The sequence below is a fragment of the Hyla sarda genome, chromosome 10 (assembly GCF_029499605.1).
Source record: "Hyla sarda isolate aHylSar1 chromosome 10, aHylSar1.hap1, whole genome shotgun sequence".
Lineage (NCBI taxonomy): Eukaryota > Metazoa > Chordata > Amphibia > Anura > Hylidae > Hyla > Hyla sarda.
Genome location: NC_079198.1, coordinates 89,003,190 through 89,274,676, shown reverse-complemented (window position 1 = coordinate 89,274,676; position 271,487 = coordinate 89,003,190). Strand labels below are relative to the sequence as shown.

The window sequence follows — 271,487 nt, the reverse complement described above, 5'->3', positions numbered from 1 at the left end:
TCAAGATAACAGAAGCCCATCCAAATTAGCAAAACTTCAAAAATGTTATTATTTTTTTTTGTTTTGGAGCATATTTTATGGAAAAATGCTTATTTAAGGGCAAGGAGCTTAAAACGAAGATTGGCAAGGTCCTTTTTTCATTCACATGTTTGGAATGTTTGACAAAGGACACGCTGGATGGCCGAAATGTTACAACTGTAAAAAAAAAAAAAATTTCTGATTGAGTCTACAGATTTCTACAGAATCTAGTGGACAAACATATTAGACTCCTCCCCAACTCTTTACAAACTTTCCACTCATAGTACTGCAAATGGTGATAATGCCTTCTTTTGTGATCCACACAGTATTAGTGCTTCTAATATGCCTCATACAGTAATTACCCTCTTGACCAGTGGTTATTCCCACAAATAGTCTTCCACATTGTAGTTGTCCCCACAATAACCCTTTTATCTTGCCCCCTCACACATCAGTTGCCCCCCTTTAATATTGCACCCTCACAGTTATCAATACCTAATAGGGCCCCTGCAGAATAGGTAGCTTTCACAAAGTAGTTAATTCTCCCTAATAGTTCCCTCACAGTAGTTAACCCCCATTAGCGCACCAACACAGTAGCTAGCCCCTGCATAGTACATAACCCTCAAACTGTGTTCCTCACACATAACAGAGCCCCCTTTATGCCTCGTGAAAAAAATAAAAAAACATTTGCAAATGTTGCGTGCAGAAATTCACCGTGCAGTAACAAAGATATGGAAGATAGCTTTCCTCAAGAAATCAAACTATGTCTTTAGTGCCACCTACTCCTTCAAAAGAGCAATGGACCAACCTGAGCTAAGAGACAATTTCCATGACTGCTTGCAGGTTATGACCAAAAAAGCTCCGACCCGTTTCGGAAACCCACTGTTTTCTTCATCTGGGAGACTCCCAGACGAAGGAAACAGTGGGTTTCTGAAATGCGTCAGAGCTTTTTTGGTCCAAACCTGCACCCATAGTGATGTCACTAACTACATGAACATCTGATTGCCCTACCTATACCGGATGGCGGGAACGAGTTCTGGTAGAGACGCCACCGACCGGAACCCCGGAGAGGACTCACAAGGACGTCGATATAAAGGAAAAGGTACACCTTATTAAATACAGAGAACTGAAATGAACCACAAGTACAGGTAATAGCAAGCGGGACAGCGATCATAATAAAGGAATATCAGTGTAGCTGCAGACCATTGCACCGGCACTGTAATTCCGTTTGCAAGCAGGAATCACTTACCACTATCTTTGTATCTGGCCAAACTCTTCAGGATATCAGTAAGTCACACGTGTCTGTAATAACTAACAGAGCGGCACGCTCATTGCAGAGACCCGCATGCGTCCATAGCAACCAGCGGAGCAGCGGGTTCTCTAAAGAAGTAAAATTTACTGTGACAGATTATCGCACTTGCCAGCACTGACCTCTATCCTGTGAACAGGAACAGTAAACCCCATTTTATCCTTTCTTTGCACCCTCTAAGATATAGAAAGAATTAGGATGATTACTATACACTATACAGTAATTCAACTAACATACATTTATGAGATGATCATTGAACCATTTACCAATACTGGACATACTGGATAACTATGACACTTCACTACATGTATTGCTGGTGATAAAAAGCTTTTATACTTTCTACAGATAAATATCACTACTATTTACCAGCATCTGAGGAACACCGAGCCTCTTTGTTGTCCCATCTACCCTAGACAAAAAACAGGTACACAGTTAAATTTGAAACTGTGATGAGTGGATTATATATATTATGAGTTTTGCATGACCAAATCCCCCATTTATTCTCACTCAGGTTTGCACTTTTTTCGCTTTCAGTTTGCATGCAGTCACCTGACTTGGGACAGTAGCAGAATTTCAAGTTCATCACCAAATCAGTATGTAACACGCACCTCCATTATCGGCATATAGACATATTTACAATTCTTTCAAATATTCATAAATATTCCTTTTATAGCTACTTTGTTTGTAATACTTGAAGCATCATTGACTACTGAACATCTTGCTTGCTACTAATCAAGAGAAAACATTTTTTAATATTCTTTTTATTCACTAATAAATCATACATATTTATTATCTATATCGTGCTGGTGTTTATTCAATTTTTTGTAGTTTTCTATTTATTTATTGCATTCTCTCCTTATCAGATGATTCCATTTTACAGCTTATAGGCTGTTGCTAAGCAACCTTTTTCGTATCGATTCATGGTTACTTATCTCCATTTACCTCCTAAATCATATTCCATGTCATGTTCCTATAGGGTCCTGCACTGTAGAAGATATAATACATGGATACATTAATATTCTGTGCACTGTGTTCAATTGGCATTCCAGGCTGATCAATGAATAAGAAACATGTTTTGTTTATATGGGTATAAGCAACCCTAAGCTAGTGCACTCTGATTTTACATGGAGCAACCTGCATTGTGATTATAGTCATACTATTCAAACACTTACAAAATGATCAAATTGTAAAAGTATTCCATTGCATCCAGAATAAATAATAGTCTCCGAATGTCTAAGACTAATCTTTCTGCTCAATGTCATAAAGGAATGTATCCCTTTTTTTTTTACCACTTTAAAAATAACAGTAAAACCTTTTTAAGGTGACTATTTATATTTCCATTGAAACATGGTCTTCTAGGGGGTGATCTTCTCAAAGAATATATAATAAATCATGAAAACCTGTCACAGAAAATCTGGTTGGGTTAGAAAAATTCTTCCCCAAGAGAGGCGGCCTTTTTTTGGAGAGGTTGCTCTGTATATTGCTACTATATATCTCTATCTGACTCTATATGCTTATGGAGGTAGCCATCTTGCCTGCCCTTAGCTGTGAACAGCAGTTCAGAGATTTGCTTAAGGGCTCTGACACACGCTATTATTTTTAGCAGTTTTAAATGCCATGAATTTTAAACTTTTTTCACATCAAACAAAAACCTCTCGTATGCAGCATTTTTTAAGAAAAAAAAAAAAGACATTGCATTACTTACATTGCACATTCCACTGTTCAGGGTTGTAGAATTTACTGTATATCTACAGATGAATTTCCATTCACAGCTACAATATCCCAACATTCCTTTCATGCTTATTACTAGAAGTCTGCAGGCTCACTGACGTTACTCACTTCATTTTTTATATAGACTACGAGGGGAATTTATCAAACAATTTACAAGTCTTTTTTCATCTAAATGTGTTGCAGGAAAAGTTGGTTGCTGGTCCCATACGACTTTTTCTGTGGCATTTCATTTAGACTGTTATTTTTTATGACCTTGAAGTGATCTGCTTTATATCCTTTGTACAGTGGTCACAAATTTATCATGTGTGACTTGTATCACTCCATGTGACACTTGTATTAAAGGGATTATTCAGGAAAAACCTTTTTTTTTTTATATACCAACTGGCTTCAGAAAGTTAAACCGATTAGTAAATTACTTCTATTAAAAAATATTAATCCTTTCATTACTTATGAGGTGCTGAAGCTGTGTTGTTCTTTTCTGTCTAAGTGCTCTCTGATGACACCTGTCTCGGAAAATGTCCAGAGTAGAAGCAAATCCCCATAGCAAACCTCTTCAACTGTGTGCAGTTCCCGAGACAAGCAGAGATGTCAGCAGAGAGCACTGTTGCCAGACAGAAAAGAACTACTCAACTTCAGCAGCTGATAATTATTGGAAGGATTAAGATTCTTTATCAGAAGTAATTTACAAATCTGTTTAACTTTCTGGAACCAGTTGATATATAAAAAAAAGTTTTTTCCTGGAATACCCCTTTAAGCTCCGTGTGACTTTTACTACAATTGTCGCATGGCCTGCACCTGCTTTGTGACATTTAACCAGAAATGTTCAGCGGGCATTCATCAAAGTCTGTGCACCAATTGATACATTTGGCGCATGACCACCAATTTCCCCGCAACTTTTTTAATCTAAACTAAACTGAAAGCAAGTTCAGTTTTCATAAATACCCCTCTATCTATCTATCTATCTAAGTATCTATCTATCTATCTATCTATCTATCTATTTATCTATTATCTTGCCAGAAAGTTGAACAGATTTGTAAATTACTTCTATTTAAAAATCTTAATCCTTACAGGCTGCAGTCAGGGGGTACAGCCAGTACTCCAGTCAGTGGCCAGGGTTCCTAGGGGAGCCCAGGTCCCGCTGCAACCCCCTGCAGCAGCCTGAGCACAGAAGCAGAAGACCGCTGTTTAAACAGCAGTCTCCTGCTTCTGTACACACAGTTAGGGTCTGGACATAAAGTAAGATAAGGGGAGGGCCTGGCCTGTCTGCTGGGCTAATTATTTTTTTTAACTACTCACCGCATTGTGCACAGGGGCCGGAGGGAAGTTATTCCTCCTTTGAGAGTACAGCAGTGGCTGCCTGGGAGAACAGAAGGACTGCATTACAGAAGGCCGGGCAGCACAACAAAGAAGCAGGGAAGGCAACAAATGCTGCACCTCCCCCCTCCTCTGTTGTGAGGAGCAATAATCTGCAGCTTCTCCCCCCTAATGACACCGTCCCTCAGCCTACACACTAACAGCGAGCTCCGCGAGTTCTGCCCGCCTAACTGTCAGACTCCTCCCCGGCTGTAACATAATAAGAAACTAATCTGTAATGGTCTCTGAGTCAGACAGAAGTGTGGGGGACATTTTATCATGATCCTCTTCCAGGTATCACACCCAAAGAAATATAGCCTTTGACTGTCAGGGCATGTTGGGAGTTGTAGTTTAGCAAAGCTGGAGTCTCCCTGTCTGGTGCTGGTCATATATGTGAAACAATGCTGGTCATACATGTGAGATCATTTCTCTGATAATGTAGCTATATCTCTCAATTCTCCTCTGGTTGTGCAGATGGCAGTGCATACTGTTGTGTTGTTTTCAAGGGGTTATCCAGTAATCCAAAAGCAGAACAAATTATTTAAAAAAGAAAACAGGACCACCCCTGTCCTCAGGCTGTGTGTGGTATTGCAACTTGGCACCAGTCACTTCAACAGAGCTGAGATAAAATTCCAGACACAAGCTGGGAACAGGTTTTCGAAAAAATCTGATCTGTTTTTTTCTAGTCTTGCTAAGCCCTTAAGGCAAAGTACACACTGCCGAAAATGTGCGAAATGTCCAACTGGAGAACGGGGGAGACATTCCAAATATTTGCACGATCTTGTGGACGCTAGGACCGCTCAAAACTGCATCATCTCATGGATGGCAATGCATTTTCAAGCTACTCTTTCCATGGAAGATACATTTGCTCACTAGGAATTTCATTATCCAGGGGCATAATTGAAACTCCTGGACCCCAGGGTAAAATATGAAACAGCCCACCCTACTATAAATAAAAAACTTCTTAACGATTAAAAAACCAAAATAAAAACCAAAAAAATAAACTCTTTATGTATCTCTAGTCTTAATCTGCCTTTGAAGTAGAAAAGAAGGATCCCAGCACTCGTATATTTCTGGATAAACTTGGCTTTTATTTTCGCTTCATAGCAGTTACACTTGAGCAGTACGCGTTACAGCTATACCAGCCTTTCTCAACCGCATAACGAAGACGGGTTAACAAGTATGATATATACAATATCTGTCTCACACAAACTACATCACCAGTAACAACCATAAACAAAATAAATAAACATTCAAAAAGAAGAAAAACAGGTACTTGTATCCTCAGTTCCGTGGCATCCAGCTGTCATGGATCTCAAGTTGCTCTCTGTAAGGTAAAAGTACATCACATTAATACTTATGAAATAGCTGTATACAGTGAAAATAACTGAAATAGCTGTAATTGCGATTTAACCCACGCGGTGCCAGAGTGTCCAAATGATGCATCCAGAAAGCTTCTTTCTTAATGAGCAATTTCTTCATATCACCCCCACGTCTAGGTGGAAGTACCTCATCTATCACCTGATATTTCAATTGTGCAATAGAATGACCCTTTTCTTTAACCACTTTGGGACCCAGGGCATACAGGTACGCCCCGACACCCTGGTACTTAAGGACCCAGGGCGTACCGGTACCCCCGTGGGAATTTTGGTCCCGGCCGCACGCCAGGCTGGGACCGGACTGGGATGACTGCTGGTATCTATCAGCAGGCACCCCGTGCAATCCCCTTGGGGGTCCTGAGGGCCCCCCCATTTCAGCGATCGCTGCAAATTGCCGGTCAATTCAGTCTGGCAATCTGCGGCGATTCTGGGTCATACGGGTCTCTGGTGACCCAGAAAATAAGGGGGATCGGGGCTGTCCAAGACACCCATGATCCCCCTGGAGGGATAGGAGTGAGGTGGCAGGGGTGCCACCCCTCCTATCCCTGTTATTGTTCGGTCAGAAGCGACCAACCAATAGTAGATTGGGGGAGTTTTTTTTTTTAAAGTTTGGTTCCCCCGTTCTGCCCACCCACAGTAGTCCAGGCAGAATGGAGGAACTGTCCTGTGATTGGCGCCGGAGGGCACTTACCATCGGCGGCGGCACCGGGTGGTGATGACGTGCCGCTGACTCCCTGGTGCAGACTAAGAAAGCCGGTGAGTTGCCTAGCAACATCTGCAGGGCTACATTTTGGAGACCACTATACAGTTGTTTCTTAACTGTAGCCCTTCAGATGTTGCAAAACTACAACTTCCAGCATGCCCAGACAGCTGTTTGGGCATGCTGGGATTTGTAGTTTTGCAACATCTGGAGGGCCACAGTTTGGAGATCACTGTGCAGTGGATTCTAAACTGTGGCCCTCTAAATCTTGCAAAACAACAACTCCCAGCATGCAGGAACAGCAAACGGTGGTCTCGCCATGCTGGGAGTTGTAGTTGCGTACTTCCAGCTGTTGTATAACTACATCTCCCAAAATGCCCTTTGGCGATCAGTACATGCTGGGAGTTTTAGTTTTGCAACAGCTGGAGGCACACTGGTTGGAAAATACAGTGTCAGATAACAGAACCTAACTGAAGGTTTTCCAACCAGCGTGCCTCCAGCTGTTGCAAAACTACAACTCCCAGCATGCACGGTCTGTCTCCATACTGGGAGTTGTAGTTTTGAAACAGCTGGGGGTTAGCCCCCCATGTGAATGTACAGGGTACATTCACATGAGCGGGTTTACAGTGAGTTTCCTGCTTCAAGTTCGAGCTGCGACAAATTTTCAGCAGCAGAACAAATTCTTAGCAGGAAACTCACCGTAAAACCCCTCCTATGCAAATGTACCCTAAAAACACTACATTTACACACCCGAACACTGTCGCCCCCAATTTAAATGAAAAACATATCGTACGGCAGTGTTTCAAAACCGAGCCTCCAGCTGTTGCAAAAACAAGCATTTCCGGACAGCCACTGACTGTCTAGGCATGCTGGAAGTTTAGCAACAGCTGGAGGCACCCTGTTTGGGAATCACTGGCGTAGAATATCCCTATGTCCATCCCTATGTATTCCCTAATTTAGTCCTCAAATGCGCATGGCGCTCTCTCACCTCAGAGCCCTGTCATATTTCAACGAAACAGTTTAGGGCCACATATGGGGTATTTCCTTACTTGGGAGCAATTGCGTTACAAATTTTTGGTGGCTTTTTCTCCTTTTACCCTTTATGAAAAGGAAAAGTTGGGGTCTACATCAGCCTGTTAGTGTAAAAAAATAAAAAAAATTCTACACTAACATGCTGGTGTTGCCCAATACTTTTTATTTTCACAAGAGGTAAAAGGAAAAAAAGAACCCCAAAATTTGTAACACAATTTCCCCTGAGTACGGAACTACCCCATATGTGGACGTAAAATGCTCTGCGGATGCACAAAAAGGCTCAGGAGTGAGAGCGCACTATGTACATTTGAGGTCTAAATTGGTGATTTGCACAGGAGTTCTGACATAAATGCAAAAAATTGATACCTACATGTGACCCCATTTTTGGAAACTACACCCCTCATGGAACATAACAAAGGGTATAGTGAGCCTTAACACCCCACAGGTGTTTGACGAATTTTCGTTAAATTTGAATGGGAAAATGAAAAAAAAAATTTTTTACTAAAATGCTGGTATTACCCTGAATTTTTTATTTTCACAAGGGAAAATAGGAAAAAAAGCCCCCCAAAATTTGTAACCCCATTTCTTATGAGTAAGAACATACCCCATATGTGGATTTAAAATGCTCTGCGGTCGAACTACAATGCTCAGAAGAGAGGGAGTGCCATTGGGCTTTTGGAAAATGTGTCCGGAATCGAAGACCATGTGTGCTTACAAAGCCCTCATAGTGCCAGAACAATGGACAATGGAGAGAAATTTCACCCCTCACAGAATGTAACAAAGGGGTATAGTGAGCATTTGCCTCCCCCCACAGGTGTCTTACAGATTTTTGGAACAGTAGTCCATGAAAATGAAAAATAACATTTTTCATTTGCTCAGCCCACTGTTCCAAAGATCTGTCAAACGCCAGGGGGGTATAAATGCTCACTGCACCCCTTATTAAATTCTGTGAGGGGTGTAGTTTCCAAAATGGTCACATGTGGGGTAGTCCACTTTTCTGGCACCACGGGGGGGGGGGTGAAAACACACAAGGCCCCCCGAATTCTCTCCAATAGCTCAATGGTGTTCCTTCTCTTCTGAGCACTGTAGTGCAACAGCAGAGAACTTGAAGTCCACACATGGGGTATTTCCATTCTCAGAAGAAATTGGGTTACATATTTTGGGGTGCATTTTCTCATTTCCGCATCCGATTTTAACGAAAAGTCATCAAACATCTGTTTGGTGTTAAGGCTCACTGTACCCCTTGTTACGTTCCTTGACGGGTGTAATTTCCAAAATAGTATGCCATGTGTTTTTTTTTTTTATTCTGTTCTGGCACCATAGGGGCTTCCTAAATGTAACATGCCCCCCAAAAAACATTTCAGCAAAATTTGCTTTCCAAAATCCCATTGTCGCTCCTTCCCTTCTGTGCCCTCTAGTGCACCCACAGAGCACTTGACATTCACTCCTCCTCTTCTGATTGTAGATTTTTTCTGTTCTTTTTTTTTTTTTTTTTTGCTTTTCTGGCACCATAGGGGCTTCTTAAATGTGACATGCCCCCAAAAACCATTTCAGAAAAACTCACTCTCCAAAATCCCATTGTCGCTCCTTCCCTTCTGTGCCCTCTAGTGCACCCACATAGCACTTGACATTCACATATGAGATATTTCCTTATTCGAAAGAAATTGGGTTACAAACTTTAGGGTGATTTCTCTCCTTTTATTCCTTGTAAAAATTCAAAAACTGGGTCTGGGGAACATGCACGTGTAAAAACTGAAGTTTTTGAATTTTCTCCTTTACTTTGCTGCTATTCCTTTGAAACACGTAAAGTTTTAACACACTTATGGAATGTAATTTTGAATACTTTGAGGGGTGCAGTTTTTATTGTGGGGTCATTTATGGGGTATTTCTAATATGAAGGCCCCTCAAATACATTTCAAAACGGAACTGGTCCCTGAAAAATTCAGATTTTGAAAATTTTTTGAAAAATTGGAAAATTGCTACTGAACTTTGAAGCCCTCTGATGTCTTCCAGAAGTTAAAAATATGTCAACTTTATGATGCAATCATAAAGTAGACATATTGTATATGTGAATCAATATATAATTTATTTGTGATGTCCATTTTCCTTATAAGCAGAGAGTTTCAAAAGTAAAGAAAAAATTCAAAATTTTTTCATCAAATTTGGGAATTTTTCCTCTGTTGGTCTGGTGGCGGGGGGTGGAGAGGACACTTTTGGGGTAACCTCTCTCGGAACTTATCATCCAACTCTCTCAATCTCACCTTTTTTTTTTGGTATCTGTTACAATTCGTTGGATCCTCTGTCTCTGTGAGTTGGAAATAACCTGTTTAGTAGATGGAGTGTGGGCACTGTTGTAGTGTAAGAGACTATTTTTCATCCCATTCATGAGGACATATCATCTCCTCACTACAAAAATTGACCAGATACTTAGATAGTTAGGGGAAACTAGAAAATTCTATCCAGCCATTGAAGACTTTAAAAATCCACCACATATCTGCAATAAACGAAAACAATGACAGAATTTGAAAGATTGTCTCACAAGGGCAGATATAGGTACAAAACAGAAGGATCACCAAACATTTTTGAGTACTAAAAAATCCGGGACATTTCCCTGCTTGAGATGTGCTCAATGAAGCAATGTTGTCAAAGGTGATTTTTTTTTTTTACACATCCGCACACTGGAAAGAAATTTCCAATTATGGGATTTTTGACATGTCAGTCTTGTAATGTCATCTATCTGATTAAGTGTCCATGCGGTCTCCTATATGTTGGAGAGACAACCCAACGTGTAGGAAACAGCATCAATAGCATCAATTAGGTGAAATAACTTGCTAATACAAATCCCACAACACTTTAAAGAAAAGGGTCATTCTATTGCACAATTGAAATATCAGGTTGATCAATGAGGTACTCCCACCTAGACGGGGGGCGATATAAAAAATTTGCTGCCAGCAGAAATGTCTAAAAAATATGGGGATGTTCTTCTATCTAAATTATTAGACACATTTAACCCCTTAAGGACGCAGGGTTTTTATGTTTTTGCATTTTCTTTTTTCCTCATCACCTTCTAAAAATGATAACGCTGTAAATTTTGCACCTAAAATTCCATATTATGGCTTATTTTTTGTGCCACCAATTCTACTTTGCTGTAACATTTGTCATTTTACCAAAATATACACGGCAAAGCGAGAAAAATATCCATTGTGCAACAAAATTGAATTAAAAAATGCCATTTTATAAATTTTTGGGGGCTCTCTTTATTCAGGAAAATGTATAAGCTGAAAATTGTCATCTTCTGACCCCTATAACTTTATTTTTCCACGTACGGGACAGTATTTTTTTACGCATTTTTTTAATCAGAAGTTTTTATCGGTACCATTTTTTATATTGATCGGACTTTTTGATCGCTTTTTATTCATTTTTTCATGGTATAAAAAGTGACCAAAAATACGCTATTTTGGAATTTGGATTTTTTTGGCGCATATGCCATTGACGGTTTATGTTTATTTTTATTGACACAGGTTTTTCTTTATGGGGAAAAGGGGGTGATTCAAACTTTTATTAGGGAAGAATGATCTTTCTTAACATTTTTTTAACACTTTTTTTGCAGTGCTATAGCCCCCCCCCCTAGTGGCTATTCCTGCACATACCGATCTCATACACAGATCATTGCCGTGCATTGACACAGCAAAGATCAGTGTTACTGGCGGTCGATTGCTCAAGCCTGGATTTCGGGCTTGGAGCAATCAATTGCCGATCAGACATGAAGGAGGCAGGTAAGGGGACCTCCATTCGCGTTCTAAATGATTGGGACATCACAATTTCACCGCGATGGTCCAGATCAGCCTGACTGAGCTGCCGGGAAGCTTTTACTTTCATTTTGGACGTGGCGATCAACTTTGAACGCCGCGTCTAAAGGGTTAATAGTGCACGGCACAATGATCGGTGCCGAACGCTATCAGCCCAGGGTCCCGGCTTTCATTATCCGCTGGGACCGACCCGGTATAACGCGGGGTTCACCGCGTGACCCTGTGTTATATACCCAGACCAGGCACAGGGCGTACAGGTATGCCCTGCATCCTTAAGAGGTTAATTATGCATTAAGGGAGGCGATTATTGTGGTCATACCGAAGAAATGAAAGAACCCCCAATTACCCACATCAAATAGACCTTCCTCATTGCTCTGCAGCGATGTTAAATTACTGGCTAAAATATTGGCGATAAGCCTGAATAAAGTCATAGCAACATTGATACACCCTGATCAAACAGGGTTTATCCCAATTAGATTGGCTTAGTCCAATATTCAATGTCTGGGAGTCCCCCAAAGACAGGGCCCTATTTTTCCTAGATGCACAAAAAGCATTTGATTCGGTTGAATGGCCCTGTCTTTGGGCGACTCTGAAGGAAATGGGTTTTGGCCCTAGATTTATATAGTGGATTAAGCTGCTATATAAAGACCAGGTATCATGCGTAAAAGCAAATGGCCAATTCTCTGATAGATGCCCATTGTCTCGAGGCACAAGATCATTATGGAACCCCTGGCAGAATATATTCGCTCTGCTTCAGACATGGAGGGATTTCAATATGGATCACATGTAAATAAGATTGCCCTATACGGGGATGACGCATTATTATTTTTAAATGATATGGGTCCATCGCTTAGGGCTGCAATAGATAAGATCTCTCGGGATGGGAGGCTGTCGGGGATTACATAAATTGGGAAAAATCATTTTTAAAGGGGTATTCCAGTGGAAAACTTTTTTTTTAATCAACTGGTGCAAGAAATTTAAACATATTTGTAAATTACTTCTATAAAAAAATCTTAATCCTTCCAGTACTTATTAGCTACTGAATACTACTGAGGAAATTATTTTCTTTTTGGAACACAGAGCTCTCTGCTGACATCATGACCACAGTGCTCTTTGCTGACATCTCTGTCCATTTTAGGGACTGTCCAGAGCAGCATATGTTTTCTATGGGGATTTTCTCCTACTCTGGACAGTTCTTAACATGGAAAGAGGTGTCAGCAGAGAGCACTGTGGTCATGATGTCAGCAGAGTGCTCTGTGTTCCTAAGAGAAAATAATTTCCACTGTAGTATTCAGCAGTTAAAAAGTAATGGAAGGATTACGATTTTTTAATAGAAGTAATTTATAAATCTGTTTAACTTTCTGGCACCAGTTGATTAAAAAAAAAAAAAAAAAGTTTTCCACCGGAGTACCCCTTTAATGCTGCTGGACCGCCCTCTGACCCATATTCAAATAAGTGAAAGCTTAACAATAACATGTGTTACACAAATTAAATACTTAGGAATAGAATTCACACCCGTAGTTCAAGACTATCAAAAGATAAATATGACACCCCTGTTAAATAGTTTTGAAAGTAAACGTGCAACTTGGTGTAAATTAAGTCTCATAAAAATTATTCTAATGCCACAGCTTCTATATCTTCTGCACAATTCACCGATTTGGTTACCAGTTAATCTTTTGCAGAGAATAGATATACAATTCCGTGAATTGATATGTAATGGAAGGAAACCCAAATTAAAATTAGTATATTTACAACAACCTAAACTAGAGGGGGGGTTTGGTTTGTCTAAACCATGGTGGTACTTTTTTGCCGCACAATGTCAACACCTTAGAGGATGGGACAGGCTAGATACTGGGAATAGTATAGGTGCTATTTTAAGTAGTACTCTCTCAAGTAATAACTTAGTAGCGTCGCTCGAGAAAGAAGAGTTTGAAAAAAAAAAAAAAAAAAAAGCGCCCCTCTCAGCCAACCTTTGAGTTAATACATAGAGTGAGTTTGGAATAGTATAAAAAAATCAGGGGAATTGGTCAGCTCAATGAATATACGCCAATTTGGAGAAATTGTATACTCCCGGAGCTAGAAAAACTCCAAGGGTTTCAAAATTGGAAAAGGGCAGGGATACTCTGTATTAAAGATTTATATACAATGGGAATGGTTGGTGATATTAACTTCCTGTTTGTGGCACATTATTATATGTGAGGGGGGAAACTTTTCAACATGGGTGGTGACCATGGTGGCCATTTTGAAGTTGGCCATTTTGAATCCAACTTTTGTTTTTTTCAATAGGAAGAGGGTCATGTGACACATCAAACTTATTGGGAATTTCACAAGAAAAACAATGATTTGCTTTGTTTTAACGTCACTTTATTCTTTCATGAGTTATATACAAGTTTCTGACCACTGATAAAATGTGTTCAATGTGCTGCCCATTGTGTTGGATTGTCAATGCAACCCTCTTCTCCCACTTTTCACACACTGATAGCAACAACGTGGGAGAAATTGGAACAGGACCCTCAGTTTACGCAGAAGATTTTGTTCAGTGATGAGACAAACATTTATGTGAATGGTGAAGTTAACAAACAAAACCACCGCTATTGGTCTGACACTAACCCACATTGGATAGATCCCTCCAAGACTGTTGGAACACAAAAATTGATGGTATGGTGTGGTACATGGGGTACAAAGATAGTGGGGCCATTCTTCATCAATGGAAACCTCAAGGCCACTGGATATGCGAAATTGCTACATGATTATGTGTTTCCCTCAATATGCACTGAAGCTGGCACATTCCCTGAGTTTTTCCAGGAAGATGGTGCACCACCACATTATGGGTGTCAGGTCCGAGCATTCCTAGATGAACAGTTTCCTGGAAAGTGGATTGGTCATCGTGGGGCAGTTGAATGGCATCCAAGGTCTCCCGATCTGACCCCCTTAGACTTTAATCTTTGGGGTCATCTGAAGGCAATTGTCTATGCTATGAAGATACGAGATGTGCAGAACATGAAACTACGGATACTGGAAACCTGTGCTAGCATTTCTCCTGCGGTGTTGCTATCAGTGTGTGAAGAGTGGGAGAAGAGGGTTGCATTGACAATCCAACACAATGGGCAGCACATTGAACACATTTTATAAGTGGTCAGAAACTTGTAAATAACTCATTAATGAATAAAGTTACATTAAAACCAAGCACATCATTGTTTTTCTTGTGAAATTTACAATAGGTTTGATGTGTCACATGACCCTCTTCCTACTGAAAAAACAAAAGTTGGATTCAAAATGGCCAAATTCAAAATGGCCGCCATGGTCACCACCCATCTTGAAAAGTTTCCCCCCTCACATATTCTAATGTGCCACAAACAGGAAGTTAATATCACCGACCATTCCCATTTTATTAAGGTGTATCCATATAAATGGCCCACACAGTATAATAAAAGAGGAAATCATGACAAATTTAATCGGATATGGGGAAGATGGGTAAATTGAAAATGAACTTGTACTGAAAAGGTAAATAATGTTAGTACAAGGGGAAAAGAGAACCCTCCACCCTTTTTTCCCCTTTATATTAGGACCAAGACTAAATGTTTACTCATGGTATATTTAATGTTATTGAATATGATTTACTTGAAATAAGTGTGTATGTATTGATGCTTTGTTCCCACTTGGGAAAAAGAAAATTTTATATAAAAATAAAAATATTAAAAATATAAAAATATATTGCTCCATAAGAAAGAAGCATTCTGGATACATCATTTGGGCACTCTGGCACAGCATGGGTTAAATCATGATTATGAGTTATCTCAGTTGTTTTAACTGTATATCTATTTGATAAGGGGATAAGTGTTTGATTGCGGGGGGTCCGGACTCTGGGACCCCCGCGATCTCCTGTACGGGGCCACAGCTCTGCCGCGGCTTTCCCATGCAGTAGGTGTGCCGACACACCTCCTTTATGTAACTCTATGGGAGAGGCAGCGTTCTTGCCTTCCCGCCTCTCCCACATAACTGTATGGGGCGGGGGCGTTACCGTCGACCTCTCAGGTCGACGCTACGCACATTAGTGCTCACGCTGAGCACTAATGCTGGGGCCCCATTTAGGAGATCGCTGGGGGATCCCAGCGGTCATACCCCCCCCCCCTGCAGCGATGATATATCCTGTGGATGGGGGAAAAGTGTTTTCAACTGTAGTTGTCCTTTAATGTGATGTACTTTTACCTTGCAGAGAGTAACTTGAGATCTATGACGGCTGGATGCTACGGGACTGAGGATACAATTACCTGTTTTTCTTCTTTTTGAACGTTTTTTCTTTTGTTTATGGTTGCTAAGCTACCGATGTGACATAGTTTGTGTGAGACGGATATTGTATATATCATACGTGTTAACCTGTCTTCATTATGCGGTTGAGAAAGGCTGGTATAGCTGTAACACGTACCGCTCAAGTGTACCTGCTATGAAGCTAAAATAAAAGCCAAGTTTATTCAGCAATATACGAGTGCCGGGATCCCTCTTTTGTACTTGGATACTACCTTGATCCACGAGCACCACCAGTGGGCAGTGCCGTCCTGCTTTGGCATTTTTGGATTCATCTGGATTTGCCTCAAGGAAAATCTAAAATTCAGCAGGAGGGTAGGAGGACATAAAGATGGCAGCCAATATTGATTGAATTTCTGTTGTCCTCACATGCGTTCTATCTGCAATGAAATAAACTTCTGAACACAATCTCAATGCATTTATGGTAACAGACGCTGCACTAAAGATACAAGAAATGTAGCAGCTCATGTGACAACAGGAAACGTACAGGATTAGAGCGTTACTTATTGGAACCAGGCAATGGAAACATTTTAATCGCTGATTTCTGTTTCAGGAAAACCAATGACACATTCCAGCCAGTAGATGGCACAAGTACGATGCATTGTTTGTTCAGCGCCGGTTATAGATTGTGTTATATGGTTATTTTGTTATTTAGGGCTGTGCATTAGCATTTTCATGCTTTATGCTATTAGACATACCACACGTTGCAGCATTAACTCTCTTATCTCTGGTAAATACAGCATATTATAAGTGACATACATCCTTCGCTTTTGATGCACAACCCCTAAGACATACTTAACTTATTTCTGTCCCTAACACAGATATAGTATCAGAGTGACACACATTTCTCTCCTTCTTGTGTACGTCACTGACACATCCTTCTTAACACCTCAAAATTCACACACATCAGAGCAAATAACCCTCAACATTTTTAACACTTGGTTTTCCAAAGACCCATAGATATGAGATACAGTGGATGATATAGATATATATGAGAGATAGATATGAGATATAAAGACAAAGAGTTATGAAACAGATATGAAAAAAGATTGATAGATCTAAAATAGATGGATTAATCGGTAGATAGAAAGATATCAACAACAAAGAAATAAAGTAGCACTCTGATATATATGTAAAAAAAAACTTGCAATTTATTCACTCATATCATAACAATGTTTCGGCTGTCCTCCTGCAAGTGACACGGAGGAGTAAACTACATTAAGTTTTTCACATATATCGGAGTGCTGCTGGATTTCTTTGTTGTGGATTTCTTCTGGGACCTGTGACATAGGTCCCAGATAGGTAGATAGATGATAGATATGAAAAAAGTTTGATAGATATGAAATAGATAGAACATAGATATTTACTAAAGATTAATGTTACATTTTATTGTTACAAAAATGTCACTTTTAAATAGATACTATGTACATGACATTAATGTTGTCAGATACCGCATGAGGTGATATAAAACCAGTATGACAGAACTTGTTCCACCCGCACTAGCCAGTGGTACTGGCTGTCACCGCCGCCCGCCGCAGCGCCGCCCAGCTCATCAATATTCCTCCCCTCCCTCCGCCTTTCCCTCTTCTCCCCACTCTGTAATGGGCGGATCCGGGCACAGTAAGCCTCAAACTGATCAGCGTCCCCGCACTACAGCTGGTTAGTGCGGGGGGAGCAAGCTGACAGTTTTCCTTTAAGTTACTGTTAAAGGGGTACTCTGGCAGAAAACTTTTTTTTTTAAATGAACTGGTGCCAGAAAATTTAACAGATTTGTAAATTACGGAAGAAGAAACAGACATGGTTGCACATCTACAATCTTCTATAATGATCTAATTGTTTCTCAGCATAATATCAAAAACTAACAGGTTTTTAGTATACATTTTTGATCAAAAAGTACAAGCCCAATCGCCACGTCAAGGCCACCTATTTAGAGTGGGTCACTAACGTCCATAGCATAAAATGGCATAGCACTGGGCGGCGACCACCACCGCTGCGACACCAGTGCCCACGGGGGGGAACGACCCACTGGCAGAGCGGCCCCAATGCCACAAAAACCAGTCTATGGGCCGCACCCCCCCACAGACACGGTGCCATGGCAGCAACAGACGCCGCACAGCACCACACTAGTGTGAACAAGGTGTAACAGCACACTTACCATGCTCTCCCAGTCAAACTGGGAGACAGCTAGGAAAGAAATGGCCCTTGTGTAGCTAACTACTACTTATATAGGGTTGGGCTGAGGGGGTGGGGAAGAGTGCAGACACATGTTCAAACAAAAAAAAAGGAGGGGATAGAAAACACAATGTGAATTCAGGTAGAAGAAACAGACATGGTCGTGCATCTACAATCTTGTATAATGATCTAATTGCTTCTCAGCATAATATCAAAAACTAACAGGTTGTTAGTGTACATTTTTGATCAAAAAGTACAAGCCCACTCGCCACGTCAAGGCCACCTATTTAGAGTGGGTCCCTAATGTCCCTAGCATAAAATGGCGTAGCACTGGGCGGCGACCACCACCGCCGCGACACCAGTGCCCACGGGGGGGAACGACCCACTGGCAGAGCGGCCCCAATGCCACTCAAATCAGTCTATGGGCCACATCCCCCCACAGACACGGCGCCACGGCAGCAACGGACGCCGCGCAGCACCAACGGACGCCGCGCAGCACCACACCAGTGTGAACAAGGTGTAACAGCACACTTACCATGCTCTCCCAGTCAAACTTGGTTGGGCTGAGGGGGTAGGGAAGAGTGCAGACACATGTTCAAACATGTACTTTTTGATCAAAAATGTATACTAACAACCTGTTAGTTTTTGATATTATGCTGAGAAGCAATTAGATCATTATACAAGATTGTAGATGTGCGACCATGTATGTTTCTTCTACCTGAATTCAGATTTGTAATCCTTTTAGTACTTTTTAGCAGCTGTATGCTACAGAGGAAATTCTTTACTTTTTTAATTTATTTTTTGTGTTGTCCACAGTGCTCTCTGCTGACACCTCTGTTCGTGTCAGGAACTATCCAGAGCAGCATAGGTTTGCTATGGGGATTTTCTCCTGCTCTGGAAAGTTCCTGATACAGGCATCAGGTGTCAGCAGAGAGCACTGTGGACAAGACAAAAAAGAAAAAAAAAAAGATTTTCCTCTGTAGCAAACAGCTGTTAAAAAGTACTGAAAGGATTAAGATTTTTTAATAGAAGTAATTTACAAATCTGTTTAACTTTCTGGCAACAGTTCATTTAAAAAAAATGTTTTTTTCCACCGGAGTACCCCTTTAAGAGAAATCAGCACTGGCAGACTAAAGTTTTTGAGTTCAGGGAAATGCTGCTGTAAAACTCTATACTCCCATTTAGGAGAAACCTCCAACTTTAATAAAATTTATTGTTAAAAGTCCATCTATACAACATCCATCTAGAAAAACACAAATATTCCTTCAATGTTGGGAGAAAGATGAACTGGGATTGTTGAATTTTATTTTCAGGAACTTTTGTTCTTACCTTCCCCATTGAAAGAAAACACATGCACATTTGGTAAAAGTTTTTTTTTTTTATTTATGAACAGTAATGCTTTAACTCTTTTTAATTCATTAACAGCCAAAACTTTATTACATTTAATAAAATCAGGTGAGATTTGGTTGAGAATAGAGTCAGGTTCACTGCAAAAATGAGAAGGAACCATCCAAAATAATATCAATATTTTTTTAATGTTGGACTAATTCTTCTTCCCTAGTTTGGTAAAAATGGAGAAGTGAACCTAGCAGCAAAATACCTGTCAGGATCCGGGTACTGGGAGGATACTGGTGGTGGATCCTCTGTGTCAGTGGGGTGATGACGTGGGCCGTACCAGGGGAACGAAGTCTAAGGGGTTACTGGTATTCAACAGAGTCCGCCGCAAAGCGGGATGGACTTGCTGAGGCAGGTAACCCCCAGGTCGTTCCACCGGATAGCGACTCAACCTCGACTGACTGCTAAGATAGGCACGGTACAAGGGATTAGGCAAGAGCAAGGTCGGACATAGCAGAAGGTCAGGGCAGGCAGCAAGGATCGTAGTCAGGGGCAACGGCAGGAGGTCTGGAACACTGGCTTGGGACATACAAGGAACATACAAGTCCCGCATCGAGGATCGCATCCCTGCTAGAGACACTATCGCAGCGCTCCCGGTCAGCGGGTCTGACCGGGGCGCTGCGAGCAGGTAAACGCTGCGAGCGCTGCGGGGAAGAGCGGGGACCCGGAGCGCTCGGCGTAACAGTACCCCCCCTTGGGTCTCCCCCTCTTTTTGGAACCCGAAAATTTGTGAATGAGGTCTTTGTTGAGGATATTATCCTCGGGCTCTCACGACCTCTCCTAAGGACCGCAATTCTCCCAATCTACGAGAATTTTTTTTTTTTACCTCTGACCGTCTTAGACGCAAGAATTTCTTTAACAGAGAAGACATCGGAGGAACCGGAGACAGGAGCTGGAGCGACAACCTTGGGAGAGAAGCGGTTAAGGACAAGTGGTTTAAGGAGAGAAACATGAAAAGCGTTAGGAATACGGAGAGAAGGGGGAAGAAGGAGTTTGTAGGAGACAGGGTTGATTTGGCATTTAATTTTAAAGGGTCAAAGATAACGTGGTCCCAGTTTATAACTGGGGACACGGAAGCAGATATACTTGGCGGAGAGCCACACTTTGTCTCCAGGAGCAAAGACAGGAGGAGTTCTTCTCTTTTTGTCAGCATGCTTCTTCATCCGGGATGAGGCCTGTAGAAGGGATTTTTGAGTTTCCTTCCAGATGGTGGAGAAGTCCCGGGTAACTTCGTCAACAGCAGGCAAACCAGAAGGGGTGGGAGTGGGGAGGGGGGGATGAGGGTGACAGCCGTACACCACAAAGAAAGGGGATTTGGCGGAGGATTCAGAGTCCTTGAAATTGTACGAGAATTCAGCCCAGGGTAAAAGATCGGCCCAATCTTCCTGGCAGGAGGAAACAAAATGTCGCAAATAGTCACCAAGGATCTGATTAACTCTCTCTAATTGCCCATTGGATTGGGGATGATAGGAAGACGAGAAATTTAATTTGATTTTTAGTTGATTACAGAGAGCTCTCCAAAATTTTTATACAAATTGAACGCCTCTATCCGAGATGATATGCGTGGGAAGCCCGTGAAGGCGAAAAATGTGCACAACTGTGGCGTAGAAGGAAGGCCTGGAAGTGGAATAAAATGTGCCATCTTGGAGAAACGATCAACGACCACCCAAATGACTGTGTTGCCATGGGATAAAGGCAGATCCGTTATAAAATCCATGGCAATCTGAGACCATGGTAGTTCAGGAACAGGCAGAGGATGAAGAAGACCGGCAGGCTTCTGGCGAGTAATCTTGTCCCGGGCACAAACTGTACAGGCCCAAACGAAATCAGCGACATTTGCCTCCAGAGTAGGCCACCAATATAAACGAGAGATGAGTTGGATGGACTTCTTGACGCCAGCATGGCCGGCGAGGTGCGAGGAATGTCCCCACCTGAGGATCTTGAGGCGCTGGCGTGGAGGAACGAAAGTCTTTCCAGGAGGTGTTTGTCTGATAGAAGCTGGAGAAGAGAGGAGATCAGACACTCTGGAGGAACAATGTGTTGCAGGGGGGCTTCCGATTCGGAAGCATCAGAGGAACGAGAGAGGGCGTCAGCCCTGATGTTTTTGTCAGCAGGGCGAAAATGAATCTCGAAGTTAAAACGGGCAAAAAACAACGACCACCTAGCCTGGCGTGGGTTCAGCCGTTGGGCAGACTGAAGATACGAGAGATTCTTGTGATCCGTGTAGATGACAATTGGGTATTTGGAACCCTCCAGCAGGTGCCTCCATTCTTCGTGGGCTAGTTTAATGGCCAGAAGTTCACGATCACCAATGGAGTAATTTTTCTCGGCTGGAGAGAAGGTATTAGAGAAGAAACCACAAGTAATGTTATGTCCAGTAGAGTTTTTTTGTAGGAGTACAGCTCCGGCTCCCACCGAGGAGGCGTCCACTCTCAGCGAGAAGGGTTTTGATGGATCAGGTCTGGAGAGTACGGGAGCAGAAGAAAAGGCAGTTTTGAGGCGATTGAATGCCACATCCGTTTGGGGAGGCCAGGACTTAGGGTTGGCGTTCTTCTTGGTTAGGGCCACAATCGGAGCCACAATGGTGGAAAAATGCGGAATAAACTGTCGGTAGTAAATGGCAAACCCCAAGAAGCGTTGGATAGCTCGGAGTCCGGAGGGGCGTGGCCAATCTAAAATGGCTGACAGTTTGTCTGGGTCGAAGTCTAAGGGGTTACTGGTATTCACCAGAGTCCGCCGCAAAGCGGGATGGACTTGCTGAGGCAGGTAACCCCAAGGTCGTTCCACCCGATAGCGACTCAACCCTGACTGACTGCTAAGATAGGCACGGTACAAGGGATTAGGCAAGAGCAAGGTCGGACATAGCAGAAGGTCAGGGCAGGCAGCAAGGATCGTAGTCAGGGGCAACGGCAGGAGGTCTGGAACACTGGCTTGGGACATACAAGGAACGCTTTCACTGGCACAATGGCAACAAGATCTGGCAATACAGGGAAGGGGAAGTGAGGTAATATAGACCAGTGCACAGGTGAAATTACTAATTTGGGCCAGTAGCCAATCAGCGGCGCACTGGCCCTTTAAATCGCAGAAAGCCGACGCGCGCGCACCCTAGGGAGCGGGGCCGCGCGCGCTGGGAGTGGACAGATGGAGGACAGGTCTGGTAAGCAGGCTGGGATGCGAACTGCGAGCGGGCGCGTCCCGCATCGCGGATCGCATCCCTGCTAGAGACACTATCGCAGCGCTCCCGGTCAGCGGGTCGGACCGGGGAGCTGCGAGCAGGTAAACGCTGAGAGCGCTCCGGGTCTCCGCTCCTCCCCGGAGCGCTCGCAGCGTTTACCTGCTCGCAGCACCCCGGTCAGACCCGCTGACCGGGAGCGCTGCGATAGTGTCTCTAGCAGGGATGCGATCCGCGATGCGGGACGCGCCTGCTCGCGGTTCACATCCCAGTCTGCTTACCAGACCTGTCGGCGTAACAATACCGTATTTTCGCCGTATAAGACGCACTTTTTCTTCCCCAAAACTGGGGGGGAAAAGTTGGTGCGTCTTATACGGCGAATACACACCTATCGCGGCAATCCCTGCGGCCATCAACGGCCAGGACCCGCGTCTAATAGAGGACATCAAAGCTGACCGCCGCGTCTGAAGGTAAAGTGACACTAACACGGCTGCTCAGTCGGGCTATTCGGGACCGCCGTGGTGAAATCGCGGCGTCCCGAACAGCTTACAGGACACCGTGAGGAACCTTACCTGCCTCCTCGGTGTCTGCTCCGTGCCGGGATCCCCTGCATGGCCGGCGCTCTCCTTCGACGTCGTCCCACACCCCATCCCGTTATCCAATAGGAATGGCATGTGTAGCGACTTGATGATGGCGACGTGATGACAGCGACAGAGAGCGTGGATCCCGGGGAAGAAGACGTCCGGAGCGTCGGGGACACCACGGGGACGCGGCGACAGAGATGGAGCGACATCCAGGGCAGCGGGGACATGTGAGTCTTACCTCCTATCCAGTGGTCTTCAACCTGCGGACCTCCAGATGTTGCAAAACTACAACTCCCAGCATGCCCAGACAGCCATTTCGCTGTCCGGGCATGCTGGGAGTTGTAGTTTTGCAACATCTAGAGGTCCGCAGGTTGAAGATCACTGTTGGGTTCAGAATCTTTTTTTTTCTAGATTTTGCACCTTTAAAATTGGGTTCGTCTTATATGTCGGTGCATCCTATAGGGCAAAAAATACGGTAGATGGTCGAGCCAAGGAGGGGACCCATAGAAACTTCTTACACTGGGTTTATTACATATACAGTTTTGGAGAGCAGAGTGCCCTCGATATTATTTTCAAGCATACTATTTACTGCTGCCAAAGTCTTACTGAGAAGAGATGTGAACGGCACTTCAGGAGGAGATCTATAATAAGCAATGTTGCTTTCATTTATTTATTGCATACTAAAGAGGTTTTCCCACAATTGATGTTTATCAAGACATTTATTTCCTTTTCTCATTCATCATCATGAGTATTGATCTCCACCAATTAACCACAGATATCTTGGATATTTCAGTGAGATATTACAGTTTAATATGATTTTCCTTTTTGCGTTATTGTTTTTTCCTCCATGTCTTCTATAAGCCATAACTCTAAAGGCCTATTCACGCAGCACAATTTCCAAGAGGAATGCAGCAAAAAAAAAAAAAAGAAAAACCTAGTATTAAAATAAAATGTATTTAAATAATTAGAACTGTATTGTGAGGTCTTTAGCAGGGCCCTTGCTTCAGACAGATCTCAAAATATAGTAAAACGTGCTAAAATTTTATGGATATACCTTATATACTCGAGTATAAGACGAGTTTTTCAGCACAATTTTTCGTGCTGAAAACACCCCCCTCGGCTTATACTTGAGTGAACTCTCTGCCTGTCAATCCCTTCATCAGTGGTCTTTAACCTGCGGACCTCAAGATGTTGCAAAACTACAACTCCCAGCATGCCCGGAGGTCGGCAGGTTTAATACCACTGCGGCCTTCGTCATCATCCAGCCCCCCCCCCCCACCTTTTGTTTTGTACTCACCTCCCCTCGGCAAGAAGTTAGGGTGAGCTAGTTCGGGCCATAAATGCTGCAAGGACCGTCCAGTGGGGAGGATTAGTCATTGCGGGCTGTCCATTTTCACCGTGGGGGCCTCTTCTCTGCATTTCGGGCCCTGCCCCAGACTAGTGACCTTGCCTTGACAACGACGCACAGGGACGTTCATGCGCAACATCCCGAAGCGCGGAGAAGAGGCCCCCCCGTGAAAATGGACAGTCCAAAACGACTAACCCTCCCCACCGGATGGTCCTTGCAGTATATATATGGCCCGGACCAGCTCACCCTAACTTCCCACCGAGGGTAGGTGAGTACAAAACAAAAGGGGGGGGGGGGGGCTGGATGATGACGAAGGCCGCAGTGGTCTTCAACCTGCGGGCCTCCAGAGGTTTCAAAACTACAACACCCAGCCAGCCGATTGCAGTCCAGGCATGCTGCCAGTTGTAGTTTTGCAACATCTTGAGGTACGCAGGTTGAAGACCACTGATGAAGGGATTGACAGGCGGTGATGATGAAGGGGAGGGATCATGTATTTCCCACCCTTGGCTTATAGTCGAGTCAATAACTTTTCCTGGGTTTCTGGGGTAAAATTAGGGGCCTCGGCTTATATTCGGGTCGGCTTGTACTCGAGTATACACAGTAGTATAAAATAAATGCATATAAAATAGGTGACACTTGCAATTCCCCTGTGAAAGAGTAGGTTGGGACACAGAGTGTTATAGTCTCTGCGCTGTGATTAGTGCGGCGTACTGGTAAGTACTAAATAGATACTTCCCTGCAATGGATAATAGGTGATATTGTAAATATCCTAGCAATGTATATTGCTGGCATGGACGGTGCCGTGCCAATGTAGAGGATTAAATGCAGAGCTGTGATAAGTTCAGTAGCAGCACTCGGCAGCGCTGGAAGCCTCCTATTTGATGCCCACTCTACCCTGTTGGCACAGGGCTGCTGTATGAGAGGTTATAAGCGGTGTGGGGGTTATAGCAAAATGACATTCATTTGCGCATTGCATGGCTGGAGTCCTCTGCTTTGGGATCCTCTTTAACCCTGACAGCGCAGGAACAAAATTACAAGTTCCAAGTGGAATGAAGGTTTGGCACAATGTGCCTCTTACTGGCTATGGGGAGATTGCTGGACTGTGCTCACTGCGGCTGGCCAGTGGTGCGATCGTGCTCAGTGGAGCGTGCTTTCAGTTCTCAAATGAGACGGCAATGGGTCCTGAATTGCTGGTACTCCAATGTGTCCACGATTGGGGAATTGGTGGATGCAGTCTTAGGCTAGATGCGTTTCGGGAAGCCACGTCCCCTTTTTCAATAGCGATGAGGGTGGTTGACTGAATGGAAATGCCCGGGAATTGTGGCATTTTATAACAAGTGCAAACAAAAGATCATGTTGGTGATAGGTAAACTCCGGACCGGGATTTCTACAGAGTATACCTCACCTGATACTAGGATTTAAATTAAAACAGATGGCCTTACTGGACAGGGAAAGGAAAACATGGAAAGCAGTGGTGGAAAAGGTAAGAAGAGAATGTAGTTAGTGATATAGATGATGTAAAAAAAAAATCAATATAAATGAAAGATGCTGGAAACTTTGGGCTGTATACTGTATGTGAAAATTTTTTCTAGATCGGCACAAGTATATATTTGAACCTGTTGGATAATATGTGATTAATTAAATGTGGAGTTTTTTACGGATATATACATAAATATAAAATCTAGTCTGTCGGTTTCATGGATAGTCTAGAAATTGTTGCAGATATATGTAAATGGCTAATCTAATCAATTACATGTTAGGTAATGTATATTGATATATAAATACATACATATATATAAATACTAACATATATAAATACTAACTGTGCTAAATGTTACGAGTGGATATATGTATACTGATTGTGTTGAGTGTTACAAAACTTGATAAATTAGTGTCAATAGGAACAAATTGTCCGTACCACAGTGAACTCACAGTAAAAAAGTTATGTTCAATTTCGCGATATGGTAAATGTTATGTAATAGACTAAGGGTGACTGAAAGCTAGTACGTGGTGAGCTGAATGAAAATAAAATACTAGAGTGGGTATATTTATATATTTCTGGGTCTCGCTAAAGGATTCGTATAGGATTGGTGTTATTTGTGTACTTGTTTCTGTTCACCTATAGATTATTGTAATCATTTTGTGCGGATATAACACAAACAGTGGTGTTATTAATATGGTTACTCTATAGTGTAGCTATCTCTGTATATATAAAAAACGTGCCTACAAATATATAAATATGCATGAATATACATATGAGAGGTAAGTTGTGTGTCACTTGACTATGTGTGGAAAAAATTTAAACATGCTAATAAATAAATATGCAGAGATAAATATATATGACTATATGTGGAAGAAATATAAAAATACTACAAATGTCCTGGTGGAGGAGAACAGTGGCTCAAGTTATTGCCTGTGATAATTATATATATTCAAGATGATTTAGATGTTTCTGAAACACTCCCAAAAATATTTTTTGTTATTAAAAATAAAATCATTAAAAACATTTAGAAATATTGATAAAAGTGATAAGTCTAGCTGGAAATATTAATTAAAAAAAAAAAAAACGAACCGTTCCAATTTGGCATTTAGTCCTCTAGGTTCGAGGCTTCCAAACTCAGAAATTTTTCTAGCCTCTGCTCTGGACGTTTGTAATAAATAATTTCTCCAATATCTCTTAATCGACTGGATTGCTGCAAAGGAAAGTCTGGACTGATCTGAATTGTGATGTGTGTGGAAATGGGCTGATAGGGGGTGTTTGTCGTTACTTTTTCTTATATTATACATGTGTTCTGCAATTCTGGTTTTTAACGGGCGTTTGGTCCTTCCGATATATTGTTTATGACATGTGCATGTTATTATATATTTTATACCCTTGGAGTTACATGCTAATAGCTGTTTTATTTCCCACTGGAAGGTATTGGAGGTAGATGCAATTTTTTAAGTCTTTTTAGAGAATTTTGTGGCTTTGCAGCAGGAGCAGAGGCAACACTGGTGGAACCCTTTAGTGGATAACCACGTGTCTGCTCTTTCTTCTCATCTAGTGCGGACCGTTGGGGCAACTTGGATGCCTAGATTCGGTGCTTTAGTGAACACAGTATGTGGTGTAATGGGTAATAGTGTGCCTAAATGTCTGTCCTGTTGTAATAGATGCCAGTTTTTAGAACAGATTTGTCTCAGCTTTTTATGGTCTTAATTGAAGGGAACAATTATACGTACTGAAATATCATTGGTTTGTGGTTGAGATTAGTTTTGGAAAAATTCCATTCTATCTAATTTTTCAATCTTTTCTTTAGAGGTTACTAGGGTCTTGTGCCTCAATTTGATATTGTTCATCATTTGTGCAGTTTCTCCTTAATTTCCTATATTGGCTGTTAGGAATGTTAAGGAGCCAACATGGCAGGTGGCAGCTTGAAAACAGTATGAAGCTGATTCTTGCTGTGGGTTTATTGAAAGTGCTGCATACTAACTACGTGGGGGTGGAAGTGATTTGGAGGTCAAGAAATTCCATGCTTGTCCTACGGACATGTGGAGAGTACGCTCTCTACTGCGTGTTTGAAGGCGGTGATGGATGGTCCGGCTTCCTGTCTACAGTAACAATTAGGCGTGAGTTTGGTGTGGATGTAGGGGTCTGTATTAGGTGACTTGGGTATGGTGGGGTGTTTCATGACAAGACACAGTTGTCTAACAAATTTTTCAATACCAATATATGCACTGAATTTATCTAATGGATGTGTTGGAGCAATCTTAAGACCTTTATTCAGAATGGAAGTTTGTGCTGGTGTAAGATTTGTGCTGCTCAGGTTGATGATGGTGCTTATTTCTACACTGTTTTTCCCATTTTGGATGGTGGTTGGGACTGTGTGGTAACTTCTATTTTTTTGTCTAACCCTCTTTTTCGGGGGGGGGGGGGTGGGAAATTGGGGACTGTGGCGTTGGACGATATGAACGATTGGGTCTGCTGGTTCTCCAGGGTGAGTGTTGGGGATTCGGGCGTTTGTCTAAAAAAGGGGAGTTGGGCTCTGTGAGGGGGTGTATCTATTTTGTGTTGGGATGTTACATGTCTATTTGTTGTGTCCGTATGTGGTTTTGGATCATTTGTTAACCATAGCAGTTTCTTAGATTTACGCTGTATGATGTCTGTTTCTAATTTATCTAATTTATTGCAGATATTATTTTAGTATCTCAAATATATATCATTTTTCTCAAATTTTGAGAGTTTAATTTTCATATTCCAACAATAGTTGTTGTCTCCTTTCTATAATTAACTGCATAAGGATACGTGACTGTTCCTTCAATGAATCGCTCCATTTTTTTTTGTCAAATTCAGGAATCGAGAGGTCAGATGCTGGTGTTTTAAGTAAGGCTAGGCCTTTTTGGATGATGTCCAAAGTGAGGAGATGCTGTAAACTTTTAATTTCTCATTGATGTTTTAACCTCTTCAGGGAGGTATTTTCTAATTTTCTAAAAATGGTTAACATATTAATGTCCAATTTTGGGTTGTTTGTCTCTGTTTGTTTGGGGACAGAAACATCGGCCTTAAATTGCAAGTCTTCTATTGTACGTTTCTTGGATTCTAAATGATTCCAAATATCCAGGATGGATAGTTGGAACAGACAAAGGGGGGGGGGATAGTAATATTAAACACATCAGACTACAATACAGAATGTCTAACACAATTAACGGATGACAAGACATATCAGAAACTCAATAGTGACCCACTCCCAATATTTTCTAGTGAACTCAAAAAATATGCGACCGTGCTGTGGAACAAAATATTTTAACAGACAAAGAAGCCAAATTCATTTTAGGCACACAAGAAAAATTGCCAGTTTTTTTATTGCATACCAAAAATCCACAAAAGCCCAACACACCTCCCTGGCTCCCCCATAATTTCGGGAATAGGATCCTTAAACTTCAATGTCTCCCAATATATAGATAAATTTCTGCAACCACACGTTCAAACCACTCCATATTATCTTAGGGACACAACTCAAATAAAACAATTAATTGAGGAATTCCCATTGAACCCTACCCATATATTAGCTACTCTGGTTGGTCCTGGGCCTGGGCCTCTGGCATTGTTATATGGACAACATTGTTTTAATTTGGATAGATCTGAAAGCAAACTCAATTCCTTTATCAGTAATCTTAATAACAACACTTGGGACTTGACCTTTACTACACATGTTAGTAGGACAAGTGTGGAATTTATTAACCTCTAAGTCACTTCCACCCCCACCAAGTTAGTTTGCAGCACTTTCAATAAACCCACAGTGAGAAACAGCTTCATACTGTTTTTAAGCTGCGACCTGCCCCGATGGCGCCTTAACATTCCTACCAGCCAATATAGGAGATTAAAGAGAAACTGCACAAATGATGAGCAATACCAAATTGAGGCACAAGAACTGACAGAAAAGTTTCTAAAAAAAAGACTACCAAACAAAACCCTAGTAACCTCTAAAGAAAAAATAGAAAAATTAGATAGATTAGAATTTTACCAAAACCAATCTCAACCACAAACCAATGATAATTCAGTACGTATAATTTTTCCCTTCAATCAAGACTATAAAAAGCTGAGACAAATCTGTTCTAAAAACTGGCATTTATTACAACAGGACATTTAGGCACACTATTACCCAATACACCACATATTGTGTTCACTAAAGCACCGAATCTAGGCATCCAAGTTGCCTCAACTATCCGCACTAGACGAGAAGAAAGATCAGACACGTGGTTATCCACTAAAGGTTTCCACCAGTGTGGCCTCTGCTCCTGGTGCAAAGCCACAAACTTCTCTAAAAAGACTGAAAAATTGCATCTACCTCCAATACCTTCCCGGGTGAAATGAAACAGCTATTAACATCTAACTCCAAGGGTATAATATATATAATAACATGCACATGTCATAAACAATATATCGGAAGGACCAAACGGCCGTTAAAAACCAGAATTGCAGAACAAATGTATAATATAAGAAAAAGTTACGACAAACACCCCCTATCAGCCCATTTCCACACACATCACAATTCAGATCAGTCCAGACTTTCCTTTGCAGCAATCCAGTCGATTAAGAGATATTGGAGAGGCAGAAATTATTTATTACAAATGTCCAGAGCAGAGGCTAGAAAAATTTCTGAGTTTAGAAGCCTCGAACCTAGAGGACTAAATGCCAAATTGGAACTGTTCGTTTTTTTTTTTTTTTATAAAATTTAAATTTCCAGTCACTTTTATCAATATTTCTAAATATTTTTTATGATTTTATTTTTAATAACAAAAAACTGTCCTCATAAATATTTTTTGGAGTGTTTCAGAATCTAAATCATCTGGAATATATATAATTATCACAGGCAATAACTTGAGCCACTGTTCTCCTCCACCAGGACATTTGTAGTATTTTTATATTTCTTCCACACATAGTCATATATATTTATCTATGCATGTTTATTTATTTATATACACATTAGCATGTTTACATTTTTTCCACACATAGTCAAGTGACACACAACCTACCTTTTATACGTATATTTTTGCATATTTATCTATTTGTAGGCACATTTTATATATACAGAGATAGCTACACTATAATGTAACCATATTAATAACACCACTGTTTATATCACTGTGTTATATCCACACAAAATTATTGAAATAATCTATAGGTGCACAGAAACAAGTACACAAATAACAACAATCCTATACGAATCCTTTAGCGAGACCCAGAAATATAAAAATATACCCACTCTAGTATTTTATTTGCATTCAGCTCACCACGTCCTAGCTTTCACTTACACTTAGTCTATTAAATAACAGTCTCCATATTGCGACATTGAACATACCTTTTTCACTGTGAGTTCACTGTGGTACTGGCAGGATGTGTCAAGATGGCAGTAGGTCAGGGCAGGTAACACAGGTGCAGAGTAGGAAGGTAGCAAGGAACAGGTACACAGTAAAAGAGACATAGAACTTTCACTATGGCAATAGACAACCAAAGATCCAGCAGGGAAACATGGGAGGAGCTGATATTTAAGGACAGGAAACAGGTGTGGACAAATGAGCACTGGCCCTTTAAGAGTGAGAGCTCCGGCAAGTGCGCTCCCTAGGGGGCTGCGAGGACGGGGAGGTGAGTGACGGGCTGGGATTCCCATGCGGGCGGGTCCTGTGATGCGAATCCCAGCCCCACCGGCAGTGGGGACATGACAGCGTGTCTGGCCGGAGCGCGGATGTTACAGTACCCCCCCCCCCCCCTTTGGTCTCCCCCTCTTCTTTGGATCTCAAAAAGTTCCCCACTACAGGAGACCAAGGGGTTTCTAGAATGGGCAAAGGCTGTAAGGGGCTACAGCGTGTCTGGCCGGAGTGCGGATGTTACAATGTATTCATTTTTGTAACACCCAACACAGTCAGTATACATATATCCACTCGTAACATTTAGCACAGTTAGTATTTATATATGTTAATATATATATATATATATATATATATATATATATATACGGTATATCAGTATTTATATATATAAATATACTTTACCTAACAATCAATGGATTCGATTATCCCTTTGCATATATCCGAAACAATTTCTAGACTATCCATGAAACCAATAGACTAGATTATATATTAATGTATATATCCTTAACAACTCCACATTTAATAGATCACATGTTACCCATCAGGTTCAAATATATACTTGTGCCTATCTAGAAAACATTTTCACATACAGTATACAGCCCAAAGTTTCCAACATCTTTCATTTAAATAGATTTTTTCTATGTCATCTATATCACTAACTACATCCTCTTCTTACCTTTTCAAGCCACAGCGAGCACAGTCCAGCAATCTCACCATCGGCATAGCTGGTAAGAGGCAAATTGTGCCAAACTTTCATTCCGCTAGGCAACTTGTCATTTTGTCCCTGCGCTGTCAGGGTTAAAGAGGGTCCCAAAGCAGAGGACTCCTGCTCTGCAATGCGCACATGAATTACATTTTGCCATAACCCCCGCACCACTTATAACCACTCATACAGCAGCCCTGTGCCGACAGGGTAGAGTGGGCATCAAATAGGGGCCTTCCAGCGCTGCCGAGTGCTGCTACTGAACTTATCACAGCTCTGCATTTAATCCTACATCGGCACGGCGCCGTCCATGCCAGCAATATACATTGCTAGGATATTAACAATATTGCCTATTATCCATTGCAGGGAAGTATCTATATAGTACTTACCAGTACACCGCGCTAACCACAGCGCAGAGACTATAACACTCCGTGTCCCAACCTACTCTTTCACAGGGGAATTAGAAGTGTCACCTATTTTATACTATATCCATTCAATTTTAGCATGCTTTATTACATTTTGTGATCCGTCTGAAGCAAGGGCCCTGCTAAAGACCTCACATTACAGTTCCAATTATTTAAATAAATGCTATTTTAATACTGGACATTTCTCTTGCATCGTCTTTTCCTCTATCTCTGCTATTTACTCCCCCTTAGCCTAGCAGGACTGCTACCATTTTTTGTCACCTTATTTCACTATTGGGACATTGGGTTATGTGCAACGCTGTATCCTTGGCTTAGATTTTCTGTTTTATGTAAAGCTCCCACGCTTTTTATTCTTAAAAATTTAAAAAAAAAAAAAAAAAAAACCTGCTTGGAATATTTGTTGCAGCAGCCTCTCATTGTTTTCAAGGGTTTCCTGTTGCATCTGCCATGGAAACTCAAATTCGCAACTCCGCACGAAGAATGAACATGTTCATTCTTTCAGCGGAATATGCTCCGAAATACATTGCAGTCCATAGAGATGACACATTTCTGATCTGTCCTAGCTTGTTCTGCTAGTACCTGCAGCATACGGATTGTCTGCTTGTAATTTTTCCGGACAGACTTCCGCCGTGTGAATGGGCCCTAACAGAGGCATATTACTGAAAAAAATAGGTTCAATTTAAAAAACCAACAAGAAACAAACAATACAAGTTTTTATTGGGATCATCATAAGGTAGATGGGACTTTTTGATTACTTTTAATCCAATTTTTTTTTTCTCAGAAGTAAAGTATAGTAAAAGATTTTCTTGCTCTAGTTTAGGTTTAGATTAAGATTGAATTTAACAATGGAAAAAGGGGGTGATTTAAATGTAAACATTCTTTACTTTAGTTTCCCCAGAGGACTTGGCCAAGGGGTAGTTTGTATTGCAGTGAACTGTGATACCTGTAATCTACTGGCAGCCATTAAGGTCTTCAGAAGGCCCCTGACTGCTGTGACAAGTGGCATCACACAATTGCATTGCGGGAGACCTAATTGGCACTCCAACAGGACTAACACATGCTAAATAACATTCTATAGTGCTTTTAATCATGGCATATCAGTGACAGTGAGTGTCAGCTGCAGATATGACATTTGTCATGTATGGAGTTCTAGAGGTGTCTGCTGTATATGTACAGTAGGCATCACCAAGGCGATAAAGTTTTAGTTTCAGGGGGTTCGCGGCTTGCTGAACTTTAAACACTGGCAGATTTAGCTCACACAAACTTGGCAATGTAGGTTCTGCGCTATGTCCACAGCTAGACAGCTCCCTGGCTGGCAGAGAGATTGCTGCATTTCTCCACATAGACATCTATACAGAAGAATGACAGATCTCTCTGCTGGCCTGGGAGCTGAGGGCAATGCCGCCCACTTTTGCAACCTGTAATTAACACGCGTGCGGGTCTTAGGAGTGAGACCCAATATGATCAACAACTTTTGACATGTGTGACTGAAATGGCAAAAAGTTTTTTTCTATTCACAGCTTACCCAACGATCTGTCTAGATCTCTGGTTTACTGTGGAATCTTAGCGCTATTTACCTGATCATCAAGGAAATAGTTAATTATCACTGCTGATCGCTAATTAACTCCTTGGAGGGGGGGTCTACTTGTATACAATATACAGCCTTTGCTGTATACTGTGTATTGAAGAATATCAGACTTACCAACCTTCTTCTTCGTCACTTGCTCTTCTTCTGTAGCCCTGGCTCGAATGATGATGTCATTGGAGCTGGAGCTACATAAGAAGCCCTGGACCAAGAAGAAGGTGGGTAGGTATGGGTCTGTTCACATCTGTGTATTTTTAGCATGCCTTTTTGTTTATAAAAAGGCATATCAAAAATGTATAATGTGTGCCAAAACAGAGAACCTCAGGCTGTGGTTAAACTACAACCCCCATCATTTCCAGACATCCTATTGCTGTCTGTGAATGATGAGCCATGTGATTTAGCACAAGCTGTAGGTTCTCTATTTGGAAACACATTGGTTTATGGGTGTTCTTGCCTGCAGAGAGAGCCCTAAATGTACTAACCCATTTTTTCCTGTTTTCTTTTCTTCTTGTTTCAGAAACATGTATGTAGAGGACTTTGTTGGATTCAAGAACTACCTTAATGACTAGTGTTTTTTTTTTATTTAAATAAAATAGTTGACAAGAGCTTGTGGGGAAGTGTTATTTTTTATTTATTTATTTATTTTTTCTTTCCCCCTTTTTCTTAAAAAAAATAAAAAAATAAAAAAAATATTAAAAATGATTTTTATAAATTTAGTAAAGTTTTCCTTTCCTTTCACCAACCCCTCCTTATGAAGTCCCTCTCCCTCCTCCCCTCCACACCTCCTCTCCCTCCCCCCATTGCATCTCCCTCTGAAAAGCTCTCCACCACTCCTGCCTACTAATTCGACTGGCGGAGATCCAATTCCTTACAATAGTCATCCTTGCATAAAACAATCCCAACATAATTACTCTGGATATTCGCTTGTCCACCTGGATGTCAAGATCTTCACCTAAAATCGCCATCTGTGCTGTAAGAGCCAAGGTCACCCTCCATTCTTCATCCAATTTCTCCTTAACCTCCAACCAAAAATCCCTAATCTTCTCGCATGTCCAAAGCATGTGCAACATGTCCGCCTTCTCCTCTCCACACTTTGGGCATGTGATAAACCTATGCCAACCAATTTTCCTCATAAAATGTGGTGTGTAATATAATCTATACACTATATTAAACTGTATCATTCTCTGATTACTATTTAAAGGGATACTACCAATCCTTTTATATATACGTGCCCATTGCACATCTGTGATACTACCTAAATCTTTCTGCCATTTCTCCTTACTAATGTGACTTAAATCATTACTTGTGTAGTGACCCATTTACTTATATACCCTAGATAGCAATCCTTTCGACAAATCCCCTTTTATCATTCTTTTAATAAAGGGTCCAGTGGGTTCAATTACTAACCCTTCATTTACTGCGTGCATAAAAATACTCCTAATTCTCAAATATTCGAACCAGGCTCCCCTATCCCTTCCTATTCCCTCCCTCATTACTTCCCAAGTTATCAGTTTCCCATCTTTCCATATATCTTTCACCGTGTTAATACCTAATTGTCTTATTATAGTGAACTCCTTATCCTTCAGTTTCTCACTGATATTCTTATTCTCCCAAATTGGTGCTATATCTAACATACCTCTTATTTTTAATTTTTTCTTAAATGCTACCCAGGACTTCCTTATATTCTTAACAAGTATTGTGTGTTCCAAGTGTCCCACCCTATTCCCTGATTCCAGAAACTGGTAGATATCTTTCACCTCCCCTTCATTTGTTTGTATAATCAACTGAAAAAAATCTAATTTATCCCAAATATTTATAAAATATATCTGTGAGGCAAGAAAGTAATTCCTTATGTCTGGGAAGGCGAACCCCCCCCCTATCTTTTGGTTGGCAAAAAAACTCTAATTTGATCCGGGTTCTCCGACGACCCCATATCAAGCCATTAAAGGCAGCTATTATTTTTCTAAAGGATGCTTCATCACACCATATGGGGGATGAGGTGAACACATACAACAGCTTTGGCAAGAGGACAGTTTTTATTAATGTTATTCTCTCTACTCTTGAGATTTTAAACCCACTCCATGCCCGTGTCTTTTTTTCAATGTTTTTCACTACTGGTGTCAAATTCAGAGCATGGTGGTCCTCTAGGCTTCCCGAGATCTTAATTCCTAGGTATTTAAAATGTTCTCCTCTTCCAAACACTTTTAAGTCTGTACATGACCAGTTTCCCTCCACCCCCAAAGGAAGGAGGACTGATTTCCCCCAATTTATCTCCAGTCCTGCGTACACCCCAAAACTCTTAATTATACTCATCACACCACTTAAATCCCTCTCCCTTCTCAAGAAAACCAAGATATCATCGGCGTATAGTGACAGTTTGTCCTCTCTCCCCCTCGCTGCGAACCCCTCTATACCCTCCTCCGCTCTTATTTTAATTGCTAATGGCTCTATGCTTAAGGCGAAGAGCAAGGGAGAGAGAGGACAACCCTGCCTTGTTCCCCTTGACAGACCAAATTGCTCCGACAAAATTCCTCCCACCGAGATCCTGGCTACCGGCTCCGAGTACAACAGGCGAATCATCTCCACCAGCCTAACCCCAAAACCAAAGCGCCCCAGAGTCTGTCACAAGAACTCCCACTCCACCCTGTCAAACGCCCTAGATGCGTCCAAAGACAGGATGGAGTGCGAGCCCTCCCCCCCAAGGCCCCCCAATTCTATATTGGCCATTACTCTAAAGATGTTATGACAGGCCATTCTATTCGGCATAAAGCCGCACTGGTCTTTGCGCACTAAGTCCCCTATCACACTCTGTAATCTCAGTGCCAGCACCTTAGCATAAATCTTAACATCAGTATTTAGCAAAGAGATGGGCCTATAAGAGCCCATCTCTTCACCATCCTTACCCTCCTTAGGGAGGAGAATTATCGTTGATTCTCTCATGGTATCCGGTAACTGCATTCTCTCCCAACTAGTAGAGAGAACCCTTGCCAGCGAGGGCAACAAGCATCTTCCATACCTCCTATACACCTCAAAAGGAAGGCCATCGCCTCCGGATGTAGTATAACCCCTTATTTTATTCAGGGCCAAACTTAATTCCCCTGATGTCACTGGCCTCTCCATCTCTTCTCTATTGGGGCCCTTCACTTGTGGGAACTCAAACCCGTCCAGATACTTCCCCATTTCCTCCCTCCCTCCCCTCCACTCAGACTCATATAATCTATTATAATACTCCCGAAATTCCCCTACTACCTCCTTTGCCCCCTCGTATACCCTCCCATCCATTCCCCTAATCCTTGTTATTCTCGGGGGTCCTTTCTGATTCCTGACCAGGGACATCAGGAACCTACTGGGTTGCCCTGCTTCCAGGAGTCTCTGTTGGCCGAGGAATAAGCATCTATTCTTACTTTTTTCCAACAAATATGCATCCAAAGCTTCCTGGCCTTTTTCCCACTCCAGCCTATGTTCTTCTGAGGGGTCTACCATTTGTTTATTTTCTGCCCCAGAGCATGCTGATCTTAATTCCTCTTCCCTGCTTCTAAACTCTCGTTTCTTCCCTCTAATAGCTCTTATTATTTCGCCTCTAAGAAAAGCCTTCCCTGCTTCCCAAACAATATGGTCATCCGCTGTGCCCCAATTATTTACAAAATATTCCTCCAAGTTATTCAGTATTCTTTCATTTTCAATGAGGCAAAGCCAATGAACATTAGTTTTGGGCATCCCCTCCCTTCTCACCCCCCCAGTATCTACCATTACCTCAATCGCTGCATGATCAGACAAACAATGGGTGAGAGAGCGCACACTTTTTACCCTATCACAACCGAGAGCATTTCCTATACTAACATCTATTCTGGACAGAACTCGTCCGGAACGACTCCAGCAGGAGTACCTCCGCACCCCCGGATTCTGCATCCTCCATATGTCCATCCAGCCGATTTTAGCCAAAGGGGAGACCCCATCACCCCCCACCAACCACCCAGTGAATGAAATCTATCCAGCTCCTCTGAGAACACCCCATTCATGTCGACTTGTATGAAGAGTGGACAGTCCTCCCTGTTAGCGCAAAACTCGAAGAGTTTAATCAGAACTTCGGGTGAAAAGGGGGGTGGGATGTAGATGAAGGCCAAAATGCAGACCAGTCCCTCCAACCTACCATACAAAAAAACAAATCTCCCATACTGGTCTACATTTTGTCCCAGTGCCTCCCACTTTATACTTCTATGGAAAAAAACTGATACCCCCCGTGAGCAAGATGTGAAAAATGAGTGGAAGCTACTTCCCCACCAACTTCTTTTTAACATCTGAACCGTATCCCTTGTCAGGTGTGTTTCTAGCAGGCCAATAATGCATGGGAGATAGTTTTTAATCACACTCATTACTGCCATCCTTTTAACATTTTCCCCAAGCCCCCGAACATTCCAGGCTATCAATTTTATATTACTCATCCTCTATCCTCCTCTATCCCTCAGTCCACTATGAGGATGGAACGACAGCAGAGGAACAAGGAGGGGCAGAGAGAGAAAAGAGGAAAGGGAAGAAGAGAAAAAAAACAAAAAACTTTTCAACGCCCGGTCTCCTCCGGAGAGCGATCAGGGCCCTGCTCCCCCACATTGGATTTATTTTGATTTCTTTTTACAGCTATCCCAGGAGATGACATGTATTTGTCCAGTTTGCCTGTGCTTTTCTGGTCCTTTCCAGGACTATTGGTTTTATTTAATTTTGGTGCCATTTTCCAAGAGGACCTTTTTATCCTACGCTGCCTCCTACTTAGGATAAGAGTTAAGGGTATCAGAGCACAGTTCCACTTCGTGATTCACACTATACACTATATACTGTGTATCCTATAATACAATCTAGAGTCACTTTCAGTGTCAGGGGTTTAGAGGTGATGCACAGGGGGGAAGTTCTATTCTTCTATTCTAATACACAGGCACTCTCACTGCCAATTAATTTGATTCTACTTAAACATTTTATTTACTGGGAGCTTTGGGAGAATCCAGCAAAGGGCCACTCCCTCGGTTTGGTTGAATAACACAGTCAATAGAGGAAAGAAACATATGGGAACGTTCTCACCCCGTTTTCTGCTGTAGGCCCTTGACGACCACCTGTTCCTTTACTTGAACTTGTGCCTGGAGGCAGGCTCTCACTCTGCCTCCTATGCCGTCTTGAGGCTCCAGCTCCTCCGCGGGTTCCCCGCTGTCAATCTGCTGCCTACTCCGCCGTGCGCCTCCAATGGCCGATGGCGCGCAGTGGCGTCTCACGTGGTGCGGCGTCTCTCCGGCTCTCACCCGGAACTCCGCTGTCCAAGCCTCGCTTTCGCCTCTGCACACTGCGTGGTGTGGCGTCCTCCCGGCTCTCACCCGGAACTCCACCGACCAAGTCTCACTCTCGCCTCTACACACGTGGAGCGCCGACCTCCCCGCTCGAGCCTCCGCCAGAAAACAAAGCCTGCTCAGCCACCGACTGCGGGTATGTACCAGCTGGGGTCATTCGGGGGTTTTCCCGCAAGGCATGGATGAATCTCCAGGGCTAGACATCCATCCTCAGCCGTGGGTTCCCTAGGAGGGGGGGGGGGGGGGCGAGGCGTTCACCCTCCTCCCAGCATGCTCCGGAAGTGTTATTTTTAAGAAAGATTTTTGAGACATGTGATGTTTTTTTTACATTTGAATTTACAGGCTTAATAGTGGAAGACACCTATCCAGTAGGTAACTTTTTTGGGGGAAAAGAGGGGAGGGGACAAACTGCTGTTTGGTGGTCAGTGGAAGATAAATAGGCAATTTCTCAAAGTTTCCTGACCAGGGTGCCTCCAGCTGTTGCAAAACTATAACTCCCAGCAAGCCTCTCCTTTGGCTGTCTGGTTCAGCCTTTAGGCAAAATAGGCAGCTTCCAAGAGTGCCCATTTGATGGGGGTGCTGCTCTGCTCGCTGCAAGAACGTTAGTAGCCAGCCAGCATGCAAAGCAGCCAGCATCACCATTGTGTGCCCCCCGATTCCATAATAATCTGCATTCTTCAGCCTACTGGAGGAGCACAGGTCAACCTCCGAGGCAGACAGGCAGGTCAAACGCACCTCCATACATCCGGCCACCCCCCTCCCTCTGCTCCTGAGCAATCACATCTGTCTGCCTTGGAGGAGTACTGCTTTCAATGGCGGCGTGCTCCTCAGAGGCAGACCGGCATGATCACTGATCTCCTCAGCCTCATGACATCACAACTCAGACGCCGCCCCTCTGCCACCGCACAGGCAATATAGTACAATAATGGCAATACTGACATCTGATGGGGGCTTGTGTGTGGGTTCTCACAGCATTCGTAAGTGCACCATTATGTATGTTTGTAACAACGTGTCACCCCAGTAGTATGATAATTACATGAGGATGGGGTTTGTTACAGTGTGTCACCCCAGTAGTATGATAATTACATGAGGGGATGGGGTTTGTTACAGTGTGTCACCCCAGTAGTATGATAATTACATGAGGAGGGGGTTTGTTACAGTGTGTCACCCCAGTAGTATGATAATTACATGAGGATTGGGTTTGTTACTGTGTGTCACCCCAGTAGTATGATAATTACATGAGGATGGGGTTTGTAACAGCGTGTCACCCCAGTAGTATGATAATTACATGAGGATTGGGTTTGTTACAGTGTGTCACCCCATGAGTATGATAATTACATGAGGATGGGGTTTGTTACAGTGTGTCACCCCAGTAGTATGGTAATTACATGAGGGGGTTTGTTACATTGTGTCATCCCATAAGTAAGAAGATCCTAAGGTATGGAAGAGAAAATCTCCCAGAAATGTTGTGCAGTCAGCAGCGCTCTCCTCTTAGTGTGAACGGGCTAATAGAAATAACTGTCAGGGAACAGTCTTGTAAAAATAACAAACCATTTATTTTACATGAGCATGCGAATGGAACAACAGGTTTTGAGGGGGCGGGACCCCCTCGAGAACCTGACAAAGAGCCCTTGAAACGTGTTGTTCCATTCGCATGCTCATGTAAAATAAATGGTTTGTACATTTTTACAAGTCCGTTCCCTGCCGGTTATTTCTATTAGCCCGTTCACACTAAGAGGTGAGCGCCGCTGACTGCACTACATTTTTAGGAGATTTTTCCTTCCACACCTTGGATTCTACCAGACCGTTCTTCACCAGCTGGATACGGGACCAGTGCAGGCTGCACTCCTCAACATACCACTTTTTGTGGAAGCAATCTATCTGTGGTGTTGTGCTCATAGTACAACACCCAAAGGTGAGCAAACCTCTACTTATTTTTTCATTGCATTTCTTTTTAAAAGGATAATTGCGCCTAGATGCACATTGGTCTTTCTGTTTTTTGTATTTCAAATTGATAAGTAAGAAGATAACATGAGGAGGAGGTTTGTTACAGTGTGTCACCCCAGTAGTAAGGAGATTACACGAGGTCACCCTCGATACAGTGTGTCAACCAAGTAATTAGGTGATTACATAAGGTGGAGGTTTGTTACAGTGTGTCACCCCAGTAGTATGGTGGGACAGAGCCAATGGGTGGCAAAATTAGCTTTGCAACAGCTGGAGGCACACTGGTTGGAAAACACTGATCTATTGATCTATCTATCAATTTATCTATCTATCTATCTGTCTGTCTGTCTGTCTGTCAATCTCAAATCTATCTTACATGTATCTTATATCTCAGTGTTTCACAACCCCGCCGCCTTCAGCTGTTGCAAAACTATAACTCCCAGAATGCCTTTGCCTGTTCGGGCATGCTGAGAGCTATTGTTTTGCAACAGCTGGAGGCACCCTGGCTGGATAACACTGATCTATCTATCTATAGTAGAGAAGTAGAGCAGCATACTGTTAATTGGTGAACAGGTGCAAGCTGAGGTCGGGTCCTGGTTCAGAAGTCCCCACTAGATACAGTTGATAGATACACAGCAGCACTCCAATCCGGGATTAAATGATAACTTTATTCAATCACAAGTGCAGCGACCTTGACAAAGGTAACGAGAGGTGACCGATACGTCGCTGGACTTGTGATTGAATAAAACCACCATTTAATCATCGGTAGTAGTACAGCAAAAGAAACCTTACGTTGGCGCTGCTGGTTCCAATGATGGAGATAACAAACCGTAGCCAGAGAGGTAAGTAGTACAAAACACTGGAAGGTTTATTCAATAGTACATAAAAAAACAATAAAACAGGAGGATTACGCGTTTCAGGGGAGCCTCCTCCTTCATCAGATCAGTATGCCAGAGATTACAAACATGCAGGTATATCCACAGAAAAAAATGGGCACCCAAATTGTACTGGGAGAGGCTTAGCACAGGTATGGCACATGTTATATTGTTAGCCCTCCAGTCTCCTTGTTTTTTCCTCACTTACAGATACCATTTAATCAGGGATTGGAGTGCTGCTATGGATCTATCATCTGTATCTATCTATCTATCGATCAATCAATCTGGGTACAAAAAGTGCAGCACTCCTCTGTATTCACAGCAAAACGTTATTTATTTCACCTCATGTTCATACTGCACTGTTTCAGTTCATCTTTAGAACCTTTTCAAGCCAATGTGATACACACCACTAGGGGGCTTTTATACCCATACACGTGACAAACAAATTAAGTGCACCCCTGTCAATTCCATATCGTAATTACAGTGTTTATACATACAAAGAATTCTTCAAATACAAAAGTGCAATAAATCCAAATATATAGGTTATAGTGTAAATAAAAAAGTGACTTGTGCATAAATAGATCACCATATACTATAATGATGCTTATAAGATCCATAACGAACATAATACAATTATTCATCATGTGTATACATAATCAATACAACATAATTGCTTTGCCTTTTCTACCTATTTAAGTGGATCTGGGTCTGGATCTGGGATGCTGGCTCCCTTACCTACATTTAAAAAGCTATGTAGGGCTGCATATTTGCTGTTGAATATCGATTTATCTATCTCATATCAATCTATCAATCAATCTATCTATCTCATATCTATCTCATGTACAGTGGGGCAAAAAGGTATTTAGCCACCAATTGTGCAGGTTCTCCCACTTAAAAAGATAAGAAAGGCCTGTAGTTTTCATCATAGGTATACCTCAATTATGAGAGACATAATGAGAAAAAAAAAATCGATAAAATCACGTTGTCTGATTTTTTAAAGGGGTACTCCGACTCTAATACATTTTATCCCCTGATCGCAATCTGTCATTAAGCACCCACCTTTGCGAGCTCTCCGCAGTGCTGGAGGCTCCGAGTGTGTAGCGTGAATGCCACGGGGCCGGAGTATCGTGACATCATGACTCTGACCCTGTGTGACATCACACCCTGCCCTCCTCAATGCAAATATATGGGAGGGGGCGTGATGGCCGCTGGGGACCCCTGCAATCTGTCATTCAGCACCCACCTTTGCGAGCTCTCCGCAGCGCTGGAAGCTCCGAGTGTGTAGCGTGACAGCCACGGGGCCAAAGTATCATGATGTCATGACTCCACCCATGTGTGACATCACGCCCTGCCCCACTCAATGCAAGTCTATGGGAGGGCCGCTGGGGACGGCAGCTGGGGACTCCTGCGATCAGACATCTTATCCCCTATCCTTTGGATAGGGGATAAGATGTATTAGGGCCAGAGTACCCCTTTAAATAATTTATTTGCAAATTATGGTGGAAAATAAGTATTTGGTCAATGACATAAGTTAATCTCAATACTTTGTTATCAATGACAGAGGTCAAACATTTTCTGTAAATCTTCGCAAGGTTTTCACACACTGTTGCTGGTATTTTGGCCCATTCCTCCATGCAGATCTCCTCTAGAGCAGTGTTGTTTCGGGGCTGTCACTAGGCAACACAGACTTTCAACTCCCTCCAAAGGTTTCTATGGGGTTTAGATCTGAAGACTGGCTAGGCCCCTTCAGGACCTTGAAAGGCTTCTTACGAAGCCACTCCTTCATTGCCCAGGCGGTGTGTTTGGGATCATTGTTATGCTGAACACCCAGCCATGTTTCATCTTCAATGCCCTAGCTGATGGAAGGAGGTGTTCACTCTAAATCTCACGATACATGGCCCCATTCATTCTTTCCTTTACATGGATCAGTCATCCTCGTCCCTTTGCTAAAAAACAGCCCCAAAGCATGATATTTCCACTCCCATGCTTCACAGTAGGTATGGTGTGCTTTGGATGCAACACAGCATTCTTTCTCCTCCAAACACGACGAGTTAAGTTTTTACCAAAAAGTTTTACTTTGGTTTCATCTGACCATATGACATTCTGCCAATCCTCTTCTGGATCATCCAAATGGTCTCCAACAAACTTCAGACGGGTCCGGACATGTACTAGCTTAAGCAGGGGGACATATCTGGCACTGCATGATTTGAGTCAGTCCCTGGCGGCATAGTATGTTACTGATGGTAGCCTTTATTACTTTGGTCCCAGCTCTCTGCAGGTCATTCAGTAGGTCCCCCCCCCCCCCCGTGTGGTTCTGGGATTTTTGCTCACCATTCTTGGGATCATTTTGCCACCACGGGGTGAGATCTTGCATGGAGCCCCAGATCGAGGGAGATTATCAGTGGTCTTGTATGTCTTCCATTTTCTAACAATTGCTCCCACAGTTGATCTTCCCTGCCTAGTGCAGGTCTACAATTTTGTTTCTGGTGTCCTTCAACAGCTCTTTGTTCTTGGCCATAGTGGAGTTTGGAGTGTGACTGTTTGAGGTTGTGGACAGGTGTCTTTTATACTGATTACAGGTGTCAGCAATAAAGGTAACGAGTGGAGGACAGAGGAGACTCTTAACTTCTTGGGGACGCAGGGCATATGCATCCTTATCCCCGATCCTTAAGGATCCAGGGCATACCTGCACGCCCGTGGGAATTTCGGTCAGCAGGCATCCCGTTCTGTTCCTAAGACCCCCCATGTCGCTGATCGCTGGTCAATTCAGACTGGCAATCTGCGGCAATTCCGGATCATACGGGTCGCTGGTGACCTGGTGACCCAGAAAATAAGGGGGATTGGGGCTGTCTAAGACATTCTCGATCCCTCTGAAGGGATAGGAGTGAGGTGGCAGGGGAGCCACCTCTCTTATCCCTGCTATTGGTCGGTCAGATAGCAGATCGGGGGTGGGGGCTTTAAAGTTCGTTTCCCCCACACTCTGCCCACAAACGGTAGTCCTGGCAGATTTGGGGTACTGTGCTGTGAGCGGCAGCGGAGGTCACTTACCGAAGGCCATGCGCATTGTAGTTTTGCAAGATTTGGAGGGCCACAGTTTAGAGACCACTGTGCAGTGGTCTCTAAACTGTGACCCTCTAGATCTTGCAAAACTAAAACTCCCAGCATGCCCACACAATAGTTTGCAGTCTGGGCATGCTGGGATTTGTAGTTTTGCAACATCTGGAGGACTACAGTTTGTAGATCACTGTGCAGTGGTCTCTAAACTGTGGCCCCCCAAATCTTGCAAAACTACAACTCCCAGCATGCATGAACTGCAAACAGCTGTCTCGGCATGCTGGGAGTTGTAGTTGCGTGCCTCCAGCTGTTGCATAACTACAACTCCCAGCATGCCTTTCGGCAATCAGTACATGCTGGGAGTTGTAGTTTTGGATCAGCTGGGGGCACACTGGTCGGAAAATACTGAGTTAGGTAACAACCTACCTGAAGGTTTTCCAACCAGTGTGCCTCCAGCTGTTGCAAAAGTACAACTGTCAGTGCATGCTGGGAGTTGTAGTTTTTCAACAGCTAGAGGTTGCCCCCCCCCATGTGAATGTACAGGGTCACAATCACAAAGTTAGGTTTACAGTGAGTTTCCTATCAATAATATCCACCTTCATTGTCTGTGATTGATTCACCTGAGGACCCAGCCTCAGTGTTTGCCTCTGAGCCTCTATGAGGAAGGGTTGTGCTGATACCGAGACATTGTGATTGTATGGTAAGATGATTCAATTTCTTTACTATACTGCTTACTTGTAAAAGACCACTGATCTACAAGATCAGCCAATGAAATGGAGTCCTTATAAGGAATCTATGCTCCATAATATTGGCATAATGTGTCTCTGAATTGGCCTTGACTTAAAGAACTAAAAGGTGGAGAATATCTAAAGAAGAAGAAAGCACACGTGCAGGGGGGCCTCCAGCTGCTCCAAAAAGTCCAATTAGAAAATTAAAACTGCACCTTTAATGTAGCATGTTTAAAAACAATGGATATCCATGATAGAAAATAAAAAGAAAAGAAAGGTAAACCTTTCTTTCTTTTCTTTTTATTTTCTATCATGGATAGCCTTCGTTTTTAAACATGCTACATTAAAGGTGAAGTTTTAATTTTCTAATTGGACTTTTTGGAGCAGCTGGAGGCCCCCCTGCACGTGTGCTTTCTTCTTCCATTGTTCTCCGGGACACGGCCCGCGCCTTGCCTGCCTTGCTCTTCTGCAACTACGGAGCTCCTGTATCCAATACCGCACGGTGGTGAGCTGAATCCCCCTTTTTCTTAGTTTTTTTGAGAATATCTAAAGCGTTTCCTTTTCGCTACTTGAAACTATTTTCAGAAGAAATCAATTTTTTTCTCAGGGAGATGCCACATCATAATTTACTGAAGCTACTAATCTTAGTCTGGAACAGTTGATTTGTAAATTACTGGATACTGTGCCACCTGCCCTGACATACTAGTACCCTTTCTCCAGGGTGCCTCACAACCCTCCATCTGAAGAGGAAATCATATGGTTGGTTATTAACCTCTACTGTTTGCATGGAAATTGGGAATTTCAAGGTTACACTGTTGCATTAGTTTAAATAAATAAATAAAAAAAGTGTGAACAAAAATTCTTTGATTGTTCTTAAAGGGGTATTCCGGGCAAAAACATCTTATCCCCTATCCAAAGGATAGGGAATAAGATGTCTGATTGCGGTGGTGGGGCCCACTGCTGGGACCCCCGCGATCTCCCTGCAGCACCCACATTCTAAGCTGGGCTGCATCTCCAGTTTCAGAAACCTCCGGGACTGGGGACGGGACTTCACGTCACACCCCCTCCATTCATGTCTATGGGAGGGGGCGTGTTGGCCATCCCTGGTCTCTTAGTATGATTCGTCCTAACAACAGCAAATATGGATGGATTTTCTGATGCGGGGGTTGTGGGGTTAGCTCCCTGCTCTGCTCACTCCCTGCCTTACTGAAGCTGTGGCAGCCTAATCATGTGATTGGGGTGAAGGTGTCAAACAGCTGCAGTATTTACAGGGAAAATGTTAATGCCAAAATTGTGAGCAGAAAATATGGTGCATTTCTCAGTGCATTTACTTTCCTGGTAGGCCATGCCACTTTGTTATTGCATATTATATTGACCTTTTTGAGGCACTATAAAAAGTAATTAGGGGCATTTATTAAGCATTTTACACATTTTTGGTATAAATTTGTCACAGATTTGTTGCACTTGCCCAAAAAAGTGTGCAACTTTTTGCTAAAGTGATTTTGACAAAAATGACATTATCTACACACTCTGGCTTTTTTTTTACTTTGCAATGGTAAGAGACTTATGGAGTGCCTCTATGCATAGGAAGGTGTTCGGCACCACCTGGGATTTTAAATGCTACTTACACAGCCTTGAATCCACCCCCCACAATGCACAGTGCTTTGTATCTTTGCAAAAAAAAGTACAGATTGTCAACACGGCAGCTTGTACAAACAAACATCTTTTATTTCTCTAGCTGGCACAGACAGAAGGCTTACAGTACAATCCTTTGTATACAGTTGTATGTCTTCTGTCTGTGCCAGCTAGAGAAATAAAAGACATTTGTTTGCATGATCTGCCATGGTGAGACCCTCTATATTTGATTTATGAAAAAAGTCTCAAAAAGTTGCTGAGAAGGAATAATACTAAATAGTGCTCTTAAAGGGGTACTCCGCTGCCCTGCTTCCAGAGCTCTGCTCCCCAGTGTCCGGAAGTTTATTGTTCCGAACGCTGTGTGCGGGCTTCAGTGTTTCGGGCCGTCCCCTTCTCATAGACTTTTGTTGAGGGGGCGGGCGTGACATCACGAGGGGGGAGGTGTGACATCATGAGGGGCGGCCCTGAACACGGAAGCCCGCACACAGCGTTCGGAACAATTAACCTCCGGACGCTGGTGAGCGGAGCTCCAGAAGCAGGATAGCAGAGTACCCCTTTAAGAGCAGTTTTACAAAAAGGTGAACTAGAACCATATTTATCACATGCCCTGCACCATTGATTAAATTTGATTTCATGTGCAATCCAACTTCACCATCAAAACCTGGTGAACCTACACTTACAAGGCTGTACACTTCTGCACTAAAGGAGCCGTACAGGCCGTGCAATTCCTTCAACCCCTTAAGGACCCAGCCCATTTTCACCTTAAAGGAGATCTGTAGTGCTCGGAACTTTATCCCCTATTCGAAGAATAGGAAATAAGTTTTAGATCGCGGGTCGTCTGAGCGCTGAGGCCCCATTCAATCTCCTGTACGGGGCTGTGGCAATGTCCAGGAATGGGAGCGTTCCATCCCCGCATGATGCGGCAGCCGGCACGCCCCCTCCATGAATCTCATAGAAATTCATGGAGGGGCGTGCCGGCTGCCGCGTCATGCGGGGATGGAACGCCCCCTTTCCTGTACATTGCCACTGCCCCGTATAGGAGATCTCGGGGGCCCCCAGCGCTCGGACACCCTGCAATCTAAAACTTAAGAGCACTACAGATCTCCTTTAAGGACTGAGCCCTTTTTCACCTAAAGGACTGAGTCCTTTTTCGCTTTTACTTATGAATTTGATTCTGATATAATTCTTTAGTGACATGTTCTACTTTAACATAGTGGTAAATTTTCGTCGAAACAGTACTTGCATCATTTCTTGGTGAAAAATTCCCAAATTTCATGAAAAATTTAGCATTTTTCTAACTTTGAAGCTCTCTGCCTGTAAGGAAAATAGACATTCCAAATAAATTATATATTGATTCACATATACAATATGTCTACTCTATGTTGGCATTATAAAGTAGACATGTTTTTACTTTTGGAAGATATCAGAGGGCTTCAAAGTTCAGCAGCAATTTTCCAATATTTCACAAAATTTTCAAAATCTGAATTTTTCAGGGACCAGTTCAGTTTTGAAGTGGATTTGAAGGGCCTTCATGTTAGAAATATCCCATAAATTAGCCCATTATAAAAACTGCACATTTCAAAGTATTCAAAATGACTTTTTGGTAAAGTCAAATGTGCAAATTAAATTCTTTTTGCCATTTTCACAAGAGGTAATAGGAGAAAATGCCCCCCCCCCCTTGTTTGTAAACCCATTTCTTCTGAGTATGAAAAAACCTCATATGTGGATGTCAAGTGGTCTGCGGGCGCACTACAATGTTCAGAAGAGAAGGAGTCACATTTGGCTTTTGGAGAAAGAATTTTGCTGAAATGTTTTTTTGGGGGGCATGTCGCATTTAGGAAGCCCTTAAGGTGCCATAACAGCAAAAAACACCCAACACAGCATACTATTTTGGAAACTGCACCCCTCAAGCAACGTAACAAGGGGTACAGTGAGCCTTTACACCCCACAGGTGTTTGATTACTTTTCGTTAAAGCTGGATGTGTAAATGAAAAGAAAAAATATTTTTGTTTACTAAAGTTCAGTTTTCCCCCCAAATTTTACAATTTAACAGGGGGTAATAGGGGAAAATGCCCCCAAAATTTGTAACCCCATTTCTTCTGAGTATGGAAATACCCCATGTGCGGACATCAAGTGCTCTACTGCTGCACTACAATGCTCAGGAGAGAAGGAGTGCCATTGAGCTTTTCGAGAAAGAATTTGTTTGGAATTGAAGTTGTGGGCCTTGTGGGTTTACAAAGCCCCCCGTGGTGCCAGAACAGTGGACCCCCCACATGTGGCCCCATTTTGGAAACTACACCCCTCACAGAATTTAATAAGGGGTGCCATGAGCATTTACACCCCACTGGCATTTGACAGATCTTATGAACAGTGGGCTGTACAAATGAAAAATACAATTTTTCATTTTCATAGACCACTGTTCCAAAAATTTGTCAGACACTTGTGGAGTGTAAATGCTCACTGCAATACATAAAATTCTTATTAAAATTCCGTGAGGGGTGTAGTTTCCAAAATGGGGTCACATGTGGGGGGGGGTCCACTGTTCTGAAGCTATGGGGGCTTTGTAAACACACTTGGCCTTCAATTCCAGACAAATGTTCTCTCCAAAAGCCCAATGGTGCTCCTTCTCTTCTGAGCATTGTAGTTCGCCCGCAGAGCACTTGACATCGACATATGGGGTATGTTCTTACTCAGAAGAAATGGGGTTACAAATTTTGGGGGGCTTTTTTTTGCTATTTTCCCTTGTGAAAAGGAAAAATATAGGGTAACACCAGCATTTTAGTTAAAAAAAAAAATTCATTTTCCCATCCAACTTTAACAAATATTCATCAAACACCTGTGTTAAGGCTTACTATACCCCTTGTTACATTCCGTGAGGGGTGTAGTTTTCCAAATGGGGTCACATTTGGGTATTTATTTTTTTGCGTTTATTTCAGAACCACTGTAAAATCTGCAAAATCACCAATTTAGGCCTCAAATGTGCATAGTGCGCTCTCACTCCTGAGCTTTGTTGTGTGTTCATAGAGCATTTTACACCCACATATGGGGTATTTCCGTACTCAGGAAAAATTGCATTACAAATTTTGGTGGTCTTTTTTTCCTTTTACCTCTTGAGAAAATAAAAAGTATGGGGTAACACCAGCATGTCAGTGTAAAAATTCCTATTTTTTTACACTAACAGGCTGGTGTAGACCCCAACTTTTCCTTTTCATAAGGTGTAAAGGGAGAAAAAGCCCCCCCCAAAATTTGTAACACAATTGCTCCCGAGTATGGAGATGCCCCATATGTGGCACTAAACTTTTACCTGAAATAAGACAGGGCTCCGAAGTGAGAGAGCGCCATGCGCATTTGAGGACTAACTTAGGGATTGCATAGGGGTGGACATCTGGGTATTGTACGCCAGTGATTCCCAAACAGGGTGCCTCCAGCTGTTGTTAAACTCCCAGCCATGCCTGGACAGTCAGTGGCTTTACCGAAATGGTGGGAGATGTTTTTTTGCAACAGCTGGAGGCTCAGTTTTGTAAACACTACCGTAAGATGTTTTTCATTTTTATTGGGGGGGAGGCAGTGTAAGGGGGTGTATATGCAGTGTTTTACCCTTTATTATGTGTTAGTGTAGTGTTTTTTAGGGTACATTCACATGGGCGGGTTTACGGTGAGTTTCCCGCTAAGAGTCTGCGCTGGAGCGGAAAATTTGCCACAGCTCAAATTTGATGCAGGAAACTCACTGTAAACCCGCCCTTGTGAATGCACCCTGTACATTCACATGGGGGGGGGGGGGGCAAACCTCCAGCTGTTGCAAAACTGCAACTCCCAGCATGCACTGACAGACCGTGCATGATGGGAGTTGTACTTTTGCAATAGCTGAAGGCACACTGGTTTGAAAACCTTCAGTTAGGTTCTGTTACTTAACTCAGCATTTTTTAACCAGTGTTCCTCCAGCTGTTGCAAAACTGCAACTCCAAGCATGTACTAATGCTGAAGGGCATGCTGGGAATTGTAGTTATGCAACAGCTGGAGGTACGCAACTACAACTCCCAGCATGGCGAGACAGACGTTTGCTGTTCATGCATGCTGGGAGTTGTAGTTTTGCAGGATTTAGAGGGCCATGGTTATAAAACCACCGCACAGTGATCTCCAAACTGTGGCCCTCCAGATGTTGCAAAACTACAGATGTGCAGGAGGAGTGCCGGCCACAGCATGAAGCCACGGCCGACACACCTCCTTCATGTAGTTCTATGAGAGAGGTGGGGAGGCAGCATTCGTGCCTCCCCACCTCTCCCATACAGCTGTATGTGGAGGGGGTGTACCATTGATGCTCACGGAGGTCAATCAACACTTATCTCCTATCTTGTAAATAGGGGATAAGTTGTTATGGCTGCAGTTGTCCTTTAATAAACATAAATGAGTATATAAATACAATGATAATGTAATCGTCAATCAGATATCATCATATCTAAAATATTGATAAAGCATTAAAAACTTATGTAAGTAACTACATACAACCCAGGAAGAAGACGGGTCTGTGCTGAAACAAGTGTAAGGGTGAACACACACAGGGGTGTCTGTGTACCTTAAAGCATACCTGTCAGATCTCATAAAAAAAGAATAAGTAAGTTACTCATTACCTAATCCTGGCGTCTTATTTGTATGCTGCTATCACCTATACGTATTATAAAAATACCTCTTTTCATTAGCTCACAGTGTTAGAAATCCTCTCGGTGAAGGGGGCGTGTCCCTCCCTTGTGGTGGTGGGATGTGATTGGTCTGTCTGCTCAGGCAGCCTTGTCCATGAATCATCTCTTGTACATGACTCATGGACAAGCCTGATGCTGCAGCAGGACTGGTTAGTGTCCCAGGAGGTATGGGGACCCTTAATAGTGGGATTTTCAGGGGCCAAGTGTGATTCATGCTTGGACCTACTTGTTTATTTTTGTGTAATATAATGGATGATGCTAAAAAGTCAGGTCCTTGATTATATACCTAATTACTATACACACAGTTACACCCTTAGCTCTCATGCATGACATATGTCAGAATGAAATAGGGACATGAGTCTCCATTTTGACATCTGATCAGCCTTACAACTAGTTAAGAAATTAAAGCTTAGAACAGCAATAGTTTAGTTCTCAAATTATTAAAATGCATCCAAAACAGTCTTATCGCTATGTTTTGGTTTATTTATGTGGAAAGCTTACTATGGAAGACAGTCTCTCATAACAACAGGTGCTGTAACCCTGTCATAGAGGCTTTATCTTGTTTTTGTTATTTATTTATATTGACAAGTGTTTTACTTTATTTAATGCTGACAAAGGATTAACCCATTATAGTGCCCTGGGCGATCAACAGTACAAGTTTGCCTTCTTGTAATGTAGGTGGAGTAGGGTATTGTTGCGGGAGTGCCCCTATGACCCTCAGACATCTTATCCCCTATCCTTTGGGGGGATAAGATACGTTTGGCTGGAATACCCCTTTATTATATGATTATTGCAAAGTCAAACTATCTAGATCTAAATCCATATCTATATTAATGAATGAATAATGTCACTCACCAATGTCAAAGATAGTTGCATATGAGAATTTTGGCAAAAACATCTTAACGCTATGAATGTTGTTGATGATGCTGTATATAAAAACATATAAAAAGATAGCATCAATGGAGGTCTCTAAAGGTCCCCATACACTTTAGTGAACATTCTGGCCAACTCTTCACAACTATAATTACATAGTTTACATGTCCATCCAGTTTGGCTTGTTACCCCATGGTGTTGATTTAGGTGAAGGAAAAAAAAAAAAACATGAGGTACAAGCAGATTTTCTTCATTTTGGGGACAAATAATCCTTCCTGACTCCAAATCGAGGAATCAGAAAATAAAAAAATCCCTTGAACAACCACCCTTTTCAAACTCTTTTAAGGAGTTTACCATGACCACTTCCTCTGGAGTTCCATAGTCCCACTGCTTTTACAGTAAAGAAAGTCTGTGTTGGTGTAGAAACCTTCTTACCTCTTGAAGTAGAGGATGCCCCCTTGTTATAGATACAGTCCTGGGTATAAATAGACCATGGGAGAGAGCTCTGTACGGCCCCATGATATATTTATACATAGTTATTAGGTCACCCCCTTTTTCTAAACTAAATCATCTTCCTGCGTATTGTAGGCCTTATATTCTTTATATGCTATGCAGGGCTGCCATCAGAAATTTTGGGGCACCTTACACAGCTTGTAGTCTGGGCCCCCCTACCCTCACTGTGGCACACGTTGGATTTTATCTTAGTATCGGGCTTAGAAACATAAAATAATGTCGCCACTCCATATTAATTCTGCAGTGACTAAATAATACCACCATACTGTAAGGAAATAAAAGCCACTATACGCAGATCAAAGAAGCAGTAGATCCAGCACTATTCTTTGCAGCTTTATTGTAACACAGCACTCGGATAAAATCAGCCAATACATCAAACGCGTTTCAAGCGCATGCGCTCTTTTTCGGTGATGTCACAGGTAAATCCAGGTGAGGTTAAATACCTTTCCATCTTAGGGAGGGGGAAAGAACTGACTCCTAGCCCCACCTCTCACTGGAAACCTGTGACACAGTTCACATTAGTAAAAACAAACATTGATTTAAGATATATAAAATCTATAAAGAACATGCATGCAATTAATATTGCCATATTGTTCATACAATTGTGGGATCAAAGAAATGGGAACAAGAGGTTTATAAGAATACTATGATTATAATTGGTAATGTTTTACCTAGCAATTTCTGCTATATATAATGTTAAATATTAAATATTAATAGTGGAACAACAGTTCATGGCGGACATTAAGTCCCATCGGGGAACAAGTCCCCAATGTGAACTGCCAATAAGCCTCACGATCTGCAAGTTTTTTTATAATACAACCACCTCTTGTTCCCATTTTCACATGCTCAATGGCAAAGATTTTGAAAGAATTTAATTTACCAGCGTGTATAGAACGGAAATGCACAGATGCCGCAGATCGTTGTCTCACCGCATCATTTAGATGTTCGAGTGCTCTGGTTTTCAGTTTTCGTGTGGTATATCCTACATATTTTAAATTACACTCTGTACATTCTATCATATAAATCACATTACTGTAATTACAGTTAGTGTAATTATGGATAGAATATTTTTTAGTACCATCAAAGTTTTCAAACTGGGTGGTCTGTTTTACATACTGACATGTGCGGCATACTTTATGTCCACATTTGAAAAAACCTTTTCTCTCTATCCAGTTTTGATTATTTCTTTTTTGTGAAACAACCACACTGGGGGATAACTTATCACCAAGTGTGGGTGCCCGCTTGGAAACTATTTGACATCCTACACCTAATATTTCAGCCAGAGTTTCATCCTGTCTTAGATATTGCATGTGTCTCTGCACTATGTTTTTAATCTGGCCAAAATATGGTGAGTAGGTAATGGCTAGTACGGGTGTTTTATTTTGGGTTACCGCCTGACGTGTTGGATTTAATAAGTTACTTCTTTCTTTTCTAGACACTTTCTGTTCTGCTTTCTTGATAGTATGCGAGGAATATCCTCTCTGTTTTAATCTTTGTTTTAACTCACCAGCTTGGGTATTGTACACTAAGGGATCTGTGCAGTTCCGTTTTAACCTAGTTAGTTCTCCTACTGGAATCGCTTGTACAGTATGTCTGGGATGATTGCTATTGGCTCTTAGAACTGTATTACCCGATATGGGTTTTCTGTATGTTGAAGTCTCAATTATTCGGTCCCTGGAGCCACTCAACTCTAAGTCTAGAAATGTAATGTTAGTGGAATCCACATGGTAGGTAAATTTTAGATTAAACATATTATTGTTCAGGTAATCTACGAACAGTGGCATGGCCATGACGCTCCCCCTCCAAATTAGGAGGAGGTCGTCGATAAATCGACCGTACCACTGTATGTTATCCCTAAAAGGATTCTCAGTATTGTAAATGAATTGTGACTCCCAGAACGACATGGTTAAATTAGCTAGGGAAGGTGAGTGCCTTGCCCCCATGGAAACACCACTGACCTGTACAAAAAAGGTCTTATCAAAAATGAAGTAATTCCTGGACATGAGAAACCAAATAACCATTTTGATGTATTCACATAAATCCAAAGAATAGTCACTATATGTAATCAAGTGGTAATCCAAGGCACGCATGGCAACGGTCCATGGGATGCAGGTGTATAAAGACACCACATCACAGGAAAGCCACGCAAATCCCGAATCCCACCTGATATTCTCGAATACATTTAAAACATCTCTGGAATCCTTTAAGTAACCTGGGACTCTTTGAACTAAGGGTTGCAATAATCGATCCACCCATGTGGACAATCGCTCCATTAATGAACCATTGCCCGACACGATCGGTCTCATGGGTGGAGGAATAACACCCTTTTGGGTTTTAGGGAGAGTATATAATACTGGGATGATTGGCTGATCTACATATAAATACTCTCTATCCCTCTCTGAAATAACACCCAGTGCTACACCTTCATCCAATAATTTACTTAATTCTTGTTGAAATTTTCTGGTTGGATCCTGACCAATTTTTTTGTACGTTTTTTCATCTGTTAGTAATACATTGATTTGGGAAATATACATCTCTTTATCCATTACTGTAACTAGGCCCCCCTTATCGTACATCCTGATGATAATATCATCATATGATGTAAGTTCTTTTAATGCTAAACGCTCTTTTTTAGTTAGGTTGTCCGATTTGGGATGTCCAGTTTTAATATTGTTGCCAAGGGCAACAAGATCTTTTTCGACCTCATTTTGGAATTTATCCATTCCCTCCGTGCGGGATGACAATGGATAAAAACCAGGGTTTTTATTGGTATGCCATATATTGGTTGAAATACCCGATTTACAAGAATTGTGACATTCCAACCCCTGTAATTCATTTAGAACAATTTGGTCAGAAAAATCCAGTTTATGGAATTCATTGTGTACTTTGTGATCATTTACATTAGAATTAACCTCAATTATATCATTTGATGCACTCTCCATCCGATTCCACTTCTGATGAACTAAATGTAACCTTGTGAGTGGGTATGCGTTTTTTCTGAAATTTGGTTTTCTTCAGAATAGATCTAGGTGTATGTTCATATGGTTCCCATCTCCCCCATTCATATTGCTGTTTAAGTTCAAAGTCTCTAGTGTCCCTTTGTAGTTTAATTTTCTTTGTTTCCATAATTTGTTCTTCTAATTTAGCAATGCATTCATTAGTAATATTTAGCAATTCAGTGTAAGTATTCATACCTTTGTATGGGTCCAATTCAGATTGTAGTTTGCTGATATCTTCGGTCAATGTTTCCAATTTTTTGGATTCATATTTTATAATAATGTTCATGAAACGGTTGGAGCAAATTGTAATGGCCTCATTCCATTCTGCTAACATTTCTTCGCAGAAGATTGTGGTTGGAATCTTTTTAATTCGGAGGCCCCTTGGTATAATTTCTTTCGACACATAATTGGTTAAAGTGGTGCAATCCCACCAGATTCGTGTCTCCTGTAACTGCAACTTTTCCAAACTATGCATGAGTACCTTTAAATCCACCGTGGACGTGTCAGCCGTTCCCGATCCCCGGGTATTCTTATAAAACTCTTGTTCCCATTTCTTTGATCCCACAATTGTATGAACAATATGGCTTTTTTTTTGGAGTTTGGTGTGACATTATGTCCAATTAGCTTTTTTTCCTCCCTTTTTTGGTTTAGTTCCAATACACACAGAGGGAATAAACATGTGTATAGCAAAACATGTGTTACTGTAATCCTTTTCTGTAAGAAATACTTAATTTTCTAGAAATATTTCAGGGGTGCCAACATTTACGGCCTTGACTGTGTACATATCTACTGCTCAGCAAGAACTTACAGTGAGCCTACAATGTGTATACAGTATACACATTGCTGGCTCACTTAACCCCCTGCTGAGCTGTGCGCTATGCCAGCCCAGCAAGGAAAGAGTTAACTTACACTGCTGGACAGTGTAGGTTAACCCTTTGGTCAGTATACAATATATACAGCTATCTACAGATAGCTGTTTATAGTGTACACTGTACAGAAGATGAAGAAGTCCCCTTACCTCCCTTCAGTCCTGGCTGGGTCCGTGTAGCTTCGCCCCTAGTGATGATGTCATTAGGGATGGAGCTACAGACGGGAGCCAGGCTGGTAAGTCTGAGGCTCGGTTCACATTGTCCGTTTTGTATAATGTGAACAGACGCTTCTGCCAGTGTCTTCCCAGACACGGAGACTCCAGCTGTTGATAAACTACAACTCCCAGCATGCCCAGGCAGCCAAAGGCTGTCTGGGCATGCTGGGAGTTGTAGTTTTGCACCAACTGGAGGCTGCCTGTTTGTGAAGACATTGCATTGTGGGCGCTCTTCCCAATGGACAGCGCCAAAAATGTAACAGCTTTTTGTGTTTTCTATCTTTTTTTTCTCTTTTCAGATCTGTGTATGCAAAGGATTACAGCGAATTCGATGGATTATGGCGGATTAACTAGATTTTTTTAAATTAAATGTTCAGGCTTAGTAGTGTAGGCTATCTTATTGACGGAATCCATTACTAAGCTGGCGCTTAGCGTTAGCCCCAAAAACAGCTAGTGCTAACCCCCAATTATTACCCCGGTACCCACCGCCACAGGGGTGCCGGGAACAGCCACCACCACAGGGGTGTCGGGAATAGCAAAAATTGTGCTCCTGGGCCTAGTATTAGACTGGTAACAGTCTGGCGTTATTTAGGCTGGGGAGGGCCAGTAACAATTGTCCTCGCCCACCCTGGTAACGTCAGGCTGTTGCGACTTGGCTGGTATCTGGCTGTGAATAAAAATACGGGGAACCCTATGCATTTTTTTTGCATAAATAAATAAATAAAATGCATCGGGTTCCCCGTATTTTAATTCACAGCCATATACCAACCAAGCAGCAACAGCCTGACATTACCAGGGTGGGTGAGGACCACTGTTACTGGCCCTCCCCAGCCTAAATAACGCCAGACTGTTACCGCCTAGGCCCGAGAGCGCCATTTTTGAAGCTCCGGGCCTGTTGGTACCGGCTCTTCCTGACACCCCTGGGGCGGTGAGTACCGGGGTAATAATTGGGGGTTAGCGCTAGCTGTTTTTGGGGCTAACGCTAAGCCCTGGCTTAGTAATGGATTCTGTCTATTAGATAGCCTCCACTAATAAGCCTGAAAATTCAATAAAAAAAATACAACACATTTGAAAAATTATTTTCTTTTAAAAAACACTCCCCCACAGCCCTCGTTAACCATTTTATTATAATAAAAAAATCCAATTCATCTGCCGTAATCCATCAAATGCGCTGTAGTCCTCTGCATACACGGATCTGAAACGAGAAGAAAAAAAAAACACACAAAAATGGGTTAGGACATTTTTGGCACTCTCCACAGGGGAGAGCTCTCATAATGCAATGTCTTCCCCAACAGGGAGCCTCCAATTGGTACTCCACTGGAAAACTTTTTTTTTCAAAATCAAGTGACAGAAAGTTAAAAAGATTTGCAAATTACTTCTATTAAAAATGTTATCCTTCCAGTACTTATCAGCTGTTCTATGATCCACAGGAAGTTCTTTTCTATATGAATTTCCTTTCTGTCTTACCACAGTGCTCTCTGTTGACACCTCTGTCCATTTTAGGAACAGTCCAGAATAGAAGCAAATCCCCATTGCAAACCTCTCCTGATCTGGACAGTTCCTGATATGGACAGAGGTGTCAGCAGAGAGCACAGTGGTCAGACAAAAAGGAAATTAAAAAAGGAAAGAACTTCCTGTAGATCATACCACAGACAAATCTGTTTAACTTTCTGGCAATAGTTGATTTAAAAAAAAAAATGTTTTCCAGTGAAGTACCCTTTTAACCCCTGAAGGACTCAGGGTTTTTCTGTTTTTGCACTTTCGTTTTTTCCTTCTTACCTTTAAAAAATCATAATTCTTTCAATTTTGCACAAAAAAATCCATATTTTTTTTGCGCCACCAATTCTACTTTGTAATGACATAAATCATTTTACCGAAAGATTTACAGGGAAACTGAAAAAAAATCATTGTGCAACAAAATTGAAGAAAAAACGCCATTTTGTAAATTTTGGGGGCTTACGTTTCTACACAGTACATTTATCGGTAAAAATGACACCTTATCTTTATTCTGTAGGTCCATATGATTAAAATTATACCTTTCTTATAAAGGTTTGATTTTGCTGAACTTCTGGAAAAAATGAAAACTACATGCAGGAAAGTTTATACGTTTAAAATTGCCACATTCTGACCCCTATAACTTTTTTATTTTTCTGCGTATGGGACTGTATGAGAGCAATTTTTTTGCGCCGTGATCTGAAGTTTTTAGCGGTACCATTTTTGTATTAATCGGATTTTTTGATCACTTTTTATTCCTTTTAACGTGATATGAAAAGTTACCAAAAATACGCTATTTTATCATTTATCATTTTTTTTGCGTACGCCATTGACTGGTTTAATTTATGACATATTTTTATAATTCGGACACTTCCGCATGGCGGCGATACCACCTATATTTAAAGGGGGGTGATTCAAACTTTAATTAGGGAAGGGGTTAAATGATCTTTATTTTTAACTTTTTTTTGCAGTGTTATAGCCCCCATAGGGGGCTATAACACTGCACAAATTGATATTTTACATCGATCTTTGCTATCTCATAGGATAACATTGATCGAGGATTCTGCCGCTTGACTGCTCATGTCTGGATCTCAGGCACTGAGCAGTCATTCGGCAATCGGCAACGCATGAGGCAGGTGAGGACCCTCCTTGTTATAGAATGAGAGCGGACTCAGGGTGTACAGGTACGCCCTGCATCCTTAAGGGATTAAGGTCAAAATGAGCTTGGTCCTTAAGGGGTTAAAAATGTCTTACCTGCATAGAACAATATCATAGAATTAAATAGGTTAAAGGTTATCTATCCAAGGGCCCTTTTTTGCAGGGCAATTATTAGCTGAACAGGCTGATATCGCCCTGTGTAATAGGCACAGCGATCAGCTGACAAATTATTAAATGCTTGTTTATTGGGCCATCGTTTATTTTATTTTTTTGACAGGTTAAAAAAATCATTGTTTGTTGGATGCATATCACCCGTTTGCCCAATACATGATAAACGTAAACGGTCACAGAAACAATCCTGTTATCTTATGCCTGGCCCTGCCAGGCCAATAACCTAGCTGTGTAATAGGCTTGTTAAATGAACACCAATCTACTTGATTGAACAGCCATTGGTCCATAGTATCTCTATGCACAATCTCTGTAACTGTTGCAAAGATGCTAGGTCTGCTTTGATGAGAAGCTCCTCTGGATCCTCTGACCTGTGTGGCAGATGACGCAGGCCGTATCGGGAAGCAGAGTCTAAGGTGCTGCTGTTCTTCACCAGAGCCCGACACAAGCCAGGATGGGCTTGCTGTGGCAGGCGACATCCAGGTCGCTACCCCCGATACGACTTGACCACACAGGTAGGTGGGCAAAGATGTGTACAGTGGTACAGAAGGATGAGGCAGAGGCATAGTCGGACTTAGCTGAAAGTCAAGGCAGACAGCAAAGATGTGTAGTCAAATAATATAGCGGAAAGGTCAATATAAAAGGGCAAGGCAACAGACAGTAAGGTACACTTAATCTCAGGCTAGGGGCACTGAAGATCCGGCAGGGAAGAGTGGGAGGTGCAAGAACTTATAGAATAGCCTCAGGTGTAACACATAATTATGGGCGTACTGGCCCTTTAAATTTCAGAGCTCCGACGCGCAGCAGCAGGGGAGAGAGGGACAATGTGCTTGTGGCCAGTGAGTGGGGCCGGAGCGCAAGGTGTTACAAAGATACATAGAAAATATAGATTATACACACACATACATACACACAAATATATATATATATATATATATATATATATATATATATATATATATATAGATCTTAAAGGGGTATTCCAGGCAAAACATTTTTTTTATATATCAACTGGCTCTGGAAAGTTAAACAGATTTGTAAATTACTTCTATTAAAAAATCTTAATCCTTCCAATAGTTATTAGCTTCTGAAGTTTTCTGTCTAACTGCTCAATGATGATGTCACGTCCCGGGAGCTGTGCATGATGGGAGAATATCCCCATAGGAACTGCACAGCTCCCGGGACGTGAGTCATCAGAGAGCAGTTAGACAGAAAACAACAACTCAACTTCAGAAGCTAATAACTATTGGAAGGATTAAGATTTTTTAATAGAAGTAATTTACAAATCTGTTTATCTTTCCGGAGCCAGTTGATATATATATATATATTTAAAAAAAAAAAGTTTTGGCCTGGAATACCCCTGATGACTCTGCAATAAAAAAAAAATGAATACTTTAAGAGGTTAAAACCTTATTTCAAAGCCTCTTTATTATTACAGTGAGTAATTTTCAGATAAACTGATGCTCCGCTTCGGCCCCATTCTGTCCAAATATGTAGCTCCACTCCCTAGATCGCCTGTCCCTGTATGCCTAGCCAGATCCCCCTTTCTTAATATGGCAGTCTATGGAGGAGAATGTGGCATGCATGTCCCTGTGCCTTCTCCATAGAAATACATTGTACATTGGACAGAAATAGGTCATAGTGGAGTATCAGTATATCAGTCACTAACTAACATGATTAGTACATTTTGGAATTAAGTTCATTAAACCCTTTAAAGGGTTTTCCCTTCTTATTACTCTAAGGGCTATTCCACTCCCCAGCGTTCGAACATTTAGTTCTGAACACTGGTGCGGGCTTCGGGGTCGCCCCGCCCCTTTGTGGTGTCACGCCCTGCCCCTCGTGACGTCATGTCCCACCCCCTCAATGCAAGTCTATGGGAGGGGGTATGATGGCCGTTACACCCCCTTCCATAGACTGACATTGAGGGGACAGGCCGTGACATCACAAGGGGCAGAGCATGACTTCACAAAGGGGCATGGCGAACCCTGAAGCCTGCACCAGCATTCGGAACTAAATGTTCAGAACGCTTAGGAGTGGATTACCCCTGTAAGTCCCTGTCCACAAGATAAGGGATAACAAGCAGTCCAGTGGGAATCAAACTGCTTGGACGCTCTCTGATCTCGAGATTGGAGACATAAGTGTCCCCAAAATAAATTATACACACATTGTTTGCGCAGCCACCACTATATTCATTGTCAGCATTGAACTTGAATATGTTTGATGGCCCCCTAAGAAAATTAATGGAGTAGTGACAGTGCAGGCAATGACAATTAGAGACAATGATGCCCCTGTACTTGGGATTGGCGGTGGTCCCAAATGTCAGACCCCACAGATCTGCTTGTTATCCCCATCCACAGATGGATAAACCTTTTTTAAGACCCCCAAAAGGTAACAGGGGAAGAAGCAAGGGACAAGTTCTAATGTATGGTTACCCTTTTCAGGATAACTATTAATAATAATAATAATTATTATTATTATAATTATTATATTTTCAAGAGGATAAAGGTCAAAGAACCATACAAAGATAACCTGGTACCATACAACCTTTGTTGGGTTTATCTTTGACACTTTTTTTTAGAATGTTTTTAATATACTACGCTTTACTTTGTATGATAGGCTGACATAAGGCAAAGATGAAATAGGTATATGTCTTCTTTTAGTAAATAAAAAATGCCCCCAGGGCTGTGTACTATAATTTTAGCATCTGTCATTCTTTGGGATCTCCCATTTCGAAGAATGTATTGCACAATTAAAAGTAATTTCTTTGTCTACCTCTCCTTTATATAAATGTATCAGTAATCTTAATATCATGCTAATTACAGAGCAGTGATTCTAACCTCCTACGAGTTTCGCGGACGGCTCCTTGTCATAATTGCAGCAGCTGCTGGATTAAAGGATGAAACTTGGAAAGGATTACATAACATAGTTACCTCTTACAAGGTAAAGGAAAACTATCAGTTCTAGGAATAGAGTTTAGGAGGTGCATTAGTTAGAAACGTAAAAACTATTCCAGTTCCTTCTCAACACTAACACAAAGTACTGCAAAGTACCACCCTAAAAATGGCAGCCCCACACAGGAAACTCTGCTTATTTTAGGAACTGTCCAGGGCAGCATATGTTTGCTATGGGGATTTTCTCCTACTCTGGACAGTTCTTAAAATGGACAGAGATGTCAGCAGAGAGCACTGTGCTCGTGGTTCAGCAGAGAGCTCTGTGTTCCAAAAGGAAAAAAAATCCTCTGTAGTATTCAGCAGCTAATAAGTACTGTAAGGATTAAATTTTTCATAGAAGTAATTTACAAATCTTTTAAACTTTCTGGCACCAGTTGATTTAAAAAAAAAAAAAAGTTTTCCACCAGAGTACCCCTTTAAAAAGATGAGAGAAGCCTGTAATTTTCCTCATAGGTATACCTCAACTATGACATAATGAGAAAAAAATCCATAAAATCACATTGTCTGATTTTTAAAGAATGTATTGGCAAATGATGGTGGAAAATAAGTATTTGGTCGATAACAAAAGTTCATCTCAATACATTGTTATATATACCCTTTGTAGGCAATGACAGAGGTCAAACGTTTTCTGTAAGTCTACACAAGGTTTTCACACACTGTTGCTAGTATTTTGGCTCATTCCTCCATGCAGATCTCCTCTAGAGCAGTGATGTTTTGGGGCTGTCACTGGGCAACACGGACTTTCAACTCCCTCCAAAGGTTTTCTATGGGGTTGAGATCTGGAGACTGGCTTAGCCACTCCAGGACCTTGAAATGCTTCTTAGAAAGCCACTCCTACGTTGCCCAGGTGGTGTGTTTGGGATCATTGTCATGCTGAAAGACCCAGCCATGTTTAATCTTCAATGCCCTTGCTGATTGAATGAGCTTTTCACTCAAAATCTCACGATACATTGCCCCATTCATTCTTTCCTTTACACGGATCAGTCTTCCTGGTCCCTTAGCAGAAATACAGCCCCAAAGCATGATGTTTCCACCCCCATGCTTCACAGTAGGTATGGTGTTCTTTGGATGCAACTCAGCATTCTTTCTCCTCCAAACATGTTGAGTTGAGTTTTTACCAACAAGTTCTACTTTGGTTTCACCTGATCATATGGCATTCTCCCAATCATCTTCTGGATCATCCAAATGCTCTCTAGCAAAACTTCAGACATGCCTGGACATGTACTGGCTTGAGCAGGGGGACACGTCTGGCACTGCATGATTTGAGTCTCTGGCGGTGTAGTGTGTTACTGATAATAGTCTTTGCTACTTAAGTCCCAGCTCTCTGCAGGTCATTCACTAGGTCCCCCCTTGTGGTTCTGGATTTTTTTTTTCACTGTTATTTTCACTGTTGGGATCATTTTGACACCACGGGGTGAAATCTGGTGTCTTTCGACAGCTCTTTGGTCTTGGCAATAGTGGAGTTCAGAGTGTGACTGTTTGAACTTGTTATCCGTATAAAAGACACCTATCCACAACCTCAAACAAGTGCCATTAATACAGGTAATGAGTGGAGGACAGAGGAGACTCTTAAAGAAGAAGTTACAGGTCTGTGACAGCCAGAAATCTTGCTTGTTTGTAGGTGACCAAACACGTATTTTCCACCATAATTTGCCAAAAAATTCTTAAAAAATCAGACAATGTGATATTAGGGAATTTTTTTTTCTTATTATGTCTCTCATAGTTGAGGTATACCTTTGATGACAATTACAGGCCTCTCTTTTTTAAGTGGGAGAACTTGCACAATTGGTGGCTGACTAAATACTTTTTTGCCCCACTGTATGCAGGAAAAATACATCCGTTTAAAATAGTAAAAAAGTCTAAAAGATAAATATACTGCCACAGAGATACCACTCTTTGACAACAGAGACAATTGACAGAGGTCCAAAAATCCAAAGGGGAGTATAACAAAGTGTATAAAGATGTGTGCACTACACCATACAGCTGCCTAACCCAATTTGTTGTGACAAGGGAATAAGAAGCAAGTGCTCAAAAACAATGTCACAGTAAAAGAGATGTACTGCAACATAGTATAACCTCTAAAAAGTAAATAAAAAATAGGTTTTTAAATAAATTAATAAAGTGTAAAAAAAAATGTAATGCCCCTTTCCCAATAAAACCCCATAATATGACCCCCAACAAATAAATAAATAAATAAATAAAAAATCTATACATAATAGGTATTGCCATGTCTGTAATGTACAATAAACTGATAATGGTATTTATCCCGCATGGTGACCATCGTAAAAAAACAAACAAGAAAAAAAACAAAAAACTTCCAAATTGTGGAATAAAAAGATCAAAAGGTAGCATGAATCACAATGGTGCCAATAAAAAGAACAGGCCGTCCCGCTAAAAATAAGCCCTCACACAATGGCGTTGGACAAAAAATAAAAAAGTTATGGCTGTCAGAACATGACAGCACAAAAAAAGTGGAAAAAGGATTTTGTTTAGAAAAGGAAAAAGAGCATAAAAAAAAGCTATATAAATTGGGTATCACCATAATCGTACCGACCCACAGAATAAATCTCAGAATCACATCGCTAAGTGAAAGCATGTCAGAGGTATTACCACTTAAAGAGACACATGCCAGATTTGAAAAATTGTGCTTGGTCATTAAGGTAAAAACAGGCGGTGTCCTTAAAGGGGTACTCCGCTGCCCTGTATCGGAAGCTCCGCTCCCCAGCGTCCGGAAGTTTATTGTTCAGGACGCTGTGTGCGGGCTTCCGTGTTCAGGGCTGCCCCTCCAGGCTGCCCCCCCAGGGGACGCCCGCCCCCTTTGTGACGTCACGCCCGTCCGCCCCCTCAGCGAAAGTCTATACGAAGGAGGCACGAAGGGGGCGGGCTTGACGTCACGAGGGGCAGCCCTGAACACGGAAGCCCGCACACAGTGTCCGGAAGAATAAACTTCCGGACGCTGGTGAGCGGAGCTTCCGACACAGGGCAGCGGAGTACCCCTTTAAGGGGTTAAGGGAGTTGTACCACGCATATAAGGGGAAAGCCTTAACCACCATTACAGAGTCTGATTGCTTCTTTCCCACTTAGGTCTGCCTGTATATACCCCAATGTTCTGTTTGATGGGCATCTTCAAGGGGAATCACTGTCAAACACTTGTGCTGCCACTGGCTGCTAGTTTGGCCATTGGAGAGCCAGTGCTGATGAAGAAGTGTTGCAGGACTAAGATGCTATCTATGGTTCTGCCAGTTAAGGAGCAATGGGAATGTAACAAAAGGAGAAGGTATAATTGTAGGGTGTAGAGTATGGCTGTGAGTGCTTCTGCAATCAGAAAGACCTGCATGGAGTGTATGGAGGTTTGTTGCAGCCGCCATGAATTGGAATGATAGGCAGAAAATAATCATGAACTGTGAGTGGTGGAGAGAAATATGATTCATCTTTGGAATTTACTGTTTCCTGAGAAACTTACAGAGTGAGTAGACTGGTGGGGCAGTCAAACAACTCTCTGTGACAGACTTTTTCCTTCTGAGCGTCAGATACTTTTTTGTGTGTAAGGCTGCTTTCACACTATAAAATCCATCTGTTAAAAGATCCGTTAAACGTCCGTTAGAAAAGCTTTAAAAAAGAATGTTAAATGTCCGTTACAAAATTTAGTAATTCATGAATATCCGTTATGACCCGTTATAGTCCGTCATGACTAATGGATGTTAGTTGGGACGGAAGAATTAATGGAACATGCACAAATTATTCTTCCGTCACAAGAAACGGATAAATGAACGGCCGTTATTTTTAACATTGAAGTCTATGGTTTATAATATCCGCTATTACTTCTGAGCAGGCTATCTCGGAAGACAATGCTATATGTGTTACGCCGAGCGCTCCGGGTCCCCGTTCCTCCCCGGAGCGCTCGCCTCATCCTCGTTGCTGCAGCGCCCCGGTCAGATCTCCTGACCCCGTGCGCTGCGGTACCGCCTCCAGCCGGGATGCGATTCGCGATGCGGGTGGCGCCCGCTCGCGATGCGCACCCCGGCTCCCGTACCTGACTCGCTCTCCGTCGGTCCTGTCCCGGCGCGCGCGGCCCCGCTCCCTAGGGCGCGCGCGCGCCGGGTCTCTGCGATTAAAGGGCCAGTGCACCAATGATTGGTGCCTGGTCCAATTACCTTAATTGGCTTCCACCTGGTCCCTGACTATATCTGACCTCCTCCCAGGCACTCCCTTGCCGGATCTTGTTGCCCTTGTGCCTAGTGAAAGCGTTCCCTTGTTTGTTCCTAGCCTGTGTTCCAGACCTCCTGCCGTTGCCCCTGACTACGATCCTTGCTGCCTGCCCCGACCTTCTGCTACGTCCGACCTTGCTTCTGTCTACTCCCTTGTACCGCGCCTATCTTCAGCAGTCAGAGAGGTTGAGCCGTTGCTAGTGGATACGACCTGGTCACTACCGCCGCAGCAAGACCATCCCGCTTTGCGGCGGGCTCTGGTGAAAACCAGTAGTGACTTAGAACCGATCCACTAGCACGGTCCACGCCAATCCCTCTCTGGCACAGAGGATCCACTACCTGCCAGCCGGCATCGTGACAGTAGATCCGGCCATGGATCCCGCTGAAGTTCCTCTGCCAGTTGTCGCCGACCTCACCACGGTGGTCGCCCAGCAAGCCCGACAGACCACCCAGCAAGCCCAACAGATTGCCCAGCAAGCCCAACAGATTGCCCAGCAAGCCCAACAGATTGCCCAACGAAATCACCAGCTGGCATACTTGACCACCGTGACACTGCAACTTCAGTCACAGATACAGCAGCTGCTGCCACAGACACAGCAGCTGCAACAACCATCTCCTCCGCCGGCTCCTGCAACTCCTCCGCAGCAACCGGCCGCTCCTAACCCCTGCTTGTCCCTGCCAGACAAATTTGATGAGGACTCTAGACTCTGCCGTGGTCTCCTTTCTGGAAAGGCCTTGTCTGGGGCCACACCACTCTGGGACCGCAATGATCCTGCCACAGCCACAGTCCAGTCCTTCTTCGCTGAGGTCCGTGGTGTCTTCGAGGAGCCTGCCCGAGCTTCTTCTGCCGAGACTGCCCTGCTGAACCTGGCCCAGGGTGTTTCTTCCGTTGGCGAATACGCCATTCAGTTCCGTGCTCTTGCTTCCGAGTTGTCCTGGAATAGTGAGGCTCTCTGCGCGACCTTTAAAAAAGGCCTATCCAGCAACATTAAAGATGTTCTGGCCGCACGAGAAACTCCTGCTAACCTACATGAACTCATTCATCTTGCCACTCGCATTGACATGCGTTTTTCCGGATGGCGTCTGGAGCTCCGCCTGGATATGGACTTTGTTCGCACGAGGCGTTTTTTCTCCCCGGCTCCTCTCTCCTCTGGTCCTCTGCAAACCGTTCCTGTGCCTCCCGCCGTGGAGGCTATGCAAGTTGACCGGTCTCGCTTGACACCTCAAGAGAGGTCACAACGCCGCATGGAGAATCTTTGCCTGTACTATGCCGGTACCGAACACTTCCTGAAGGATTGTCCTATCCGTCCTCCCCGCCTGGAAAGACGTACGCTGACTCCGCACAAAGGTGACACAGTTCTTGATGTCAACTCTGCTTCTCCACGCCTTACTGTGCCTGTGCGGATATCTGCCTCTACCTTCTCCTTCTCTACTATGGCCTTCTTGGATTCCGGATCTGCAGGAAATTTTTTTTTGGCCTCTCTTATCAACAGGTTCAACGTCCCTGTGACCAGTCTCGCCAGACCCCTCTACAGCAATTGTGTTTACAATGGAAGTTTGGACTGCGCCGTGCGTTACCGCACGGAACCCCTCCTAATGTGCATCGGACCTCTTCACGAAAGAATTGAGTTTTTGTTCCTCAGGTTCTTTGGACCCAAGAAGAGGGGGAGACCCAAGGGGGGGGTACTGTTACGCCGAGCGCTCCGGGTCCCCGTTCCTCCCCGGAGCGCTCGCCTCATCCTCGTTGCTGCAGCGCCCCGGTCAGATCTCCTGACCGGGTGCGCTGCGGTACCGCCTCCAGCCGGGATGCGATTCGCGATGCGGGTGGCGCCCGCTCGTGATGCGCACCCCGGCTCCCGTACCTGACTCGCTCTCCGTCGGTCCTGTCCCGGCGCGCGCGGCCCCGCTCCCTAGGGCGCGAGCGCGCCGGGTCTCTGCGATTAAAGGGCCAGTGCACCAATGATTGGTGCCTGGTCCAATTACCTTAATTGGCTTCCACCTGGTCCCTGACTATATCTGACCTCCTCCCAGGCACTCCCTTGCCGGATCTTGTTGCCCTTGTGCCTAGTGAAAGCGTTCCCTTGTTTGTTCCTAGCCTGTGTTCCAGACCTCCTGCCGTTGCCCCTGACTACGATCCTTGCTGCCTGCCCCGACCTTCTGCTACGTCCGACCTTGCTTCTGTCTACTCCCTTGTACCGCGCCTATCTTCAGCAGTCAGAGAGGTTGAGCCGTTGCTAGTGGATACGACCTGGTCACTACCGCCGCAGCAAGACCATCCCGCTTTGCGGCGGGCTCTGGTGAAAACCAGTAGTGACTTAGAACCGATCCACTAGCACGGTCCACGCCAATCCCTCTCTGGCACAGAGGATCCACTACCTGCCAGCCGGCATCGTGACAATATGTCTCCTCACCCCAGCACATCTATATATATATATATATATATATATATATATATATATAAATATATACCCCTGCAGCGCTATAAATGAAAAGTATATCTATTAGCAGCGCATAGTGCCAGCAGCCGACTTATATCATTATCTGCCCCCCTCAGCGCATCTATATACATATGCCGCTGCAGCGCTATGTATGGAAAAAGCATTTTCTGCAGCATCAGGTCGCCCTTTGGTGGCATATGTACATAGATGTGCTGTGCTGGGTATATTATACATGTGCTGCGGAGAGTACATTATACATGCGCTGGAGGGGACACATTAAATATGCACTGCGGGGGGTATATATTTATGAATGCACTGGTGGGGGTCATATCTTTATTAATGCGCTGGGGGGCTAGATATATAGGCTATATGTCTGCCCCCCTGCAGCGCTATATATCTTTCCCCCACAGCGCTTTTAATATAGATATGCCCCCCCGCTACTCACAATGTTCATTTTTAAATCCCCTGGCAGGAGCCCAGATTGGCTCCTCATTACCGGCCATTCAGGGCTCCCCGCGGGGAATTTTAAAATGAAAGTTACATGATACCTTCCAGAGTTGCCGACCATGCCGCCTGCTCCCCTGCTTAATAACTTCTGATCGCATCGGGTCTCAGAAGTGAGACCCTGTGCGATCAATCCCTCAGCCCCTGTACTACAACCCCCATTATGGAACAGACTCTGTTTTATGATGGGGGTAGTAGTACAAGCACTAATGTAGCCTCCCCAGCTGTATGCAGACTCCCGCAGGCAGGGAATTACTACTCTCATCGTGGAAAGAAGTCTGTTCGTGATGATGGGAGTAGTAGTAGTCCCGGCTGTGGGAGTCTGTAGGCAGAGGTGTTACGGCCATACATTAGGGATATTATAGCGGGTCTTAACAGATGAATATTTATTCAGCCGTTAGCACCTGTTATTTCATCTTTTATTATACATCTGTTTTTACACAGAAAATGGACGTTTAATAACGGATGAATGCTCATATTGTGAAAGGAGCCTAAGAATTAGTATTCATGCCCTGGCAAGCATCCTACAAGATATTATTGTGTTGATGCTCATGTTATTTTTCAACTTTAAGGGAAACCCTGTGCAGCCAATGCCCAAGGCTAAGTAGCATAATAGCTTATAGTCACCTCTCAATAACCTATTGTTAATATAAAGTACAAGTTCCAACACTACGTATTTATTTATTTTATCTCCAGATGAATAGCAAAAAATAGTGTTTACTTTAGTTCAGTACTTAATGCACCTGCATTACAGGCCCTGCCTTAAAAAGTGAACTGACCTACAAGCAGATTTTAAATAACATTACAAGCCTCAATTTATTTGCTAAAGCAGACAGAATCTCTCACTATCCTCTCGCACATCCATTTATTAAATTGAGAGTTGAGCTAACTTTTAAATAGTTCGGTTTGCAATGGCTTTTTCTAAGTTTTTCAAAAATTCTCCCTTTCGGAATTTGCAGCAGAATTGATGTCCTGAAATATTCAAGAAGAAGTTGCTTTTGTAAACTTCGAAAAGTTGAAATTCTACCTTTTCGGGAGTGTCAAGAGGATTGGTGTCTCAAAATAGTTAAAAAGAAATAGCTTTTGTAAACATTAAAAAGTTTTTTGGGATCATTGCGGGTTGTGCGTGTGTAGGGCTGACTGGTAATAATAGTACATCCCTTTGGTAATGATTCATGTCCGGTTGGAGTACTGGCTGTAAAATCCTTGCAGGGGTAGTGCTGGCTGATGGAGTGGAGCGTTAATTCAGCAGGGAGCAGAGAGAGGACCCCTGTTCTGAGGTGTTTGCTGTTGGAAAGCCGTGACAAGCTGGCTGAGTAGCTTGCCCCTATAAAAATGCAATTTAACCTCCTTTCTCAAAATAGTAAAGAAGAAAGATTTTGTATGAAACAGATTTTATATAAAATCACCCTTTTTTTTCCCATTTTACAAAAAATAAATAAATAAGTAAACATATTTAACCTCTTGGGGATGCTCCCCTTCTATGATGCATGCTCAGGAGCTGAGTTCCGGCCATAGTGGGGTAGTCCCGGCGGCTATCTGCCGCTGGGACCCATGGCTTATGCCGGACATCACCAATCCCAATGATGCCCGGCATTAACCCCTTAGACGCCAGGATCACAGTAGATCGTGGTGTCTCAAATGTTAAAAAACACATCCTGGCTGCTCACTGTTGCTGATCGGGACCACTGTGGTGAAACCGTGGTGTCCCGATCAGCTGAGAGGACGGCAGAAGGGCCCTTACCTGCTTTCTCACCATCCGATTGCCAACCCTCAATGCTCCAGTCAGGCATGCCAGACTGGAGCAGTCGAATACAGATAACACTGATCAATACTATGCTATGGCATAGCATTGAACAGTGTAGGCAATCTAACGATTGCATAATATAGTCCCCTCTGGGGACTATAAAATTGTGTAAAAAAAAAAAGTAAAAAAAAGTAAATAAAATGGATTACATTTTTTGGGTTTTACCATAGATTTTGTGGTGAAATAATAGATGTTATTACAAAATAAATTGGTGGTGCAAAAAACAAGCCCACATATGGGTTTGTAGGTGGAAAGCGTTTTGTTTTTTAGAAGGGGAGGAGGAAAAAACTAAAGAGAAAAAATAAAAAATGGCCCGGTCCTCAGAGGGTTAATATCTCAATGTATGGTGTTGTTCTAACTATTAACATATAGGTTTTATTAATCCCCATGGTGAACAGCGTAAACAAAAAAAAATACATATACCAAATGTCAAAAATGCTTAAAAAATTAATAAAAAAATGAATAAAAAGTGATCAAAAGTCTCATCAAAACTAAAATAATACCGATAAACACTACAGATCACTTACAGTCCTGAACAATAAAAAATTAAAAGTTATAGGGGTCAGAAGATGACAATTTTAAGCATAGTGATTTTGTTTAAAAAAAAAAAGATTTGTACTACAATAATGGAAAACCTATAAAAATAAAATGTGGTATTGTTTTAATCAGTGACCTACAGAACAAAAATAACAAGTTCTCTTTACCATAAAGTGAACAATAGTGGTTTTCATTTTAATTTCTCTTTACAAATATTTTTTGTTTACCATACTTTTTATGTAAAAAAAAATATATATATATCAGTACAATTGGCTGCACAAAAAACAAGCCCTCATATGGGTCTGTAGGTGAAATAAAATAAAAGAGTTATGTCTCTTAAAAGGCAAAGAGGAAAAAACTTAACTACAAAAATAAAAATTGTGCTGTGTCCTCGAGGCCAGAAAAAGCACTGCTTTGTGTTGTAGTGTGGAAGACAAAGCTTTTTATGGACTTGTTGTGCAGTCACACTGCTGGGATTTGTAGTGCAGCAACTGGACAAACTAACGCAAGTCAGTCCACTGCACAATGTTTTGCTCAAATTGCTTTGTATTGTAGTGTAATAGCTTTCTATGCGCTCGTTCTGCTGTCACACTGCTGAGATTTGTAGTGCAGCAAATAGACACATTAATGTAGGCCACTGAGGTCAGCCCACTGCACAATGCTTTGCTCAGTTTGTTTTGTATTGTGTTTGTGAAGGCTTTCTGTGATCAGTAGTTCCACAGTGAGTTGTTTTATGCATTTCTTACTAGTTAGCTTTCTCCCCAAGATTGAGGCTGTACCGCAGTGCATAGGGTTTTACCAGTCGCTTAAACTCACTGTTCTGCTATCTCCTGACTGGCCTGGGAGCTGTATGCAACATAATGCAAACAATGATTGGCTAACCTGCGGTCATGTGATCTTGCTGCAAGCTGCAAATAATTCTTGGCTACTCATACCCAATCTCAGTGTTCATACTTTCTCATCCTATGCTGAAATGGAAACAAAACACCAAGTGTTCTTCATTCCTACTCATACAATACTGGCGTTACCAGGCTCGCGTGAAGCAAACCTAGCAAAGTCCTAATGTTCACCAAACATCATTTTAGCCAAAGTTTTGAGCGAGACCAAGATCTACAGGTTTAGCTTGCTTATCTCTAATGATATTAACAGCCTATTGATTTTAATAAGAAGTGTGCAATACTTCATTTTTTCCTTGGAGGTGCTACAGGGAATTCAACACTTTCTGCTGCGTTTCCACAGAGTTTAGGAAAAACTTTGCAGGTCCACTTTGAGACATGTCAGTTTATTATAAACAAAGGAAAGTCCATATACCGGTCACCTCTCCGTGCTTGGCTCTCTCCCACTGTCCAGAAACCGAATCCAAATAGAACTTCACAGCACCTGCAGATTAAAAATCCATTTTATTTTCTTCTTTTAATATCCATGTAAAAAAGTGTGGTGCAAGACAGACATGACACAGGTGAAGTCCTTCTTCTCTGACACGTTTCCCCCTACTGGGCCTTAGTCATAGAGAGCTCGGTAGGGCAGAAATGTGTCAGAGGAGGAGGACTTGACCTGTGTCATGTCTGTTTTGCACCACACTTTTGTACAGGGATTTTGAATGTCAGTTTATTAAACATAGGCCATTTTAACAAAAAGGGATAGTCCAAAGAAAATAACCCATTAAATAACTTAGATGCAAGAGGGTTTTCTCTGAGTGTTAGGAGGATAGAAAAGGAGCAAAGCAGTAATATTAGAGAAAGTAACTGATCTCTTTTATGATAAATTAACCATGTCTCATCTCAACTTAACTTAAAAGGTTTCCCCATGAAGGGATTATAAAACAAGAACTGCTGTTTACATAGTTCCATTCTATATGGACATAACATAACTATAGTTGTGAAACTGGTATTTGCAAGAATGGAATTCTATGTGCATTACACATTACTCGCTCCCGCCCTCTCTGTCTAACTCAGTAGTTCTTAATCCAGGAAGAACAGCTCTTAAAAATCTTACAGACTGACACACAAGTCCTAACAAATGTGCAAGAAGGACTCTTCATTAACATGGCTGTGGAGGGGGGAGAACGGATTAGCAACCTGACACAATTTAGGAAGGAGGATTTTGAGAACGAATGGACTCCTATAGCTCTAGGTGGATTTGGAAGAGTGTACAAAGTGAGGCACAGGAAATGGTGGTCGGTCTATGCTTTGAAATGTTCATCTGCTTTTTATGGCGATCCAGAACTTGAAAGGTAAATTTCTATTTGTATTTTAGTGCCTGAAAGTTTTATAGGTGTGGTATCCCTAAGAGATACCAAAGCTTTGATCCAGGGAATGAAACATTCCAAAGATAGATTACACTATAGATTTGTATATTTATATACATATATATATATTGCTTCTTGCCTTGTATGGGGATGTGTAAGGTGTAAGTTCAGGCCTGGCTGACCCCTGTGAATTGCCAAAAGTGCCTACTATAGGTCTTTAAGCATTAAAACTGAACCTTAGAACAATGAAAGTAGGTGCCTGGTATCATGAAGACTGTTTTCTTTTATATCTTGGTCCAGGCCTCCATCTACACCAGCAAACTAATACCAACCACATCCCATTTTTCCATCATTTTAAATATTCAAAATAAGACTCAGAAACAAGGTGTAGACTAAATTGGTCAAAGTAGCTACATACATAAAAAAAACAGTTACTCATTAACAATATATATATATATATATATATATATATATATATATATATATATATGACCAGGAGAGCAGTGATATAGTGGTTTAATCCAAGCAGTGATTAGCTTAATAGCTGTTAAACTCCCCTGGCTCCCATTACCTCTCTCTGTGTGCGAAGATTCTCTAGTGTAGCTTAGGAAATGTAGCTTGATACTGCTCTCCCCTTCTTTCTGCTTAAAACAGCTGGCAGGGATAAATGTATCACTAGAAGACAGACTAAACCTACAACTTATAGGAATAAACTGAGACTCCTAAAATGATTTAGGGGACAGAGGTTCTAAGTCACTGATATATCGCTTGCTGTACTTGGAAATCTGAGAAGGTACAAATTTTACTCCACATTACAGAGATTTTATATTAACCAATCCTCTGTGAGAGAAACCAAACCAATGCACGGAGGCCAAACCTTACAACTCATAGGACTTGAAGGATAATAACTTGGTGCAAGATATACATGAGACAATAATGTCATGGTAAGATGCAAAAGATCCACCAAGTGCTATAAATTGAGATGTTTGGTCTTCATGGTTTTGGGGAGTCAATATCTTGGTTGCTAAAAACTGATTCTGAGTATACAATAGATCTACATAATATCAGGCCAGTGTTTTTAATGTTATGGCTGATCAGAGTAGACCCTAGTGGTAAGTGATTTCCTTAAAAGTCACTGCCAAAACTGGTCACGAGGTAGGGGGGAGTCAGCAACAGCAGAAACCGATTCTGTAACAGTACAGTAATTCCTCCAGATTTGAGTGCTTTGCTACCCCCCCCCCCCCCCCACACACACACTTTCCTTTAGATTTCTATACTGTTCTATTTAGCTATTGAAGTGCTGCTTCTACAACCAGCCTGAGCCCACTAAGGGAACCTCTGGTACTCTGATGAGTTAGTTCAAACCATGCTTTTATGATAGATTAATTACAAATGTTTTATAATGAATACCATTTACTTACAGTGGTTCTTTTAAAAGTTGAAAAGAGCAGAAGAAAAAATTACTTTGCCCATAAATTCTTCAGGCAATAACTTTACAAAATCCAACCCTAACATGGGTAGAATTGTTTCATATGTTTATTGTTTAATGTTAAAAAAAAAACATAGATATTTCAGAGTCACATGACAAAAAATACACAATGTAGATGCAAAATAATGTTTTTCCTGATATCCTTTTGTCCACTCAACATAAAACTTGCAAACCTTTCTTTTTTATATCTAATATACAGATGCATTGTAGAGCTGAGTTGCAGGCATGCACTGTCAACAATGTTATTGGTTTTCATCTCACCTTTTTGTACTGTATAGCATACTAGCTGAGTACCCGGCGTTGCCCGGTTTTTCCTTCCTCATCCTTGTTGGGGAGCAAAATCAACAAAGGAGGAAGCTTTTGACTTAAAATCCCATCCTCATATATTGTTGTCATATCCTAACCCCATATCCCGTCCTCATACCCCGACCTCCTATCCCGTCCTATCTCGGCCTCCTATCCCGTCCTCCTATCTCGACCTCCTATCCCGTCCTCCTATCTCGACCTCCTATCCCGATCTTCCTATCTCAACGCCCTATCCCGTCCTCCTATCTCCACCTCCTATGCTGACCTCCCATCTCGACCTCCTATCCCAACCTCCTATCTCCACCTCCTATCCCGATCTCCTATGTCCACCTCCTATCCCGTCCTCCTATCCCGTCCTCATATCCCGACCTCCTATCCCGACCATCCTGTCCTCCTATTTTGACCTCCTATCTCGACCTCCTATCCCGTCCTCCTATCTCGACTTCCTATCCCGTCCTTCTATCCCGTCCTCCTATCTCGACCTCCTATCCCGTCCTCCTATCCTTTCCTCCTATCTCAACCTCCTATCCCATCCTCCTATCTCAACCCCCATATCCCGTCCTCCTATCTCAACCCCCATATCCCATCCTCCTATCTCAACCCCAAATCCCATCCTCCTATCTCCACCCCCTATCCCATCCTCCTATCTCCACCTCCTATCCCGTCCTCCTATCCCGACCTCTTATCTCGACCTCCTATCTCCACCTCCTATCCTGACCTCCTATCCCGACCTCCTATCTCAACCTCCTATCCTGTCCTCCTATCCCGTCCTTCTATCCCGTCCTCCTATCCCGTCCTCCTATCCCGACCATCCCGTCCTCCTATCTTGACCTCCTTTCTCGACCTCCCATCCCATCCTCATATCCCGACCTGTAATATGTGTACCAGGTATTGAAATGTCTCCAGCCGTACGGAAGTTATGTGGGAACATACATTTCCCATTGATTTGCATGGGACTTTAAACAAAAACCCTGACCCTCACAAATGTGGGTAGTTAAGGGTTAAATTAACTATCCTATATTTTAAGTGGACATATAAGTAACATGTGACCAAGTATTATCGAAATGTCTCCAGCCGTTTGGAAGTTATGCAGTAACATATATTTTCCATAGACTTGTATGGGACTTTAAACATAAACCCCGCTCCTAACAAATGGGGGGTGAGTAAGGGTTAAATCACCTATCCTATGTTTGTTGCTGACATATAAGTAACATGTGTGCCAAGTTTCATTTTAATATCTTTAGCCGTTTGGAAGTTTTTGTGGAACATACACACATACACACACACACACGTTGAGTTTTATATATATAGATATGTTACAGTAATGTGATGACTGTACATTCATGGTTTGTAGGAAGAAGATTCACAACATACTGTGGATAAACAACCATGACACACATGTTTTTGTAGATATTGTTTCTGTGGGTGTACATCCACATGGCTGAAATAAGTGAGCACTAGATGCCTTATAATTTGCCAATATATTTGAAACTGAATTTCAGGCTGGGTTTACATACTGATAGTATTTTAGCATGTTTTACTAAAAGTAGAAAAAGAACCAACACAGGGAGAAACTATAATGGAAATATATGCTTCTTATTCTTTGTTTCGAATGTTTCGAATGTGTCTTATTGGTGATTACTAGGTATACAATTGTGTGGGTAACCACATGAAACTTATGAGAAAGGCAGCACCTCCTTAATGAGTAACAGCTTATACTTAGCAATTTTACTTTATTAAACAAAGTATTCATAGTTCACAATGGTATTTACTCAGCAATAAATATGTTAATTAGGTATTATTATTATTGGAGCCAAATCTATGACATTAAATCAGTCTATCTTCCTATCTATCAATCATATTATATCTGTCTTTCTGTCTATTTGTAAACATCTTTGGTCCTCTCATAATGTCTTGACAAGGGCCGCTTGTCAAAGCCTATCAGGAAATGGTAGTGCCAGGCCAATTGCTCACACCTGGCACTCACACCTTTCATTACAGGACATTACAGGGCATTTAAATGGGCATCTGACTAGCTCAGATGCCTGTAATTGAAGTTCCTACCCGTCACCAGTTTTCCCTAATCCCTGTCCATATTCTTGTTGTTACGCCGAGCGCTCTGGGTCCCTGCTCCTCCCTGGAGCGCTCGCGGTGTTCTCCTCTCTGCAGCGCCCCGGTCAGACCCGCTGACCAGGAGCGCTGCACTGTCTCTGCCGGCGGGGATGCGATCCGCGTAGCTGGACGCGCCCGCCCGCGGGTCGCATCCCAATCCACTCACCTGTCCCGTTCCCCGGCTGTCACGTCCTGACGCGCGCGGCCCCGCTCTCTTCTCTGAGATTTAAATGGCCAGTGCACCACTAATTGGTGCCTGGCCCAATCAGTGTCAATCACTTCCATTGTTATAAAAACCCACTTCCCCTTCCTGTCCCTGCCGGATCTTGTTGCCTTAGTGCCCAGAGAAAGCGTTTTAGTGTGTTCCCAAGCCTGTGTACCCAGACCTTCTGCTGTTGCCCCTGACTACGACTCTTGCTGCCTGCCCTGACCTTCTGCTACGTCCGACCTTGCTCTTGCCTTGTCCCTGTGTACCGCGCCTGTCTCAGCTGTCAGTGGGGTTGAGTCGCTATCGGGTGGAGCGACCTGGGGGTTACCTGCCACTGCAAGTCCCTCCCGCTTTGCGGCGGGCTCTGGTGAAAACCAATAACCCCTTAAATTCCATTCCCCTGGTACGGCCCACGCCATCACCTCACTGACACAGAGGATCCACCTCCAGTGTCCTCGCTGCATACCAGTCTGGATCCTGACACTGGTCTGTCTGTGTTCCTGACCTGACTTTTTCCTGTTACCTGATTACTGTTCTGCTTGTTGTTTTGGACCTGAAGATGACTTTCTGGTTTGACCCTTGTTAGTTCAATGTTTTGATTCTGGTTCTGATTTTGCACTGTGCTGCCCTCCTGATTTTGACTGTCTGGATTGTCCCACCTTATCATTTATTCTGATTTGGTATCGTATTTATTAATCTGTTGCTGACCTGGCCTGTCTGACTTCCCTTGATGCCCCATACACTTAGCATGTTTAGGGATAGTCGCACAGTTGGGGGCTTCCCTTTTGGAGGTAACATCTGAGTAGGTAGGAACAGTGGTTTGGGGAGTTTAGGTCTTTACTGGTCTCTACCTATAGTGACACTATCTATAAAATGCATTTTTCTTGAGTGGCTACCTTCAAAGGAAGATAATTGCAGAACAGTTTAACTTGTTCTCTATTTACAATATATCAGTTTAGGAAGCTTAGTGAGGTACAATACAAATTATGATTATAACACACCATCTTGATGGTTTCAATACTCACAAGTAGAGCTGTTACTAAAACATTGAAGTATATTCTAAGAAAGCAGGCAGGTTATTTAGGTGCTTTAGATATTATATCTATTATCTCTATATATCTATATATTATTATCTCTATATATCTATTAACCAAAAAGGATAACATACATTCAGTAAGTGGCCACACTTCTCAGAACGAGGTGCCTTGGGTTTATGGGCTTGGCGAAATGATATATGGAAGTATGAAGTGCAGTACCACAAATATTCCTCAGGAGACCCCAAGCTAAAGGCAGAGGAGCAGCCTCTTAAGTGCAGCCAAGAAACAGTAAATAATATGCCCCCCCCCCCCCAAGCTTTCCTAGATGAGGGTAGAATTTTCTGTTACTTGGATGTAACTGCACAGCAGATGTAGTCAATAGGTGCGGAGATGAGACGCTGCAAGCAGCGGTGCACAAAATAAAGCCCTAGCCCAAAATTCCGGCCAATCTTGCAGAAGTATAGGGTACTTTAATTTTAATCATAGCAACCATTCTCTACTCTGCTTCCTCTCAAATACAGTGGCACAAGCCAACACTACTCCATAAGGCCTCTCCTATCACTTTAATGGAGTAATACTTCCTATCAGTGATGGAACCTTTTTAGTCATGAACCAATAATACTTTAATCTGTGGCTTTAATTAAAAGGGAGAATGATGATTAGTCCTAATAACTTGACCATCATGGAAGTTGGTACACCAAGGTGATTGTGACTGTACCAGGTACTCATGTCTCAAGAGTCTCGGTAACTGGGTTTACTAATAAGTAGTAAATTAGTTTAGTGTATAATAGTCACACACACTTCTGATGAAAGATATAAGAAGTAGTCACATTTCTCCAGCTGTGGAAAAAGTTGGCAAGATATATTTATTATTTTGTTAATTTATTATGCCCCACTCACAGTCCCTCAAAAACACAATTCTAGGTCTAGGTCCAAAGGGTCATTAGTCCTTTGACCCCTGAAGACACCTGAAAGGGTAACTCTTGCTCTAACACTGAACTCCCTTTCCTATTGGTTTGTCCCTGATGGTAGCACTGGTATTCTCTGGGTGGGGCCGATTATAAGGGAACATATGTGGAAAAATGTATCCAATAAAAACATCAAAGGCTTTATTTGATTAATCAGGAAAATTTACAGTGAAATTCACAACTAGTATAGATTTTAACATCACCCAATAAAGTATAGGATGTCTTTACTGGATACTGAAATACCTTTATTCTCTTTGCAACAAGTGGTTTCCACATGTTCCATACATCCACATATTTTATTGACAGCTTCTGTTTATTTATCAGGAGACTTGTACTGTTAAACGGGTACTCCAGTGGGAAACTACTTTTTTTTTCATATGAACTGGCTTCAGAAAGTTAAAAAGATTTGTAAATTACTTCTATTAAAAAATCTTAATCCTTCCAGTACTTTTTAGCTGCTGTATGCAGAGGAAGTTGAGTTGTTATTTTCTGTTTGACCACAGTGCTCTCTGCTGATACCTCTGTCAATGTCAGGAACTGTGCAGAGCAGGAAAAAATCTTCATAGCAAACCTCTCCTGCTCTGGACAGTTCCTGACATGGACAAAGGTGGCAGCAGAGAGCAGTGTGGTCAGACAGAAAAGAACAACTCAACTTCCTCTGTAGTATACAGCAAAGGATAAATACTGGCAGGATTAAGATTTTTTTAATAGAAGTAATTTACAAATATTTTAATTTCTGGCACCAGTTGTATGGGTAAAGGTGTAACATGTAGCTTCTGGGCCCCAATGCAATATCTATAACTGGGCCCATGTATACAATGTGCCATATTACTGGCATCTTCTGATGGGGCCCCCTCAATAATAGGGCCTTGTGTGACTGCTACTTCTGCACCCTCTATATTTACATCACTGTGTATTCTTTTAAGAGTGACATGAAAGGCTATATTTATGCATATATATATATATATATATATATATCACGTGTAAAGACTACACACCCTGGGAGTTATTCATGGATAAATATTTAATACCTTAAAGGGTACCTCTCATCAATAAAACTTTTGATATATTATAGATTAATGTATGCAGAATAACTTTACAATTGCATGTTATTAAAAAATATGCTTCTTTCTATTTAATTTTCCACTTTGAAGAAATGACCACTAGGGGTCTCCCTAACAGTCCTGGCAGCAAGCATTTCAGACTCATGCTGAAGTCCTAAACACTACGAGCTGCCAGTCTGCTTTATTCACAAAGGAGAACACTCAGAGCTGCCAGCCTGCTTTGTTCACAGCCTGTTTGGCTGTGAACAAAGCAGGCTGGCAGCTCTGAGTGTTTAGGACTCCAGCATGAGTCAGAAATGCTTGCTGTCAGGACTGATCGGGAAAAATACATTAGAAAGAAGCTTATTTTTCATTAACATGCTATTGGAAAGTTATTCAACATTCATTAATCTAAAATATATCAAAAGTTTATTTGATGAGAGGTACCCTTTAAAGGTGCCTCATTTAGTGGCTACCCACAACCTAGAAAGTAACATGCCCAAAACCAAATGGGCTAACCTCATTAACTCACCCCAACTATGTGTATAAAGAAGGCCTATGAATATAGACTCCAACCAATATTATTACCCAAGAAAAAAATTAGCTATTTGCACAAAAATATGTGAAAGAATGAATGATCTTTATTATTACAACGTGTAACACATAATAAAATCAGCATTAAAAACAAGGAGGAATACAACAACTGAAGGCGGCAGCCTTGGACATGTATAAATATAAGAACAAGTGCCTGGGACTGTAATAAGCAGTGTGGATAAAAATCTAATAATATAAGGCTATGGTATATCAAAAAGAAGGGCCCATGCAACCTGTTTAATATTGCAATACATGCAGAGTTGCATGCTAAATATAAGGGCCAAAAGTGCAAGTGCAAGATGTAATATGATCAAGACCAGCCAAATAAAGGATAATACCAAGCCCACACCAAGCAGTATGGTTAGTATTACTCCCCTCTGGGCTTGGCATTATCCTTTATTTGGCTGGTCTTGATCATATTACATCTTGCACTTGCACTTTTGGTCCTTATGTTTAGTATGCAACTCTGCATATATTGTAATATTTAGCTACCTACACCACCTTTACTATTCATGTAAACAAGTTGCATGGGCCCTTCTTTTTGATATAGCCTTATATTATTAGATTTTTATCCACACTGCTTATTACAGTCCTAGACACTGGTTCTTATATTTATATATGTCCAAGGCTGCCGCCTTCTGTTGTTGTATTCCTCCTTGTTTTTAATACTGATTTTATTATGTGTCACACTTTGTAATAATAAAGAGTATTTATTCTTTCACATGCTAATATATAGTATGCTCAGGTTTCATAAAGTGTTGTTTTTGTTTTCAATTAAAAAAACTCCCAGTTGTCTCAGTTTTCTGTGTGAGTAGTAAATATAAAGTAATATAATAACCGGTTTTGCACCGAGGATGTCATGAAATACTTAATCTACTTACTCTATGTAGATTTTACTTTGAGTTTAGTCTTGGTTTCTATGACTAGTTACTCTGCTAACACCATAGAAAAGACTGAAGAATCATTAATCTATAAATAATGACATGTACTTCCTTATAGCTCACGTAGGTGTATTTATGCAAATACCATCCCTAGGCTCATAGCCAAATCTTTGTCTTCTGCCTCGAAACCTTTTCACATAAACCTCTGGATAATATCTCTGAAGATTTATACTACATTGGATGAAAATATCATGATCTAGTTTGAAGTAGGCAGAAACAGTGACGGAACATGTCACGAGGGGGCGAAGCCATGATGTCACAATACTCTGGCCCCTGTATCGCCCGTCATTGGAGTGATGACAGTGGGGTTTTGCACCCGAGATCGCGGGGGTTCCCAGTGGCGGGACCCCCGTGATCAGGCATCTTGTCCCCTATTCTTTGGATAGGGGATAAGATGTCTAGGGGCTTAGTACCTTGAGAATGCAATGTTAACATTGCCTTTGTGTAGGGGCACTATATCAGCGGCGTAGCGTGGGTTGTCAGCACCCAGGGCAAGGCAAGTAATTTGCGCCCCCTAATCGGTGGATTTTCACACTCAAGTCTCTTCCACTAGATTAGTTAAAGAAACCCTTACCCCCTAAGCACATGTATTGTTTGTTATGAAAATACTGATAAATAAATTAAAGGTTGCTAGAACCACTGGCTTACATCAACTTATGTTGAGCTGGAGCAGCTACATATGGATCAAAATCTGTCTCATCACTGTTGAACCAACCAAACTTCAATCCATCTGGTCAGCTCAACATGCCAGTCTTGACCTGCAGACCGGGAACATCCCAAAGAAACTTCAGTTTTGGAGATGCTCTGCTAGCACTACACAGCCAGCCCACTGAGCCCAGTACTACTCCAGTTAGTCCTGACTCCTATCACTCGTGACTCCTACCTTTTTTTTCATTGGCTGTCCCGGACCCGATCACAGCAGTCAGCAGGCTAGGTTATCTCCTCCAGGTCCTCCTAGGTTTTCCTCCTGCAGCGTCTGTCACCACTGGCTCCCTCTCTCCTCTCTGGCCTGTGTCACCTGCCTGCCGCCGCTGCCAGCTTCTTCTTGCTGCTGCCTGGGCTGGTCTGGTGTGCTTCTCTCCCGCGCTCAGCGCTGCGCTGAGCGGCCGCTGCACTGTCCCTCCCCCAGATAGTCCCTCGCTCTCTCTTCGTACCTACCGCACTGCACGCCTGGCACCCCCCCTCCACAGTGGGCGGCGACCCAGCGGCTCGGATCGGATTTGCACAGACAGCACTGCAGAGAGAGTGAGTGAGCCAGGCAGGGGCAGAGAGCTGCGAGTGCGCCCCCCCAGATGTTGTGCTCAGTGCGGCCGACCCCCCCTGCACCCCCCACACTACGCCACTGCACTATATATATATGTGTATTTATATATTATAATATATATATATATATATATATATATATATATATATATATACATACATACATATATTGACCTCCATCCCTGTAGTGTTCTCATAATCCCCCTTTCTTACATGCACTTTTGAGACCAGCTTCCATTGCTTTCAGAACAATGACAAGAAGAGACTTCTGGAGGTGGAAGGATTCAACGGCGCTGACCAGGAGCAGACACATCAGGTAGGAAGGAAAGTAGCTTTATTAAAACAATGCAACGCGTTTCACCGCAGGTGCGGCTTCATCAGGCAGGATGCCTGATGAAGCCGCACCTGCGGTGAAACGTGTTGTATTATTTCAATAAAGCTACTTTCCTACCTACCTGACGTGTCTTCTCCTGGTCAGCGCCGTTGAATCCCTCCACCTCCAGAAGTCTCCTCTTGTCATTGCTCCGTTCGGCTGGGAAGGCTGCAGACTGGACCCACCTCTCACTCACGCTGACCACTGTTGTGTGTGAGCTTACACATCCGTAATTAATATGGGAATTTCCTATTTTATCTGTGCACCCTATACCTGCGGTATTACGCAATGGAGCGCTCTTTCTTTTCGTTTTAGATTGCTTTCAGAAGAAAGCAGGTGAACTGAACAAGTTTGACCCATTTTAGTGGCTCCTCAGGGGGTCATAACCAAGGGCAACAGTTATGAAAGAAATACAGGCAAGGAGGGGTTAGTAAGTCTATATCACTAAAGCAGTACATTTTCAGAAATGCTTGTACATTTAAAACATGTTAACTTTTACATAGTTCATTCATTTAGACCTTATTTTTCTTAATGGCACAGCCCCTTTAAGTACACAGTGGCCCACATTTATCAAACTGTGTGAGAGAAAAACTGGAGAGATTTTACCACAGCGACCAATCACAGCTCAGCTTTACTCTTACCAAGCCCTGGTAAAGTGAAAGCTGAGCTGTGATTGGTCGCTGTAGTAAAATCTGTCCAGTTTTTCTCTGATACAGTTTGAAAATTCTGGGCCACTGTGTATTTAGACTTGTGGCATATGGAAATTTTGCCTATTGAATGATGGTATGCATTAAGCATAGACTCTTTGGACTGATAGATCAAGGAGTTGGATTCTGTAGTATGTCTATGGAGCAAGACTCATGCAAAGACAGCTGTGGAGTGCTCAGCCACATGAAGTGCTCAGCCGAATGGGTCTGAATGTCCATACCTGGAAAGATCAAAACTTTTGACATGTCTGTGTGACATGTCAAAAGTTTCTTAAAGTGACAGTAACATGTTAACCCCTTAAGGACACAGCCCATTTTGACCTTAAGGACGCAGCCGCTTTTTGCAAATCTGACCTCTGTCACTTTAAGCATTAATAACTCTTGGATGCTTTATCTTATGAATTTGATTCCAAGATAGTTTTTTGTGACATATTCTACTTTATGTTAGGGGAAAATATTCGGCAATACTTGGATCATTTCTTGGTGAAAAATTCCAAAATTTCATGAAAAATGGGAAAATGTAGCATCTTTTTTTACATTGAAACTCTCTGCTTGTAAGGAAAATGGACATACCAAATAAATTATATATTGATTCACATACACAATATGTCTACCTTATGTTGGCATCATAAAGTTGAAATTGTTTTACTTTTTGAAGACGTTAAAGGGCTTCAAAGTTTAGCAGCAATTTTCCAGTTTTTCATAAAAATTTCAAAATCAGAATTTTTCAGCGACCAGTTCAGTTTGAAATGCATTTGAGAGACCTTTCTGTGAGAAATACGACATAAATTACCCCATTATATAAACTACACCCTCAAAGTATTCAAAATGATATTCAGAAAGTTTGTTAACCCTTTATGTGTTTCATAGAAATAGGAGCAAAATGAACGAGAAAATGCAAAATCTTAAAATTTTACACTAACATGTTCTAGTAGACCCATTTTTTGAATTTTTATAAGAGGTAAAAGGTGAAAAAGCCCCCTAAAATTTGTAACCCAATTTCTCTCGAGTAAGGAAATACCTCATATGTGGATGTAAAGTGCTCTGTGGGTGCACTAGAGGGCTCAGAAGGGAAGGAGCGACAATGGGATTGGAGAGCAAATTTAGCTGAGATGGTTTTTGGGGGGTATGTTGCATTTAGGAATACCCCATGTGTGAATGCATTGTGCCAGAATAGCAAAAAAAAAAACTACATGGCATACTATTTTGGAAACTACACCCCTCAAGGAACATAACAAGGGGTAGAGTGAGCCTTAACAACCCTCAGGTATTTGATGACTTTTTGTTAAAGTGGGAGGTGTAAATGAAAAAAAAAATTCCACTAAAATGCTGGTTTTTCCCCAAATTTTAATTTTTACAAAGGGTAATAGGAGAAAATGCCCCCCAAAATCTGTAACCCAACTTCTTCTGAGTATGGAAATACCCCATGTGTGGACGTAAAGCACTCTGCGGGCGAACTACAATACTCAGAAGAGAATGAGCCACATTTGGTTTTTGAAAAGCAAATTTAGCTGAATTCGCTTTTGGGAGGCATGTCGCATTTAGGAAGCCCCTGTCACGATGCCGGCTGGCAGGAGGTGGATCCTCTGTGCCAGAGAGGGATTGGCGTGGACCGTGCTAGTGGACCGGTTCTAAGTCACTACTGGTTTTCACCAGAGCCCGCCGCAAAGCGGGATGGTCTTGCTGCGGCGGTAGTGACCAGGTCGTATCCACTAGCAACGGCTCAACCTCTCTGACTGCTGAAGATAGGCGCGGTACAAGGGAGTAGACAGAAGCAAGGTCGGACGTAGCAGAAGGTCGGGGCAGGCAGCAAGGATCGTAGTCAGGGGCAACAGCAGGAGGTCTGGAACACAGGCTAGGAACAAACAAGGGAACGCTTTCACTGGCACAATGGCAACAAGATCCGGCGAGGGAGTGCAGGGGAAGTGAGGTATACATAGGGAGTGCACAGGTGAACACACTGATTAGAACCACTGCGCCAATCAGCGGCGCAGTGGCCCTTTAAATCGCAGAGACCCGGCGCGCGCGCGCCCTAGGGAGCGGGGCCGCGCGCGCCGGGACAGGACCGACGGAGAGCGAGTCAGGTACGGGAGCCGGGGTGCGCATCGCGAGCGGGCGCCACCCGCATCGCGAATCGCATCCCGGCTGGAGGCGGTATCGCAGCGCACCAGGTCAGTGGATCTGACCGGGGCGCTGCGGGAGCGAGAGTGCAGCGAGCGCTCCGGGGAGGAGCGGGAACCCGGAGCGCTCGGCGTAACAGTACCCCCCCCTTGGGTCTCCCCCTCTTTTTAGCGGAGAGCCATACCTTGTCTCCGGGAGAAAAAATGGGGGGAGCTCTTCTTTTCTTATCAGCAAACTTCTTCATGCGTGATGAAGCCTGTAAGAGAGAATTTTGGGTCTCTTTCCATATGGTGGAAAGATCACGAGTTATTTCATCCACAGCGGGCAAACCAGAGGGCAAGGGAGTAGGGAGGGGGGGAAGAGGGTGAAGGAGACCAGCAGGCTTCTGGCGAGGAGTCTTGTCCCGGGCACAGACAGTGCAGGCCCGCACAAAATCAACAACATCCGTCTCCAGAGTCGGCCACCAATAGAGACGAGAGATGAGTTGCACGGATTTCTTGATGCCCGCATGGCCTGCGAGATGGGAGAAGTGACCCCATTTGAGGATTCCGAGGCGTTGGCGTGGAGAGACAAAGGTCTTCCCTGGAGGAGTTTGCCTGATGGAGGCTGGAGAAGTGGAGATCAGGCAGTCAGGAGGAATGATGTGTTGCGGAGAGAGCTCTACTTCCGAGGCATCCGAGGAACGAGAGAGAGCATCGGCCCTGATGTTCTTATCGGCAGGGCGAAAGTGAATTTCAAAATTAAACCGGGCAAAGAACAGAGACCACCTGGCCTGGCGAGGATTCAGCCGTTGGGCAGACTGGAGATAGGAGAGATTCTTGTGATCGGTGTAAATAATAACTGGAAATTTAGATCCCTCCAGCAGATGCCTCCATTCCTCAAGTGCTAATTTAATGGCCAGTAGCTCTCGATCCCCGATGGAGTAGTTCCTCTCCGCCGGAGAGAAGGTCCTAGAAAAAAAACCACAGGTAACAGCATGCCCGGAAGAATTTTTTTGTAGAAGAACCGCTCCAGCTCCTACTGAGGAGGCATCAACCTCCAATAGGAAGGGTTTAGATGGGTCAGGTCTGGAGAGCACGGGAGCAGAAGAAAAGGCCGACTTGAGCCGTTTAAAGGCGTCTTCCGCTTGAGGAGGCCAGGACTTAGGATTGGCATTCTTCTTGGTTAAAGCCACGATAGGAGCCACAATGGTGGAAAAATGTGGAATAAATTGTCTGTAATAATTGGCGAACCCCAAAAAACGTTGGATAGCACGGAGTCCGGAGGGGCGTGGCCAATCTAAGACGGCAGAGAGTTTGTCTGGATCCATTTGTAGTCCCTGGCCAGAGACCAAGTATCCTAGGAAAGGAAGAGATTGACATTCAAACAGACATTTCTCCATTTTGGCATAAAGTTGATTGTCACGAAGTCTCAGAAGAACCATGCGGACATGCTGGCGGTGTTCTTCTAGGTTGGCAGAAAAAATCAGAATATCGTCCAGATACACAACAACACAGGAATATAAGAGATCACGAAAAATTTCATTAACAAAGTCTTGGAAGACGGCAGGGGCGTTGCACAGGCCAAAGGGCATGACCAGATACTCAAACTGTCCATCTCTAGTGTTAAATGCCGTTTTCCATTCATCCCCCTCCCTGATGCGGATGAGATTATAAGCACCTCTTAAGTCCAGTTTGGTAAAGATGTGGGCACCTTGGAGGCGATCAAAGAGTTCAGAGATAAGAGGTAGAGGGTAGCGGTTTTTTACCGTGATTTTATTAAGACCTCGGTAGTCAATGCAAGGACGTAGGGAGCCATCTTTTTTGGACACAAAGAAAAATCCAGCTCCGGCAGGAGAGAAGGATTTGCGGATAAACCCCTTTTTTAAATTTTCCTGGATGTACTCAGACATAGCAAGAGTCTCTGGGGCGGACAGAGGATAAATTCTGCCCCGGGGTGGAGTAGTGCCCGGGAGGAGGTCAATAGGACAGTCATAAGGCCTGTGAGGAGGTAGAGTCTCAGCTTGTTTTTTGCAAAACACATCAGCAAAGTCCATATAGGCCTTAGGGAGACCGGTTACAGGGGGAACCACAGGGTCACGGCAGGGAGTACTGGGAACCGGTTTAAGGCAGTCCTTGGAACAAGAGATACCCCAGCTCTTGATCTCCCCCGTGGACCAATCCAGGGTTGGGGAATGGCGTTGGAGCCACGGTAGTCCAAGCAGAATTTCGGAAGTGCAATTGGGGAGGACCAAGAACTCAATTTTTTCTTGATGAGGTCCGATGCACATTAGAAGGGGCTCCGTGCGGTAACGTATGGTACAGTCCAATCTTTCATTGTTAACACAATTGATGTAGAGGGGCCTGACGAGACTGGTTACCGGGATGTTGAACCTGTTGATGAGAGAGGCCAAAATAAAGTTTCCTGCAGATCCGGAATCCAAGAAGGCCATAGTAGGGAAGGAGAAGGTAGATGCAGATATCCGCACTGGCACAGTAAGACGTGGAGAAGCAGAGTTGACATCAAGGACAGTCTCACTTTTGTGCGGAATCTGCGTGCGTCTTTCCAGGCGGGGAGGACGGATAGGACAATCCTTCAGGAAGTGTTCGGTACCGGCACAGTACAGGCAGAGATTCTCCATGCGGCGTCGTGTCCTCTCTTGAGGTGTCAGGAGAGACCGGTCAACTTGCATAGCCTCCACGGCGGGAGGCACAGGAACGGATTGCAGAGGACCAGAGGAGAGAGGAGCCGGGGAGAAAAAACGCCTCGTGCGAACAAAGTCCATATCCTGGCGGAGCTCCTGACGCCTTTCGGAAAAACGCATGTCAATGCGAGTGGCAAGATGAATGAGTTCATGTAGATTAGCAGGAATTTCTCGTGCGGCCAGAACATCTTTAATGTTGCTGGATAGGCCTTTTTTAAAGGTCGCGCAGAGGGCCTCATTATTCCAGGATAGTTCAGAAGCAAGAGTACGGAATTGTATGGCGTACTCGCCAACGGAAGAATTACCCTGGACCAGGTTCAGCAGGGCAGTCTCAGCAGAGGAGGCTCGGGCAGGTTCCTCAAAGACACTACGAATTTCCGAGAAGAAGGAGTATACAGAGGCAGTGACGGGGTCATTGCGGTCCCAGAGCGGTGTGGCCCATGACAGAGCTTTTCCAGACAGAAGGCTGACTACGAAAGCCACCTTAGACCTTTCAGTAGGAAACTGGTCCGACATCATCTCCAAGTGCAGGGAACATTGTGAAAGAAAGCCACGGCAAAACTTAGAGTCCCCATCAAATTTATCCGGCAAGGATAGTCGTAGGCCTGAAGCGGCCACTCGCTGCGGAGGAGGTGCAGGAGCTGGCGGAGGAGATGATTGCTGAAGCTGTGGTAGTAGCTGCTGTAGCATCACGGTCAGTTGAGACAGCTGGTGGCCTTGTTGCGCTATCTGTTGTGACTGCTGGGCGACCACCGTGGTGAGGTCAGCGACAACTGGCAGAGGTACTTCAGCGGGATCCATGGCCGGATCTACTGTCACGATGCCGGCTGGCAGGAGGTGGATCCTCTGTGCCAGAGAGGGATTGGCGTGGACCGTGCTAGTGGACCGGTTCTAAGTCACTACTGGTTTTCACCAGAGCCCGCCGCAAAGCGGAATGGTCTTGCTGCGGCGGTAGTGACCAGGTCGTATCCACTAGCAACGGCTCAACCTCTCTGACTGCTGAAGATAGGCGCGGTACAAGGGAGTAGACAGAAGCAAGGTCGGACGTAGCAGAAGGTCGGGGCAGGCAGCAAGGATCGTAGTCAGGGGCAACGGCAGGAGGTCTGGAACACAGGCTAGGAACAAACAAGGGAACGCTTTCACTGGCACAATGGCAACAAGATCCGGCGAGGGAGTGCAGGGGAAGTGAGGTATACATAGGGAGTGCACAGGTGAACACACTGATTAGAACCACTGCGCCAATCAGCGGCGCAGTGGCCCTTTAAATCGCAGAGACCCGGCGCGCGCGCGCCCTAGGGAGCGGGGCCGCGCGCGCCGGGACAGGACCGACGGAGAGCGAGTCAGGTACGGGAGCCGGGGTGCGCATCGCGAGCGGGCGCCACCCGCATCGCGAATCGCATCCCGGCTGGAGGCGGTATCGCAGCGCACCCGGTCAGTGGATCTGACCGGGGCGCTGCGGGAGTGAGAGTGCAGCGAGCGCTCCGGGGAGGAGCGGGAACCCGGAGCGCTCGGCGTAACAGCCCCTATGGTGCCAGAACAGCTAAAAAAGCCCCACATGGCATACTATTTTGAAAACTACACCCCTCAAGGCATGCAACAAGGGGTACAGTGAGCCTTAATACCGCACAGATGTTTGACTAATTTTCACTTAATTTGGACGTGAAAATGAAAAATTAGATTTTTTTTCACTAAAATCCTGGTGTTACCCCAAAGTTTTAGTTTTTATAAGGTGTAATAGGGGAACCCCCCCAAATTTGTAACCCCATTTCTTCTGAGTATAGAAATACACCACGTGTGGACGTCAAGTGCTCTGCTGGCGCACTACAATGCTCAGAAGAGAAGGAGCAACATGGAGAGAGAATTTGGTTGGAATAGAAGTTGGGGGCCATGTGCGTTTACAAAGCTTCCATGGTGCCATAACAGTGGACCCCCCCCCCACATGTGACCCATTTTGGAAACTACAGCCCTCACGGAATGTAATAAGGGGTGCAGTGAGTATTTACACCCCACTGGCGTTTGACAGATTGTTGGAACAATTGGCTGTGCAAATGAAAATAATTTTTTTTCATTTTCACGGGCCACTGTTCCAAAAATCTGTCAGACATCTGTGGGGTGTAAATGTTCACTGCACCCCTTATTACATTCTGTGAGGGGTGTAGTTTCCAAAAAGGGGTCACATGTGGAGGGAGTCCACTGTTCTGGGCCCATGGGGGGCTTTGTATACGAACATGGCCTTCAATTCCAGCCAAAATTTCTCTTCAAAAGCCCAATGGTGCTCCTTCTTTTCTGAGCATTGTAGTTCGCCCGTAGAGCACTTTACCTACACATTTGGGGTATTTCCTTACTCAGAAGAAATGGTGTTACAAATTTTGGGGGGCTCTTTTTACTAGTACCCCTTGTGAAAATGAAAACTTTGGGGTAACACCAGCATTTTAGTGAAAAAAAATAAAATTTTCATTTTCATTTCCAACTTTAACGAAAATTTGTCAAACACCTGTGGCATGTTAAGGCTCACTATACCCCTGGTTATGTTCCGTGAGGGGTGTAGTTTCCAATATGGGGTCACATGTGGGTGTTTTTTTTTGCCTTTATGTCAGAACCGCTGTAACTTTCAGCCACCCCTGTGCAAATCTCCAATTTAGGCCTCAAATGTACATAGTACCCTTTCACTCCTGAGCCTTGTTGTGCGCCCGCAGAGCATTTTACGTCCACATATGGGGTATTTCCATACTCAGGAGAAATTGCGTTACAAATTTTGGGGGTCTTGTTTTCCTTTTCCCTCTTGTGAAAATGAAAAGCATGGAGAAACACCAGCATGTTAGTATAAACATGTTAATTTTTTTACACTAACATGCTGGTGTAGACCCCAGTATTTCATTTCCATAAGGGGTAAAAGGAGGAAAAGCCCCACAAAATTTGTAACACGATTTCTACCGAGTAAGGAAATACCCCATATGTGGCCCTAAACTGTTGCCATGAAATACGACAGGGCTCCGAGATGAGAGAACGCCATGTGCATTTGAGGCCTTAATTAGGGATTTGCATAGGTGCAGACACGGTTGCAAGCATTACTCTTGCCTCCTCCACCACAAATACCCTACGCCAGTGTTTCCCAAACAAGGGGCCTCCAGCTGTTGCAAAACTCCCAGCATGCCTGAACAATGGCCATCCGACAATGCTGGGAGATTTGCAACAGCTGGAGGCTCTGTTTTGGAAACACATTTTTATTTTGGGGGGTGGGGGGTAATTGTGTAAGGGTGTATATGTAGTGTTTTACTTTTTATTTTGTGTAATGTAGTTAGTGTTTTTAGGTTACATTCACACGGGCGTGGGTTTACAGTGAGTTTCCTGCTGGGAGTTTGAGTTGCGGTGAAAAATTTGCCACAGCTCAAACTAGCATTGGGAAACTCACTGTAAAGCCCCGCCCATGTGAATGTACCCTGTACATTCACATTGTGGGGGGAAGGGGGTGTTTACGGGCACAAACCTCCGACTATTGCAAAACTACAACTCTAAACATGAACTAACATACTGTGCATGCTTGGAGTTGTAGTTCTGCTACAACTGGAGGCACACTGGTGGGAAAACACTGAATTAGGTAACAGACTATCTCACCAGTTTTCCTCCAGCTGTTGCAAAACTACAACTCCCAGCATGTACTGACAGCTGCTTGTTGCCAGGCATGCTGGTAGTTTTGCAAGATCTGGAGGGCCACAGTTTAGAGACCGCTACACAGTGGTCTCAAAACCGTGGTCCTCCAGATCTTGCAAAACTACAACTCCCAGCATGCCCAGGCAGGCATTGGCTGTCTGGGCATGCTGGGAGTTGTAATTTTGCAACATCTGGAGGACCACTGTTTGGAGATCACCACACAGTGGTCTCCAAACAGTGGTCCTCCAGATGTTGCAAAACTACAACTCCCAGCATGCCCAGACTGTCTGGACATGCTGGGAGTTGTAGTTTTGCATGCTCTTGAGGGCCACTGTCGATCACTCAGCGGCCAGTCAGATTGCTCCGCAGCCTGCCGGATCCCCACATGCCGCCACTGGGTAAGCAACGACTTCCCCATCACTCTCACCCCGCTGGGCAGAGTGTCAGAGGGAGGGCACTTACCCCCGTCATCGCCACGCACCCGCCATTGCCGCTGCCGGACCTCCGGATTGCCGCGCACCAGCCATGCACCCACCGCCCCTGCACACCCGATCGCTGATCGGGTTAATCAAATGGGGTCCCGGGGTGTCGGGCGGGAGTGATCTCCCACAGGACACCCCGGGACCGGGTATACCGTTCTGCATTAAGGGGTTAAAGTAGTACTCCACTGGCCAGCGTTCGGAAGTAAATGTTCCGAACACTGTTTTTGCGCTGCGGGGGCCGACCACGCCCCTAATGATGTCATGGTCACACCCCCTCAATGTAAGTCAATGGGAGGGGCGTCATGCCCCCTCCCATAGACTTACATTGATGTCACAAGGGGCGTGACCGACCCCGCAGGACGAAAACAGTATTCGGAACATTTACTTCCGAACGCTGGTCAGTGGAGTACAACTTTAAGTTTTCTTCAAGCAGTACTATGGGTTCTACCAGCTTACTGTGTAACTAAGTTTGTGGCTCTTTGGGAGTACCACCATAATTATGTTATCTTGTATATACATACTTGCATCCACTAAAAATCAATATCTCTGTCAGTTAAATCTATTAGGAGATCTACATTTACTCTCCCTTTGCTCCCTCTCCCCTCTCACAGCATTCCGTCTCACAGGCACAGAAACATCCCCTGCCAAATATTTATTTACTGTTTTACATTGAACAGATTGTTTGAGTAAACATGTTTCTAAACACTTATTGAAAGCCTGGAAACAGGGAATGTGACGAAGATTAAACATTTTTCTAATAAATAACAAGCTCTAAAAGAGAATACTACTGGCACCGCTTGTGGGAATTGTTAGCATGGACAGACTGCTGTCTAGCATAGGGAAAATGTCCAAACAAACCGCACAAGTGTGTCACGGGTGCAATGTCGTTGATAGAAGCAAACAATGATTCTCCCATATAGAAGGTAAGAAAGACGCAGCACTCACCGGGTTACGATGCACTTAAAATCCACTTCTTTATTGAAGCATGATGTAGCTGTTCAGTAGTGCGGGGGAGCAGGTGAACAGGTGTGCAGGGGGAAAGAGTTAGTCGACGGATCGTTTGGTGCACGTAGCACTTCGTAAGACCATGACGTCATGGCCTGACGAAGTGCTACGTGCACCAAACGGTCCGTCGCCTAACTCCTTCCCCCCTGCACACCTGTTCACCTGCTCCCCTGCACTACTGAACCGCTACATCATGCTTCAATAAAGAAGTGGATTTTAGGTGCATCGTAACCCGGTGAGTGCTGCGTCTTTCTTACATTCTATATGGGAGAATCAATTTTTCTAATAAATGTTTTACTAATACATGCACTGTAAATGTTCCGATTTTATTATATGCTTACAATTTGAGGCACAATTTATTTCTTCAAGTAATTTTACATGAGCAGATTCCAAATCTGATAGAGGCCATGGGGGTTAATGGGTATGAAAATAACTAGTTAACGTAATGGATTTTTAATTCTCCTATCAGCTACTTTTCTTCCTTTAGACAAGATTACTTTTAGCAACTGTCCTATTAGGACTTTATCATGAATATAATCTACATGCAAAATTAGGTCAAGATATTTTGGTTGTCAGCATTGGAGTTATGTCTCATTATGTTTTATTATTATGCCCTTTGATAATATAGACATTTAGCATTTCTGGACCTCTATTTCTTATCTACTCATTTTAAGTCACAAAGATAAATCCCGTTAGCCAATGCATGGGTGGAAACTAAGCTGTTAAAAAGCAATTATGTTCATATTAACTTTCAAATGACTGATTCTTAGAGTATTATCTGTTCCATCTTTCTAACAGACATTAAAATGGAGGGGACAAAAGGAAAAGAGTTTGACTGTAGAATTAGTTTGTAGTCTGTGATCATGAAGACATATATACACTATATGAAAGTATGTGAATTTACCTTACTTGGTTTAGGTGACACCAGTTGCTGATTCATGAAGTCAAGCATACAGTGTGCAAGCTCCATAGACAAGCATTGGTAGTATGAATCATACTGAAGAGCTCAGTGACTTTAAACTTTCCCCTAGATTTGACTTACATGTACTTTACGCCATACAGATTAGGGGTCCACTATTTACTATCATTCCAGATGTTTTACCACTTACATGCCATGGTATGGTAAGTAGACAGGGCGACATTATATAAACCATTAGACAAAGTGTAACCTATTACATCTCTTTGATTTAAAACATTTTCAATAGAAGAGATTGTAAAGTATATTAACTGTTATCATTAAAGGGGTAGTCCAGTGGTGAAAAACGTATCCCCTATCCTAAGGATAGGGGATAAGTTTGAGATCGCAGGGGGTCCAACCACTGGGGCCCCCCTGCGATCTCTCTGTACGGGGGCCAGGCTCTCCGGCCAGATAGCGGGTGTCGACCCCCGCATGAAGCGGCGGCTGACACGCCCCCTCAATACATCGCTATGGCAGAGCCGGAGATTTCCGAAGGCAGCACTCCGGCTCTGCCATAGAGTTGTATTGAGGGGCGTGTCGGCCGCCGCTTCGTGCGGGGGTCGACACGCCCCTTTGCGCGGGCTGTCGGGGCCCCATACAGGAGATCGCAGGGGCCCCAGCGGTCGGACCCCCCGCGATCTGCAACTTATCCCCTATCCTTAGGATAGGGGATAAGTTGTTCACCACTTGTTCACTACTGGACTACTCGTTTAAAATACAAATATTTTGTTATGTTGATGAATAAGAGAAAGGTTATGGACCTTGAAAAGCAGAAATAAATAAATGCCATCTCTAAAAAAAGGTTCCTCCAAGAATAAATATAGCACATTTGTGCCACCTTTGCAACAAATTGGTTCATATTATTTATGATCTGCTATATCTGCCAAGGTTAAATGTGCTTATAGTGAGACAAATGCCTTTTTGTGTATGAGTAATAACATCTCAGCTAAAAAGAGGTAGGCTATGCAAACTCAGGGAATGGAGCTGGTATCTGCTGAATCAGAAGGCAAGAAACAGAGCTTTTCCTCTTCACGATGTAGACTGACTTAGAACCCTTATTTCGGTTGAAGGCTAATGCTAATGCTTTGTCATACAAATGTAATGCTCACTTGTGGAGGATGGGTGGAGAAGTCCAGGGAAGCTGAGGGTAGTAATCCCTTAGGCAAAGTCTTCAGAATAGTCATGTATGACTTTGTGATTGGCTAACCCTGCATGCCTCCCTGTGGACCCATGCAACTTTTGTAACTGGTGGTCTGCACAAGTTTAAGTAGTGCTTGATCCTAGAGTACACATAGATGCAGTGTCCGAGAGGTATACCTGTGATGGTGTGTGCAACAGTATCACTTCAGACAGGAGTGTGAGATTACAATTACAAGCTATATAGGTTAGACTCACGATAACCTGATAAAGGCTTCTACACATACATTAAAAACTCCTAAGCCACACAACGACTGTATAGCTGGAATGTGTTACCGAAAGTCTGCATAAAGATATTTGGACACAGTTGAGAAAAGTCCTTTTTTCTGTTTATGTTAAACCTAATCTCTGAAATCTGTACAATTGTAAGTGAAAGTCTGGACAATAATACTGGCCATAAAAATTAAAGGGATACTCTGGGGAACTAATCTTATCAGACACTTATCCCCTAGCCACAGAATAGGAGATAAATGTCTGATCACTGGGGCCCCCACAATCTCCTGTATAGGGACCGCTCCCACCTTCCTGGACGTTGACAATTAACGACTCACTCAGCCAATCACCAGGTGAGACAGGACATTGCTATGGCTGGTGATTGGCTGAGCGAGCCATTACTTCTCTTCAGGATCCTCAGAGTACCCCTTTAAGCCAAGGGCTTACCTTCCCTGAGAACAAAAGGATCAGGTATGTTAAAATCCAACCTCTGGATTCTTATCGTCCCTGTTATTATCTGTGAAAGAAGATTAGATGTCAACTTAACGTATGACTACTATTATTATAATACATAATATATATTATATATTGCTGGCCTTACTTATTACTAGTACAAGAAAAGTAATGTAGTTACCAAAGTTACTCATCATTTTATGGACAGTAGAATAATTCTGTATATTGTAAAATGGTGGACACAATCGTTAACACTTTTTAGCTAAAAAAAAACAGTAACAGTGCGGATATCCTGATGAGAAGACAATGTAATTAGAAGAAAAGTGGAATAAGTGCTTTGTCATGCTTTTATTTTTTTTCTATTAGACACTCATGATTACTTTATGACTCTTGTCTTGAAAATTTTCAGTCTTGCACTACATTATTTATACTCTGCACCTTTCAAAGTGATTCATTCTTGAAATACCTCTTAAGGGTACGTTCACACGTATAGGATCCTGCGCAGATTTGATGCTCAGGATTTGTAACTGCAGATTAGAAGCTGTGCTTAGTCATTTAGTTTACATTGAAATCTGCAGCAGAAAATCCTGTGCATCAAATCCTGTGCATCATCTGCACATCATCTGCGTATGTGTGAACATACCCTAAGGCAGTTACAAATCCTGAGCATCAAATCTGTGCAGGATCCTGTATGTGTGAATGTACCCTAAAATGGATTTCAGAAAATGACACTTTGCCAATCCAAACTTGCTTGACTGGATTGCTAAGCCAGTTATACTACTTGAGTCACTTTAACTCTGCTGCTTTGTAAAGTGGTTGATCTTCTGTGTAACTTTAGAAAAGCTTAAATAGCTTACTTTTCTAATTTGAGCATGACAACAGGAATTTTCAGAGGAATGTCACATCTTACTTATGTTGAAATTTGAAGTCAGATTCTTTTCTTTGATATACTGAAAATCTAAACAGATACATTCCCTGACCCATTGTAAATAAACAGTGGGGTAAAAATAGAACTGAATCAGGTTTCTGGAAATTTTATTTTGACACGATTCTTTCATGTTTTAGAGATTACCCTATTTGTTTTGTTTCATTTCTATTCTTGTTGTTTAGCCGACTCTATTTCTGTTCTTTGTTGTCCTTTTAGCCCCCACTTTGTTTTCCTATCTTTGCTTCTATTCCCTGTTTCTTGCTGTGCTGAAAACTACAAATCCCAGCATGCCACATGCCTTGTGCTATTTTCCCGGGTCAGCCCCCTTATACACAGCACACTAATATAATCAGCCCTGTTTGGGATACACTGGCATACACACACAAGGGACTACAACTCCCAGCATGTGTCATTCAGGAGTCTTAAGTCTGTGGTATAACACCAGCATGCTGCCTCTGTAGTCTCTTGGGGATTGTAGTTCACCACACCTCTATAGAGCATATACAAGTGTTTCCCAACCAGGGTGCCTCCAGGTGTTGCAAAACTACTACTACCAGCATGGCCGGACAGCCAAAAGCTGAATTGTAGTTTTGATACAGCTGAAGACACACTGGTTGGAAAACAATGCACTTTGTTTGTAATATACTGAATTGGCTAGAACAGTGTTTCCCAACCAGTGTGCTTTCACCTGTTGCAAAACTACAACTCTCAGCATACCCAAAGGCTTTCAGGGCATGCTGGGGGTTGTATTTTTACAACAGCTGGAGGCACACTGGTTTGGAAACACTGGTGTAACATGATGTGTATGCTGAATAGGCTAGGACAGTGCTTCCCAACCAGTGTGCCTCCAGCTGTTGCAAAACTACAACTCCCAGCATGCCAATGGCTGTCAGGGCATGCTGGAGTTGTAGTTTTGCAACAGCTGGAGGCACACTGGTTTGTAAACACTAGCATACACACAACAGAGATCACAACTCCCAGCCTGTGTCATTCAGGAGTCCCCCGCCCCCTTCACACATAGAAATAATCCCCAGTCCGAGATTTATTCCCCTCCCCAGCCCGTGCACCTTGTTATCCTCCCCTTCTGATAACACTCTCATCTTCTCTGTCTTCTTTCAGTGCAGACCTGCATCCTCAGAAGACAGAGCAGGGGGAGATGAGGAGCTGTGTACATCCTCTCTCTCCCCCTGCTCTAGCTTCTTTCTCTCATGCAGACCTGCGTCCTCTGGAAGGGGGAGACGAGGGGGCGTGGCTTCTTTCTTTCATGCAGACATGCGTCCTCCGGGAGGGGGAGAAGAGGGGGCATGGTTTCTTTCTCTCATGCAGACCTGCATCCTCCGGAAGGGGGAGATGAGGGGGCGTGGCTTCTTTCTTTCATGCAGACATGCGTCCTCCGGGAGGGGGAGATGATGTGGCATGGTTTCTTTCTCTCATGCAGACCTGCATCCTCCGGAAGGGGGAGATGAGGGAGCGTGGCTTCTTTCTCTCATGCAGACCTCCGTCCTCCGGGAGGGGGAGATGAGGGGGCGTGGCTTCTTTCTCTCATGCAGACCTCAGTCCTCCGGGTGGGGGAGATGAGGGGTGTGGCTTCTTTCTCTCATGCAGACCTGCATCCTGTGGCTCTGAAAGAACAGAGAAAAAAGCATCTGACGCGTTGTCCACAGGCTAACCCTAACATGGCCGATGCTGTGGACGACAGTAAGAGATCCAACACAGAACTACAGAACTTCCTGGCCCACAAATAGGAACATTAAAAGAAGATGCAATATAGCCAAAAATCTTAACCACCGGAGTACTCCTTTAAGCAAAAAGTTTGGTTTGCATTGAACTAGTTTGCTTATAGCCCTAAAACTTGAGTAGAACACTGTTAAAAAGAGCCTTTAAAGCCTGTATAACACTGTTGGGTCACCTAAGAGCGTATGTAAGTACTTTTAAGCTGTTTTTAAAGGGGTTATCCAGGGGGAAATTTTTTTTATATAAATCAGCTGGCTCCAGAAAGTTAAACAGATTTGTAAATTACTTCTATTAAAAAATCTTAATCCTTTCAGTACTAGTGAGCTGCTGAAGTTGAGTTGTTCTTTTCTGTCTAAGTGCTCTCTGATAACATCTGTCTCAGGAACTGTCCAGAGTAGAAGCAAATCCCCATAGCAAACCTCTTCTATTCTGTGCAGTTCCCGAGACAAGCAGAGATGTCAGCAGAGAGCACTGTTGCCAGACAGAAAAGAACAACTCAACTTCAGCAGCTGATAATTATTGGAAGGATTAAGATTTTTTTTAATAGAAGTAAATTACAAATCTGTAAAACTTTCTGGAGCCAGTTGATATAATTTTTTTTTCCTGGAATACCCCTTTAAGTCAAAGCTAATGTTATGGAAACATGTATAGCTTTGGGTAAACAGATGATACCAAGTGGAAACTAACATGTTAAATAAAAATATCTTACACTTGGGGATTTTTTAATGCTTTTTAAAATAAAAAAAAATGGCTGATAATGATGCTTTTTGTTAGCAGCTGCCTGATGGTGTTTATACATGCACAGAGGTATTGGAAAAATCAATGGCTTTTTACAATTCTTAAAAAAAAAAAAAGACTCAAAATCACTCAGGAATAGCATCCTAGAAAGTGTGCAAATGTAACAAGAAATCCCCATCTGCACTGCTTTTGTGTACCAAAACCCCATAAATTGGTCACACTTAATTTGCAATGATACAGATTTCAGGACAGATGCAGAACTCTCTCTGCAGTGCTACTTTATTTACAATTATTGTGTATGTATGATCCTACTCCTGTGTTATTTACTGATCACTGTTCACCTAACACCTACTATCTCTATAATGGCTGCTGAAGCTATGTGCATAGGCTTTTATAGATTCCTGAAATTAACCATATACTGGCTTCTGATTGGATGTGAGAGCAGATTGCAAGGAGAAAATAAACATCACCCCTCCATATATAAATCCCATGTAGAAAACAGCTCCTCCAGGTGCTCTGGACACTCAACAACCATCTTGCACTTTCAGTTGTAATCCAATGAACACTTTCACATGAGATAAAGGTCCAACACTCCAAAACACCTTAAAATGTAATAGCTTTTATTAGAAAATCGAATCCAGAGGAGGTTTTTTCTTTAGGCATCTTTGACAAAAAGACTAAGGATTATCTATTTGTTTCAGAAGAGATATGTCAAATTTTTAATTGTGGGGTTGATTAGTAGAGGACTGTCACAATGGTTAGACAATTTTTTTTTTGCAGCCCTTAGTGGTCCAGATCCCAGGAAGACTTTTTGGTGCTCCCTATGTTCTGGATTTTATGTGACGTTATGTCACTCTATAACATCATTCCTTATGACAAAACCTTGATATCCTTAGATCACTATCTAAAGCAATATAGCAATTATTCAGCCATGTTGTAGCAGTTTAGTTTTGATGTGACTGTTTTAAAAAAAAAAAATTACACAACTACTACCTTTCCTCCTCCAGGTATAAGGTTGTCCAATAACGCCAAATTCTTGTCCTCATTGGCCAGTGTCTACATTGCCTGGTGGGGAGGAAAAATCAGTCTCTACATGTGACAATCCTTTTCTCACCTGGTACAGTTGTTATATAGACGACATCCTGGCAGTGTGACAGGGACCTCTGAATACCACAACATAAACATCCTTTTTTGGTTATCTAAACAGTAATTAAAATAATCTTCATTTCATTTTCTGCTTACATACTACTGAGATGGTATTTTTACATGTACATTTCTTGCGTGATCCCATAAATAGAGTTGCTTACTGTAGGTTGCACATGAAATCCATCTCAGATAATTCTATTTAATATGCTGATAGTTGGAATTAACACCATATAATCAAGAATTTACCTATTGGATAATTTATTGAAGGTAGCAGATTGTGTTCTACAGATCATTTTTTTGAGGAATAATGTTGTATTATACATAGACTCTTGTATAGAGGGTAGAGTAGTGATAACTAAATTCAGGATAGAAATTATAGTCAAGGCTAAATCTAGATCTGAATATATCTACCCAGGTTCAAGGTTCAAGGAATAAGCCAAAGAAGGGGACAGTGGCTGCAAAGCCTTCAAAAAAAAATTTCTACCACTTATTGCAAAGAGTTTTTGGCTATTAAACACATTGCATCTAGATTTCTACCAGTTCTGCAGAATGATGATGATAATTGTAACATCTGTGCATTGGCCGGACACACCGGCCGTGAGCATTCTTTGTTTATGTCCCCACTGCCAGCCGGGCTGAGATTCGCATCACGGGACGTGCCCACATGCGAATGGGAGTCTGGTGAAATCACTTGTTGGGGACAATATTGTCAAGATCACTGTCTTGTTCCTCCTGTGATACCTTCTGTGCCTGTTAAACTTAAGCGTAAAATCTTGAATTGGGGACATTCTTCCTCGCCAGTTGGTCACCTTAGAAGACGGAAGAATCCTCGACAGAAGCCTTTATAAGTTCCTTACAACCTTTGCCCATTCCAGAAACCCCCTGGTCTCATGTAGTGGGGTACTCTCTGAGTTCCAAAGAAGAGGGGGAGACCAAAGGGGGGTGGGGAGGGTACTGTAACGCCTGCGCTCCGGCCGGACACGCAGGCCGTGAGTGCTCTTTGTTTATGTCCCCGCTATCGGTGGGCCTGAGATTCGCATTGTGAAACGTGCCCACATGCAAATCCCAGCCCGTCACTCACCTCCCTCAGCTTCCACCTCTCTGTGTCCCTGTAGCCCCGGCGTGCGTGCCTCTGCCTCCTAGAGCACGTGCGTCAGAGCTCTTACTCTTAAAGTGCCAGTTCTCAATTAACTAAGTGTCTGCACCCATTCCTTAAATATCAGCTCCTCCCTTGGTTTCCTGCCGGATCTTTGGATGCCATTGTGAAAGTCCTGTGTTCCTGTTTCTGTGTACCTGTTCCTTGCTACCTTACCTACTCTACACCTGTGTTGCCTGCCCTGATCTGGCCTTGCCATGTCCTGCCAGTCACCTTCTGTGTTACACCACTTCCCAGCTACCTTTGTGGACGAGTCGTGCCAGGAGTAATGACCTGGGTGCCGCCTGCTGCTTAGACTCTGCTTCCTGGCATGGCTCACGTGATCATCCACACAGGCCCAGAGGATCCGCCACCTGTCTTGACCCGTTACAATAATGTTCTGAATAAAATTCTTTAACCAGGCTGTACATTTTCTGCCAGACACAATACCCCTGTAGACAATGCCATAGCACCCAATCTTTTTAAAGCAAAATGTAACAGTGATAATAAAACTTTGCTCTCCTATACTGGTTGTATGCAACAGGAAAAACCCATTTGTTGTGTTGATATATGGTTGAAACCACCTATATAGAATCAATGGTTACTAAACCAATTCAAATGTATATATTATATGAATCCACCCCTGTTGTTATTGACTATCGCTCTTCACAATATGTTGGTTCTACAATTTGAAAATTAAAGCAGTGGATCTCACAGCATGAAACAGGTGCCAGGGTCTTGGGCACTGTTCAGACCGACATGGGCGCTTTGAGACATTTTCATGATCAGCATGGAGGCAGTGTGTCTTTTCTGAGGGTTACACCCATTGAACAGTTCAGAAAACCGTTATAAGGTAGTTACTGGAGTAAGAGGCTTCTCACTAGAGAAGCTTTATGGATAGTCAGGCTTGATACACACATACTAACTGCTAGTACCAGGTGAGATGTGTGATGTTTTCAAACATGTCTACCTTGTTATTTCTCACACTGTTTATTTGGAGACTTGTTGTTAACATGTATATCTTTGTTTTTATAGTTATTTAGTCCACCTTATGTTATCTTTTAATACTATTTCCAATATAAGCTGTTACATTTTCAGCAATTTCAGAGTGCAAGACTTCCTTCTCCTGTGGAAGTATTCCGTGAATTACAATTGAGAGTTGTTTGCCAGATATGGGCATCCCTAAGGCCATGTCATCATTTCTACTTCTCTTACTGTACATGGCAACTTTATTTTAGCAGGTTTTCACTAGACAAAAATGTTAGCAATGTTCGGACTAAACTTTGGTTTGGCTCACTTATCTCTATTATTAACCTTTTGCATACAGCTGTCAGGAAAATTGCATTTACTAAAGAGATTGAGATGAGGATGATAACTGTATAGTGTCCATGCTGGGTTACTGCAGTTTGGCTTTTATTGAAGTAAAGTGAAGCTGAGCTGTAGGGATGGCCACTACAAAACGTATGAAACTGTCGACTTCCAGCTCTGTTTTATGGAGCTATCTATATAATGATTTACGTAGGTGGTATGAAAGAGAGCCATACAATTCTGCATGCAATGAGGTCCCTAGTGATGACTGCATGTTAGCAAGTCAGTCACTTTAGCATTTGCTACCTCTGCCATGCACAAGATGAATGTCAGGACATTCTGCTATTTTAGGTGGTATAGGCCAACCATCCATGGTCTAATCTTGACTCTCCCCAACAGATAACAACATGCCCTCTCTTTAAAGGGGTTCTCCGGTGCTTACACATCTTTTCCCCTATACAAAGGATAGGGGATAAGATGCCTGATCGCGGGAGTACCGCAGCTGGGGACCCACGGGATCATGCACGCGGCACCCTGTTTGTAATCAGTCCCCGGAGCGTGTTCGCTCCGGGTCTGATTACAGGCGACCACCGGGCCGGCGGTGTGTGACGTCACGCCTCCGCCCCCGTGTGACGTCACGCTCCGCCCCTCAATGCAAGCCTACGGGAGGGGGCGTGACAGCTACCCGTAGGCTTGCATTGGGGGGCAGAGCGTGACGTCACACGGGGGCGGAGGCGTGACGTCACACGCCGTCGGCCCTGTGGTCGTCCGTAATCATACCCGGAGCGAACACGCTCCTGGGACTGATTACAAACGAGGTGCCGCGTGCAAGATCCCGGAGGTCCCCAGCAGCGGGACTCCCGCGATCAGGCATCTTATCCCCTATCCTTTGGATAGGGGAAAATATGTGTAAGCACCGGAGAACCCCTTTAAAGGGGCCTATATGTGTTTTCAATGTATACTTCTAGATGATGTGCTCATATTAGTAAATTCTTAATATATTCAAATTTAAACTGAATTCTAATTTTTTTATTTCTAAAGACTTTGAACATACCTTAGAATATTAATTACATATGAGCACATACTGTACATTATATTTGCATTATGTATTCATGACCTTTTAGTTGCCTTAGCTCATATTTTTCTTTACTTGTGATGTAGTAAATCATTTCAAGGTAAAATCAACTAATACGAAGCTTGTTTGATTTGTTTAACAAATCCTACAACTTATGTGAATATCCTGGATAGTGCAACTCAACAATACTTGTATAACTATTTTTATCTACACATGAACATGTTAATAGACTTCTATCTACATAAAAACATAAAAGTTGTAGGTAGCATAGATTCATATTTGCTCAATGGGAAACAAAGTACAGGGTGATTGAAAGAGGATGGTGCAAAATTATAGCCTCAGTATTCATAACTGAGAGAACACAACACAAATGTTATCTATATATAACATATGTTCAAATTGATTTAAATTGGTAAGGCAGATATCTAGGCGGCAGTCCAGTTCGTTCCAGACGTGGACAGTATATCCTCACATATGAGGATGGAGTGGGCGTGACCAAGCTGACACCCGCGAAACGTAACCCATAACCCACGAGCTCCACGGAGCTCACGTTCTCCTCTCCTCCCTTTTGTTGCTGTAATCCCTGCCAATAAAGTGACGTTCAAGCTGCAATACCTGGTGAGTGCTGCACGGCTCATTTTTCTTTTAGTGTGTGTATATCTTCACATATGGACTTCACTGTTTTAGTAATGCATTGTCTCAGGTCGATCAGATCCTGTGGCTGGAGGGAGAGGGAGGGGGGCAGGTACACTGAGCAAGAAACACAAGATGCACAGATAGAAGTGTGAGGGTGTTGAATCTGATGATTGTGGAGGCCAGCATGCCATAGGTAAATTTTTGTTTTCAATGTAGCAATCCCATGTTGTGGTAAAGTTTCATTCAGGCATCAATGAACATCTAACATGTCCAGGTAACAATGGTTAGTGACAGAATTCTTGGCATAAGAGAAGGGAAAATAAACTTTGTGCCTCTTCATTGCACAGAACTTGTTTACTTTAGGTACACATCCCTCATGTGCTCGATAAGGGCAAATTCAAATGTTGTGACTAGAGATGAGTGAATTGAATCGGACAAAGTCGAATTTGTTCCAAATTTCATTAAAAATTTGATACGGACCGAATCCGAACTTCAAATCTATTTGAAATAACGAATTTCTTCATTAGCAACACCGGCTGCGTTTGCCCTGTATAATGTATAGATGCAAGCGGCTTTCTTCTGTGCTTGCATCTCTGCAATAGCTAGGACGATCGCAGCAGATGTCAGGAGTGACACCTGCTGTTATCTGTCCTTAACTGCAGGTACTACAGCTCACAACATGAAGCACACTCTGCTCCATGCTGGAGCTGTGGTATCTGCATTAATAGACAGATCGCAGCGGGTGTCACTTCTGACACCTTTTGTGAATTGTCTATTAATGCAGATATTACAGCTTCCAGAATGGAGCAGAGTGTTCCCGCAGAGAGCTGTGATTGGCTGGAACCATCTGGCAAATCACAGCTCTCTGCGGGAAATATGACTAAGTGATGTGAATTCTATTCACATTACTGGCCGGCCGGAGTATAGTGCAGAGATGCGAGCGCAGGAGCAGGAGAAAGCCGCTCCATCTCTGCAATAGAAAGGACAATCGCAAGGAGTGGTACCCGTGGTGATTTGTTGATTTGTCTATTAGTACAGGTACTACAGCTCCCATCATGTAACAGTCTGTTCCATGCTGGGAGTAGTAATACTACCTAAAAAATTTAAAAAAAAATTGAGAAAAAAAAGTGAAACACTCACACACACACTTTATTAAACACAATATTAAATACATTACTAATAAAAAAATTAATTATAAAAAATATATAATTTTTACATTTTAATGGCCCCTTTCAACATTTGTATTATTCTCAGCTACATTTTAGGTCCCTGCCCACCCATATAAATTGATCCCTGTTTTAAAATTAACATTAATGTTCTATTCACATGTACAATATTCTGTGCAGATTTGACGCACATATTTTATGCGCAGGATTTTCTGCTGCAGATTTCAATGTAAACTGAACACAGATTGATATGCTGCACATCATATCTGCACAGAATACTGTACGTGTGAATAGACCTTTAAGGTGTATTTCAGGATTTTTTTTTTTTGACTATGTTACAGGGGCTGTAAAGTTAGTGTAGTTCATAATATAGTGTATGTACCTTTGTGTGATGATTTTCTGACAATTCTTATGTGATTTTCATCCCAATATTTATAATAGCATACAAAATGACTGTTGTCACAGATTTTTCCCAGGTTGCAATGAACTCGAGACCTGTCTGCTTCAATGGGTGGAGTGATCGCTTGGTGGGAGAGAGATCAATCTGCAACTTATGCAACTGCTGTAGGCACCCTGATTGAAAACCACAGGTCTTTTGAATGGATGCAGCTCATTTATGTTTCAATGGGTGGGGTGGCTGATGTGTGGGAGGGAGAAAATTGGAATTATGGGATTTGCAGGTAAAAAAGAAAACTCAAACAGGAAATACCAGCTCATAAAAAGCTAGCCACAGGGTTAAGGTAATCTCACAACATAGTCATTTAGCCCAAAGACAAGCACAGATCCTTCCTAAGCATGTCCATTACTGTCTGGCAGGTATGTACTAAGATCACCTTATGGTGGATAATCCCTTTAACATTTTTTTTTTTTTTTGTGTTTCAATTTTTGGGAGCGGGCAGGGACCAGAAAATTCAGTGCTTAATATGAAATATGAATGAGGAGTGCATTTCATAAATTTTTTTTCTAGTTTTTGTTCTAAATCATAATTTTTTTACTTTCACTTTACTTTTTTAGCACCATTTATTTAATTTTTTGGGGGCATTTAGATGTGCTGCCATGAATAATTGTGGGTGTCAGAGACGAGTCGAAGACAGGGACATCAGTAATATGTATAATACAGTAGGCAAAAAAGGCTTAGTTTCTCTAATTTACCAAAAATCCATAAATTTACAGAGGTCTTCTATCAGAAATCAAAGATACTTCAAATTGTAATTTGCAGAGGCAGATGGCCGGGAAAATAATGTATGTATGTATTTAATATTATTGTGAAGGAGGATGTCATTGTAATTATACAGTATGAGCTGTTTTTAAATGACAAATTACTGAAAAACTCTTCTTGTAATTCCAATGTCTCTGCATATGCAGGAAGACATGGATGGGAGTTATAATTTCAGTAGGATGGAAAGGACTTTTTCGTTGCTGTAAACTGTAGAAGGGAACATGTAACCATGGATGTGGGATGTAGGATTACCTTTTTATATATGGGAAAAATCTTTTATTTTTTATGTAGGGGATGAGGAGAGTTGTAATTCTTGAATCCCAGTTGTCCCCGCTTGCAATCACAGTGGTTGAAGCTCCGACCGGCAGGGAGTCACTGCAACCATATGAATGGAAGAAAGAAAGTTTAGAAATATACAGTAGCTGCTCTAATTGGAGCAAATTAAGGTTAATTGAATAATGAGACCACAGCCAATTAAGGTCAAATAGGTAATAGAACATCAAAGGAATGTTGGTCAAGTGGTTTGACCTTAATTGGCTGTGGTTTCATTATTTAATTAAGGTATTCCCTCCTATTACCTGTTCTTCATCTATATATATATATATATATATATATATATATATATATATATATATAACTCAATGTGTGTGTATGTGTTACGAGCAGCGCTCCTGTCATTCATTCTGACCGTGAGCCCTCCCCTCCTCCTGTTACCAACGGTTCCGGGACTCGCTGTGCGGGACGCGCCTGCATGCGAGTCCCGGGCATCTCCTTACCCCACACTGTCTCCGGATTCTCTCTGCCTGGGCATCGCCGGTGCACACATCCCTGTCCCTTAACCCCTTAAGGACACATGACGTTCTCATACGTCTCCATGTCCGAGTCCTTAAGGACACATGACGTATGAGAACGTCATGTGTTTTGCCGGCCCCCCGCAACCATCTGGAGCGGAGACGGCGCCCGATGCCTGCTGAAATCGATCAGCAGGCATCGGGGCATATCGCCCAGGGGGGTCATGATGACCCCCCATGTCGGCGATCGCGGCGCATCGCTCGTCAATTCAGACGAGCGATGCGCTGCGATTCCGTTCCCCGCCGCTCGCCGGGCGGGGATCGGAGCCGGATGTCTGCTGATTTCTATCAGCAGACATCCCCGCAGTGTGCCGGAGGAGGTCCGGAGGACCTCCTATACCGGCGATCGCTGCAGAACGCTGGTAACTACTAACCGGCGTTCTGCAGCGGTTCCAGGTCATCAGGGTCACGTGTGACCCTGTGACCTGGATATAGATGGTGACTGGTGGTGTAGTATACACCACCAATCACCATCCATGCTGTACTGGGGGCTGGCATTGTGGCCACCCCCTCAGTACAGTTGTGATTGGGTGGCCAAAGTGGCCACACCAATCACATAGTAATGGGAGGGGATCTGGTGGGCTAGGAGCATGTTGCTCCGTTCTGCCCACCATTCCACAGAGATCTGGTGTGCAGGACGGAGCCCCGTGCTGCCCACCATCCCCTCAGTAAAAAAAAAGTGCCCCTTGCCCCCTTTCTGTGGCCCCTTGGCACAGAAATCCCAGGGATAGCTTTAGATTAGGTAGGGACAGGTTAGGGTTAAAAAAAAATTGTTTTTAATTTTTTTTTTTCGGCGTACCTCAGTGGGTGTCCGTGGGTCCGTAGCACCTTTAGCTGCGTGACCCCGGCCCTGCTGGGTCGCTGCGGTCTGCCGTCAGCCTTTTTTTTGGCGCAGATCTTTTTTTTTTTTTTTCACTAAGCGTGTGTGCGGACCCTCTTAGTTATAAAAGAGCGGTCCGCCACCGTTTGTTAAAGCCCACACGCCGCTGATCAGTCCCGTAGTACTGATCAGCGTTTTTTTTTTGTGGTGCCGGCGCTTTTTTTCGGGTTTTCTAGCGTGTTTTTGCACCCATAGGCGGTCCGTGCCACCAGTAGCAGGCGTGTACTGTGTGGCCGGACCGTACCTGTGTGTGCGGCGTGCCTCACCGCTGTCAGTGATTTATCACTGATCAGCTTTTTTTTTGTGGTAAAGGCACCTTTTTCGGTTAACGCGGATTTTTTTTTGCACCCATAGGCGGTCTGTGCCACCAGTAGCAGGCGTGTACTGTGTGGACGGACCGTACCTGTGTGTGCAGCCTGTCCCACCGCTGTCGGTGATTTATCACTGATCAGCGTTTTTTTTTTTTGGTTCAGGCGGGTGCATTTTTTTCGGGGTAAAGCGTTTTTTTATTTTATTTTTCGGGTTTTTTGTGTGGGGGTCTGTGAACAAGCCACCAGCCACTGTCCTGGGCTGAGTGGCTGGACCCCCCACTGACTTCTGCGCCCCCTGCCGCCACAAGCACTAATCAGTGCGCACACCACTGATTAGATAAACGCTTATTTTTTTGGTGCAGGGTTTTTTTTTGCGCTAGAAGTCCCCCTTTTTTTTTAAAGTCCCCTTTTTATTTTATATTTTTTTCTGTTAGGCGGGTTAGTTTAGTTAGGTTAGGCTAGGGCGGGTTAGGGCGGGTTAGGGAGGTAGTATCGCACCACACCACACGCAGCACACACACCAATAAAGTTTTCCCCCCCACACACACACATACCCGTATCCCCATTAGAGTAGGGAAATGGCCCGCAGAGTGTTTTCGGCGGAAGAGGCATATGACCTAATTGCCTCCGACTCTGAAAGCATCTCAGAGGACGATGAAGACCCCACCTTCCTTATTTCATCGTCCTCCTCATCATCTAGTTCAGATGATGAGCCACCAAGGCGGCGAACTCGCCGCCATGCGGTGCCGCAAACCTCCTCTGTCCTTGAGCCTGTGCCCCATGCTAGTATGAGTCCCCCTGGCGCTCATACTAGTGAAGCCCCCCTGCCAAGGTCACTGGTACCTCGTACCGGAGAACTTGACTGGGCTGAGCCAGCGGACCACGAGCCCGTGATTCCTGAGTTTGTTGGCGACTCAGGAATCAAAATTAACATCGCCGGGTTCACTGAAAAGGACTTTTTCGGTCATTTTTTCAGTGACGACTTTGTTAATTTGATGGTTACACAGACGAATCTGTACGCCCAACAGTTCGTCGCCGCTAACCCGGCTCACTTTTAGCTAGACCCGGCGGCTGGACTCCAGTCGATGCAGCCGAAATGAGGACCTTTTGGGGCCTTGCGCTGCATATGGGTATAGTTAAAAAACCCTGTGTCAGGCAATATTGGAGTGGGGACGTCTTTTACCAGACACCCCTCTACAGTATGGCCATGACACGTTCCCGGTTCGAGGCCATTCGGAGATGTTTGCATTATGCTGATAATGCGGCATGTCCCCCCCGAACTGATCCCGCGTATGACCGCCTGTATAAAATCGGGCCGGTCATCAATCACTTCGGGGCCAGATTTTGGGAGGCCTATGTCCCGGGGCGGGAGGTCTCTATTGATGAGTCGCTCATCAGCTTCAAGGGGAGACTCAGCTTCCGGCAATACATCCCGACCAAGCGAGCGCGGTATGGCGTGAAGATGTATAAACTTTGCGAGAGTACCTCCGGGTACACTTGCAAGTTTATGGTGTATGAGGGAAGAGATTCCCGCATTGCACCCCCAGATTGTTCCCCCACTCTGGGTGTTAGCGGGAAAATCGTTTGGGGCCTTTTGCACCCATTGCTAGATAAAGGTTACCACCTTTACGTGGATAACTTTTATACTAGTATCCCTCTCTTTTCATCCCTCGCCGCCAGATCCACGGTCGCTTGTGGGACAGTCCGGAAGAATCAAAGAGGCCTTCCGCCCCATCATTCCCTACATGCTCCTATCCCCCGGGGTGAGTCCCGTGCCTTTTCCCATGAGAACCTGTTGTTGGTCCGGTATAAGGACAAGAGGGATGTCCTTATGCTCACCACAATTCATGGGAATGGCAGTACCCCTGTCCCTGTGCGAGGTACCGCGGGACCGGTCCTCAAGCCCGATTGTATTCTGGACTACAATCGGTATATGGGGGGAGTTGATCTTTCTGATCAAGTCCTCAAGCCATATAATGCCATGCGGAAAACACGCGTATGGTATAAAAAGGTTGCGGTCTACATGGTACAGGTTGCCATGTACAACTCTTTTATACTGTACCAGAACGCTGGCAACACAGGGACATACCTGGAGTTCCAAGAGGTAGTTCTAAAGGCCCTCATCTATGGTGATCGCCAAAGAGCGGGTCAGAGCACCTCTGGAACTTTAGGTCCCCGGATCGTCCCCGGCCAACACTTTCCAGGTGTGATCCCCAACACTGGAAGGTCGGGAAGAACCCAGAAAAGATGCAGAGTGTGTCACAGGAAGGGGAGACGGAGGGACACCACCACTCAGTGTGACACTTGCCCCGATCATCCGGGCCTCTGCATAGGCTGCTTCAGGGAGTATCACACTTCCATGGAGTACTAAATTTTCCATCCTTTGCCCTAAATTTCATTCCCCAGAATTCGGCTCCAATGTACCAGTCCAGGGTACATTATCTTCCAAATTTTATACCAAAATACCCTACCCCCAAAAAATCAAACCCAAAACCTCTTTCCCAATGCCCCTCATAATATCTTTGTCCCCCAAAAATGGGTCATGGGACACAGAGTCAACAGCATTGGAGGTTTGCAGTTGCCTCAAATGCGCAACGCTCTCTCTCTCCACCTGAGCGGGTTGCGCATTTGAGGTAACAGAATAGGGACGGCCCCACACATCCCCTTCCCAGAATGATGATTCAGAGTATAGGGTTCGGGGCGGGCATCATTTTTACTTTTGGCTGTACTCTGGGTCATCATTCTGGGAAAATAATTGGCATATCAGTTCTAAAATTGCAATTTTTTTCCCCCCCATAGTACTCTTCATCCATTCCTGGAAAATAAATGAAGGGAACACCCGTCTGTTCCAAATCTCCACTTCACCCTATACACCTTCCCTAGGGGGTGTACTGTTTGTAATAGGCTCACATGTGGGTGTTCCTTTCTTGTATTTTCCTCTGAATGTATGTAACTGTTAGGTCCGTAACAAACATCCGCCTCAAATGCGAAGAGTTCTCGCTGAGCTCTGTCGTATTTCCAGGCGACAATTCGGAGTCACATGTTAGTTGTTCCCAGAAAAATGAAGCAGAGTATAGGTTGAAAATTGCAATTTTCAAAAGCTACCCTTCATCCATTCCTGGAAAATAAATTTAGGAAACACCTGTGCATTAAAAATGTCCTCTTTACCCCTATACCCAATCCTCAGGGTGGGTACTTTCTGTAATGGTGCCACATGTGGGTGTTTCATTTTTGTATTTTCCTCGGAATGTATGTAACCGTCAGCTACTGATATGCCAAAGGTCACAAATACAAAGTGACCTCTATGACTTCTGAGCCTTGTTGTGCGCCCGTCCAGCACGTTACCCCATATGTGGATGTATTTTTATAGTCAGGGGGAAAAGCCCTCCAAAATGTGTAACCCAATTCCTCATATTACACCTTGTGAAAATGTTAATAATTGGGTAACCCCAGCATTTTACTGTAAAAAAATCTAATTTTTCAATTTATGGCCCACTTTTCAAAAAACCTGTGAGGTGTAAGTACTCACTGTAACACTGTTACGTTCCCCAAGGGGTCTAGTTTCCAAAATGTATGCCATGTTTTTTTTTTTTTTTTACTGTCCTGGCACCATAGGGGCTTCCGAAATGCGGCATGTCCCCAGAGCTAAATTTGTAACTCCTCTTCTGAGACCTGTAGTGCGCCAACAGAGCACTTTTCACCCCCATATGGGGCGTTTTCTGAATCGGGAGAAATTGGGCTTCAAATTTTGGGGGGTATTTTCTGCTTTAACCCTTTGTAAAAATGTAAAATTTTTGGGAAACCAAGCTTTTTTGGTAAAATGTATTCTTTTTTTTTTTGCATATGCCAAAGTCGTGAAACCCCTGTGGGGTATTAAGGTTCACTTTACCCCTTGTTACTTTCCCAAGGGGTCTAGTTTCCAAAATGGTATGCCATGTTTTTTTTTTTTGCTGTCCTGGCACCATAGGGGCTTCCTAAAAGAGGCATGCCCCCAGAGCAAAATTTGCTTCAAAAAAGCCAAATGTGACTCCTTCTCTTCTGGGACCTGTAGTGCGCCAGCAGAGCACTTTTCACCCCCATATGGGGTGTTTTCTGAATCGGGAGAAATTGGGCTTCAAATTTTGGGGGGTATTTTCTGCTTTAACCCTTTGTAAAAATGTAAAATTTTTGGGAAACCAAGCTTTTTTGGTAAAATGTATTCTTTTTTTTTTGCATATGCCAAAGTCGTGAAACCCCTGTGGGGTATTAAGGTTCACTTTACCCCTTGTTACGTTCCCCAAGGGGTCTAGTTTCCAAAATGGTATGCCATGTGTTTTTTTTTTTGCTGTCCTGGCACCATAGGGGCTTCCCAAAAGAGGCATGCCCCCAGAGCAAAATTTGCTTCAAAAAAGCCAAATGTGACTCCTTCTCTTCTGGGACCTGTAGTGCGCCAGCAGAGCACTTTTCACCCCCATATGGGGTGTTTTCTGAATCGGGAGAAATTGGGCTTCAAATTTTGGGGGGTATTTTCTGCTTTAACCCTTTGTAAAAATGTAAAATTTTTGGGAAATCAAGCATTTTTGGTAAAATTTATTCTTTTTTTTTTGCATATGCCAAAGTCGTGAAACCCCTGTGGGGTATTAAGGTTCACTTTACCCCTTGTTACGTTCCCCAAGGGGTCTAGTTTCCAAAATGGTATGCCATGTGTTTTTTTTTTGCTGTCCTGGCACCATAGGGGCTTCCTAAATGAGGCATGCCCCCAGAGCAAAATTTGCTTCAAAAAAGCCAAATGTGACTCCTTCTCTTCTGGGACCTGTAGTGCGCCAGCAGAGCACTTTTCACCCCCATATGGGGTGTTTTCTGAATCGGGAGAAATTGGGCTTCAAATTTTGGGGGGTATTTTCGGATTTAACCCTTTGTAAAAATGTCAAATTTTTGGGAAACCAAACATTTTAGATATTTTTTTTTTTTTTTTTTTTTACATTTGCAAAAAATGTGAAACCCCTGTGGGGTATTAAGGCTCACTTAATTCCTTGTTACGTTCCTCAAGGGGTCTACTTTCCAAAATGGTATGGCATATGGGCGGTTTTAGCTGTTCTGGCACCATAGGGGCTTCCTAAATGCAACATGACCCCCAAAAACCATTTCAGAAAAATATACTCTCCAAAATCCCCTTGCCGCTCCTTCGCTTCTGAGCCCTCTACTGCGCCCGCCGAACAATTAACATATACATATGAGGTATGTGCTTACTCGAGAGGAATTGGGCTACAAACACAAGTAAAAATGTTCTCCTTTTACCCCTTGCAAACATAAAAAAATTGGGTCTACAAGAACATGCGAGTGTAAAAAATGAAGATTTTGAATTTTCTCCTTCATTTTGCTGCTATTCCTGTGAAACACCTAAAGGGTTAACACACTTACTGAATGTCATTTTGAATACTTTGGGGGGTGTAATTTTTATAATGGGGTCATTTATGGTGTATTTCTAATATGAAGACCCTTCAAATCCACTTCAAACCTGAACTGGTCCCTGAAAAATATTGAGTTTGAAAATTTTGTGAAAATTTGGAAAATTGCTGCTGAACTTTGAAGCCCTCTGGTGTCTTCCAAAAGTAAAAACTCGTCAATTTTATGATGCAATCATAAAGTAGACATATTGTATATGTGAATAAAAAATTTTTTAATTTTGAATATCCATTTTCCTTACAAGCAGAGAGCTTCAAAGTTAGAAAAATGCAAAATTTTCAATTTTTTCGTCAAATTTTGGGATTTTTCACCAAGAAAGGATGCAAGTTACCATAAAATTTTACCACTATGTTAAAGTACAATATGTCACGAAAAAACGATCTTGGAATCAGAATGATAACTAAAAGCATTCCAGAGTTATTAATGTTTAAAGTGACAGTGGTCAGAATTGCAAAAAACGCTCCGGTCCTTAAGGTATAAAATGGCCTGGTCCTTAAGGGGTTAAGATGCATGCGTGGTTGCGCAATGTGATTTAAAGGGACCAGTGCGCCCTTAATTGTGGTCATCTGTGCTGACTCTATAAGAGTCAGCACTTCTCTTTCCCTGTGCCGGATCTTTGTTTGCCTTGAACCTTAGTGAAAGCATTACTGTGTTTGCCCTGCCGTGTCCTGACCTACTGTTCCGTCACCTGACCTTGCTCCTGTTCCGCCTATTGACCTCCTGCTACGTTCCTGACAATGCACCTGTGCCGCCTGCCCTGACCTTCTGCTATCCTGACATTGAGTTGCCATATCCCTTCTGTGCTACACTATATCTCAACAGCTTGTGTGGATGAGTCGTACCAAGGGTGGCGACCTGGGTGCTGCCTGCCGCAGCAAGTCCATCCTGCTTTGTGGCGGGCTCTGGTGAAAACCAGTGGCACTTTAGACTCCGCTCCCTGGTACGCACAATTTTGTCGCACAATAAAATTTTTTTCCATTTTGCCGTGGATTTTTTGGTAAAATTACTAATGTCACTGCAAAGTAGAATTTGTGGCACAAAAAATAAGCCACCATATGGAATTTTATGTGCAAAATTGAAAGCGTTATGATTTTTATAAAGCGATGAGGAAAAAATGAAAATGTAAAAAACGCTGAGTCCTTAAGGGGTTAAATGTAAAAATAATATATTTTTTATAATACATTTTTTTTCTATCATTAATGCATTTTAATATTGTGTTTAATAAAGTGTGTGTATGTGTGTTTCACTTTTTTTCTCTCTATTTTTTTACATTTTATAGGTAGCACTCTAGATAGAACAGACTGTTACATGATGAGAGCTGTAGTACCTGTACTAATAGCAGATTGCCCGGTGCATTTTGTCCTTTCTATTGTAGAGATGGAGCGGCTTTCTCCTGCGTTCACATCTCTGCACTATACTCCGGCCGGCCAGTAATGTGAATAGAATTCACATCACTTAATATTTCCCGCAGAGGGCTGTGAATGGCCAGATGGTTCCAGCCACTCACAACTCTCTTCGTTAAATATGAATAAGAGGTATATATACGGCATTTACTCATACTACAGTGGGACCAGAGAAGAGCGGCCAGCCTCCCGCATCTATACATTATACAGGACGATCGCAGCGGGTGTAAGGAGGGACACCCGCTGTAATCTTTCCTTACCTGCAGGTACTACTGCTCCCCACATGGAGCACACTCTGCCCCATGCTAGGAGCTGTGGTACCTGCATTTGAGGACAGATTACAGCGGGTGTAACTCCTGAAACCTGATGCAATCGTCCTTTGTGTTGCAGAGATGCGAGAAAGCCGCCCGCATCTATACATTATACCGGACTATCGCAGAGGGTGTCAGGAGTGACACCCATGATGATCTGTCTATTAGCACAGGTACTACTACTCCCATCATGGAACAGTCTGCTCCATGCTGGGAGTAGTAGTACTACCTAAAAAATTAAAGAAAAATAGAGAAAAAAAGTGAAACACACACTTTATTAAACACATTAATAAAATACATTACTAATAAAAATTATCAGCCAAATATAATATTTCAAAAATTTGCTCATCTCTAGTTGTAACCTTCCCACCAAGGTAAATTATCACCCTAATTAGCCCTGCAAGTCAATAAAAAAGTCTAGCATTTCAGTTTGTCTACTGGTTTAAGTTCTGAAGAAGAGTAATCTGAATGTCTTACCACACAGGCGTTTGAGATATGCCATACTGATTTATGTGCAACTAAGCTAGTTTTGCTTTGCTATTACTTACTGGGCATTTACCACTGATGTTACTTAAATTACAGGCTTTTACATTTGCTTCATTCATTTTAAATCACCCTGTACTTTGAGCCAATCTAAAGCACTCAAATGAATAAAATACCAGGGACACCAAGCCAGTGTGTTGATGGTTTCCAAGCAGCAATAGATAGTTTTATCTGCACAAGAATCGGTGAAATGGTGACAAACATTTTAATTAAATCTCAAATATAAATGTCTAACCAATATGTTTAACATTTATTGACTGTATTGTCATAGCTGTTAAAGAAGCATTCTGATGTTTTATTTAAATGCTACAGCTCTAAAATAATAAACTGCAGCAGGCTTACCTTGCCCAATGAAGTGCTGGTGCTCCTCTTCTACCTGAAATAGAACACCGACACCAAACAGGGCAAAGCGAGTCAATTACAATGTACAGTTGCAAGAAAAAGTATGTGAACCCTTTGGAATTATATGGATTTCTGCACGAATTGGTCATACAATGTGATCTGATCTTCATCTAAGTCACAACAATAGACAATCACAGTCTGCTTAAACTAATAACACACAAATAATTAAATCTTACCATGTTTTTATTGAACACACCATGTAAACATTCACAGTGCAGGTGGAAAAAGTATGTCAACCCTTGGATTTAATAACTGGTTGAACCTCCTTTGGTAGCAATAATTTCAACCAAACGTAGTTGCAGATCAGATGTGCACAACGGTCAGGAATAATTTTTGACCATTCCTCTTTACAAAACAGTTTCAGTTCAGCAATATTCTTGGGATGTCTGGTGTGATTCGCTTTCTTGAGGTCATGCCACAGCATCTCAATAGGGTTGAGGACAGGACTCTGACTGGGCCAATCCTGAAGGCGTATTTTCTTCTGTTTAAGCAATTCTGTTGTTGATTTACTTCTATGCTTTGGGTCGTTGTCCTGTTGCAACACTCCTCTTCTGTTGAGCTTTAGCTGACCTTAAAGGCACTAAGTGTTCTTCACCATAAGAACTGTGAACGTATGGAACAGCCTACCTTATCCCCTTAAGGACCCAGCCAATTTTCACTGTAGGACCCGGCCATTTTTTGCACATCTGACCACTGTCACTTTAAGCATTAATAACTCTGGGATGCTTTTACCTTTCATTCTGATTCCGAGATTGTTTTTTCGGGACATATTCTACTTTATGTTAGTGGTAAAATTTTGTCGATACTAGCATCATTTCTTGGTGAAAAATTCCAAAATTTGATGAAAAAATTGAAAATCTTGCATTTTTTTTTTTTTTACCTTTGAAGCTCTCTGCTAATAAGGAAAATGAGTATTCCAAAAATTATCTATTGATTCACATATACAATATGTCTACTTTATGATTGCAACATAAAGTTGACATGTTTTTATTTTTGGAAGACATCAGAGGGCTTCAAAGTATAGCAGCGATTTTCCAATTTTTCTGAAAATTTTCAGAATCGAAATTTTTCAGGGACCAGTTCTGTTTTGAAGTGGATTTGAAGGGCCTTCTTAGTAGAAACACCCCACAAATGACCCCATTATAAAAACTGAACCTCTCAAAGAATTCAAAATGACATTCAAAAGGTTTATTAACCCTTTAGGTGTTTCACAGGAATAGCAGCAAATTAATGGAGAAAATTCAAAATCTTCATTTTTTACACTGGTCTGTTCTTGTAGACCCAGAATTTTAATTTTTACAAGGGGTAAAAGGAGAGAAATCTTCCAAAAATGTGTAGCCCAATTTCTCTCAAGTAAGGAAATACCTCATATGTGTATGTCAAGTGTTCGTCGGGCGCAGTAGAGGGCTCAGAAGGGAAGGAGGGACAGTGGGATTTTGGAGAGTGAGTTTTTCTGAAATGGTTTTTGTGGGGCATATCGCATTTAGGAAGCCCCTATTGTGCAAGAACAGCAAGAAAAAAAAACACATGGCATACTATTTTGAAGACTACACCCCTCAAGGCAATGTAACAAGGGGTCCAGTGAGCCTCAACACCCCACAGGTGTTTCACGACTTTTTCTTAAAGTTGGATGTGTAAATGATTTTCTTTTCACTAAATGCTAGTTTTCCCCCAAATTGTAATTTTTTTTACAAGGGATAATAGGAGAAAATGCCCCCCAAAATTTGTAACCCCATCTCTTCTGAGTATGGAAATACCCCATGTGTGGACGTCAAGTGCTCTGCTGGCGCACTACAATGCTCAGAAGAGAAGGAGTCACATTTGGCTTTTGAAAAGCAAATTTTGCTGAAATGGTTTTTGGAGGGCATGTTGCATTTAGGAAGCCCCTATGCTGCCAGATCATACTATTTTGGAAACTACACCCCTCAAGGAATGCAAAAAGGGGTACAGTGAGCTTTAACACCTCACAGGTGTTTGATGACTTTTTGTTAAAGTCGGATGTTTAACTGAAAAAAAATTTTTCACTAAAATGCTGGTTTTCCCCAAAATTTTTCAAGGGGTAATAGGAGAAAATGACCCCCAAAATGTTTAACCCCATTTTTTTTGACTATGGAAATACCCAATGTGTGGACATCAAGTGCTCTACTGGCGCACTACAATGCTCAGTAGAGGAGGAGTGCCATTGAGCTTTTGGAGACAGAATTTGGTTGGAATAGAAGTCGGGGGCCATGTGCGTCTACAAATCCCCCGGTGGTGCCAGGACAGTGGAACCCACCCACATGTGACCCCATTTTGGAAACTATACCCCTCACAGAATTTAATAAGGGGTGCAGTGAGTATTTACACCCCACTGGCGTTTGACAGATCTTTGGAACAGTGGGCTGAGCAAATGAAAAAATAAACATTTTTCATGTTCACGGACCACTGTTCCAAAAATCTGTCAAACACCTGTGGGGAGTAAATGCTCACTGTACCCCTTATTACATTACATGAGGAGTGTAGTTTCCAAAATTGGGTCACATTTGGGGGGGGTCCATTGTTCTGGCTCTATGGGGGCTTTGTAAACACACGTGGCCTTCAATTCCGGACAAATTTTCTCTTCAAAATCCCAATGGCGCTCCTTCTCTTCTGAGCATTGTAGTGCACTTACATCCACATATGGGGTATGCTCTTACTCAGAAGCAAAGGGGTTACACATTTTGTGGGGCTTTTTTCCTATTTTTGTGAAAAAAATATTTTTGGGTAACACCAGCATTTTTTGTGAAATTTTTTCTTTTCATTTTTCCATCCAACTTTGAAGAATTTTCATGAAACACCTGTGGGGTGTTAATGCTCACTATACCCCTTGTTACATTCCATGAGGGGTGTAGTTTCCAAAATGCGGTCACATGTGGGTATTTCTTTTTTTGTGTTTATGGCAGAACCGCTGTAAAATCAGCCACCCCTGTGCAAATCCCCAATGTAGGCTTCAAATGTACATAGTGCGCTCTCACTCCTGAGCCATGTTGTGCATCTACAGAACATTTTACGCCCACATCTGGGGTACAAAATTGCGTTACAAATTTTGGGGATCTTTTTTTCCTTTTAACACTTGTGAAAATAAAAAGTATAGGGCAACACCAGCATGTTAGTGTAAATTTTTTAATTTTTTTACACTAACAGGCTGGTGTAGCCCCCAATTTTTCTTTTTCATAAGGGGTAAAAGGAGAAAAATCCCCCCAAAATTTGTAGTGCAATTTGTCCCGAGTACGGAAATACCCCATATGTGGCCCTAAACTGTTTCCTTGAAACACGACAGGGCTCCGAAGTGAGAGAGCGCCATGCGCATTTGAGGACTAAATTAGGGATTGCATAGGGGTGGACATAGGGCATATTCTACGCCAGTGATTCCCAAACAGGGAGTCTCCAGCTGTTGCTAAACTCCCAGCATGCCTGGACAGTCAGTGGCTGTCCGGAAATGCTGGGAGTTGTTGTTTTGCAACTGGAGGCTCCGTTTTGGAAACACTGCCGTACTATACATTTTTCATTTTTATTGGGGGGGGGACAGTGTTTTACCCTTTATTATGTGTAGTGTAGTGTCGTGTTTTTTGGGTACATTCGCACTGGCGGAGGTTTACAGTGAGCTTCCCGCTAGAAATTTGCGCTGCAATGAAAAATTTGCCGCAGCTCATACTTGAAGCAGGAAACTTACTGTATACCTGCCTGTGTGAATGTACCTTGCACATTCACATAGGGGGGCAAACCTCCAGCTGCTTCAAAAGTATAACTCCCAGCATGTGCTGACAGACTGTGCATGCTGGGAGATGTACTTTTGCAACAGCTGGAGGCACACTGGTTTGAAAACCTTCAGTTAGGTTCTGTTACCTATCTCAGTATTTTCCAACCAGTGTGCCTACAGCAGTTGCAAAACTACAATTCCCAGCATGTACTGATGCTGGGAGATGTAGTTATGCAATGCCTGGAGCTACGCAACTACAACTCCCAGTATGCCGAGAGCTGTTTGGGCATGCTGGGATTTTCAGTTTTGCAACATCTGGAGGGCTACAGTTAGAAACCACTGCACTGTGATCTCCAAAGTGTGGACCTCCAGATTTTACAAAACTACAAATCCCAGCATGCCCAGACAGTAAATTGCTGTGTGGGCATGCAAAGAGTTGTAGTTTTGCAAGATCTAGAGGGCAGTATAGAGATCACTGTGCAGTGGTCTCTAAACTGTAGACCTCCAGCTGTTGCAAAACTGCAATTCCCAGCATGCCCAAACAGCTGTCTGGGCATGCTGGGAGTTGTAGTTCTGCAACATCTGGAGGGCTACAGTTTCAGACTGTAGCCCTCTAGATGTTGCTAGGCAACTTACCGGCTTCCGTCGGATCCAGGGAGCCGTCCTCTTCTGCCGCACGACATGCCGCCCGCGCGATCCCGCAGCCAATCGCGTCCCGCAGCCTCCACTCATCAGTAAGATGATCTTCGGCGTTCGGTCCCCTTCAGTTCCCCGTTCTGCCTCGCCTATTGTGGGTGGGCAGAACGGGGAAAACAAAAGTTAACCCTGCGGCCCCCGATCTGCTATTGTTCGTCGCTTCTGACGCCCAATAGCAGGGATAGGAGGGGTGACATCCCTGCCACCTCACTCCTATCCCTTCAGGGGGATCGCAGGTGTCATGTACAACCGCGATCCCCCTTATATTCCGGGTCACCATAGACCCGTATGACCCGGAATCGGCGCAAATCGCAAGTGTGAATTCACTTGCGATTTGCGCCAATCGCCGACACGGGGGGTGTCTGATGACCCCCCCCCTGGGCCTTTGAGAGGGGTGCCTGCTGATCGATATCAGCAGTCACCCCAGTCCCGTCCCTGCCCGGTACGCTGCAGGGACCGAAATTCCCACGGGCGTACAGGTACGTCCTGGGTCCTTAAGTACCAGGGTGTCAGGACATACCCGTATGCCCTGGGTACTGAACAGGTTAAGAACTTGTCCCAGCAAAAACAGTACAGGGCTTTAAAACAGGCTTAGACAAATTCTTAGAACAAACTGACATGCATAATGCATATGCCGAAATATAGAATAACATCCCCTCCTCTTCCTCCTTCATACCCTTTCTCTACATCTATCTCCTCCCCTCTTGGTTTAACTTGATGGTCTTTCTTTAACTAGACTAAATATGTAACTGTAACACTCACATTTCAGAAGATAGGAACTCCGGTGGATGTGGATCCGCTGGACCTGTGTTACGCCGAGCGCTCCGGGTCCCTGCTCCTCCGCGGAGCGCTCGCAGCGTTCTCTCATTCGCAGCGCCCCGGTCAGACCTGCTGACCGGTGCGCTGCAATATTACTCCCAGCCGGGATGCGATCCGCGATGCGGGACGCGCCCGCTCGCGATGCTCATCTCGGCTCCCGTACCTGACCCGTTCCCCGTCTGTGTTGTCCCGGTGCGCGCGGCCCCGCTCCTTAGGGCGCGCGCGCCGGGTCTCTGCCATTTAAAGGGCCGCTGCGCCACTGATTGGCGCAGCAGGCCTAATCAGTATTCTCACCTGTGCACTCCCTACTTATACCTCACTTCCCCTGCACTCCCTCGCTGGATCTTGTTGCCATTGTGCCAGTGAAAGCGTTCCCTTGTGTGTTCCTAGCCTGTGTTCCAGACCTCCTGCCGTTGCCCCTGACTACGATCCTTGCTGCCTGCCCTGACCTTCTGCTACGTCCGACCTTGCTCTTGTCTACTCCCTTGTACCGCGCCTATCTTCAGCAGTCAGAGAGGTTGAGCCGTTGCTGGTGGATACGACCTGGTTGCTACCGCCGCTGCAAGACCATCCCGCTTTGCGGCGGGCTCTGGTGAATACCAGTAGCAACTTAGAACCGGTCCACCAGCACGGTCCACGCCAATCCCTCTCTGGCACAGAGGATCCACCTCCTGCCAGCCGAATCGTGACAACCTGTGTGGCAGATGACTCGGACCATACTAGGGAGCGGAGTCTAAGGTGCCGCTGGTTTTCACCAGAGCCCGACGCAAAGCGGCATGGACATGCTGCAGCGGGCGGCACCTAGGTCGCTACCCCTGACACAGCTCGACCACACAGGCGGCTGAGGAGAGGCGCGGCACATGAGGGATAAGGCAGCTTGTAGTCAGGATAGCAGAAGGTCAAGGCAGGTGGCAAAGTAGCATAATCAGGATGTAGTAGGAGGTCAGTAGGCAGGCAGCAGAGGAGCAAGGTCAAGTCAAAGAGCAAAGGATCAGACACACGGTAAGGCAACACTCAGGAATGCTTTCTCTCAGGCACAAGGCAACAAAGATCCGGCAGGGAAGTGAGGAGGGTGGAGGAATTTATCAATGAGCCACAGGTGAATTACACTAATGAGCGCACTGGCCCTTTAAATCGTAAAGCCCTAGGGGACAGGGACATGCGCATTGGACCAGAGAGGCAGAGGCTGGGGCAGGAGAAGCACCAGGCAAATGATGGACTGGGGCTCGCATGTGGGGGCATCCCGCGATGCGAGTCCCAGCCCCGCCGGCAGCAGCAGGTAACTAAACCCTGTGCTCACGGCCAGCGTGTGAGGCAGAAGTGCATAACGTAACAGTAACTAATATCAGGTGCCTAAACGAGCAGCATCGATTGTTGGGGAAGGGGGAAGGAAGTTGCGGAACGAGTACAAGAAAACTGTATTTATTTATTTTTTTTTACGCGCCATGTGTTTTCTCTAAGAGTGAAGTTTGTAGTAATTCCATTGTTTTCTAGCAATAACTATGGGATGTTTACTTACAGATAAAAAATACCTTGGGGTATCAATTAATGCCTTTTATTACCTTATAAAGAGGTGGGAGTTAGCATAATGAGCTAATGGTTTAGCTCTGTTATAGCCATTTTCAAATAATGATTAGTGTTGAGCAGCATAGGCCATATTCGAATTTGCGATATTTCGCGAATATGTGGACAAATATTCGTCATATATTCGCTACATTCTCATATTCGTAATATTTGCGTTATACTTTCGCATATGCGAAAATTCGCATATATGAAAATTTGCATATGCAAAATCTAGCATAAACGAAAATTCGCATGTGTGAACAAATTCGCATATGCGAAAACTTGCATAAACGGAAATTCGCATATGTGAAAATTAGCATATGCAAATTTTCCCATACAGTAGTATTAGAGCCTTCTTTACACCACACAAGCTGGAAGCAGAGAGGGGTGATCACTGTGATGTGTACTGTGGAAAAAAAACAAAAAACAATATTCGTCATTACGAATATATAGTGCTATGTTTGCGAACATTCGCGAATTTGCGAATATTTGCGAATTCGCGAATAAAATTCTCATTGCGAATATTCGCGAGCAACACTAATAATGATCACTTTACTAATGATTTCACCTAGAAACTTTTCTAACATACGTGATATTCCATGTTAGCACAAAGGAGCATATCTGTAAAGGACCGACTTAAATGACAAAGCCTATGAATAGATGAAGTTGTTATTGTGTTAGAAAATCAAATTTGCATGAAAATCTCTTGAGCATGTCGAGAATAGATTATGCTGATTAGTGGGAGATTAAACGCGCTGATTATCTTAAAATGTTCATGTTTTTAATTATGTCTCAATCTCTGGAGACTCAGGGAGCTTAAAATGTATGAAATCATCCTCTAAAGAGTAGAGCAGTAAAAGGCAAGGATCACACACTAATAATTTTATAAAAGCTATGTTCACATCACGTTTATATCAGGCTGGTACATATCAATATACTGCAAAAAGAGAAAGACACAGAGTTGCTTAGTAGGCTGTCAATATAACAGCTTATACCACATGATATTGTTACGCAAAGTTTAGGTAGCTGGCAGTAAGTCTAGGGTTTTTACCTGGGAAATGGATCCATCCCAGATTTTAGTGTTGATCTGGCTATTTTATTTATTTCCAGTTAGGCCACCTTCTCCCACTGCACTCCCAATACTAGGTAGTGTCCATGTCTTCACTGGAGATATAACAGTATCTAAATATAAGATGCATATACAGGTGTATGTAGACTTAAAAAATTATATCTTTACAGTACACCCTGATATAGGTACATGTACAGTATGTATGCAGAGGTATACTGTAGAAATTAAAGTCAATTGTCTTCAAACTGCTTAAGAGAAGGCTAGTATGTCACACTGATAGCATATGCATATATCCAGGTAACTGGAAAGTTATAGCCAATGGTAAAGCCCAGGATATTGGGCCAACCAGCCAAGAACCTTACACTCAATATAGAAATGTGCTGTCTGTAGGTAACTGCTCCCTAGTCTAGGTACCAGGGACAGAGGGAAAGCAGGCAGTCAGTTCATCATACAGTTAGGGAATAGGCAATCCCCTAAGAACGTTCCTGTGTAGTGTAGACCTGAATTGGTGGGAGGCCATAACGTTCAGCCTGCTGCACATGCCCCACCACTAGTCATGCTGTTTTATTCATCCTTTTTTTCTTTTTTTTTTTTTATTAATTTTGTCATTGAGAGCTCTAAGTCGTTAAAATACCATGATTATTGATTTTGGCCCAAAGACCTCACTTTAGCATTTCTAATGCGTTTTCCTCTGTTCACTCGATGTTGCGCTGCATATCCATTTTGGATGATTTCTTTTAATATATTTTTTAAACAGATGAGTAAATATAATAAATACATTTTGATTATTAGGAATATGTTAAGAATATTTTCTTACTGTTCTGTACCAAAATTCGACTGAACGTGAAATACAATAAATTGCGTTTTCCTGTTCTATACTACAGGAGGGTAGAATTACTTTTGAAGTACATAATTAAATTGTTATTTGATATGGTCTGTGAAAGTAATACATTCCCGACACACCACATAATACTGAGTGCTTGAAAGGAAGATGATATGAAGCATTGTAATACAGAATGTGATAGAGAAGTGGGAAAAAGGATAGAACTGGTTCATGCAATCTTATTTATTACATGATTATTGGAGATTTAACAACTAGTGTCATTTTGCTCATATTTTATTCATGTCTGATAAAAAATGTTGCCATCTTTGTTAAGATATTTAGCGTTATGTTGCTGACATATTCTATAGCGCTGTAAACAGAAAATCATATCCCTGTCCTCAATACAGCCCTTTACCTATTTTCCTATCTCAGACATGCTCAATAGGGCCAATTTCATTGGATGCCAGCTAAGTTATCAACACCACACACTAATGAGGACTGCATACAAACTCCATGCTCACGTTCTCCTTGGTTGGATTCGTACCCTGGACACTAGTGCTCTAAGACAACAATGCTCACCACTTAGCCCAACTAAATTGTTGTGTGAAGGAGACACTTTCTCTAAAGGTCACTTTGTACATTAGTCAAAAGTTGGCTGAACCTACAGTACTAGTTTCGACAGGACTGGCCTCACTTTAATGTGTATTGAGGCCTCCTACTATTTTCTAATAGATTATGTTGGCTGCCAGAAGTATTAGGCATGTTGTCTTTCAACTGTCTGATCTTTTTTTTTTGTTCAGAGAGATAATCTGCCAATTGAGCTATCCTAGGGTACATTTACACCATATTTTGTAGTTACGGTGACCGGATTTGACTGTGAAATGTGAAAACCGGGTGATCCCGTATCCCAGCTGGACCCGGCCCGCATCTCATTAATTTGACTCCGGTCGGCTCATTTTTGCCCCGTATACAGTTTTCTGGCCAGATTGAAAACAGTGGTATGCTACGTTTTTGAGTCTGACCAGAAAACCGAATATGGGGCAAAAATGAGCTGATTGGAGTCACCATCTGACTCCGGTCGGCTCATTCAAATGAGATGTGGGATACGAGAGCACCTTGATTCCACATTTCCCAGGTGGATCCGGTCACCGTAACTACAGAACGTGGTGTGAATGCACCCTTACACTAGATTACCTCCCTTGCCACATCCAGTACACATGAATGCGCACCAAGAAAAATGTTCATGTATAGGGGGAAAATCAATAGAAACATACGGCTGACAGCTATTGAAGGTGAATGGGCACGAATGTTCTTTGCAATCATGGGAAATTAAACTTTACGTTTAGATTACAATTATGGGTAAAAACTTTATTATAAAAATGATAGCAGATGGCAGGAGCTACCACTGGAAATCCAAGGGCATTGGATTGGTGCATACAGGTAATAGTAAATTTTCCTATTGTTTTTATTTAATTTAGGTTACTTTCACACAAACAGAATCTGCTGTGGAAATTTCTGCAGCAGATTTTACACAGCGGATTTCTACACACCAATTAAAGTTAATGGGTAGCAACAAAATCTACTGTGTATTATGTACGTCTGAACATATCCTTAAAGTGCACCTGTCATTAGCGAAAACTTTTTAAATAATGTAGAAAATAACATTATATGTATAGCTGTAATATACATTGGTTACAAAATGTGTATATTTTTGTCCCTGCAGTTATTGCCTGTGTGTCTCTGTGAGGAGACCAAAAACTTGAAGTGTCGGTGGACAAGTAGCGCTCTGTACACTGAGAACAAGCAGGGCTCTGTACACTGAGGAAAAGCAGGGCTCTGTACACTGAGGACAAACAGGGCTCTGTACACTGTGGACAAGCAGGGCTCTGTACATTGAGGATAAGCAGGGCTCTGTAAAATGAAGACAAGCAGGGCTCTGTACACTGAGGAAAAGCAGGGCTCTGTACACTGAGGACAAGCAGGGCTCTGTACACTGAGTATAAGCAGGGTTTTGTACACTAAGGACAAGCAGGGATCTGTACACTGAGGACAAGCAGCACTCTGTGCATTGAGGATAAGCAGTGCTCTGTACACTGAGGACAAGCAGGGCTCTGTACACAATGGACAAGCAAGGCTCTGTACACTAAGAACAAGCAGGGCTCTGTACACTAAGAACAAGCAGGGCTCTGTTCACTGAGGACAGTCAGGGCTCTGTACACTGAGGACAAGCAGGGCTCTGTGCACAATGGACAAGCAAGGCTCTGTACACTAAGAACAAGCAGGGCTCTGTACACTAAGAATAAGCAGGGCTCTGTTCACTGAGGACAGTCAGGGCTCTGTACACTGAGGACAAGCAGGGCTCTGTGCACTGAGGAAAATCAGGGCTCTGTACACTGAGGACAAGCAGGGCTCTGTACACTGAGGACAAGCAGGGCTCTGTACACCATGGACAAGAAAGGCTCTGTACACTGAGGGAAATCAGGGCTCTGTGCACTGAGGATAAGCAGGGCTCTGTACACTGAGGACAAGCAGGGTTTTATACACTAAGGACAAGCAGGGATCTGTACACTGAGGACAAGCAGCACTCTGTGCACTGAGGATAAGCAGTGCTCTGTACACTGAGGACAAGCAGGGCTCTGTACACAATGGACAAGCAAGGCTCTGTACACTAAGAACAAGCAGGGCTCTGTACACTAAGAACAAGCAGGGCTCTGTTCACTGAGGACAGTCAGGGCTCTGTACACTGAGGACAAGCAGGGCTCTGTGCACAATGGACAAGCAAGGCTCTGTACACTAAGAACAAGCAGGGCTCTGTACACTAAGAACAAGCAGGGCTCTGTTCACTGAGGACAGTCAGGGCTCTATACACTGAGGACAAGCAGGGTTTTGTACACTAAGGACAAGTAGGGATCTGTACACTGAGGACAAGCAGCACTCTGTGCACTGAGGATAAGCAGTGCTCTGTACACTGAGGACAAGCAGGGCTCTGTACACAATGGACAAGCAAGGCTCTGTACACTAAGAACAAGCAGGGCTCTGTACACTAAGAACAAGCAGGGCTCTGTTCACTGAGGACAGTCAGGGCTCTGTACACTGAGGACAAGCAGGGCTCTGTGCACAATGGACAAGCAAGGCTCTGTACACTAAGAACAAGCAGGGCTCTGTACACTAAGAACAAGCAGGGCTCTGTTCACTGAGGACAGTCAGGGCTCTGTACACTGAGGACAAGCAGGGCTCTGTGCACTGAGGAAAATCAGGGCTCTGTACACTGAGGACAAGCAGGGCTCTGTACACTGAGGACAAGCAGGGCTCTGTACACCATGGACAAGAAAGGCTCTGTACACTGAGGAAAATCAGGGCTCTGTGCACTGAGGATAAGCAGGGCTCTGTACACTGAGGACAATCAGGGCTCTGTACACTGAAGACAAGCAGGGTTCTGTACACTGAGGACAAGCAGGGCTCTGAGCACTGAGAATAAGCAGGGCTCTGTACACTTAGGACAAGCAGGGCTCTGTACACTGAGGACAAGCAGGGCTCTGTGCACTGAGCATAAGCAGGGCTCTGTACACCGAGGACAGGCAGGGCTCTGTGCACTGAGGACAAGCAGGGCTTTGTACACTAAGGACAAGCAGGGCTCTGTACACTGAGGAAAAGCAGGGCTCTGTACACTGAGGAAAAGCAGGGCTCTGTACACTTAGGAAAAGCAGGGGTCTGTACACTGAGAACAAGCAGGGCTCTGTACATTGAGGATAAGCAGGGCTCTGTGCACTGAGGATAAGCAGGGCTCTGTACAATGAGGACAAGCAGGGCACTGTGAACTGAGAACAAGCAGGGCTCTGTGCACTGAGGACAAGCAGGGTTTTGTACACTAAGGACAAGCAGGGCTCTGTACACTGAGGACAAGCAGCCCTCTGTGCACTGAGGATAAGCAGGGCTCTGTACACCATGGACAAGCAAGGCTCTGTACACTGAGGTCAAGCAAGGCTCTGTGCACTGAGGATAAGCAGGGCTCTGTACAATGAGGACAAGCAGGGCACTGTGAACTGAGAACAAGCAGGGCTCTGTGCACTGAGGACAAGCAGGGTTTTGTACACTAAGGACAAGCAGGGCTCTGTACACTGAGGACAAGCAGCCCTCTGTGCACTGAGGATAAGCAGGGCTCTGTACACCATGGACAAGCAAGGCTCTGTACACTGAGGTCAAGCAAGGCTCTGTGCACTGAGGACATGCAGGGCTCTGTGCATTGAGAACAAGCAAGGCTCTGAACACTAAGGACAAACAGGGCTCTGTACACTGAGGTCAAGCAAGGCTCTGTGCACTGAGAACAAGCAGGGTTCTGTATGCTAAGGGCAACCAGGGCTCTGTACACTGAGGACAGGCAGGGCTCTGTACACTGAGGAAAAGCAGGACTCTGTACACTGAGGACAAGCAGGGCTCCGTTCACTGAAGACAAGCAGGGTTCTGTACGCAGAGGACAAGCAGAGCTCTGTACACTGAGGATAAGCAGGGCTCTGTACAATGAGGACAAGAAGGGCTCTGTGAACTGAGAACAAGCAGGGCTCTGTGCACTGAGGACAAGCAGGGCTCTGTGCACTGAGGTCAAGCAAAGCCCTGTACACTGAGGACAAGCAGGGCTCTGTACACTGAGGACAAGCAGGGCTCTGTGCACTGAGGACAAGCAGGGCTCTGTGCACTGAGGACAAGCAGGGCTCTGTGCACTGAGGTCAAGCAGGGCTCTGTACACTGAGGACAAGCATGGCTCTTTACACTGAGGACAAGCAGGGCTCTGTACACTGAGGACAATCAAGGCTCTGTACACTGAGGACAATCAGGGCTCTTTGCACCGAGGAAAATCAAAGCTCTGTACACTGAGGTCAAGCAAGGCTCTGTACACTGAGGACAAGCAGGGATCTGAATACCATAGACAAGCAGGGCTCTGTACAGTGTGGGCAAGCAGGGCTCTGTACACTGAGGACAAGCAGGGCTCTGTACATTGAGGATAAGCAGGGCTCTGTAAAATGAAGACAAGCAGGGCTCTGTACACTGAGGAAAAGCAGGGCTCTGTACACTGAGGACAAGCAGGGCTCTGTACACTGAGTATAAGCAGGGTTTTGTACACTAAGGACAAGCAGGGATCTGTACACTGAGGACAAGCAGCACTCTGTGCATTGAGGATAAGCAGTGCTCTGTACACTGAGGACAAGCAGGGCTCTGTACACAATGGACAAGCAAGGCTCTGTACACTAAGAACAAGCAGGGCTCTGTACACTAAGAACAAGCAGGGCTCTGTTCACTGAGGACAGTCAGGGCTCTGTACACTGAGGACAAGCAGGGCTCTGTGCACAATGGACAAGCAAGGCTCTGTACACTAAGGACAAGCAGGGCTCTGTACACTAAGAACAAGCAGGGCTCTGTTCACTGAGGACAGTCAGGGCTCTGTACACTGAGGACAAGCAGGGCTCTGTGCACTGAGGAAAATCAGGGCTCTGTACACTGAGGACAAGCAGGGCTCTGTATACTGAGAACAAGCAGGGCTCTGTACACCATGGACAAGAAAGGCTCTGTACACTGAGGGAAATCAGGGCTCTGTGCACTGAGGATAAGCAGGGCTCTGTACACTGAGGACAAGCAGGGTTTTATATACTAAGGACAAGCAGGGATCTGTACACTGAGGACAAGCAGCACTCTGTGCACTGAGGATAAGCAGTGCTCTGTACACTGAGGACAAGCAGGGCTCTGTACACAATGGACAAGCAAGGCTCTGTACACTAAGAACAATCAGGGCTCTGTACACTAAGAACAAGCAGGGCTCTGTTCACTGAGGACAGTCAGGGCTCTGTACACTGAGGACAAGCAGGGACCTGTGCACAATGGACAAGCAAGGCTCTGTGCACTAAGAACAAGCAGGGCTCTGTACACTAAGAACAAGCAGGGCTCTGTTCACTGAGGACAGTCAGGGCTCTGTACACTGAGGACAAGCAGGGCTCTGTGCACAATGGACAAGCAAGGCTCTGTACACTAAGAACAAGCAGGGCTCTGTACACTAAGAACAAGCAGGGCTCTGTTCACTGAGGACAGTCAGGGCTCTGTACACTGAGGACAAGCAGGGCTCTGTGCACCATGGACAAGAAAGGCTCTGTACACTGAGGGAAATCAGGGCTCTGTGCACTGAGGATAAGCAGGGCTCTGTACACTGAGGACAAGCAGGGTTTTATACACTAAGGACAAGCAGGGATCTGTACACTGAGGACAAGCAGCACTCTGTGCACTGAGGATAAGCAGTGCTCTGTACACTGAGGACAAGCAGGGCTCTGTACACAATGGACAAGCAAGGCTCTGTACACTAAGAACAAGCAGGGCTCTGTACACTAAGAACAAGCAGGGCTCTGTTCACTGAGGACAGTCAGGGCTCTGTACACTGAGGACAAGCAGGGCTCTGTGCACAATGGACAAGCAAGGCTCTGTGCACTAAGAACAAGCAGGGCTCTGTACACTAAGAACAAGCAGGGCTCTGTTCACTGAGGACAGTCAGGGCTCTGTACACTGAGGACAAGCAGGGCTCTGTGCACTGAGGAAAATCAGGGCTCTGTACACTGAGGACAAGCAGAGCTCTCGACACTGAGGACAAGCAAGGCTCTGTACACCATGGACAAGAAAGGCTCTGTACACTGAGGAAAATCAGGGCTCTGTGCACTGAGGATAAGCAGGGCTCTGTACACTGAGGACAAGCAGGGCTCTGTACACCATGGACAAGAAAGGCTCTGTACACTGAGGACAAGCAGGGCTCTGTACACTTAGGACAATCAGGGCTCTGTACACTGAGGACAAGCAGGGCTCTGAGCACTGAGGATAAGCAGGGCTCTGTACACTGAGGACAAGCAGGGCTCTGTACACTGAGGACAAGCAGGGCTCTGTGCACTGAGCATAAGCAGGGCTCTGTACACCGAGGACAGGCAGGGCTCTGTGCACTGAGGACAGGCAGGGCTCTGTGCACTGAGGACAAGCAGGGCTTTGTACACTAAGGACAAGCAGGGCTCTGAGCACTGAGGATAAGCAGGGCTCTGTACACTGAGGACAAGCAGGGCTCTGTACACTGAGGACAAGCAGGGCTCTGTGCACTGAGCATAAGCAGGGCTCTGTACACCGAGGACAGGCAGGGCTCTGTGCACTGAGGACAGGCAGGGCTCTGTGCACTGAGGACAAGCAGGGCTTTGTACACTAAGGACAAGCAGGGCTCTGTACACTGAGGAAAAGCAGGGCTCTGTACACTGAGGAAAAGCAGGGCTCTGTACACTTAGGAAAAGCAGGGATCTGTACACTGAGAACAAGCAGGGCTCTGTACACTGAGGATAAGCAGGGCTCTGTGCACTGAGGATAAGCAGGGCTCTGTTAACTGAGAACAAGCATGGCTCTGTACACTGAGTATAAGCAGGGCTCTGTACAATGAGGACAAGCAGGGCACTGTGAACTGAGAACAAGCAGGGCTCTGTGCACTGAGGACAAGCAGGGTTTTGTACACTAAGGACAAGCAGGGCTCTGTACACTGAGGACAAGCAGCCCTCTGTGCACTGAGGATAAGCAGGGCTCTGTACACCATGGACAAGCAAGGCTCTGTACACTGAGGACAAGCAGGGCTCTGTACACTGAGGACAAGCAGGGCTCTGTGCACTGAGGTCAAGCAAGGCTCTGTGCACTGAGGACATGCAGGGCTCTGTGCATTGAGAACAAGCAAGGCTCTGAACACTAAGGACAAACAGGGCTCTGTACACTGAGGTCAAGCAAGGCTCTGTGCACTGAGAACAAGCAGGGTTCTGTATGCTAAGGGCAACCAGGGCTCTGTACACTGAGGACAGGCAGGGCTCTGTACACTGAGGAAAAGCAGGACTCTGTACACTGAGGACAAGCAGGGCTCCGTTCACTGAAGACAAGCAGGGCTCTGTACGCAGAGGACAAGCAGAGCTTTGTACACTGAGGATAAGCAGGGCTCTGTACAATGAGGACAAGAAGGGCTCTGTGAACTGAGAACAAGCAGGGCTCTGTGCACTGAGGACAAGCAGGGCTCTGTGCACTGAGGACAAGCAGGGCTCTGTGCACTGAGGACAAGCAGGGCTCTGTGCACTGAGGACAAGCAGGGCTCTGTGCACTGAGGTCAAGCAGGGCGCTGTACACTGAGGACAAGCATGGCTCTTTACACTGAGGACAAGCAGGGCTCTGTACACTGAGGACAATCAGGGCTCTGTACACTGAGGACAATCAGGGCTCTTTGCACCGAGGAAAATCAGAGCTCTGTACACTGAGGTCAAGCAAGGCTCTGTACACTGAGGACAAGCAGGGATCTGAATACCATGGACAAGCAGGGCTCTGTACAGTGTGGGCAAGCAGGGCTCTGTACACTGAGGGCAAGCAGGGCTCTGTACAATGAGGACAAGCAGGGCTCTATGAACTGAGAACAAGCAGGCCTCTGTGCGCTGAAGACAAGCAGGGCTCTGTGCACTGAGGACAAGCAGGGCTCTGTGCACTGAGGAAAAGCAGAGCTCTGTACACTGAGGTCAAGCAAGGTTCTGTACACTAAGAACAACCAGGGCTCTGTACACCGAGGACAAGCAGGGCTCTGTGCACTGAGGACAAGCAGGACTCTGTACACTGAGGACAAGCAGTGCTCTGTACACTGAAGACAAGCAGGGCTCTGTACACTGAGGATAAGCAGAGCTCTGTACAATGAGGACAAGCAGGGCTCTATGAACTGAGAACAAGCAGGCCTCTGTGCGCTGAAGACAAGCAGGGCTCTGTACACTGAGGTCAAGCAAGGCTCTGTATACTGAGGACAAGCATGGCTCTGTACAGTATGGACAAAGCAGGGCTCTGTGCACTGAGGATAAGCAGGGCTCTGTACACTGAGGACAAGCAGGGCTCTGTACACTGAGGACATGTAGGGCTCTGTGCACTGAGGACAAGCAGGGCTCTGTACAATGAGGACAAGCAGGGCTCTGTGAAAAGAGAACAAGCAGGCCTCGGTGGACTGAGGACAAGCAGGGCTCTGTGCACTGAGGTCAAGCAGTGCTCTTTACACTGAGGAGAAGTAGGGCTCGGTACAGTATGGACAAGCAGGGCTCTGTACACTGAGGAAAAGCAGGGATCTGTACACTGAGGACAAGCAGGGCTCTCTGTACTGAGGACAAGCAGGGCTCTGTGCACTGAGGTCAAGCAGGGCTCTGTACACTGAGGACAAGCAGGGCTCTGTGCACTGAGGATAAGCAGGGCTCTGTACACTGAGGATAAGTAGGGCTCGGTGCACTGAGGACAAGCAGGGCTCTGTACACTGAGGGCAAGCAGGGCTTTGTGCACTGACGACAAGCAGGCCTCTGTACACTGAGGACAAGCAGGGCTCTGTACACTAAGGAGAAGCAGGGCTCTGTGCACTGAGGAGAAGCAGGGCTCTGTACACAGAAGCTCTGTGACAGGCTCCTGGCATACACAGCAGGATGATTGACAAGCCAGGAGCCTTCACAGAGCCCTGCTTGTCCTGCCCTCACCTCATGTATTTGGTCTCTAACAGAGACACACAGGCATGCCTGATTATCAATGGGGAAACTACCTTGCTACCTTCTCTTTCCATTGAGTTATCAATCTGGAGACTTTTATTTATTACAGCTGTTAGAAACATTTATTAGAGTGTTGTGTTTACTGTATTGTGAAACCTTGTAATTCTGTGTATAAGATAATGCTGTTGTAAAGCAGGTACACATACATGTAAGGTTAAAGGATTAAGATGAAAACATGTTAAAGGGGTTATCCAGGAAAAAACGTTTTTATATATATCAGCTGGTTCTAGAAAGTTAAACAGATTTGTAAATTACTTCTATTAAAAAATCTTAATCCTTTCAGAACTTATGAGCTTCTGAAGTTAAGGTTGTTCTTTTCTGTCTAAGTGCTCTCTGATGACACGTGTCTAGGGAAACGCCCAGTTTAGAAGCAAATCCCCATAGCAAACCTCTTCTAAACTGGGCGTTTCCCGAGACAGGTGTCAGCAGAGAGCACTTAGACAGAAAAGAACAACCTTAACTTCAGAAGCTCATAAGTACTGAAAGAATTAAGATTTTTTAATAGAAGTAATTTACAAATCTGTTTAACCTTCTGAAGCCAGTTGATATATATAAAAAAGTTTTTTCCTGGAATACCCCTTTAAGGAAATTTTTTTTTTACTGTTTCATGCAGCTTAACCTATAACAACCTAATGGAAGAAGCATCCAAGATGGAGAAAATAAAATTTAGATACATCGTACAAATTTATGGAATTTGCACAAATCCTTTGGGGATTGTGATGGAGTATATGGAAAATGGATCCCTTGAGAAACTGATTCCTACACATAGCCTCAGCTGGCAGCTAAAGTTTCGGTTCATCCATGAAATCGCCCTTGGAATGAACTTTCTCCACATCATGAACCCTCCACTTCTCCATTTGGACCTAAAACCTGGGAATATTCTGCTGGATGAACATCTGCATGTGAAGGTAAGATGAGGTTCTGCCGAGCACGTTTACACTGAGCCTTGATAAAACATGTCCTATTGTTTTGTGCCTACAGCAACAATGCAGATACTGTATGTGTGTTTTTTTCTGCAGTAAAAGTTCCTTACATACCCTATGTCCTCTAATTCTCACTAACATACAATTACAAGGAATGTATGCAGAAGGTGATATAATGCCAGTCGTACTTTCTTCCATCTAAAAGATCATTTGATTGTACTCTATTGGTATCTAGTGTTGAGCGGCATAGGCCATATTCGAATTCGCGATATTTCGCGAATATATGGACGAATATTCGTCATATATTCGCTAAATTTGCATATTCGTAATATTCACGTTTTTATTTTCGCATATGCAAAAATGTGCGTATGCAAAAATTAGCATATGTGAAAATTAGCATATACAAAAATTAGCATAAGCGAAAATTCGCTTATGCGAAAATTACCATATGCAAATTTTTGCATTTGCGAAAATTCGCACGCCAGTCTCAAACAGTAGTATTAGAGACTTCTTTACACCACACAAGCTGGAAGCAGAGAGGGGTGATCACTGTAATGTGTACTGTGAAAAAAAAAAAAAAAAAGAATATTCGTAATTACGAATCTACAGTGCTATATTTGCGAATTTGCGAACATGCGATATTCGCGAATAAAATTTGCATTGCGAATATTCGCGAGCAACACTATTGGTATCTATAAACAAACATAATCTAAGTAAATTACAAACACACACTGTTGTACTGTTCATGTCTTTTATTAAGCACATTGAGTAAACATCCACAGTGCAGCAAGAGAAGGTACCTGAACCTTTGCCTTTAGGAACACATACTGTAGATCCCACTATTGGTTTCCAAGGTTCTGCAGCTGTCACATTCCCTTCCATCTATTTTTTACCTTCTTCATGCACACATTCTGATTATTCTGTATGTTAGTGAGAAGTAGGATCTTTTTTTTAATCCTTGTTTTAGACATAATAAATCTGTCCTATTCTCTGATTAAACAATGTGCACCCCAATTCTGTCGTGTTATCTGAATTGTTTAGACCATTTTCATTATGGCTTACTTTGAAAAAAAAAAATGTAGACAGAATCAAGGTTTCACTGGAGGATAAAGGTGTCTTAAACATAAACAGTACACCAACATCAAATAGAGAAATTGTGCCGTTCTCAAGGATTAAAATAGTGTTAGAGAAAATGTAAGGATGTGAGATTGAATATGGGAAGAGGGTGTGTGAATGAATAGATGAGTACCTGGTGTGTGATGATTAATTAATGTGCTAAATGGCCAAAAGGATGTATGTGTCAGGATTCGGCAGGCTGGAGGTGTATCCTCTGTGTCAGAGAGGGATTGGCGTGGACCGTGTCGGTGGACCGGTTCTAAGTTGCTACTGGTTTTCACCAGAGCCCGCCGCAAAGCGGGATGGTCTTGCAGCGGCGGTAGCAACCAGGTCGTATCCACCGGCAACGGCTCAACCTCTCTAACTGCTGAGATAGGCGCGGTACAAGGGATTAGACAAGAGCAAGGTCGGACATAGCAGAAGGTCAGGGCAGGCAGCAAGGATCGTAGTCAGGGGCAACGGCAAGAGGTCTGGAACACTGGCTTGGGATACACAAGGAACGCTTTCACTGGCACAATGGCAACAAGATCCGGCAAGGAAGTGAAGGGGAAGTGAGGTAATATAGGGAAGTGCACAGGTGAACACACTTATTAAAACCATGCGCCAATCAGTGGCGCACCGGCCCTTTAAATCGCAAAGAGCCGGCGCGCGCGCCCTAGGGAGCGGCGCCACGCGCGCCGGGACAGCACAGACAGGGAACGAGTCTGGTAAGCGGGTCGGGATGCGCACCGCGAGCGGGCGCGTCCCGCATCGCGAATCGCATCCCGGCTGGGGATATTATCGCAGCGCACCCGGTCAGGAGAACGCTGTGAGCGCTCCGGGGAGGAGCGGGGACCCGGAGCGCTCGGCGTAACAGTACCCCCCCTTGGGTCTCCCCCTCTTTTTTGAACCTGAAAATTTGTAGATAAGGTCCTTGTCAAGGATGTTATCCTCGGGTTCCCATGACCTCTCCTCCGGACCGCAATTCTCCCAATCTACAAGAATTTTTTTTTCACCTCTGACCGTCTTGGATGCAAGAATTTCTTTAACCGAGAACATGTCTGAGGACCCAGAGACAGGAGTAGGAGCAACAACCTTAGGAGAGAAGCGATTAAGGATAAGTGGTTTAAGGAGAGAGACATGAAAAGCATTGGGAATACGGAGAGAAGGGGGAAGAAGGAGTTTGTGGGAGACAGGGTAGATTTGGCATTTGATTTTAAAAGGTCCAAGATAACGTGGTCCCAGTTTATAACTGGGGACACGGAAGCGGATATACTTGGCGGAGAGCCACACTTTGTCTCCAGGAGAAAAGACAGGAGGAGTTATTTTTTTGTCGGCATGTTTCTTCATCCGGGATGAGGCCTGTATGAGAGATTTTTGAGATTTTTGAGATTCAGATGGTGGAGAAGTCCCGGGTCACCTCATCAACAGCGGGCAAACCAGAAGGCGTGGGAGTGGGGAGGGGGGGAAGAGGGTGACGGCCGTACACCACAAAGAATGGGGATTTAGCGGAGGACTCAGAGACTTTGAAATTGTACGAGAATTCGGCCCATGGTAGGAGATCGGCCCAATCATCCTGGCGGGAGGAAACAAAATGTCGCAAATAGTCACCAAGAACCTGATTAACTCTCTTCACTTGCCCATTGGATTGGGGATGATAGGAAGACTAGAAGTTTAATTTGATTTTAAGCTGATTACAGAGGGCCCTCCAGAATTTCGACACAAATTGAACGCATCTATCCGAGACGATATGCGTAGTAAGCCCGTGAAGGCGAAAAATGTGCACAAAAAATTGTTTCGCCAACTGTGGCACAGAAGGAAGACCTGGAAGAGGAATAAAATGTGCCATCTTGGAGAAACGATCAACGACCACCCAAATAACTGTGTTGCCATGGGATAAAGGCAGGTCTGTAATAAAGTCCATAGCAATCTATGACCATGGTAGCTCAGGAACAGGCAGAGGATGAAGGAGACCGGCAGGCTTCTGGCAAGGAGTCTTGTCCCGGGCACAGACTGTACAAGCCTGAACAAAATCAGCAACATCTGCTTCCTGGGTAGGCCACCAATAAAAACGAGAGATGAGCTGGATGGATTTTTTGATGCCAGCATGGCCGGCGAGGTGTGAGGAATGTCCCCACCTGAGAATCCTGAGGCGCTGGCGTGAAGGGATGAAGGTCTTTCCAGGAGGAGTTTGTCTGATGGAAGCTGGGGAAGCAGAGATCAGACAGTCAGGAGGAATAATGTGTTGCAGGGAGGCTTCCATTTCAGAGGCATCCGAGGAACGAGAGAGGGCGTCAGCCCTAATGTTCTTGTCAGCGGGGCGAAAATGAGTCTCAAAGTTAAAACGGGCAAAGAACAACGACCACCTAGCCTGGCGAGGGTTCAGCCGTTGGGCAGATTGAAGATAAGAGAGATTCTTGTGATCAGTGTATATGATAACTAGGTATTTGGACCCCTCCAGCAGGTGCCTCCATTCCTCGAGGGACAGTTTTATGGCCAGTAGTTCTCGATCACCAATGGAGTAGTTTTTCTCCGCCGGAGAGAAGGTCCTAGAAAAGAAACCACAAGTAACACCATGTCCGGTAGAGTTTTTCTGTAGGAGTACAGCTCAGGCTCCCACCGAGGAGGCGTCTACCTCCAGTGAGAAGGGTTTAGATGGATCAGGTCTGGAGAGTATGGGAGCAGAAGAAAAGGCAGTTTTGAGACGGTTGAACGCCTCTTCCGCTTGAGGAGGCCAGGACTTAGGGTTGGTGTTTTTCTTGGTTAGGGCCACAATTGGGGCCACAATGGTGGAAAAATGTGGAATAAATTGTCTGTAGTAATTGGCAAACCCCAAGAAATGTTGGATAGCTCGGAGTCCGGAGGGGCGTGGCCAATCCAACACGGCTGATAGTTTGTCCGGGTCCATTTGGAGTCCCTGGCCAGAGACTAAATATCCTAGGAAGGGAAGAGATTGGCATTCAAAGAGACATTTCTCCATCTTGGCATATAACTGATTGTCCCGGAGTCTCTGAAGAACCATGCGGACATGACAGCGGTGTTCTTCTAGGTTAGAAGAGAAAATCAAAATATCATCCAGGTAGACCACAACACAGGTATATAATAAATCACGAAAAATTTCATTTACAAAGTCCTGGAAGACGGCAGGGGCGTTGCAAAGCCCAAAGGGCATAACCAGATATTCAAAGTGTCCATCTCTGGTGTTAAACGCGGTCTTCCACTCGCCCCCTTCCCTGATGCGGATGAGATTATATGCACCTCTTAAATCCAATTTGGTAAAGATGTTGGCGCCACGTAAGCGGTCAAAGAGTTCCGAGATAAGAGGCAGGGGATAGCGCTTTTTTATAGTGATTTTATTAAGACCGCGGTAATCAATGCATGGTCGTAAGGAACCGTCTTTCGAGATCAATAGGACAGTCATAAGGCCTGTGAGGAGGCAAAGTCTCTGCTTGTTTTTTGCAAAAAACATCAGCATAGTCCAGATAGGGCTTGGGGAGATCTGGTATCTGAGGAGCCATAGGGTTTTGACTGGCAGGACAGGGAGCAGACATAAGGCATTTTTTGTAGCAAGAAGTACCCCAGTTCTTGATTTCCCCGGTGGTCCAGTCAAGGGTAGGGGAATGGTGTTGAAGCCAAGGTAGTCCAAGAAGAATTTCAGAGGTGCAGTTAGAAAGTACCAGAAATTCAATCTTTTCGTGATGGGGTCCAATGCACATTAAGAGGGGTTCTGTGCGGTAACGCACAGTACAGTCCAATCTTTCACCTTTAACTGAGGCGATGTAGAGAGGTCTGGCGACACTGGTCACTGGGATGTTGAACCTGTTAACGAAAGAGGCCAAAATAAAATTTCCTGCAGATCCGGAATCCAAGACGGCCACAGCTGAGAAGGAGAAGTTAGAAGAAGAAATCCTCACAGGCACAGTAAGACGTGGAGAAGCAGAGTTCACACCTAGAGCTGTCTCACCTTTGCGCGAAATCGGAGTGCATCTTTCCTGACGTGGAGGTCGGATAGGACAATCCTTCAAGAAGTGTTCGGTACTGGCACAGTACAGGCATAGGTTCTCATTGCGGCGGCGAGTCCTCTCTTGAGGTGTCCGGCGAGACCGGTCTACTTGCATAGCCTCCACGACGGAAGGCACAGGAACAGATTGCAGCGGACCAGAGAAGAGAGGAGCCGGGGAGGGAAACCGCCTCGTGCGAACAAAGTCCATATCCTGGCGGAGCTCCTGGCGTCTTTCGGAAAAACGCATGTCAATGCGGGTGGCCAAATGAATAAGTTCATGCACATTGGCAGGGATTTCTCGTGCGGCCAGCTCATCTTTGATGTTACTGGATAGGCCTTTTTTGAAGGTCGCGCAGAGGGCCTCGTTATTCCAGGATAATTCGGAGGCGAGAGTACGGAATTGGATGGCGTACTCGCCTACTGAAGAATTACCCTGGACCAGGTTCAGCAGGGCAGTCTCGGCAGAAGAGGCTCGGGCTGGTTCCTCGAAGACACTTCGAATCTCTGCGAAGAAAGAGTGTACGGAGGCAGTGACAGGATCATTGCGGTCCCAGAGCGGTGTGGCCCATGACAGGGCCTTCCCAGACAGAAGACTGACCACGAAAGCCACCTTTGACCTTTCAGTTGGAAATTGGTCCGACATCATCTCTAAATGCAGGGAACATTGCGAGAGAAAACCGCAGCAAAGTTTAGAGTCCCCATCACAGTCAGTTGAGACAGCTGGTGGCCTTGTTGCGCTACCTGTTGCGACTGCTGGGCGACCACCGTGGTAAGGTCAGCGACAACTGGCAGCGGGACCTCAGCGGGAACCATGGCCGAATCTAATGTCAGGATTCGGCAGGCTGGAGGTGGATCCTCTGTGTCAGAGAGGGATTGGCGTGGACCGTGTCGGTGGACCGGTTCTAAGTTGCTACTGGTTTTCACCAGAGCCCGCCGCAAAGCGGGATGGTCTTGCAGCGGCGGTAGCAACCAGGTCGTATCCACCGGCAACGGCTCAACCTCTCTGACTGCTGAGATAGGCGCGGTACAAGGGATTAGACAAGAGAAAGGTCGGACGTAGCAGAAGGTCAGGGCAGGCAGCAAGGATCGTAGTCAGGGGCAACGGCAAGAGGTCTGGAACACTGGCTTGGGATACACAAGGAACGGTTTCACTGGCACAATGGCAACAAGATCCGGCAAGGAAGTGAAGGGGAAGTGAGGTAATATAGGGAAGTGCACAGGTGAACACACTAATTAAAACCATGCGCCAATCAGTGGCACACCGGCCCTTTAAATCGCAAAGAGCCGGCGCGTGCGCCCTAGGGAGCGGGGCCGCGCGCGCCGGGACAGCACACCCGGGGAACGAGTCTGGTAAGCGGGTCGGGAAGCGATCCAGGCTGGGGACATTATCGCAGCGCACCCGGTCAGCGGGTCTGACCGGGGCGCTGCGAACAGGAGAACGCTTTGAGCGCTCCGGGGAGGAGCGGGGACCCGGAGCGCTCGGCGTAACAGTATGCAGTGCAATAATTTGTATGTACCTGAAATGTAGGTGAATATGAGTCGCCAGAAAATATGTACGACAATGTAGAAAGGTTAATACAAATTTATTATACTTTGCTAAAGTACAGCAAGTCCTAGAGTGGATACTGGCAATCCTCTCCGGGATAAATATTTAAAAACATGAATTAACAATGTAACAAAATAAAGTAAAATAGCTACTTATGAGCAAAACAAAATGTATTTAGTAGATGATACTAAAACCTCTTGGAGCAAATAGATAGAGTCTCCAGAACTCTCCGTTTAGATGTACCGGAGAAGCGCTGGAGCAACTCCCAAAGGTGCCCACCGAAGTACCATAAATCCTGTATGTATGCGCGCTGGGGTGCAATATAGCGGGGGATGCGTGAATGTTCAATATCCTACAAAACAGGTCAGGGTAGCGCTACCGTGATGTTGAAGTAGCAGTATGGCGGTGAATGGTCCCAGAATGCGGGGGACCTTGGTAGTTCGTCAGAGCTGACACTTGTGGGTGAGGGTAGTGGGCGCGACTCGGTGGTCAGCACAGGGGTGTTACGCCTAGCGCTCCGGGTCCCCGCTCCTCCCCGGAGCGCTCACGGCGTCTTTCTCCCTGCAGCTCCCCGGTCAGTCCCGCTGACCGGGAGCGCTGCACTGTCATGGCCGTTGGGGATGCGATTCGCACAGCGGGACGCGCCCGCTCGCGAATCGCATCCCAGGTCACTTACCCGTTCCCGTCCCCTGCTGTCATGTGCTGGCGCGCGCGGCTCCGCTCTCTAGGGCGCGCGCGCGCCAGCTCCCTGAGACTTAAAGGGCCAGTGCACCAATGATTGGTGCCTGGCCCAATTAGCTTAATTGGCTTCCACCTGGTCCCTGACTATATCTAACCTCCTCCCATGCACTCCCTGGCCGGATCTTGTTGCCCTTGTGCCTAGTGAAAGCGTTTTGTGTGTCTAAAGCCTGTGTACCAGAACTTCTGCTATCCACCCTGACTTCGAACCTTGCCGCCTGCCCCCGACCTTCTGCTACGTCCGACCTTGCTTCTGTCTACTCCCTTGTACCTCGCCTATCATCAGCAGTCAGAGAGGTGAGCCGTTGCTAGTGGATACGACCTGGTCACTACCGCCGCAGCAAGACCATCCCGCTTTGCGGCGGGCTCTGGTGAAAACCAGTAGTGACTTAGAACCGGTCCACTAGCGCGGTCCTCGCCAATCCCTCTCTGGCACAGAGGATCCACTACCTGCCAGCCGGCATCGTGACAGTAGATCCGGCCATGGATCCCGCTGAGGTCCCTCTGCCTTATATCTCTGATATCACCACGGTGGTCGCCCAGCAATCCCGACAGATCGCCCATCTAACCCACCAGCTGTCGGAAATGTCCACCATTGTGCACCAACTTCAGTCGCAACTTCAGCAGCAATCATCTCCTCCGCCAGCTCCTGCACCCCTTCCGCAGCGAGTGGCCACTCCTAGCCTCCGCCTGTCCTTGCCGGACAAATTTAATGGGGACTCTAAGTTTTGCCGTGGCTTCCTTTCGCAATGTTCCCTGCACATGGAGATGATGTCGGACCAGTTTCCTACTGAAAGGTCTAAGGTGGCTTTCGTAGTCAGCCTTCTGTCTGGAAAAGCTCTGTCATGGGCCACACCGCTCTGGGACCGCAATGACCCCGTCACTGCCTCTGTACACTCCTTCTTCTCGGAAATTCGAAGTGTCTTTGAGGAACCTGCCCGAGCCTCTTCTGCTGAAACTGCCCTGCTGAACCTGGTCCAGGGTAATTCTTCCGTTGGCGAGTACGCCATACAATTCCGTACTCTTGCTTCTGAACTATCCTGGAATAATGAGGCCCTCTGCGCGACCTTTAAAAAAGGCCTATCCAGCAACATTAAAGATGTTCTGGCCGCACGAGAAACTCCTGCTAACCTGCATGAACTCATTCATCTAGCCACTCGCATTGACATGCGTTTTTCTGAGAGACATCAAGAGCTCCGCCAGGAAAAAGACTTAGATCTCTGGACACCTCTCCCACAGTCTCCATTGCAATCTGCGCCTAGGCCTCCCGCCGAGGAGGCCATGCAAGTGGATCGGTCTCGCCTGACCCTGGAAGAGAGGAATCGCCGTAAGGAAGAGAATCTTTGTCTGTACTGTGCCAGTACCGAACATTTTTTGGTGGATTGCCCTATCCGTCCTCCACGTCTGGGAAACGCACGCTCGCACCCAGCTCTCGTGGGTGTGGCGTCTCTTGATGCTAAGTCGGCTTCTCCACGTCTCACGGTGCCTGTACGGATTTCTACTTCAGCCAGCTCTTCCCTCTCAGCCGTGGCCTGCCTGGACTCTGGTGCTTCTGGGAATTTTATTCGGGAGTCCTTGGTGAATAAATTCCGCATTCCGGTGACCCGTCTTGTCAAGCCACTCCACATTTCCGCGGTCAACGGAGCCAGGTTGGATTGCACCGTGCGTTACCGCACGGAGCCCCTCCTAATGTGCATCGGACCTCATCACGAGAAAATTGAATTTTTGGTCCTTCCCAATTGCACTTCCGAAATTCTCCTTGGACTACCCTGGCTTCTACACCATTCCCCAACCCTGGACTGGTCCACTGGGGAGATCAAGAGTTGGGGTCCCTCTTGTTCCAAGGACTGCCTTAAACCAGTTCCCAGTACTCCCTGCCGTGACCCTGTGGTTCCTCCTGTATCCGGTCCCCCTAAGGTCGTTAGGGACTCTGCCTGCCACAGAAAATGCCTCTCCCCCCCTCCCAGTCCCTTCAGGCAAGCCCCTGTGTCCCCTCATGGCTCCCGTCCTTGTGTCGCCCTGCCTCGTGCCAAGCTTCACCCTCTGCCCTCCCTCCCCATTCCTACTCCTGCTGTACTGCCTGCCATTGAGGAAACCATCCATTCCTTCCCGGTGTCCTCATCCCAGGGGAGGCAGTCACCGGACAAAAAAAAGGGGAGACCTAAGGGGGGGGGGGGTACTGTTACGCCTAGCGCTCCGGGTCCCCGCTCCTCCCCGGAGCGCTCACGGCGTCTTTCTCCCTGCAGCTCCCCGGTCAGTCCCGCTGACCGGGAGCGCTGCACTGTCATGGCCGTTGGGGATGCGATTCGCACAGCGGGACGGGCCCGCTCGCGAATCGCATCCCAGGTCACTTACCCGTTCCCGTCCCCTGCTGTCATGTGCTGGCGCGCGCGGCTCCGCTCTCTAGGGCGCGCGCGCGCCAGCTCCCTGAGACTTAAAGGGCCAGTGCACCAATGATTGGTGCCTGGCCCAATTAGCTTAATTGGCTTCCACCTGGTCCCTGACTATATCTAACCTCCTCCCATGCACTCCCTGGCCGGATCTTGTTGCCCTTGTGCCTAGTGAAAGCGTTTTGTGTGTCTAAAGCCTGTGTACCAGAACTTCTGCTATCCACCCTGACTTCGAACCTTGCCGCCTGCCCCCGACCTTCTGCTACGTCCGACCTTGCTTCTGTCTACTCTCTTGTACCTCGCCTATCATCAGCAGTCAGAGAGGTGAGCCGTTGCTAGTGGATACGACCTGGTCACTACCGCCGCAGCAAGACCATCCCGCTTTGCGGCGGGCTCTGGTGAAAACCAGTAGTGACTTAGAACCGGTCCACTAGCGCGGTCCTCGCCAATCCCTCTCTGGCACAGAGGATCCACTACCTGCCAGCCGGCATCGTGACAAGGGGAAGATGAAAGTCCACTCACCCACTCCGGTGTCAGGGAGGTCCGCGCTGTGACCATCCCGATGTCTTGTTGTCAGCGGCAGGCTGATGCCCTGATCTCGATGTCCTGGTGTTAGCGGTCAGATGGTGCTTCACGGAGAAGTCTGCTGTCAGACAGGCAAGCTCCGTTGGAGTGGAGATCCTCGTGGTGAAGATGCGCACACTGATAATTGTGACATGTCCGTGCCAGAAACAATATATTGGGAGGACAAAAAAGAGCTTGAGAATTAGAATCAGTGAGCACTTACATAACATAAAAATTGGTTTTGAAAAACACTCACTATCGAGGCACTTTAGAGAATCACATAATTGCGATCCGTTTGGGATAATTTTCTCAGCAATAAAGACAATAAAAAAAAGACTGGAGATGGGGAGACCACATTTCCAAAATGTCCAGAGAAGAAAGCCGATCGATCTATGAATTTAACACGTTGGCACCTTCTGGATTGAATGCCGAACTTGAATTATTTGGCTTTTTAACACAATAGAATTCTGTATTTTATATTTATAATATGTTATCATTTTTTAACCCCTGAAGGACGCAGCCCTTTATCACCTTAAGCCCTTTTTCGCAATTCTGACCACCGTCACTTTACGAATTAATAACTCGAAAACGCTTTTACCAAATAGTCTGATTCTGAGAGTTTTTCGTGACATATTCTACTTTATTTTGGTGGTAAATTTTCGGCATTACTTGCATCCTTTTTTGGTGAAAAATCCCCAAATTTCATGAAAATTGTGAAAATTTTGCATTTTTCTAACTTTGAAGCTCTCTACTTGTAAGGAAAATGGATATTCCCAATACATTTTATTTTTATTCACAAATACAATATGTCCACTTTATGTTGGCATCTTAAAATGGACATATTTTTGCTTTTTGAAAAAACTAGAGGGCTTCAAAGTAGAGCAGCAATTTTCAAACATTTCATGAAAATTGCTAAATCTGAAGGGACAGATGTTATAGAACAACAACTCCTAGCATGCCTCGGCAGTCTAGGCATCCTGAGAGTTGTAGTTTGGCAACATCTGGAGGGCTACCGTTTGGGCACCACTGTAACAGTGGTCTCCAAACTGTGACCCTCCAGATGTTGCAAAACTACAACTCTCAGCATGGGGAGGGCATGCTGGGAGTTGCAGTTTGGCCTTCCTAGTGGTTGCCACAGTAAAGATCACTTTACTTTCACTTTCATTCCCCCCCCCCCACCGTCGTTCCCTACCTATGCCTGTCTCCAGCGACGATCAAGGGTCCCCACGCATCTTCTCCTCCAGGTACTGGCCTCCATCTTCTCCCCACGTTCCCCACGACATCCAGGGGTGGGCAGAATGGGGGGTTGCCATGGCAACCCACTGTCCTGCGCTGCCATTGGTCAGAATCAGTTCTGACAAATGGCAGGCGATAGGAGGAGATCGCAGCACTGCGACCTCGCTCCTAGCCCTCAGGATGATCAGGGCTGTCACTGACAGCTCCGGTCATCCCTATTTTCCGGGTGATCGGGTCACCAGAGACCCGATCAGCCCGGAATAGCAGAAAATCGCATGTCTGAATTGACTCAGGTCCAACCGGCTAGCTGCGGGGACCGGAATTCCCACGGGCGTATGCATACGCCCCACGTCCTTAAGATCTCGGGATGCAGGGCGTATGCATACGCCCGTCGTCCTGAAGAGGTTATGTTAACTTATTTAACAAAAATTATTTTTGACTGACATACCGTAGCATTTTTAGACACTGAGTTTTCCCATTACAACATCTAAGCTTTTATATGCGTTTCTACATGTCTTTTTTATAAACGGTGTTATGTATTTATTAGTGAATTATTCCACAATTTTACCATCCTATTATATTTTATACATATTTTTTTTGTATATATATTTATATCTATCTATCTATCTATATATATATATATATATATATATATATATATTTTTTTTTTTTTTTATTCTGATACATTTTCCAACAACTAACCTTATAAATTCCCCTTGCTTCAGAATTACTTTACCTTGCTGTTTCCTTTTCAAAAACTGCATTTTATGCATACAAAACATTTTTACAATACAAATAATTCATACATACACCTTTACCATACCAATAATTAACATTAATATACTATATGCTGTTCTACCACACATTGTCCCTTCTTATTTCAAACTTTAGCACAACCATGGCTTCTTTATTTATTTATAACATTTTCCAACAACTAATCTTATTTATCCACCTATCACCTAGCTTCATAATTACTTTACCTTCTTTTTTCCTTTTCAGAAACGGCATAAATGCATACAAAACATTTTTACAATACAAATAATCCTTACATACACCTTTTTCATACCTACAATTCCTTTAATATACCAAATGCTGTCCTACCACACATTGTCCCTTCTTATTTCAAACTTTAGCACAACAATGGCGTCTTTATATATTTATTTTGTTTCAGGTTTTCACATTGAGCAGGTTTTTGTTTGACAGAGATCATTTATGGGTCTTAGAGAATACATATTAAATAATCCTATAAATGTCCTATAGTATGCCACTATCCTTATCACTGAGGAAGAGCATAGTAGGCTCGAAACACGTCTGTTCATAACTCTATGCATGCTACACTTTGATCCAGATACCTAACCAAGCCTGCTACAGCTTGCTCTACGGAGCATCCATCCATTCGCACACTAACGCAACATCAGTGTACGCATCTTCACCACGAGGAACGCCACTCCAACGGAGCTTGTCTATCAGCCAGCAGACTTCTATGTGAAGCACCATCTGACCGCTAACACCAGGACATCGGGATCAGGAGTATCAGCCTGTCGTTGACAACAAGACATCGGGATCATCACAGCGCGAACCTCCCTGACACCGGAGTGGGTTAGTGGACTTTCATCTTCCCCTGTGCCGACCACCGAGTCGCGCCACTACCCTCACCCACAAGTGTCAGCTGTGATAAACTGCCAAGGTCCCCCGCATTCTATGACCATACACCGCCACACTGCTACTTCAACATCACGGTAGCGCTACCCTGTCCTGTTGTGGAGGATATTGAACATTCACGCATCCCCCGCTATATTGCACCCCAGCGTGCATACATACAGGATTTATGGTACTTAGGTGGGCACCTTTGTGAGTTGCTCCTGAACTTCTCCGGTACATCTAAACAGAGAGTTCTGGAGACTGTATCTATTTGCTCCAAGAGGTTTTAGTATCATCTACTGGATACATTTTGTTTTGCTCATAAGTAGCTATTTTACTTTATTTTGTTACATTGTTGATTTATGCTTTTGAATATTTATCCCGGAGTGTATTGCCGGTCTCAATACACCGGCATCCACTCTAGGACTTGCTGTACTTTAGCAAATTATAATAAATTTGTATTAACCTTTCTACATTGTCGTACATACTTTCCGGCAACTCCTATTCACCTACATTTCAGGTACATACAAACTATTGCACTGTATACATCCTTTTGGCCATTTAGCACATTAATTAATCATCACACACCAGGTACTCATCTATTCATTCACACACCCTCTTCCCATATTCAGTCTCACATCCTTACATTTTCTCAAACACTATTTTAATCCTTGAGAACGGCACAATTTCTCTATTTAATTTTCTTTTTTGCCAATCACTTGGTGCTTGTCATTACATAGTGCAATTATTTGGGGTTTTGCACTGTGCCAGATTCTCGGACGATTGGACAGATCGAGCACACTCATTATACATTTTTTCTAGACTACACCAACATCCTCTTCCCAAATCGGACAGAAATTAGAAACTATCTAGAGGGTCATACAGAAGCATTCTTTCTGGCATACAAGTACCAAAGATATGTCTTAAAGGCAAACTGTCAGGCTCTTGGGACTTTACCCAGCCCCAGGACCTGACGTAAGTTTAATCACCATTGGCCATGACAGGCTATACAGTCATAGCAAGTTACAGTCAGCTTTTCATACCCTCTCTTGACAATCAGTCTTGGGCTTCTCCCTAAATTCAGGCTTTAGGTCATTGTCACTGCAGCTACAACATACCAGATCTGTTGTGCTAAAATTCAGTTTTGTATCTAGGGAAAAATAGTGCGAGTAGAACACATGAGCTATATTATGTGTAAGGAACCACTGGGGTTTTTGTTGCTGACTAGTGTTGCTCACGAATATTCGCAATGAAAATTTTAATCGCGAATATCACATATTTGCGAATTCGCAAATATTGCAAACATAGCACTATATATTCGCAATTACGAATATTCACTTTTTTTTCACATTACACATCACAGTGACCACTGATCATCCATCTATGCTTCCAGCTTGTGTGGTCTAAAGAAGGCTCTAATACTACTGTGTGAGACCGGTGTGCGAATATTCGTGAATATTGAGCCCTCACTTGTTTAGGGAACTAATGGGCTAGTGCATTAAGTCAGATTTTTAGCCTGTTGAAACCAATAGGCCCATTGTGTAAGATAAGCAGGAAAGTCTCAGCAGTACAGTGGATGGGAGACCCTGGTGGGGGTTTGAGTCCTGGGGTGGGATAGAGTGTTACAGTATTGTGGTTAAACTTTAGTTTCCTGGAAAAGCTTCTGCGTTGCCAGGAAAAGCTGCTGAGTTGCCCATAGCAGCCAATCAGATTGCTTCTTTCATTTTGCAGAGGCCTTGTGAAAAATGAAATATGATTGGTTGCTATGGGCAACTCAGCAGCTTTTTCAGGAAAGTAAAGTTTAACCACAATACTGTAACACCACAGGACTTGAACCACCCCCAGGGTCTCCCATCCACTGTACTGCCAAGAGCCTCCTGCTTATCTTCCAGTTTTACATACAATAGGAACCCCATAGACCACAATGGGCCTATTGGTGTCAACAGTCAAAAAAATCGCAGAGTTAATGCACTAGCCCATTAGTTCCATATGCCATTAAAGAAGGGAGGGCTCAATATTCGCATATGCGCATACATTTTTGCATATGCAGATAGAAAAAAATGAATATAACGAATATGCAAATTTCGCGAATATATGACGAATATTCGTTCATATATTCGCGAAATATCGCAAATTTGAATATGGCCTATGCCGCTCATCACTATTGCTGACATGGCAGTAAACTAGTAAATTGCTGCAGTTATTTTAATGTTTCCATTGACTAAGTAAAGGTTATTAACCTTTAATCCATTTTAGTCTTTTGGACCCCATCAGCTTTGGACAGGAAATAGATAACTTTTTGAGATATTTTGGATAAGGAAGTTGATGAGGTCCGATGAAGAATTGTTTGACACTGATATGTCTACAGAGATGTGTCTGTGGTTCTTGGGGAATATACTGATTTAAGCTACTGAAGTGAAGCTCTTGCTTTATTGGAGCTAGGACATTCAGATGTTATATGGAAAGCTCAGTAGATTCAGATATGTAAAAAAAAGGGAAAGAGACAGTGAGCGCAAAACTATGTGCCGTTATTCCTTTACTTTGGTATAGAAAGTCAGAAAAAATGGTACGTTCACCTTCCGGTGTTATGCTAAGAGTACAACAGCTGTGATCGCCATGGGACTCAGCAACATGGAGTCTGGGGTAAAGGTGCAGCCTGGATCAGCCCATTCTGGAGATCCCGTGGAGGGTCTCCATATGAGAGTTACTGGATGCTTGTAGTAAAATGATCCTTCACGGCGCTCCTTTGTTGTAAGTGGTCATAAACCGATGTGGACAAAGGTTAAAATATGAAGGACTTTATTCTTAATAGCGCTACAGACTACGCGCTTCTGGGGGCTTGGACCTGAGGAAGGGGGGAGCAAGCCCCCAGAAATGCGTAGTCCGTAGCGCTATTAACAATAAAGTCCTTCATATTTTAACCTTCGTCCGCATCGGTTTATGACCACTTACAACAAAGGAGCGCTGATATGGAAAGCTCAATGATTCCAAAACTGGTATTGCTGGAGAATAGTGTTGAGCACGAATATTCGTAATGCAAATTTTTATCGTGAATATCGGCAATTTGCAATTGTGCGAATGTTTAGAATATAGTGTTATATATTTGTAATGACGAATATTCAGTTTTTTTCACATGCAAATTTTTATGCAAATGTTATGCAAATTTCCCTCGCACATTTTAGTTTTTTTCTTTTCCTATGCAAATTTTTATGAAAAAAAAAAAGTGAATGAACATAGGGAATATACCAATTTCGTGAACATAAGACGAATAATCGTCAATATATTTGCAAAATATTGCAAATTCGAATATGGCTCCTGCTGCTCATCACTACTGGAGAACTGAACACTTGCCTCCAGATCTAACGACAGAACACAATGGATCACAGGAATTCCCAAGAGTGACACACCCTTTGGGGACCTTATAAAAACAAGAGTTGTTGAAAGTGATTAAACCCTCTAACTTTTAATTCCTATAGAAATAACAATCTTAACAGCTTGGTAAGGGTTCTGTCATACATTTACATACTATGTATACTGTAGCTTTGTTTGAAGCCCCTTTTCATAAAGGTAAATTTAATTTTTTAGAAAATTGTAGAATATACATTAACCCCTTAAGGTCCCATTTTCACCTTAACCCCTTAAGGACGCAGCCCTTTTTCACCTTAAGGACTGAGTCGCGATTATCTCATATCTCGGTAAGGGTACTCCAAATATGTCAGTATTATTAACCACACACTGTGGTGACCCATGTGCGGACCTCCTTAACCCCTTAAGGACACAGCCCTTTTTCACCTTAAGGACTGAGCCCTTTTTCGCAATTCTGACCACCGTCACTTTACAAATTAATAACGCTTAAATTAAATCAAATTAAAAACGCTTTTACCGAATATTCTGATTCTGAGACTGTTTTTTCGTGACATATTCTACTTTATTTTGGTGGTAAATTTTCGGCGTTACTTGCATTCTTTTTTGGTGAAAAATCCCAAAATTTCATGAAAATTTTGAAAATGTTGCATTTTTCTAACTTTGAAGCTCTCTAATTGTAAAGAAAATGGATATTCCAAATTAATTTTATTTTTCTTCACAAACACAATATGTCCACTTTATGTTGGCATCATAAAATGGACATACTTAAATTAGAGGGCTTCAAAGTAGAGCAGCAATTTTCAAAAATGTCATGAAAATTGCTAAATCTGAAGGGACAGATGTTACAGAACTACAACTCCCAGCATGCCTGGGCAGTCGAGGCATGCTGAGAGTTGTAGTTTGGCAACATCTGGAGGGCTACTGTTTGGGCACCACTGTAACAGTGGTCTCCAAACTGTGACCCTCCAGATGTTGCAAAACTACAACTCCCAGCATGCCCAGACAGCCTTTGGCTCTCTGGGCATGCTGGGAGTTGCAGTTTGGCCCCCCTAGTGGTTGCCACAGTAATGATCGATTTACTTTCACTTTCAATTCCCCCGCCCCCCCCCCCCCCCCACCCCCACCACTGTGGATTCCCTACCTGATCAGGATCCTGCAGGCTCCAGTGAAGATCCCAGGTCCCCAGGCATCTTCTCCTGCAGGTACGGCCTCCATCTTCTTTCCAGAGCCCCTTGACATCCAGGGGCGGGCAGAACGGGGGGTTGCCATGGCAACCCCCTGTCCTGCGCTGCCATTGGTCAGAACTCCGTTCTGAGTAATGGCAGGGGATAGGAGTAGATCGCAGCTCTGCGACCTCACTCCTATCCTTTAGGCTGATCGGGGTTGTTGCTGACAACTCCGATAAGCCCTATTTTCCGGGTGATCGGGTCACCAGAGACCCGATCAGCCCGGAATTGGAGAAAATCGCATGTCTGAATTGACATGCGATTTTCTCCGATCGCCGACATGGGGGGGTCTCAGGACCCCCTGGGCGATGTGCCAGGGTGCCTGCTGAATGATTTCAGCAGGCATCCGGCTCCGGTCCCCAACCGGCTAGCGGTGGGGACCGGAATTCCCACGGGCGTATGGATACGCCCTGCGTCCTTAAGGACTCGGAATGCAGGGCGTATCCATACGCCCTGCGTCCTTAAGAGGTTAAGGACTCAGCCCTTTTTTTTGCAATTCTGACCTCTCTCACTTTATGCATTAATAACTGAGATGCTTTTACCTTTTATACCTTTTATTCTGATTCCGAGATTGTTTTGTGACATATTCTACTTTAACATACTGGTAAATTTATGCCGTTACTTGCATCCTTTCTTGGTGAAAAATCCCAAAATTTTATGAAAATTTTTAAAATTTAGCATTTTTCTAACTTAGAAACTTTCTGCTTGTAAGGAAAATGGATATTCCAAATAAATGATATATTGATTCACAAATACAATATGTATACTTTATGTTGGCATCATAAAGTTGACATGTTTTTATTTTTTGAAGTCATCAGGGGCTTCAAAGTATAGCAGCAATTTTCAAAATGTTCGCGTGGATTTGAGGGGCCCCTCAAAGCATTCAAAATGACATTCAGAAAGTTTGTTAACCCTTTAGGTGTTTCACAGGAATAGCAGCAAAGTGAAGGAGAAAATTCTAAATCTTCATTTTTTACTCGCATGTTCTTGTAGAGCCATTTTTTTAATTTTTACCAGGGGTAAAAGGAGAGAAATCCCCCCTACATTTGTAACCCAATTTCTCTTGAGTATGTGTACTGATAGTGCTCTGTGGGTGCACTAGAGGGTTCAGAAGGGAAGGAGCCACAATGGGATTTTGGAGAGGGAATTTTGCTGAAATGGTTTTTGGGGGGCATGTCGCATTTAGGAAGCCCCTATGGTGCCATAACAGCAAAAAAAAAAAAAAAAAAAAAAAATATATATATATATATATATATATATATATATATAGATATATATATATAAAAAACACATGATTAAAACACATGGCATACTACTTTGGAAACTACACCCCTCAAGGAACGTAACAAGTGGTACAGTGAGCCTTAACACCCCACAGGTTTTTGACGACTTACACAGATGTGTAAATGAGGGAAAAATAAATTTTTTTCACAAAAATGCAGTTTTACCCCCAAATTTTGACATTTTTACAAAGGATAATAGGAGAAAATGCCCCCCCAAAATTTGTAGCCCCATTTCTTCTGAGTATGGAAATACCCCATGTGTGGATGAAAAGTGCTCTGCAGACGAACTATAATGCTCAGAAGAGAAGGAACGCCATTGGGCTTTTGGATAGAGAATTTGTTTGGAATGGAAGTTGGGGGCCATGTGCGTTTACAAAGCCCCCTGTGGTGCCTGAACAGTGGACCCCATTTTGGAAACTACACTCCTCACAGAATTTAATAAGGGGTACAGTGAGCATTTACACCCCACTGACGTTTGACAAATCTTTGGAACAGTAGGCTGTGCAAATGAAAAATTAAAATTTTTCATTTTCACGGACCACTGTTCCAAAAATCTGTCAGACACCTATGGGGTGTAAATGCTCACTGTACCCCTTATTACGTTCCATGAGGGGTGTAGTTTCCAAAATGGGGTCACATGTGGGAGGGGTCCATTGTTCTGGCACCATTTTTCTGTAAACACACGTGGCCTTCAATTCTGGACAAATTTTCTCTCCAAAAGCCCAATGGAGCTCCTTCTCTTCTGAACATTGTGGTAAGCCAGAAGAGCACTTTACATCCACATACGGGGTATTTATATATTCAGAGGAAATGGTGGTAAACTTTTTTCCCTATTTTCCCTTGTGAAAATGAAAAATTTAGGGTAACACCAGCATTTTAGTGAAAACATTTTTTTTTTCTTTTTCCCATCCAACTTTAACGAAAATTGTCTAACACCTGTGTTAAGGCTCACTATCCTGCTTGTTACGTTCCGTGAGGGGTATGGTTTCCGAAATGGGGTCACATGTGGGTATTTATTTTTTTGCGTTTATGTCAGAACCGCTGTAACTATCAGCCACCCCTGTGCAAATCATCAATTTAGGCCTCAAATTGACATAGTGCGCTCTCATTTCTGAGCTTTTTGTGCGCCCGCAGAATAATTTATGTCCACATATGGGGTGTTTTTGCACTCAGGAGAAATTGCGTTACAAATTTTGGGGGTCTTTTTTCATTTTACCTTTTGTGAAAATGTAAAGTATGGGGCAACACCAGCATATTGATGTTTTTACAATAACATGCAAGTGTAGACCCAAACTTTACTTTTTCATAAGGTGTAAAAGGAGAAAAAGCCCCACAAAATTTGTTAGGCAATTTCTCCAGAGTGCGGAAATACCCCATATGTGGCGCTAAATTATTGCCTTGAAATACGACAGGGCTCCGAAGTGACAGAGCGCCATGTGCATTTGAGGCCTGCATGAGGGATTTGCATGGGGACAGACCCGGATGAAAGAATTACACTTGCCTCCGATGCCAAAATTACCCTACGGCATAGTTTTCCAAACAGGGTGCCTCCAGCTGTTGCAAAACTCCCAGCCTGCCATCACAGTCAATGGCTGTCTGGCAATACTGGGAGTTGTTGTTTTGCAACAGCTGGAGGCTCCGTTTTGGAAACAGTGCCGCACCAGACGTTTAAAATTTTTCTTGGGGATAACTGTGTAGAGGTTTAGGTATATGTAGTGTTTTACTTTTTATTTTGTGTAGTGTAGTGTTTTTAGGGTACATTCACACTGGCGGAGGTTTAAAATTTGCTGCATTTCAAACTCACTGTAAATCCACCTGTGTGAATGTACCCTGTACATTCACATGGGGGGGGCAAACCTCCAGCTGTTGCAAAACTACAACTCCCAGCATGCACTTTGGCAGTCGTGCATGCTGTCGGTTGTAGTTATGCAACAACTGAAGGCACACTGGTTGCAAAACATTGGAGTTTGTTTCACAACCTGTGTGCCTCCAGCTCTTGCAAAACTACAACTCCCAGCATGTATCAGTGCATGCTAGGAGTTTTAGTTTGCAACAGCTGGAGGGCACAATGGTTGTGAAACACTGAGTTAGGTAACAAACTCAGTATTTTGCAACCAGTGTGCCTTCAGCTGTTGCAAAACTACAAACTACAACTCTCAGCAGCACTCAGCTGGAGGCACACTACTGCAACTCCCAGCATGCCCTTTGGCTGTCCGTGAATGCTGGGGGTTGTAGTTATGTAACAGCTGGAGGCACAAAAATCTGCCTGCAGCTGTTGCATAACTACAACCTCCAGCATGCACAAACTACCAAAGGACATGCTGGGAGTTGTAGTTGTGGCTTCTGCTGTTGCATAACAACAACTCCCAGCAACCTCTTGTGTGCATGCTGGGAGTTATTGCTTAGCAACAGCAGGAGGGTGTATGCCTTACCTCCTGCTGCTACGCAGTGAAGATCTGCCTGCCGCCGCCGCCTCCTTTGCTAGGGCCCCAATCTCACCGCCAATGCTGGGGATCGGGGGCCCCAGCCTCAGGTGAGGGCTCCTGGCACCTGCTCTCGCCCTCCAGAACAGGAGCGGAGCGGGTGCCATTAGGGACTCCCCCACAGAAGGCGTCCTGATTTGTTGGCCGATAATGGCCGAAGAATCAGGACGATCGTGAGGTGGCACCAGTGCCACCTCACTCCTGCTGCTAAGGGATGATAGGTGCCATCTCGAATTTGCTGCAAATCACTGATTTGAATTGATTGGCGATATGCGGCGATCGGTGACTGTGGAGGCCAAGTCATCTGGCGAAGCACCCCTTCACTCTCCTTCTTGGTCAAATAGCCCTTACACAGCCTGGAGGTGTGTTTGGGGTCATTGTCCTGTTGAAAAATAAATTATGGTCCAACTAAACGCAAACCAGATGGAATAGCATGCCGCTGCAAGATGCTGTGGTAGCCATGCTGGTTCAGTATGCTTTCAATTTTGAATAAACCCCCAACACCATCACACCTCCTCCTCCACTCCAGCACACATGTGAAGTGAAAACCATTTCAGGTGACTACCTCTTGAATCTCAACAAGAGAATGCCAAGAGTGTGCAAAGCAGTAATCAAAGCAAAAGGTGGATACTTTGAAGAACCTAGAATATGACATATTTTCAGTTGTTTCACACTTTTTTGTTATGTATATAATTCCACATGTGTTAATTCATAGTTTTGATGCCTTCAATGTGAAGCTACAATTTTCATAGTCATGAAAATAAAGAAAACTCTGAATGAGGTGTGTCCAAACTTTTGGTCTGTACTGTATAGCGTCCTGATTTAAGCAGCTATGTGCAATTTTTCATATATTGGGACATGAGAAGTTTTAATACATACTTGAGTTAAACATTATAAGGTTGCTATTTCTGCAGAGGCATTTTAACCCCTTAAGGACATAGGGCGTATCCATACGCCCCCGTTTCCAAGTCCTTAAGGACCGAGGGCGTATGGATACGCCCTGAGCATTTCCGGCCCCCACCGCTAGCCGGAGGGGAGCCGGATGCCTGCTGAAATAGTTCAGCAGGCATCCCCGCATATCGCCCAGGGGGGTCATTATGTCCCCCCATGTCGGCGATTGCCGCAGATTGCTGGACAATTCAGTCCAGCGATCTGCGGCGGATTCCGGGTCAATCGGGTCTCCAGTGACCCGATGACCCGGAATTACTGGCTGATCGGGGCCGTCAGAGATGGCCCCGAACAGCCAGAGCCTGCAGGAGTGAGGTGGCACTGGTGCCACCTCACGATCGCCCTGATTCGTCGGCCGGATTACCAGCCGACCAATCAGGGCGCCTGCTGCGGGTGTCACTCCCGCAACCCGCTCTGCCCCCCTTCCGGAGGACGTGAGCGGGAGCGGGAAGACGACCCCGGGTGCTGGGGACCCCGATCCCCGGCGTCCCTGTTGGGATCGGGGCCCCAGGAGCGACGGCGGCGGCGGCGAGGGACAGTCCTGCAGTGTGGATCGTTGGAGGTGAGTGACAGCCTCCTGCTGTTGCTTAGCAACAGCTCCCAGCATGCAACAAGGGCATGCTGGGAGCTGTAGTTATCCAACAGCAGGAGGCAGACCGCCACAACTCTCAGCATGCCCTTATGGGCATGCTGGGACTTGTAGTTTTGCAACAGCTGGATGCACATTCTTTCTATGGAAAAGTGTACCTTCAGCTGTTGTGTAACTACAACTCCCAGCTTGCACAATCAGCTAAAGTGCATGCTGGGAGTTGTAGTGGTGCATCTGGTGGTTGCATAACTACAACTCCCAGCATGCCCGTTGGCTGTCGGTGACTGCTGAGAGTTGTAGTTTTGCAACAGCTGAAGGCACACTGAGTTAAGAAGAATCCCCAGCCAATGTAGTATGCCTCCGGCTGTTGCATAACTACAAGACCCAGCATGCCCTTCCGCTGTCCGTACATGCTGGGGGTTGTAGCTTTTGCAACAGCTGAAGGCACACTGGTTGCAAAACACTGAGTTTGTTACCAAACTCGGTGTTTCACAACCTGTGTGTCTCCAGCTGTTGCAAAACTACAACTCACAGCATGCACTGATAGACCGTCCATGCTGGGAGTTGTAGTTTTGCAACAGCTGGATGTTCCCCCCCCCCCCCCCCCAATGTGAACGTACAGGGTACACTCACATGGGCGGAGGATTACAGTAAGTATCCGGCTGCAAGTTTGAGCTGCGGCAAATTTTCTGCTGCAGCTCAAGCTGCCAGCGAGAAACTACTGTGAACCCCCGCCCATGCGACTGTACCATAAAAACACTACACTAAACACAAAATAAAATAAAAAGTAAAAAACACTACATATACACATACCCCTACACAGCCCCCCTCCCCTCCCCAATAAAAATGAAAAACGTCTGGTACGTCACTGTTTCCAAAACGGAGCCTCCAGCGGTTGCAAAACTACAACTCCCAGCATGCACTGATAGACCGTCCATGCTGGGAGTTGTAGTTTTGCAACAGCTGGATGTTCCCCCCCCAATGTGAACATACAGGGTACACTCACATGGGCGGAGGATTACAGTAAGTATCCGGCTGCAAGTTTGAGCTGCGGCAAATTTTCTGCTGCAGCTCAAGCTGCCAGCGAGAAACTACTGTGAACCCCCGCCCATGCGACTGTACCATAAAAACACTACACTAAACACAAAATAAAATAAAAAGTAAAAAACACTACATATACACATACCCCTACACAGCCCCCCTCCCCTCCCCAATAAAAATGAAAAACGTCTGGTACGCCACTGTTTCCAGAACGGAGCCTCCAGCTGTTGCAAAACAACTACTCCCAGTATTGCCAGATAGCCACTGACTGTCTAGGCATGCAGGGAGTTTTACAACAGCTGGAGGCCCCCTGTTTGGGAATCACTGGCGTAGAATTCCCCTATGTCCACCCCTATGCAATCCCTAATTTAGGCCTCAAATGCGCATGGCGCTCTCACTTTGGAGCCCTGTCGTATTTCAAGGCAACAGTTTAGGGACACATATGGGGTATCACCGTACTCGGGAGAAATTGGGCTTCAAATTTTGGGGGGTATTTTCTGCTATTACCCTTTTTTAAAATATACAAAAGTCATGAAACACGTGTGAGGTATAAAGGTTCACTTAACCCCTTGTTACGTTCCCCGAGGGGTCTAGTTTCCAAAATGGTATGCCATGTGTTTTTTTTTTTTTTTTGCTCTCCTGGCACCATAGGGGCTTCCTAAATGCGGCATGCCCCCAGAGCAAAATTTGCTTTCAAAAAGCCAAATGTGACTCCTTCTCTTCTGAGACCTGTAGTGCGCCAGCAGAGCACTTTTCACCCCCATATGGGGTGTTTTCTGAATCGGGAGAAATTGGGCTTCAAATTTTGGGGGGTGTTTTCTGCTATTACCCTTTTTAAAAATGTAAAAATTTTGGGAAACCAAGCATTTTAGGTAAAAAAAAAAAATTCACATATGCAAAATCGTGAAACACCTGTAGGGTATTAAGATTCACATTACCCCTTGTTACGTTCCCCGAGGGGTCTAGTTTCCAAAATGGTATGCCATGTGTTTTTTTTTTTCTGTTCTGGCACCATAGGGGCTTCCTGAATGCGGCATGCCCCCAGAGCAAAATTTGCTTTCAAAAAGCCAAATGTTACTCCTTCTCTTCTGAGACCTGTAGTGCGCCAGCAGAGCACTTTTCACCCCCATATGGGGTGTTTTCTGAATCGGGAGAAATTGGGCTTCAAATTTTGGGGGGTATTTTCTGCTATTACCCTTTTTAAAAATCTAAAATTTTTGGGAAACCAAGCATTTTAGGTTAAAAAATGTTTTTCTTTTTTTTACATATGCAAAAGTTGTGAAACACCTGTGGGGTATTAAGGTTCACTTTACCCCTTGTTACGTTCCCTGATGGGTCTAGTTTCCAAAATGGTATGCCATGTTTGTTTTTTTGCTGTCCTGGGCTCTACTGCGCCCGCCGAACAATTAACATAGACATATGAGGTATGTGCTTACTCGAGAGAAATTGGATTTCAAATACAAGTAAAAATTTTTTCCTTTTTACCCCTTGCAAAAATTCAAAAATTGGGTCTACAAGAACATGCGAGTGTAAAAAATGAAGATTTTGAATTTTCTCCTTCACTTTGCTGCTATTCCTGTGAAACACCTAAAGGGTTAATACACTTACTGAATGTCATTTTGAATACTTTGGGGGGTGTAGTTTTTATAATGGGGTCTTTTATGGGGTATTTTTAATATGAAGACCCTTCAAATCCACTTCAAACCTGAACTGGTCCATGAAAAATAGCGAGTTTGAAAATTTTGTGAAAAATTTCAAAATTGCTGCTGAACTTTGAAGCCCTCTGGTGTCTTCCAAAAGTAAAAACTCATAAATTTTATGATGCAAACATAAAGTAGACATATTGTATATGTGAACCCCCAAAAAAATTATTTTGAATATCCATTTTCCTTACAAGCAGAGAGCTTCAAAGTTAGAAAAATGCTAAATTTTCATTTTTTTCATCAAATTTGGGGATTTTCCACCAAGAAAGGATGCAAGTTACCATAAAATGTTACCACTAAGTTAAAGTAGAATATGTCACGAAAAAACAATCTCGGAATCAGAATGATAACTAAAAGCATTCCAGAGTTATAAATGTTTAAAGTGACAGTGGTCAGAATTGCAAAAAACGCTCCGGTCCTTAAGGTGAAAAAGGGCTCGGTCCTTAAGGGGTTAAATAGAGATACCTTCATGTTTTATTTGCTCATCATTTTTAGTCTACTTATTCAATCCATGATCAAAAAGTACCTTGCAGCACTACCTATTTTTTCCATTTTAGGTGGTTTATCATGATGGGGAGGAGTGAACTGGGAGGATTGAAAAATGTATCAAGATCATGATAGGTGCTCTTTAATGTCATTTTGCTGTGCATGATGGTCTTCAAAAAATCGGCAAACTTATTGAGAGGCACTCTTCTCTTAATAAATTTGGCATATTGGCAATGCACAGCTGCACCCCAGTTAGAAATTTACTCTAGCTACAAGCTGGCAAATATTTTAGCTTTTATTTAGACCAATTTTTGACATAAATTACAGTAAATATGGTAGGTCATAGAGGCCATGCCCCTTTTATGCTAAGTCTGGCAAAAATGTCACAAATTCTTGAGCCAGAAAATTGTCATCCTATTATTTCACATGTTTTAGGAACCTAGCATTGACATTAACTGGATATCTATACAGATGTTGCTTACTTTAGCAATCCCTACCAGTCTCCTGTAATGTATGAGAAAATGTGGAAGTAAGTTTTGAACTCACTTAGAGTGCCTTCACAGGGGAAATGAAGCATTGCACAATGTTTACACTCAAATTACTAGACTATGCGCGTAATGCTTCCTCCTAAATGAGAGATGCTGTTTACAATTATACTTATAAAATATACTAATAGATGATGGACCTCCATTTACTAAGTCAGAACTCCCTTTTGGGGTGTTTGAAAGTTAATACTGTGAAGCAAAAAAACCCTTTATACTTGATTCATAACGTTTTGATGCTGTTTAGTTTAAAGGGGTATTCCGGTGGAAAACATTTTTTTTTAGGAACTGGTGCCAAAAAGTTTAATGAACTGATGCCAGATTTGTAAATAACTTCTATTAAAAACTCTTAATCCTTCTAGTACTTATTAGCAGCTGTATACTACAGAGTTAATTATTTTCTTTTTGGATTTTTCTTCCGTCTGTCCACAGTGCTCTCTGCTGACACCTCTGTCCGTGTCAGGAACTGTCCAGAGCAGCATAGGTTTGCTATGAGGATTTTCTCCTGCTCTGGACAGTTGCTGACATGGACAGAGGTGTCAGTAGAGAGCACTGTGGACAGACAGAAAAGAAATCCAAAAAGTAAAGAATTTCCTCTTTAAACCCATTCAGGAGTAGATCATAAAACAGCAAAAGTGGAAGAACTTACTTTTTCTAACAAATCCTGACTTTGACTAAAATCGCAAGAACACATGTAAAGCGGGCGTGTTGTCCAGGGACTGACCGGGGCGGTGTAGCAGTGCACTATGGGGTGGGAAAAGCTCCAAGGAAACAAACTGACAATGACCTTTATTATCAGTTTTACCTGCACTAGCCTGTACCCGCAGGTCAGTACGGGTGACACTGTTGTTAGTTTCCCTTTCCCTTGCATAATTGTAATGTAGAGAATATTCCAAAAAGAAAGTAATGGAAAGTAACGTCATACATTTGGATCCATTTGCCTATTGACATCTATTAGAGAAAAAAAAGTTAATTTTGCAGTTTAGCAAGCTGCACTATTCATTAACAAATGACACGTAAAAACAAAAAACAAGATCTGTCAAACACTGTCTACATGGTACTAATTGGCATATATTGCCCCTTTGAAGCCTATGGGAATGTTGCATTTTACACCTCAATACCGTTTCAGTATACAAATATGTCCTGCAGTTGTTTGCCCTGAGCACAATGTGAAAAGAGCCGAGTTTTTCATATGTCTCCCTGAGTTATTCTTTTGTTGCCAGCCTTGTATTTAATCTGTATGAGCTCATCTCATGAAATCATTCTTACTGACTAGCTTTCTCATTTGTATTCTAAATATGTTTTTTTTTTTTTTTTTCAAGTGTCCTAGGCATGACATTGGAAATTTGAATACTGACAGAGGATATATTATGCAATTTAAAGCTTAAATGCATGTGCTAATCCCCCAGGCTATGTCACTGACACAGAATTCTAAATGCACTCATACTTTCAATTCCAGGTACAAGCATGTATTGTTCACTACCAGGGATAGGGTGAACCAGAAATGAATGCTCAAGTTACACAATACTATTCAGATTCTAATATATACAGTATACTACAATGTATTCATCATTTTTATATCTATCTTTCTATATATATAAAACTCAATGTGGGAGATTTATCAAAACCTGTCCAGAGGAAAAGTGTCTCAGTTGCCCATAGCAACCAATGAGATCGCTTCTTTCATTTAGCAGAGGCCTTGTTAAAAGTGAAAGAAGCGCTCTGGTTGGTTGCTATGGGCAACTCAGCAACTTTTCCTCTGGACAGGTTTTGATAAATGTCCTCCATTGAGCTATATATATATATATATATATATATATATATATATATATATATATATATATTATATATATTATTCTATATATATTAAACTCAATGTATGTGTGTGTGTGTATGTGTGTATGTTCCAGCATCAAGTCCAAACGGCTGAAGATATTATCATGAAACTTGGCACACATGTTACTTATATGTCAACAACAAACATAGGATAGATGATTTAACCCTTACTCACCCCCATACAAGCCTATGGGAAATATATTTTACTGCATAACGTTCAAATGGCTGGAGATATTTCGATAATACTTGGTCACATGTTACTTATATGTCCACTTAAAATATAGGATAGTTAATTTAACCCTTAACTACCCCCATTTGTAGTTGGGGTAGTCAAGGGTCAGGGTTTTTGTTTAAAGTACCATGCAAATCAATGGGAAATGTATGTTCCCACAAAACTTCCGTACAGCTGGAGATATTTCAATACCTGGTACACATATTACGGGTCGGGATAGGAGGTCGAGATAGGAGGACGAGATAGGAGGTCGAGATAGGAGGTCGAGATAGGAGGACTGTCACGATTCGGCTTACAGGTAGTGGATCCTCTGTGTCAGCGAGGGATTGGCGTGGACCGTGCTGGTGGACCGGTTCTAAGAGGCTACTAGTGTTCACCAGAGCCCGCCGCAAAGCGGGATGGTCTTGCTGCGGCAGTAGCAACCAGGTCGTATCCACTAGCAACGGCTCAACCTCGCTGACTGCTGAGAAGGCGTGGGACAGAAGGACTAGGCAGAGGCAAGGTCAGACGTAACAGAAGGTCGGGGCAGGCGGCAAGGTTCGTAGTCAAGATGGATAGCAGGAGTTCAGGTAACACAGGCTTTGGACAACACTAAACGCTTTCACTGGCATAAGGCAACAAGATCCGGCAAGGGAGTGCAGGGGCAGTGAGCAGATATAGCCAGGGAGCAGGTGGAAGCCAATTAAGCTAATTGGGCCAGGCACCAATCATTGGTGCACTGGCCCTTTAAGTCTCAGAGAGCTGGCGCGCGCGCGCCCTAGAGAGCGGAGCCGCGCGCCCCAGCACATGTCAGCCGGGGACCGGGACGGGTAAGTGACTTGGGATGCGATTCGCGAGCGGGCGCGTCCCGCTGTGCGAATCGCATCCCCGCCGGAAATGTCAGTGCAGCGCTCCCGGTCAGCGGGTCTGACCGGGGCGCTGCAGGGAGAGAGACGCCGTGAGCGCTCCTGGGAGGAGCAGGGACCCGGAGCGCTCGGCGTAACAGTACCCCCCCCCTTAGGTCTCCCCCTTTCTTTGTCCGGCAACTGCTTCCCATGGGATGAAGACACCGGGAGTGATTGGAGGGTTTCCTCAACGGCAGGCAGTACAGCAGGAGTGGGAATGGGGAGGGAGGGCAGAGGGTGAAGCTTGGCACGGGGCAGGGTGACACCAGGACGGGGGCCATGAGGAGGCACTGAGGCTTGCCTGACGGGACTGGGAGGGGGGGAGAGGCATTTCTTGTGGCAAGCAGAGTCCCAGTTCTTGATCTCCCCGGTGGTCCAGTCAAGGGTGGGAGAATGAAGCTGGAGCCATGGCAGACCGAGGAGGACCTCAGAGGTGCAGTTGGGAAGGATGAAAAATTCAATCCTTTCGTGGTGGGGTCCAATGCACATTAAGAGGGGTTTTGTGCGGTAACGCACGGTGCAATCCAATCTAACTCCGTTGACCGCGGAAATGTAGAGCGGCTTGACGAGATGGGTCACCGGGATGCAGAACTTATTCACCAAAGACTCCAAAATGAAATTCCCAGAGGCACCAGAGTCCAAGCAGGCCACGGCTGAGAGGGAGGAATTGGCTGAAGGAGAAATCCGCACGGGCACCGTGAGACGTGGAGAAGCAGACTTTGAACCAAGAGACGCCACACCCACGTGAGCTGGGTGCGTGCGTTTCCCAGACGTGGAGGACGAATAGGGCAATCCACCAAGAAATGCTCGGTACTGGCACAGTACAGACAAAGATTTTCTTCCCTACGGCGATTCCTCTCTTCCTGGGTCAGGCGAGACCGATCCACTTGCATGGCCTCCTCGGCGGGAGGCCCAGGCATAGATTGCAAAGGATGCTGTGGGAGAGGTGCCCAGAGATCTAAGTCTTTTTCCTGGCGGAGCTCCTGATGTCTCTCAGAAAAACGCATGTCAATGCGGGTGGCCAAATGGATAAGTTCTTGCAGGTTGGCAGGAATCTCTCGTGCGGCCAGCACATCCTTGATGCTACTGGATAGCCCTTTTTTAAAGGTCGCGCAGAGAGCCTCGTTATTCCACGACAATTCGGAAGCAAGAGTACGAAATTGGATGGCGTACTCGCCCACTGAAGAATTACCCTGGACCAGGTTCAGCAGGGCAGTCTCGGCAGAAGAAGCTCGGGCTGGTTCCTCGAAGACACTACGGACTTCAGCGAAGAAGGACTGGACTGTGGCTGTGGCAGGATCATTGCGGTCCCAGAGTGGTGTGGCCCAAGACAAGGCCTTTCCTGAAAGAAGGCTCACTACGAACGCCACCTTAGACCGTTCTGTAGGAAACAAGTCCGACAACATCTCCATATGCAGGGAACATTGAGACAGAAATTCGCGGCAGAGTCTAGAGTCCCAGTCAAATTTGTCCGGCAGGGACAAGCGGAGGCTAGGAGCGGCCACTCGCTGCGGAGGAGGTGCAGGAGCTGGCGGAGGAGATGGTTGCTGCTGTAGCAGAGGCAGAAGTTGCTGTAACGTGGCGGTCAACTGCGACAGCTGCTGTCCTTGTTGGGCAATTTGCTGCGATTGCTGAGCGACCACCGTGGTAAGGTCAGCGAGACTTGGCAGCGGCACCTCAGCGGGATCCATGGCCGGATCTACTGTCACGATTCGGCTTACAGGTAGTGGATCCTCTGTGTCAGCGAGGGATTGGCGTGGACCGTGCTGGTGGACCGGTTCTAAGAGGCTACTAGTGTTCACCAGAGCCCGCCGCAAAGCGGGATGGTCTTGCTGCGGCAGTAGCAACCAGGTCGTATCCACTAGCAATGGCTCAACCTCGCTGACTGCTGAGAAGGCGTGGGACAGAAGGATTAGGCAGAGGCAAGGTCAGACGTAGCAGAAGGTCGGGGCAGGCGGCAAGGTTCGTAGTCAAGATGGATAGCAGGAGTTCAGGTAACACAGGCTTTGGACAACACTAAACGCTTTCACTGGCACAAGGCAACAAGATCCAGCAAGGGAGTGCAGGGGCAGTGAGCAGATATAGCCAGGGAGCAGGTGGAAGCCAATTAAGCTAATTGGGCCAGGCACTAATCATTGGTGCACTGGCCCTTCAAGTCTCAGAGAGCTGGCGCGCGCGCGCCCTAGAGAGCGGAGTCGCGCGCGCCAGCACATGACAGCCGGGGACCGGGACGGGTAAGTGACTTGGGATGCGATTCGCGAGCGGGCGCGTCCCGCTGTGCGAATCGCATCCCCGCCAGCAATGTCAGTGCAGCGCTCCCGGTCAGCGGGTCTGACCGGGGCGCTGCAGGGAGAGAGACGCCGTGAGCACTCCGGGGAGGAGCAGGGACCCGGAGCGCTCGGCGTAACAAGGACGAGATATGAGGATGGGATAGGCGGTCGAGATGGGAGTTCAAGATAGGAGGTCAAGATAGGAGATCAACATATGAGGACGGGAAAGGAGGACGGGATAGGAGGTCGAGATAGGAGGACGGGATATGAGGACGGGATAGGAGGACGGAATATGAGGACGGATAGGAGGTCGGGATAGGAGATCAAGATAGGCGGACGGGATAGGGGGTTGAGATAGGAGGTCAGGATAGGAGGTTGGGATAGGAGGTCGGGATATGAGGACGGGATAGGAGGACGGGATAGGAGGTCAGGATAGGAGGTCAAGATAGGAGGACGGGATAAGAGGACTGGATCGGAGTACGGGATAGGAGGTCAGGATAGGAGGTCGGGATATGGGGTTGGGATATGACAACAATATATGAGGACGGGATAAGAAGTCAAAAGCTTCCTCTGTTGATTTTCCTCCACAAGAAGGATTGGGAAGGAAAAACCTGGCAATGCCGGGTACTCAGCTAGTATATATATATATATATATATATATATATATATATTTATAAAACTCAGTGGCCCTCATTTACTATTCTAAACCCGACCTCTTTTGTCGGGTTTTTTTGTCGCATCTTTGTCTGCGCCATGTCGCAGACATCGTGCGCCAGTCTGCGACACGATGCAACATTTTTTCCCGACAGACCCGATGTGGATTCTCCCAAACCCGAAAAAGGGGCATAACCCGACATTTCTGAGCTTTCCCACGTATTTATAAAGCTTTCCAACCCGAATTTGTTGAATTGTTGTGGATTTTTTCCCGACAGCTCAGAGGAGTTGGAAACCAAAACCAACAAAACCCACGTGCGACAAACAGGATGCAACATAATACCAGGGGAAAAAAGCAGTCGGGTAAGAAAGCAACATAGACTTACAACCCGATTTTCTTAGTAAATGAGGGCCAGTGTGTATGTGTGTGTGTGTGTGTGTGTGTGTGTGTATGTTCCAGCATCACGTCCAAACGGCTAAAGATATTAACATGAAACTTGGTCACATGTTACTTATATGTCCATTTAAAATATAGGATAGTTAATTTAACCCTTAACTACCCCAATATGTGAGGGTCGGAGTTTTTGTTTAAAGTCCCATGCAAATCAATAGGAAATGTATGTTCCCACGTAACTTCCGTACGGCTGGAGATATTTCAATACCTGTACACATATTACTGTTCGGGATAGGAGGTCGAGATAGGAGGTCGGGATAGGAGGTCGGGATAGGAGGTCGGGATAGGAGGTCGAAATAGGAGGTTGAGATAGGAGGTAGAGATAGGAGGTATAGATAGGAGGTCGAGATAGGAGGACGAGATGGAAGGACGAGATAGGAGGACGAGATATGAGGACCTCACCCATACTCACCCCCATTTGCCAGGGTCGGGGTTTTTGTTTAACCCCTTAAATACGCCGGGTTTTTCCATTTTTGCATTTTCATTTTTCCCTCATCACCTTCTAAAAATCATAACACCCAAAATCATAACCACCAATTCTACTTTGCAGTGACATTAGTAATTTTACAAAAAAAAGCCACGCCGAAACAGAGAAAAATTCATTGTGCAACAAAATTGAAGAAAAATTATTGGTGCCGCACGTTATTAGCCCTGGGTCCCGACCCGCTAGCCGCCGGGACCAACCCGCTATGACGCGACCGTTACCCTGCGTTATAGACCGTGAACGAGCGCAGGGCATACAGGTCCTTAAAGGGGTAAACCGGTACCACAGTTTTATGGTTATCTAGCGTGCTTGCAGTGAGTTTAGCACTTTTGTAAATCACATGTTATACATCTGTCCACATCATATGTTATACACATGTTATACATCTGTCCACACAGATCGCCACGGTCCCACTGCTGGGGACCCCCGGGATCACCGCTGCGGCACCCCCCTGTCATTACTGCACAGAGCCGCTCTGCACGTAATGACGGGCAATACAGGGGCCGGCGCATTGTTACGTCACGGCTCCGCCCCCGTGATGTCACGGCCCACCCCCTCAATACGAGTCTATGGGAGGGGGCATGGCGGTCGTCACGCCCCTGCCATAGACTTGCATTAATGGGGTGGGCCAGGATGTCACGAGGGGCTGAGCCATGACATCACACTGCTCCGTCCCCTGTATCGCCCGTCATTACGCACAGAGCAAACTTGCTCTGTGCAGTAATGATAGCGCGGTACCGCAGCGGTGATCCCGGGGGTCCCCAGCAGCGGGACCGCGGCGATCTGACATCTTAAGATAAGATGTCTAGGGGCGGAGTACCCCTTTAAAACTAAAGGAATGTGCTGGCAAATACCAGGACAGGATTATGGGGTGGCGGTGGGTTGGCATGGCAGCTGGGGATCTATTTATTGTCCTATTAGGCCTTAGACAGGGCATCACAGTCTTTCTGAAAGGCATAATACATTGTAATATGGAAGTATTGCAGTTATACCAGCATTTAGGCAATCATCAAGTTCCATGAAGATGCTAAAAAGTTTAATTAAATGTTTGAAAATACTTTAAAAAAAAAAAAAAAACACAAGCATTTTTTCCCCCATTGAAACTGTTATAGTATGTGAAATGTTTCTTGACTGCAGAACAAGAATCTAGGAAAGCTAAGGGAAGAGAATTACACTGAAATGTATGCACCATAGGTATCAGCCATTTATCACTTGTCAGAAACTAAATGAAATGTTCCAGTTACGTTAATCTTAATTGTAACTGACCGGTTACAGCATTACACAAGCTGGTAGGGATCCACATTTATTATATTGTTTATTACATCCCAGTCCAGAGCACCAGAGAATTGATAAATAGGATTGATATTGAGTAGTAAAGTTATTTAACTTGCAGTGTCAAGTAGAAATCCACATTATTGCACTGTAGAGTAAACAATGACTCATTGTTAATTAAATGCCAAGTAGGTCTTGAGAAATTAGTAAGTAAATACCCCCCTCCCCCCCAAAAAAAATCCATGGGTCTAGGGCAAGATACAGCCACACCAACATGACAGGTTTAAGAAAAGCTGTGTGCAAGGAACCTGTGTGATGGCACAGAATTACTCCAGCTCTGTAACAATGAGCTATGGGCACAGTATGGCACTATATAGTGTCGCTGTACTTTGTTAGGTGGTATCAAACCCTAGTTTCAACACAGAGGGTCCAACCACCCTGATCCCTTGCAGTTTCCAGAATGGGGTCCATCTCTTACCTCGGAACACTCCAGCCCCCACCTTTCCAGACTAACTGGACTCAGAAGTGACGACCGACTGAGGCCGAACATTGCTGTGACCAGTGATTGACTAGGCGGGTCGTCAATCTTGAGACCAGTTTGTCTAGGAAGGTGGGGGCAAGTTCTTTCTGAATTAAGATAAGCCCTGTTCTAGAGATTGCAGGGACTCCCAATGGTCAGACACCCGTGATCAGACACTTGTCCTCTATCCTGTGAATACATGATAAGCTTTGCTCACCGGACAACCCCTATGCTAAAGGGCTGTCAGGTGTGATCTAAAATAAAATTATGCTTTTAACATTCAAAGTTTTATACACTTACAACTGTGCCAGTATGTCTTTAGATAAAAGCTTTTATTTATTTTACTTGTCCTTGGAAAAATACATGAATACACTGTATTTCCATTCTGCTGTCAAATGATGTGGCTAAACTCTGAAGGCATCCATAGACATTTCAAGAGTGATTTGTTGAACACTCGGTGGACTGGCAGCTATAACTCCTGTCATGATCTTCCATTACACATGCCAAGTGTGCATGTGCTCTCAGAGGAGAATAGGAAAACTCTGAAAACAGCCAGATGTCTTATATACATAACATTAGATCAATGTGTTTTCCAAAGTGAGTGTGTTATTGTTGTTTCAATAATGCAGTTCATAACAAATATGTTTCTGTGTTTTCTAGTGCAAATGGGTTATCTTCTCACTCGTGACATGGACTGAAGCACAAACATTTACATAAATAAGCATTTATAACCATCATTTCAGTTATTCTTCTCCAAATAGCACTATTCCCTAAAAAAATACTTACCTACATTTAAGATTTACATATGTGACACATTGTACTTGCATTAACCATGATGGGAGTTTAAAGAGGTTATCCAGGTTTCATTAATTTTTCACTATCATGCCCGTGATGCCTAGTTATGCCTTACATATGTGGGGTGGATCAATTCATTTTTTTGTAATTTCATGGTTCCCCCCGCTAAGCATTCCTCTGGTTTCTGGATGACTGTTGTTTCAAACCTTTTCCAGGATCTTGTTCGGCTTGAGACAACAGCTGATCATGGGTGGCAGCATGTACAGCTGGACCGCACATGTCAGCAGGGGGCTGTCTTGTCAGGGAAGACAAGAAGAGGCCAAGCCCCTTGTGATCAGCTGTTGTCTCTGTCAAGGGCCGACCGGGGGGGGGGACAGGGAGAGTGAGCCCTAAACTGACCCTAAAACATCTCTCCCTGCCTACTTGCCCATCCATCGTAAATGATGGATCGATAACTGGGCGACGGTCCCTTCCTGCGCTAAAGTGCAGTGGTGTAAAAACACATAATATACATAGTCGGTCACAGACCAGAACAGAAACAGAAAACTACTGGACCACCAGATATACCAGACAGAATACAAATACTAACGGCAGAATATAAACTCACAAAAAGAGCAGAATATAGTGAATTAACAAACAGTTCATAAACCGGATATCAGATAAATGGTATACATGATATGAGTATACAGCAAAATCCAGGAGATGAAGGGAATAAACAGAAGAACTGAGAGCCAAAACACTAAACTGAACAGCGAAATTACTGAAGAACTATCACAATCAGGTAAAAGTACAAAGGACAAAGATCAGATCAACCAAACAGGATATAAATATAGGACACTGTTCACATTGGGACACAGAACATCCAAACTGGACTCCCCACTCCACTATAGTAGCCATTAATAATAAAGCCAAATAGGCTACTGGCCAGCAGACACATTCCCCCGTGTGGACAAAATGCTGACCCAGTAGGTAACAGAAATATAATACATGAAACACTAGACTAGAACCGGATGATTCTGAATAGACTCCAGAACAGGAAAAGAACATACAGGGCAAAGGTAACAAGCAAGACTCAGACATAGTGTGAACACCAACAAAGCAGAACGAACAAACATAATCCTAAAACTGACTAATGTAACACAGACTAAAATAAAAGGAGCGTGCTATATAACCATGGCTAAAAATCCAAATAAAATGACAAGATAAATACAAGGTAAATGCTCAAGCTGACATCAGAATATGATGTCAGAATATAGCACAAGCAGACATAGAAGTATTGCACTAAATAACCATCACCAGAATGCAGGAGAACGCTGGCTAAATAACTCCACCCGAGTTCTCATTCGCTCAGAGCATTAACTATTCCCTATCCAGGTGGAATAGCAAACTGCTCTGAACAAACTAGTGTGTAAATACACACCTAAACAGAAAAATACAAAATCAGATAAACGGACATTACAGTCTTGAGCCGAACAGGATCGATCAAAAAAGGGGTTAATCCACCCCACACATATAAGGCAAACAGAGCACTTAAAACATAACTTGGCATCACAGGTACGGTAGTGAAGAGTTAATAAAACCTGGATAGCTTCTTTAAGTGTCACCAGGAATGTTAGCTATTGTCCAGTGATAGTCTTCTTTTACATTTACAAATGAACAGATGGTTAGTTAAAGTCCTTAAAAAGGACATGTGACCTGATTTTACTGTCCTAAAATAACTCTGATCACATACCTCCGGTGGAAAACTTTTTTTTTTTTTTTTTTTTAATCAACTGGTGCCAGAAAGTTAAACAGATTTGTAAATGACTTCTATTAAAAAATTGTAATCCTTTCTGTACTTATTAGCTGCTGAATACTACAGAGGAAATTTATTTATTTTTTGAACACAGTGCTCCCTGCTGACATCACGAGCACAGTGCTCTCTGCTGACATCTCTGTCCATTTTAGGAACTGTCCAGAGCGGCATATGTTTGGTATGGAGATTTTCTCCTAATCTGCACAGTTCTTAAAATGGACCGAAATATCAGCAGAGAGCACTGTGCTCGTGATTCAGCAGAGAGCTCTGTGTTCCAAAAAGAAAATAATATCCTCTGTAGCATTCCGCATCTAATAAGTACTGGAAGGATTAAGATTTTTTAATAGAAGTAATTTACAAATCTGTTTTACTTTCTGGCACCAGTTGATAAAAAAAAAAAAAAAAAAAGTTTTCCACCGGAGTACCTCTTTAACAGTTTCTTGGTATGCCCTCCTATTCCTGAGATATGAGGGTTTATAGTTTTTCTGACAATCCAGGGGATTAGTCAGATGGACAGGATTTTATTTTAATATTGGGAGAGAATATCAGGTGACGGGCAGATTATACAGTCAGGGGGTGTGAATTTTGTACATTGAGGGGCAGTAATGCCTAATACACTCTCCCTGACTGTATAACCCCACCCATCACTTGATATTCCCTCCCGATATTAAATTATGTCCTGTCCATCTGACTGATTCTCTGCATTTTTAGACAAACTATAAACCCTCCCATCTCAGGAACAGGAGGGTGTATCAAGAAACTGTACAAAGGTCTGTGATCAGGGCGCCCTAAGATATTACATTATAATGCAACTTGATTTTTGGGGGCTATCCTTGGTCTTCTTTTTTTAAGTATAAAAGTAGGAGATATTTTTAATAATGGCCAGGAAAGCATAAATAATGTGAATATAATAAAAGCCTATAGTATCAAACATAATATTAACATATGAAGAAAACATGTTAATTTGTTAAAACCAAAATTTGTAAATACAAATACAACAAATGAAACATTATTACAGCACATTAGTCTTTTCCTTTTATTAAATGCAATTTGAAAAGATTATCCATTACAGCATTTGTATGATAGACACTATAACAAAAATAATATGAAGCACAGGTTCATCTTGGAAACTCTCACAACATATCAACTCAACAGGAAAACACATTAAACATTCTATACATTCTTATACACATAGAACAATAGAACCATGGAAGACAGATGGCAGAAAAAGACCCCTTTGTTCAGGTAGTGTTCCTCATATTATTTCCTTCTTACCTTAAGTATGTTTACATTAGGCCTGTTTAACCCCTTGAGGATGCAGACCTGTATTGACCTTGAGGACACAGACAATTTTCATTTTTGCACTTTTGTTTTTCTTCTCACCTTTCATTTTACCATTAAATGTATGATGAAACAAAAAAAAATTATTTGTGTGGGGAAATAAAAAAAAACTTGCAATTTTATTACTTTTGGGGTGTTCTGTTTTTATGTAGGGCTTTTTTTTGTAAAACTGACATGTTATCTTTATTCTGTAGGTTAATACAAAATGATACAAATACCGTAGTTACAAAGCTTTTATATTATTATATTACCTTAAAAAAGTCAAACCTTTTAAATCAAATCCATATGCTTAAAATTGCCCTATTCTTACCCCCATAACGTTCATATTTTTCTGTCTATAGGGCTGTTTGAGGGCTTTTTTTTTTGCACAGTGATCTGTAGTTTTTATTGGTATCATCTTGGTTTAGGCTACATTCACACTACCGTTGTGCCCCGTCAAGAACAGGTGTCACATTCTCTATTTATTTTTTTTTAAAGTTTAACAGCCGTCATTTTGATGGGGTGCAACGGGCAACAGTGGGTTCCAATGGACCCCATTATAGTCAATAGGGTCTGTCGGGCGCTGTTGTTTTTCAGGGGAAGTAGTGGGAAAAAAAGACAGTGCAAGCAGTATTTTTCCTCCCGCCATTCTCCCCCGTGGCCCCGGCAGCCATCACACTACCGTGTGACAACGGTTGTGTGAAAGGGGCCTAAGATGTATCTTTTGATGTTTTTCTGTACATTTCTTTCTGATATATGATGTAACCAAAGATACTCAATTCTGCTTTCTTTTTTGTTTGGTTTTTAAACGTTTAGGCTATTCACTTTAAAGCATCAATAATCCTGTATTTTAAGCCCTTAAGGACTTAATTTTTTTTTAATTAAGTTAATTAATTAACTTAATTAAGGTTTTTAATTTTTGCACTTTTGTTTTTTTCTCCTCACCTTCTAAAAATCATAATGCTTTCAATTTTCCACCTACAGACCTATATGAGGGCTTGTTTTTTGTGCTACCAATTTTACTTTGTAATGAAATAAGTCATTTCACCAAAAAATCTACGGCGAAACCAAAAATAATAACTATTTGTGGGAAAAAATGTAAAAAGAAAAAAAAATTAATTTTGTATTTTTTAGGGCTTTTGTTTCTATGCAGTGCACTTTTCAGTAAAGTTGACATGTTATCTTTATTCTGTAGGTCCATACGATTAAAATGATACCCAACTTATATAGGTTTGAAATTGTTTTACTTACCCCTATAACTATTCTATTTTTTTCCTATACAGGGATGTATGAGGGCTCACTTTTTGTGCTGTGATCTGTAGTTTTTATCTGTACCATTTTTGTTTTGATGGGACTTTTTGATTGCTTTTTATACATTTTAAAAAGTATACAAAGCGACCAAAAATATAATTTTTGGATTTTTTTTTACATATACGCCTTGTTATATTTTTATAGGTCGGACATTTTCGCACATGGCGATACAACATGATTGTTTTTAGTTATGTATTATTTTTTTAGTTAATAACTAAAATGCTGGTGTTACCCTAAATTCCCTTCTGAGCCCTCTAGTGCACCCACAGAACATTTTACGTTCACATATGAGGCATTTTCTTACTCGAGAGAAATGGGGTTCCACATTTTTGGGGGCTTTTTCTCCTTTTAAAAACTGGGTTTAAAAACTGGGTTTAAAAACAAGAACATGTGAGTGTAAAAATGAAGATTTTGAATTTTCTCCTTTACTTTGCTGCTATTTCTGTGAAACACCTAAAGGGTTAACAAACTTTCTGCAGGTCATTTTGAATACTTTCAGCAGTGCAGTTTTTATAAAGAGGTCATTTATGGGGTATTTCTAATATAAAGACCCTTGAAATCCACTCCAAAGCTGAACTGGTCCCTGAAAAATTCCGATTTTGAAGTTTTTTTGAAAAATTGGAAAATTGATGCTGAACTTTGAAGCCCTCTTATTGGTTCTTCTTTCAAACTAACCTCAGATTGTGCCCCCCTCGTTTTTGTTTTCAGGTTCATCCTCCTATTTTTCTGGTTATAAGTCTAGTTAAGTAGCCTAGCCCTCCACTTGCTTTCTCTTTTGTCTATATACCTTCTTGTTTAATTTTGAATCTGTCAGAAACCAGGAGCTCTAAGGCTATGTTCACGTGGGGAAGAAAAAATTCACAACTCACTAGTTCTAATCCATAACTATGTGTTTTCTTTCAAAGTGTACCATTTAACAAAAACTTTTGATATAATGTAGATAATACTATTATATCTATATTTGTAAAATACATTGGTTAATTTTTTTTTATATTTTTGGGTGAAAAAATGCTGTTCCTGCAGCTATTGCTTGTGTGCCGTGTGTCTGTAAGGAGACCAAATACAGGAAGTGAGGGCAGAACTAGCAGGGCTCTGTGCAGGCTCCTGGGCTGTCAATCATCCTGATGTGTTAGCCGGGAGCGTGTCATAGAGTCTAACAGCACAGAGCCCTGCTTGCCCTCAGTGCATAGAGCCCTGCTTGTCCTCAGTGTACAGGGCCCTGCTTGTCCTCAGTGTACAGAGCCCTGCTTGTCCTCAGTATACAGTGCTCTGCTTGTCCTCAGTGTACAGAGCCCTGCTTGTCCTCAGTGTACAGAGCCCTGCTTGTCCTCAGTGTACAGAGCCCTGCTTTTCCTCAGTGCACAGAGCCCTGCTTGTCCTCAGTGTACAGAGCCCTGCTTGTCCTCAGTGTACAGAGCCCTGCTTGTCTTCAGTGTACAGAGCCCTGCTTGTCCTCAGTGCACAGATCCCTACTTGTCCTCAGTGTACAGAGCCCTGCTTGTCGTCAGTGTACAGAGCCCTGCTTGTGTTCAGTGTACAGAGCCCTGATTGTCCTCAGTATACAGATCCCTGCTTGTCCTCAGTGTACAGAGCCCTGCTTGTCCTCAGTGTACAGAGCCCTGCTTGTCCTCAGTGCACAGAGCCCTGCTTGTCCTCCCACACTTCCTTTATTTGGACTCCTCACAGAGACACACAGACAATAGCTGTAGGGGCAAAAATATACACATTTTATAACCAATGTATATTACAAATATACATTTAAAGGTAGTATCTACCATATATAAAAAGTTTTTTTTAACAACAGGTACACTTTAACACTTTGCACTACAACTAGGTATAGTAATGTAATAGGAACAGAAGTGCAAAATAGATCAGCTCACCAACTCTTCATTAGCTGCACACATCAGAATAATAAGTCCCGGAGCACGGATGCATGGAGCCACTACTCCCCGATGGCAAAAGAGACATAAAGGAGGAATTTTTTTTTTCCTCCTTTATGTCTATTGTACTGTAATGTAACTTAAAGCATCTCTTCTCTATCTAAATACCCTGTGCATCTGCTCACATAATACTCACATATACTGGATAATATGTTTTCTAACTTATGTGGCAACCATGTGTTTATCTTGTGTATGCTCAGCTTACTTTCTTATATAACAACCCTCCCGGTCTAACAGGTCTTTATATCTCCTCAAGGCTCTGACTTGTGCAGCCTGCTATTCTATGCTTGTTTACATGTTATTCTTGCAGAATGTCTTGCTGTTTTTGTTGATCTTTTAAGGTCATGCTCTGCAAAAACCTCTTACTCTGTGGTTTCAAGCCAACACTAAATATAAGGAATCTTTCTGCTGGTTTTGAACACTGCCTGAATATAGAACTACCCCATAGCTGTAGCTATATTTAGAGATTAAAGGGGTACTCCACTGGAAAACTTTTTTTTAATCAACTGATGCCAGAAAGTTAAATAGATTTGTAAATTACTTTTATAAAAAAAATCTTAATCCTTCCAGTACTTATCAGCTGCTGTATGCTCCACAGGAAGTCCTTTTCTTTTAGAATTTCATTTCTGTCTGACCATAGTGCTCTCTGCTGACACCTCTGTCCATGTCAGGAATTGTCCAGAGACGGAGAGGTTTGCTATGGGGATTTGCACCATGCTCTGTACAGTTCCTGACATGGACAGAGGTGTCAGCAGAGAGCACTGTGGTCAGACAGAAAGGAAATTAAAAAAGAAAATAACTTCCTGTGGAGCATACAGCAGCTGATAAGTATTGGAAGGATTGAAATTTTTTAATAGAAGTAATTTACAAATCTATTTAACTTTCTGCCACCAGTTGATTAGAAAAAAAAATGTTTTCCTGTGGAGTACCCCTTTAAGACTAACAACAGAATGCTGGAGGTACACAAAGTGCTATCTTTAACAGTCCCATGCTATAAATGCCTGGGTATAGAGTACCCACCCAAAGAATGACCGGAAATTGTGTTATTGTCAATCCAAGAACTGCAAGAATACATTACTTCACACACACTTGCTAGGTAATACAGTTTACTTAAAAGGGTACTCCACAGGAAAACATTTTTTTTTTCTAATCAACTAGTGCCAGAAAGTTAAACTGATTTGTACATTACTTCTAATAAAAAATCTTAATCCTTCCATTACTTATCAGCTGCTGAATGCTCCACAGGAAGTTATTTTCTCTTTGAATTTCCTTTCCGTCTGACCACAGTGCTCTCTGCTGACACCTCTGTCCATGTCAGGAACTGTCCAGAGCATGAGCAAACCTTTACTGCTCTGGACATTTCCTGACATGGACAGAGGTGTCAGCAGAGAGCACTGTGGTTAGACAGAAATTCAAAAAGAAAATAACTTCCTGTGGGGAGCATACAGCAGCTGATAAGTACTGGAAGGATTAAGACTTTTTAATAGATGTAATTTACAAATCTTTTTATCTTTCTGGCACCATTTGATTAAAAAAAAGTTTTCCAGTGGAGTACCCCTTTAACTGGTTAACAACCATGGACGTGTATACTCGTCTATGTCCCCTTAACCGCTGTATGAAGCGGCTCCCAAATCGAGCCCGCGTCATACAGGCCGGCCTCCAGCTGATTCTTTTAGCTGGGGGCCGGCATTAACCCTTTAGATTGGCGCTGTCAAAGTTTACAGCGGCGTCTAAAGGAAGCTGTGAACACTCCCTGGTGGTCCAGTGGGGTGGATCGCTCCCAGCAGCGCGATCGCAGGGGGGGAGCAATCCACTGTGGAGGTAGCCAGGGGGCTGCGGCTGTCCCGACTCTCGCATTGATAAAGCCTGGCAGGACCAGGCTTTATTAATGAAGCGCAGATCACACAGATCAATATGGTTCTATGATCTCTATAAGGAATCTAATGATTCCTCCTAAAAGTCCCTTAAGGGGACTAATAAAGTGTAAAATAAATAGTTTAATAAAAGTTTAAAAAAAAACATACATTAACCCCTTCCTTAAAAGTTTAAATCACCCCCCTTTTCCAAAATTCCATATAAAAAATATAAAAACATAATAAAATTAAACACATGTGATATCACCCTGTGCGTAAATGTCTGAAGTATAAAAATATATAGTTAATGAAACCGCATGGACAATGGCGTATACGTTAAAAAATACCAAAGTACAAAAATATGTATTTTTGGTCACTTTGTATACTCCAAATTTTTTTAATAAAAAATGATCAAAAAGTCCCATCAAAACAAAAATGGTACTGATGAAAACTTCAGTTCATAGCGCTAAAAATGAGCCCTCATACCACCCTGTATACAAAAAAATTAAAAAGTTATAGGGGTCATTATACTTATTTTGGTGCATGTAGTTATAATATTTTTTAAAGTAGTGAAATAAAGAAAAAAACTATATAAATTGGGTATCATTGTAACCGTATGGACCTACAGAATAAAAATATGGTGTCATTTTAACCGAAAAGTGCACTGTGTAGAATGGGGAGACCCCAAGTGCCTTTTTTTCCCCAATTTTGCCTCACAAATATATTTTTTCTGGGTTCGCCATAAATTTTGTGGTGAAATGATTGATGTCATTGCAAAGTACAATTGGTGTTGCAAAAAACTATGCCCTCATGAGGTGCAAAATTTAAAGTGTTTCGATTTTTAGAAGGTGATGAGGAAAAAATGAAAGTGCAAAATGGGAAAAACCTGTGGTCCTTAAGGGGTTAAGTGGAAAGGATATCAAAAATACAAGACACAAGAATATAAAGATACAAGACATGTAAAAGGTATATCAGTATAATACATAGAAATAAGTAAAATTAATAACAGATGAAACATACAAGGCAGCTATGCAGTCACTTTAGTCTTGAGTATGATCTCTTTTGGGCATATTATTGTTTCTTATTCAGTACTTCTAAACCTGCGTGTCACAAACTGTTGCAAAACTACAACTCTCAGCATAAAGCAGGCTGGGAGTTATAGTTTTGCAACAGCTGGAGGCACCCAGTTTGGGAGAAACTGCTCTAGATGGTTGCTCACATAAGCTTTATTTTTGATGTGCAATTCTTCCTGTCCCCATACAGTGCTAAACATCCTTAGAAGCCTTAGACCACAGGATAGGGGATAAATGTCACGTGTGCTCATTTCAGAAGGTTGGGGGCTGGAGCGCATGAGGATAGGTAAGTAGCGGGGCCCCACACAAGAGATTGCAGGAGGTTCCAGCAGTTATACCCCCACGAGTAGGCACTTATTCCCTATCCTATGGAAAAGGGATATGTTTCAGTTCCTGGAGTACTCATTTATCACCAGCAGTGTTAATGAAAGTAATATAAGTTACCTTTACTTAGATTCTCCAAAAAATCCATTACTAAATCAATTTGCAGTTTTGAACAAATCTAAAAAAAATGTTTTATTCTTCACTGACTCCACAATAGGCAAATCGTTCATATTGTATTTGAAGCAGAATTTAGATTTATGATTTCAACAAGATGTTAATGTAACAGCATTATATATTACATGTCACTATAATGACGATTTTTCTCTCTTCCAGATTTCTGATTTTGGCCTATCCAAATGGAAAGAAAATTCAACTCGAAAGGAATATATAGAGAGGTCTGCTATCAAAGGAACTCTAAACTACATCCCCCCAGAGGTATTTCTGGAGAGTAGCCGGGTGCCAGGAATTAAATATGACGTGTACAGGTATGTTGAAAAGTGTTCAACCCAATGACCAGAAAATGACAGTTACATCTTTATGAGTCATGTACAGTACTGTAAACATTAAGTAATCATAGAACATAATATGAAATAATACTATGATGATCATCAGTGTGTCATTTCATTTACTGAAATCTGTCATCCTGTGACATAGAAATGAAATGTCACAAATGATATAAAAGGAATATAGAAAATGTTTTGTCATGTTCAAGTTGTACCTCATATATTCTGCTAAAAGAAGAATTCTTGCATACTGACGACTGTTTATTATTCAATTATTAATAAATAATAATACCAGTTTGCATACCTCTAGATTAAATGCCAAAAGGACTTAAAGGGGCACTCTGCCTCTAAACATCTCGTGGCCTATCCAAAGGAGAGAGGATAAGATTTCTGATCGCGGGGGTCCGGCTGCTGGGACTCCTCACAATCTCCGTGCAGTCACCCAGCATTCCAACATTATGTTCAGAATGTTTGGTTCAGGCGGCTGTGGTTGTGATGCCACACCCCCTCCCAAAGACATGAATGTAGAGGGTCATCACAAGGGGGCGTGGCATGATGTTACGACCACAGCTGCCCAAACCCAGCATTCTGAACATAACACCGGGTAACTGCATGAAGTTCACAGACCCGCCGTGATCAGACATCTTATCCTTATCCATCCTTTGGATAGGGTATAAAATGTCTAGGGGTGGAGTACCCCTTTATCCAATGTAATAAACAATTACAATATATTTGTTAAAGTAACACAATTTCTAAAAAGAAGGAGTGGTCAAACACTGGTGACTGGTGAAAGTACCATACTATGCCATGGGGGGGGGGGGGGATAATTAATGCTCTTCCTGCCTCTCAGAACACTCACCCTGAAGTGATTGGCTATCTCATGCTTAAATTCCTAAGTGTGAACTGTGCAACAGAATCCCATTGACAGCAATGGGACTCTGCTTTACCAGAAAGTCTGGTTAGTTCAAAAGCAAAGGTTGTGCATTTAATAGGCAGAAGCCACAATTCTGGTTCCAAAATTCTCCTGCTGATGTGAATACCTCGGGATATTAGATATGGGTTCGTTGGGGAGCTATTACAGAGAGAATTCCATAATATGTGAGTATTCAGAAAGAGTAGGTGTATAATCAACTAGCAGTGGTAATACACTTATTCATAATACTCCACTAGGAAAAGGTATAGCCTAGTACCTATGAATGATCAGTACCCCCAACTATCGGCAATGGACAGTGGATATACTTAGTATGCAGTAAGTCAGTGCAAAATACTATAAGGCTGTGTATATCACAATAAACCATCAGCTCAATACAATATAGCAAAATGTTTTTATATTAGTAGGCTAGAAGGCTATTGACAATGTACAAGAAATTAATAGTGGGCGTACTGGCTTGTTCTGCCCCTTGGCCACATCGATGGGATATGGATGAATGTAGATAATTTTCTCCACTCGGGCATCAGTAGATATATAAGGCATTGAGTCCATTACTTTCCATTAGGCACATATTACTTGTGGCCTTGATATGAGCATCATCACTTCTTGTACATTATTAACAGGCTTCTAGTGCTACTGCTGACACATATAAACATTTACTTATTGTATTGAGCTGATGGGTGTACACGGCATAACAGTATTTTGTACTTCAAACTGTCTGACGCACTACATACAAAACCCATTGTTTTTACAAAGTTATTTGTGCTCTCACTCCCTGGTTGCTCAATTTTAAGGAATACTTCTCATACGTGAGTCACCGAAGAGTAATCATGCAAATAGCTTTCAACTGCTGTGACAACAATATATACGGCACCAAAATCAAGCTCAGTACATGAAAACAGCACCAGAGCCAATCTTGCAAACATACATTTAGCACAATACCAGAATTCAGCTCATACATATATTTTGCACAATAACCAAGCTCTTAACATACATACAATACTAGAACTAACCTCATTATAATAGTGCTGCCCTAAATTTGTACTTGTTAATCACATACATCAGTAGGAATAAGATTAGTATAAGTATCTACTGCTAAATTAAGTTAACCTATTACCATATAAGTTTGTTCTGTGTGAAACTACATGTCACAGTATAACCCTAAAGGCTTTTTCATTGAATTGCATACATTATAGGCTAAAATACATTTGGAAATCCCCGCTCTGTGCCCATAAAAATAATAGTGTCACAGTGAGCGTCCCTGAATAAAACAAGTGCCACACTGGGTACCTAAATAAATTATGCCTCACACTATAGTCTATTCCCTAACCTGGGGCTCGGAGATCAAATGTAACCCACAGTATGCCACCTGAATAAAACACTCCCTATTACTATGTCCCTGAATGCAAAAGTGTCCTTAAATAGAAAATGCCCCAACCCTACCATAAGGAATACCTATCGTCCTCTGTTCCCATGTAGTCATTTAACTGTTGTCAGACAGACAAGGCCTGGATGATTATGGCAGACTTCTGTGGAATAGCTTCTGTAAACCCTTTAGCGCCATTGCTATACTCAATTCATTCAATCCTCCAGCGTTTTTCTGTTTTTTTACATAACTTACCTTTATATTCATTCTCAATTGTAAACAAACATTTAAACTCATAGATAAAAATATTTTCCCTTGGTTCCATGCTTTTTGCCATCTAAACTAAATTGCCATCCTTATCTTATTGCTACCCTTGATCACACTGTACAGATTAGAACTTATCAATACAATGATAAAACTAATAGCAGGATTGCCTACAGCTTGTAGGAACACCTTTAAACCAGATCTCTTCCCAGATGAATTGTCAATTTGCGGTTTGTGTCTTTGCTGGAAATACTTGGGATAACAGTACTTTTTTTGAAAAGAATAAAGATGCCACAAAGCAGAAAATACTGTAGCTGTCACTTTGTCAAACATGGAGTCATTATTCTGTGTATTCTTTGTATTTCAGCTATGCAATTGTTATCTGGGAGCTTCTGAGTCAGAAAAAGCCTTTTGTAGGTAAATATTCTTGTTACGCTATTTATGTCAAATTCATATTTTGGCAACGTGTCCACCTCAATGGAAAGTGAAGTGCGTATAAATATATAGTGACTGCAAAAAATGATAGAGTTGGAAGGGGCACAAAGAAAAAATAAATAAAGGCTATGCAATTATTTTACAATTGGAAGGTACTGTATGTATGTAGAAAACGGGGGGCCTGATCCAGAGTATTGATTTTTTTTTTTTTTTTTGTGAAAATTTATTTTACATGGAATCATGTTTATAAATTTCAGGCTTTTGCTTTTAGTTAACTTTTAATTTAGTTTTATAAGCAAGACATGGAAGAGGTGCAAATTATTCCATTATGGTTTATCTCCATGTAGGTTCAATTCCTAGTCTTGGTTTACAAATAGATGTAAATTACTGACTGAAATACTGCCATGGGTGAGCTCTCACATTGCAAATTTGTTGCATTGTTTAGTTTGCAGGGTCTGAATCTAAATTCCATTACATTATGCAGAAGATCAAAATGAATTCAAAATTCAAAAAGATCAGAATAAAAATTTACAGCTGTATAGCTCTATGCTAAGGAACCATACAGTCTTCATGTACACAGAATTTTGCCAAAATTTTAGCCATAAAATAGTTGGTAAGTTTGAAAAAAATTCAGGCTCATGAAGTTTAATGTATCAATCTAAAGGATGTGCTACTATGTATAATTGGGCATTGTTCCTGCACTGTAAAATCAAAACAAAAAAGGCTGTAAAATAGGTAAAAAAGCTGCCTTTTAAAAAAAAAAATATAATAATGTTCTATATTAAGGTCTATGGAAAAGCAGATGTCAGCACAGACATTGTTTAAAAAAAAAGTCTGTAATTTCAGCATTCGAGTTACTGCTGTTTTTCATAAACAATGTATGCGCTGGTGCCACTTTGTGTAAAATTTTAAATGGTACTCCAAGTATAAGGGATAAGTGTCTGATCGCAGGGAGTTCCACAGCTGAAATCAACCGTGACCTCTTGCATGGCACTCTGGCTCTCCTCGGACACAGAGCAGGGGTCTTCATACCCCCTCCATACAACTCTATCAGAGAGCTGGAGATACATGAGCATTGTACTCGTGTATCTTCAGCTCTCCCATAGAGATGCATGGAGCGGGCATGTCGACTCCTGCTCTGTGCACGAGTAGAGCCTTAGCTCTACGAAAGACACAACAGGGGGTTCTAGCAGTCAGATCCCCTGCAATCAGACACTTAACCTCTATCATTTGGAAAGGGGATACATTTTGTAAACCGGAGTACCCCTTTACTATGACACATTACTAGATTTAGAAAAGGCACCTTTTTTTGCTTTGATTTTACAGTATGTGAATATAACCTTAGAGTTACAGAGAAATATTTCTAGCAATATAACATATTCTTATTAGTAATATACAGGTAAAGCTTATGGTTGTGTGTTTTAAGAGCATTGCACAAATCTCAAAACAGCAGGGGAACCATTAATCTCTTGGGGACGCAGGGTGTATGCATATGCTCTGCATCTCCGATCCTTAAGGACTCAGGGCGTACCTGTACACCCTCAGCATTTCTGGTCCCTGCCGATCCCTGGGCGAGGACCAGACCGGAATGCCTGCTGAAATCATTCAGGAGGCATTCCATGACATCACTGAGGGGGGTCCTAATCGCTGGTCAATTCAGACCAGCGATTTGCGGCGATTCCAGGTCATATGGGTCTCCAGTGACCTGGGAAATAAGGGGATCGGGGCTGTTCGACACAGCCCCGGTCCCCCTGAAGGGATAGGAGTGAGGTGGCAGGGGTGCCACTCCTCCTAGCCCTTGGATTTGATCAGTCAGAAGCGACCAACCAATCGCAGAAGGGGGGCGGTGTGTGTGTGTTAAAGTTCAGTTCCCCTGCTCTGCCCACCCATGGGTGTCCGGGCAGAGTGGGGGAATGGTGGAGCTCATCAGATCCAGGTGGCGGCGATGACGTCATCCAGCGTCGGTGATACTGATGTCATGGTGGCGGCACAGAATTTCACTGGCGGCGATCAGGGTAAGTGGCCTGGAGGACCACAGTTTAGAGTCTCTAAGCTGTGGCCCTTCAGATCTTGCAAAACTAAAAGTTTTGCAACATCTAGACCACTGTGCAGTGGTCTCTAAACTGTGGCCATCCAGATGTTTCATAACTACAACTCCCAGCATGCACGAACAGCAAACTGCTGTCTCGGCATGCTGGGAATTGTAATTGTGTGCCTCCAGCTGTTGCATAACTACAACTCCCAGCATACACGGTTTGTCAGTGCATGCTGGGAGTTGTAGTTTTGCCACAGCTGGAGGCACACTTGTGAGGAAACACAGAGTTAGGTGACAGAACCTAACTCAGTGTTTCCACACCTGTGTGCCTCCAGCAGTTGCAAAACTACAACTCCCAGCATGCACTGACAGACAGTGCATGCTGGGAGTTGTAGTTTTGTAACAGCTGGAGGAACACTGGTGGGGACGCACTGAGTTTGTCTGTTACCTAACTCTGTGTTTCCTCACAAGTGTGCCTCCAGCTGTGGCTGAACTACAACTCTCAGTAAAGTAAAGGGTACAGAATCTACAGGGTACATTCACACGGGCAGGTGTTTACAGTGAGTTTTCCGCTGCAAGTTTGAGATGTGGCAAATTTTTCACCGCAGCTCAAACTCCCAGCGGGAAACTCGCTGTGAACTCCTGCCCGTGTGAATGTACCCTAAAAACACTACACTACACAACACAAAATAAAGGTTAAAACACTGTATATACATACATACATACACATACCCCTACACAGCCCCCCCCCCCCATAAAAATTAAAAATGCCTCGTACAGCAGTGTTTCCAAAAAAGGGCCTCAAGCTGTTGCAAAACGCCAACTACCAGCATTGCCGGACAGCCATTGACTGTCCAGGCATGCTGGGAGTTTTGCAACAGCTGGAGGCACCCTGTTTGGGAAATACTGCTGTATGGTATTTGTGGTGGCGGAGGCAATGCATCCGGGTCTGTCCCTATGCAATTCCCTAATTTAGGCCTTAAATACGCATGAAGCTCTCTCACTTCAGAGCCCTGTCGTATTTCAAGGCAGTATTTCAACAGTTTACACCCACATATGGGGTATTTCCGTACTCGGGTGAAATTGCGTTCCAAATTTTGGGGGACTTTTTCTAATTTTACCCCTTATGAAATGGAAAAGTTGGGGGCTACACCAGTTTGTTAGTGTGAAAAAATTATTTTTTTTACACTAACATGCTGTTGTTGTCCCATACTTTTTATTTTCACAAGAGGTAAAAGGAAAAAACGACCCCCAAAATGTATAACACAATTTCTACTGAGTACGGAAATACCCCATATGTGGGTGTAAAGTGATCTATGGACGCACAACAGGGCTCATGCACCATGTACATTTGAGGCATAAATTGGTGATTTGCACAGGGGTGGCTGATGCAACGGTTCTGACATAAACACACACACACAAAAAAAACACCCACATGGGACCCCATTTTGGAAACTACACCCTCACGGAACGTAACAGGGGTATAGTGAGCCTTAACACCCCACAGGCGTTGAACAATTTTTCACTAAAGTTGGACGTGAAAATGAAAAATTCGATTTTTTTCACTAAAAGGCGGGTGTTACCCCAATTTTTTTTCACAAGGGGTAATAGTAGAAAAAGCCCCTCAAAATGTTTAACACCATTTATTCTGAGTATTTAAATACCCCATATGTGGACGTAAAGTGCTCTGTGGGCGCACTACAGGGCTCAGAAGAGAAGGAGCGCCATTGGACTTTTGGAGAGAGAATTTGACTGAAATTGAAGGCAATGTGTGTTTTCAAAGCCCCCATGGTGCCAGAACAGTGCCCCCCCCACATGTGACCCCATTTTGTAAACTAAACCCCTCCCTGAATGTAATAAGGGGTACAGTGAGAATTTACACCCCAAAGGTGTCTTACAGATTTTTTGAACAGTGGTCCATGAAAATGAAAAATTAAGTTTTTCATTTGCACAGCATACTGTTCTAAAAGTCTGTAAAACGCCAGTGGGGTGTAAATGCTCACTGCAACCCGTATTACATTCCATGAGGGGTGTAGTTTCCGAAATAGAGTTCACTGGGGGTTCACTGTTCCAGCACCATGGGGGCTTTGTAAATGCACACAGCCCCCGACTTCCATTCCAAACAAATTCTCTATTCAAAAGCCCAATGGCGCTCCTTCTGTTCTGAGACCTGTAGCGTGCCAGCAGAGCACTTTACGTCCACATGTGGGATATTTCCTTACTCGAGTGAAATTGGGCTTAAAATTTTGGGGTCCATTTTCTCCTATTACCCCATGTGAAAATTAAAAATTTGGAGTAACACCATCATTTTAGTGTTAAAAATAAAAAATGTCATTTTCATGTCCAACTTCCATGCAAACCTGTCAACGCCTGTGAGGTGTTAAGGCTCATTATACCGCTTGTTACTTTCCTTGAGGGGTGTAGTTTGCCAAATGTTGTGCCATGTGTCTTTTTTTTGCTGTTCTGGCCGCTTCCTAAATGTGAAATGCCCCCCAAAAACCATTTCAGCAAAATTCTCTCTCCAAAAGCCCAATGGCTCTCATTCTTTTCGGAGACCTGTAGTGCACCAGCAGAGCACTTTACATCCACATATGGGGTATTTCCTTACTCAAGAGAAATTGGGCTACACATTTTGCGAGGCTTTTTCTCCTTATAACCCTTGTAAAAATTGAAAAAATTGGGCTACATGAACACGTTAGTTTAAAAAATTGAGATTTAGATTTTTCTCCTCCATTTTGCTGCTGTTCCTGTGAAACACCTAAAGGGTTAACAAACTTTATAAATATCATTTTGAATACTTTCAGGGGTGCAGTTTCTATAATGAGGTAATTTGTGGAGTATTTCTCACAGAAAGGCCCCTCAAATCCGCTTCAAACTTAACTAGTTCTTGACAAAGTCAGATTTAAAAATTTTCGTGAGCATTTAGAAAATTGCTGCTATACTTTGAAGCCCTCTAATGTCTTCAAAAAGTAAAAACTTGTCAACTTTATGATGCCAACATAAAGTAGACATATTGTATTTTTGAATCAATATATAATTTAATTGGAATGTCCATTTTCCTTATAAGCAGAGAGTTTCAAAGTTCGAAAAATGCACAATTTTCAAAATTTTCATGACATTTGGGGATTTTTCACCAAGAAAGGAAGTAACAATGAAAATGTACCACTATGTTATAGAAGAACATGTATCTTAAAAAACTGTCTCAGAATCAGAATAAAAGGTAAAAGCATCTCAGAGTTTTTAATGCATAAAGTGAGAGTGGTCAGAATTGCAAAAAAAAGGTCTGCGTCCTTAAAAAAAAGCTTTTTTTCCCAAAAATGCAGGACCCTTCTTATCTTATATTTATAGCAGCATTTGTCGATTATACCCAAAAATAATATTGCCATACAGTGCCCAAATAATTCCATATGGTTTGCAATAGAATCAAGGATTGCAAGAATATATTGGTTAGTTTACTCAAGTATTGAGATAAAGAATAAAAAGTGGTAATTCATTGTAAATGAATTTACAATATTTTGGTAGCCCAGCCTACAATTATAAATATAGTTTGCTGCAAATAAACTGTATTTTAATCCCTGTATCTTTAGGTAGCAGCATGATGACTGTGATAGTAAAAGTAGCAGCCGGGCAGCGGCCTCCCTTAGAGGACATTTCAGAAGATGGTCCTGTGGAATGTCAACAAATGATTGACCTAATGAAGAGGTGCTGGAACCAGGATCCAAATAAACGGCCATGCTTCTCTGGTTTGTATCCTTTTATTCCATGCGTAGAGCCAATGCATCCATGTACCACAGTCAGTCATGGATAAGAATAATTAGAATATAGTTCTGCATTTCTCCTGCTGGGCAAATGCATGGCCAGACCTTAAAGGGGTACTCCTTTGGAAAACTTTTTTTTAGATCAACTGGTGCTAGAAAGTTAACCAGATTTGTAAATTGCTTCTATCAAAAAATCATAATCCTTCCAGTACTTTTTGGGGGCTGTATACCACAGAGAAAATGTTTTTCTTTTTGGATGTCTCTTATGTCACGACCACGGTGCTCTCTGCTGACCTCTGCTGTCCATTTTAGGAACTGTCCAGAGTAGGAGAAAATTCCCATAGCAAACATATGTTGCTCTGGACTTTTCCTATAATGGACAGCAGAGGTAAGCAGAGAGCACTATGGTCATGACATAAGAGAAATCCAAAAAGAAAAACATTTCCTCTGTATTATACAGCCCCTAAAAAGTACTGGAAGGATTAAGATTTTTTTAATAGAAGTAAATCTGTTTAACTTTCTGGCACCAGTTGATTTAAAAAAAAAAAAAAGTTTTCCACGGGAGTACCCCTTTAATTCCCCCACATATAATACCTAAAATTTCTTCAATATAATTTAGAAGTGAGTGCAAATCTTGTAGATTAGAGCTAGCCTAGATTGTCAAAAAAAGATATATATTTAAAAAAAAAGTAATTAAAACTGAAGAAATGCTTACTACTTAATGCTTATTACCCAGTATGACAAAAAAATTCTAAATATTAAAATGACATAAGAAGCTTGCCCAATTCAAGCTAGATGCCACTAGAAGGCATTTTTTGTACGATATTGGAAAGAGAAAAAAAAAAGACATTACAAAAATTCTAGAATGTTGGATGGATTAAATGTTATTATATCATTTTAAAGAAAGAGATCGTGAACGTGAACATTTAGGGACAAGGCACTCAATTTCATCACATTGTAGATTTGGATGTGTATTGTTAATTCAGTTTAATTCTATTTGCTTGAAGGAGCTATCTGAACGGTGTCACCCATCTTAAGCAGAGACTTTATTGTTATAGTTATTACAATTATAATTTATTTGTTTGCTCCCCTTACCCTCTTTCCTTGTTTTCTTGTTGTTTTCCTTTTGAAATAATTTTTATCACATTTTTCCAATAAGTATACAAAGAGAAAAGAACATAATCTTTCCTTTTTGTTGAAACAAATCAAATAACTAAATGAACAATCATTTATTTATAAAACAAAAGCAAAAAACAAAAGGCTATAAATAGTCTCCTATGGGGACATAAAAAGTTAAAAAAAGAAAAAAGTAAAAAAAAAGTTCAAAAATATGTATAAAAATTAGAAAAATCCCCTCCCTCAATGAAAATGTAAATAGTCCCTTTTTCCCATTTTACCCCCAAAAAGCATAAACATTTTTTTTATAAACATATTTGGTATTGCTCATGCATAAGTGTTCGAACTATCAAACTATAATGATTATGATCCCGTACGGTGAATGGCGGTACGTTACGGTGAAAAGCCCAAAATTGCTGCTTTTTGTCACATTATGTTCCCAAAAAAAGTATACAAAATTAATATTATATCACATGTACGCAAACGTGGTACTGATAAAAACTACAGATCATGGTGCAAAAATAGATCAATTGTAACCTCTTCATGACACAGATGGCGTATGGATACGCCCTGCATTCCGAGTACTTAAGGACACAGGGCGTATCCATACGCCGGTGGGAAATCCGGTCCCCACCGCTAGCCGGTTGGGGACCAGAGCCGGATGTCTGCTGAAATCATTCAGCAGGCACCCCGGCACATCGCCCAGGGGGGTCCTGAGACCCCCCCATGTCGGCGATCAGAGAAAATTGCATGTGAATTCAGACATGCGATTTTCTCCAATTCTGGGCTGATCGGGTCTCTGGTGACCCGATCCCCCGGAAAATAGGGCTCATCGGAGCCCCGATCAGCCTAAGGGATAGGAGTGAGGTCGCAGAGCTGCGATCTCCTCCTATCCCCTGCCATTAGTCACAATGGAGTTCTGACCAATGGCAGCGCAGGACAGGGGGTTGCCATGGCAACCCCCCGTTATGCCCACCCCTGGATGTCGAGGGGATCTGGGAAGAAGATGGAGCAGTACCTGCAGGAGAAGATGTCTGGGGACCCGGGATATTTGTGGGAGCCTGCTGGATACTGGATCAGATAGGGAATCGTCGGGGGGGGGGGGGGGGGGGGTATTGAAAGTTAAAGTAAAACAGTCTTTACTGTGGCAACCACTAGGAAGGCCAAACTGCAACTCCCAGCATGCCCAGACAGCCAAAGGCTGTCTGGGCATGCTGGGAGTTGTAGTTTTGCAACATTTGGAGGGTCACAGTTTGGAGACCACTGTTACAGTGGTGCCCAAACGGTAGCCCTCCAGATGTTGCCAAACTACAACTCTCAGCATGCCTCGACTGCCCAGGCATGCTGGGAGTTGTAGTTCTGTAACATCTGTCCCTTCAGATTTAGCAATTTTCATGACATTTTTGAAAATTGCTGCTCTACTTTGAAGCCCTCTAATTTTTTCAAAAAGCAAAAATATGTCCATTTTATGATGCCAACATAGTGGACATATTGTATTTGTGAAAAAAAATGAAATTTATTGTGAATATCCATTTTCCTTACAAGTAGAGAGCTTCAAAGTTAGAAAAATGCTACATTTTCATGAAATTTGGGGATTTTTCACCAAAAAAGGATGCAAGTAACGGCGAAAATGTACCACCAAAATAAAGTAGAGTATGTCTCGAAAAAACAATCTCAGAATCAGAATATTCGGTAAAAGCATTTTCGCGTTATTAATTCGTAAAGTGATGGTGGTCAGAATTGCAAAAAAGGACTCAGTCCTTAAGGTGAAAAAGGGTTGCGTCCTTAAGGGGTTAAACATACTTTTTTTGTAAAAAAAAAAAAGTTTCTTTTTTAAAGCAGTACAGTAATGGAAATGTATGAAATCATGGTATCATTTAAATTTTATTGACCCCCAGAATAAAAAAAACATGTCAATTTTATCGTAAAGTGTACAGCGTAAAAGCAAAACCCTCCAAAATGTGCAAAATTGCAGTTTTCACTTCAATTTCCCTACACAAATAATATTTTTTTTGTTTTGCCATACATTTTATGGTAAAATAAAAGGTGTCATTACAAATTACAATGGTCACGCAAAACATAAGCCCTCATATGGTTCTGTGGATGGAAATATCAAAGAGTCATGATTTTTAGAATGCGAGGAGGAAAAACGAAAATGCAAAAAAAAAAATTCCTTAGTGTCCTTAAGGGGTTAAATAAGAGTTAAATTAAGAGTTATTTTAGATATAATATCCTCTTTCAAAACTGTGTAATCATTTGCTTTTTTTTCTTCTTTGTAGATATCATTGTTGAATCCCACATGTTGCTCTGCTTAGTGCAAAGTCCGCTCCCAGAACATGAAGCTTCTGGGCCCAAAGCTGAACAAGATCCTATGAAGTCTTCAAATGCAGTTTTGCTTAATGAAGACAGTGATGTAAGTGCAGTAATGAAAACTGAAGACTTTAATAAGATAACATTCCAGCTGACCAAGAAAAGTATTTTTTTAAAGAAAAAACATGAAAAGAAAAGTCTTCTAAAACAGGAGGTCCAAAAGTGTCTTGCAGTATTATTAAAGCTATGTGAAACAATATACCAACTTTTCACCTATGCACCACCGTAGTTTTTAAGACTTCAAAATACCATATATATATATATATATATATATATATATATATATATATAGTCACCAATGATACAGATGCAGCATAGTTATTGGTTACAGTCATGACGCGATATCCTGATATCATGTTGCCCCATGCAATTGCAGCAGCCTGCATTACTGATAACATAACCGAGAAACTTGTTAACATGACCCAGAAACTGTGATCTGTATCTCTGCTACATCTGTATATAAAAGCAGAATGTCGTAAAACAAGTGTGTTTACACAGGTCACATAAGTCTAAAATGGCTTCTAAGGGTACATTCCCACACGGCGTATTTGCTGCGTATTTGCTGCTGCGTATTAAATTTTCTCTGTTGAAGTCAATGGGTAGGAAAATACGCAGCACCAAATACGCAGCAAATACGCAGCAAAATACGCCGTGTGGGAACATACCCTTATACTTTCAGCTGTTGGTACATTATTTCTTACAATACTCACCACATTAGAACTTTTTGAAAAGAGGGATAATTCAGTACACCATTGATTGACATGGAACTATAGTATGTCATCCTTTTCAAAAATCAGGTCTACAGCAGCTTATAGGAGGTTAAAACTATTCTGATGCTGGATGTGATGGAAATCTAGATATACCAGAAAGAGAGAGGGTGCAACCGGCACTACCCCACGCTTTATACCAAAAATAACAACCAATTCCAGATAGAATAATAAAAAATATTTTTTAATTAGATCTCAATGGACAATGTGATTCATTTTCATCACATTTATTTCCATTATTAAGTTATCTATTCATTATTATTTAAAGGGGTTATCCAGGTTTTATTAACTTTTTCCTATTGTGCCTGCGATGCCAAGTTATGTCTTAAAGGGGTACTCTGCCCCTAGACATCTTATCCCCTATCCAAAGGATAGGGGATAAGATGTCAGATTACTGTGGTCCTGCTGCTGGGGACCCCTGGGATCGCCGCTGCGGCACTGCACTATCATTACTGCACAGAGCGAGTTATTGAAGGGCAATACAGGGGCCGGAGCATCGTTACGTCACAGCTCTGCCCCTCGTGACATCACGGCCCACCCCCTCAATACATGTCTATGGGAGGGGGCGTGGCGGTCTTCACGTTCCCTGCCATAGACTTGCATTAAGGGGGCAGGTCATGATGCCACGAGGGGCGGAGCCATGATGTCACGCTGCTCCGTCTCCTGTATCGCACATCAGTAATGATAGCGGGGTGCCGCAGCGGCGATCCCAGGGGTCCCCAGCAGCAGGACCGCAGTGATCTGACATCTTATAGGGGATAAGGGGATAAGATGTCTAGGGGCGGAGTACCCCTTTAAGTGCTTTACTTGTCTTACATGTTTGGGGTTGATCAACTCTTTTTTGTGATTTCATGGTCCCCTCAGGTTCAGCATTTCTCTGGTGTCTGGATTACTGTTGTCTCGAGCCTTTTCCAGGATCCTGTTCGACTCAAGACAACAGCTGATCACGGGGGGCTTGGACTTCTTCTTGTCTTCCCTGACAAATAAGTCCCCTGATGACGTGCTGTCTAGCTGTAAATGCCGCCCGTGTGACCATCTGTTATCTCAGGCCAAACAGGATTCTGGGAAAAGGTTGTGACAACTGTAATCCAGACACCCAATAAATACTGAACCTAAGGGGACCATAAAATCACAAAAAGGAGTTGATCCACCCCACACATGTAAGGAAAGTAAAAGCCATTAAAAAATACCTTGGCATCACAGGCAGGATAAGGAAACCTGGATAACCCCTTTAAATGTAATAATAAATAATTTTTAATTTACTTTATCCTGTCTGGAATTGATTGTTATTTTTGGTATGAAGTCCAGGGTAGCGTTGGTAAGCATCCTTTTTCTGTGGTATATATAGATCTCCATCACATTCTTCTGACGTTTCACCATTCCAGTACTTGGACCATGGCCGGATCCATGCAACTCCCGGTTATTTACACATAAAGTGCATTCTTGTCATGTAGTCATAGCACAACATTGCAATGTTAATGCAATTATTCTTAATACACCTGTACCCTGACGGGGCCTCTCTGCGTCCCTCTTTTTCCTTCTACCTTTAGATTGGTGCCTATGCACTGCCAGATGTACCCCACAGGTTTGGGGGTACAAAATCAATCATTATTAGTGTGGTTACAGGTAGCTTATTGCTGCTGGATGCTAGTCAGTGCTTATTTAATCAGGCAGCTATCATGTCTCAGTATATAGTCACTCTCTCCTGTCTTCTGAATTGTAATCTGAGCTGACATCTTTACTATCAAACTTTATTTTATTTGGTTGTAAACATGTCAGCTTAGATTAATGCTCAAAGCGTGCACCTGATGGAATGAGAAAGGACAAGCTGTCGGCATCCAGCAGCTTGTATTGTATTGTAGGACATATCAGCTGCAGAAGACAAACAGAACGAAATAATCATATTTACCCCTTAACGACCACGGACGTAAATGTACGTCCTGGTTTGGCGGTACTTCGCGCACCAGGACATACATTTACGTCCTGTGTATGACCGCGAGCATCGGAGCCGTGCTCGCGTCATACACGGCAGGTTCCGGCTGCTATCAGCAGCTGGGGACCCGCTGGTATTGGCCGACATCCGCGATCGCTCGGATGTCCATCATCGAGCAGACCAGAGCAAGAGATAGCCAATAATACTTATCAGTGCTATGTCCTATGCATAGCACTGAACCGTATTAGCAATCAAATGATTGCTATAGATAGTCCCCTATGGGGACATAAAAAGTGTTAAAAAAATGTAAAAATAAAAAGTATTAAAAAAAAAGTCAAAAATCCCCTCCCCCAATAAAAATGAAAATTGTCAGTCTTTCCCATTTTACCCCCAAAAAGCGTCACATTTTTTTTAAATAAACATATTTGGTATCGCTGTGCGCGTAAATGTCCGAACTATCAAAATATAATCGCACAATTTCCCGATTCCGGAGTCCGCTAAAAGAAAAGACATGTCTATTCTTTCTGCGGAGTCTGCATGGAAATGCATTGCTGTCTATGAGACAGCACATCTTCGAGCGGTCCTAGCTGGCACTCCACTTTTCCCTGTGTAAACATAGCCTAAGGGTTTCCTTTTTTTTCCAACTACGTAAATTTGTATAAAACATGAATCCAAATCCTGCTTACAAGTTGAGGTATGTATTATGATGTTCTGCAGCAGCAGAGACACTGTATTATGTATAATGCACAATGTGGCTGCTGAAGAATATTTTGTTTTAAATACAGAGGAAGTGCCTCATGTCAACTAGTGGTTGACAGAGGAAAAGAAAATGCCTGTAGACATGATGTGTGACAGATTGTTATGGCAGTGTTTCCAAACCAGGGTGCCTTCAGCTGTTGCAAAACTACAACTCCCAGCATATTGGGAATTTTATTTTTGCAACAGCTGGAGGCACCCTCGTTGGGAAACACTGGTGTATGGTTTAGTATTTATAGTTTAGTTACCACAATTATTTATGATGAACACTAATCACTTCCTCATTATGTGTCTTATCAATACAGGACATGGAACAACCATCATCAATCTCTTTGAGCAGTGGTAAGTTTCTACTGTATGTCATTGATAAACATGGTACCTGCATTCACAGGGTCAATGTAAAGCCTCTCTGCTCTAATGCAAAACTTTTAATGAAGCACTCTAGATTTAGATTTCTTTATTTTTATTTTTTGCCCACCTCATGGACACTCACCATTAATAGTCCTACAGTGTCATTTTATTTATTCCAGCACAGCATCATCGATGTGTTTTATTGCTCTAACTTGGTCACCAGTCTGTCCAACAGAAAGTCACATGGCTTAATGTGTCAGAGGAAGTGCTCACTATTGGGCCAGCTGACTTCCTGTGACCTACAGGAAGACATTGTCACCAGCAAATCACTCTTGCTAACTCAGACCCCTCCCCACCCCACCCATCCTAGCTCTATCTGTATGGTTTAGGATACAATAGTTATACACCTCCTCTGAGGCTGTATTCACACATTTCCTTTCTTCCAGCATTTTTTTGGTTTGTTTTTGTTGTGTTAGGAAACTGCAGGTAGTACACACATTGTATTATTTAACTGCTGCTATTTTAGAAACATATCATTTGTTTTAGCAAAAAAAATTACTAGAAAAAGCAGGTGTGTTTTTGGCGGGAAAAAGACAGGATAAAAAAAAAATATGTAAACTGTCAGTACATGCCTTAGAGTAAAGTATTACATGGTAATAACCACTGAAATCTATTATAAGAATATGTATTATGAAAATTGTGTAATATCCAGAACCTGGCATTGTGGGCATACAATAACTGAAAAATTTCCAAAAAATGTTTGGCCTTCTTTTATTCCTCAGAGGACAAATAACAGGCATTCTTTGATACAAAAGATGGAAGAAAAAAAATGGGCCTCATTTATTAAGGCAAAAGCAAGTGTTTTCTATTGTTTTACTAGCCTTGCTGCACAGTTTTCAATTAGGTATAGCCATTTAATATTTGCATATAGCAATTTTTAGTCATTTTTATTATTTGGTTTTGGGCATTTACATATTCATATTAAGTTTTAAGCCACTGGGATTGCTATAAGACCAAAGTTAGTAAGTATGTAAACTTGCATATCGTCTTTTCTACATGTAGGCAGGTCTGGTCTTCAGGAAATTGTTTACCTTAGAAACTGTATATAATAGGTTTTTGAAAACTGTTATATTATGATCCTTTCTATGGTCTATATGTCCCAATAGAAAGCATTAACACAAATAAACAACCATTTCTTTTTATTTTAGGAACAGAAAGCTTGATTGAAAGCCTCTTAAAGAACAACGATATTTCTTGGGTGGATGAAAATAATTTTACTCTGCTTCACTTTGCGGTTGCCGAAGGAAACTATGAGAGGGTGAACCATTTCCTCTGCCTGAACGCTAATGTAAATAGCCGCACATTGAGTGGATCCACACCACTTATTTTGGCAGTACAGAGAAAGTTATCAGATATCTGTGCTTGCTTAATAGAAAATGGAGCCAATGTCAACATAACGGATGAAGACAGATGGTCACCACTACATTTTGCAGCTCAAGGAGGAGATGACCGTATAGCTCGGTTACTTTTAGACAATGGAGCAAATGTTGATGCCTTGGAACAGGATGACTGGACCCCATTGCATTTGGCTTCCCAAAACGGTTTTGAAAATGTTGCTCGTGTTCTTTTTACACGTCACGCCAACCCAAATAGTCAAGAAACAGATGGAAAAACACCTCTGCATGTAGCTTCCTGTTATGGTCACTATAATATAGTCAAGCTTCTTATTGGGCAAGGAGCTGACCCAAACAGCAAGCAAAACAATCACAGGACTCCTCTCCACATCGCAGCTGACAGAGGTTACTTTCGAGTGGTGCAACACTTAATACAGAAAGGTGCTCACCTAAACACTGTTGATCACAGCCAATATACCCCACTCCACATGGCAGTTGTGAAAGGCAAGAGTTTGCTATGTAAACTTCTCTTAAAGCATGGTGCCAATGTCAACCTGAAAACCAACCAGGGCTGGACACCTTTGCATCTGGCAATATTTAAAGGACACACTGAAATAATTCACTTACTCAAGGACAATGATGCCAAAATAGATGCTGTTGGAGATATGACATGGACTGCCCTCCATTTGGCTGTTCGCTATAGTGAAGACTCCATTGTTTCTCTTCTCCTAGATATCGGAGCTGACCCAAATATGGCTGAAATGTCTGGCTGGACACCACTTCATTTTGCTGTTCAGAGAGGATCTTTTTGCAGTGTTATTAAGTTGATTGAAAACAAAGCTAATGTAGATGCTCAAAACATGTTTGGCTGGACTCCATTACATGTGGCTGTTCTAAATGCTAATGCAGCCATTGTAAAGACTCTACTCCTGGCTAATGCAAAACAGAATATAGAGGACACCAGTGGTTGCACCCCATTACAATTAGCAATAAGAAACCAAAAGCACAACATTATTTCTCTCCTAGAAGGAGGACCAGACACTTCTTCCAATAGCTCAGTCGAAGAGGATGTAGGTCCTTACCTTAATTTTCAGGATTAAAGTAGAACCTGGAAACATTTTACCATGTCCATATTTGTGATTAACCTTGTTTTTATAGAATACAGACTTTCAGACATTCTATTCATCTTAACTGAGTGAAACAGATTTGCATCCTATAAATGCAAGAATCGACAATATTATTCATGTGGCCACTTTATGGTTAAGGCAAAAATGAAGGACGTTTTCATGGGATAAACTAAGTGGGGGGAAAGTGTGGACTGCATATTTGGTAGAATTTCTGCTGCATTACACAGCCCAGTAATCCATAAAATGTTTTTTTTTTTTTTTTTATCTCAAAGTGTTATAACATATCACTAGGATTGTGTGGATCCAAACTCTGGGACTCCCAATAGTCCATTTTAAGAAAAATGGGCTGTGTTGTAGTTTCCTGTACAGTGCACTCATGCAAGGAAAATCAGTGACGTAACGCTGCAATCCCAGTACTCTAGGGATTGTTGGAGGTTCAATAAGCAAGAAAACCCTTTTTAACTGTAACTGTCACCTCCTTACGAGGTACATAGCTGAACACCTTAACAGATACGGCATAAGGAGATGGGACAGACAGTAGGTACAGTCAAAGTGGCTGGTCAAGTTGCAGTAGCACCCCTCATCTTCACCCTGAGGTGAATGGAGGAAGCGTGCTGCTGCAACTCAGCCGGGCTCTCCGACTAGGATTAGAAAACAACCACAATACAAGTTTACAAACTGCGACTACAGAATGTAAGGGTACCTACTGTTTGTCTTATCTCCTTGTGCCCCAACTGTTGAGATGTGCAGCTCTGTACTCCGGACAGAGGGGACAGATGAACCTTTGTACAACTTTGACACTGTTATAGAAGAAAAAGAGCCATTTTCTAATCTTATTTATTCTCCTCACCTTAAAAGAATGTATTTGTGAGCATGTATTATTCAAATAAATTAAAATTCAGTACAGTATATAGGGACAACAGAATTTACATTTTCACATAAACATTCATGTTCTAGAACTGCTTTACCTTTTTGAAAGTAGGCCAGGAAGCTTATCAACCAATTTTGTTCAGTAAGTTCATAGGTTGTAAGTATATACAGACTTAGCTATTATTTCCCACTCCTTTTTTCATATGTTTTAAATTTTGAGCCTCAAATAATTCATTCATAGAAGCATGAAATATCTGAAAATTTGTTTGGCATTCATGCCTCTTTATGGCCATTTTCTACCCTTTTAACATTACTTTTTGGCCTAATTGTTGTACTTTATGGTCTACTGCAAAATCTATCCCCCCCCCCCCCCAAGCTGTTTTACAATGGGAAAGTTTTTCGCACATAACCAGACAATTACAAATGTAAAATTAAACTAGGTATGCACAAAGACCTGTTTTTTCATTGGGTTCCATAGAATTTAAAAGTAAAATATTGCCATATTTGGGATGTTTTACAATCTATCTATGCACACAACTAACCAATGTGTGTGCACATAGCCTGATATTTTCTGCATGGAATGTTCCACATATGGAACCCACTCCAAATATATACATCACAGGTGGCTTGGAAATTAGCAATGCAGACTTTACCTTCTTTCACCAGGCAATGTTTGTTAGTCAAAAGCAGGCGTGTAATATATACATAGAAAAAGTATAACGGTTTACATTTATATGTCTTGGTTTTGGCCTACATTTATATATTTTTGATAAAAATACTGCCATGTGAAAGTAGTCTTAGGGTTACATTAAAAGGGTTTTCTAGTTTACCTCTTTTGGACTGTGTAATAAATGACATATATTGGTAGATAAAGTTATTTTGCTTCCTCTTTGTGGTTTTCAATGCTTGTGTCTGCTTTGTTGTCTTCTGTAGAGTGCATCTGTTTATAGAAATCATGTTTTGCTGTACAGCCTAGCTGGGATCTCATCCAACACTATCTCCCTCCCACTATACCTTTTTGACTAAAACCCTTCCCACTAAACTCACAGAAGCCTCCAATATAGTTGATGGGAGATTGAGGTTGGCTGAATATACATCTAGAGTATCCAACAGGAAAATAAACACCATTACAGGATGTATAATAGACTGGAAATTTGGATAATGAAGACATCAGAGCAGACAGTTTGCACTAGAAGCCCGAGGAAAGCATGAACAACTACAGTAAAGGAAGTAAAATAACTTATGTGTTAGACTGTTGAAAATACATTTCATCATTGGAAATCCCCTTTAAATAATGAGGCAGTTTTCAGGCAGCTATAAAATACATTTCCACATTTAATTTACAAAGAATAAATATAGACAAGCTATAATACAAAATACATAAATAATAAAAGCATCAAATACTAACTCAGTATTAAATCCAACATTAAGTGAAAAATATTCAAATGGAGTGAATAAACAGGAACTACAATGACTATTAGAATTAACTGAAGAGACAAAGAGAGGGAGAGAGGAGCGCAATCCTAGTGTATTACCATAGTATATACGAGCAAGGGTTGCAGATAAGTTATGGTCACCGGAGTTGGTTATGCTCAGAGCATAACATCTAGAGCAGCATATCACTGAGCGGGTCAGCAGCCTTGGAGCACCCAATCCTCAAAAAGGGTCGGCAAGCAGAAATGGATTTTGGTAGTTAAAAAAAAAATTCTCCCTGCACAGCTGCCATGGGGGGAGGGCGCCGACCCGACCTGCGAGGTAAGTCTTATTGTCTCACTGATCCTACTTGTGTTCCCGTGTCCCTCATTCTCTTATTCTCCTCTTTCTATCCCTGTCTGCTTTCCTTTTCTTCTTTCGACAGGGACCTCCCCCCTACATACCCTACTAGTGCTTCAGTTCCATTTTTCCGGGTTGAGCTGAGCAGATGTCTCTACGCCACAATATTTGGATGTGATTAGGTTAAAGACTTATGACCATATGCTGTTGGCTATGCATTCTCCAATGTTCGCCATGTTGCGTTACCGGGACAGTTATGGTTCCTATGTCAAGATACGTTCCCAGATCACCATCCCCCATATTTCCAGTTAGAACGTGGTCATGATCCCGCAACGTTGTCATAAGTACTTTGCTATGTGGTGTATTGTTTAGACAGCTTGTCTTTGTCATATCCTGGATTTCTGCTCAACTCATTTTATTGCGATTTTTCTTTTGTTTGTTTATACAATTTATTGTTGAAATCAATAAAGATTGAGCTTTGAAAAAAAATGAAAAAATCCTCCAAACGTGGTGATAGCTCCAAGGATGGTGATAGCACTTTCAACGCATTTTTAGCTCGTACCGAGCTCTTTATCAAGATGTACACATCTTGATAAAGAGCTTGGCATGAGCTAGAAACACGTTGAAAGTGCTATCACCATCCATTTATACCTTTGATTTTGAAATAAAGAAAATCTTTTTATGGGAGAAATGCCACGTTTGGTGAATTTTTCCTTTAACTACCAAAAACAATGACTATTAGGGCCAATTGGTCATATAAATGTATACTAATGTAAGTTAAATTTAATGTTTATTTGTAAACAATCATCTAAAGAAAGTTATAGAATACAACATATTTATGGTAATGAATTGTAGAAATGAATGGGGAACTCTGAGATATAAGAGTATTCTAAAATAAATAAAACAGCATCAAAAACAAGCAAATTATAGCATCAATAGACTTATAGAGTACCTCTAATTAGCTTGATAAATGTTATAATTCTCCCAGTTCACTGCTCCCATCATGATAAACCACCCCCTGTCTTTATTTTTCTTATTTTTTAGTTTTCTACCTTGATATTGCTCTGTATTTTCTGCTCAGCCTCAGGTTCAGGTTCACTGACTGGGAAGGGGCATTATCCAGAAGGTGTGACATCATCTGAAGCCATACAGGGGAGAACTTCCTCCCTTGCTCTACAACCAACAACAAATGGCAGTTAAGTGTGAGAGGAGCTATGATTGGATAAGGCTAAAGACCCCCCCCCCCCCCCCATCAGCGCTCCAGACTGTATTTCCTGTGTTTGGACTTCTGCCAGGCCAGCGGGAACCCAAAGTATGTGCAAAAGATGGGGAACAGCTTTTTTAAACACAAATAAAACATGGAAAACTTCATTTTTCTTAAACAAAGTATATTAGAAAGATTTTTTATTTACCATAAGGAGTTCAATAGATTCAATAGAAAACATTTGTTTTAATGAGAGTGCCCATTTAATAGTCATGAACAGGTTTCATCTGATCTGTTTTGAAGAATTGTTACATGCTCCATATGGTAGTATAAACAAATGCTGTATGTTATCCCCAAAAAATATTGGAATAAATTTACTAATACAGTCCAATACTTAAACAGTATGGACCAGACAGTCAACATGTGGCAGGTTTATCACAGTGATAAATTTGATGCATCTTTAGGGCCCTTTTACATGGGGCCCTTTTACAATGATAATTGCCTTGTTGAATGGCACTTGTTTCAATGAGCCTTTGCACAACTCAATCAATTGAAGGCCGGGCCGTTTGACCGCTGGATTGTTTGTGCGGACCATAAATTTTGTGGAAATGTGCAGCTGATAATGAAGATTTAAATGTCTGCACAAAAGGTGCAAACAGATAACAAACAAGCGTTTTCTTATTGGCCATCTGATCGCTTACCCTTTTACCAGGGGAGATTATTGGGAACAATTGCTCCTATGAATGCTTATTCAGCTGATAGGTGGCCCATGTAAAAGGTTATTTCACTTTCAAATTCAACCACCTATATATAAGAATAGGGGGAAAATTAACAGACAAACACCCAACCACCCAAGATCCAAGCAGGCCTCAAAATATCCATTTACTATCATCAGTAGTGTTGCTCGCGAATATTCGCAATACGAATATTATTCGTGAATATAGCGCTATATATTCGTAATTACGAATATTCGTTTTTTTTTTTTGGTTTTTTGTTTTTCACAGTACACATCACAGTGATCACCCCTCTCAGCTTCCAGCTTGTGTGGTGTAAAGAAGGCACTAATACTACTGTGTGAGACTGGTGTACGAATCTTCGCATATACGAAAATTAGCATACGCTAATTTCCGCATATGCAAATTTTTGCGTAAACTAATATAGTATATGCTAATTTTCGCAAATGTTATTTTCGCATACGCGAAATTTCGCATATGCGAAAATAAAACGAGAATATTACGAATATGCGAATATTCGCGAATATATGACGAATATTCGTCCATATATTCGCGAATATTCGCGAATTCGAATATGGCCTATGCCGCTCAACACTAATCATCAGCAGCTAAATCCTATAGACTGCATCATACAGACTTAAAACAAACAAAAAATATTTGGAGAGCATTGTATAGTTCCCTTTATTCTATTGTAATAGCACATCCACAATATAAGCAGGACAGGACTTGCCTACCAGGGGGACATATTTTAGATAACGACTCCTCAATCCATGGGCACTTTGCAGACAAATCACAAATGTTCTTCTATTATTCCATTGTTATTTCTAGGGATAAATTTATGTTCTTCAAAACACAATTTTTTATCCATTTAAATAATAAATCATAATAAACAGCTCAACGCATTTCAGGAGTTTCAACTACTTTTTTCAGGAGCATTACATGGTTAAATATAAACAGAATAAGCATATAAACAAAGCTTAAAATGTACTTTAACTACATTGCCATGCCTCCTCCATGTTGTCTGTCCCACATGAGGGAGATGGACCTGCTTTTGTGCTTCAGATTGTAATGCATTTTTCTAATGAGATTTAGGTCACATACTCACAGGATTTTCTGATAGCGGGATTCAGGGTTCCATTAGTTATGACAAGATGTCCAGGCCTTTATACTACCATCACTATGTTTGAGTGTTGAGTGGTATGATGTTACATTGCGACACGCAGTGCAAGCTTAACACAAGTTGTCATAGATCCATTTCTTCTAAAAAGGTTTGTCTTTGACTTATCGGTCCACAAATATTATCCCAAAAATCTTGGGAAGATTGAAATATTTATTGGCAAATGCAAGACAAGACCTTGGACTCCTTTAATCAGCAGTAGGTTGTGTCTTGTAAGCTTCCCATGATTGTAATTTTATGCGGCTGCGTCTAATACGTGTAATTGCTGCTAACTACAGGCTGCACAGGACTTGTGTTAAGAAATTATCAGGGCTGATCAGCAAGAAACCATCATTTAAAAAAATGATTTTATGTCTATTTGATTGCCTAATGATGAGATTGAGGGGGTATTTGGTCTCCTGAGTGTTGGGTCACACGTGTCATATTTTGCTTCACATTTGCTGCTGTGTATTATTCTACCCATTAAAATCAGCATATTTGAAGCTGCAGATTTCAACGTACATCTGCAGCATGAAATTTTCAGCTTTAAATATGCAGCATCAAATATGCACAGGATACTGTACATGTGAATATACCATTAAAGTGCTATTGTCATGAATAATAACGCTTTAAGGAGTATGGAGTATTAAAATTTACAAGCGCTGCAATGCTCCACGAGTAAAACACTATGCAAAGCAGCTTTCTTCCAAGAGGAAATTAGTTTGCTCTACTTTGCCATCTACTGAAGATAACTTTTATTAAAGGGGTATTCCAGGCCAAAACTTTTTTTTATATATCAACTGGCTCCGGAAAGTTAAACAGATTTGTAAATTACTTCTATTAAAAAAATCTTAATCCTTCCAATAGTTATTAGCTTCTGAAGTTGAGTTGCTGTTTTCTGTCTAACTGCTCTCTGATGACTCACGTCCCGGGAGCTGTGCAGTTTCTATGGGGATATTCTCCCATCATGCACAGCTCCCGGGATGTGACATCATCATTGAGCAGTTAGACAGAAAACTTCAGAAGCTAATAACTATTGAAAGGATTAAGATTTTTTAATTGAAGCAATTTACAAATCTGTTTAACTTTCCGGAGCCAGTTGATAAATATAAAAAAAGGTTTTGCCTGGAATACCCCTTTAATATCAACATTTGACCATTAAGAGCCTTACAACATGTCTGGGAATCATATGCCAAACCAGAAACTCCCTGAGAAGGGATAGTTAACCATGTGTAGACAGCTGTTTTTAGGGTACTTTCTCCCTTTCAATACAGAGTAGGGTGTTGGCTGGCTAGTTAGACGGTTAATTTGATGTACTAAAACATTTTTACAGTTTTACAAATATGCAAAAATAAAAGAGATGACAGTACTAAATTATAGCACTGGATGTTTCTATATAGGGTATACAAATAAAGATAACCGTGAAGATCTGTCCAGCAGATTTTGAATGTGTTGACAGATTTTTCAGTGTCTTAGACATAAAACACTGAAGAATTGTTCTGATCAGTGTGAGGTGCCATGCATATGGAAAACTCTGTGGCACAAAGTCTGTATAGTAGTACAACAACAATCACTAACATTTTTTATATGTTTTTTAAAGTGTCAAGAAATCACTGCAGGGATTCCCTGCATGCTGCAGTAAGGCGCTAATATACAATAGTGTATTACAAAGATATTGTTCACTAGAAATAGTATTTCTAGGAAGGAATCTTCATAATGTGGCCTTCATTTGAACATGCAATCATTTCGTAAAAAAATTGATTACCTATGAACCCAGAAGAAAAAACCATTGTGATCTTCCTTATGAAATTGGAGTCATACAGAGGAATCACTGTAGATACTGTTTGATTTTTCTATACAATTCAGACCTTGTACAAAGCTATAATAAGTTACCTGCATGAGGCAATAGTCCTTTAATGGACATGGAAAATAAGTGTCCCAATTTGTGTATCTTCTTTTGTGTGTGAAAATATCAAAATACAGTGAATGATAATGTAAATTTGCATAAAGAACCCACTGCTGTATGGCAAAAAATTATAGAAAATGTATTTAATTCTTCCTAGAGATGTTCGAGTAATATGTTGATATCTTGTTATGAAGGATATAAAGAATAAAAATCAAATGTTAAATGGGTTTTCCAGTTTCTTGTGAATAAAATCTATTCATTGTACAATGAAATCTAATACAATTTTCATTTGTTACTATTAGGATGCATTCACACTAAATAATTCAAGTAATTCCTCTTGAATTCTCTGCTCCAAATTAATGCACATCTCCTCTGTCCATTGACTTTAATGTCATTTCTGCTGTCCTGTTCACACTGCGGAAATTCTGCTAGCAGAATTCCGATGCTGAATTCCTTTCCGCTTGAAGAAAGAACATGTTCATTCTTCAAGCGGAATCTGCGAGCAGAATCCAATAGAAGTCAATGGTAAAAAAAAATTCTGCCCGACATTGTTTTCAAGCAGATTTCGAGCGGAATTCAACCGGAATTCAGAAAAGTAGATTAAATAGCCCCCTCCTTCATTCCTCTTCATTTCCGCATGGAAATTCCGCTTGATTTTCGCTCGAATTCCACTCGAATTCCGCTTGATGGAGAAGGCAACAACTTCCTGACCGATAATTATTCCTTGTGAATTTCTCTTGAATTACTCAGTGTGAACGCACCCTTAGCAAGACCTTTTTGCCATCTGTTTACCCTCCAATGTTGAATTGACTTAAAGGGGTTATCCAACATAAGGTGACTTTAGTAATTAAGTGTCATACATTAATGGACATGGTGATAAATGGCCATGTCCTGTGTCCCCCATCACACTGCTGACTTGTTTTTGGGAACTGGCTATTTCTTGTTTCTGTGGCCTTCCTCAGACTACAATCCCTAGGATCCTTTGTTTTAAGGTGGGACTTCCCACACATCAGTCACCCACCCATTGCAGCACAGCCACACTTACTTTGATCACATGACTTTGCCAATATCACCTGACACACCAGCTGGGGTTCTGCATGATGATGAATGCAGGCACATGTGCATCAGGTAACGTAGTTAGTGAGCTGGTGTCACACTCAACAGAGGAAGCAGCCAAGCCCCCTTTCAGCACCTGACTTGTGATGTATTGTCTCCTGCTGCACAGCAAGCTGAGAAAAGTCAGAGACAACACTCAATTTGTAGGCTGCAAAAAATGAACTTCAGGGGGAAAAGTAAGCCACCAAACATGTTAGTATAGAATTATAGCAAAGAATGTCCACTTGGCACTTGAGTTTGATGACTCTACGCACACTTATCAGAGAAGAAGCTTTCCCTGGAAAAACACACTCATCGCCATTCTCCCTAGTGGTGCTCTTTTTATATTAAATGTCCATGATAAACATTTCAATGACAGAGAATGAAAAAATGCCATTTACCCATTGTGGCAATCTTCTTCAGACTTTATTTATCTTCGGTGAGCGGGGAGCTGCGCAAAGACAGACAGAGGATAAAAAATCAGCAAAAAAGAAAAATCGTCAGTTGCTGATTTTTAATTTCCTGTCTGTATGTGTGCAACTCCCCGCTGCAAGTCTGTTATGCCCTGAAGATAAATAAACTCTAAAGAAGATTTCCACAATGGGTGAGTGCTGTTTTTTTTAATTCTCTGTCATTGAGAAGTATATTAACTTTGCTACCCTTGACTCACATTCAAGAACCAAAAATCCTGCAATACCACTTTAAAGCAGCTATATATGCTTGATTTCCAGAACGGGAAGACATGCAAGTCTCAATCACTGGCTGAGGCAGGATTCCAGTGCGGCCAGTGATTCACTGAGTAAGCCATCAATGCCTAGTATGAGTGTGTCAGAAGGGTGTGACTGGAGTGCTCAGCAGGGAAAGCCGGGCCCCATTCTGGAGATTAAGGGGGGGGGGGGGGGTCCTATTGCAATCAGACACTAACTTTATTTTTGAAATCTTGTCATGGTGGTTGTAAGTAATAAAAAAGAACCGGGCAGCAGGAAAATGGGCAGCACTCGGGCCTAATTTTCACTAAACAGTAGTAATAGACACATTTGGTGAATTCCACTAAGAGGAGCAATGTCGATTTCACGCTATGTATTTCTTCATTAGTGTTGCTCGCGAATATTCTCAATGCGAATTTGCGAATATTCGCGAATATAGCATCATATATTCCTAATTATGAATATTTTTTTTTTTATTCACAGTACACATCACAGTGATCATCCCTCTCTGCTTCCAGCTTGTGTGGTCTAAAGAAGGCTCTAATACTACTGTGTGAGACTGGCGTACGAATTTTTTCACATATGGGAAAATTAGCATTTGCTAATTTTCGCATATGCAAATTTTTGCATATGCTAATTTTCACACATTCGAATTTTCTTTTTGCTGATTTTAGCATATGCAAATTTTCTCATATACGAAAATATATCACGAATATTACGGATATGTGAATTTAGCGAATATATGACGAATATTGCGAATTCGAATATGGCCTATGCTGCTCAACACTATTCTTCATATGTCACATATCTGGCACTGACTGAATACATCCACCATCTCAGTTTCTATGAATGCCTAACAAGTGGCGCATGTGTAATGCATATTACTGCTACAACATGAAAGTGAGTGATAGGTAAATATGCCAGAGCGCAAGGCATGGCACTTACATCTAAATAGTTCCAGAAGACTGGAACACTGATGGTAGTGAATCCGCTGGACCTTTGTGGTGGATGACTCGGACCGTAGCAGGGAGCGGAGTCTAAGGTGCCGCTGTTTTCACCGGAGCCCTGGCCCGGCTCAACCACACAGGTGGCTGAGGAGATGCGAGGCTTAGGAGGGATAAGGCAGCTCATAGTCAGGATAGCAGAAGGTCAGGGCAGGTGGCAGAGGAGCAAGGTCAAGTCACAGAGCAAAGGATCAGATACACGGCAAGACAATCCGTCATTTCTTCGCGAAGAAGGCAGTACCAGCCCTGCACAATTTTGTGGAAGAGAAGTCCTTGAACGTGTCGGTGTGTACCAAAGTTCACGGCAGAGCCAACGTGTGGAGCTTTAACTATGGTCCTGCACAGCCCTAACACCAACTTGGACATGTCACGCTTCCTCCTCCACGCTCTTGGGCCATTGGTCCTGTGACAGTTTGCGACTCTGCCTCCTCATCATCCACCTTGTCCTCAGCCTCCACTGCACAGACAAGTCTCAGTGCCCCTTCAGCATACCATATGTGCAGGGCAAGGTACTCTCACGCTGTTCTTCACATGGTTTGCCTTGGTGAATGGAGTCACACAGGGGAGGAACTGCTAAAAGCAATTCATAAAGAAGTCGGAGCATGGCTTACACCACGAAAACTGGAAATGGGAACTATGGTGACTGACAACGGGAAGAACATCTTGTCTGCGCTGCGACAAGGAAGGCTGAGCCATGTGTCCTGTATGGCACACGGGTTCAATCTGGTTGTCAAGTGGTTCCTGAAGTGTTCCCCCATTTGCAAAACATCCTAACAATGGGAAGGAAACTTTGCATGCACTTCAGCCACTCGTACACTGCAAAGCACACCCTCCAAGAGCTGTAGCCTCAGAACTGTATGCTCAACATAGTTTTATTTGCAACGTTGCCACACGTTGGAATTCCACCCTCCATATGTTGGATCGACTATACGAACAGAGAAAAGCCATCACCGATTTCTCGATGATCCAAGCGGATAGGGGGACTCCCCTATGTAACTTCAATGTCAACCAGTGGCAGCTCATACGTGACCTGCCTTTTGCTCAGGCCCTTTGAGGAAGCCACGTTATTAGTCAGTCGCCAAGATTACGGGATGAACAAAGTCATTCCACTGCTTCATTTACTACAACACATTTTGGAAGTGATGGCTGGTCAGGGCAATGGAGACGTGGTGCCTACATCTCACGGCAACATGAGCCATGTGGGGGCTGAACTGGAGGAGGGGGGCACAGTGGAGCACAGTTTAGGTTTCGCAAAATGGGCAGTTTTTCTAGTCATCTGACAGGAGAGGAGGAGAAGGAGCAACCTGAGGAGCTAGAGGGTTATGAGGAAAGCGAGACAGAGGACCCAGACACACCGTGGCAGTATGCAGTGGAGATGGAAGCAGGAAGGACCTCCGATTCACTTACACAAAGGGAACGATGCATGCTCACTTGCTTGCGTAGTGACTGCCAAATTGTCACCATTTGGCCTCGGGATGACTTCTGGCTCTCCAACTTATTGGACCCTTGCTACCACCACAAAATGGGGGCCTTTTTTACACTCACTGAGAGGGAGGACAAACTGACCTACTATAGAGACATCCAACCTAGTCAGTTGGCTGATGCCTATTGGTACCATCGTCCATCCTCTCGCAGGTCTGACTCGGGGGTCCTCTGCGCTCACCTTCCACTGCCATGGCTGCTGGGAGTGGTGGCTGGAGCAGTATCAGTTCCATCAGCAGCAGCCTAGTCTACAGTCGCCGATGAGTACCTTTCTTCACCTGCATGGTGAAGCAACTCATCAGCAGCAGGTAGACTTGGAGCAGGACCTAAACCAGCAGGTGGTGGCATACCTTGACATGCCCATGCCAACACACCTTGAAGATCCTCTGGACTTCTGGGCAGCCAAACTTGATTTGTAGCCGCAATTAGAAGTGTTTGCCCTGGAAAAGCTGTCTTGCCCGGCCAGCAGTGTGCCATCAGAGCAGGAGTTTAGTGCGGCAGGGGCCATAGTCACCACATTGAGATCTCGTCTGTCCATGAACAATGTGGAGAGACTGACCTTTGTGAGGATGAATCAGGCATGGATCAGCAGGGATTTCCACACACCAATGCCTGATGCATCAGAGTTGACCATGGTGCCACACCAACACTTCACAAATATGTATAGTTCCAAACAGATTTAAGGCGCTGCTCCCCAGTTACAAATATTCCTTCGCATCAGACATTTTTTCACCCACCTTCATCACCGGGTACTGGTATTGCCACCCTCCGCACCACTCTGTCACCGGGTCACTTTCATGACTTCTGATGCTGCTGCTGCCACCTCCAGGCTAACTCATTCTGCCACCATATGGTCTCCACATGCTTCCGCGAACTCCAGGCTGTGCCATTCAGCCACTATATGATCTCCTCATATGCCGCCAACTCCAGGCTTTGCCTTTCAGCCACTATATGTTCTACTCATGCTGCCGCCAAATCCAGGCTGTGCCATTCAGCCAGTATATGTTCTACTCATGCTGTCGCCAACTCCAGTCTATGCCATTCATCCAATATATGTTCTACTCATGCTTCCGCCAACTGCAGGCTTTGCCATTCAGCCACTATGTGGTCTCCTCCTGCGGCTGCCAACTCCAGGCTGTGCCATTTAGCCACTATATGGTTCACTGATGCTGCTGGGCCTGGGACATTACCTACAAATTTTTATGGTAGCACTAGCTATTTTAAATCTTCAATTTAAATTTTAAAATTCATCTTTTAATCTTAGGGTTTGTGAAGCCCTATTGTCTCCTCATCTGCCGCCAACTCCAGGCTGTGCCATTCAACCACTATATGTTCTACTCATGCTGCCGCAAGATGCAGGCTGTGTCTTTCAGCCACTATGTGGTTTACTGATGCTGCTGGGCCTGGGACATTACCAACAAATTTTCATGGTAGCGTTGGCTACCATAAATCTTCAATTTAAATTTTAAAATTCATCTTTTAATCTTAGGGATTGAGAGGCCCTATGGTCTCCTCATGCTGCCATGAGCTGCAGGCTGTGTCATTCAGCCAGCATATGGTCCCCTCTTGCTGCCGTGAATTCTGGGCTGTGTCATTCTGCCAGATTATGGTCTCCTCATGCTGCTGCCACTTCTAGGCTCTGTCATTGTGCCGCCATGTGACTCCATGTTAGTTTGGGTTTTGTAGTCATATAGTGTTAGTTCAATGTAAACACCAGGACATTTAACTTGGGAATCTAATATACATCTTAAATTTTAAAAAAATTATGTAATCTTTTCAAGACTGAGGCCCTATGGTAGTCGCCATTATATTACCTGTGGAATTACCTCAAGAATCCAATGAAACAGCTGAATGAACCATAACTGCAGATTACAGGCATCGCTATTAGAATTACTGCTGCAGAGCGTCTGGATGTGGCAGCAGGGTTGGGAGACCATATGGTGTCACAATTTAAGAGATGAAAGAGATATTTTTATGTAATTTTTATTTAATTAAATTTAAATTTATAAAAAAAAATTAAAATCCTATTTTGAGGACAAATTCTCGTGAGCATCAAGTTGGCGGTCCGCGAGTCTGCCACCTGTTCCAGCCCCTGCCTCTCAGTGCCCCCCCCCCCCACCCCCGACTGTCTTACTCTGTGTGGAACTGCAAATGTTTAATTTAATCAGTTATGGTTCATTGTTATCAGTACAACCTGTTTCATTGGATTCTTGTGGTAATTCCAGAGGTAATATATGATGACGACTAGAGAGGAGTGAATTTTTAAAAAATGTGATTCGCCCGATTTGATTTGCTCATCTCTATTGAGGACCCATTGGAGGGCAAGTCTGGTGCCAGCAGCCATGGTAATTCCAGCTCCAATAGTGTATAATTGCTGCAATGTATAATTTTCTGTAGTGAAAAAGCTCATACTTCTATCTTAAAACCGAGCTGGCAGTCTGCCGCGAGGCCAGCTACCGCCTGTCCCACCCCATGCCTCTCAGCGCACCCCCATGAGTGTCCACTTGAAAAGGGAGGGTCTGTGGTACCAGAAACTTGGACAGGAGAACATTCAGCTTATTTGCTTTTGGATAAGTGGGCGCATAAAGCTAGAAGTGGCTGCAGTGAAAAAGCTCGTACTTATATCTTAAAATCGAGCTGGTTAATTTTTATCGCTCCAACCTGTTTCATTGGATTCTTGTGGTAATTCCCCATGTAATATATGACATTGACGACCATAGGGCCTCAGTCTTGAAAAGTTTATTGTCCTGGATGCTTGTATCCTTTACTTTGAACTAATAATGTATTACCACAAAACCCAATATAACAATGAGTCACATGGCAGCACAATGACAGAGCCTAGAGGTGGCAGCAGCCTGAAGAGACCATAGGGCCTCACAATAGAAGAGATTAAAGATATTTTTTAAAATTTTAAATGAAGATTTTAGATAGATTAAAATTTTAAAAGTTTAATTTAAGGTACCAACAGCATGAGGAGGCAATATGGTGACATAATGACTGGTTGGAGGTGGCAGCAGCATGAGGAGACCATAATGTGGCAGAATTGTTGCAGCTCAAGAAGGGCGTGCTTTGCGATGTACGAGTGGCTGAAGTGCATGCAAAATTTTCTTCCCATTGTAAGGATGTCTTGCAAATGGGGGGAACACTTCAGGAACCGCTTGACGACCAGATTGAACATGTGTGCCAGGCAGGGTGCATGGCTCAGACTTCCTTGAAGCAGCACAGACAAGATTTTCTTCTCATTGTCAGTCACCTAGGTTCCCATTTCCAGTTTTTGTGGAGTAAGCCATGATACGATTTCTTGATGAATGACACAGCCTGAAGGAGGTGGAAGCATGAGGAGACCATATAGTGGCTGAATGACCAAGCCTAGAGGTGTCAACAGCAAGAGAAGACCATAGGGCCTTACAATTGAAAAGATGAAAGATATATTTTAAAATTTAAATTCAAGATTTTAAATAGATTAAGATATCATTTTTATGTAATGTGCCAGTAGCATGAGGAGACCATAAGGCCTCACAATTGAAAAGATTAAAGATATATTTTAAATTTTAAATTCAAGATTTTAAATAGATTAACATAATTTTTTCTTTTCAAGTAGAGAAAACAGACATGGTCGCACATCTACATTTTGTGTTTTGATCTAATTGCTTCTCAGCATAAATTCAAAAACTAACTGGTTGCTAGTATACATTTTGATCAAAAAGTCCACTCACCACATCAAGTCCACCTATTTAGAGTGGGTCTCTAACGTCCCTAGCATAAAATGCTGCAACACCAGAGCCCACAGGAGGAACGACCCACTGGCAGAGCAGCCCCAATGCCACTCAAACCAGTCCCTGGGCTGCACCCCCCACATACACGGTGCCACTGCAGCAATGGACGCCGCACAGCACCACACCAGTCTGACTGGGAGCACATGGTAAGTGAGCTTTTACACCTTGCTCACACTGGTGTGGTACTGTGCGGTGTCCGTTGCTGCTGTGGCGTCGTGTCTGTGGGGAGGTGAGGCCCAGGGACTGGTTTTAGTGGATTTGGGGCTGCTCTGCCAGTGGGTTGTTCCTCCTGTGGGCACTGGTGTTGCGGCAGTGGTGGTCGTCGCCCAGTGCTACGCCATTTTATGCTAGGGATGTTAGGGACCCACTCTAAATACGTGGCCTTGATGTGGGCTTGTACCTTGTGATCAAAATGTATACTAACAACCAGTTTAGTGTTTGAATTAATGCTGAGAAACAATTAGATCAAAATACAAAATGTAGATGTGCGACCATGTCTGTTTTCTCTACTTGAATTCACATTGTGTTTTCTATCCCCTCCGGTTTTTGTTGACTTCAATTGGTCTGCACTCTGCCCGACCCCCCTCAACCCAACCCTATATAAAGTAACAGGTAGCTACACAGGGCCCTTTCACTTCTGGCAGCCTCCCAGTCTGACTGGGAGAACATGGTAAGTGAACTTTTACACCTTGTTAACACTGGTGTGGTGCTCTGCGGTGTCCCTTGCTGCCGTGGCACCATGTCTGTGGGGAGGTGCATCCCAGGCACTGGTTTGAGTGGCATTGGGGCCACTCTGCCAGTGGGTCTTTCCCCCTGTGGGCACTGGGATGTTCGGGACCCACTCTAAATAGGTGGCCTTGATGTGGCGAGTGGGCTTGTACCTTTTGATCAAAATGTATACTAACAACCTGTTAGTTTTTGAATTTATGCTGAGAAGCAATTAGATCAAAATACAAAATGTAGATGTGCGACCATGTCTGTTTTCTCTACTTGAATTCACATTGTGTTTTCTATTCTCTCCTGTTTTTGTTGGCTTCGCTTGGCTTGCACTTTGCCCCACCCCCTCAGCCCAACTCTATATAAAGTAGCAGGTAGCTACACAGGGCCCTTTCATTTCTGGCAGCCTCTCAGTCTGACTGGGAGCACAAGGTAAGGGAGCTTTTACACTTTGTTCACACTGGTGTGGTGCTGTGCAGCGTCGTGTCTGTGGGTAGGTGAGGCCCAGGGACTGGTTTAAGTGGCATTGCGGCCGCTCTGCCAGTGGGTCGTTCCTCCTGTGGGCACTGGTGTTGCAGTGGTGGTGGTCGCTGCCCAGTGCTACACCATTTTATGCTAGGGACGTTAGGGACCGACTCTAAATAGGTGGCCTTGACTTGGCGAGTGGGCTTGTACCTTTTGATCAAAATGTATACTAACAACCTTTTAGTTTTTGAATTTATGCTGAGAAGCAATTAGATGAAAACACAAAATGTAGATGTGCTACCATTTCTGTTTTCTCTACTTGAATAAAACATTTTATGTAATGTGCCAGCAGCACGAGGAGACCATAGGGCCTCACAATTGAAAAGATTAAAGATATATTTTAAAATTTAAATTGAAGATTTTAAATAGATTAAATTTTTATGTAATGTGCCAGCAGCATGAGGAGACCACATGGCGGCAAAATAACAGCCTGGAATTGGCACCAGCATGAGGAGACCAAAATGTGGCAGAATGACCAAGCCTGGAGGTTGCAGCAGCAAGAGGAGACCATATGGTGACAGAATAATACAGCCTGGAGGTGGCGGCAGCCTGATGAGACCAAAGGGCCTCACAATTGAAAAGATTAAAGATAATTTTTTTAATTACATGTGGCGATGTTAACATCCTCTGGATACATGATGAAAAACTGCCACACCTGTCGTGACCAACTAGGGGAGACAAGGAGAGTGAGCCCTAAACTGATCCTAAAAACACTCTCCCTGCCTACTTGCCCATCCATCCTAAGCGATGAATCGACAATTTGGAACCGGTCCCTCCCTGCGCTACAGTGCAGTGGCGTAAAAACAAATAATATACAAAGTCGGTCACAGGCCAGAAACGGAAAACTACTAGACAACCAAATATACCAGAAAGGATACAAATACTAACAGGGCAGAATAAAAAAAGGCAAACTGATCAGGAACATAGGACACTATTCGCAAACAGATACAAGAACATAGGACAAAGATCAGATCAACCAAACAGGATATAAATATAGAACACTGTTCACAATGAACACAGATAACTAACAAACAGATTAGGTCCAGAACACAAGACTGGGAAACGGATGAGTCCATAAAGGCTCCAGGATAAAACAGGAACAAAACCTCAATCCCCCAGAAAACCTCCAGAAAACACGGGAATGTCTTGTTACTAGAACTCAATCTCCCAGAGTCCATCATGGAGCACAGAGATATCTTGTACTAAAACTCCCAACTCAACTCCCCAACTCCTCAACTCAACTCAATTCCCCAAAGTTCCATTAAAATGTCACAGGGATGTCTTGTTACAAAAACTCAGAAAACTGATACAAGAAAACTCACAGTGTGAACAGCAACATAGCAGAATGGAAAGACAATCTTAAAAACCGACTAATGAAACACAGACTAAAATCTACTAAATAACAGACTAAAATCTACTAAATAACCATGGCTAAAAACTCAGATAAAATATCACAAGATAAATACAAGGTAAATGCTCAAGCAGACATAAAAGTAAAATATACAGACATCATAGAAGCATTATTGCACAAGCAGACAAAGAAGAACGGACATTACACACCACAGAGTAGCTTATCTTCGCCCCCCAACAGTCCACACTGACTGACTGCTACTGCAGCCAACTCCAGGCTCCCCTGTTCCACTACCTCCTGGGCATGTAGGCTGCCGTGAAGCAGGTGGTCTACCCTGGGCATATTTGGAGAATTCCCACTGCTGCCAGCTACCACGCCACTCTCCTCATCACTACTTGCCCGCCTAGCAAAGGAAACAGGGGATGTCTCATCCACTTCTTGGCTGGGCAGTAGTTGCTTACTGTCCTCTAGTAGATCGTCCTGACTAAAAAGGGGAGCTGAACACACAGCATAGGATACTTCTATGGGTGAAGGAACAGCATAGGCCAAAGGCAATTGGAGGACAGGGACTGTTCCCGGCCATGCCAACTAATGGTTGTGCCTGAGGAACTGTTGACCGGGTGTGTCAGATGTCACTTGTGATAAAGTGGATGACAAAATTAACCAGTCTTTGACAGCAAATGGGTTTCTGGTCGAGACATGACCGCTAGCTGATACCAGGAGCTCAGGCCTCTCGCTGCGACTCCTGCTGCCACTCGCCCCTAGTCTGCTATGACCTCTGCCTGCGCCTATTGAATTTAGGCCTCTGCCACTCCTCTGTGCACAGAGAAAGGATAATAGAAAGAAAAGGAGCACAATAGCACCCCTGGTGAAGTACGTTAGGCACCGGTAAGGAGATGCTTGTAATAACACTCATCCTGTGGTGTTGCGTTCAGAGCACAACATCTAATGTCACATGTATCATAGAGTGGGATCCTGCAGCTTGAAATCCCCGATCCCAGGCAGCATCTGGTCCGGTAATGATGTAGGCAGCAGAAGAAACAAAAACTGAATTTGTTCCAAGCACCAGACCCCTTGAGGTGGTCACCCTAACAAAGTAGACATGTTTCGATAAAAGATAACATTTATTCAAAGCACAAATCAACGCGTTTCAGACCCGAAACGGGCCCTTCATCAGGACAGAATGCTGATACAGAGACAGTAAAACACAGACATTAAATAGCTGTGAAAGTGTTTGGCACAATGTGGTTGTGTCAATTAGAATTATCATATTCACCAAGCACTGTTAAGTGATTGACATAACTATTGCAGAGTTTAAAATACATACAAAATAGCATATTACTGAAAGAAACAAATAGTTCTTGCTTGCACTGATGTTATTTAGACAGATAAAATAGAATTATTTCAGAATCTGGTAAAAATTTGTTGAGGCATTAAAAGTATTTGTTAAAACAAACGTATCTCCTCATGCACTTAGTAAATTGACGTAGGTAATGCACGAGTTCCGGTGGTGGCTGGTGAAATGTAAGTGTGTAACTACCCCTTTATACATTGAAAAGCTGTAGAGGAAACATTTTATAGTCATCGCATGTAATGCAGGATGGCTGTAGTATAAAAAAGTATGTATATTATGTGGATGATCGTGCTACGATGTAGAGCGCTATGTAGCAGTGGCGGAGGGCAAAAGGGGTGGGGCTGGGACGCTACTCCGTGTTTTATTATGTGGAGGGGGAAAGAAGATATGCAACTACATGTGGCTATAGTCACAGTTAATGGGCCGTAACTGAACTGAGGAAAACACTATGGGGTATATAGAGGATTGCGCTCTGTTGAGAAGCACTATGTGTCAGTGGCAGAGGACAAAAGGAGCGGGGCCAAGACACTTCTGTGGATTAAGCAGCGGGATAGAATGAAGAAACATAGCCATGCGCGCTCGTCTTCTGGAGCGCACATGATAGTAAGAGACAGCTGAATGGCCTTAAGTGTGTATGTTACCCTGGGCCGTCACAGCATCACCGCTCAGGTCCCAACTGCTATGATGCTGTGGCGGAGGTCAAAAGGGGCGGGGCCATGACTTGGCTATGTAATTGCATCAGTGCATGTACCACTGTATCCCTGTGCGCCATCACAGATTGCACTAATTTAGGAGTGAGAGGGATGAATGTTTATTGTAGCTGTCAGAATTTGACAGACAGAGTGAGTTGCGAGTGAATGAGAGTTGTCCTGAGGTGTATCATTACAAGGGTAATTGTAGGGGGGATGCGATGAGAGAGTACTCGGGGAAAAGGAGAGGGGGAAAGGGGGGGAAGGGAATAGATAAAGGAGGGCGAGAAAATGAGAGGGGGGAGGTGATAAGGGGGAAAAGAATACCTGAATGATGGGTAACATGAATAAAAGTGCCATACATGGTCAATTCAGATAAAATATCATATCACAGGTGGTAACTTGTAAATATGTACACATCAAATCTGCTTGTAACTAGTAAAATTGAATAAATAATAAAATTGATAATAGTACATGGTGACGTAAATTCACAAATATGGGAGTCACTACATGGAAAACAGAACATTTTCATAACCAAGGTGTATCAGATTATGATGGTCTCCAAAATTTCGTTCAGACCAAGAGGTTGTAACGTGTTGACTTTGTAGATCCAATAGACCTCCAACCGTTTTAGATGTTCAAATCTGTTGGACCTACTTATGGGGACGAAATCAATGGAGATTATTGAGTAGGGATTAGAGGTGACATTGGGGTGAGTAGTGGTAATGTGTCTTGAAAGACCATGAAGCATATATTTGGTTTTAATATTAAAGCGACGCTTGTTTACTTGACTCCTTAATTTTTGCATAGTCCGACCGACATACTGGAGTCCGCATAGGCATTGTATCAAATATATAACATATTCAGATTCACAGTTCAGATGGTATTTAATTGGAAAAGTTTCACCAGTGGCTGTGGATTTAAAAGAGCTGCATTTAGATTTAATTTCTTTTTTTTTTTTTTATCTAAAGCCGAGGAACGTGCTCTTGATTCACCCAAAGTGCAAGAAAAAGTGCAAACGTGTTACACTAAAAAAAGTGCACAAAGGATGCAGTCTATCGCAAGCCCTTCTCCGATAGGAGAGAGGCCCCCCAACAAACCTTACCCTTCGCCTCCGGACCAAAAGGTACCTGCGAGGTTCCAGGTTCGATGTCCCTTTTCGCCGAAGCTACTAGGGGACCACAAATGCTCCCGGCATCCCCCTTGGCGTTAGCCAAGGTATCTGCCCGCAGAGCCGATAACGGTAGGTACCCTGCCAAAACAGGAGTACCCGGGGTGTTTGCAGGGAGGTGCGGAACCTAATGGCCACACACACCTCCCCTAGACCGCCAGGAGGGACACCCAGAAGGGCTACCGCATCCTGACAAATCCTGTGGACACACAACACGCAAAAAGTGACACAGTGAGACAAAAAGAAATAGATAAGTGAATGTATGCAGATATACTGCCCGGACATCCGGCCGGATCTATAAAAATTTCTCTGATCCTAGCCAGAAGGCCGGGAATCAAGAGTAGTGTTGAGCGGCGTAGGCCATATTCGAATTCGCGAATATTCGCGAATATAAGGACGAATATTCGTCATATATTCGCAAATATTCGCGTTTTATTTTCGCAAATGCAAATATTCGCGTATGCGAATATTTACATATACAAAAACCTGTACAAGCAAAAATTCGCATATGCATAAATTAGCATATGCAAATTTTCGCATACGCGAAAATACGCACATCAGTCTCACACAGTAGTATTAGAGCCTTCTTTACACCACACAAGCTGGAAGCAGAGAGGGATGATCACTGTTATGTGTACTGTGAAAAAAAAAAAGAATAATAATAAAATAAAAAAAACGAATATTCGTAATTACGAATTACGTAATTCGTATTGCGAATATTCAAGAGCAACACTAATCAAGAGGTGAGTGCCACAAGGTGAAGAGATTATGGTGCCCGTGCTTCAACTCAGTGAGCCAGTACTCCCAGTGAGTTTCGGCACCTCGGGGTCACCACTCCCCGAGGCACAAAAGAACCTCGACTCTAGACCCTCTCAGCCTCATGGCGAGACCCGGAGGGAACAGGTCACATCGGGGCAGCCGTCGAGCTGATTCCTCAGAACCAGCCCCGGAAAGCGCTGGTACACCTGCATCCTCCATGCAGCACCCATCCCCACCAGCATGAAAACTGATAAGAACAGATACTACACTTGATCTTAGCCAAAAGGCCGAGAAGCGATTTAGATCTAATTTCGTTGCAACATAAACATTGTTTTTTTTCTACAACAGAAGCTTCCTGGTTTCGCACTACTATTGGGCATAGCTTCATGAGGTGTTATTTGACTTGGGGCTAATATATTTTTTAAGGATGGAGCTCTACGGAATGTTAGAAAAGGCTTGCTGGGTACTATATCTTTGAGAAAATTGTAATTGGCCAGTATATGCCAGTGATTTTTAAGAATCCCTCTGATTTCTTGAGCAGAGGAGTTAAAAGTGGTTATAAAAGTGGTATCCCACTGTCTGGGTTCTTCATGTTTTTGTTTGGATTTTAAACAATCTGCTTGTGTTAGATTCTGTTTTTTTTTTTTTTTTGTAAAGCATCGTTCAATAGTTTCTCGGGATATTTTTTCGCCCTGAATCTTTATTGTAGATCTCCTGCTTGGGATTTGAAGTCGGTGTCATTTGTACAATTCCTCCTTATTCTTTTATATTGAGAGTATGGTATATTCTCCAAGTATTTTTTGTAATGACTACTGACAAAGTTGATGTAACTATTAGTGTCCACACTTTTGAAAAATGTGGAGGCAATATATACTTTATCGGTATGAGAAATAATTAAATCCAGAAATTCTATGCTGTCGGAGCTACTGTTCATGGTGAATGTGATTCCCCACAGATTGTTATTGAGGGAAGTGAGGAGTAAATCAACTGAAGATGCGGACCATGCCATGTGAAAATCAGGTCATCAATGTGTCACCGATAGAATTTAATGTATTACATCAAATCGATGTTGTTCCATATGTGCTGTTGTTTGAACCCCCCCATAAACAAATTTGCATATGATGGCGCCACTTTTGCCCCCATAGCGGTCCCTTTCTTTTGATGGTATATCTCGCCGTCATAGGTAAAGTAGTTATTTTCAAGGATGAATCTCAGACTGTGCAGAAGAAATAGACGTTGTAATTCAGAGATTTTACTGTTCTGCATAAGACAAGCTTCTATTGCCCCAATGCCAATATCATGTCTAATATTGGTGTACAACGAGAAGACGTTGCATGTTACTAGTATGTCTCCTTGGGTCCATGTTATGTGGTATAGATGTGAAATGAGGTCGATGGAGTCTCTGAGGTAACTAGGGAGGGGGATGACATGTTCCTGTAAAAATAAATCCAAGAAATGTGAAAGATTACTTATGAAGGAATTGGTTGAGGCTATAATGGGTCGACCTGGGGGAGCAGTAAGTGATTTATGTATTTTAGGCAGGAAATAGAAATACTGTTTATTGTAATTTTTTACAGTGAGGTATTGAAATTCTTTTTTGTTTAGTATGCCCTCATGGTGTGCTGTCTGAAAGAATTGAAACAGATCTTTTATGGTGTTATTGAAGGGGTCTCCCTTTACTTTTTCATAGAAATTCGAATCTGATAATAACCTAATGGCTTCTTCATGATATTGTTGTGGAGTCATAATAACTAATCCTCCACCTTTGTTGGCAGATCTAAATATCAATTCTTTATTTTTCTGGAGTTTTTTTAAAGCCTTTTCCTATGGCTTCGAGAGGTTGGACCTAGACTTGTGTTCAGTTAGTTTTTGAAAGTCTCGGAGGACTAATTCATGAAAGGTATTAATGAAAGATCCTTGTGACTGGATAGGGTAAAAGGAGGATGAAGCTTTGACATCTTGATGTAGGATGTCATCTAGATCAGATATTGGATTTCCTCCGTCATCTTTATTTTCTTTGATGGTTTGTTTAATAAATACCTTTTTAAGGTGATTTTTCAGGTAAATTTGTTGAGATCTGGAAACAAAGTATACCGATCAATGTGATAAGTGGGACAGAAGGAGAGACCCTTTTTTTAAAAGGGATAATTCGTAGGGGTTTAACTGATGGGTTGATAGGTTGAAAATTTTGACAGTGTCAGTTGAGTTTATTGTGGACTCTTCTCTGGGTTTCTTTTTCCTCTTTTTATTGCCCCCTCTGCATCCTTGTGTTCTTTTTTTCTTTTGAGGCTGTGAATCAGAAAGATGGATGCTATGTTTTCTTCCTTCTATCCCGCTACTTAATCCACACCAGCGTCTTAGCCCCGCCCCTTTTGTCCTCTGCCACTGACACGTAGTGCTTCTCAACAGAGCACAATCCTCTATATACCCCATAGTGTTTTCCTCAGTTCAGTTACGGTCCATTAACTGTGACTATAGCCACACATAGTTGCATATCTTCTTTCCCCTCCACATAGTAAAACACGGAGTAGCGTCCCAGCCCCATCCCTTTTTCCCTCCTGCCACTGCTACATAGCGCTCTAAATCGTAGCACGATCCTCCACATAATAAACATACTCGTTTAGACTACAGCCATCCTGCATTACATGCGATGACTATGAAATGTTTCCTCTATGCCTTTTCAATGTATAAAGGAGTAGTTACACACTTACATTTCACCAGCCCCCACCGGAACTCGTGCATCACCTACGTCAATTTACTAAGTGCATGAGGAGATACGTTTGTTTTAACAAATACTTTTAATGTCTCAACAAATTTTTACCAGATTCTGAAAGAATTCTATTTTATCTGTCTAATAACATCAGTGCAAGCAAGAACGATTTGTTTCTTTCAGTAATATGCTATTTTGTATGTATTTTAAACTCTGCAATAGTTACGTCAATCACTTAACAGTGCTTGGTGAATATGCTAATTCTAATTGACACAACCACTTTGTGCCAAACACTTCCACAGCTATTTAAAGGGGTTCTCCGGTGCTTACACATCTTATCCCCTATCCAAAGGATAGGGGATAAGATGCCTGATCGCGGGAGTCCCGACGCTGGGGACACCCGTGATCTTGCACGCGGCACCCCATTTGTAATCAGTCCCCGGAGCGTGTTCGCTTCTGGTCTGATTATGGGCGACTAAAGGGCTGGCGGCGTGTGACGTCACGCTCTACCCCTCAATGCAAGCCTACGGGAGGGGGCATGATAGCTATCACTGATTACAAACGGGGTGCCGCGTGCATGATCATGGGCGTCCCCAGTTGCGGGACTCCCCCGATCAGGCATATTATCCCCTATCCTTTGGATAGGGGATAAGATGTGTAAGCACCGGAGAACCCCTTTAATGTCTGTGTTTTGATGTCTCTGTATCAGCATTCTGTCCTGATGAAGGGCCCGTTTCGGGTGTGAAACACGTTGATTTGTGCTTTGAATAAATGTTAACTTTTATTGAAACTGGTCTACTCTGTTAAACTGACCACCTCAAGGGGTCTGGCGCTTGGAATAAGTTCTGTTTTTGTTTCTTCTGCTGCCTACTCCTCTGTGCACTTCCTGGCACTTCTCTACCTGACATACTTAGTGCGTATATGAGGGGAAGACAATAAGCTACCCTATGCTTAAAACTGTATTTGTCTAGAAAACCAGCAGGTATGTACTTTTGGCTGGCCTTTTTGGACTATAACAGGAACAAAATGCTGCACCACGTAGATATACGCACGTGGTATGCACTTATGAGGGGAGTGCAATACGCTTCACCACGCTTTAAACAATATTTGTCTAGAATAGCAGCAGGTGTATACTTTTGGCTGGCCTTTCACAGTAACTAGGCCCTTAAGACTTCAAGAGGAACAATCTGGCACACCACCTATGTACGCACAGGTTATGCTTAATAGAGGAAAATATGCTCTGCTACGTAACCTGTATTAGGCAGTAATAGCAGGTGATTATGGCTTTTTTAGTGCTCTGCTCACCCTAAATGGCTGGCTTTTCAGTTGTTGTACACACCAGTGCTGCAGCACACAGTCGCTGTGTACTACACCCAAAATTGCACTTTCTCTCTCAATCTATTCCCCTTCCCTATCAGTGCTTTTAGGCTGGATTTGGGCTTGAGGTGAATCGCTGCTGTAAAAATGTTTTTCTGTGCAACACACACTGCTCTATGTTCCTCTCTCTCTGCAATAGAATGCTGAAGTGACTGGCTGCAAGATGGTTGCCGATTATATAGGGCTGTGACATCACAGGGGTGGCTGGCTGCTGATAGGCTGCATGCTCCATTTGATTCAGGGTCACCCCACCTACCTGTGTTCCCGCCTTCCCAGGGTTCCTTGCCCCATGTCCTGACATGTGGAGCCACATCTGAGATGCCCTGGAGCCTGGACCGCACTAAATGGAGTTTAATGAAGCGTTTCGTTTGATCGAATAGTGGTGATATTCGGATTCGTTGGGAAGTGAATTTTTTCTGAAATTCATAACGAATTCTGATTCATCAGATTCAATTTGCTCATCCCTAACAAACTCTAATGTCCCCTACACCTCTATAGCAGCTATGATAAGACTGTGGTCCAGGTCACCCAATATCCCACACCTAGTGCCTTTGTAGGTTTATCTATGTCTGATATGAACTTTTTTTATGTGGATAACAGCTAGTGTTGTTCTGATAAGGGATATTTCTGACCTCATGGGGCTAATAGAATTTGCAACGATTATGCCCCAGTATAATATTCCCCATATGAATTTCTATAAGTCCATGTTCTCACGGGACTTCCTAAAATCCTTACATTTGGCCATGGGAGGTTGCATCTACTCATTACAAACGGTATCAATATGATGACCACTGATTTACAAAGGGCATCTCTATATGCTATCTGGAACTCATTTAGACAAACAAACTTGACTGTTTTCCCTTCCAGAATAAGTGGGAGTCTGACCTAGCCATATCAATGGAGGTTCGTGTTTAGTTAACATAAGAGCATTTCGAGGTGTGCTAACCAATGGTATTAATTACTTATAGGCTGCCCTAGGGCAACCCAAAATACCTTGTTTTCCCATATACAAAAAGGAGGGTACTGTTAAAAGTGCAATCTTTATTTACTGTATCCGCACAAACAGATTAAAGTATGCAAGTGCCTATAGCCCTTTTCAAATGATCATGTCCTGACTAACCAGTCTTGGACTATTGTATAACCTGAGCGATGCTGGTTGTCTGCAGATACATCCACATCTAAAGAGACATGGGCACAGACACTGACAATTAAAACCAAGGTGGAACGGCCCCCCTCGACATGTTTCGCCACCGGAGTGGCTTTGTCAAGAGGCTAATGGGCACTACATTCCAAAATGCCATGCTGGGGGTTTTAAAACCTCCCCTAGTGATGTCACAGGAAATAGTCATGTTTGTATATAAATGCAATGTTACAATAGTTCCCCTTATCCAATGATGGACAGCTCATTCCACAAACAGAGAGATGTATTTTTCCCTGCCAATGGTTGAAAACCTTATTCTGCCCAATCAGGATATCATCTTCTGTGATTGACATTCTCTTTCTCCAATACAATTCCACTGACGTGATGCTCGAGAATTCACTGAAGAAAATCAAAAAGTAGTGAGATATATAAGTACTTTTGATAAAAACAACCATCAGGTGATTAACATACTCAAGAAATTTTGGCCGATTCTCCTGGCGGATTTAGATCTTAGAGAGGTACTCACTCCTTATCCGTCAGTGACATATAGGAGGGGAAAGAATATCAGAGAATATTTGGTCAAGAGCCATTTCATTAATGTCACGGATACCACTTGGTTGAGATCCACAATTACTAGATCCTATCCTTGTGGTAATTGTTACTTTTGTCAAATGATTCCTAAAACCAATTTGTGAACCTGAATGATGGGAGAAAATATATCATGAGAGAGTTTATCAACTGTCAAACCATGGGAATTGTTTATATTGCCCAATGTGGATGCCCTCGAATTTACGTGGGAAAGACCATACAACAATTTAGGAGGAGGATTTCCCAACATTTGAGTACTATTCGTACGAGGGCAGACACACCTCTGGCAAGACATTTTTGGATGCAGCATGGAGGAGATTGGTCAAGTTTGAGTTTTTTTGGGTCCCAGACGTGGGAATTTAGACAAGAAATTGTTGCGTGAGGAAGCAAAATGGATATACCGGCTTGGATCAATGTCCCCTCAAGGTCTAAATGAGGGCTTTACTTTTAGTGCATTTATATAGGAACCAGCCAATAGTTATCAACCATTATATTATTCTTATTTTTTAATGCTGCTAGTAATGTGTCCTCATGAATTATGCCTAAGTGATGCTAGGATTTAGGAAAAAGAGGTCATAGTGAGGATCAGATATCCCAAATATAAATGCCACAATTGATTGTAATTTTTGTCCCGGTTTGGATCTATGGGGCATATTCTAATGACACTCCACTAAAGCAGAGAGCCTATTATCCTACCATTAGAAGTGAGACATTCATATACAATATAACAACAGTAATGAAACACACCAAAAAATTCATCAAAATATTTATTCAAGAAGATTACAATCCATAAAAACTGATATACATAAGATTAACATCAGAGAGAATCCCACCGGGAATGCACATCACAATTATTATACTCACCTCTATTTAATTTAGCTTTGGAAATGGCATTAATGCAGTGACTCTCCTTGAACATTTTAAGTAGTATTCAAGCTCATGCACAAATATATCTATATTCAGACAAGTCCTCATCTGATATAGTAGTCTCAGGTATTTGAATATAGCCATTACGCTTTCTATTTTCGGACTAAGTCCTTACCTGACACAGAAGTTCTAAGTGTTCGCGCATATCTACTGCGCACGTAACTCTGAGGCTAAGTCCCCGGCGCACGGAACGGTGCGCAGACGGAAGTCAGGGAGGAGCCGTCGGAGGTCTGTTCATACATACTGGGTGAGTTGATGTCCTCCCGATCGGGTGAGAATTAAAGTGTTTGCGCAGTGAATTCTCGCGCATCACGTCAGCGGAATTGTATTGGAGAAAGAGAATGTCAATCACAGAAGATGATATCCTGATTGGGCAGAATAAGGTTTTCAACCATTGGCAGGGAAAAATACATCTCTCTGTTGGTGGAATGAGCTGTCCATCATTGGATAAGGGGAACTATCGGAACATTGCATTTATATACAAATATGACTATTTCCTGTGACATCACTAGGGGAGGTTTTAAAACCCCCAGCATGGCATTTTGGAACTTAGTGCCCATTAACCTTTTGACAAAGCCACTTCGGTGGCGAAACATGTTGAGGGGGGCCGTTCCACCTTGGTTTTAATTGTCAGTGTCTATGCCGATGTATCTGCAGACAACCAGCATCGCTCAGGTTATACAATAGTCCAAGACTGGTTAGTCAGGACATGATCATTTGAAAAGGGCTATAGGCATTTGCATATTTTAATCTGTTTGTGCGGATACAGTAAATAAAGATTGCACTTTTAACAATACCCTCCTTTTTGTATATGGGAAAACAGGGTCTTTTGGGTTGCCCTAGGGCAGCCTATAAGTAATTATTTGGAATTACCCTCCATATATTGGTCTCTTCAATATATGTAACCAATGGTATTACACCCTTACCCTACAGCTTCTCCCATGTGCTGGAGATGTCACAGTGCCACCGACACTCTTTTGCATGTTTGGTGGCATTTCGACCTGATTAATTCCATAAGGAATGACATACAATCTCTCTTGGTGCAACTTTTGGGCTTGTATATCACCAGGGGCCTAGAGGCTGCCTTATTGTCCCTGATGCTCGACCATCTTCCTGAACATATTTTAGTGAAAGCCTTCCAAATACTGCAACTAGAACATCCATTGCTCAGTACTGGAAATCGGAAAAGGTCCCCACTATACCTGCTATCAAAGCTATTGTCCAACATAATTGTATAATGGAAGGGCTTAAAGCCAGACACTTAAACACTTCTTATATCTAAGGGCATGAGCTCTGTGTCTAGACTCCAAATTAAATTATTGTGTATCAGCCTTCGGCGCACTATGACAGTAAATTTCCCTTGTATTACAATTTGCAATAAGTGAATCATAAGCACTCCTTAAAGTCCCCACAGTCACTGGTTTATAACTCGTAAGGACTGAGTCTATTAAAGTCTTTAGATATAAACAGACAGATTATTGTTCACACACAACAAGCAGAGATCTTAATAGTAAATTGTAACACCAAGTATAGTTAATGTTGTCAAATGCCTTATAAAAGAACACTAGACAGACTCTTTAACCAGTTCAGGACCCATGACGTAACAGTACGTCCCGACACCCTGGGTCTTAAGGACCCATGACGTACAGTTACGCCATGGGCAGTTCTGGTCCCCGCCGTACGCCGGGCAGGGATCGGAGCGGGATGCCTGGTGAAATCATTCAGCAGGCATCCCGTGCAAATGCCCAGGGGGGGTCATCAGACCCCCCCATGTCGGTGATCGCGGCAAATCGCAAGTGAATTCACACTTGCGATTTGCGCGATTCCGGGTCTATAGTGACCCAGTGACCCGTAATGTAAGGGGGATCGCGGGTGTCTAAGACACCCAGGATCCCCCTGAAGCGATAGGAGTGAGGTGGCACGGGTGCCACCCCTCCTATCCCTGCTATTGGTAGTCTAGACGCGACCACCAATAGCAGATCAAGGGCGGGGGGGTTTACTTTAGTTTTTCCCGTCCTGCCCTCCCACAATAGGCGGGGCAGGATGGGGAAACGACGGGGACCGGCGCCGAAGATCCACTTACCGATCCGGGCGGGCGACAGAGGCTGCAGGCGACGGAGATCGGCGGGCGGCGATGACGTGCGGCTGGATCCGACGGAAGCCGGTGAGTTGCCTAGCTAAATCTGGAGGGTACAGTTTGAGACCATTATACAGTGATCTCTAACTGTAGCCCTCCAGATGTTGCAAAACTACAACTCCCAGCATGCCCAGACAGCTGTTTGGGCATGCTGGAATATGTAGTTTTGCAACAGCTGGAGGGCTACAGTTTGAGACCACTATATAGTGGTCCCTAAACTGTAGCCCTCCAGATCTTGCAAAACTACAACTCCTAGCAGTCCCAAACAACTGTTTGCTGTCAGGGCATGCTGGGAATTGTAGTTTTGCAACAGCTGGAGGACCACAATTTGGAGATCACTTTGCAGTGTTCTCTAAAACTGTAGCCCTCCAGATGTTGCAAAACTGCAAATCCCAGCATGTCCAAACAGCAATCAGCTGTCTCGGTATGCTGGGAGTTGTAGTTGCGTACCTCCAGCTATTGCATAACTACTTCTCCCAGCATGCCCGTCAGCGATCAGTACATGCTGGGAGTTGTAGTTTTGCAACAGCTGTAGGCACACTGGTTAGAAAATGCTGAGTTAGGTAACAAAACCTAACTGAAGGTAACCAGTGTGCCTTCAGCTGTTGCAAAAGTACAACTCCCAGCATGCACAGTCTGTCAGTACATGCTGGGAGTTGTAGTTTTGAAACAGCTGGAGGTTTGCCCCCCCATGTGAACGTACAGGGTACATTCACACGGGCAGGCTTACAGTAAGTTTCCTGTTTCAAGTTTGGGCTGCGGCAAATTTTTCGCCGCAGCTCAAACTCCTAGCGGGAAACTCACTGTAACACGCCAGTGTGAATGTACCCTAAAAACACTACACTACACTACACTAACACATAATAAAGGGTAAAACACTACATATACACCCCCTTACACTGCCCCCCCCCCCCCCAATAAAAATGAAAACCGTATTGTATGGCAGTGTTTCCAAAACGGAGCCTCCAGCTGTTGCAAAACACAAACTCCCAGCATTTCCGGACAGCCACTGACTGTCCAGGCATGCTGGGAATTTAGCAACAGCTGGAGGCACCCTGTTTGGGAATCACTGGAGTAGAATACCCCTATGTCCACCCCTATGCGATCCCTAATTTAGTCCTCAAATGCGCATGGCGCTCTCTCACTTCAGAGCCCTGTTGTATTTCAAGGAAACAGTTTAGGGCCACATATGGGGTATCTCCGAACTCGGGAGTAATTGCACTACAAATATTGGGGGCTTTTTCTCCTTTTACCCCTTATGAAAAGGAAAAGTTATGGCTACACCTGCTTGTTAGTGTAAAAAAATAAAAAAGAAATTACACTAACATGCTGGTGTTGCCCTATAAGGAAAAAAAAGACCCCCAAAATTTGTAACGCAATTTCTCCTGAGTACAGAAATACCCCAGATGTGAGCGTAAAATGCTCTGTGGGCGCACAACAAGGCTCAGGAGTGAGAGCGCACTATGTACATTTGAGGCCTAAATTGGTGATTTGCACAGGGGTGGATGATTTTACAGCGGTTCTGACATAAACACAAAAATATAAATACCCACATGTGACCCCATTTTGTAAACTACACCGCTCATGTAATGTAATAAGGGGTACAATGAGCATTTACGCCCCACAGGTGTCTGACAGATTTTTAGAACAGTGGTCTGTGAAAATGAAAAATTAAATTATTCATTTGCACAGCCCACTGTTCCAAAAATCTGTCAAACGCCAGTGGGGTGTAAATGCTCACTGCACCCCTTATTAAATTCTGTGAGGGGTGTAGTTTCCAAAATAGGGTCACATGTGGGGGGGTCCACTGTTCTGGCACCACGGGGGGCTTTGTAAATGCACATGGCCCCTGACTTCCATTCCAAACAATTTATTTTCCCAAAAGCTCAATGGCGCTCCTTCTCTTCTGAGCATTGTAGTGCGCCAGCAGAGCACTTGACGTCCACACATGGGGTATTTCCATACTCAGAAGAGATGGGGTTACAAATTTTGGGGGGTCTTTTCTGCTATTAACCCCTGCAAAAATGTGAAATTTGGGGGGAAGCGCACATTTTAGTGAAATTTTTTTTTTTTTTTTACATATGCAAAAGTCGTGAAACCCCTGTGGGGTATTAAGGCTCACTTTATTCCTTGTTACGTTCCTCAAGGGGTCTAGTTTCCAAAAGGGTATGCCATGTGTTTTTGTTTTGCTGTTCTGGCACCATAGGGGCTTCCTAAAGGCAACATGCCCCCCAAAAACCATTTCAGAAAAACGTACTCTCCAAAATCCCCTTGTCGCTCCTTCGCTTCTGAGCCCTCTACTGCGCCCGCCGAAAAATTTACAAAGGCATATGAGATATGTGCTTACTCGAGAGAAATTGGGCTACAAACATAAGTATAAATTTGCTCCTTTTACCCCTTGTAAAAATTAAAAAAATGGGTCTACAAGAACATGCAAGTGTAAAAAAGGAAGATTGTGAATTTTCTCCTTCACTTTGCTGCTATTCCTGTGAAATACCTAAAGGGTTAAAACACTTACTGAATGTCATTTTGAATACTTTGGGGGGTGCAGTTTTTATAATGGGGTCATTTGTGGGGTATTTCTAATATGAAGACCCTTCAAATCCACTTCAAACCTGAACTGGTCCCTGAAAAATTGTGAGTTTGAAAATTTTGTGAAAAATTGAAAAATTGCTGCTGAACTTTGAAGCCCTCTGGTGTCTTCCAAAAGTAAAAACTTGTCAATTTTATGATTCAAACATAAAGTAGACATATTGTATATTAGTTAGAAAAATGCTAAATTTTCTAATTTTTCATAACATTTTGGAATTTTTCACCAAGAAATGATGTAAGTTACCACAAAATTTTAGCACTGTGTTAAAGTAGAATATGTCATGAAAAAAAAATCTTGGAATCAGAATGATAACTAAAAGCATTCCAGAGTTATTAATGTTTAAAGTGATAGTGGTCAGATGTTCAAAAAATGGCCGGGTTCTACAGTGAAAATTGCCTGGGTCCTTAAAGGGTTAAAGTGTAACCATCATTTATAAAAAGTTTTGACATATCATAGAGATATGTCAAAAGTATTGATCACTCAGGGTCTGGGTGCTGAAACCCCAGCGAATGCAGAAGAGGCATTCAGAAAAGTGCTTCTCTTCCCATCTTGCTGCAGGAAACAGATTCTATAGAAAGTCTTTAGTTGTCATATGCACTAAAGAGAGAGAGGGAAAGAAGCACCTAGCTGAACGCTCAACTCTTTTTCTAAGAGACACTTAAAATCTTAAAACTTACAGAAGTCTGTAGAGAGAAATAATAATTTCAATGTCCTAGGTATAATTCTTCATAAATTGTGTGGCTGAATACTCTCAGAAATTTCCATAATGACACACAGACAAGATTTCTACCATTTACTTCAGTGCATCACTTTGCCGACTTGAAAAAGTCTAATTTGTCTGGCAGGATAAGTGCATAGGTCTAAAGAACAGCTTTTACACTGATAAAAAATATATTTTATTCCCAGGGCCAGGCTACAGAACATATGAAAAGTATTGTACTCACACACTTCCCCTTTCATGATTTATGGTGTAGCATTCTCTATTGAGTTACAGGTGGTATCATTAGGCATAATGATCATTAGATAAGGATGCTTTAATGTAAAAGTGAAAACAATTCTCTAAACTGATTTACACTGGAAAATTAGAGAACAACACACAATGTCCTAAATGTTATCCCCTATCCAAAGGATAGGGGATAAGATGTCAGATCGCAGGGGTCCCGCCGCTGGGGACCCCCAGGATCTCCGCTGGAGCACCCTGCTATCATTACTGCACAGAACAAACTTGCTCTGTGCGTAATGACCACCGATAGAGGGGCCGGAGCATCGTGACATCACGGCCCGCCCCCTTAATGCAGGTCTATGGGAGGGGGCGTGATGGCCACCACGTGCCCTCCCATAGACTTGTATTGAGGGGGCAGGCCATGACATCACGAGGGGGCGGAGCTGTGACATCACGATGCTTCAGCACCTCTATCGCTGGTCATTAGGCACAGAGTGAGTTTGCTCTGTGCAGTAATGATAGCGGGGTGCTGCAGCGGAGATCCTAGGGGTCCCCAGCTGCGCAACCCCGGCGATCTGACATATTATCCCCTATCCTTTGGATAGGGGATAAGATGCTAGGGGCGGAGTACCCCTTTAAGGTCATAGTGTAGTCATATGGGAATATATCCTAACATTGGTAAAATAGCAGCATTTTAAGCTTATTTCATAACTTATATTTACTTTAAAGCACAGAATAAAAATGTAAATGAGATAATTGAAAAAGAACACTGATCAAAATTAGAGAACAATTTCAGATACCTGCAAATTATTGGTGTTAACCTGGCAACTGGTGCTGATTTCCTTAATCATCTGACAAACACTATTTAACTGGCAGCCTAACTCTCCAGTTTTCACTGACTTTGCAAAAATGCTATGCTGTTCCAAAGTGACTGAGCCCTCCAGCAGCAGGTTGCCCAGATGAAGGATAAAGGGGTGACCCTATCAGCCATAGCAAGAGAAGTTATTCATTCTAAGTCTGTGATTTCTAGAATATTCCATCTTTACAACATCACAAACTCATTCAAGTCCCCCAAAAAAGCTGGTCGCCCTCGAAAGACAAATGCAAGAGAGGACAGGATAATGCGGAGAATCTCCATGGGTAATCGTTTCAACACTGCAGCTGGATGTGCTCGCCAGTTCAGCACAGGGTGAGGATCTGTTTTGTCATACAGTGTCTTGATGTTTAAGAGCATTTGGACTGAAAGCCCACTCTGCAGTGACCAAACCCAGGGCCGGATCATCATTGGCGCTCCTGAAGCACCTGCTCCGGGCCCCGGGCCCGCAGGGGCCCCGTCACATTCGAGACATCCCTGTCTCCCGAAAAATCTTTTCAGGACACAAGGATATCCCTGTTACGTCTCTGCGGCCCCGCGTTAACTTTAAAAATGCAGGGGCCGCCGGGAGGTAGCGCACGCAGGGATGTCACTGACGTCCTGTGCGTGTGCCCATAGAAGAGCAGAGCGGAGCAGTGAGGAGGACGCACGCGCACGTTAAGTCACCAGAGGCACGTCATCTTCAGTGTTCCGACCACCGCTCCTCTCTGGTCCCGGGACCTACTGCTATGGCCCATAGGCTATAGCAGTAGATCGTGAACCCGGACTGGTGGTCGGCACACTGGGGCAGTAAACAGGCATACAGCCTCCAGCCATTCACTGTATATGGCTGAAGGTTGTATGTCTGTGGGGGAACTATACTGCATCTAATGGGGGAACTATACTGCACCTAATGGGGGAACTATACTGCACCTAATGTAGGGGAACTATATTACACCTAATGGGGGGAACTATACTGCACCTAATGTAGGGAAACTGTACTGCACCTAATGTGGGAGAACTATACTGCACCTAATGGGGGGAACTGTACTGCACCTAATGGGGGGAACTATACTGCACCTAATGTGGGGGAACTGTACTGCACCTAATGGGGGGAACTATACTGCACCTAATGTGGGGAAACTATACTGCACCTAATGTGGAGGAACTGTACTGTGCCTAATGTGGGGAACTATACTGCGCCAAATGTAGGGAGCTATACTGCACCTAATGTGGGGGAACTATACTGCCAACCTAATGTGGGGGAACTATACTGCACCTACTGTGGGGAACTGTACTGCACCTAATATGGGGAACTGTACTGCACCTAATGTGGGGGAACTGTACTGCCACCTAATGTGGGGGAACTGTACTGCCCCCTTATGTGGGGGAACTGTACTGCACCCCTAATGTGGGGGAACTGTACGGCACACCTAATGTGGGGGAACTGTACAGCACCCCTAGTGTGGGGAAACTGTACTGCACCCCTAACGTGGGGGAATTGTACTGCACCCCTAATGTGGGGGAATTGGACTGCACCCCTAATGTGGGGGAACTGTGCTGCACACCTAATGTGCGGGGACTGTTTCAATCTGATGTGCAGGGACACAACCTAATGCGGGGGAACTATACTGCACCTAATGTGGGGGAACTGTTGGGGGGGCATCATAATGAAGTGCTCTGTCTTCCAGGCAGCCTTAATCTGGCCCTGACCAAACCTCTTATTAGCAGAAAGAATCCAAAGGCCAGACTCAACTTTGCTGAGGAGCATGTTGTGTGGACAGAGGAGAAGTGGTCCAGAGTTCATTTTAGCGATGAAAGCAAGTTTCATTTATTTGGTCTGATGAGAAACATGTGTTTGTTGAAAAACTGGGGAAAGACTGAACCCAAAGAGTCTAAAGAAGTCAGTGAAAGGGGGAGGAGGAAGTGTCATGGTTTGGGGAATGTTTTCTGCTGCAAGAGTTGGACTTCTCATACAGCTACATGGCAGAGTGAATGCAAGTGTGTATCAGAACCTTTTTCAACAACATATCGTTCCTTCCTTGCATTCATCAATCAATAAGCCAGCAATTTTAGTGCAGGACAATGCCCCATGTCATACAGCAAAACGGGTAAAGCAGTTCCTTGAAACTGAAAACAATGAAATGGCCAACCTAGAGTCCTGATCTAAACCCAATAGAAACCTCTGGAAAATCCTTGGTGACAAAGTTATGGTCATGAAACCCAGAACAGTCACAGAACTGTGGAAGAAACTGGAAGAAGAGTGTAGCAAAATCCCACCAGAGCAGTGTGCTGAAGTCGTTCAAAGCAAAGATCTGTACACTTCCTACTAATTGGTGACTGTTGTAACCTTCAGAAAAAGTACTTACAATCTTTCTATGTGCTACAGTCATTGCTATTCTCTAATTATGATCATCATGTTTTTTGAAAAATAAAGGTTTTATGTTGATATACTTTGGATATTTAGTAAAACACTGTTCTAATGACTAGTGTTGCTCGCGAATATTCGCAATGCAAATTTTATTCGCGAATTCGCGAATATTCGCGAATATAGCGCTATATATTCGTAATTACGAATATTCGTTTTTTTCTTTTCACAGTACACATCACAGTGATCACCCCTCTCTGCTTCCAGCTTGTGTAATGTAAAGAAGGCTCTAATACTACTGTTTGAGACTGGCGTGCGAATTTTCGCACATGCGAAAATTTGCACATGCTAATTTTTGCATATGCAAATTTTCGCTTATGTAAATTTTTGTTTATGGAAATTTTCGCATGCGTGAATTTTCGCATATGCGCAAATAAAACGCAAATATTATGAATGTGCGAATTTAGCGAATATATGACGAATATTCGTCCATATATTCGCGAAATATCGCGAATTCGAATATGGCCTATGCCGCTCAACACTACTAATGACATGGTGTACCCCTTACAAAAAATCCTTCAAATGATGATCAATGTAGAATACATTATTTCTGAAAAAATCAAGTGTTCATAAATTGTTCTCTAATTTTGATCTCCACTGTACATTAGTTAGAAGAATGATTAAAGAAACACTCTAGGCACATCTGATCCACTGCCTAATGCCAAATGAAAGGTTATGTCTTAGTAGGTAGCATAGTGTACAGTGGTCCCTCAACATACGATGGTAATTCGTTCCAAACGACCTATCGTTTGTCGAATCCATGGTATGTTGAGGGATCCGTGCAATGTAAAGTATAGGAAGCCGGAACAGGTCCTCAACGCTCCCGATGCTGTCCCAGGGGCTCCTGATGCTGTCCCGCTGCTCCGGTGTCTTCTTCGCGATCCTCCGGCTTCTTCCGCATCTTCTGCAGGGTCCGGGCCTCACTTTCTGGTGACGTTATTACGCTGCTGCGCCGGCGCGGCGTGCATAGTGACGTAATAACGACGCCGGAAAGCGAGGCCGGAACCCTGGAGAAGATGCGCAAGACACCGGAGGATCGCGAAGTGGACCCGGAGCAGTGGGAATAGGTAAGCGAACCTGCCAGGGATGCTTAAACTGCTATCCGACAGCAGCTTAAGCATTTTGCGCTGTCGGATAGCAGTTAATGCAATGGCCCCGACATATAAAAGCATCGTATGTCGATGCTGACATCGACATGCGATGGCCTCTGAGAGGCCATCGTATGTCGATTTTATCATATGTCGGGGCCATCGTAGGTCGGGGGGTTACTGTATAATCATAGCCTTGATGGACTTTGAGTAGGCATACTGTTAAACATGACTCCTGAGGAAGCCGCAGATAGCGGCGGAACGCGTGGAGCTGCTGTGGTCCCCTGTCCTGGTGAGGTATCCCTGGGTCACACATTTACATGTGTGATCAGTGTTTTTCCCTTTTTTCACAGTATTGGGCTATTGATTATTTTCAGGTTATTTTCTGATATATTGTCATTTTTTTATTGCTCGTACAGTGATAGGTTTTCTACCTCCTTGTGTGTTGGGACACCCACCAGGGACCATTGCTGGTCTGGCAAGGGGCCTTAGGTGTTTTGTAGGGCTACAGCCCTCCACCTGATTTATGTATGTGTTTTTAAGTGTTTTTAAATTTTGGTGTTGCTGCTTTATGTATCAGTATTAATAAAGATTTGTATATTTTCTGTACGATTTTTGGTGTGCGTCTTCTTTAGTGGTTACTTCTCCTTTCTTTTAGTACAGTCTGTGCTTAACCACTGACTGCACCTGCTTATGTTTGTGGTGCCCATCCTCATCATTTTATATACTGTTAAACATTATACATGACTAAGGAATTTTTGAAATTCCAATTTACATGTGCTCATAAATTTTGCTGCATTTTCACTTACCGCACATAGCAATGATACTTAAGTAATTATGAACATGTCACTGGTTTACCAGTTGTCTTTTCATGGACCACTTTTGGTAGGTACTTACCACTGCATACAAGGAACACCCTACAAGACCTGTTTTAATGGAGGTGCCCAGACCCAGTTGTAAAGTCATTATTATTTTTTGACCACATGTAAAAGTTGCTCAGATCCTTACGCCATCTTTTTTAATTCAAACACATCAACTATAAAAACTGACTACTCGCTGCCTAACATATCCCACTCAGGAACATAAACCATTGGATAATGCAATTATTGTTTTTCACTTCACCTGTTAGTTGTTTTAGGGTACGTTCCCACCTGGCGTATTTTCACATTGCGTAAAATAAGCAGCATCGGGAAATACGCTGCGTATCCCTCACTCACCATACACACAAGGCTTTCGCTTGGTAGCCCTATGTGTGCAGTGCATTTTGGAGGCGGGCTGTGTGCCGGCATGACTGTGACGCGCGGCTCCGCCTCCAAACTCACTACACACATAGGGCTGCTGCCAGAAATCCTTGTGTGTATGGTGAGCGAGGCATATACAGCGTGCTTCCCGCTGCTGCTGCAGATTTTACGCAGCGTGACATACACTTAACGTGCCCTTAAAGGGAATCTGTCATCATGCAATGCAACCTAATCATGCAACCTAATCTTCCAGCTATCTATGAGGTCCCTAGCAGCTTCTCCCAACCCTACCAGCCATGGATAGATACATTTCTCACTGTTTAAGTATGACAGCCCAATTAATCAAAGCCAGGGGGGCAGGAAGATGCCACCGACGACCCTGCTGACAACTCATGGTTCAGGCAGCATGAAAGTAACAACAGGTTTCTTTATTGTTATATGGTAAAGTGAAGTATGGGCAGCTCACAACTCTAGAGTTTGAAGTTAACTTTCGATTGACACTAATACCTAAAGAGTCCTCGATAGGCAATGATATAAGATAAAAGGAGATATCAGTACTCAGAAAACTCCAAAGATCCCTCAAGAGGGTCTTTTTTCACAGAAAAATACCCCCTTGAGGGAATCTGTGGATTTTTTGAGGACTGCTATCTCCTTTTATTCTTTAAACCCTTAAGGAACACGGGCATATGGGTATGCCCTGACATCCTGTTACTTAAGGACCAAGGGCGTACCTGTACGCCTGTGGGAATTTCCGTCCCCGCCGCGCGCCTGGTGGGGACCAGACTGAGATTCCTGCTGAAATCATTCAGCAGGCATCCTGTGACAACACCAAGTGGGAGGGGGGGTCCTGAGACCCCACCCCCCCTATGTAGGCAATCGCCGCAGATCACCGGTGAATTCACACCGCCAATCTGTGGCGATTCCGGTCATACGGGTCACGTGTGACCCGATGACCCGGAATTAGAAGGTGGTATACCCTGAATTAGAAGGTAGTATACATCGACAATCACCTCCTGTTGCTGGGGGGGAGGTGGCAATTCCGTCACCCCCCCAGGAGCAGTGCTATTGGTCAGTCCGTCCAATAGCAGCTGGCAGAGGAGGGGTTAATGTCCCCTTCTCTGAGCTCTGCTCACCCACCGCAGTCAGTAAGCGCTCAGTAAGCGGGCTGAGCTTAGAGAGGGAGCCTCTGTCAAGATCTGTGCCCCTCAGGGCAGAAGAAGTGGCCTCCTGCCACCTGTAGTCAGAGTGGGTTTACAGTGAAGGGAAAGGTAGGGGTGCAAAAAAAAAAAAAAGTTAAACAAAAAAAAAATCCCCCCACAACCCCCTATTAGGTCCTCAAGTGCGACCCGGGCCCTATTAGGGGTTCAGGGTGCTGTGATTAGCCCTTTTATTTTTTTGGCTGCAGCATTTTTTTTATTATAACGGTGTGTGATTTCTATTCACACACAGTTATATAAAGTTAACACCAAGCACATACACACTCTCCCCCACACACTCCTAGCAATGATGATGAGCCCTCCAGAAGGCTGCGGAGACTCCGATAGGCGAGGCCACGCACTCCCCCATGAAAGGGACCTAGTGGCCGACACTAGCCGTTCGTAGTAGGAGTCCGACCCCCCAGACAAGCATACCAGAGCCCCCTTCCGGTGAACCTGTCTGGAGACCCCCAGAGGGCTATTAGCCATGGATTCCTGAGTTTGTTGGCGACTCAAGAATCCGGATTGACATGGCCAGGTACACTGAAATAGACTTTTACTTATTATTTCAGTGACGACTTTGTCAATCTAATGGTGGGGCAAACAAACTTATATGCCCAACAGTTCATTGCCCACCACCCTGATTAGCTTTTGGCTAGGCCCAATGAATGATACGCCGTTAATGCAGCCGAAATGAGGACATTGTGGGGCCTCATGCTGCATATGGGCCTGGTCAAGAAACGCCAGGCAGTACTGCAGCGGGGATGTGCTCTACCAGACTCTGCTTTACAGTATGGCCATGACACAGAGACAGCTCAAGGCCATTCGAAAATGCTTGCATTACTCTAATAATGCGGCATGTCCCCCCCCCCGAGTTGATCCCACCTATGACCGGCTTTACAAAGTGAGGCTGGTCATAGATCACTTTGGGGCCAAATTTCGGGAGGCCTACATACCCCTCAGGGAGCTCTCGGTAAATGAGTCTCTTATCAGTTTTAAGGGGAGACTCATCTTCTGCCAGTATATTACCTCAAAGCGGGTGTGGTATGGTGTGAGACGTATTGAACCCCAAGAATGCCCCCCCCCTTTTACTTTCGTTGTTAGCCACGCGGCTCAGGTTTGAGCGCGTGGCTAAAGGGTTAATAGCGCACGGCACAGCGATCAGTGCTGCACACTATTATGCTTCCCTATGATGCCTGGCCCGCTGCGATATGATGCGGGGTCATCGTGTGACCCCGCATTATATCGCAGGACCGGGACCCAGGACGTACCCATATGTCCTGGGTCCTTAAGAAGTTAATACTTTGAGGGGTGCAGTTCTTATAATGGGGTCATTTATGGGGTATTTCTAATATGAAGGCCCTTCAAATCGACTTCAAAACTTAACTAGTCCCTGAAAAATTCAGATTTAGAAAATTTTGTGAAAAATTGGAAAATTGCTGCTGAACTTTGAAGCCCTCTGATGTCTTCCAAAAGTAAAAACATGTCAACTTTATGGTGCAAATATAAAGTAGACATATTGTATATGTGAATCAATATATAATTTATTTGGTATGTCTATTTTCCTTACATGCAGAGAGCTTCAAAGTAAAAAAAAAATGCTAAATTTTCAAATTTTTCATGCAATTTTGGAAGTTTTCCCCCAGAAATTATGCAAGTATCGGCAAAACTGTACCACTGTGTTAAAGTAGAATATGTCATGAAAAAACTGTCTTGGAATCAAATTCATAAGTAAAAGCATCCCAGAGTTATTAATGCTTGAAGTGACAGTGGTCAGATGTGAAAAATATGCTCTGGTCCTTAAGGCGAAAATGGGCTTGGTCCTTAAGGGGGTTAATTTTATGGCAGACCAGTGCGAATGTGCAAACTAAGTATTTAACACCCTTAGATTTTATGGTTAAAATAAATGTGACTAAAGAAAAAGTATGCACCATAACTTTAATTGAGGACAGCATGAATGCCATTAAAAAGGGATAAATTACCAAAGTATTATTGAGCCTTTTCATGAATAGTTTATGGAATTTGGAAATGAAATGCTTATGCACTGTCTGACTGCCTTCCTGTGACCTGTTACATGCATAAAAACTGACAGGACATGGCTGACACCTCCATCCGCACAGCCCTTGATGGGAAGGTGATAGATTGTCATTTCACAGCTAGACTGTAAGACTTCTTCTGCATGCTTAAGCTTTGTTTTCAGGGCGATTGAAAGGAGAAGAGGCACAATAAATAATGAATGTTTTGTTCTCAGAAGCAGATTTTACTGATAAGATGGATATAGACTGTAAAGTTTAAGTTCTAATTCTGTCCTAAGTTCTTCAGCTCTTCCATTTGTCCATCGTTTTCCTCCTCCATTCCTTTTATCAGCCTAACAGCAAATGCTGTTTGTTATGTGTATACATTATACATGTAACCCAATGACTTCTATACATAATGGGCAAATACTAAATTTTACCACATTTTTTGTGTCACAAATCTCCATTTTTTCAAATGCTAATTTAGGACCGACAGGTGCGACATCACTTGCTCATCGCATGCTTCAAACCCCGTGGTCCCGACTGCTATCAGCAGCCAGGACCCTGGGTTAATGCTGGGAACCGCCAATTGGGCCAATGCCCGGCAATAACCCTTTAGGCACAATTATATAAAAAGTTTTGCAAATGACAGGTAAACTTAAATTTTCCAGATGTGTAACCTACATATTTTTGGATGCCCTGTTCATTTTCCATGATGTAAACAACTTGGTTGAATTTCAGTTTATATATTGGGCAATTTGGTAGGACTTGGTGGCACTAGCGTTTCTAATCTCTTTACATTGCTTGTTATTCTTGCGGCAACTAGACAAGGAGCAGTTCATATCACAAAGTGCAGAAGGTTGTAAGTCAGTAATAATATTAAGCTTTAATGCATTACATTGGAAAAAACAGGACACAAATCAATCAATAAAAAGGGACACAAATCACTCAATAAAATCACAGAAAAAAGGCCAACTTACTGGTTACTGATTCAAGGGCAGGGTAGGCACCTATTCCCATTCTGGCAGATCAGCCACAATTCTATAGGGGGAGGTCACACATGTGCAAAATACTGATAAACAACAACTCACATGCATACTATTCATGATGGGGGTAGTTGCTTAGTATTATAGTTGCACACAGATAAGGTATACACCGTTTGCAGGTAACAGGATAACATGTAGTGCACTATGCTGGTTAACAACCTATTAGCGATGCCAATATTATTCAATTGGTTGGGCTGCCCAGCATCAGAAGGCCAAACCACATCATAAACCCAACCCCCCCCCCAAAAAAAAAAAAAACATATATATATATATATATATATATATATATATCAGAAATAGGGAAGAGGGCCGGCACTGTAGAGCAGGAACTTTAAGTCCTAGGTGGATGCTCAGCTTCAACGGGTTCAAACTCCAAAACCCTCCTTCAGCATAGTCCAAACACGAAGAGGACCCCCTATTATGTCCAATGTCCACCACCTCCAATTGCACAGACATACATAAGTTATGTATAATGGGCCATTTATTGAGATCTAGACCATATCAAGCACAACTCATTACAATAATCATAGTAATAATTCCAATCCTATCTTCTGGTCCGGACGGTTGAGAGGTTTCAAGATTTCACTGTCCACACGACATGATGAGTAAAGCTGCGAATTCAGATCACATAATATCACAAGAGAACCCAATGTGCACTAAAAAATAGAAAATATATAATTAAAATAAAGTAGGAACAAAATACAACAATACACTGAGTAGCCAATGCGGACTAATCACTGAGTGGAACCAGAAGGGGTCTCCCTATCAATAAAGTATCATGACCACAGAGGTTTCAGGGAACAGTCTCTATTCAGACCCCTAGGGTCCAGGGAACCCAAACTATCAATGCACATAAGTTCCTTCTTTTTAAGCATTTTAGTTCTGTCGCCTCCCTTGCGCATCTTAGGAACATGGTCAATAAGCATGAACCTAAGTTGTTCAACGGAATGATTCATGTCTCTAAAGTGTCTTTGTACAGGTAATTTGACTTTGCCAGTGCGAATAGAGGATTTATGGTTACTTAATCTAAAGCGGCATTCTGTGGTGGTCTCTCCTACGTATATGTAGGGACAGGGACAAATTAAAACAAATCCGATCTGCATGTCAAATGGTGATTAATTTTAAATTGTGTATTGTGTAATTTATATTGGAATGAGTGAAACTATCGCCCTTAATCATATGCTTACAGTTGTCACATTGCAAACATGGGAAACGGCCTGGTTTGAATTGCGTAGAAAGGCTCATCTTCTCAGTGAGAACATCCGTCCTCACAATCTTGTCTTTGAGATTGGGGGATCTCCTATATGCCAACATAGGAGGAAATTCAAAGTCGGGTATATCACCAAACGTATTGGAGATAATACCCCAGTGTTTGCGGATCCTCCATCCAATCTTATTGCTCAATGGGGTAAATGTAGAAACAAAAGGCATACGTTTTTGTAGTGGCTTCACTTGTTTGGATACCAATGTATCCCCACGTTCTAACAGTTTAACCCTATCTATATGATGTTTGATAAGGCCCCTCGGGTAACCCCTTTGTACAAATTTCTCCCCATCTCCTCTAATCTTACATAAATTTTTTCCGGGTCATCCACGATCCTTTTTACTCTGAGGAGTCGGCTATATGGGAGAGAATTGACCATACATCTGGGGTGGGAGCTGTAAAACATCAAAAGATTATTCCTGTCCGTGGGTTTCACAAAAAGATCAGTTTTCAAACTGCCATTTTCTACATAGACCCATCTGTTTAGGAACTGAATGCCAGTCTTAGAGCACACCATTATAAACTTGATGTCTTCATCAATGGCATTCAGTACCTGAAAAAACTCATTCAGCTTGATTTCAGTACCCGTTCAGATGACGAAGATATTGTCTATATACCGATACCACCTTGAGATATGCTCAAAATGGTGGGATGGGTATATAGACGATTCCTCAAGATCTGCCATCACAATGTTCGCGTAAGTGGGTGCCATGTTTGAACCCATGGCAGTTCCTCTTAATTGGATGTAGTAATCATTCTCAAAGAGAAAATAATTACAACTAAGGATAATGTTCACTAGCCCAACAGTGAACTCTTTACATTCTGGTGTCTGTGGATTATCTCCTAGCACCTTTTGTATACTCTGTATATCCCTATCATGGTTGATAGAAGTATAAAGACTAATCACCTCGAAAGATATCAACAGTGCTCCCTCTGGAAAGTGGACGTCCTTCAACCTAGACAGAAAATCTGATGTGTCCCTGATATAGGACCTTGTGTTAACCACATACTGGCGTAGAAACTTATTCACATAGATGGTTGAGGAGTTAAGAATCGAATCCTGCCCCGAAACTATGGGTCTCCCAGGGGGTCTTACCCGACTCTTGTGGATTTTGGGCAACATGTATATCATGGGTGTTTTAGGGTTCTTAGGTAATAAAAACTCATGTAGATCTGAATCTATTATATCATTTGTGTTATGCCGAGCGCTCCGGGTCCCTGCTCCTCCCCGGAGCGCTCGCGGCATTCTACGGCATGCAGCACCCCAGTCAGACCCGCTGACCGGGAGCGCTGCTCTAGTATCACTGGCGGGGATGCGATCCGCGTGGCGGGACGCGCCCGCCCGCGGGTCGCATCCCAATCCTCTCACCTGCCCCGTCCTCCTTCTGTCCTGTCCCGGCGTGTGCGGCCCCGCTCTCTAGGGCGCGTGCGCACCGGCTCTCTGAAATTTAAAGGGCAAGTGCACCACTAATTGGTGCCTGGCCCAATCAAGTTTAATCACTTTCCAACACATAAAAACCCACTTCCCCTTCCTGTCCTTGCCGGATCTTGTTGCCCTAGTGCCCTGAGAATAGTGTTGCTCACAAATATTCGCAATGCAAATTTTATTCGCGAATATCGCATATTCGCGAATTTGCGAATATTTGCGAATAAAGCACTATATATTCGTAATTACGAATATTCATTTTTTGTTTTTTTCACAGTACACATCACAGTGATCACCCCTCTCTGCTTCCAGCTTGTGTTGTGTAAAGAAGGCTCTAATACTAGTGTGTGAGACTGGCGTGCGAATTTTTGCATATATTTGCATATGCTAATTTTCGCATAAGCGAATTGTCGCTTATACTAAACGAGAATATTACGAATATGCGAATTTAGCTAATATATGACGAATATTCGTCCATATATTCGTGAATAATCGCGAATTCGAATATGGCCTATGCCGCTCAACACTACCTGAGAAAGCGTTTTGTGTGTATCCCTAGCCTGTGTATCCAGACCCTTGCTGTTGCCCCTGACTACGAACCTTGCCGCCTGCCTTGACCTTCTGCTACGTCTGACCTTGCCTTGCCTTATCCTTGTGTACCGCGCCTGTCTCAGCCGTCAGTGAGGTTGAGTCGCTATCGGGTGGAACGACCTGGGGGTTACCTGCTGCAGCAAGTCCATCCCGCTTTGAGGCGGGCTCTGGTGAAAACCAGTAACCTCTTAGATTCTGTACCCCTGGTACGGCCCACGCCATCGCTTCACTGACACAGAGGATCCACTTACGTGTCCTCCACGCATACCATTCCGGAATCTGACAATTGGCCAACGCATTATCTACAAGAACCTTCAACCTCCGCTCAACCAGCACCCTAGGATAATTTTTTACACATTTGCATACCTCAGTGTCCCTGATCTGGGGGTAAACCTCCTCCAAATACAGCTCTTTATCCATGATGACAACCGCCCCGCCCTTGTCGTCAGGTTTGATGGTGATGTTGTCATCATGGATAATGTTCTGTAATGCCCTGTGTTTGGCCTTAGTCAAGTTGCCTCCAGTGTGGGAATACACTTCACATTCATGTTCTTTTAAATAATTAATGTCTTTCTCTGGGGTTTTCTTGCCTCCTTCTGAGACCTCTCAGGATTCGTCTCCTCCGCCCGTTGGGCTTCCATCACCTGTTTTCTAAAAAAGTCTAAAAAAGTTAAAAAAAAAGTCTTAGAGTCTTTGTTGTTGGTTCTGTGTTTGGGCTGCTGTGACCTCGGTACCCCCTTCTTCCTCTCCTGACTCCAGTTGCCAGTTGTAAACCTGTCCAGTCTTTTAATCCTCAGTGTCGCAATGTAACTTTTGGCATTTATTTTCTTCCTGATCCTCCTTACATTTTTTAAGGATACCTGTCATACGTTCACAATAAATGGTATATTTATTAGGTTCCATGGATGTCAACAATGCTCTCTCATCCTCATTAATCTTATGTCGTAGAACATTGATTTCTTTATGAAGGTATTCAATATTTAACAGGATGATGTCAAATGTGTATTTATCCCTCAAAGGAGCAGCAGAACAGTTCATTATTAGGAAATAAGTTGGGTCTAAGGTGTGGTCTGAGTCCCCTTGGAATCATCTTCTCCCTGTAATATTTACTGAGTAGAGATAAATGCAATTGTAAACTTACAAGTTTTTTGGAGTCCTGTTCAAATGTTTTCTTAATGACCACCTTACATGGGATATTCAGGAATGCGTCGTCCCCCAGTGGTCCGCTCAGGATCTTGTCCACATCCTCCTCACTGTATGGAAATAAAATCGGTGTGCTTGGATTAATCTCCTTGGTCCATATAAAAATTTACGTGCTCCGGCTCCCGGAGTTTGCCGATCAAATTGCAAAAATAGGGAAGAGGGCTGGCACAGTAGAGCAGGAACTTTAAGTCCTAGGTGAGTGCTCAGCTTCAACAGGTTCAAACTCCAAAACCCTCCTTCAGCATAGTCCTTCAACAAGAAGTGGCGCTCCAAAGTACAAGAAATACGGGACTTTATTCACTCATTAAATCAATGCAATGTTTCAGCCTCACCATGAGGCCTTTCTCAAGCAATATGTGAATATGGACACAGAGGATGTGATTGCGATCATGACCTGACATCCCCAACTCATCTTGTATTGCTGGACATTGTTGAACTGAATGTGGGCCATTTTTCCTTGAACAAGATGACTGTGTAGCAATCATACATGTAGTTTACGCATGCCCACTCTGGCTGTCCTGGTTACCCGACCAATAATATTAGAACAGCAAGAGGAGAATTGTTCATTCTGATCCTGCTGTAGACCAACTCATGCTAATATAGTTTACAGATGGTCAGCCCCCCATGCTCATGGTCCACTTCAGTGCTTCTCTGCTCTTCCAGTAGGTAATGGAGAAGATTAAAACATATGTAAGTGACATTATGTGACTCGCATATTTTTTAATCTTATGCATTACCCTCCATTTCATAATTTGACTCAGCATGCCTATGCCATGCTGCATGCCCTAACCTCATAATACTGGTCATGACAATGCCCCCACATCTTCCCCACATCTCCTTATTACTAAGCTTCTTCACCCTACCTGGCTGCAGCTCAGTTGGTTTGTATGTGAGGGGGGGGGGGGGTCACCTGCACAGTAGCACTTATAATCACCCAGTAGGATCAGGCTTAAACCTTTGCCTGCCAGTTGTTTGTCTTGTGTGGTCCTCTGTGAGGGAGGGGGGGGGGGGGGGGGGGGCGGCACCTAACCACTAACCCCATGGATTATGAGGGTAATGGGCTGGTGATTTCCCTTAAAAGAGGACCAAATTTGTTAAAGCTAAAGGTAAAGCAACCACATTGTGATACTCTATTATACATTTCATTTATTTTTTTTATGTGGTTTTTAAGTCTGTCCTTTAAAATGTGATTAACATGCACAAACATGGCAGCGTGTGAACCCACCTACTACTGGCTGTGATCTTATGTGTTCAACTAAACCTACTAAAACAACAGAAAAAAAGTTTAGATGGAGAGAAGGATTTTTATGAGTCTCTGCTTTGTACTAAACAATGAGTTCAAAGAATCCAGACAGAAAATTATAACGTAATAACTTTTTTTTATTATTGGAAACCTGTGCTGCTTTCTGCCATTATCGAGTTGCTTAGAGATGCATTCATTCGCTTTTTAGATCCTACATATAATTATTGCTATGGCAACATTCTGTGCTCACATAAATAAATAATAAATAAAAGCTAAAATGTAAAATGAGAAGTTCCAAAATTTCCTGAAAAAGTAAAAAAAAAAGTTATCTTTTTAGACAGAGCAAGAACTGTACAGGGAAAATTAGTCTCTTGAGCTCTACTTACATTTATGTCATTTTTCAGTAAAAAAATTAATAAAACCTTGACATTGGCTGTTGCATGATGGGCACCAAATTGCCCCAGCCAGATCTCATTAACTTATAATTGGATCCGATGGGTTACAATATGGTGTCATTCATTTTGACTGGAAATATAGTGCTGCATACTGTACTATTCCTTCTATCAAATATGATAACATTTGCTATGAAGGCTTATGAGTCTCTGATGCAGATGTGAACATAGCCTTAGGGCTCGTTCACACAGCCATCTGTCCCTGCATATTTCCTCCCATCTGCTGTCCTGTTCAAGGCTTTTTCTAACAGCTTTCAAACAGTTGTAAAGGGATTCAATTGATGTCAATGGGATTTTTTTTACAATCCTTTGTCAGCCATTTGAACCCGTTTGCTTTCCTTTCCGTTATTTTTTGCAGGAGAAAAGATGTTGCATGCAGTATTTTTTCTCCCATCAAACATAACGGAATAGAAACGGATATTATAAATTTAACAGTGAAGTCTATGGGTAACATAGGAGTTGCGGAGAGCACTGATTGGACATCACCAAATCCTCCAGATCCTCCTCACATCCCCCATTCTCTACCTCCTCATCATTCTCAAGGAGCACATGCTGGCAGCCAGATGGGAATTCTCCTTTATCCTTATTTCTTCCATCATCACCATGAGCATTTACACCACTAATTCCACATTCAGCTAATTCCATACTTGCAGATAGCCTCCTGGAAATGCATGTCACATGTGTCCCTGATTAGCTGCCAATTCCTCTTTTTTGGAGTAGTAACAGCGCTTTTTAGTCTGCCAAGTAAAGAAGATGGCATGGATTTTGTCATGGGTTCCAAAAATGTCCCCTTTTTGGAGTATCAACCCTTTTTTGGGGTTCATAGGATGTGTATATATATAGTTCTGTTTGAAACTACCAACAGCAAGGGAGATGGCAGATTGGTGCATAGTAGTAGCCACTATACAGCAGGAGGTTTCAATCTAATTAGGTTTTTCCAAAATAAAAAACAGAGGTTTTACAAATTTTTACAGGCCTGTCTGGAAGTAGCAGCAGCAAGGGTGATGTTGGACTAGAGAAACTGATAGTATCCAGAGTACAGAAGGAGGAGACAGACTGGTAAGAGTGGTGGTAGCCTGCAGACAGCAGATGGTGGAAAAATTACTTTTTAATTTTTTGTTTGGCCAGGCAGCCCAGGCCTGGCTGGAGGTAGCAGTAGCAGCAGCGAGGGTGATGATCTACTAGTGGAACTGGTAGTTTCCAGAGTACAACAGGAGGAGACAGACTGGTAGGAGTGTAGTAGCCTGCAGACAGCAGGTGGTGGAATTTTTTTTTTTTTTTTTTTGGGCTGGAGGTAGCAGCAGCAAGGGGGAGGCTAGATTAGAGGGACTGGAAGCATCTAAATTGACTTTTGTGGAGCTTTGAACCTCTAATGTAAATTTACCATCCTAAGTGATTAAAGGAGTTGTCCCAGGATAAGAAAGCACTCTTAATGCTTGCGTTCAAGTTGGTCACTTCGGGGGCAGTGTGGTAACAGATCTTATTACTTTTATCCCAGCTTGGAGGGGGCTTGTCTTGTATTGGAATTGTAGCATGCAGGTAAAATCATGCCCACATGTGGTGGCCAATAGCTTAATGAGTAAACCAACTCGGCGCTAGCATTGAAAGTGCTTTACTCCTTATAGAACAGCCCCTTGAAGGTCAATATACAGCAACGTACATGTAGAACTTGTAGGCTTAATGCTACATGTAAAGGGTTTAGACTTAGACTAATATGGAAGAAATGGCCACAATGAAGAAAATCATTGCCTAGATTCTGAATTATTTATATTTTGAAGTGTGAGAAGTCATTTTCAAGTTAACACCTATAATGACATTTTGCTTCTGATCCCACATTGTTAGGACATATAGTTCCTAGTCATATAGTACTCTGCTGTACAGTATATTACATTACTGATGTTGTGTCTAGATAGAAAAATGAATACAATTCTCAGTATAAATGTCGCCAGATAGTTTTAAAAGTGTAGCGTAATTCCAAAGAAATCAAAATATTGTGATGACAGATCTCTACTTTCATTCCTGCTAGGGGAAACTGTGATGGGTTCTTCAGAAGAAAAGCCATTACTTTAAGCAATTACTGAGATTCTTTTGTTTCACAAAATGACTATAAAGTGACTGGTGTCATTATCATTTCCCGCAGAATAAATGACTGTGAATGAGTCTGAGTTGTATTTCCTGCTTGTCAGCACAGGTATACATGTCATTCATCACACTCCGAGCCCGACTTTAAGAAAACTTTTATCTCTATAAACACAACTGGCAAGACCCATCGGCTTCATTTGTAAATCAAATTAAATGACAAAGCTAGCACCCTGGGAAGTTTTTATGGAGCTGTGCATCATGCTGCCACCTTTTCTATCAAAGGTGTAAAATGTGAATCTATTATTATTATTATTATTATTATTATTGTATTTATTTTTATATCTCCTATTGGTTCCAGGAATCAGTCAGAAGGGAGTGAACTTAATTTTAATAATTGGGAATAAATATCAGGTGATGGGCGGGATTATATAGTCAGGGGTGTATGAATGTTTTACATTGAGGACGTATATGCCTAATACACACCCCCTTGACTGTATGATCCTGCCCATCACCTTATTTTCCCTTCCATTATTAAAATTAAAGGACATTAAACACTAGATTTTACAAAATATAACGCTTGGCAATGCATTACATTTGGTAAAATCTTTTTCCTCAAGATCCCTGGGTGACATTTTTTCCCCCAGGGATGGTTAGGATATAAAGTTATAGGGGGAGATTTATCAAAACCCGTCCAGAGAAAAAGTTACCCAGTTGCCCATAGCAACCAATCAGATTGTTTCTTTCATTTTTCAGAGGCCTTGTTAAAAATGAAAGCAGCGATCTGATTGGTTGCTATGGGCAACTGGGCAACTTTTCCTCTGGACAGGTTTTGATAAATCTCCCCCATAAAGTCTCCCACACCGCCCCGTAAGTAGTGTTCTGGGCAGGGAGCTATACTTACTTGGTCCCGTTGCTTTGGCAGTAGTGATGCCCCCTGGGTGTAATTGACAGCCAGTACACACCCCTGCTATGTCTGCGTAGGCCGAAAAACAGTGTCACGTGTAAGATCTGTAACCTGCCTCTCATGTATAGACTCCACCCTCAAACCCTGCATTGCAATACAGAATCACAGGGACTAGCACAGCAAGAAGTTCTGGGTGTTGTCAATAATAATAATATTATTATAAATAATAATACATATTATTACCCATTGAGTACTTTGGGCATACATGCACGCCCTCTCCCGCTCTTTGATGCTTGCTGAACAGCTGAGTGCTCTACATACCCAATGGGTCTCTGCTGCTATCAGTAGCAAGGACCCATGGCTAATGCAGAACATCACTGATCTGATTAATGTCCAGCAGTAACTCTTTAGATGCTGCGATCAAACTTGATTGTGTTGTCTAAATGCAGGCTAAAACACTGCCGGCTAGCTCAGGGAGCTGATCGGGACAGCAGGAAAAAAATCGCAGTGTCCTGACCAGCTGAGAGGATGGGCGTTGGGTCCATACCTACCTCCAACATTCCCTAATCACCCCCCTTTTTCCGTTTTTTAAATGAATTGTAAACAATAATAAACATGTGGTATACGGTATAACTATGTGCTATTAACTATTAACATATAACGTTAATTAAACTGCTTGGTCAAGGGCGTAAACATAAAAATAAAAATAAATACAAACGTTCACAATTGATGATTTTCAATAACTTCACATAACAGAAAAAATTCAGTCCTATCAGAATAAAATGGGACCAATAAAAACTGCAGATCACGGCACATAAAAGAGCCCTATAAAAAAAAATAGTTATAGACAGAAGAGGACAATTTTATGCATAGTAATGTGCATACTAAAAGTTATAATTGTTAAAATTTCTGAGATAAAACAAAACCTACAGTATATAAGTTGAGTATCATTTAATTGTATTGAACTATAGAATAATAGCATGTCATAGGGGCCAAGTACCGAAAAGTGCACTGCATAGAAACGTAAAACCCCAAAAGTTGTAAAATGGTGTGTTTTTTTCCAATTTTACCCCACAACCAATTTTTTTTTGCTTCACTGTAGATTCACTGTAGTGCCATTAGTGGCGCAAAAAGCCTTCATATAGGTCTGTAGGTGGAAAACTGAAAGCGTTATGGCAATTAGAAGACAACGAGGAAAACACCAAAGTGCAAAAATAAAAAAAAAACTGATATCCTTTTTCCGTTTTTGCACTTTAGTTTTTTCCTCATTACCTTTAAAAAATGATAATTCTTTCAATTTTGCACCTAAAAATCCATATGATGGCTTAGTTTTTTGCGCCACCAATTCTACTTTGTAATGACATCAGTTATTTAACCCAAAAATCTACGGCGAAATGGATAGAAAAATTGTGCAACAAAATTGAAGAAAAAAACACCATTTTGTAATTTTGGGGGCTTCCGTTTCTACGCATTACATTTTTTGGTAAAAATGACACCTTCTCTTTATTCTGTAGGTCCATATGATTAAAATGATACCCTACTTATATAGGTTTGATTTTGTCGCACATCTGGAAAAAATCATAACTACATGCACGAAAATTTATTTTTAAAATTGTCATCTTCTGACCCCTATAACTTTTTTATTTTTCCTCATACGGGGCAGTATGAGGGCTCATCGATTGCACCATGATCTGAAGTTTTTATTGGTATTCTTTTTGTATTGATCAGACTTTTTGATCGCTTTTTATAAAATGATATTAAAAGTGACCAAAAATACGCTATTTTGGAATTTCTTCGGGCAGTTGTTCAGCAATCAGCGAGGCAGGTAGGGACCCTTCTTGTGTCTGCCAGTTGCTCGAGATGCCGCAATGTCGCCACGGCGGTCCCGAACAGCCCACTGAGCTATTTGGGACTTTACTTTCACTTTAGACGCGGCTATCAACTTTGAACACCGCATCAAAAGGGTTAATAGCGTGGCCATTGTTAGAGGCCGGGCCCGACCCGCTAAGACTCTGTGTCCCCAAATTATAGAAAATGAGTGGACTCAGGGTGTACAAGTACGCCCTGCGTCTTTAAGGAGTTAAAGGAGTACTTGGCCCCTAGGCATCTAGATAAGGGATCAGATATCTGATTACGGGGGGATGAACCGCGATATCCACGCCGAAAAAGGAGGCTTGGAGCTTCCATGTTCGTGACGTCACGCCACACCCCCACCATTCATGTCTATGGGAGGGGGAGTGATGGCTGTGTTCACCCACCATCCAGTATGGATCGGAGTTTGCTCGGTGCAACAGATGACTGGGGTGCCAAGCCAGAGATCGCGGGGAGTCCTTTGGATAGGGGATAAGATGTCTAGGGGTGGAGTACCCATTTAACCCCTTAACGACGAAGGACCCGTGGCTAATACAGGACATCACCGATTAAAGAGAAAGTATCCTGGCTACTTAGTCGGGCTGTTCGGGACCGCCGCGGTGAAGTCGCAGCATCCCGAACAGCTTACAGGACACCAGGAGGGACCTTACCTGCCTCCTCGGTGTCCGATCGGCGAATGACTGCTCCGTGCCTGAGATCCAGGCAGGAGCAGTCAAGCGCCGAAAACACTGATCACAGGCGTGTTAATACACACCAGTGATCTGTGTAAAAGATCAGTGTGTGCAGTGTTATAGCTCCCTATGGGAGCTATAACATTGCAAAAAAAAGTTTTAAAAAAGTGTTAATAAAGATCATTTAACCCCTTCCCTAATAAAGATTTGAATCACCTCCCTTTTCCCATAAAAAAAACTGTGTAAATAAAAATAAACATATGTGATATCGCCGCGTGCGTAAATGTCCGAACTATAAAAATATATCATTAATTAAACCGCACAGTCAATGGCGTACACGTAAAAAATTCCAAAGTTCAAAAAAACTTATTTTAGGTCCCTTTTTATACCATTAAAAAAGGAATAAAAAGTGATCAAAAAGTCAGATCAAAACAAAAATGGTACTGATAAAAACTTCAGATCACGGCGCAAAAAAAATTAGCCCTCATACCGCCCTGTACGTGGAAAAATAAAAACGTTATAGGGGTCAGAAGAGGACATTTTTAAACGTATACATTTTCCTGCATGTAGTTAGGATTTTTTCCAGAAGTCCGACAAAATTAAACCTGTATAAGTAAGGTACCATTTTAATTGTATGGACCTACAGAATAATGATAAGGTCTAATTTTTACCGAAATATGCACTGCGTAGAAACGGAAGCCCCCTAAATTTACAAAATGGTGTTTTTTCTTCGATTTTGTCGCACAATGATTTTTTTTTCCATTTCGCTGTGGATTTTTGGGTAAAATAACTAATGTCACTGCAAAGTAGAATTGGTGACGCAAAACATAAGCCATAATATGGATTTTTAGGTGGAAAATTGAAAGGGTTATGATTTTTAAAAGGTATGGAGGAAAAAACGAATGTCACGATGCCGGCTGGCAGGAGGTGGATCCTCTGTGCCAGAGAGGGATTGGCGTGGACCGTGCTAGTGGACCGGTTCTAAGTCACTACTGGTATTAACCAGAGCCCGCCGCAAAGCGGGATGGTCTTGCTGCGGCGGTAGTGACCAGGTCGTATCCACTAGCAACAGCTCAACCTCTCTGACTGCTGAAGATAGGCGCGGTACAAGGGAGTAGACAGAAGCAAGGTCGGACGTAGCAGAAGGTCGGGGCAGGCAGCAAGGATCGTAGTCAGGGGCAACGGCAGGAGGTCTGGAACACAGGCTAGGAACACACAAGGGAACGCTTTCACTGGCACAATGGCAACAAGATCCGGCGAGGGAGTGCAGGGGAAGTGAGGTATAAATATGGAGTGCACAGGTGAACACACTGATTAGAACCACTGCGCCAATCAGCGGCGCAGTGGCCCTTTAAATCGCAGAGACCCGGCGCGCGCGCGCCCTAGGGAGCGGGGCCGCGCGCGCCGGGACAGGACCGACGGAGAGCGAGTCAGGTACGGGAGCCGGGGTGCGCATCGCGAGCGGGCGCCACCCGCATCGCGAATCGCATCCCGGCTGGAGGCGGTATCGCAGCGCACCCGGTCAGTGGATCCGACCGGGGCGCTGCGGGAGCGAGAGTGTAGCGAGCGCTCCGGGGAGGAGCGGGAACCCGGAGCGCTCGGCGTAACAGTACCCCCCCCTTGGGTCTCCCCCTCTTCTTGGAGCCTGAGAACCTGAGGACCAGATTTTTATCTAGGATATTGTCCTCAGGTTCCCAGGATCTCTCTTCAGGACCACAGCCCTCCCAGTCAACCAAAAAGAAGGTTTTTCCTCTGACCTTTTTGGAGGCCAGTATCTCCTTTACGGGAAAGATGTCTGAAGAACCGGAGACAGGAGTGGGAGAGATAAGTTTAGGAGAGAAACGGTTGATGATGAGTGGTTTAAGAAGAGAAACGTGAAAGGCATTAGGAATAAGAAGAGAAGGAGGGAGAAGAAGTTTATAAGAGACAGGATTAATCTGGCACAAAATTTTGAAAGGACCAAGATAGCGTGGTCCCAATTTGTAGCTGGGAACACGGAAGCGGACATATTTAGCGGAGAGCCATACCTTGTCTCCGGGAGAAAAAATGGGGGGAGCTCTTCTTTTCTTATCAGCAAACTTCTTCATGCGTGATGAAGCCTGTAAGAGAGAATTTTGGGTCTCTTTCCATATGGTGGAAAGATCACGAGATATTTCATCCACAGCGGGTACACCAGAGGGCAAGGGAGTAGGGAGGGGGGGGAAGAGGGTGACGGCCGTACACCACGAAAAATGGGGATTTGGAAGAAGATTCAGAAACTCTGAAGTTATACGAGAATTCGGCCCATGGTAGAAGATCTGCCCAGTCATCCTGGCGGGAGGAAACAAAATGCCGTAAATAATCACACAGGACCTGGTTAATTCTTTCTACTTGCCCATTGGATTGAGGATGATAAGCAGAAGAAAAGTTTAATTTAATCTTGAGTTGTTTACAGAGAGCCCTCCAGAATTTAGACACGAATTGGACGCCTCTATCCGAGACGATCTGCGTGGGCAACCCGTGAAGACGAAAAATGTGTACAAAAAATTGTTTTGCCAACTGAGGCGCAGAAGGAAGACCAGGAAGAGGGATGAAATGTGCCATCTTGGAGAATCGATCAACGACCACCCAAACAACAGTGTTGCCACGGGATGAGGGTAAGTCTGTAATAAAGTCCATACCAATCAGAGACCAAGGCTGTTCGGGAACAGGCAGAGGATGAAGAAGACCAGCGGGCTTCTGGCGAGGAGTCTTATCCCGGGCACAGACAGTGCAGGCTCGCACAAAATCCACAACATCCGTCTCCAGAGTCGGCCACCAATAGAAACGAGAGATGAGTTGCACGGATTTCTTGATGCCCGCATGACCTGCGAGATGGGAGGAGTGACCCCATTTGAGGATTCCGAGGCGTTGGCGTGGAGAGACGAAGGTCTTCCCTGGAGGAGTTTGCCTGATGGAGGCTGGAGAAGTGGAGATCAGGCAGTCAGGAGGAATGATGTGTTGCGGAGAGAGCTCTACTTCCGAGGCATCCGAGGAACGAGAGAGAGCATCGGCCCTAATGTTCTTATCGGCAGGCCGAAAGTGAATTTCAAAATTAAATCGGGCAAAGAACAGAGACCACCTGGCCTGGCGAGGATTCAGCCGTTGGGCAGACTGGAGATAGGAGAGGTTCTTGTGATCGGTGTAAATAATAACTGGAAATCTTGATCCCTCCAGCAGATGCCTCCATTCCTCAAGTGCTAGTTTAATGGCTAGTAGCTCTTGATCCCCGATGGAGTAGTTCCTCTCCGCCGGAGAGAAGGTCTTAGAAAAAAAAACACAAGTAACAGCATGCCCGGAAGAATTTTTTTGTAGAAGGACCGCTCCAGCTCCTACTGAGGAGGCATCAACCTCCAATAGAAAGGGTTTAGATGGGTCAGGTCTGGAGAGCACGGGAGCTGAAGAAAAGGCAGACTTGAGCTGTTTAAAGGCGTCTTCCGCTTGAGGAGGCCATGACTTAGGATTGGCATTCTTTTTGGTTAAAGCCACGATAGGAGCCACAATGGTGGAAAAATGTGGAATAAATTGTCTGTAATAATTGGCGAACCCCAAAAAACGTTGGATAGCACGGAGTCCGGAGGGGCGTGGCCAATCTAAGACGGCAGAGAGTTTGTCTGGATCCATTTGTAGTCCCTGGCCAGAGACCAAGTATCCTAGGAAAGGGAGAGATTGACATTCAAACAGACATTTCTCCATTTTGGCATAAAGTTGATTGTCACGAAGTCTCTGAAGAACCATGCGGACATGCTGGCGGTGTTCTTCTAGGTTGGCAGAAAAAATCAGGATATCGTCCAGATACACAACAACACAGGAATATAAGAGATCACGAAAAATTTCATTAACAAAGTCTTGGAAGACGGCAGGGGCGTTGCACAGGCCAAAGGGCATGACCAGATACTCAAAGTGTCCATCTCTAGTGTTAAATGCCGTTTTCCATTCATCCCCCTCTCTGATGCGGATGAGATTATAAGCACCTCTTAAGTCCAGTTTGGTAAAGATGTGGGCACCTTGGAGGCGATCAAAGAGTTCAGAGATGAGAGGTAGAGGGTAGCGGTTCTTTACCGTGATTTTATTAAGACCGCGGTAGTCAATGCAAGGACGTAGGGAGCCATCTTTTTTGGACACAAAGAAAAATCCGGCTCCGGCAGGAGAGGAGGATTTGCGGATAAAGCCCTTTTTTAAATTTTCCTGGATGTACTCAGACATAGCAAGAGTCTCTGGGGCAGAGAGAGGATAAATTCTGCCCCGGGGTGGAGTAGTGCCCGGGAGGAGGTCAATAGGACAGTCATAAGGCCTGTGAGGAGGTAGAGTCTCAGCTTGTTTTTTGCAAAAAACATCCGCAAAGTCCATATAGGCCTTAGGGAGACCGGTTACAGGGGAAACCACAGGGTCACGGCAAGGAGTACTGGTAACCGGTTTAAGGCAGTCCTTGAAACAAGAGGGACCCCAACTCTTGATCTCCCCAGTGGACCAATCCAGGGTTGGGGAATGGTGTTGAAGCCAGGGTAGTCCAAGGAGAATTTCGGAAGTGCAATTGGAGAGGACCAAAAACGAAATTTTTTCGTGGTGAGGTCCGATGCACATTAGGAGGGGTTCCGTGCGGTAACGCATGGCACAGTCCAATCTTTCATTGTTAACGCAATTGATGTAGAGAGGTCTGGCAAGACTGGTCACTGGGATGTTGAACCTGTTGATGAGAGAGGCCAGAATAAAGTTTCCTGCAGATCCGGAGTCCAAGAAGGCCTTAGTGGAGAAGGAGAAGGTAGAGGCAGATATCCGCACAGGCACAGTAAGACGTGGAGAAGCAGAGTTGACATCAAGGACTGTTTCACCTTTGTGCGGAGTCAGCGTACGTCTTTCCAGGCGGGGAGGACGGATAGGAAAATCCTTCAGGAAGTGTTCGGTACCGGCACAGTACAGGCAGAGATTCTCCATGCGGCGTCGTGTCCTCTCTTGAGGTGTCAGGCGAGACCGGTCAACTTGCATAGCCTCCACGGCGGAAGGCACAGGAACGGATTGCAGATGACCAGAGGAGAAAGGAGCCGGGGAGAAAAAACGCCTCGTGCGAACAAAGTCCAAATCCTGGCGGAGCTCCTGACGCCTTTCGGAAAAACGCATGTCAATGCGAGTGGCTAGATGAATGAGTTCATGTAGGTTAGCAGGAATTTCTCGTGCGGCCAGAACATCTTTAATGTTGCTGGATAGGCCTTTTTTAAAGGTCTCGCAGAGGGCCTCATTATTCCAGGAAAGTTCTGAAGCAAGAGTACGGAATTGCACGGCGTACTCGCCAACGGAAGAATTACCCTGGACCAGGTTCAGCAGGGCAGTCTCAGCAGAAGAGGCTCGGGCAGGTTCCTCAAAGACACTTCGAATTTCCGAGAAGAAGGAGTGTACAGAGGCAGTGACGGGGTCATTGCGGTCCCAGAGCGGTGTGGCCCATGACAGCTTTTCCAGACAGAAGGCTGACTACGAAAGCCACCTTAGACCTTTCAGTAGGAAACTGGTCCGACATCATCTCCAAGTGCAGGGAACATTGTGAAAGAAAGCCACGGCAAAACTTAGAGTCCCCATCAAATTTATCCGGCAAGGATAGTCGTAGGCATGAGGCGGCCACTCGCTGCGGAGGAGGTGCAGGAGCTGGCGGAGGAGATGATTGCTGAAGCTGTGGTAGTAGCTGCTGTAGCATCACGGTCAGTTGAGACAGCTCGTGGCCTTGTTGCGCTATCTGTTGTGAGTGCTGGGCGACCACCGTGGTGAGGTCAGCGACATCTGGCAGAGGTACTTCAGCGGGATCCATGGCCGGATCTACTGTCACGATGCCGGCTGGCAGGAGGTGGATCCTCTGTGCCAGAGAGGGATTGGCGTGGACCGTGCTAGTGGACCGGTTCTAAGTCACTACTGGTATTCACCAGAGCCCGCCGCAAAGCGGGATGGTCTTGCTGCGGCGGTAGTGACCAGGTCGTATCCACTAGCAACGGCTCAACCTCTCTGACTGCTGAAGATAGGCGCGGTACAAGGGAGTAGACAGAAGCAAGGTCGGACGTAGCAGAAGGTCGGGGCAGGCAGCAAGGATCTTAGTCAGGGGCAACGGCAGGAGGTCTGGAACACAGGCTAGGAACACACAAGGGAACGCTTTCACTGGCACAATGGCAACAAGATCCGGCGAGGGAGTGCAGGGGAAGTGAGGTATAAATATGGAGTGCACAGGTGAACACACTGATTAGAACCACTGCGCCAATCAGCGGCGCAGTGGCCCTTTAAATCGCAGAGACCCGGCGCGCGCGCGCCCTAGGGAGCGGGGCCGCGCGCGCCGGGACAGGACCGACGGAGAGCGAGTCAGGTACGGGAGCCGGGGTGCGCATCGCGAGCGGGCGCCACCCGCATCGCGAATCGCATCCCGGCTGGAGGCGGTATCGCAGCGCACCCGGTCAGTGGATCCGACCGGGGCGCTGCGGGAGCGAGAGTGTAGCGAGCGCTCCGGGGAGGAGCGGGAACCCGGAGCGCTCGGCGTAACAACGAAAATGCAAAACCTGAAAAACCCTGCATCCTTAAGGGGTTAAGGGGTTCATTCCCAGGTGCTGCACATAAGATAAAACATGAGCAAGGAAAATGAAAGACTGGTATAGGGTGGGAAAGGACCCTTCCCACAAAGGTAGGTTATCTGTTTAGAGTTCTCAGCTGAGATGATAGATGTGGGGAATAGAAAGGGGCATCACATTGTTGTTTGTGGTTGTGTAAAGATATGACAGTAGTGTTTTAGTCCTGTTTAGTGAAGGTGAGTGCAGACGAAACTAAGAAGTGCTTGTTTTGACGCATAGTACAGGAAGTCTTCTTTCGAGGACATTTCTTCTGATGCCGTCATCAAATACCATAAATACTAAACCTGTATGGATTTAATGCTTTCTCTGGTTCATGAACAGTTGTCTAGGGCTAGCACCAGGGCTCAAGTCCTACAGGAACGCTTGGAACTGTGTTCCTGCACTTTTTCCACAGCAGGAACACCATTCCCATTAGCAGATGTCCTAAAAGCCCTGGAGAGAAAATCTTGGAGTTCCCACACTTTTTTTTTCCTGAGGACTTGACCCCAGGCCAGCACTTTTGTTTTATAGGTTACCCCATTCCATTTACAGCTCTTATGGTGATCATGGAGGAAATTTTACCAGTCAGGCTTTTATTTATTTGTTCAAGTAAAAAAGTATGTAGGTGGTAGAACAGTTGAGCATTGTGTATTATGTATTGTAATGTGGAAGGAAACATTAAATACACATATATAACAGTTTGCTAAATTGAAGGTCATTTGGTTACTCACTGGTTTATGTGTAAGAGGTCTCAGGTGAAATAGGCATAGTGGATCGATAGAATGATTCCATCAATTATTATTGCTACATGAATATAGCTGTGGGCACACTTTTATTTATTAGAAAGAAAATAATAGCATCTACACAACATATCACATGGTTTGCTTAGCAACAAATACTCTATAGATTTTCTTTATGACATTTGGAAGATTTATTTTAAATTTTTCTTCATAGGAAAACAGAAATAAATTTTAATCTTCATGTTACAATGGGTAAACTTTGTACTGACCAAATACCAAAGTCAAAATTGCATATTTTTGGTTACTTCTTATACCAGAATAAAATATATAAAAAGTGATCAAAAAGTCGCATCAAAACAAAAATCAACTTAAAGGGGTACTCCTGTGGAAATTTTTTTTTTAAATCAACTGTTGCCAGAAAGTTAAACCGATTTGTAAATTAAATAGAAGGTAAATTGGGGCTCAAGGTCTTGAACAAATGGCCATAGGATATAGTTTGATAAATAAACAACTATTTATTATATATATAAAAAAAAAAAATAGTGGAGATAGGTGTACCACAGGGCCCTTGTGATGACACCACTCCAACAAGTATATCAATAAAATGGTATAGCAAATAATAAAATATTAAAATATTAAAAAATGTGACCACTATAGGAAGGTAGTTAAATTCCTCTAAATGATGCGCTTGTTTTTTTTCTTTTTCCGATTGGCGCAAACTATACAAATAGCAACTCAATGGCTGTAACCAGTAGCAACCATATGTGAGACTGTCAGCCGGCAGTAGTAATTCTTAATAAGTTCCTTCAGTCCTTAATCAACGATAGATATAGAAAAGGATATAGAAAATGCTGGCCAGCATAAATATTTTGTTTCAACACATACTTTGAGTTCAAGTCTCTAGCGCAGTCAATTTGTAACAAGTTGTACAGATTTATACTGCTGCAGCAAATAAAGTCTATGATGTTTGTCAACTATGCAAGAGATACTGGCAGTTATGACAGGTAATTTTGTATCTCACCAGTCCCGGGTATGTTCGGTTGCGATCACCTCTGCGATCCCTTCTAAGATGCAGTCCTCGCAGTATATTGTATACGTATCAGTGGCGGCGGATGCCGGGTCGCGGACCTGCAGCGCCTGAAAGTGGCGTCAAGACAGCGGTCCCACAGCTCCTACGTCCGGACAGCAGAAGGTGGCGGTGATCGCCAGATGGTGAATCCGCAGCGCTGCCACCAGCAGGTAAGTGGCAATGCTGGTAGCATCCCCGTGGCAGCGAGGCGCGCGTAGAGATAGTAGGTTGATTGACAGGTATCTCCGCTACTGTCTGGTTGCCTTAGAAATGGAATGTAGCTATATGAATTCCATATGAAAATGGTCTCAGTGGTCACAGGGGGATGCTGGACGCGTTTCAGGACTGTCTCAGTCCTTTCTTCAGCAGCTATGTATATCAATGTATATATGATATACATAGCTGCTGAAGAAAGGACTGAGACAGTCCTGAAACGCGTCCAGCGTCCCCCTGTGACCACTGAGACCATTTTCATATGGAATTCATATAGCTACATTCCATTTCTAAAGCAACCAGACAGTAGCGGAGATACCTGTCAATCAACCTACTATCTCTACGCACGCCTCGCTGCCACGAGGACTCTACCAGCATTGCCACTTACCTGCTGGCGGCAGCGCTGCGGATTCACCATCTGGCGATCACCGCCACCTTCTGCTGTCCGGACGTAGGAGCTGTGGGACCACTGTTTTGACGCCACTTGCAGACGCTGCAGGTCCGCGACCCGGCATCCGCCGCCACTGATACGTATACAATATACTGCGAGGACTGCATCTTAGAAGGGATCGCAGAGGTGATCGCAACCGAACATACCCGGGACTGGTGAGATACAAAATTACCTGTCATAACTGCCAGTATCTCTTGCATAGTTGACAATCATCATAGACTTTATTTGCTGCAGCAGTATAAATCTGTACAACTTGTTACAAGTTGACTGCGCTAGAGGCTTGAACTCAAAGTATGTGTTGAAACAAAATATTTATGCTGGCCAGCATTTTCTATATCCTTTTCTATATCTATCGTTGATTAAGGACTGAAGGAACTTATTAAGAATTACTACTGCCGGCTGACAGTCTCACATATGGTTGCTACTGGTTACAGCCATTGAGTTGCTATTTGTATAGTTTGCGCCAATCGGAAAAAGAAAAAAATGAGCGCATCATTTAGAGGAATTTATCTACCTTCCTATAGTGGTCACATTTTTTAATATTTTATTATCTGCTATACCATTTTATTGATATACTTGTTGGAGTGGTGTCATCACAAGGGCCCTGTGGTACACCTATCTCCACTAGTTTTTTTTTTTATATATATATAATAAATAGTTGTTTATTTATCAAACTATATCCTATGACCATTTGTTCAAGACCTTGAGCCCCAATTTACCTTCTATTTACATTTAACTATTTCATCACCTTGGGTATAGGTGATATAATTGGGTAGCCCAGGTCGTATGGTTATTTGATTGACAAGAGCCTCTCCAAGCCCACATTGTAAGATTTGTAAATTACTTCTATTAAAAAATCTTAATCCTTCCATTACTTTTTAGGGGCTGTATACTACAGAAGAAATGCTTTTCTTTTTGGATTTCTCTGATGTCACACCCACAGTGCTCTCTGCTGACCTCTGCTGTCCATTTTGGAAACTGTCCAGAGCAGGAGAAAATCCCCATAGCAAACATGTGCTACTCTGGACAGTTCCTAAAATGGACAGCAGAGGTCAGCAGAGAGAACTGTGGTCGTGACATCAGAGAAAGCCAAAAAGAAGAGCATTTCCTCTGTAGTATACAGCCCATAAAATGTATTTGAAGGATTAAGATTTTTTAAAAGAAGTAATTTACAAATCTGTTTAACTTTCTGGCACCGGTTGATTTAAAAAAAAATAAAATAAAATGTTTTCCACGGGTGTACTCCTTTAAGACCATGGCACAAAAAATTAGTCTCATAACATCCCCATAAACAAAAATAGGTTATAGGGGTCAGAAGAGAAGAGTTTAAAACATAATAATTTTCATACAAAAATGTATTATTTTTTTTAAAGTCGTAAAATAAAACAAAACCTATATGTCATGACTGACTGGGGGGATAGGGAGAGTGAGCCCTAAGCTGTCCCTAGAAACACTCTCCCTGCCTACTTGCCCATCCACCCAAAACGGCGGATTGACAACCATGGTGCCGTTC

General features: G+C 43.3%; 1 protein-coding gene and 1 pseudogene across 2 annotated transcripts; one reads left to right on the top strand and one right to left on the bottom strand.

The window, feature by feature from the left end:
- Positions 1-75,140: 75,140 nt before the first annotated feature.
- ANKK1 (ankyrin repeat and kinase domain containing 1) lies at positions 75,141-207,795 on the top strand. Of its 2 annotated transcripts, XM_056543656.1 has the most exons (8): positions 75,141-75,375; positions 139,329-139,623; positions 185,869-186,020; positions 188,967-189,016; positions 194,657-194,812; positions 198,223-198,356; positions 202,075-202,111; positions 203,329-207,795. In XM_056543656.1, exons 1-8 carry the CDS (start codon positions 75,188-75,190, stop codon positions 204,612-204,614), a joined length of 2,298 nt encoding a protein of 765 aa, XP_056399631.1. In that variant the 5' UTR covers positions 75,141-75,187; the 3' UTR covers positions 204,615-207,795. The 2 variants fall into 2 exon arrangements, with proteins under 2 accessions (XP_056399631.1, XP_056399632.1); XM_056543657.1 differs by lacking the exons at positions 75,141-75,375; positions 139,329-139,623 and adding an exon at positions 167,933-167,977.
- Positions 207,796-227,106: 19,311 nt separating this feature from the next.
- On the bottom strand, positions 227,107-227,213 carry LOC130294693 (U2 spliceosomal RNA; annotated as a pseudogene).
- Between the last annotated feature and the right edge of the window lie 44,274 nt (positions 227,214-271,487).

What these genes read in the sequence shown, in the direction of transcription:
- ANKK1 (XM_056543656.1), top strand. Translation starts at nt 75,188, where the DNA reads ATGGCTGTGGAGGGGGGAGAACGGATTAGCAACCTGACACAATTTAGG. An exon ending in GGCGATCCAGAACTTGAAAG is followed by an intron (nt 75,376 to 139,328) that starts GTAAATTTCTAT and finishes TGTTTCATGCAG; the next exon opens with CTTAACCTATAACAACCTAA. An exon ending in ATCAATCTCTTTGAGCAGTG is followed by an intron (nt 202,112 to 203,328) that starts GTAAGTTTCTAC and finishes TTTTTATTTTAG; the next exon opens with GAACAGAAAGCTTGATTGAA.